The 288,358-nt window shown below is 42.4% G+C and overlaps 1 protein-coding gene and 1 non-coding gene across 8 annotated transcripts; one reads left to right on the forward strand and one right to left on the reverse strand.

The window, feature by feature from the left end:
• Positions 1–12,591: 12,591 nt before the first annotated feature.
• On the reverse strand, positions 12,592–231,707 carry RBMS1 (RNA binding motif single stranded interacting protein 1). 7 transcript variants are annotated; one of them, XM_060257367.1, is made up of 14 exons: positions 231,309–231,707; positions 119,647–119,822; positions 83,929–83,987; positions 79,312–79,403; positions 54,185–54,342; positions 45,658–45,737; positions 29,046–29,152; positions 27,770–27,819; positions 27,585–27,678; positions 24,517–24,567; positions 23,466–23,576; positions 22,034–22,114; positions 16,090–16,174; positions 12,592–15,274 (listed from the first exon to the last, which is right to left on the reverse strand). In XM_060257367.1, the coding sequence occupies exons 1-13, from the start codon at positions 231,381–231,383 to the stop codon at positions 16,097–16,099; spliced, it is 1,212 nt and encodes a 403-aa protein (XP_060113350.1). In that variant the 5' UTR covers positions 231,384–231,707; the 3' UTR covers positions 12,592–15,274; positions 16,090–16,096. The 7 variants fall into 7 exon arrangements, 6 of the variants coding, with proteins under 6 accessions (XP_060113350.1, XP_060113349.1, XP_060113352.1 ...); XM_060257366.1 differs by having other exon boundaries at positions 29,037–29,152; positions 231,309–231,687; XM_060257369.1 differs by lacking the exon at positions 231,309–231,707 and adding an exon at positions 153,987–154,069 and having other exon boundaries at positions 29,037–29,152.
• TRNAS-GGA (transfer RNA serine (anticodon GGA)) lies at positions 199,359–199,433 on the forward strand. Its single transcript has one exon. It is a non-coding gene; the product is annotated as a tRNA-Ser (tRNA).
• Positions 231,708–288,358: the final 56,651 nt, after the last annotated feature.

Here is a 288,358-nt window from a genome sequence, read left to right on the forward strand (position 1 = left end):
TCTTCATACAATGCCTAATTAATTTGAAGAATTTAGTGCCTCATGATGTAGCAACAGCTGCTAGCTTACATGGCTCTGAAGAAAGGTTCACAAAAGAAGGGTCTATCAATAGCTATCCTTAATAATAAAATCCCTTTCATCTTGGCAAGTTTGAGCTCCCTCATTGATTGGGACTGGGTGGAACTGTGATGCATCAACCTTTGGCCCATTAAACTATCAATCAAGAGTACTTGTGTGCCATTGGTTGAGTCTGCTCCTCTCTCCTGCCTGAGTAGCTGTTGCTAGCCAGCAAAGCTGATTCTGTCAGTAAAAGGCAATCAACTTTAGTTCTGGCAGTTACTGGGTCTCCTTACTCTCCCATTGGCTGAGCCGCCTGTAGCACTGATTCACAGAGGAGACAAGGAAGTCCTTCCCTTGAATGGCTGAGGGAGGGAGGGAGGGAGGAGGGAAACAGCCAGAGAAAGGCTTCCCTTGACTGGCTGAGGACTCCTCTCTATCCTCCTCTGGAAAGGGGGAAAAATGGCATCCTGTGGCAACAGACTAGATACACAGAGAGAAATATGGGGGAAAGTGAGACACACAGAAAGACTGAAGCCCTGTGCTTAAGACCAACAATTTTATCAGACTGTTGGTTTGAAAGGCCTCTGAGGCAGAACTCATTGGGGCCAATTCAGGTTGGTGGGAAATTCCTGGAGATTCTGTGGTGGAGTTTGAGGAGGGCATAGGAGTTAGGGCTTCAGAGCAGGGCCTGCCAGACCCAGGCTTTTGTTGTGAAAACTGACTGGGTGATTTCAGATCGGTTATAGACCTAGCCTAACCTGTCTCACAGGGCTGTTGTGTATATCAAAAGGGGGAGAGGAGGAGGATGTAAGCTGCTTTGGTCCCCACTGTGGAGAAAGACTGTTCTTTTCCAAGGTAGAGGCTGCAAGGAGGGGGAAGAAATGGAAAGCTGAAGTCAGAGGGGCAGATAAAGGGAAGGAGATAGGATTACCAACTCCAGGTTGGGAAATTCCTGGAGATTTAAGGGGTGGGGCCTGGAGAGGGTGGGGCTTGAGGAGGGATGGGACCTCAGACAGGTACAATGCCATTTCCTCCTGGGAACCACTGTTGCCAATTTCCAGGTGGGGACTGATGATCACTCAGAATTACAACTGCTCTCTAGATGGCAAAGGTCAGCTCCCCTTGAGTTGAGGGGGAGTGAATGCCTTCACTTGGGTTGGGGGGTACTCACCCAGAGCCTCATTCTAGAGCCTGTATTTTTTCCTCCACAATGGGTCTTATACCTAGTTAGGCATAATGGCTGAATGGGACTTCCATGTCCAGATATAGCTTATGACTGCAACAGAGAGTGGTTTTCACCTGAGCTTCTTCATTAGGCCTTTTATGGCACCTGGTTGACCTGTGGGAAACTGGATTTTGGACATTTAGTGTTACCCAGGAAGATGGTTCTTATGATCTCATGCTGGGTCTTTACCATCTAACCAATTTAATTTGATTTTATTGCATTAATGGGTTAAGGGAATACAAAACCATGACCACTAGAGGGCCATTTTCTGCCTTACTATAGTTGAAGTATAGAACTCTCACTATACAACAAGAAATCTTGTCAAACTTTAAAAATGCATAGACATATATGGATGGATGAAATAAGTGAACTAATAATGCTAAAGTTTTTCTGATTTGACTTTTAAAAACTAAAATTCAAGTTTTTATGTTCCTGAATTAGGGTTACCCCCCTCCAGCATTCTCCGCCATAGTTACTGTTGGTTAGCTTTGTTAACCATAATAAATTAAATAAAAAAATATTATAAATAACAAAAGATTATTCTTATTATTATAAATGAGTAGAATTTGTAAGTTGAAACTGGTGCCTTAAAATTTCATCTACCATATTTTTCTACAGCCCTTCCAGCAAGGAACTTAGGGTTGTGTTCCTGATTCTTCTGTCCTAGGGTTGCCAAGTCCAATTCAAGAAATATCTGGGGACTTTGGGTGTGGAGCCAGGCGACATTGGGGGCGGAGCCAGGAGCAAGGGTGTGACAAGCATAATTGAACTCCAGGGGAGTTCTGGCCATCACATTTAAAGGGACAGCACACCTTTTAAAATGTCTTCCTTCCATAGGAAATAATGAAGGATAGGGGCACCTTCTTTTGGGGCTCATAGAATTGGACCCCCTGGTCCAATCCTTTTGAAACTTAGGGGGTATTTTGGGGAGAGGCACTAGATGCTATACTGAAAATTGGCGCCTCTAGCTAAAAAAACAGCCCCCTCAGAGCCCCCGATACCCACAGATCAATTCCCCATCATTCTCTATGGGAATCATTCATGGAGGTGCATAACGGCTGTGGGGGAGGGGCTTCCCCCGCCGGCCAGCTGGCTGGGGGAGGGGGGAAGCCTGTAAAACCGGGGGATCCCCTGCTGGGACCTGGGGATTGGGACCTGGGGATTGGGAAGCCTATTCTGTCCTGTGATCTACTCTCACAACCAGGGTTTTTTTTCCCTGAGGGAACACGGCAGAATGGAGTTCTAGAACCTCTTTGTGGAAACTGTGACTGTGACTGGAAACATTTAAAAGTTCATGAGGGGCAGCCGTGTGTTTTGCCTTCATTTCTCTTTTGAGAGTTCTGGATCCTCTTTTTCCAGAAAAAAAAGAAGCCGTGCTCACAACTGTTGTGCAAGAGATAGGTTAAACTGAGGACTGGCCCACCAAGGCCAGCAATGAGCATGAGCGGAGATGTGAACAATTCCCCCCCCCCCCCCCCCAGTGCTAATCCAACACACTAATCGCTTTGTCACAACAAGCTTTTCTTTAAAAACATGAATCTAAAAAAGCAAAATGTAACAATGTTCAAGATGAAAACGTCCTACTTTAGAATTCTAAGATGGTGCTGCTGACCTTCAAATTTGTCCAAAACTTCTTTGCAAGTGTATGAGCCTGCTACAGATATCTTATTCACACAGCGTGGGACAATGCTTTTCAGTTAAGCTCCACATTGCAGTTTGGAATAGGGATGCTAGCCTATAGGTAAGACCTGGGGATTCTGTACAATTACGGCTCGTCCCCCTGGAAAAATGGATGGTGAGTGGACTCTGTCATTTTACCCCTCTGAGGTCCTCCTGAGACTCCACCCCCAAATTTCCAAGAGCTTCCAAACCTGGAATTGTGACATGATAGAGGTTTGACGGGGTGACATGATAGAGGTTTACAAGATAATGCATGGGATGGAGAAAGTAGAGAAAGAGGTACTTTTTTCGCTTTCTCACAATACAAGAACTCGTGGGCATTCGATGAAATTGCTGAGCAGACAGGTTAAAACGGATAAAAGGAAGTACTTCTTCACCCAAAGGGTGATTAACATGTGAATTCACTGCCACAGGAGGTGGTGGTGGCCACAAGCATGGCCACCTTCAAGAGGGGTGTAGATAAAAATATGGAGCAGAGGTCCATCAGTGGCTATTAGCCACAGTGTGTGTGTGTAAAATTTTTTTGGCCACTGTGTGACACAGAGCGTTGGACTGGATGGGCCATTGGCCTGATGCAACATGGCTTCTCTTATGTTCTTATGTGACACAGAATGTTGTACTGGATGGGCCATTGGCCTGATCCAACATGGCTTCTCTTATGTTCTCTTATTGTCAACCCCACCCGCATGCCCTGCTGGGGGTCATGGTAGCCCTTGCAACCCTAGTTTGGAATCTAGTTAAACAATCATTATAAGTGTATAGGAGGAGGAAAGAATGACAGCCCCCTCAAAGCTTAACAGTCCTGTTAGATTAGCCTGGTTTGAAAAGGAATTTTATGTTAAAGTGCTGTGTCTGTGCAAGTGTAGATGTGACTTGCTCGCATATTTTATGAAAAGGATAGTAATAATTTTGACAGCGCTGGTGTTCTTGTGAGTTAAACAATTATTACAGGGACGCCATTTTGAACCTTAAGCTTGATGAACTGATATGGAAACCAATTGTTCCATGAAGACATGTCAATCTTATGATGCATTGCTTTAATGTAATTGTTCCTTATTGATAGGTTATTGCTGTGAGGAACTTCAAACAATTTCCCTGGGCAACTAGAAATGCAGCCTAAGATCCTCTAAAGAAATAACTCAGAACATTGAGGTGGAGGAAGATAAGTCTTTTTAAAAAGGGATGGATGCTTTTGCAAGATTATTAACACTGTTTGATTCAAGATACTTCTATTAGCATGAATTTTGCAGTTTTTATGTAATACTGAATAACAAACATTAAAAGACCCACGCAGGTTACATTTCATGAAGACTGTAATTTCTTTTAGTGAATAATCGGCTTCTTGGATCTGTTGTAGAACCAAAAGTCATGACAGAAACAGCAAGCAAGCATTCCAGATTAGCTAAAAACAATTCTGACGCTTCCGATCTCATGGTTTAAAAAAACTAAGACTGCCCTTTCCCATTCAGCTTGAGATGGATAAATCAAATTTCTGGAAAGACTGGAAGGTGACATTCTGGCCTTATAAGAAGACCATGACCCCCCCCTACCCCCAAATCTAACTACAGGGCTCTAAATATATATTCCAGACATATAAATATACAAATAGCTTCCTTGTTGAATTTTAATAAAAGGAAGTTGCCCTCTAGTGGTAAGTGAGTATAAAGACTTTCAGGCCTATTCCCTTTCTGGGGAAGAAGAGAATGCATTTGTTCCCACTACCTTCCCTCCTCCTTATTCCTGAAATAGCTTAGAGGAAAACCTGCACTCTTATGAAAATGAAGACAGTTCTGGGATTTGCAGCCCTAGAGGCAAAGGCGGCCTTTTGAGAAGAGCAGCTTTTACATGTCCCTGGAGAGTCCCCGTATTTATGTTAAATTCACAGCAGCTTTCATAAAAGGATCTCTCTTTGTGCAGACTAGTGCTGGTCACGTGACTACCATCTGGAATCAATGAGATTCACATCCACTGGCTGAAATACAAGCCATGGTGTGTTCTCTTCGTCCTGAACCGTTTTCCCAGAGATAGTTGCAGCATTATTTCATCAGCAAAATATTCCTACCGACTGGAACTGATTAAAAAACAAACAACTCTTCTTTTTAAAACTAAAGCAATATCCTTCTCCAACCACAACAATCTCTTCACTTTTTAATATTTTCCTATAAAATGGCTCATCTTTGGGCCAAATTTTCAAATTATTGGGAGTAAAGCTTCAGACAGTAGAGCCTGTGAATATGTTTCCCTCACTAACAAATGACAAGTCACACTTTACCTGGCCACTGTGAACAATGTAAGGAAACATAACAAGCTTGCTTCCCCTACAATGACCACTGAAGTTCACCATTCAGTATCAGCTGTTTCCACCTCCTTCAACCAGCCCCACTTCATGGTTTCCTTTACTGTTACTGTTTTTCTCTCTTATAGTACAGAAGGCAACAGCACTGTTATCCATGGCTGACGTACTCCTGCTATTCAAGCTTGGCTATATTTCCTTTCAACCAGACTCAGACGAGGCATTGTGAAGCAAGTTCACTTTGAACACTTAGCGTTGGATGCTGGGAACATAAGCTGTTAATGCCTTACACCCCCAAATTCACACAAAAGTTTGTAATAATAATATCTGCATTCTGTACAGGCTCAGAGGTCATAAAGATATTTCTTGCAGGTTAACAGATCCATAAGGGAAGAGATGAGTCAGTGCAGAGGAGCTGATTCCCAAGCACAGATGTATCTAGCACCATAGATATGCAGAAGTTTCTGGCCAGGAAAGAACAAAGACAGCCAGGGTCTCACCTAGGCTAATCACTCTGAAGCCACAAACTTTGGGAGGTTTAAAGAGATAGGACAGACTTTCCTTTTGTAGGACAGGAAGAAACATGAGAACCCACAATCCACAAAGGGGGGGGGGACTATTTAGCCCCTGGACTTGAGGGAGAAGCCCACTTGTTCAGGTAATTCTACAGTTACCATTTATCTGCCATTTTAAGCAGGCTCCAGCAGTTACCGTAATCTCTTCACCCCTCAGAGTGCAGGGGTGTTAGTCCTCACAGAAGCTACAGAGAACAAAACGGGAGATGCTTAAACAAGGTGAATCCTTTAAATGGCAAAGGGGCTTCAGACAATCCAGTGGAAATTCCCTCTGGTTCACTGTCTATGGTGGCAGCAGAAATACCCAGAATGGAAGTAAACCTGGAGTGCAGGAAAGAGGAGCCTTGCTGGCCAAACACCCAGGATGGATGAGAAACTTTCCAAGTTCCAGCATGGCTAGAAATGGGGTTTGCAAATGGGATTGCCAACTCCTGATTTGGAAATTCCTGGAGATCTGGGAGTGGAGACTGGGGAGGGCAGAGATCTCTGCAAGGAATAATGCCATAGATTCCACCCACCAAAGCCACCATTTTCTCCAGGGGAACTTATCTCTATAATCTAAAGATAAGTGATCATTCAAATAGATCTCCAGGTCACACCAGAAGCTTGGCAGCTCCGCTTGCAAGACTGTATCCCTACTAGGGTTGCCAATCCCCAGGTGGGGTCAGGGGATCCCCCAGTTTGGAGGCCCTCCCCCCGCTTCAGGGTCGTCAGAAAGCAGGGGGAGGGGAGGGAAATGTCTGCTGGGAACTCTGTTGTTCCCTATGGAGATTTATTCCCATAGAAAATAATGGAGAATTGATCCGTGGGTATTGGGGTTCTGGGAGGGCTGTTTTTTTAGGTAGAGGCACCAAATTTTCAGTATAGCATCTAGTGCCTCTCCCCAAAATATACCGCAAGTTTCAAAACGATTGGACCAGGGGGTCCAATTCTATGAGCCCCAAAAGAAGGTGCCCCTATCCTTCATTATTTCCTATGGAAGGCAGGCATTGGAAAGGTGTGCCGTCTCTTTAAATGTGATGGCCAGAACTCCCTTTGGAGTTCAATTATGCTTGTCACAGCCTTGATCTTGGCTCCACTCCTAATGTCTCCTGGCTCCACCCCCAAAGTCCCCAGATATTTCTTAAATTGGACTTGGCAACCCTAATCCCTACACTGGAAAATAATGAGGCACATGGCGGTAGCAGCAACAGAATGCCGCTGTATCCTGTTTATCTGATCACACCCACTCTGGCCTAGTCAGTCCTGCGGAGCCAAAAAGTGCATTAGTCATGCTTTGTGTCTTCTGGGAGCTTGTCTGTCATCGGAAGATGGATTTCCTGAGAAACGCTTGCATTGTTGCAGGCGTGTCATTTGCCAACAGGAAAGGCAGCTAAGGAAACAGTGAAGCTACACTTATTTTTGACCCTGCCTACTCTAACAAATTTATTGAGGCCCACAGAAGCCCAGCAAGTGACTCAGTTGTCTTTTTTTTTGTTGGGAAACAGGTTGCGCAACAGGCTCCCCGTCAGGGAGGATATTGGTGTGACCTTCCATTTTTCAATGGGAGAGTTACTCAGTAGTAGTAGAAAGAACACATCACACCTCTCTCGGTCTCTGATTTCTCCAATGCTGCCAAACAACCTCACCGTCAAAAAAACATCCCAACCAGAAACACAGGGAAGGAAGGGCCAGCAATGGATCTTCCACCAGTGCGTGAGCCTTAGCAGACGACAGGCCTGAGATACACCCAGGTCTTCCACCATTGCTATTTTTTTTTTGGCCCCGTCATAGCCCAATGTGCCAACAAAGTTATCAGAATATATCTATGACTAGGAATAAGACCCATTGTGAGAGTAAATACAATGGGCTCTAGAAAGAGGCTCTGGGTGAGTGCCCTGGCCTTGGGCACTTACCGTAAGTGTCAATTTGCTCTAGCGTTAGAGCATGACAACGATCATGCAGACTCTGAAGCTCAGCATTCCTTTCATCTGCAGTGCATTCTTGCTGCCTTTTCCTGTCATATTCAGCCTCTCGGCGTTTAGCATCAGCGGGTGCTTGTGGCGTGATCTGTCTCTTTTGGCCCAGCCTGGTTGTGTTATTGTATAACATAGAGCAGGGGTGGCCTAACTCGCTTAATGTAAGAGCCACATGGAATAAAGTCAGATGTTTGAGAACAGCAAGACATAAACAAATATCACACACACATCTTCATTAAAACTCTTAATACTTTGCACAGAAAGATAAAATACCTATGCATGCATTTTACAACACTGCCATGCTAGAAGGAGACTTTTGAAAAAACAAAAGCTGGGAATAACAGTTCCCAGCATAGGGAAAGGTTAGGGAATTGTTTTTTGGCATCAGTGGGAGAAGGAAACACACATGCACCATATAAATCAGTGATCATTGTTTGCATAATAATTCATCTCTCTTTGCCTTGACACCATGGTTAGTAAATACAGCTCCTACAAGAGCTATGAAACTAAAGGGAATCCTGTGTCACCCTGTTTAATCCTGTCCCTCCTTCTAGTGGCTCCCTTGGCTCTTGTGCTGTTTCCCCGCTCTAGGTCTCCAGGTGACCTTTGTGGTGGAGGAGAAAAGCTTGCAAGCTTGCCTATATCCCCCTCCTTTCCCGCTTCACACATGGCAGAAAAAGTCGCCTATCTATGGGTCAGTGCTCAGATGTTAATCTCCTGATGTTAATCACACTTATTTGAGAGTAAACCTGTATTTAGTTTTTCCTCAACCTCCGACAGCAGCAAATTATGTGTGATACAGCCATATGTGGCTCCCAAGGCACAGTATGGCCACTCTGCAACCTCTACCTATGCAACCTCTACCTAGGAAAAGTAATCTCTCTCTCTACAGTAGGGACCAAAGCAGGAGGCAAGTGACCTCAGCAGGGTATAATGACAGAGTCCATCCTGCAAAGCAGTTATTTTCTCCAGGGAAATTGATCTCTGCCATCTGGACAGTAGTTGTAATTCTGAGAGATCTCCAGTCCTCACCTGGAGATTGGCAACAGTGGTTCCCCAGGAGGAAATGACTGGTTTGGAGGGTGGAGTCTATGATGTACCTGTCTGAGGTTCCACCCCTCCTCAAGCCCCACCCTCTCTAGATTCCACTCTTCAAATCTCCAAGAATTTCCTAACCTGGAGTTGGCAACTCTATCTCCTTCTCAGCCAACCATCAACCTACTTTTATCTGCCCCTCTGACTTCAGCTTTCCATCTCCTCTCCATTCCTTGCTGCCCCTACCTAGGAAAAGGAGTCTTTCTCCACAGCGGGAACCAAAAACAGATTACATCCTCCTCCTCTCCCCCTTTTGATATACACAACAACCCTGTGAGGTAGATTAGTCTGAAAATCTGTGATTGGTCCAAAACCACCCAGTGAGCTTCTACAGCAAGAACATGGGTCTGGCAGACCCTGCTCTGAAGCACGAACTGCTATGCCACACAAGCTGTCATAAGGGGGCTGCTGCTGAACAGGAGCAAGCAGCCAGGCTAGTTAAGTCATGCCAGTCAAGTGGCATCAAGTCATCCAGAGGGTGCTGCCAGCCTAGGGTAGTCAACCTCCAGGTGCAGCCTGCAGATCTTCTAGTATCTGAACGCCAGACAACATATCTCTCTCCCCCTGGAGAAAATAACTGCTTTGAAGTATAGTCTCTATGGCATTATATTCAGCTGAGGCCTCGCCCCTCCCTAAACTCTGACTTCTTGGACTCCACCACAAAATCTCTAGGAATTTCCCAACCTGGAGTTGGCAACCCTAGTCAGGACTAACTCCAATGAGTTCTCCCTCAAAGGCCAACATAGGCATGGAAAGGGCTTCCCCCATTTTACTGACAAGATCCAAGCTTGGAATACTACGGTTGTCTAGCAACAGCCACTGAGAGAAAAGTGAGTCATTGGCGAAGGCAATTTCCCCAGTGGCCCAATCCTCGTCTGTTTTGGGGCTGGAGGGTGGGGTTGCTCTGTCAAGATTGAGCAACATGCAGCTCAGCCAATGGAAGGTAAGTCAATGGCAACACGGCTTGTCTTTTATATATAGAAATACCATGTTGGCAGTAGCATTAGATAAAAATATGGAGCAGAGGTCCATCAATGGCTATTAGCCACAGTGTGTGTGTGTGTGTGTGTGTGTATATATATATATATATAATTTTTTTGCCACTGTGTGACACAGAGTGTTGGACTGGATGGGCCATTAGCCTGATCTAACATGGCTTCTCTTATGTTATTATTCTCAGATAAAGGAGAAAGCAGTAAGATCAAAATTTGTATGGATTTTACCTATCTTGCAGCACAATTGAAAGAGTTACATGTAATCTTCAAAGTTTTTTATTTATTGCAAAAAATTAAAAAGTTTCGGTGTAAGTTTTTCCTAGGAAGTTATAGCATAAGCTCCCCAGGAGCTTGTCTCAGGGAGTCACTGAACTCCAAAGGAAACTTCTCCCCAAGGAGCTTTCAAGACATAAGATGTCAAGGAGTTCTGACGCTGATTTTGAAATAAAGTATGCCTGCGAGAACAGTTAGGCTTTATTGTTATGGCATATTAGGAAGCACATGAAATCCTCAGTCTCAGCAGGTATTCCCACACCTGTGTTGTATATCATCTGCAATTCTAAATGCAGCCAGCTTTCTGGTCCAACAAATAGCAACTCCCTGCTGCCTTTAGCCCTTATGAGCTCTTTGGGAAAAAGTCCAGTCATGGATATAAGACTGTTGTCAATGGGGACTATAAGGTTTACTGCAGAAGAATTTCAAAGGGAGACTCCAACAAGAAGCTGCCAAGTTGGAATTCACATGCAGGTTGGAGACTGTCTGGTTCGCACTCAATCAACCAATCAATATCACACCTTTATCGGCATAACTGGTTTGCACTCAATAGAGAAAGCAGATGGTCAGACCGCTACAGAAATGATAGCTCCTTACAGGCTTATGCACTATTCAGAGCCATGCTCCTTGGCTAGTTCATCATTGCTGTTAGTGTCCACACCCATCCCAAGTGGATCAATTATTGCTTTTACTGTTCCTTGTTTTCATGCATGCTCTACTCTATGGTGCCACAGATCTACATTATGGAAAGCTAGGTTTGGGCCCTTCTATGAATTGCATTTTTATTTGGCCCTTCCTCCAAGTGCACTTCTGCTGTTCAGCTTCACATGTGCATACATACGTATATATCTGTGTCTTTACCTACTGAGTACATGCTTACCTTAGTTAGAACAGGCCAGTATGGCAACCCTGCTGGGATATATGTAATAGAAATTTAAGAGGTTTGCCTGGTGCAACTGTCTTCTCTGAAATGTTCTCCTCACAGCTGGAGGGACTTCTGTGAGACTAGTTTGGGGATGAAGACAAAGGGAGCAGTAACAGATCCTCTCAGTAGCAAAACCCAAATTATTCAATGAGGCTTACTCTGTTTCATGCCTACCAAGCAAGTCTAACTGAACATATTTAGAGCAGTCAGAAGGTGGGTGCAGATTTGTCACTAGTCAATGTTAGGCATGGAAGACGAAAAAAAGGCCCATCTGATACTCACATGCAGAAATAGAGGCTTAAAGAAGACCCTTCACTTCAGTCATTCTGAGACTGGAGAACATGAATAAAGAAACCATCTCCTAACTCATCCATCCTGGACATTCCCATCCTGGAAGCTGAAGTAAGTTAACTGAATTAGCACTGCAAAATTTGCTTTATGGAGCACACTCTCACAATGCATTCAGAGAGTCCAGATTCATATAATATCGAAGAGATTAGCACCAAATTAATTATGTCTGTTTTTAACTACTGAGTGTGTAATTTTATAATATGTATTGATTTTAATTGTTTGTTGTGATTTTGAATTGTGAGCCGCCCGGAGCCTGCTTCGGCGGGGAGGATGGGATATAAATCAAATCAAATAAATCAGTCAATTCCTTCTACCTTGGCTGACTTCCTGAATAAGCAGTGTGTCGCCCATCATAATACACTTGACAATCACCCACAGAACGGGATTATTACAGATGCAGTTTGGTCAGGCCTGAAGCAGCTTCCTCATGTAAACTGAGGGGTGTGGGAGGGCTGTGGCTCAGTGACAGAGCATCTGCTTGGCATGCAGAAGGTCCCAGGTTCAATCCCCAGTATTTCCAATTAAAAGGATTGAGTAGTAGATGATGTGAAACTCTCTGCCTGAAGCTGGGGAGAGCTGCTGCCAGTTTGAGTACATAGCAGGGCTTTTTTTTTTTTGAGCAGGAACACACAGGAATGTAGTTCCGGCTAGGTTGGCATTGGGGGTATGGCCTGATATGCAAATGAGTCCCTGCTGGGCTTTTTCTACCAAAAAAGCCCTGGTACATAGTTCTGACTTTTATTGACTGATTCAATATAAGGCAGCTTCATGGATTCATGTGAGGTGAGCATTGGTGATCGCCGCAAGCAAGAAAGAGGGAAAGAATCCTCCACATACATAACCAATTCAACCTACCTTATGACAGACTTTTTACGACTTTATTCTGCTTCTAGATACTTTATTCATTCAGACCCCTAGCACTGTATTTATGGACCTTCAAGAAAAGCCAGCTACTACTGACTACATGCAAGTTAGCTGCTCAATTTGAATAATCCTTCCCTCCCCAAAAATACAATGCATTCTGAGAAAGTTAATATCCATCTCAAGAAAACATGAGAAAACCCAGTCAAATGAAAGTAACGGATCTTTGGTAACACTGAAGTCTAACTATAAGCTACTTTACCCCAGCACTACACAAACAAAGCAAAAACAAAACCCATGTTTAATGTTTTGATCTTTTTTATTCAAAAGTTTTCAAAAGAAATAAAACAGAAAAAAAGCTAACAATCTAATCAAATGTACAGTTCAAAAATGTCTTTTGGCATTTTAACAACAAGTTCTAGGAAACAAAATGACAGAGTTTATCTTGAACCGGACAAATAAGTTACCACTGGCAAGGTTGTGGCACTAGTAAAACAAAAATAAAAAATTAACTCTCTTGATCATATAGATATCTCTATGAAAATCTTTTTTTTTTCAATCTGTACAAAAGGTCTTTCTTCATAAATTATTTTTTTTTTATAATTTAATGGCTGTCTACTATGTGATGTTTAAGTAACTGATTTTTTTTTCTTATGTACAGAGGTTACATTTTGCAAATCTTACCCAGATAATGAGTATGGCACTTAGTTCAGACGTTTCTAGCAGCATCTATTCCCTCCTTCTAACCCAATTTTTGTAGCTAATTGAAAAAAATATCAAATAGCAAACAACCCCTTCCCCCCCCCCACTCCCAGAAATATACCAGCTATAGGAAACCATGTTGCAAGACGTCTGAACTTTAACAAAGCAGTAATATTCCAGGGAGCATAGAACCAATAATACCACAACTTTTTATCTTTTTTTTTTTAAAAAAAACAACAAAATACAAAAGAAACAAAAACACATCTCTTATGACTATGTAATTTACTAGAATCTACACTTTTCAGAGCAGCATTGACTTTTGAAACTATGAAATGTCACTGACATCTGTACTTGAATGCTCACATAAAATTTAAAAACTTAAAAAAAAAAAAGTGAAAAGAAAGAATTGCTTCGGCCCTAGCTCCTGAGCTAGGATGATTTGGTCTGTGGAAACAGGGAGGGCCAGCAACCTGTCCCATTACAAAAGGAAAGAAGCCTTGAGGTAGATAACTGATCACACACAGTTGACCAGACAAGTACACAGTTTTTGGAAGACAACTTAATTTACCGTTTGATTTAATATACATGCGTTCATAATAAAAATGAGCTTTAATATAGCAGTGAGTTTATCTAATATGTAAAAAGTACAAATAACAGTGTATTCATGAAATCAGGAATTTCATAGTTTCAAAATTTTTTTTTTAAATCTTTACACTTAACACTTGTAGTGATGATGTAAAGCGTGGCACTGCTTGGATCCAAGTCTTCCTTCATGCTTTTTTTTTTTTTTTCGTTTGTGTGTGTGTCCATACATCAATTAAAAATTATAAAACCTAAATGCAAATGTACAAAAAAAGGCACATTCTTCTAACCGCAAACTGGTCCGGCAAAAATAAAAAATAAAAAGAGTACAGAAGACATAACGGCTGAGACAAATCAGAATTATTGGTTACTGGCTCTTTGTTCTTTGGTAAAGTTACCTTTAAAAAGTGCCAAGTCTTTATTTACCTAATATAGAGAGCTAGTACCCAATCTAGTATGTTTTCTACTTACATCTCAGCTTATGTTTGCAAAGAATTCCTTTAGCTTTTGCCTTATTATTTTTTTTTTTTGCTGTAAAAGCAAATGCTTCTATTTGTTAGGTCTCAGCATAGCATCATTCTAAAGCACTATCATTACAAGAAAGGAAGGACAGAAACATTCGGCAGATTTCCCGCCCCGAACTCCCCTCCCCCACCCTAAAACTAGAACATCAATTAGCTTCTGGAAAAAGGCAAAAAGATCTTCTTTTTTTTTTTTTTACATTGCATCATACAGCAGAGTTTCTAACTATCAGAGGAAAACTATTGGCATAAGGCCTTACAAACGATTTATCCTATTAAAATTTCCCCTAGTCGAAAATGTGTTTCACACAAAACATTTCCCTGCCCACCCCCATCCCAAATCTTGCATTTCACAACCTTACATTACGCGCAAGAGGAAAAAAAAAGTCATTAAAAACACCTACTACACGGTTTAAAAAGCCAGATTTTTTTCAGCGATTTTTAATCCACTACCTCTTAAAAGCCCTAACCCTGCTGTTTTACAAGGCATAATAGACCAGCATCATTTGGTCAAAAAGCATTCTATACCATTAAGTTTGGACTACGTACTGAAACAGCTACAGCATTAAAAGAGTTAAGGCAAATTGGAATTTATAGAAAAAAGGATAAGACACTTCACACTACCTTAAAAGGAAAAAAAAAAACCCAGAAAGCTATGAAAAAACAGACACTACAACGGCAACACTGTGCTATATCGACACTCACACAGCAAGCACAGACCATCAGCATGGATGTTTTACTAGTTTAACTTCAAAAAACAAAAAAAAATCTTACACATTTAAAAAAAAATTAACACAAAATAAAAATAAAAACCAAGAGACAGCTTCTGTCATGCACATGAACATGTCTCCATTGCGATCTGTGCATGGCCAGATTTTTTTTTTTAATTTTATTTTTTTGCGTCATAACACTTGATAAAAATTTTCTTACTAAAATAAACCTGTTTGGGGAGGGGGAAGGGTAAAACAGCTACTAGGATGAATTTAAGGATTTTTTTCTTTTTCTTTATGCACCTTATAGAACTTATAGCAAAAATAGTTTCAGTTGATTTCATTATAAATAACGTTTTCAAGAACCTGTGCAAAACTGTCAATAATTTCTAAAGCACAATTGATCAGTAAAATCCATGATTGTTTCAGCCTTTGCATCCTTCTCTAGGCAAGGTCAACACCACATATCTGAAAAAGAGAGTGAGAGAGAAAAGGATCATACAATTCTATTTTCCTCATTCCTCAGCATCAAGCTGGTGTAGAAGGTCTTCTGTTTATTTAGATATTTATACCTCACTTCTCCCAATGAGCATCTCAAGTAGCACACTGTTCTTAACTCCTGTATCTTACTCTAACAACCACCTTGTGAGGAGGGTAGATGGAGGATCACTTTTAAACCATTCAAAGAACATTACATATACAGTTGAATGTAGAGACCACAGTCTGTGCTTAGAAGCAGCTTTGTACACTTGGTTCTTTTATATTACCGAAACTGCTGCTATGCTTGACATTACTTTGTCCTTTAGCAGTGAATTTCCCACTTGCAAACCCTTTTCTGGTCTTTCATAAAAATGTGCATATTCCACACTAGCACGAGAGTTTTTACTGCTATGTTATTATTGTGTTCCATGGATAGTATGCAGAATTCAACCTATTTCCTTTTCAAATGGTATCACATTTACCTGAAAGGAAGATGAATCTCAATGCAAGGCAATCCCTTTAAAAAAAAAAAAGATACCCATTCACAGCTGTAACTTGTATGTGAATTTAAGATGATCCCATATTTTTCTTGGTGACATTGCTGAGTAAAAAATAGTCTTTCTTTCAGGTAAACAGTGTGAGTTGCTGGCACTGTACCAAATATACTGAGCAGCTACTCAGGATGTCACAGTACAAAAGTTCAAAAATCAAACTAGCTTCACAAAAGGAAAGGTCACCTCATATACCGTTTCTATACATATAATGCCTGGCAGGCTCATTTTGAAATTTATTTTCACATTTACCTCACAGTTACTTGTTTTGTTGATAAGTGTATGGAGAATGATCACTGGACGTCTCTACTGTAACTTGCTGTTGACCACTGGCTTCCTGTAGAACAAAAAAACGTAAGCATGAGACTGGACTAGGAAAAGTGGAGCTAATTCTTGTTTCCAGGCTTTCCTGAAATGATCAATAATGAAGTATGTATTAAATAAATATTACTATGGTGATTTATATGTAAGACACAAGCAACAAAAAATCCTCTCTAATATTTCGCACAAGATTTATTGTGGCAAGATTTATGTATTTAGAAAATGTGTATGCCACTCTCCAGAACTGCCTGAGGCAGTTCACAACAATAAAACAAACCAAGCATAGAATAATAAAACAATCAGAAAAAAAAATGCTAATAAAACAGTCCAACTCCATAATAATGGAAGACACACCAATAAAAACGACCACTAAAGATAAGCTAAGGCTTAAAAGTAGGGATGGACATGAACTGGGAAGATGGAGCTTTGTTTTCGTTTGTAGGGCCACATGAACCACAACCCTTCATGGACCTTCCTATTTACCAAACTGGTTTGTTTTGTGAGGTTTCATGATACGGTAGGGACATTCCACACTGCAGGCTAGAGATGCCAAATTCACAGCTGACTGTCCTCTACTTGCCCTCCACGTTTGGTGAAGACTGGATTTAGGGGGGCTGAGTTACAGTCCCCCAAATAGGTGCCCCCAGGAAAGTTCTCTCATGGGAAATCACAGCCAATTCCATTTCCTCTGTGTCTTTCCTTCTAACTAACACATAGTGCACCTGCTGCTGATGGAAAACAACAACTGCATGTGAACTGGGGGGATATATCAGAACAGGAGCTCTTTTACTGGCAAGAGAGTTCTCTTAAGGCCATCTGGATCTAGCGCTGTGCAAGCATCCTAAAAACACTTTCTTGGGAGTAAGTCGTATTGAATAACGTAGGACTTATTTCTAAATAGACCTGCTTAGAATTGAATTACTCCCTAAACTGTCTTAAGTCAATCTGACTGAATCGCTCCTCAGTATGCAGAAGACTTTCTCTGCTCAGCTGATGCTTACCAATCAGGTTGCTTGGAACAGCCTGTCACTCAAGGCTCTCTGGCTTCTGTGAAGAATTAACCCCTCTCAGTCCTTCAGCTATTTGTTCAGCGCTTCTGAGCTTCTTAAAAGTACAGCCCGTCACCCCAGTGCTGCCTGCCGAGCTTTTGAGGGCCACTACTGGTGTTTCCAGGGCTGCAGAAGTTCATCCAGCCCCCCCTCCCCAACACTGCTTTGACAATTGTAACTGATCAGTGCCAGTGTTTCTGCCACAGGCACTGCTGACATGTCCCACCACAAAATGTCTGAACCTCAGAAAACCATGTGTAGGGTTGTGGGAGGGTCGTTGAGGCAAAGTTACAGGGACCACAAACCAAGACGCATGTGATTTTAGTTGCAAATTTAGGGTCCCGGGAAGGTTTGTGCCCATCCCTACTTAAAAGCATCTAATAGAGCATTCTAAAATGATATTAAATCAGGCTATGAACAAACTGTAAAACAACTAAAAAAGAAAGATGTAACCCCTTAGTTTAAAAAGCTAGGTAAAGGGAAATGTTTAAGTCTGATGCTTGAAAGAAAGAAAAGCAGGCATCAAGCAAGCCTCAAGAGGAAGAGCATTCCAAAGGCAAGGTGCTACCACTGAAAAAGCCATTTCTTTGGTTACTAACTGCCTTAACTCTGGATGCAGGAGCAGAGTGCAGGGTTTGAGAGGAGACTCTCAATATGGGAAGAAGGGCTCCTTCACATATCCCAGTATAAAGCCATTTAGGGCCTTAAAGGCAAGAATCAGCACTTTGAATTGTGCCTGGAAACAAATGTGCAGCATATGTAGATCTCTTAGTACAGGGAAGATACAATCCACGTATCCAGCCTCAGAACAGTCATATTCTTGACCAACAGAAGTTTCCAAACAGTCTTCAAAGACAGCATCACATTGAGTATGTGACAGTAATTTAACCTGGATGCTACCGGAGCATGGATGCACTGGTACGCATTTCTGGCTGGCTTGGCATCAGGGGGTGTTGCCTATATGCAAATGAGTTCCTGTTGTGCTTTTTCTACACAAAAAAGCCCTGTGTGAAACAATGGTGATGTCAGGGTGTGTGGCCTAATATGCAAATGAATTCCTGCTGGGTTTTTTCTACAAAAATTAAAAAGCCCGGGGTAGCTGCCATATCACGGAAGAAAAAAAGGTAAAGGTAGTCCCCTGTGCAAGCACCGGTCGTTTCCGACTCTGGAGTGACATGGCATCATGACGTTTTCATGGCAGATTTTTTACGGGGTGATTTGCCGTTGCCTTCCACAGTCATCTACACTTCCCCCCCAGCAAGCTGGGTACTTATTTTACTGACCTCGAAAGAATGGAAGCCTGAGTCAACCTTGATCCGGCTACCTGAACCCAGCTTCTGCCAGAATTGAACTCAGGACATGAGCAAAGGAGCTTGGGACTGCAATACTGCAACTTACCACTCTGCACCACGGGGCTCTTACATCAGCTGAAGCTGATGCCAAATGCCACAGAGGAGACCTGAGCTTCCAACCACAGAACAGAATTCAGCAGCACCCCAAAACTACAAACCTGTTACTTTATGGGGAATGCAATGCCTTGCAGGACAGGCTGACTCCTTAGATCTCAAGTGGCGTTGTCACTAAGCAACAGCCTGGGTTCCAGTTTACTTCCCCTCATCCATTCCATTACCTTTTCCAGGAACCTATTCAGGACTCCCACAGACCCACCTGGCTCAGGGGTTAAGGAGAAACAGTGCTGGGTGTCTTCCACATATTGATGGCAACTCACTCAAAATCTCTGAATTCTCTCTCCCAGTAGTCTCATGCATATGTTAAACAGCAGAAGGAAGAGGAGGGGAAGAAATAGACCCACATGGGACCCCTCAGAATGAATGACACAGGGAAAAGTAGCATTCCACAACACTTCCGTGGAATAAGTCAGCCAAATAAACAACTGGAGCAGAGCATGGTCTCTCCCCCTCTCAGCCATGACAGCTTCTTCAGATTAATACCATGGTCAATGGTATCAAAAGCTGACAGGCACAAAAGAGTCAACAGGGGCGCACTTCCTTGTCACTCTCCTTAGGAAGATCATCGGTCAGGGTTACCAAGACCATTTTCATCCCAAACCAGATAAATAGATAGAAGAAATGGCTCTAGACAATGTTTCCTCCAAGACTGGGGAAGAAAGGTTGAAACGCTTGGGACTCTTTAGCTTGGAGAAACATCGACTGCGGGGTAACATGATAGAGGTTTACAAGATAATGCATGGGATGGAGAAAGTAGAGAAAGAAGTACTTTTCTCCCTTTCTCACAATACAAGAACTCGTGGGCATTCGATGAAATTGCTGAGCAGCCAGGTTAAAACGGATAAAAGGAAGTACTTCTTCACCCAAAGGGTGATTAACATGTGGAATTCACTGCCACAGGAGGTGGTGACGGCCACAAGCATAGCCACTTTCAAGAGGGGTTTAGATAAAAATATGGAGCAGAGGTCCATCAGTGGCTATTAGCCACAGTGTGTGTGTATGTATAAATTTTTTTGCCACTGTGTGACACAGAGTGTTGGACTGGATGGGCCATTGGCCTGATCCAACATGGCTTCTCTTATGTTCTTATGTACTGCCTGAAACTCCATAGCCACCACTTGCTCAAGTAATTTGCCCAAGGAAACACCAGCCACCAAACAGAAATTATTTATGTCATTTGGGCTCAGGCTGAGAAATTTCACAACCACTTCTTTTAAAGCAGCTGGAACTATATTTTCCCTCAGGTAAGTGTTTATTACCTCCTGGGCCCACTATATCATCCAGCCATTAGAGGCAAGGGTTGAATCTAGATGTGTGGCTCGTCACAGCTTGTCTAAGTTACCAACTGTGAGTGTACAGAGGGTAAATGTCTCTGGGATTCATAATTTTGTCAATAGGACTGTCTCATTTCATCATACAAAACTGCCGCCCTGCTTAATAACAAAGTGGGAGGCTCATATCAATTACGACAGCAGCAAAACCAGGTCAGACCTGTAAACAAGGTAGGAGTTTCTACATATTCTGGGGAGTTGTAGAACATATGAGTTTGTAAATTAAACTTTGCTCCCTCCCCCCCCCCCCCCCCCCCCGCAAAATATGTCCTGATGAACACGTTCCAGAAGCATGGAGTACTGAGAATCAAACAAAAAAGAATTAGAGGGATCTATATGGAAATCTAACCTAACTGTGACTTGATCCATAACCTTAACCCAGTGCCTATGGGCCCATTCACTATAATGATTCCCATAGGCTATAAAGGAGATTGGAAAAACATCAAAACTTTCTCCCTTCAACACTATACCTTTCAGTATGATATGTAAGCTACTTCTAACCCACCTCTAAGCCTAACCGTACCTTGAACTCTAACCAAACTGAAACTCGATCCATAACCCTAACCCTATGGGCCCATTCACTAAAATAATTCCCATAGGCTGTAATGGAGAATGGAAAAACATCAAAAACTTCCCCCATCAACACTATACCTTTCAGTATGATATGTAAGCTTATTCTAACCTGATTCTAAACCTAACTGTACCTCGAACCCTAACCTAGGTGACTCGATCTGTAACCCTAACTCTATGGTCCCATTCACTGTAATGATTCCCATAGGCAATAATGGAGAATGGAAAAGCATCCAAGACTTTTTCCGATCAACGCTATATATTTCAGTATGATATGTAAGTTATCTTTATACTAACCCTAAAGCTAAGCATAACGCTAAACCAAACCTAACTGTGACACGCACCATAACCTTAAACCTTACCCTAACCCTATGGGCCCATTCACTGAAATGATTCCCACAGTAAAGTCCCGAGAACTTCCAGACTCCTGGAGGGAGAAGAGTGTCTGTTTCCAAATTGTTTATTGCCTCCTTCCATGACTCCTTGCAGCTTGTAATATACCTAAATAGTAAAGTGGGTGGTCTGTGACAATCAGAAGAGCAGGAGAATGGGCCTACCGACAAACAAAGAGGAAAGTGTTTGCATACGGAGTAGGCGGGCCCTGAATAAGTAAAAAAAATACTATTTTCCCCAGGCAGGGTGAAAAGGTATCCACAAAATGGGCAGGGAAAAGGGCTAAGCGTGCTGTTGTCATGGCATACTGTCAGCATGAGAGCAGAGCAGAGGTGATCTTTTGTCTCTGCTTAGTGCCAACTGAGACAAATAGAAGAAAGGAACTCTCCTAATGGTAACAGCAAGCTTACAACTTAATGAGGGCAGGAAAATTGCACTGTAGAACTCAGATGAAGGCCTAGGTGAGGAGAAAGGTTACCTAACCAAACCATCAAACTGAGTGAGATAATAGAGTTTCTCTGAAAGGGCTGAAATTCTGAGCATCAGGATTTAAAGAGGCAGGTTTCCATGCTGCAGCTTGTGAAATAGTTCCCTGCCTATACAAGCCTGTACCCACAGAAATACTGCAAGATTTGGTTGTGGATTGTTCCACCTATTTTTTTAGTCTTACCTTTCTTCCAAAGACCCTAATGTAGTATTTTCTACCTACAAAATTACTTAACCTAATCTGCGATGTTATTTTTGGCAATGTCAATAACATATGAATGATGTTATGAATGGCCCAGTCATGATGATATTATTTGATTCCATTTGCCAGCTGGAAATGCTGTGAACTGTTCTTGTCTCCTGTTTGTAACTATGAGGTTAACTGTTTTAATGATTGCTTTATTCATTTTAATGCTCTTGTTTTAACTGTTTAATTATGTTGTAATCTGCCCCCGAGCCTGTTCATGGGGTTGGGCAGAATATAAATCTCCTAAATAAATAAATAAATAAAATGACGAAATCAATCATTTTTGGACAAGAAACACTCCCCCCCTTGAACATATTTCTTTATACGCACCTCAACTGGAACACCGGCTGTCTGAACGTGGGTGTACTGGGGAATATAGGCTCCTTGCATAGCTGTTGTGGCAGGCATGTACTACAAAGGAAGATAATATATTTAGGAAAAATTAAACTTTAATATGAACAATGGAGTCTTGGAAACATACTGGGAGCTAAGAAAATACTCATTTTATACCTATAACCAAAGCAAACTTTGTAATTTTTCCTAGTATGTAAAAAGCATTAGAACATTTTAAAGGGCCCTCAAGTATGCTTCTTACAACCAGGAGGCAAGATGTTCTCTACTTTATTCGCATTTGGCCTCATCAGTTCTTGCCCCCATCACAGGAACACGCACATTAAAAGAAATTCAGAAACCTACATGTCAAATGGTGGATGCCCTCCTGAATGCTGTGTACACTCAAGTGTTAGTGTCACTAGCTATGGAAGTGCAGATAACTTGTTTTGGAAGGAAAAGACCCTTGCATCCAAGCCTTTCTCCCTTCTATTTGGATAAAGGAGAAAATAGCAGCTGGATTCAGTTTCTGAACTTCAGACACGTGATTGACAGGGGCATGTTCTCTGTACACTTAAAAAAAAAAAAAGATTTACCGCTGGTATTTAACACCAGACCGACTAGCGAAAATATATCCCAGCTACTCCAACAAATGTTGGAAATGTAAAAAGACTAAAGGTTCATTATTTCACATTTGGTGGAACTGTGAGATTGCCAAAAAATATTGGGTGTCAATTAATATGTGGATCCAAAAGATTCTAAAAATTAAGATTCGTCACTCCCCTGAACTATTTCTTTTAAATATCTGTAGAGAGAATCTTCCACCAAAAACGATTAAGGTATTAATGTATATTGTGACTGTTGCTAGATTATTATTTGCTAAATATTGGAAGACGCCTCAAATCCCTTCTAGAGAAGAATTTATTGTCAAACTTATGGAGGCGGTGGAGTCGGACCTAATGACGACAAGGTTACGTGAAGGCAACTTTCAAAAATGTAAAGAGACTTGGGAACCAATATATTGTTGGGTAAAAAGTAAAGGATTAATATGGGAACAATAGGACATTATAAATGAATCTCTGTTCGTACCCGGGATTTTTGGGAGTATGTTTGTGGGGTGGAGGAAGATTGGGTGTGTATTACATGTATTGGTATGTATTTGTGTTTTTATTTGTTGTACTGTATTTGCACTTGGGTGTAATAAACTTATAAAACACACACACACACACACACACACAAAAAAAGAACAAAACCTGTATCCCTAGTAAATAAACAAAGAGGGAGAACATTTTGCACAGAACAATTGATTTCTAATAAATTTACTGTCCCAGTAATTGTACAAATGAGAGATCAAGCCAACAGTATACATGTTTCTTAAGAGGTAAAGTCAGTGACTTTGGTACTATTAGGCTTTATGAGAAGCGTCACATACTGTTCCAGTACTGCCCAATGAAAGGTGACTCATCTGCTGTGTCAGGGGACTTATCATAGACGCGGGCTGCAAGGACATGGTGTGGTCCATGGAAGGAGTTAATACAGCACCCTACAAAGGAAAGAAAAAGTTTTAAGAGTGAAACTATAATGATCCCAAACCTAGGGCCAGCCGCCACTGGGCAAACTAGGCAATTGCCTAGGGTGCTGGCCTTCTTGGGGCGCTAAACTGGGCACCCCTCATGCAACTCGGTGACATTATCAGAGCAGAGGAGCACCAGAAGCTAGCCTTGCGTAGGGTGCCAGACAGTCTAGGGCTGGCCCTGCCCAAACCATTTATCTTGGCTTACATATTCTAACATGGATCCTTCTTCTTCCAGTTTGGTGTAGTGGTTAAGTGTGCGGACTCTTATCTGGGAGAACCGGGTTTGATTCCCCACTCCTCCACTTGCACCTGCTGGAATGGCCTTGGGTCAGCCGTAGCTCTGTCAGAGGTTGTCCTTGAAAGGGCAGCCGCTGTGAGAGCCCTCTCCAGCCCCACCCACCTCACAGGGTGTCTGTTGTGGGGGAGGAAGGTAAAGGAGGTTGTGAGCCACTCTGAGACTCTTCGGAGTGGAGGGCGGGATATAAATCCAATATCTTCATCTACCTCACAGGGTGTCTGTTGTGGGGGAGGAAGATAAAGGAGATTGTGAGCCGCTCTGAGACTCTTCGGAGTGGAGGGCGGGATATAAATCCAATGTCGTCGTCTTCTTTTTTTTTTGTGGCAAGGTCTAGTACAACTGAAACTCTTACTTGAGCAAAACAGAACTGGACACATCCCTTTAGATAGTCTCAAACCCGTATCTCCCACTAAGATCCAGTGGTGGTCAGGGAAGTCCTGTGTAACAGTAACGACTACACCTATACAGCCATTTTAGTTTCCAAATGTTTGACTGGTCTATCTAATACTATTATTTAAAAAAAAAAATTCAACATGATGTACAAATGAAAGCAGGTATCTGGAGAAGGGGCATATACATTCCCATAATAAATAAAACATGCGAACTTACAGGATGCTGCATTATATAGGGCTGAGGTTGCATCCAAGAAGGGCTCTGCACCTAGATAATAAAAGAAGTTTGCATTTCTTTTAAAGCAAGATTCACTCTAGCATAGTTCTGCAGCAAGGTTTGCAGGAAATTCTGATCTTGAACTATGCCTGCGGGGGCTCCCCCTGTAGGCTACAGAAGACAAGAAAGTCCTAGATGAACTCACGGTGTAATCTTGCTGAGTTCCTTTCTATAATTACTAGTGCAACCATTCAAATGATTATTTTGCACACAATTTAGATTGATGACAAATTCTTCCAAAAATTCTGAGGCGGAGGAATAGAAAAGGGGGGGAAGCCTCAGAGGTACTGCCTGTGTTGGCTCCAGTTCCTCAAATTCACTTTAGGAAGAGCTAGGATGAAAGAACTGATCAGTCTGACATTCCTTTGTACTCAGCATACCATGAGCTGAATACCGACAATTCTAATATGACGTCACAAAGAGAGCATGGGAACAGGATGCGATCTTCTCTGTGTGCTTTTCTCAGAGAGCAAAAAGAGGGAGTGGTTCTGTTAAGTGGGAACATCTGTTTCCTCTTTCTTAGACCGACTGAGATTTAGGTTATCAGACATTGAGTCCTGCTAAAATGCCCAACTTTGATGACAGGTTAACTTCAGTCTCATAAATATACTCAACATTTATTTGGTCTTGACTGGAGGGAAACTCTGGTTCAAAGGAACAGGCAGTACCGCTGTTTCAACGCGAGACTGTTGTGAAAACTACAGTTGGAAGAGACTGGGGGAAAGTATTTCTCAGGTTCAATGATAAGCTGACAGAAATTTTGGAAAAATGGAAAAGAATCTGTTCTGAATGTTACTTTCTCAAGAGTAAACTAACAGAGCACAGTAAAAACTTCACAGCAGGACGCATTGGATTTTTTTTAATGACTAGGATAGTAACTGCACAGACACGTGGGTCAATAACATTTGCTTTAAATAAATTACAAGCAAGTTCCTATAATATGCACCCCACATTTCACCCCCTTCCACATGATAGTAAGATACAGCAGCTTAGCTGTGGCAACTGGCAAAGAGAGAGGGAAACTCTCCCTTTCTTTGCCTTCTTCCTCTCTGTATTTATCTATCTTGTTTTTTTCTCATTCCCCATGACCTGACTGTTGTTGCTGCCATATCCCCAGGAGTTTTTAGAGGGGTTTGCAATCACTCCTGCTTGTTGACCCAATGGAACTAGCAGGCAAGTAGAGCCAATCAGCTGCAGAATTCTGACTGCCAACCAAGCGGCCCATTCTTAGGAGATCTCCCAGCATGACAGCCATGAGGATTGGCATGAGGAACACAGCCGCCAAAGGCCTCCCAAGAGCAGATTCCCATGCAGACTGCTCACCTGGGAGATCTGTCATCTCCCTGGACCAGGAAGCCAACAGATTCAGCCGTAGGTTAGACAGAAGAGATTCTAGGGGTGACTTCAGTCTACATGAGACTTACAGGCTACTCGTGTTCCCTGTTGCTGTCAGTTGTTTAGGAAGAAGAACCCTCTCAAACAACTGTTTCTTACCATGCTCGAGTGGTGATCCAACCAGCATGGGACAGAAGGAACCTTCTACAAGGCATGTAAGTAGTAAGGAGAGCCAGTTTGGTGTAGTGGTGAAGTGTGTGGACTCTTATCTGGGAGAGCCGGGTTTGATTCCCCACTCCTCCACTTGCACCTGCTGGAATGGCCTTGGGTCAGCCAGAGCTCTGGCAGAGGTTGTCCTTGAAAGGGCAGCTGCTGTGAGAGCCCTCTCCAGCCCCACCCACCCCACAGGGTGTCTGTTGTGAGGGAGGAAGGGAAAGGAGATTGTGAGCCGCTCTGAGACTCTTCGGAGTGGAGGGCGGGATATAAATCCAATATCTTCATCTACCTCACAGGGTGTCTGTTGTGGGGGAGGAAGGTAAAGGAGATTGTGAGCCACTCTGAGACTCTTCGGAGTGGAGGGCGGGATATAAATCCAATATCTTCTTCTTCTACAGGCAACAGTCAGAACGAGTTCATCTCTGAGGTAGCAGAGGGAGAAGGGTTGCACAGACTTTTCCATCTGTAGGCCCAGCCTACAGTTATTCAAGATAACAGATATTCAAGAGGCCTGAAGCTTGAACACCAGAAACTGTGGTTTCTCTGAAGCTAGGGTTTTTCCACAGTAGCATGAGGTCAAACTCTGTGTGGAACGCTAGTGGCCTGTGGCAGTTTTTTTTTTTTTAAAGTTTGGTTTTGTTGTTGTCTTTCAGGGTACCTTGTCTGCCATTATTCACATTCTCAGCAAGGAACCTGCAGTTTCCTTGATGGTTTTACTGTTAAACATAAGCAACAGTTTGCACCGGATGATGCTCCCTGCATCAATTTCTGTGCTACATTTGGCCACAAATGCTTTTAATTCACACTAAGACCTAGAAGAATCTGAGTTCTTACTTTTCTACATTTAGGGTGGATCCAGACTAAAACGACTGTCCGTGGAATGGAAATTCCCTGCCCACCCCACTCCCACTGCAGCTCTCTGACCTTCAAGGGCTGCTCCTATGGGGGAAAAAACTAGATCTCCCCAAAACTGCAACACCATTTTAGAGCTTAAAAAAAACCTTTTCAAAACACTGTGGGGTCATGATCCTGCTGGAGACCATGGTGTGCATGGGTGTGTGTGTTTGGGAGGCTCTTATCTTCTCACCCCATGTTGTTCTTAAGAGCCAAAACTGCTGGGTTTCTGCTCTTGAAAATGGTGCCAGGAGAGGAAGCTCCTCACCTTTCCACAGCACAGTTCCCAGGAGGATCAGCCCCCTGCAACATTTTAAGGTTTTATTTAAAACAAAAAAAACAAAATAAAATCAAACACTAGAATGGTCTCTTGTCCATGCGGCAGACTCAAGGATGCAGTATACTCTAGTTTATCCCTGGGAGAAAGGAGAACCTGAGGAATGATAATAGGCAGATAGAAATGGGACAAAATTTCTATTAATGTAGACTAGATTGTGATAATTCAACGTCAACAACCAGATGCAAATATCTTATCATTTATTTGCTTACTTTAAAATACAGACCTGGTATGTAGAAACCGGAGAAGCAATATATGGTGTGATGGATGTCTGAGTGATCATTCTGTTTGTTGCAATACTGTAGGGTGAAGGATAAAATCTAGGGGGGAAAGACCCAAACACCTTCATTAATTCTTCAATAATGTACCCTCAGAAGAGTTTGTATTTGTTAGATGTCTGCCAGTACATACCCATTTTGTAAAGCAGCTGTAGTTGGATCATAAGTGAGTGTCATCCCAGCCTTTAGGAGAGGAAGGAAAGCACACAAATCAACAAGAAGGATTACCACCAACCACCACCAAAACATCATCATCGGCTCCATTTATCTTCTATAGTCAAAGCTGCTACAGTGCTGGTACAATTTTATACTCTGTAAAATTTTGTTAGCATAATACACAGTGAGCAGTCCATTTCCCTTCTTAATTGGAAATTATGGCAGCGGTGCTTTTGCATAGCAAGGCTTTTACTGTTCAGTACAATGCCAGGAACAGTTATGTAGTCTAATCTCTGTTATGAACCCCTACAGGATAAATAGCTGATGTTCGCATTTCCTCCATTATGTCTGAGGTCTAAGACAATACTTGACACAGCTCACAGTCTTATCTTAGGCCTCAGGTAGGGTATGGAGAAGATACCCCTTAGAGCCCAATTCTGACTTGCGATATTGTGGGGTTCTTGTAGTAGACTCCAGGCCTCTGGTGCGTCACCAATCAGAAAGTGACATCAATGGCTGAGCTGTGGCCAGCACCTCTAAACTGATGGCAAGGGACAGAACCTGCCCACTGCTCCCTTTTGCCAGTGACCGTCCAGGGGCAATATGGCATCCACATTCATCCAGGAGAGCTCAACCCCTTTCACTCCTGCAGCACAGGTAAGCATGTTGTCTGTCCTCAGACAAAGGAGAAAGAGGATTCTGGATGCCAAATTGTCCCCAGACAGCAGCCTGATTAGCCTAGATTAGCTGTGAGCTCATCCGAGCTCATCCACTCAAGCAGGGCTGGCTATAGTCAGTACCTGGATGGTAAACTGCCAAGGAAGTCCAGAGTTGCTAAGCAAAGGCATGCCATGGCAAATCACCTCTGCAAATCTTTTGCCTTGAAAACCCCATGAGAAGTCGCCATAAGTCAATCGTGACTTGACAACACTATTATTATTGTTGCTGTTGTTGTTCAGCATAAACACGTACACACAACTACAAGCAAGAACAGAATCAAAACATTCACACAAAAAATTACATTTCAGCTGTAAAACTGTAATGAACACAAGAATGCCTTATTTATTTAAGCAGTATTAATATGTACTGCCGTGTTTACATTATTATATTGAGTGGCTTGAAAAACTGTAAGATCCTATTACACAACATGCAAAATGCCAACACAGGGACCACTTAGTGCAACTATTATTTTAAGTGCTCATCATCATTACACACCCACATTGAAGGTTGAAAGGAGGACTTACAAGTCTCACCTCGCCTTCCCGGTGCCAGGCTCGTCCATTCTGTATATACTTGTTCTGATTCTGTCTCTTTTTTTGCCCTCCATCTGCAAACTTGCACAACAAAGGTTCCGCGGGAGCTTAAAAAAAAACAACCAAGCCAAACCCCGTTCGAGTGAGTCTATGCAACTTCCAAACAATCCATAATTTTAAAAAATTCTGCTCACCACATTGACAGATATTATCCTCTTTAAATATTTGCTCCACGGATCATTTAACTTGGAAACTACATTGATGCCCAACTTGGTACATGGATTTTCTTTTTTTACAGAATGTCACAGCCTTGGAAAATCCAGGCTGAAAAGGATTATTCAGAACTGAGTGAGTGATAGGCTTGCAAGGTCAGGTTCATTTGGAGGATTTGGTCAATACGGTGGTTTTCATAGGGTAGGAGCTTAGATACATTCTCACACTGCAAGGACTTCCTTATTCATTTCCAGACAGGCCAGCACTACACTGACAGGAGGATGCTTCTGCACAGCTGAAATGCTCACTGAAGTTCTTTGGAAAATTTGCTTGCAAAGGAATGTACTGGAGCCCTACAGAGATGTGGATCTGAGGCACTGTAGAGTGCTGAGTCAAGGGCAACATTCTGATTGAGAAGTGAGCAGGGAAATGAATTTCCGGGAGCGGAAAGCACACTTCCTTCCTACTTATGCTTATAGCTCTAGACATATTTGTAAGCTGCTTCATAGATTTAAAATACTTCTGTCCTGTCCATCTGATTGGAAACATCGGCAGAACAACTAAAGGTAAAGGTGCAAGCACCAGTCGTTTCCAACTCTGGGGTGACATTGTTTTCACAACGTTTTCATGGCAGACTTTTTTTTTTTTTTACGGGGTGGTTTGCCATTGCCTTCCCCAGTCATCTATACTTCACCCCCAGCAAGCTGGGTACTCATTTTACCAACCTTGGAAGGATGGAAGGCTGAGTCAACCTTGAGCCGGCTACCTGAACCCAGCTTCTGCTGGGATTGAACTCAGTCCATGAGCAGAACTTGGACTGCAATGCTGCAGTTTACCACTCTGTGCCACGGGATTCTTGCAGAACAACTAATGGCCAGTAAAAACTACACTCAGTGCAAATAAAATGTAAAGAAAAAAAATCAACAGAAAAATAACAAACTACAACCTAACCACAGTGGAAGCATTAAACTAAGATCAAGTTACAGTGATCTCACAAGTCTTCTGCAAGGACTACATATTCACTGCTTCTCCAAAGGCAAACAGAAAGAAGGCCAGGTGGACTTCCCCTGAAAGGGCAGTCCATAGCACCACCACCCAAAAAACCCTCAAGGACAAAAAGCAAGACCTTGGATATTGATCTAAGTTAAGCTGATGTTTTCTCATCACTCAGTTTCTGGGCACTTTTTGACAAGTAGCTGACAAGCGACTTCACTGAAAAATAAATGTGAAGCGGGGATATGGGGCTCACCTTATAGCGGCTGGCCTCCTTTCTCCATGGTCTGGGACAGAGGGTGGCACTTTGGGGGGGGGGAATTGTCCCAGTGGCACTCATTAGAATGTGGTGCGCTGCACAGATCAGTTCTTTTCCCCGATGCTATTTGACATCTACGTAGGCCCTCTCACCCATATTATCCAGAGATATGAGCTGGGGAGTCATCAATGTGTGAATGACACTCAGGCTCTATCTATTAATGGATGCCCACCTGGGCTCTGCCCCAGAGGCAGAGCATTGCAAGCCATGGCTGAATGGTTGCAACAGAGTTGGCTGAAACTGAATCCATCAAAGAAGTCCTGCGCCTGGAGTGCAGCGGACCAGGGATCAGGCTCCCATCCTTTAACAGGGCTCCACTGGTGCTGATATCAGGGGTGAAGAGCTTGGGATGCTTCTTTTGACCATGGAGGATCAGATTACTGTCACTGCCAGGTCTACCTTTCCCCATCTGAGGTACAGGTGGTCCTGTATCTTGTCCCCCCTCCTGACCTGGCTACAGTGGCCCATGTGATTGCCATTTCCAGGCTGGATTATTGTAACTCTATGTGGGGCTGCCCTTGGCTCTGATCTGGAAACTCCAGCTGGTGAAGAACACAGCTGCATGGATGCTGACTTCGTCGCCTATGCAGGCACAGATCCACCTGTGTTGTGTGAACTGCACTGGCTGCCTATTGAATACTGGATGTGCTTCAAGGTGCTGGTACTTGCCTTTAAAGCCCTATATGGCTAGGGGCCAGCATACCTTTGGGACAGCTTCTCTCCATATGAGCCCCATAGATCTTTAAGATCAGCAACTCAACATCTTCCAGTAGTCCCCGGCCCCACAGACATCCAACATGCCTCGACTAGGGACAGGGCTTTTTCAGTCCTGGCCCCTGCCTTGTGGAACGAACTCCCTTAGAGATCAGGGCCCCGTGGGACCTGCTGCAGTTCTGCAGGGCCTACAAAACAGAGCTCTTCCGCCAGGCCTTCAGCTGAGGCAGGGGATGTCACCCTTTATTAGGCCTCCCCCCTCTGGTGACCTTGGGTTCTGATGGATCTCTGGACTGATGGGTCATAACTGTTGAAGCAGAGTCTTGGAAGTCTGTATTTTAGTTGTTTTATATTGTACATAAGAACATAAGAGAAGCCATGTTGGATCAGGCCAATGGCCCATCTAGTCCAACACTCTGTGTCACACAGTGGCAAAAATTTTTATACACACACACGCACTGTGGCTAATAGCCACTGATGGACCTCTGCTCCATATTTTTATCTAAACCCCTCTTGAAGGTGGCTATACTTGTGGCCGCCACCACCTCCTGTGGCAATGAATTCCACATGTTAATCACCCTTTGGGTGAAGAAGTACTTCCTTTTATCTGTTTTAACCTGTCTGCTCAGCAATTCCATCGAATGCCCACGAGTTCTTGTATTGTGAGAAAGGGAGAAAAGTACCTCTTTCTCTACTTTCTCCATCCCATGCATTATCTTGTAAACCTCTATCATGTCACCCCGCAGTCGACGTTTCTCCAAGCTAAACAGTCCCAAGCGTTTCAACCTTGTAATTTCAATCAAGTTTTTAATTGTTTAGTCTCTGATGGAACCCACCCAGAGTCTGTGCCACAGGAAGGGTGGGATACAAGTCAAACAAAATAAAATAAAATAAGGTGACAGAAACCTGTAACTTAAGTGTCACAGGTTTGGTGTGACATCATTCAGTGCTGCAGTCATTACCTGATTAATGTATATTAATCCTACCGAGTGGTGCCATTGAAGTTAATGGAGTTCACTGAGAGATAGCAGGTGAAACAGAACTTAAAACTGTAGAGCAAGATTAGAATAGCAACCCAAGTTTGCTACTAGAAGCCACTGGTTCTAAACTATCAACTGTGCTAACATGATGCAAGAAAGGGAGGTACAGGTGCAGGTGGAATCTATATTTATTGCGGCTAGCTTATCACATGCTTTAAGTGAGGGCACCATAAAGTGCCACTATTACTGTGAATCTTTATTAGTTTGTGGTGTATTTTGTGACATGCATCTTGTGTTTTCATTAGTCTACAAAACCATGGAAGAGCCAATTCTGAGCGTGCCATTCAAGAAAAATATGGCAAGCTGTCAGCAGAAGTCACTCGAATAAGTCTCTGTGGTTTCCAAATCTAGCCACTTTCATAAACGAAAGCAAGCTTTAAGGAATTTAGAAGCTTCCCAGCTATTTACTTACACACCATGCTGGCAGCTCAGATCCCTGCAGAAAAGGATTATCTCATAAAATGAAATATTTCAGCACTCATTCAGAGCTGGCTGGATTGCGTTAAAAATGCCATTTTGGACTTTATACTGATACTTTGCAACAAGACTGAAGCTGGACATTTAAACACCGTGGGCAGAAGTGCCTTTTACTAGGAATGACTAGTTAACCAGCTGCAGCCTTTCCTGGACAGAAAAGATTGGCCACTATTGTGCATGCCCTGGTTACATCTAGATTAGATTACTGCAATGCACTCTACATGGTGCTGCCCTAGAAAAGTGTTCAGAAACTTTGACTGGTGCAGAATGCTATAGCTAAGATGCTAACTGAAGTAGCCATAGGGACAATATCTCTCCAGTCCTGGCCTATCTACTGTGGTTCCCAATCTGTTTCCACACACAATTGGCCTTTATATTGTCTGAGATCCTATATTGTCCAGGACCAACATGTGGGACTGCCTACTCCCTTATGACCCTTCCAGACCACTGTTGTCATCTTCAGAGGCACTGCTTTGAGCATCCCCCAACCTTCTGAGGTTAGGTGGGTGACAACCTGGGAGAGAGCTTCCACAACTGTGGCACCAAAACTCTGGAGCTCTCTCCCAAGGAAAAGTTGTCTGTCCCCCTCTGGTGCCATCTTCCACCAGCAAGTGAAGACTTTTTTTTTTTGTATTTTTTAAAATATGTGTGTGTCTATATGCACCTGGAAGTCATGGTGACCTCTGGTGACTGACCCCTACTGACTGAAGGTTATTCAGGGAGGTGGCTGAATAAAGCCTGCCCCCACCACCCAACTGCTGGTATTCCAAGGAGGTCTCCCATCCAAGTATTTGCCAGAGTCAATCCTGCTTAGCTTCCAATATTTGATGAGATCAGACTTTTTTTTTTTTTGGTGCTCCCTCAGTCCATCAGGCTATGAATCACATAAACAGCCCTGTTTTATAGAAGCAGAACTATGAACTGAGAGATGTCAGCTATCTTAGTGCAAGCCCTGATAAATTATCAACCTTTATGGGGCCCAGTAGGGTATGGGAGAAGTGGAAAAAAGAACTCGCTCCGGAGATATCATCTATTACTAAAATGTGGTATTATGATAAATTTGCTCCATTAAGGGGATCGCTGTCAAAGGAAGTAGGAGATAAACTGAAGAGGATTACGATTCGAGAATTGAAAGAGGTTTGGGGTACTGATGGGGTGAAGAAAGAGGAGTATAATATTTTGAATAATATTAATTGGTTGTTAAAAAGTCAAATCTCCTCATTGCTGAAGGAGGAAGAACTTAAAAATATTGGTAAAAGAATTAATACTCCCTTTGAAAACTTGGTGAAAGAGTATAGTGAAGATAAGTCAAAAATAGTTTCAAAATTGTATAAGATTTTATTAGGTACAGGGAAATCCCCGAGAGAATTTTTGAAGGAACATTGGGAAACAGATATTGGAGATAAAATTTTAAATGAAGATTGGGAGAGGATGTTTAGATTACCTCCCTTTGTTACAACATCTAGGTTAGTGCAGGAGCAGGGATTGAAGATGATACAGAAATGGTATTATACACCCATTAAGATGTATTATATTTCTAAATCAGGGAGTAAAAATTGCTGGAGGAAATGTGGAGAAATTGGAACTTTCAGTCACATGTGGTGGGATTGTCCCTTAGTGAAAAAATTCTGGTTGCAGGTTGGCATAGAGATGACAAAGATTATGGGATGGAAAATAAGTATATCTAAAGCAATGGCAATTATTAATTTGGATGGTGTGGGATTAAGATCAAAAGAGGATAGTAAATGGATTAATTTGATGTTAGTAGCAGCAAGACAAGTGATAGCAAGGAATTGGAAAGAAGCTGAGGAATTGACAATTAATCACTGGAGGGATAAAATGAATTATATAATTATTTTGGAGTATTTAACGATGAAGATACGAAGAATGAACGGATTAAAGGTTAGTGAACAGGAGGAGGGGTGGTTTAGGAAGATGGTGAGATATTTGGAAAAGTTTAAACAATTTAAGACGATTGGTTGGTGAATAAGAAAATGAATGGATAAGATGTTTAAATAGAGTGATGGAGTTGTATTTGGATGAAATGTTAATAATTATAAATTTATGGAATATTATAATGTATCTATGGCCTGGGACTCTCGCAGAGGTGGATTGGTGTTGGAATATATAACAATAAAATTTTTTTTTTTAAAAAAAGCTATCTTAGTGCAAGCCCATACTTCACAAGAATCCCATCTGCAAGGTCTTGGTCAAGCACTCTGACCTTTCACCCCACGAGAGCCAGTTTGGTGTAGTGGTTAAGTCACTTAAGTGTGTGGACTCTTATCTAGGAGAACCGAGTTTGATTCCCCTCTCCTCTACTTGCACCTGCTGGAATGGCCTTGGGTCAGCCATAGCTCTGGCAGAGGTTGTCCTTGAAAGGGCAGCTGCTGTGAGAGCCCTCTCCAGCCCCACCTACCTCACAGGGTGTCTGTTGTGGGGGAGGAAGGGAAAGGAGATTGTGAGCCACTCTGAGACTCTTCGGAGTGGAGGGTGGGATATAAATCCAATATCTTCATCTACCTCACAGGGTGTCTGTTGTGGGGGGGAAGGGAAAGGAGATTGTGAGCCGCTCTGAGACTCTTCAGAGTGGAGGGCGGGATATAAATCCAATATCTTCATTTACCTCACAGGGTGTCTGTTGTGGGGGGGGGGGGAAGGTAAAGGAGATTGTGAGCCGCTCTGAGACTCTTCGGAGTGGAGGGCGGGATATAAATCCAATATCATCATCTTCTTCCATTCCTTATCATGTCCTTAAGACAGATCCTTAGAACAACCTTGGGTCAAACAAACCAGGAGTGGCAATGTTTTTCTTCAGTCTGTTGCCATTACATACATTTTCATAATTTTCACAGCCCTGCCCTTCTCTCTCTAATCACAGGCCAGAAGCACAGTTGCAATTTTGTTTTCAACACTCTTTGCTGATAAGTCTTGCTTCACAAGTCCCCAGGTAGATATCATCCCAAGTATACAGGACTAACTATAGAAAACTTGTTTCTTTCATAAAATAGGGAATGGCAAGTGAAATTCAGGAGGCAGTAAAGATGGAGAGTAACAGAATCAAAGTTATCATGGCTGTGAACTTGAGGGTCCCACCTTCTCACTCCTGTTGTGATTTTTAACTTTTTTTATATTATTATATATAAATCGATGGTGCGGTCTCATTTGGAATACTGTGCGCAATTCTGGTCACCGCATCTCAAAAAGAATATTATAGCACTGGAAAAAGCGCAGAAAAGAGCAACTAGAATGATTAAAGGTTTGGAACACTTTCCCTATGAAGAAAAGTTAAAACGCTTGGGGCTCTTTAGCTTGGAGAAACGTCGACTGCGGGGTGACATGATAGAGGTTTACAAGATTATGCATGGGATGGAGAAGGTAGAGAAAAAGTACTTTTCTCCCTTTCTCACAATACAAGAACTCGTGGGCATTCAATGAAATTGCTGAGCAGTCGGGTTAGAACGGATAAAAGGAGGTACTTCTTCACCCAAAGGGTGATTAACATGTGGAATTCACTGCCACAGGAGGTGGTGGCGGCTACAAGCATAGCCAGCTTCAAGAGGGGGTTAGATAAAAATATGGAGCAGAGGTCCATCAGTGGCTATTAGCCACAGTGTGTATATATATATATGTACCGATATATATATATATATATATATAAATTTTTGGCCACTGTGTGACACAGAGTGTTGGACTGGATGGGCCACTGGCCTGATCCAACATGGCTTCTCTTATGTCCTTATTATTAAAAAAAACCCTATACTGAAGCGCCATGTATTGTGATGGTGCAGACTGCTATGAAGTTGCAGCTGACTTATGGCAAGAGACAAAAATATGCTTCTGACTTTTGAAGCAGATTTTAAGCATGAATAATGTAGACAAGCCAAACATTAAATTGCTGTAACTTCCATACTGGATCATAGCATCTTCACAACATCTAAACACTGGGTGCGATCACAAGAGTGATTTGTTCTACCATAGCCACCCCTCCACCCCTCCACTCCAGACCAAACAGGCAGGTTCACACACACACATCTGGCCCCCCTGCCACTCCTGCTTTAAATAGCCGCTGGTACCTCCCTGTGGCAAATAGCTAAAGCGCTTGCACGGCATACTTCCAGACCAACTGAATGGCAGGGACATGCCATACATGTGCCCCGCATGCGCAGGAGCAGTCGAAACACTTCTCTAAGCCTGTGTTGGGTGCAGTCTGATTACCGCAGCATGTCTCTTATGTCTGAGAGGCACAGAGAACCAGTTTGGTGTAGTGGTTAAGTGCGCGGACTCTTATCTGGGAGAACCGGGTTTGATTCCCCACTCCTCCACTTGCACCTGCTGGCATGGCCTTGGGTCAGCCATAGCTCTGGCAGAGGTTGTCCTTGAAAGGGCAGCTGCTGTGAGAGCCCTCTCCAGCCCCACCCACCTCACAGGGTGTCTGTTGTGGGGGAGGAAGGTAAAGGAGATTGTGAGCCGCTCTGAGACTCTGCGGAGTGGAGGGCGGGATATAAATCCAATATCTTCATCTACCTCACAGGGTGTCTGATGTGGGAGAGGAAGGTAAAGGAGATTGTGAGCCGCTCTGAGACTCTTTGGAGTGGAGGGCGGGATATAAATCCAATATCTTCATCTACCTCACAGGGTGTCTGTTGTGGGGGAGGAAGGGAAAGGAGATTGTGAGCAGCTCTGAGACTCTGCGGAGTGGAGGGCGGGATATAAATCCAATATCTTCATCTACCTCACAGGGTGTCTGATGTGGGAGAGGAAGGTAAAGGAGATTGTGAGCCGCTCTGAGACTCTTTGGAGTGGAGGGCGGGATATAAATCCAATATCTTCATCTACCTCACAGGGTGTCTGATGTGGGAGAGGAAGGTAAAGGAGATTGTGAGCCGCTCTGAGACTCTGCGGAGTGGAGGGCGGGATATAAATCCAATATCTTCATCTACCTCACAGGGTGTCTGATGTGGGAGAGGAAGGTAAAGGAGATTGTGAGCAGCTCTGAGACTCTGCGGAGTAGAGGGTGGGATATAAATCCAATATCTTCATCTACCTCACAGGGTGTCTGTTGTGGGAGAGGAAGGTAAAGGAGATTGTGAGCCGCTCTGAGACTCTTCGGAGTGGAGGGCGGGATATAAATCCAATATCTTCTTCTTCTCTCTGGGGCAGCTTTTTTTAAAGCTGAGAGACCACTGCAGCAAATTCCTAGTGTGATCCCACCCACTGTTAGAAAGTATTTAACCACAGAATAAGCCTCCCATGACTACCTAAAGAACAGTTGTATGTCAAAACATCTTCATTAAGTTGTATGCTAATTTGCTGTTCACCTATGTAGAGACATCTGCTTATATATATGAAACGTTACCTTCCAATTCTATGTATTTGAAGAAGTGTGCTTACACACAAAATCTCATACCTTGAATAAATTTTTGTTGGTCCTAAAGGTGCCACTAGACTCAAAATCAGTTGAATTAAAAGTCAGAGTATTCTTAAATTAAATATATGTTTACTGTATCATAGATTCTGCTTATTGAAGGGGGAGACTGATCTCCGTTAAGGACAGACATTCCCCTCTCATTACAGAGAGAAAAGGAGCATCTGATCGAGGCTGTAATGAACTTACGCAGAGGATTCTGTGAGAACCAAACAGAACACCATTTTCTTTCTGCCTGTGTGGACCTTTGTACAGAATGGACATAAGAACATAAGAGAAGCCATGCTGGATCAGGCCAATGGCCCATCCAGCCCAACACTCCGTGTAACATAAGAGGAGCCATGTTGGATCAGGCCAATGGCCCATCCAGCCCAACACTCTGTGTCACACAGTGGCCAAAAAACCCAAATGCCATCAAGAGGTCCACCAGTGGGCTGCTAGAAGCCCTTCCACTGTGCCCCCCCCCACAAGCACAAGAATACAGAGCATCACTACCTCAGAGAGTTCCAACAATAAGCTGTGGCTAACAGCCACTGATGGACCTCTGCTTCATATGCCTATCCATTCCCCTCTTGAAGCTGTCTATGCTTGTAGCTGCCACCACCTCCTGTGGCAGTGAATGCCACATGTTAATCACCCTTTGGGTGAAGAAGTACTTCCTTTTATCCATTCTAACCCGACTGCTCAGCAATTTCATTGAATGCCCACAAGTTCTTGTATTGTGAGAAAGGGAGAAAAGTACTTCCTTCTCTACCCCACGCATAATCTTGTAAACCTCTATCATGTCACCCCGCAGTTGATGTTTCTCCAAGCTAAAGAGCCCCAAGCGTTTTAATCTTTCTTCATAGGGAAAGTGTTCCAACCCTTTAATCGTTTTAGTTGCTGTTTTCTGCACTTTTTCCAATGCTATAATATCTTTTTTGAGGTGCAGTGACCAGAATTGCACACAGTACTCCAAATGAGACCGCACCATCGATTTATACAGGGGCATTATGATACTGGCTAATTTGTTTTCAATTCCCTTCCTAATAATTCCCAGCATGGCGTTGGCCTTTTTTATTTCAATCGCACACTGTCTTGACATTTTCAGGACAATGAACATAGGGGGATACTGGCAGAATGGGGATGAACACACGAAACTGCTTTACACTGAATCAGACCAACAGTACATACTGTCTACTTTGGCAGTGGACATCCAAGGTTTCAGATGGAAGTCTTTCAGGTCACGTACTATCTCATCTTTTTAACTGGAAATCCCTAGGATTGAACATGGGGCCTTCTGTATTCATAGCAGATGCTATGCCATTTTCTACCCATGGTGCCTCTTACAGGATGCCTCCATTATTCCTCAAACAGCTTTTGCTTTTCTGCTAGATGCAAGTCAACAGCATTTAAAATATGCAAGATGCTGTATTTATTAAACACACCAATTTTTAACACATGAATGCAGCTGTATTGTGCACACATGTAAACTTCCTATTGAAACCTGCAGTTCTTCTAAAAAGCTGCTGTAAATACTGGTTAAGAGAATGATTTATCATTTGGGAAATCAATGGTCTGAATGTCACCTCCACCATTACTAGGTTGGCTTTCGCAAGCCATTCATTCTCTGGAATATTTTTTTATTATACCTATATCCCGCCCTTCCCTATCGGGCTCAGGGCAGCTAACAACAGTTAAAATACACAAAAGTAAGCGTACAATAAAATTATAAAAGTCATTAAAACATCTTAACATATACAATATACAATTTTTGTCCCAAGATGGCGTTATTATTAATTCTTGATTAGCGTGGTTTTCTGTATTATCTTTAGATGTTATTAAGTGCCTTAAATTTCTGTTTAAGGTTGGAATAAGTAATGATGCTGTGGGTTGGTGGAATGCTGGATGGCTCCATTAGGTGTTGAAGGCCTGTTTGAACAGTACTGTTTTGTAGCAATTGTGGCAAGTCCCGCAGGGTCCTGATGTTTTCAGGGAGAGCATTCCAGAGGGTAGGGGCCGCCACCGAAAAGGCTCTTGTCCTAGTGGTGGACAGCCAAACATCCTTTGGCCTGGGGATCCTTAGCAGGTTTTGTGAGGTTGATCGTAGTGCTCTCTAAGGCACATGTGGGGAAAGGCGGTCCCAGAGGCAGACAGGTCCCAAGCCATATAGGGCTTTAAAGGTTATGACCACATGACAGGCGTGGCCAATGGTAGCTCTCCAGATGTTTTTTGCCTACAACACCCATCAGCCCCAGCCATTGGCCATGCTGGCTGGGGCTGATGGGAGTTGTAGGCAAAAACATCTGGAGAGCTACTGTTGGCCACCCCTGCCATATGGGAATAATACTATTGTACCTACACTGGAAAAGAGCCCTGTGGTACAGAGTGGTAAGCTGCAGTATTGCAGTCCAAGCTCTGTTCATGACCTGAGTTCGATCCTGGCAGAAGCTGGGTTCAGGTAGCTGGCTCATGGTTGATTCAGCCTTCCATCCTTCTGAGGTCAGTAAAACGAGTACCCAGCTTACTGGGGGTAAAGTGTAGATGACTGGGGAAGGCAATGGCAAACCACTCCATAAAACAGTTTGCCATGAAAACATTGTGATGTGACGTCATCTCAAAGTTGGAAACGACTGGTGCTTGCACAGGGGACTACCTTTACCTTTTTAACCTACATTACAGGGATGTTGCAAGTATTACAAGATAATACAAAGTAGTTTGAGCACCAAGTGTTATATAAATGTTAAGTCTTCTTCTAATCTCCTACACTCAACTGGGCCTCACTCAGAGCTAGCAGAGTGAAATGGTTCCAAAGTCACAATCCTACTTGTTTCAACAAGAATGAGAAAAGGAACCCATGCTGTATTCCCTGTTTTGTCCCCACATAGACACAGATGGAGGATGTGTCGTTTGAGACCACTTCTGATGGAAGATTCTGCCTGCTTATTTGAGTAGCACCATAATGTTTGTATTTTAGTGATTTTAGTATTGTTTATGTTTAATGATTTTAGAATTGTTATGTTTCTGTTTGATTGTTAGCCACCCTGAGTCTGTTTGTGGAGAGGGCAGGATATAAATTTAAGGTAAATAAAAATAAAACAAAGGGCTGGTCTTTACCAGATGTTTAAATATCTTTTAATGCATTGCATTGGGTGTGTTTTACCAGTTTTATTCTGGTTTTCGTTATGCTGCTATGATGCTTTCTTTTCATGACTATAGGACTAGTATGGTGTTATTACTAGCTGGACTGTTTGTTGTTTTAATTTTGTTTTTTATATATATTGCAACCCTTTGAGAAGTTTTTTGAGAGGCAGCACAATATATTTCCTTAAATAAATTCTAGCTCCCTTTCTTTATTCAGCCCATTCTGTATTTGATTCCAACCTCGACAACATGTCTTTTTCAGACAGATGTTTTTCCTCCCATAGTTACTCATTCCAACATTCTGGCTTCTTTGTCCTTGTACTGTTTTCACATCCAGCTCAAGTTTGCTGATTCAGCCAGGTTTTGCTGAATTTGGGACTACATGCTGTTCCACCACAGCTGATTATTTTGTGTTACGGATATTTATTCCTTGACCTTTAACTCAATGCTTTGTTAATGCTGGCCAGGTGGCTCACCTCTCCTGAACTTGCCTACTCTTCTCACAAAGCCAAGACACAGAGTTAACAATAAGGCCAAGAGGCAGGCGTCTGACCCAGTTCAAGCTGGCAGTAGCAAAATAGCAAAGGTGTGAGAGTGTGTTTGTAAGCAGAAGTAGAGTATGCAGAGCCAAGTGTAGGAAATGCTTTCTGAGGCCACGAAGAAGGGTGACAGACTGAAAAGTGGATGGTGCATAAAGGAGAGAAGAAATTTTTTGATCAGCTGGAATGAAGATCAGATGGAATGAAGAAAGGAAAAGAATATGAGTGTCTTTGACATGGTAAACAGGATGTCAGCTTATCGTTCAGAAAATAAAGAACGAAGGAAATATTAGAGGACCATTCTGTTTCTATGCTCTTCACTGGTTATAAAGCCAAGATTTACAGTTCATTATCCACAGTATTATGCTTATTAACCCTCATGCTAAATGCCTACAACTGAGAGTCGGGAGCAGGAAACAGCTGTGACGCCCCAATTTCAGGACGAGTGAGCACCAGAGGGAATGCACCGCAGAGTGGTTACTGGAGGTCATTCAGACTTAATTCACAAGGGCTAAATCAACCACAGATAATCAACCACTCAAACTACACTGTGAGTTCCTTCTGTAACATCTGCATATGTGTAACTCTCTGTACTGGCTTTACAAAAGACAACCAGTACACACAAATGTTCGACACGGCCTCAATAAAAGACAAAATGTGATTCACTTGCTGGAACACTGAATGACAACGCTGGAGAAGTTAAAGAGCCAGCCTCTACATCTACATAGTTTGCCCCCTGTAACATGAGATTCATTAAGCAATAGCCCAAGGAATGCTAAAACTGACTTCCCACCCCCGCTTTTCACATTTGACAGATCATGCGCTGTCCTTCCTATTAATAAATGTAGTGATGCAGCAGCAATCTGCAGACCACAAAGAAAAGGAAAAGACCTGGTGCATTTTGAGGACCAGTCTACTCGTCAAAGGACAAACTGCAAAGATTCTGAAGAAACTAGCAAACAAGTCTCACACTCAGTTAAAACAGCTCATAATTTAGGAGATAAGATGTGATCAGTAAGTGAAAAGGAGGGATGGCTGTGTCTCCTTTACACAATCTTTGCAGCACTTCTGATAAAGAGGACACTAGTATCAAAATAAACTAGGAACATCCATCTTTGAGAACCTTCAAAAATTTTCTTTAGTCCCTTTGTCAGAGGTCTGCTTCTTTGTGTGTGTGCTGTGTGTACTGACTGTACCCCATTTGTTCTCAGTTGAAGCAACTGAGAACTAAGCTTGTTGCACAGTTTCACTGCTTTATCAACAGAAAATCTGGGATGGGCCTGTTTCTCAGTTACATCAGAATACAATGAAACTCCAAGATACAACAAGGATGATTTGCTTCCCCCCACCCCACCGCAGCACATCAAATCACATGTCCTGTTAGTCAAGACACACTGGAAGTTCTTGAGGGCTAAGAAAGCTTCAGTCAGATCCATAACAAAGCAACAGAAGACTGTAGGAAAAGCGGAAATGATGATGTATCCTCCGCCTTAGAAGGTTCAGAAGAAATTCTGCCTTATAGTTCCCTTGAGTTCCATCCAAAAGAGTGCTCAGCGGTGAATGAACTGCTTTATAAGATACATTAACTTCTTTAAAGTAAATCTAAATCGACTTCAAATCCTTTCTTCACCTACATCCTGAAATAAACATATGCTATTTTGTCTCCTCCCTGGATTACACGATCTTATTATACCCAGAAAGCAAAAGACAGGCACTTAAAAATATACAGTAGATTCACATTTCATTTTAGTCTTTGCATCTGACTCGTTGGTTTTGATCATTTAACTCACGCTGAGTAATTCTCTCCTTCTGCCCAGCAGAAGCTGATAGCATAAGGGCATTAACACCTGCGTTTGAAAGGGCTCATAGTAGGTGGTGCAATGATCATAAGTTTGTAACTTTTTATCAGATGGTGAGTCAGGATTCCCACAGCAGAGATTAAACTACACAGAAGCTGATCTTAGGACTTCCAAACTTTTACTTTGTTGATTTTTTTCCAGTAAGTTAATTTGATGGGTAGGTGGTGGGGGAAATCCCCTCCAATCTCAATTCCTTTGCTTCTATGTTATTTGGATGTCAGGTTTTATAGTGCAGATTCATCTTCAATGCTATAGAACAAACCAATAAGCCAACTATCCCAAAAATAATGACTTAATTTTTTTTTTTTTAAAAAAAGGTTATTGCTGAGTGCAGGAAACTGCTTCCCTCTCAGCATCTCTTACCCAGAACTGGAGCTACAAAATCTTTGCCAACGAAAGTATTTTAAAAGCTCTCAAATCCCCTGGTGCTCTCGAAATGGCCATGGCCTAAGTTCAGGTCTTTAGCTTGGCCTCAACTTGCTTTGAAAGTAGATGGCATGCTGCAGGCAAAGCAGAATGGCTACCTAATCTTGAGACGCTGATCACGGAAGGACACAGCGCCTTGGTGCTCCTGTTCACATTCAGCAACTATCTGGGACTAACAAATAAAAACCCAGAGGGAATTAACGTCCCTTGTTAAATGTGCAGCGTTTGCAATGGTTCTATCCAAAGGCAACCCCATAATGCAGGCTCTAATGTACCTAAGCTATTTACAACTGCCTTAAAAACCAAACGCTTACTAGAATAGTTAACTAGGAATAATCCTGACTTTGCAAAGTAGCTGATATAAAAAAAGGATAAACTAACCAGCTGTTTAATAATAATAATATTTAATTTGGATCCCACCCTCCCCACCGAAGCAGGCTCTAATGAAGAAAAGGAATACAGTGAACTTCGAAACAGTGACTCTAGAAAAGGGTAAGTTACCCACTGTTCTAGGCAAGGATTATAATATGCCTCTGCATTACTTTAACACTTTCTTTTCTCTCATTTGCAGAACACAAGAGTGGTTTCCTGCACTCAGCAGCAATCTTTTCCAGCTGCAGTAGAGCAAATTGGCCATTGCTGATATAATTATTTGCAAAAGGCAGACAAATCCGATGAGATCAAAAACTAGGTTGTTTATCATTTCCTATTTCCACATTAACTGAAAAGTGATTAAGGCAACAGATAACATTTGTCATTTGGGTGGCCAGCGCAGACTCACTTGAAGGTAAGAGGCAGCTGTGCAACAGGTTTAGTGGTAGTGATGTGGACGTCAAGTGAGGGGGGAAGAAGCAATTAGTTCAGAAAGAGATGCTATCCTCCCTTGCTAGCTGGCAGAAGCTTTTGCTTTAGGAGAAATGCTACTGAGAATTTTATACTCCTTTCTGACTACTTCTACAAGTCCATTAATACCAGCTCTATTCAACCACCAAGAAACATACATCTCTCACACTTGTTTTTCCTCAAAAGAAAACCGATTCTGTAAAAGCTGTACTTAGGCAGGCTATTATACAGTACTATCTTGGCTATTATCTGTGGTTAAGGAATTATATGTGAGCCATGTGAGGCTCCATCACTTCAGACACTCATCCAATTTCCACTAATTCTCACAGGACCCTCCTTTCTCTGACTTACCACAACATCCAAACACAGGGCATGCATTCGTGTTAATGAAGTGACTGGCAAAATTTCTCTAAATCCAGTGGATGGGGAAAGCATCACTGAGATCAGTGCCAGAAACAGACATGATTGTTTAATTAGCAAGTTATATGTCTAAATAAATAGATGCAGAGGATCGAAAAGATTGCCCGTTTTTCAAGGAATACAATGTGAACTGGTCCTGGATCTTTTAATGCACAATTATGTTCTAGTAACAAGAACCACCCTCAGTATTATAGTTCAGAAGAATTCAAACAACATACCAGAAACTCCTGGTGGTGTTTTAATGAACTTTCCATTAAAATGAGCAATCACCGCTTCACATTTTTCTGTTGACTCCATCCTGTGTAAAAAAAGAACAGAGATAATGAAGGATTAATACATGTTTTGCTTTCTTAACTTTGTGATTCTGTACTCCTTGGTGGTGTCTCAAAGATTCCCACTATGCAGCATATCTGTATGCAAACTTTTTTTCCTGGTCAATCTGGTGTTTAAGCACCCAGGTTTGATATCTTGCACATGCACTGTATTCAACCTGCAAACCTTGTGTTGTTTACAACACTATGCATGTATGAGAGAAAAGGAACTTTGTACTTACCGTGAAGGTTCAATCTATTTGAGATAAAGAAGGACATCCTGATGTTTAAGTACTCCTTCTCCCACAATCCCTGGAGGCAGGATATTATATTATTTTCTTCCCACCCCTGAGGAATGGAGCACCTTCTCCTTCAGTTCAGAGAGTTTTATTTATTTATTATTTATTTATTAATTTCATTTATATCCCGCCCTCCCCCACCTTGGCAGGCTCAGGGCGGCTAACAGCAATCCATAAAAACACACCATAATAATTAAAACATTAGAATTACATTATAGAACAATAAAACATTAAAACATTAAATTAAAAACCAGTCTAGTAGATACAATTATACTGCGGTATAGATCTTTGGACCGCATTGGCGGATCTTTAATTACCATTTTTCTTAGCAGTCCGAATATGCTGATTTAAAAAGGATGGTCTTGCAGGCCCTGCGGAACTGTTCAAGGCTCCGCAGGGCCCGCACCTCCTCGGGGAGTCGGTTCCATAGGGTAGGGGCCGCGATCGAAAAGGCCCGTATTCTGGTGCTCTGATATTTAACTTCCTTCGGCCCAGGGATAGTCATTAAGTTTTTCCCCGTTGACCTCAGTGCTCTCTGGGGTTCATATGGGGAAAGACGGTCCCTCAGGTTCCAGAACTTTCCATAGAAAACCACAAAAGTGTGCAGTTTTGTTGTTGCCAACAGGCCACAAGCTTAAGATTAAGCAACTATGTGATGAGGCCAGAGGGCCAGAACCCATTTCAGAGTAGAAACAACACCCAACAGATAACATTAACAGTAGAAAAAGAGTTTAAGATAATTGAGACAAGAGGACTATTATCTACAAAGCAATCAAATTCCTTCATATCTGGGTGGTTCCAGGATGTTCTCCTCTACCTCAAATAGAAGGAAGCTTCATTCTAAGTCCAAAATTCCTTTCTCATTTATGTTTGGGATGTTACAAAGCTTTCCCTGAGATGGAAGGGCAGCACTGTGTCTCAATTCCTCTCATATCACCTATTTATCACTTGCCACCCAAAGGCTGCATCAGCTGCTGCATATGAATTCATTTTGTAAGAGTGTATGATGGTAGCTGTAACTGCCCAGGTGGCTGCTTTACAGATCTCCAAAACTGGTACATTGGATTGAAAGGCAATTGTGGTGGCTGCACTCCTGGTTGAGTGGGCAAATTCCTTCTAGAGGTTTAAGCCCCTTGAGAAGAGCAGGCCAAAATACAGCAGTCTTTCACCTACTGAGAGACGCTTTAGACATGTTTCTGCTCTTGGCTACTGGAAAGTAAGCTACAAACAGAACATCTGATCTCCTGATAGAAGCCACATCCTGGATATAAATATGTAAGGCTCTTTGGAGAGCCAGTTTGGTGTAGTGGTTAAGTGTGCGGACTCTTATCTGGGAGAACCGGGTTTGATTCCCCACTCCTCCACTTGCACCTGCTAGCATGGTCTTGGGTCAGCCATAGCTCTGGCAGAGGTTGTCCTTGAAAGGGCAGCTGCTGTGAGAGCCCTCTCCAGCCCCACCCACCTCACAGGGTGTCTGTTGTGGGGGAGGAAGATAAAGGAGATTGTGAGCCGCTCTGAGACTCTTCGGAGTGGAGGGCGGGATATAAATCCAATATCTTCTATCTTCTTCATCTTCTTCTTTGCACATCCAAGGTATGCCAATTCCTCTCCTTGGGGTGTGACAGATTGGGACAGAAGGTATGCCTCCTGAGACCTGTGGAACACAGAATTCACCTCTGTGATGTGCAAAGGATCCAGACATAGAACCACCACATCCTTCTGGAAAATGCAGAAGCCTTTAGCTATGCACAGAGCTCCCAGTTCTGAGATGTATCCGGCAGAGGTGACTGTAAGAAGGAGCACTGTAAATGTGAGGAACCTGAGTGATACCTCTCACAGTGGCTCAAATGGAGGTTTTGTAAGTGCCTGGAGAATGACATGAAGTCTCCAAGGAGGAAAATGGTGAGCTATTGGCAGGCTGGAAAGTGCTGCTTCTCTGAAGAAATGCCTGATGGGCGGAATGAGAGAGGACTGCCTTTGAGGTAGAACTGAGGCCAAAGCTGCTGCTTGTCTATGCAGCATGTTAGCTCAAAGGCCCTGGTGAGTATTGGGCCCTGGAACAGACTGTCTGGAAGAACTGGAAGCATCCAGGGAGGCTGGACTCAATATGCAATCAGGTCTGAAAACCAAGGTCTCCATGATCAATGTGAAGCCAGGAAGATCATCTCTGCTTTCTCCCAATTCGGTTCAGAGACCTGGAGATCATTGGGATTGCAGGAAAGACATACAGTCGGGCCAGTCAGCCACCTGGAGCAGAGTGCATCCACTTTTCCACTTGTCATAATGGGAAAATAAGTGTGTGGTCTTCATATTGAGGGGAGAGGTGAAGAGGTCTACACAGGGCTGATCAAACTGATAAGTCACCTGTTTGAATAAGGATTGGGACTGCTCCCCTTGTTCCAAGTAAGTTTGGCTGAACCAATCAGCTTGGATAGTGAAGATGCCTTTGATGCTGCTCAGAGAGATGCTAGGTGTCTTTCTGACCACTTCATTATTAAGGTTGCTTCCTGTTGAGGTTTCCAGGATCACATGCCTCCCTGGTGATTGACATAGACCCTGCAAAAGCAAACATAAAGGTGCCAAGATGTTTTCAGGAAGAATTTTAGTGCCAGAAAAACTGCCCCGAGTTCCAAGAAACTGATGCTCATAGTCTGTTCCTTGGATCTGGCGCAGAAAGAAGTGGGCTCCCCAGTCCAAAAGGCTTGCATCTGTGGTAATCAGTTGGTCCATCTCTGGATGCATTTCTTTGCCTTTGATCGGATGTGAAACGACAGTCCATCAATGAAGGGAATTCCTTAACTGTGAATAGGGACGCACATGGATACCCTGGGATCTGAGGGTTGCTACAAGGGCAACCATCACCTTCATGAACACCCTCACGGCTGATGCTAGTCTGAAGGGCAGGGCCATGGATTGGTAGTGATCAGTTCCTCAAATGAAGTGAAGGTACTTCTGTGTAGGGAAAAACTGAACATGTAGGTAGGCCTCTTCGAGGTCTATTGATGTCATTAAGCCCTCTGCTATAATCACCTCTGCAACTGATTTCACTGTCTTCATTTTGATTTTTTTTTTGTATACAACAAATTTGTTGGAATGAAGGGACTGTAAGAAGCACTCATATCTCGTGGGAAGACAACTCAATGGCATAACTTTGCCTGATGGTGTGTTGCACCCAGGTGCTGGACATTGACACAGTCCATTTCTGCCAGAAAAGTTGAAGTGTGCCCCCCACCAGTGGAGGCTTGGCATCAGGATTATTGTGGGCAGTGTTTCCTCTAAGCTGAGTTAGCGTGAGCTAGCTCACAGATTTTTAGTCTCCAGCTCACACATTTTTGTCTTAGCTTAGGAAGGAAGACCCCAGAGCACGCTAATTTATGCAGCAGCTCACAACTTTAATACCAGTAGCTCACAAAGTAGAATTTTTGCTCAGAAGACCCTGCAGTTTAGAGGGAACATTGATTGTGGGTGAGGTTTGTTGCCTCTGTTACCTAAGTTTTAGCCCTGGGTGGACTGAGAATTGGTCCCAAAGGAAAACTTTGGCTTGGACCAGGTCAGTCTTTTATAGTCTATATAGAATCTGGGAAAAGTCCTGTAGCTGCCTAAGAACTGGGAGTAAAACTCCTTCTGTTGCTTATCCTTTTTCTTGGAAAAAAAGGGCATAGCCTAATTCTTATCATTGGTCTCCATAAGGATATCATCCAGGGTATCGTCAAATAGTTTATTCCCCTAGGAAGGGCCATGTAGCTGCATTAGCCTTGGAAGTAGCATCCACGGTCCAGTTTTTCAGTCATAAATTCATCCTTGCCACTACAATGGAGGCCATAACCTTTGAGGAAAATTTCACAGAATTAAAACCGGCATCAGCCAATGAGCTTCCTTGATAAATGCTCTAGCCATGATGCTCTAGCCATGAGGGAAGTGGCAGCTGAAGCTCTAATAGAATAGGCCATTGCTTCAAGAGCTCAGCATTAGGCTGCCTCACTTTTCCAGTTCATTCCTCCTTGATCCTGTTAGTGAAAAAAACAAGGAAATGAACAGGTAGAACCCAAGGTTTGGGGGCATACTGAACTCTGTGGCCCCGTCCTCATTGTCCTCAACAGGCTCTGGATCTCTGAGGAGGGGGGGGAGGGGGGTTGCAGAATCTTGGGGCGCTGTAGGGTAATGGTGGCAACTCATCGTCTTGCAGTCATATCATCATCGGCTGACAACCAAATTGATATAGGAGCCAGTTTCAGGGTATTGCAGGGGTTATTTCAGAAGCTCCATTGACTAGCCATTTTCCATCCTCGCCAGAGAAATTATGATATGCAGTATTGGGTAGGATCAAGAAACACCCATATAACAGAACAGACACACTGAAATTTTTGTTAATTCAGGAAGCACACTTTATTCACAGGTACAATACATTAGGAAGGGTAGGGCTAAATCAGAGTATGGACTTTAGCTGCTTCTTATAAATTTATGAGTTGCTAGTCCATCCTCAGGAAATGAATATGTTGGGTGACACAAGCCTTTAAGGGACTTGTCAACAGTTAGGTTACTTTGCTATTTCAACCTATGGTTATTCAATGCCTCTAAGAACGCCATGCCAAGGAAAAAAATTCAAGAAATTCTGCCAGGAATTGTGTTCCAATTTAAGATTTTTTTCTCCTCAGCATTAAATTTAAGTGAGTATGTAGCTATGTTGGGGTGACATACATGGCAGGGATACAGAAATACTATTGTATACGTTCTGCAAACACTGTAATTTTTAGTTGCAGGTCATGAGGATATTACTATGCTTTCTAACCAGCTTCTAAGAAAGGCTCCAAAACTGGCTCCTGTATCAATTGCTGGTCAGCTGATGATATGAACGCAAGATTTCTCTGGTAGTACTTGACTCAACATTAAGGACTTTATATATTGGATTTAAGTTACTACAGAGAAAAGTTACCTTTTGTATGGGAATTACCTTTGGAATATTTTGGTGCAATGATTTATATGTGATATATATGATGATTATGATTGGTCTATACAGCTCTTTGTAAATACAACAGATTGTATACATTTTCAATGGTTCCCATGATTGCACGGTTCCCAGTCTTGTCTATTGTTTGGGCTCCTATCCGCTGTAGCCCCATGCTTCGATCACAAAGGACCTCAGCTTAAATTGAGACATGGACAAATGTGAGACTCTTAAGGACTTAGCTGTCTGCTTGTACTTTATCAGGGAAAGCATCTCATCTGCCTTGAAAGGGAAAACAGTGGAACCTTCAAAAGGCAAGTCCTCAATCTTAAACCTGGTCTCCATAGCAAGGCCATTAATCTTAACCATGCATGGCGCCTGAGTATGATGGAGCTTGCCATGGCTTGCTCAGCCAAATCCTTTTGCAAGGGATGCTTATCTTCCAGCAGGAGTTCCAAGAATGGAAGAATTCTTTCCCATAAGAGCTGATAACCAGCCATAATGGTTTCCTAGTTGGCAATCTTGAAACCTAAAGCTGAAGAATACAATTTTCAACCCAGGACATCCAGTTGGCTCCCTGTCTTATCTGTGGGAGTGAGGTGGTAGACTTGATGCCCCTTTGGCTGCATCTCCTCTGTAACCAAGAAGGATGGAAGAGGATGAGTTGTCAAATAGTTAAATGGCTCCTTCTTGATCTTATATAACCTACTGGAGGTATTTATTTATTTATCTTAAATTGGCATGCTGCCCACTCAACACATGGATTCTGGGTGGCTCACAGTCATAACACAACAATAACAATACCTTATGATTTTAAAAGCAGAAACACATGTAAATTATTTATAAATTTAAAACTTAAAAATGGTATGCTGGAGAGATGCAGGCTTTTCCTGTAGTTCCTGGGTGAGGTATACAAGGCTCTCCAACACTGGGAAAGCAATAATTCGGGGAGACTCTAAGCAGAGGTGGCTCAGAATCTTATCTTTTTTTTTTGAGTTTGTGCTCCAAGGTAATAACATCTATTATCTCCAGAGACTGAGCCATATGAATCACAGGTTCTCCAAACATCCAGAGATCCTCTGTGGGAGCTGACTTGGCTACCCTCTCATCTGGGCTCGGATCTCAAGTTGGGTCAGATCCACTGCATTCATTTGCTGTTTCTTCTTCTCTCATTGCAGGAACAGGAGAATGCAGCATGCACAAGATGGCTACTCAAGGCAGATACAATGATATCCGATGAGGGCAGTGATACAAACTGGTATCCCTAGGGCTTGCAAAGTTGTCACCCCATTCCTTTAAGTATCTTGGAGACATCACGTAGGGATGTGAAGGCCACTGCACAGGTGGTTGGGGTTTGCAGACTGGACTTAGGCAGGACCTTGCCATGTGGTAACCCAGTCTCTCTGTCCCCACCGGAGACAGAAATTGGTGAATATCTCAGACCCTGAGCTTCTCCTGCAAGGTTGGCGTTGGCCAGAAAAAAAGGCTAAAAGGCAACTGGAGCTCCTCTGAGTCCTGCATATGTGAAAGATGGAGAAAAAGAACTGAAGAAGGAGGTACTCCTCTCCTTGGGAAGAAAATGATCTAATATCTTTCCTTCAAGTATTCCGGGAGAAGGCATACCCAAACATGAGGATGTCCTCCTCTCCTCAAATGAGAAGAGGTGCTGTGATTACAAGCTTAGGAGACAGATGGATTTGGGATCAGATCAATACTTCGTATCTGATTCACCCAGCTAGTTTTCCCCAGCTTCAAAATAGTCATATGGTATGAAAATAAACTGGATACCTAACAAAAACATCTAAATGGAACAAAACAAACTTTTGCCAAGTTTTGTAACTGCATATGGCAACTAATTTTAAAAAAGGAAGATTAGACTCTCAGCTAATAAAGTACAAATGATGGTTATGTGAACATGCTGTTTTAACCAGTTATTTTTGGCTTTTGGTTTTTGTCAAGAATCGCTGAGTAAAATATTCAACCAAGAAATGTGATGTTATTGCAGTTTCCCTACTCTGCTTCTCTCCCCAACAGGAACGCAAAACAGCTTACAACATTATTTGCCCCAACTTCACTTGGTCCTCACAACAATAACCCTTGGAGGTAGGTTAGACCTAGAGAGGGAGTAGCTGTACCAGGGTCACCAAGTGATCATCTACGGCAGAGTGGGGACTTGAACCTAGTCCTACACTCTAGTCCTAGTCCTATACTACATCCTAGTCCTACCCTCTAACCACTACACAACTCTGGCTCTCATGTTGAGGAAATAAAGGGTTAGTATCCTGCATCAGAGGTGGATGAGTCAACCAACTGCTTACCTAGCTATGGTGAAATAGAATTAAATATTCTATGTTTGTCCTTGTGCAGGTGACAACCTAGATTTTTAATTCTAAAGAACCAATTACATTGACATTTTTCGCTGACAGCAAAGGCAGGCATGATGGCTCCTTGTTTCCTAGCCCTGAATGAACATCAGGGTTTTTTTTTTTTAGCAGGAACTCCTTTGCATATTAGGTCACATATCCCTGATGTAGCCAATCCTCCAAGAGCTTACAGGGCTCTTCTTACAGGGCCTACTGTAAGCTCCAGGAGGATTGGCTACATCAGGGGTGTGTGGCCTAATATACAAAGGCGTTCCTGCTACAAAAAAACCCATGATGAACATTATCTATAGGTTTATATTTTAAAGTACTTTAGCCAGGGGTGGAATTCTAACAGGAGCTCCCTCGCATATTAGCCCACACACCCCTGACGTAGCAAATGCTCCAAGAGCTAACAAAAATGAGCCTTGTAAGCTCTTGGAGGACTGGCTACATCATGGGGTGTGGCCTAATATGCACAGGAGCTCCTGCTAGAATTCCACCCTTGACTTAAGCAATTGCGTGGGCTGTCTCTAAGGTTGTAGGATAAAAGGCAAGGAAAGCTATTAATTCTTTTCTATTTTGTTTGCAGTTAGCAACATGAAAATAGATTACAACAGAACTTGGCTGTATTTTTTCCCCTTATAACAATAGAGAGTAGCGACATAAGTACTTGACCAGTCAATATATACTTGACTAGACTATTATTCTTTGTGCTCCTTTTCACAGTAAAGTTTGGTCCGTTTTACATAACTTTTCTTCTTTTGTACTAACACTACTATTATTTATCAAAGCATTTTTGAAGAAAAAAGAGACAGCTATCATAATACCTTGCAAAGCCAACTCCACGACTTGTGCCATTGGAATCACGAAGTATTCTTGTAGAGATAACTTGCCCAAAAGGTTTCAGCATATTCTCAAGCTCTTGCTCATCCATTGAAAGCGGCAAATTGGAGATATATAAATTAGTTGGATCTTGCTCTTGTTGCTGAAAAGCAATTAAAATTTTGCCATTTAGTTTTCTGAGAGAGGGGAGAAACATCCAACTGGGATTTTTAAACATAAAATAGCAACTGTAATCCTCACGAGGCTTACTTTGCTGCCGAATAAAAGTGGCTCCAGCTACACTGTTGCCAATAAACCTTTAAATCTGAGGCATCCAACAACAGTCTATTATATTGCACTGGGACATCAATGGATCGCCTCTAGAATAATAGTTGTGGTCGAAATGTATGATTGCATCTATTCACTGCTACCGGCGGTCGCAACATGAAGCTCTTCCTTCCCGACAATGTAAGCCATTACTGTATTTACAATTATGTTCAAAGGAAACAAGCACAACAGAGAAAACCAAGTAAAAGGGAAAGCATTTCCTTCACGATGTTACAGTTAGAGGTGGAAAGTTCTAATGGTTAGGCTGGTTCTTTTTGTTTTTAACAAACAAAAAGAAATTATCCAAGTAGTTGCTTTGGGAGCAAATTGCATGAATATTTGAAGATGGAAATGGCTTCCATCTTAATTTTTAAATAGTGAAGGGGTTCTGGGAGGCACCTCATGTACACACACAGTATAAAGACTCAAATTTATTTCAACTAGGGAAGAGTATAGGGTAGGGCAATGAACGCAAAGAAGGGGAAGAGTTGCGATGCATATATGTGTTTATAGCCTCTTCTGTTCCATAAATGTGGTTTGGTCATTTCCAAACTAGGCTCCTCTTTAGATATGTCAGTAATCAGTTGTAACAGGCAGTTGCTAATGAGCCCTTTTGATATAGCACTGTTACATTAATTCATGCGTTTATGCTTTCCAAAACAAAATACCATCATGCACAAGTACCAGGTCTGTGCAGGAATTACTTCAATCTTAGCATTCCCATCATTGCTCTGGAAATGTTTTTTGATTAATTATCTCAAAGCATAACAGATGATAGAATATGAAGCAGGCATGTGGAAAACACGGAATCTATATAGACAGCATGAAACCCTGTAGCATAACCTTTAGATTTTTATAGCACAAATGCACACATTTTTATTGTACAAAAAGAGAAAAATACAAAAGAGCACTTAAATGATCCACAAACATAAATATGTTTATTGTACCAGATTATCCATTTCCATGAAATAAATTTAATATCAAAACAAAACTTTGTCTAATATTCTTATTGGCATAGTTCAACAGAACAGGATGCCATTGCCTCAATTTACAGGCTTGAGTTTATTGTTCCTTTCCAAAGCTGTTCATAGGAGTTCATTTTTCTTATTAATAGTATTCCTGATCCCCTGCTTCCAGATATCTATTGAAGGTAAGAGTTGATTTAAAACAAAAACTTCTATAAAACTCTGTACCTGCTTTCGATATTTCAGCCATAACAGCACATAAGAAACACACATCCGTTACCTTGACCTGGATAGGGCTGGATTTGGATTAGCCCAGGCTAGCTAGATTTTGGAACTAAGCAGGGTCAGCCCTGGCTAGTATTTGTTTTGGGAGACTTCCAAGGAATACCAGGGTCATGACATGGAGGTGAATAATGGCAAACCACCTCTGAACATGTCTTGCCTTGATAATCCTACAGAGTCACCATAGGTCTCCTGTGACTTGGTGGCACTTTTCACTTTGGTTTACTTCCAGGAAATGGTTCTGAGGACTACAGCTAAAATGTACCCAAGAGTTTCACACTTAAAGAAAACTTGTGAGAAAAGTCATTCAACTCTAATGCTCTGTCCTATTGGATTTCTTATATGATGCTCATGGCCATTTATCCTACAACTCTTGACTTCTTTTGTTTGCAAGTGGTGGATTACAAGACTGTCTTACCACCCACAAAAAGTATCAGTTTATATGGCAAAATATACTCCCAATCCAGACCACTGTTTCTGTAAGAGAATACCCATCCCTGACATTAAACTGAATCACTGTTGCAGTCAGTTGACTCCTCTATCTATTTAAGATGAAACTAATCTTTTTTGAACATTTCTTTCACATTCTAGTAATCACACTATTTTGCAGGCACATGGTTTATCTCCATCATCCCATGTGGAGGCAGAACTCTCCACTGTCTGGAATCCTCTTCACCTTTTCTCAGGAAGACACTCTGGGTGCTATATTACAGTGCCATCCAAAGCAGACTCATATTCTTCCAAGCCCACTGATTTAACTGGATTTGGAAGTTTTAGCCCTGGTTAGTGCTTGAATGGGACATCACCAAGGAAGCCTAGGGCTGTTACACAGAGGTCTCTCTCTCTCGGCTTGGCTTCGCGAACGAAGATTTAAGAAGGGTGCAATAGTCCACGTCTGCTGCAGGCTCGCTGGTGGCTGACAAGACCAATGTGGGACAGGCAGGTCCGGCCACAGCGGCTGCAGGGAAAAGTCTGATTTGGGGTTGGTGCTGTAGCAGTGCGATTCTTCCTCAATCTCCTTTTGTCCTCAAGACCAGCTATGCGTGCGTTCTCAAAGGAAGAGACAGCCTGGTGGATGGTGTGCCTCCATGCTTTGCGATCTGAGGCTAGGTCAGACCACTGGTGATGGTTGATGCGACAGGTGCCAAGGGATTTCTTCAAGGAGTCCTTGTACCTCTTCTTTGGCGCCCCTCTATTTCGATGGCCGGTGGAGAGTTCGCCATACAGGGCAATCTTGGGAAGGCGGTGGTTTTCCATCCTAGAAATATGCCCTGCCCAGCGCAGCTGCGTCTTCAACAGCAGTGCCTCGATGCTGGTAACCTCTGCCCGCTTGAGGACTTCAGTGTTGGTCACAAAGTCACTCCAGTGGATGTTGAGGATGGTGCGAAGGCAGCGCTGATGAAAGCGCTCAAGGAGTCGCAAGTGATGACGGTATAAAACCCACGATTCGGAGCCATAGATGAGGGTTGTCATCACAACCGCTTTGTAAACATTGATCTTTGTGCCTTTTTTCAGATGCTTGTTGCTCCACACTCTTTTGTGCAGTCGGCCAAATGCACGGTTTGTCTTTGCCAGCCTGTTGTCAATCTCCTTGTCGATCTTGGCATCTGAGGAGATGATGCACCCCAGGTAGCTGAACTGCTGGACTGTCTTCAGAACTGATTCACCCACAGTGATGCAGGGAGGGTGATAATCTTCCTGGGGTGCAGGCTGGTGGAGAACTTCTGTCTTCTTCAGACTAACTTCTAGGCCGAATAGCTTGGCAGCCTCTGCAAAGCAGGACGTCATATGCTGCAGAGCTGATACCGAGTGGGAGACGAGTGCAGCATCATCAGCAAACAGTAGCTCTCGGATGAGTTTTTCCATTGTCTTGGAGTGTGCCTTTAGTCGCCTCAGGTTGAACAGGCTGCCATCGGTGCGATAGCGGATGTAGACACCATCGTCATCATCTAGATCTACTGCGGCTCTTTGAAGCATCATGCTAAAGAGGTAGGCAATGGAAAACCACCTCTATCTATCTGGCCTTGAAAACCTACAGGGTTGCCATAAGTCAGTTGTGACTTTACAGCAAAGGGGGGGAAAAAGCCCACAGACTTCAATGGATTTAGAAGGGTTAACTTTGTTTAGGATGATACCATTACAGTGCCATCCTAAGCATGTATACTCAGAAGTAAATCTCACTGAACTGCCTAGTGTTTTTAGGATTGCAGCCTTAAACTCACTCAAGGCCAACTTTCTTTCCATAAACTTTCACACGATGGGATCAGGACACACGGTTTGGAGGAAGCTATAGCTTTTTCCTCTTCTAATGTACATTTTATTCCTCACAAGTCTTTTGATGGTTTTTTTTTCTGACTTTATACTTCCACAGTCTAGCTTTTGAGATGCGATCATCCTTTGTAGCTCGTTTTTCTTTCGTGTTTCATCTCAGTAGAGCTCCTGCCATCACCATGCAGCTTCATCAGTTTTCTGCCATTTCTCATTTTCTTTTATGGACAGGAAAGGCTCGCCACTGAGCTTGAAACAAGAGTTTGAAACTTCCGGGGGAGGAGGGGAGCCAGGTTTCGCAAAACTTCCATTTGCTTTAGCTTTTCTCTGCACAGTTTTTCCTTAGCTTGTCAAAACCCATTCCCTGGATCCAAAGCTTCTGCTGCATAACTAGAATGCACTTCCAATTGTCCATAATAATGGGCCAGTGACATACTCAATTTCTACTCCTCAAACCAGTTTCTGGAGGTGGGAGACTGGACATTATGCAGTGTCTCCAAGCCTATGTTGATAAAAGTTTTCTCCCTGCTTTCCCTTCACTTTCATTTGTAATCCAAGCTTCTTCCTAGGAAGTCAGGGCAGCATACATTGCGCACTAGGGTGGCCAGATCTGACTCAGGAAATATCTGGGGACTGGGAGGCGGAGCCAGTGATTAGCTCAGTTGAACTCCAAGCAGAGTTCTGGCCATCACATTTCTTTTAAATGCCGTCCTTCCACAGGAAATACCATTTTCTCTTTCTCAGGGAAGAGAATAAACAATTCAGCTTTTACTGTCATAAGATGCATAGAGCATGAATTCATACATGTGAAATATATACAGTTCAGGGGTTACCATATAAACCTTTATGAAATGTAAGGTGAAAGTGACCTTTGCATGTCTTGGGTCAACCAAAGAGAATCTGATTAGGAAAGACACAAGAGGGAATATTTGAGGGAATATAACAAACCTAACTATAGGATACTCGGTTATTCAGACTATGTACTATTTGCTTCAGTAATATGAATACAGCATGTGTTATCTAGCAAGCAAACAAACAAACCCTGGCACATTATAGCAAGGGTGGCCAATGGTAGCTCTCCAGATGTTTTTTGCCTACAACTCCCATCAGCCCCATCCATTGGCCATGCTGGCTGGGGCTGATGGGAGTTGTAGGCAAAAAAAAAACCTGTCTGGAGAGCTACCGTTAGCCACCCCTGCATTATAGCATTCACATCTTGCAGGAAGATATCTTCTGTCATTATAAAGTTAACATAGAACAAAATGCTTAATTTCAGTGTTACAATCTGCTCTCTTATTTGTCTTTTCTCAAAAACAATAAAATCAAGCTAATTCTATTATTCTCCGAGGCACTAAAGAGATTAAATATCTAACCACCATCAAAGCTATGTGTAACATTTATAAGAAAAAGAAACCAACAGGTAGAAAAACTGGAGACTGGGAGTCCTACCCGACAGAAAACTCTCAGTCATCATCTGAAACTAATTAACAAAAATTCCCTGTGTGAGGAACTGTTCCTAACATGCAAGAGGAAAAAAAAAACCTTGGCAGTATGATGAGACATCTGTTTTCTCTTGCTCTGCTAAGGATCACAGCAAACAGACTATTCAGAAACATGTGACTGAAGATGACAGTATAAAAGATCTTCTATCAGAAGGGATTAAATCCTTCATCCTTCAAGGCCAACTCTATGGCCAACCCTTGACTAGTTCATCTATATTCATGCATACTACTAAAAAAATACCCATAGCTATAAATGTGTAAATTCAGCAACATCAGTCAGTTAAACGCACTAAAGTACACACACGTGCACGGCAAAGTATAGCTTTATTTAAAACATTTGTACCTCACCTTATCTCTTCAAACTCAAGGTGGCTTACAAAGGGCACAAAAACATCATGAACAAAGTAACAAGAACTTTTTAAACTAAAAAATTAGTCAAAATAGTTTACTCCATCAAATGCACTCTGGAATAAAACAGCCTTACACCCTCTGCATCTACTCCAGAAGGTAATTGTAGCAAATTACAGGATTTAAAAACAAATGAACAAGCCCAACAAGCATTTTGCCCCATATTTTATTTCATTTATAGTCTGTAATTCTCATTTGAGACTTAAGGCAGATTACAGGATATAAAATGGTGCAACCAATGAGCAAGACAATTGTGCTTGCGAATTGGAATTCTGTTTCTGAGTTGGTATAACACACTTCCCGTTAAGGAGATACAAGGATGCTGAAGTAAAAGACAAGCACATCAAACACTGTGAGAATCCATATTTTTACATAAAAATTTCAATTTCTCTTTATTTATATATAGTCCTGCTAATTCTCCATATTCTTTTATCTTAGTTAACAGCAACGGTGACACTTGGATCGGATTCTCTGTTATGAACATATTATCATCTGCAAAGGCTTTATATTTATAAGAGAATCCTCTAATTTTTAATCCTTCTATTTCGTTGTCATTCTGTATTTGTTGTAGTAGAATTTCAAGAGTCATTATAAACAACAATGGTGATAACGGACATCCTTGTCTTGTACCTTTGCTTACCTTCAGCTCTTTTGTGAGATCTGCATTTATACACAATTTTGCATATTGTTCCATGTATATTGCTTTCGTCATCTTTATAAAATGTTCCCCTAAATTTATTTTTTCCATTACTACAAACATAAAGTCCCAATTTAAATTATCAAAGGCTTTTTCTGCGTCCACAAAAAATAAAGCCGCTTCCTTTTCTGGATGTTTCTCATAATATTCCACAACATTTATAACAGCTCTTACATTGTCTCTTATCTGTCTTTTAGGAAGAAATCCGGCTTGGTCTTTTTTTTATAAAATTAATCAAATATTGCTCCAATTGTTCTGCCAAAATTCTTGTATAGATCTTATAATCATTATTTAGCAAAGAAATTGGTCTATAGTTCTTTACATTTGTGACATCTTTATCTTCTTTGGGAATCAAAGAAATTACAGCTTCCTTCCAAGTATTTGGAATTTTTCCATTTTCTCTTATCGTGTTTAACAATTTCATCAGTTTGGGTGTTATCTCGTCCTTGAGGATTTTATAAAATTTAGATGTAAATCCATCTGGCCCAGGGGCCTTACCTTCTTTCATTGCTTTTATTGCTGCTTCGATTTCAATTTTCTCTATTGGGTCATTTAAAGTCTTTTTCATGTACTCATTCAAAGGTGCCACTTGAAAATTCCGTAGATACTCTTCCATTATTCCTTTCTTTATTTTCACACCCTTGAATAAATTTGCATAATATTTAAAAAATTCTCTTTTCATTCCATCTTGATCGACTATTATTTTTCCACCAACCATAATTTTATTAATAGTTTTATTTTCTTTCTTCTTCTTCAGTTGCCAAGCCAAATACTTTCCAGGTTTATTCGCACTTTCAAACGATTTCTGTTTCAGACTTCGAAAAGTTCCATTCTAGTTCTTTATTCAGCAAATGTCTTACTTGTGATTGTAATATTGTAATTTCTTTTATTAATTTCTTTTTCCCAGGCCTTTTTTTCAATTCCCTTTCTTTTTTACTTATTTCATTTTGTAATGTTAACAGCCGTTCTTCTTTAGCCCTCTTATCTTTATTGTTCAATGTAATTAATATTCCTCTCATTACTGCTTTATAAGTGTCCCATACTGTTTGAAATTCCATGTCATCAGTTTCATTTATTTGGAAGAAAGCCGCAGTTTCCTTTTCTAAAAATGTCACAATATCTTGTAGCAAGTCCTCGTTAATTCTCCATCTTCTTGTTTTCGTTTGCAATTTTGTAATCCAACATACTGGGTTATGGTCTGCACAAACCTTTGGTAGAATCTCTACTTTTTTAGTTATAAGGCCCAAAGTCTTGGAACCCCATAACATATCTATTCTAGAAAAAGAATTATGTCTAGCTGAAAAGAAAGTATAGTCTCTTACTTCAGGACTGAATTTTCTCCATATATCTTCCAAATTTTCTTGTTTGACCAACTCAAAGAAAGAGTTTGGTAGTTTCCCCTCTTTGTCATTCTTCTTTTGACTTGATCTATCACTATTGTTTTGTATTGTCCCATTGAAATCGCCCATCATCAAAATTTGGTCATATGTCTTTTCATCTAATTGTCAATTAATTTCTTTAAAAAACGTACCTTTCGCTCCATTGGGCGCATATAATCCTAATAATAACGTTTTTTTCGCCTCAATTATCACTTCTACAGCAATATATCTTCTTTCCTTATCTTTAAATATTAGTTTTGGTTGTAATTGTTCTTTAATATAGAAGACTACCCCTCTTTTCTTTTGTTCCGCCAATGAGAAAAATTCCAGCCCCAAATTTTTATTCCACAAATATTTACGGTCTTTTTGTTGTATATGAACTTCCTGTAAACATATTATGTTACATTTTTGCTTTTTAATCCAATGAAATGTTGTTCTTCTTTTTTGTGGTGAATTTAGTCCATTTATGTTCCAAGATAATAGCTTGTACTCCATTATGATGTAGACTTTTTATTCTCTTCAAAAAAGCTATACATCTCTTGTTCGCTCTTTATTGTAATCCTTATTCCATGTTTTTCAAAGCCGAGACCCTCAGGTAGTATCCATCTGAATCTTGTGCCCTCTGTACGTAATTTGTCTGTTAACTTCTTGTATTTCTTCCTGTCATTAATCACTTGTTTTGGTAGCTCTTTCATTATTTTGACTTTGCTCCCTTCTATGATCCAATCTTTTTGAAATCCATAACATTTTCCATGGATTAAGGGGCAGGGATAGGATCTGGGTTTAACCAATCCATCTCCCTCCCTGGCCTTCCTTAAAACTGCGAAGGAATAAAGCCTCACATATAAGATGGTGTGGAAAGCACCACTGGAAGGATGCAGGAAGCACTAACCGTATTAGATGTGCACAGTGTGATCACTCAGGCACATCTTTCAAGGACAACTCTATGGCCAACCCTTGACTAAACCCCCTCTGCGTGGCTCATCTCTGAAGAGCTGCTTTGAAAAGATTTGGACTGGAGGTCATGCATGCGATACTCTACAACAGGGGTTCCCACTGTGGTGCTCACAGGCACCATGATGCCTGCTGACACCTTTCCTGGTGCCCCACCAAGTGTTTTTTAGAGAATGAGCAGGGCCAGGTGGAACTTCTGCCCAGCAAGGCTTCTGATTAACCACTGGAGATTTGATTGGCTGTGCAGGTTTTTTTAAAAAAGCAGCTGCCATCGCAGCACAAGGATCTTTACTGTGCGACTGAAGGTAAGCTGTGGCAGTCATTTTGTGGCTGGCTTTGCCTTGTAAAGCAGCCGTTTTCTGGCACCCATTCAGGGGTTGCACCCACTGTACTATATCACCATTTCCAAGGTGCTCACTGCCCAGAGGCTGAAAGAGGCTAGGGATCTCTGGTCTACAGCCCACTTCAGTCCAGTTTCTTTAAAAGTGAAATGAAGGGAACCAAGCTCCAGACCCTCATGCTTGTCTTCGGCTTGTCTAAGTCCTAGTTCTAGTCAGTCAGGAAAGCCCACTTGGGGGATCTTAAGGACTTGGTTATTAATGGTGATGGTGGTGAACACAGTGACTTTGCTGTATCCTTCCTTCTATTTAAGCTTTAAAGTCATCCACATGCAGACATAACAATCTCACAAATCACTATAAGGTTGTTATTTTCCGCAGCCAAATGTTTTATTGCTTTAATTGCATTTAAAATTATCTTTTACATTTCACTTTTAGTGTGCACTGAGTCCTCACTGGTGGTTAGAAGCAGCAGGATAGAAATTACTTGCCAGCATGCTTCAAAAATTGTCTTTTGTAATGATTCTCAGAAAGCAGCTAATTTTTAGCGAACAAGAAATCAGGTGTGGCAATACTATGAAAATTCAAGCCTTACATATCAGAAGACATGATCAGAAAGAAAAGTATGCCCCCCAAACCCCCCCCACCCGCAACCTTTAATGTTGCCTTCCACTATTTTCACTAAGAATGGAAGATATAGCCATATTCAGGCAAGGAGATACAGGGGGAAAAACATCATTTCTGTTTACATTTGCTTGTTGGGCTGCATCAGCGTCACTTGGGATTTTATTCCCTTCCCCCCTCCCAAAGCTGATTGCATGAAAACCAGCATATATATTCTATACAAAAGATGCTGATGTTCTATAACATTACTTTTGTTTTCCCCTTTGACCCTGGTGTTATAGACAATATTCATGGAGGAACGACTCTGGAAACAGCTCCCTCTGCAACTGGGGCTTTGACCAGATTGAGGGGATTACAGTCAAGCTGTTCCTGAACTTTCGAAAGTAAATCTAGTATTGCAAATGTCTTAACCACACAAGGTCCCTGGATTCAGTCTTCCTATGGGATTCTTAGCACTGCTGATGGAAAGCTCCCTTTAAAAAGACAAATGGTGTACCATTCATACCATTCTTAAATTGTCGTACGTACACAAAAGACAGCCTTTGCTTCACAATTATAGTGGCATTCAAGCAAGACAAGGAGCATGGCTGAAAGAAGCCTTTATGTCGTGGCAGATCATGTTACAAGAACATAGTTGAGCAAATTTGAAACAAGAGTTTCTTTTCAGTTACTTAGAATGGAGACATTCCTAAGTGCCTTTGGGACAAGAAGACAACCCATTGTACGAAGACGTAATTCAGAGCTTTGTTAAGGAAACAATATGGTGAAGTGGTAGGAGGCTATAGGTCCATTCTATTAACTCTATTTGAAGGGACCATAACAAGCACCAAGAGCTAGTCATGAAAAATTAAACACAAATTATTTCCAGAAGTATCTTTAATTACCAATTAGCTACTTTATGTGCAAGTCAATTAATACTGAACTCTGTCCATGTAGACTCCATTTGTACATTATATTAATATGGATGTAAGGCAGGTCGGAGCAGACACTATATCTAATGGTGCATTTTGATGGTGCAGAACAGGAAGCCAAAGCACAGACTACTTACCAGGGTAAGTGCTCTGTGCTAGACATTTGGTCTTCTACTCACATTTTACAAATGTCATGTTTTACCCAATATAAAGATTGGTTTATCAGAAAGCAGGAAGCACTTAAGAATCGGAAGTAAACACACACAATTCAAGCTACCATAAGAAGGTCCACTGGTAAATCTGAGCTGTACCAAAATAACCAGTCTCTAAAAGCACACACATGTATGTTCTAAGATGAGTACTTACTTACCAGAGTCACAATATCAATAATCTTAGTATTAACAAACTGAGCTGAAATGACTGTCATCTGGAAACCTGATATTTCTATGTAATCAATAACCATTCATAAGGTCACAGTTCTATTTTGAAGGGGAAAACCCCAATCTTAAAACTAACTATTAAATACAAGTTCGACACAAAGGTAAAGAACAAAGTGAACTCTCTATATATGTCTAAGAATTATAAAACAGACAAAATTGAACAACTAGAAGCATTAATATCCACTCCAATCTTCTTTTTCTAGCCAACAAATGATCTCTAATTCAGTTTGCTTTTTGTTGCCTGGCAGATTTCAACTGTATCACTGCATGTTGATTTTGATCGTTCTGTGATCTACTGAATCTTGCTGATTCATTTGTCTGATAGGATTTTAAAACTATACCAGTTCTTGACCACTGTTAGTTTTGCTTTGGTCAACAGATCAATTATACTATAATAATAAAGGCTTGAGTTTTTTTTTTTAACTAACCCCAAATAGAATGTTGGGATTTAATGGCTGGATGTGCCATATCATTCTATTAATTTATCTTATGACCTTTCCGTAAAACATACTTAGGCATTCTCACCACTTACACATAAAAGCTGTGACTACATAACTCTACCTCCACTTATTATAATAGTTAATATTTTAAATTCTGTCCAACTTTTCAGGAGCAGCAAAGAATCATATAGTATTTTTCCTTCATGGAACCAGAAACAGAAATAAAACCCCGGCTTGTGCTGTGGAATATCTATGCAGTCAGATTCCATAAAAATTTTAGTTTTAACATTTTCTCCTGAAAATTTAAAAAACATTCCCCCCTACTAATATCTTTTATTATTAAAAAAGGTAATCCTTTGACAATAAACTTGTTGACCTCTGAGTATTAAAAACATTTTAATATTGATGCAGCCTCAAAAAGCTTATCTTTTGCCACACAAAAGAACTGTGATTTCAAAAAGCTTATGCACTAAAAGATCATTTCTTGATGCAGGTGAATAAGCATGAAGGTCTCCTACCAGATAAGATTCAGTTGGGTAGCCATGTTGGTTTAAAACAGGGGTGTCAGATGCGCAGCTCATGAGCTGCATCCAGCCCACATAGGGTTCAAATCTATCCCCCCCAAGCAACTTTGTCCTCCTGCTTCCTTTTCAGGGCTACTACCGCAGCTGCACCATACCTTGCTTTTTTTTTCTAGATCCCTTCCTGCTTCGTATTCCTTTGCTTCTTGCCTTTTGCCTCTCCCCCTCCCTCGCACACACAGGCACATGGGGAGCTCCGTGGCTGCTTTGTGCGGGAGAGATACGAAGACAAGTCTGCCTCTCTCACTCTCTGCCTCTCTCTCTCTAACACACACAGAATCCCCTTTTGCCTGCTTCTCTGTGACAGCTTCTTCTCTTGTGGGGAGAGGAAGGGGGGAGGGAGAGAGAGAATGAGAACATGAACAGTGTTGGACTCCCATGGCAACATTTTAGTCCAAGTATAAGCTTTTCTGTGCAAGCACACTTCTTCTTTGGAGGGAGGGAGGGTGGGTGGATGGATTCTTATGACAAGTGCAACGTACATTGAGAAACTTATTTTGGTTTATTCTGAAAAGATTTTTTTGGGGGGTGGGGTGGGGTTAAATGGATTTCTCTGTTCCTAACTGGATTTATTTTTTTTCAAAAAGACCATGATTAGGAATTAAAACATTTGGATTGGTCCTTATATCTTGGAGAGTGGCATGATTTCAGATGCCAAATGATAACGGCGCACATTGGTAATAAGACAGGAAAACTAGCTCTCCGTTCAGTCCAGGAGGATGCAATCAATTGCAATTCAGCAATCTCTCTTTCTAATCTCCCTCTGAAATTCCTTTGTAAGAGCACTGCTGCTCTTAGGACATCAACTGAATGTTGTCAGACTTATGTCCATTTATTCTTTGCATCCTCCTGGACTGAATCCTCCTGGATGGAACTGAGACCTAGGTTTCCCGTCTCATCACCAACACTGGTATCTCCATGCCTACTACACCTCTCTGCATAGCACACCTAACCCAATAAGATCCAACCCTTGTAACAAATGAATCCAACATCTCTTGTCTAAAGCAGCAGAACAAAGTTAGAGTCCAGTGGCACCTTTGAGACCAATAACGTTTTATTCAAGGTATAAGCTTTTGTTGTGCATGCATGCATGCATGCATGCTGCAAGATCTGAAAAAGTGTGTGCGCACACAAAAGCTTATACCTTGAATAAAACTTTGTTGGTCTTCAAAGTGCCACTGGACTTGAGAACTTTGGTCTCCTACCAGTTATCTATTGCAGCAAGTGAACATCTAGTATTTTAAAAAACACAAAAGGCTAATATATCAAAGCAGTGTACGTAACCTTATGTCTTCCAGACAATGCTGCTAATAAAACATGCTCCCCTCTTAGTCATGGGATCATGCCCACTTTGGGCCTTCCTGCTAGCTGCTTTACCAACTTCAGGCTCCAGCATTAGGCAGAATCTTTTCTCTTGCTAGGTTCAATGCCCTCCCTTCAGCGATTTTAACTAGGAGATTTAACAGTACACCTTTTGCTAGCAGACTATGCCCTTGTGCAAGGGGGTTCATTGAAACTGTGTCTCGTGTTATTAGAATGCTGCTATTATGTTAATATTAGTGCAGCATTTTATCATTAATCCTTGATAGTATTTTAGAGCTTTCTAATTCATATAAACTGCTGTATCTATTAAATAGCAAAGATGGGAAAACAACTGATGCTGTGGCAAAGTTTTTGCAGGCTGCTCTTATACGGAGTAATGTTTTGTAATTTAAATTTGTGTTAGACAGACTGACTTTTGACTTATTTTTGTACAGATTTTAGACCCTTTTAAAACATTCTTTTGTCTTGACTCATGTTGGCATGTTTTATCTATTTGTATGCATATGTGTATACATCTATTTTTTCCTCTTTTAAAAAGGTAGTCCCCTGTGCAAGCACCAGTTGTTTTTGACTCTGGGGTGACATTGCTTTCACAATGTTTTCACGGCAGACTTTTTACGGGCTGGTTTTGCCATGGCCTTCCCCAGTCATCTACACTTACCCTCCAACAAGCTGGGTACTCATTTGACTGACCTCAGAAGGATGGAAGGCTGAGTCAACCTGGAGCCGGTTACCTGAACCCAGCTTCCGTTGGAATTGAACTTAGGTTGTGAGCAGAGAGCTCCGACTGCAGAACTGCAGCTTTACCACTCTGAGCCACGGGGCTCTTGATATTGATAATTTAAATTTGTATTAGACAGACTGACTTTTGACTTATTTTTTAAAAAGATTTTAGACCTTTTAGAACATTCTTTTGTCTTGACTCATGTTGGCATGTTTTATCTATTTGTATGCATATGTGTGTACATCTATTTTTCCTCTTTTAACCCTCTTTTAATGCCAATAAAGGTAACTGAAATGAATTATGCTGTCTTCCAGACACACTCAGAACTGCAAGCAGCTAAGAATCCCTCAAAATGCACAAATATAAGAGGGGCCTGAGAAACAAAAGAGCAACTTTCTAATATACATAGCCCATTTAGGAATGGGTCCCCTTGATATGAGTATAGCAAAAAAAAAGAAAGGGGGGGGAGAGAAAAAGAATCAGATGTCCATTTCCAAGTGTGTGTGTGTGTGGGGGGGAACCCTGAAAAGCTGAAGAGAGACTACTGACTACCGTTGGCCACCCCTGATGTAATGGATTGTAAAGAGATAATACCTCACAGAGCCAGAGAGCCCTGAGTGACAGGTTGCTTAATGGAATTTGATTGGTTAATGTCAATTGAGAAGAAAAACTTAAGAACTGACTGCTGAAGAGAACTCAGTTAGGCTTAGCTCTGACTGTGGGAAGTTTAACTCTGAGAGTTTAGTTCTGACTGGAAACAGTTTCATACTGACTGAGGACTGGGAATGTTGGCAAGGAGGAGAGGGTGGATCAGTGAAGACCTCCATTTGGGCCAGGAAAAGGAATAGATCTTCTAGTTAGAGAAGAGATTCCCTGCTCAGTAGAAAGAGAGATAGCTGTAAAGAGTGGAGTGATCCCTGGATTGTTCAGAGAAGTAAGCTGGGTACTGGAGTGTTTAGGAAACACAAAGACTTTCATCTCTAAGATTCTAAGACTTTGTGAAAAGCTTAAGAACTCTCACTAGCTGGAAACTTATGAATGTGAAATTACTAAGTTACCTGAAAGTTCATTATTGATTTACCTGTGATATATTATCTGTGATTCCACCCAACCTTTTCCCCTCATATTATCTGTGATTTCACCCAACCTTAAATATTTTGTCTTGAACTTTAAAAAGCCTCACATATGCCATTTTCAGAAATTTAAGTTAGGAAGGTGATCTTGCCTCTTCCCTCAAGTACCTGGGCTAAGCCAGCATCAACACACACACACAAAATACAACCCCCCCCCCCCCAACACAATAAAGTAACAGGTGGGACAGCCATAAACCTTCAAATAAGAAGAAAACATCTAACAGTTCTGCTCAGGCAGAAAGGAAGAAAAAATGGAGGGAAAATCTAGCATCTGAGTAAGGGAATGGGGCTAGGTTCTCATAACTGCATACTACCACAGCACTAAGGCAATCCAACTTACAAAATTACTTGCTTAAAAATCTTAAACATCTGAAAGGTGAAAACACCTCTGTTGAAAAGACAGCTGAACAACATCAGTACTACTGATGAGAGCCAGTTTGGTGTAGTGGTTAAGTGTGCGGACTCTTATCTGGGAGAACCAGGTTTGATTCCCCACTCCTCCACTTGCACCTGCTGGCATGGCCTTGGGTCAGCCATAGCTCTGGCAGAGGTTGTCCTTGAAAGAGCAGCTGCTGTGAGAGCCCTCTCCAGCCCCACCCACCTCACAAGGTGTCTGTTGTGGGGGAGGAAGGTAAAGGAGATTGTGAGCCGCTCTGAGACTCTTCGGAGTGGAGGGCGGGATATAAATCCAATATCTTCTTCTTCTTCTACTTTACTTCCTTAGTTTTTATGCTATTTTAGTGGCATGGGAGTAGTGCCATGCCATCCCATCATAAGAACCTCTAGCCCAGGGTTTCCCAACCTTTTTGAATCCGTGGGCATCTTTGGAATTCTGACATAGTGTGGTGGACACAGCAACAAAATGGCTGCTGTAGGAGGTTGAGCGAGCTACAAATGGTTGCCCCAGCTTTCCTTCATTTACACAGTGAAGCTTCTTGTGCTGTGGTGGCAGCTGCTATCAAAGCAACATTTTAAAAAAATATATCTGCAGTCAATCCCATCTCCCATGGCCAATAAGAAGTTGTGCTTGGCAAAAGTCAACTTTCTAAAAACACTTAGTGAATACCAAAAAAGTTGTCAGTAGGCACCCTGTTTGGACCCCTGTTCTGGACTATAGGGGTGAAGTCTATGATGTGGTTCCTCCTCTGAAAACTTGTAGAAGGTGCTGCAACTTGTCTTCTTTAAATCTGGTCCAAGGCTTCCGTACTACTCCATCAGAGCAGGATAATATGGCATTGCTGTGATTCTTCTGCCAAGATAGTATCTATTCAGAGGTGTACGGCCATCTACTATATACACCCAAACAGTTTGAAAAGGCATTCGTGTTGTTATGGCATGCTATTAGAATGAGCTACTGTAACAGAGGTCTTGTCCTCACTTATGTCTACAGATGTAACCATAGACTTCAGATAGGGAGACACTACTGAATGTTCCTCTGTAAAATAAAAATAATCTCTTCACATACCAAACGTGGCTTTCTCTGCATGCCACAAACAGCTCAAATCTAGCAAGCTACTTCTCTGTGTGAAGTTAATAAGTTTCCCTTTTCTTCTTCCTTTTCTGTCTGCTGATAGGAATGTAGCGAGTAGCGACTGAGTCTAAACAACTGTAGAGTTCAACACTTTATCTCTGGCCATAAACTGCGGCTATAATACAAACTCCGCATGCTTTACTCAAGCTATATCTCTGTTTCTACATCTAGGTTTTCAAAAGAATTCATAATTACCTTTAAAAATATTTATATCCTGCACTAACCTGCAATACCAATGGGAAAGCTTCCAGACAATGATAATTTAAAAGAGATTCTAAAGTACATAAAAAGGGCTATAAGATCAGCAATAAAACCATAGATATCATAGACTTGGCTTCAAAACTGCAGTGACCCATAAAGTTAACCGGACGAACAAGGACTAACTAGTCCAAACCCATCTCTTATTATTTGAGAATAAAATTCAAGAAGGAGGAATCACATACACTGGCCAGCCATCTTGAAAGAACAGGGCAATAGCTTAACATCATATTAAAAACCAACAAGCATCTGTCCAGTTGGAGAGGTTTAAAGAATGAACAGTTCAGTAATCAGCAGGAGAACAGAAGGAAAACAATTAAAAGGCTGGACTGAAAAAGTCACTTGCTACCTAAAGCTCAACAAAGTGTAGTGCCAAGCAAACCACGGTGCGTGTGTCCCCAAAACCCATGCACAATACATATTATTAGACTGAAGACATATTTTTATTATCTAAATTGGTGTTCTATACTTTGACTTTATGGGGTTGGGATGATTATGCTTTTCACCAAACTAGGAAATCTGTTCATTTATAGCTGAATCCAGAGAAATGATGGTAAAAATCCAAACAAGTTTCACAGCACTTTTCAACTCTGTGGGAGGGACAAAAGGCACTCCCTGATTCATAAAGTTCAGATTACTCTGTCTGGGAAGAGAGCTCTCAATGTTTGGGGCCAACCCCACAATTTTTGGAACATACAATTTTTTTCTCTTAAGACCAATTTTCACAAGAGAAATTCAGCAGCAAGCAAACCAAGCGTTCAAGTTTTTGCTTCATCTATGCTTCCTACTGTCAAATACGTATATTAAATATTACAACACTACTTCCCATTAACACACAGACCTACAGAATAACCACCCATTGGAAAAGAGTCTACTGAAAGCATGTGTGTATACATGTGATACAATGTGTATTGAGTCACTAACACATGCCCTAGATTTTGCTGCCCTGGAAACTCATCCAAGGACATTTCAGGTTATTAGCGCCACAGTTTCTCACTTCAGAAACTGGAAAAATAGTCTCAGCTGAAGAAAAGAAATCAATCCACACCTGCAAAACTCTTAACTGATAAGTAGAATTGATACTAGAGAGAGTACAAGGTTTGCTTCCCATAATATTCATAATAATTATTTAAAGCTTGGCAGGACTAATTTCAGGGGAAAATTGCAGCTTTCCTGCACAAAATAAGGATTCAACCTTGCAATGGCTCACTTCATCTCTCCACAGCTGGGGACAGAGGGTGGCACTGGGGGGGTCAGTGTCTCTGAGGCACATGCCTGAATGAAGGGTCCCACAAGGAATACTTTTCTCCCCATTGTCATTTAACATCTACATGTACCCCTTCGCCTAGCTAATGTGGAGTTTCAGGCTAGGGTGTCACCAATATGCTGATGACACCCAGCTATTTCTGGTAATGGGTGGGTGACCAGATGCTGGTCCCATGAATTTAGCTGAGGGCGTGGAGACCACGGTTGGGTGGTTAAAGCAGAGCCAACTGAAACCGAATATAGGCAACGTGGAGGTTCTTTGGCTGGGTGGGTGGGGGAGCCATGGTCAGGTAGTTAACCCCCAGCTCTTGATGGTGTGCCCTTATCACTGATTCCAACTGTCAAGAGTTTGGGTGTGATCCTGGATGCCACCTTGTCTATGGAGGCTGAGGTCACAAAGGTTGCCAAGCTGGCATTTTTCCAACTGCACCAGGTTAGGCAACTGCCTCCCTACCTGTCTTGAACCCAACCTAGCCAAGGTATAGACTACTATAATTCACTCTACGTGGGCCTATCCTTGGGCCTGACCCAGAAGTTCCAATTGATCTAGAATGCAGCCGTGCAGGTCCTTACAGGGATCCCTTGGATGGCATACATTCAACTGGTGATGCATGAGCTGCAACTGCGTCCAGTGGAGCACCAGAACTCATTCAAGGTTTTGGTTTTAACTTTCAAAGCCATTAGCGGTCAGGGACCCACATACCTTTGGGACCGCTGCTCTCAATATGCCCCTGGAATAGTGCTACGTTCTACTAATAAGAACTTCCCAGTGGTCCCCAGCCAGAGAGAGATCCAGCTAGTCCTCGATCCAGCTGGCCCCTGCCTGGTGGTACTTTCTGCTAGAGAACATCCATGTCCTACAGGATTTACTACCTTTCTGTAGTGCTTGCAAGGCAGAGATGTTCTGCCAGGCATTTGGTTGAGGACAGTGACATTCTCATACCCCAACTTACCCCTTTATTCCTCCATGTCTCTTCCATCCAGGGGGCTGGTGGAAATTAGAATCCTTCCATCATCTTGGATACAGTATTGTTTCCTTTTGATTGTTTTAAGTATTTTAATGCTGTCTTAATCCTATTATATTTCAGTTCAGTTTGCTTTATTACGGTCCCTGACCAAATACACAACACAATGCAGGCCAACAACAACCACAGAAAAATTGTAAAAATCAAAATGGACCTAAATAGGTAAAACATAAGATATTTAAAAAATAAATGTGAAAATAAAATATAGGACATTAGTACGAATAATGAAATATAACAAATAATACAGTACTGGTCAAGCATCTTCTAACTTAATAGATATAGTACATATGATAAAAAATTTAAAGATTATACAGCTTTGACCGTATTAAACTTTGACTGACAACTCCAGAAAAATATTAACTAGAATACACTGGTTAAAATTACAATCTGTTACCTCGGCATTGGCTTGTAAGAACCATAGAATGCAATTTGATTGCATGGGAACAAAATTTGGCAGCTTTATGCATGGTCTCTGTATTTGTATCAGTTTCAATAGCATTTGTGGTGGTATGTAAAATACTCGGCATTTAAGAAAAGGTAAAATACAAACTTGGAAATATTAAAAAAATAGTCAGTTCAAGACCCCTTCTTTACATAATCTTCACGAATTCTCCTCGCTGCCGCCATAAATTTGGCACAATTAATTGTGAATTGGGGGTTAAAACCTGATAACAGTTGATTTCTGACTTTGAAATCAGAAAACCCGAGACATCCCTCCAACAAAGAAAAAATGTACCTGGTGCGTATGCCAGGGTATAGGCCACACCCAAACAAAACATGGTCAATCGTTTCCACTTTATCTGCACCACAAGGACAAACCCGCTCAGCCATAGGCACCTTTTTAAAGCGGCCATTGACGACTGCTGAAGGAAAGATATTGCAACGGGCCTTGGAAAAGGCCTTTCTGTGGGATGGTATTGTTAGAGTTGAGAGATAGGGGGCTGGAGCTAGCACAAATCTCCTTTGAGGGGGAGCTAGATAATCTGGAACCTTGGCAATATCATTCTGTCTCTCAATGTCTTGTATTCTAAGTTTGATCCATGGCCATTATCTGGAAAGATTCAGGTGAAAAGCCAAGCATAGACAATTTCTGATGGATGGCTCTAACCCAAGAAGAACAATATCTATCCTTTAAAATCAACGATGTGATATTCGTGGGGCAATGGCTGAGATTGAGCCAAGTAGTGATTGAAAGTAGGCTCACCTACTTTGCCTTTGTTGTAAACTACCCTGAGCCCTGCTTGCCGGGAAAGGCGACCTAGCAAATCGAATGTAATAAATAAATAAAACAGTTCTTTTTAGAAAATACTAAGAGGTCATCTAAGTCAATAACATTCTTTGCATTACACCTACTCTTTCTATATTATTCAGACCATGTACAATTAAAAGTGCACTGGTCTCAAGCAATTTTGCTAGCGCCTGGCTTGGTCTTTGGAAAAATTTACACTCTTTTCTGCCTGCTTGAGTACACATCATAGATAAAAACAGGAAAAGTAATGCTGGAAACCCCTTGGGAAAAAATCGTGTTTCAACTGAAGCATTTTCCCCCCAGTTATATCCAGGTTTGAAGTTACCAGAAAATGGCAGGGAATTTCTGTTTAATGGTGTACAGATTGCTAAATAGTTGCTCTTCAAATTCTTTTGGTGCTCTTTCCGCCACTTTACAAGCATTAAGTTCTACAAAAGAGAAGGATTCACAACATTCCTTCGAGTGCAAGCATTTCATAGGTTACATCATTCTACATTTGGTGTTCTTGCTATTTCTGAGAATTTCCCTCTCACTGACATCAGCCTTCAAGCCTCTTAGACTGTATTTCTGAACAATCTTATTTTGGAGTAGTGGGCTACCTCTATTTCTTAGTTCTGATGCTCATCAAAAAGTTATAACAAACCTGTAGCTATTACACTTACAATGTAATGTTAACGGAACAGTCTCTGAAAAAAAGGGAAGGAAGAAGGTAAAAAGGTAAAGGCAGTGCAAGCACCAGTCGTTTCTGACTCTGTGATGACGTCACATCATGACAATTTCACAGCAGACTTTTTATAGGGTGGTTTGTCATTGCCTTCCCCAGTCATCTACATTTTCTCCCCAGCAAGCTGGATACTCATTTTACCGAACTCGGAAGGATGGAAGGCTGAGTCAACCTTGATCTGGCTACCTGAACCCAGCTTCCATTGGGATTGAACTCAGGTCATGAGCAAAGAGCTTGAACTGCAGTACTGCAGCTTTACCGCTATGCACCATGGGGCTGCTAAGGAAGAAGGTACAATAGCTTTATTGAGGACAACTGCACTGGTGATCTCGTCAGTAAAGTCAACAATTTGGTACTAAGAGTAAAGCAGTTGAGTTTCTACTCTCAACCACTAAGAGTTAGTCCATCTTTCACTGTCCTACAGGAAGATGTTGAGGGCTTAGTGGATCATCACTGAGTTTGTTTGTATTTTTCCAGTAGTCCCCATACGTCAGCTAAGAGTAGTACGTTGTCCTGAGGCAAATGTTCACTGGTTCTTCAAGTGTGCTACTATGAATCTTTGCTAACTAGATTTAACTCACTCAAGAGAGGGATACTGTCAAAAGTTATACTTGCCTGTTGTATCAGGACATGATCCATGAACAGAGATTTCTTCATGTTAATCATGAAGCCAAACACTATGTATGAGTTAAATCAGGGATGTCAAAACTCATTTGTCATGAGAGACGGAACTGACATAAATGTCACTTTGTTGGGCCAGGTCATGTGTGCCATAAATTGTAACATGAAGTACTGGAGATATAAACTTTATAAAGGACACAGGCAAACCCAATTAAAAATAATTTTACTCAAATTACAAACATGCTTTAAACGTAAAAGCATAAGCACTCCTCATCCAGCACAGCAGCTCCTTCCATATGAAGACTGGCTGGGATGTCCCCTCCCTCCCCTTCCTTGGCCCCTTCTCCTCCTAGCCTTTGCGCAGTTGGGTCACTACTCATGCTTCAGGTCAAAAGCTGAGCTGGGAAGTCAGCCAGTGGTGGGGAAGAGGGAAAGGAGTGTGATGAACTCAGAAGCATAAAAGGAAGCTGAGGTCGGGGAGGAAAAAAGCTGGGAGCTCTGTGGCTGTGCACAAAGCACCAGCAAGGGGGAGGGGAGGGGGGAAGTTGCTAGCGAGACAGTTAAGAACCCTGGACTGACCCGATCAGGCCCATGGGCCATATGTCTGATACCCCTGAGTTAAATGGTCCCGCTGGAAACCACTGCTCATTATAATTGATTGGTGCTATCTACACCCAAGGGCTTCTAGATGCAGGCTCTCACCAGCATGGACAGAGTCTACAATTTGAAATTTACTCTGATGACTCTCTGTAATAAAGGGTTCCATCTATAAACATGCTTCTTATTAACAGTTTATGAGGAGTTTTAATTCACTCAGGCTTGACAAGCTTCAACATAATTATGTCGAAATAAAATGTCAAAATCTTGTAATTCATTTTATTGGGAGTAAGGTACTTAACTAATATCACCTGAACACAATACAAACTTAACTGAATGGCAGCTCTTATGGTATTTGCTGCTCCAAGACCAGACTTTTTTGCACTAACTGGGGGCTGATTTGCTGTCGATTAATGTGCCCCAGTTTGCCACGGAGCACTGCCCTGAGTAGCTGTTTGGCCACTGAGATAACACAAAGAAAAAAGTTCTCTACTTTGGAAGGTTGTTAAGAAAAGCAAGCAGCACAACAAAACAAAACAGGGACCCTGGATTTGTTACTTATACGATCAAGAGTACTTTGCACAATCCACAGGATATAAACAATCTATGCTTTACACTGGCAGGAATGTCAAGTGTGCAGCCCACAGGCCTGATCCATCCCCCACAGGGCTTCTATCAGGCCTGCAAGAAACTTTCTATGGTCTGTTTCCTTCTCCAATCTCTTCTGCTGTTGCCATTTTTGTTCTTCTCCATGGGACTGAGGCAGCCTACCAAAGCAGCCTCTCTTTACCCTCTTTCCCTCTCCCCCTCCCTCTTCCCCCACAGATGAAAGCTAGAGCTCTGCTCTCTCAATCACACAGCTGAGCTATGGAGCCAAGCTCCTTCATTGCCTGAGGCTCCTCCTCAGTCCCCGTCCCTTGGGGGAGAGATGCTGCTCTGCTTGGCTGCCTCATTCCTATGGGAGAAATATAAAAAGTTCCTTTAAGACCAACACAGTTTTATTCAAGGTAAGTAAGGGCTTTTTGCCTTCTCTCTCTCTCTCTCTCTCTCTCTCTCTCTCTCTCTCTCTCTCTCTCTCTCTCTCTCACTCTCTCTCGTTAAGGTGGTTTCCCCAGGGCTCTAGACTGGGGATTTTGAACTTAGGCTTCTCAGATAGTAGGCTGATACATTAATTTATCTCTTTCTCGCACTCCCTCACAGAAGTTGCAGCTATTTTTCGGAGGAAGACTTTAGCTTTGTAGATAAACACATAGCCCTAGGGTTGCCAGGTCAGATTCAAGAAATATATGGGGTCCTTGGGGGTGGAGCCAGGAGTAAGGGTGTAACAAGCATGATTGAACTCTGAAGGGAATTCTGGCAATCATATTTAAAGGGACCACACTCCTTTCAAATGCATTCCCACCATTGTAAATAATGAAGGATAGGGACTCCTTTGTTGGGGCTCATAGAATTGGACCCTCTGGTCCAATTTTTTGGAACTGTGGGGGTTGTTTTGAGGAGAGGCACTAGATGCTATGCTGAAAATCTGGTGCCTCTACGTCAAAAAAGCAGTCCCCCAGATACCCACCGATCAATTCTCCATTACCCTATGGGAATCGCTCTTCATAGGGTATAATGGAGTGCCCAGCAGACATTCAAAACCCATCCCCAATTTCTGATAACCCTGAAGCAGGGGGGGGCCTCCAAACTGAGAGATCCCCTGCCTCCAACTAGGACTTGGGCAACCCAAACAGAGAATCACGGCTGAGAGCAGAAGCCCAGCAGTGTTCCATGACAACCAGCCTCACAAAAAAAAAGAAAAGAAAACTGATACAAATAATATAAATTGTCAATATATATTTATATTATTTGTATCAGTTTGCTTTTTTTTTTTGTGAGACAGTTTGCCATGGAACCGTGCTAGGTTTTCTTCTTCTACTCCAACTGGGGACTGGCAACCCAACATAGCCCTCAGTCTATGTCATGGTGCCTTCATATGTTGTTGACCAGCACACAAAGTGACATGTACAAAAGCTCACAATGCCCAACCATTTAATGTCTTCCCATGGGTCTTAGGGCACAGAACACTGAACATGAGATTTCTGTAATCAGTGTCAATAACCCAAAAGTAAATTTGTAACTTACAGATACACACCTGAACAGCATACTCAAAATTGCTATAGCACAGACAATGTCTCCAGATTTTGATGCGATAATTCAGAGCATAAAGTGTCAGTTATCAGGGACTATTAAATACACAAAATATTGCAAGAGTGCTAATGTTTTAATATTTTATATTAAGGGTTTTGTTTTTTTAAAAAAACAACTTTGTGTTTGTGCAAAGTTTAAATCTCCACTACCTGGCATTACATTTTATGACGCACTTGGCCTGGCCTACAAGGTCTCATTTACGTCAGATCTGGCTCTCATAGCAAATGAGTTCGACACCCCTGCTTTACAGTGATGTCTGAGTGCAGTGAATGTGGGACAAGCTGAGCTCTTTGTCTGATCTAGCTTGACTCCATTTAGTTACTCAACAGAGAAATGCTTGAGTTTCTTTCAGAGGCCACAGTACATTTATCTTACCTTTGCCATCTGTGCTTGAACTCCATTGGCCTTCAGAGCAGATACTGCTTTCTGAGCAGCTGCTGGACTGTCAAAATCTACAAAACCATAACCTGAAATTTAAAACAGTATTTGTTGACTGGCAAATAAAAACAGTTGACATTTAATTTCTACTATATCCCAAAACTTCACTGATGGTTTACAATATACTAGGAACAAGGCCAGTTGTGAAGAAAAATACAATGGGCTCTATCTAGAAAGAGACTCTGGGTGAATGCTGCTGGAAACTCGCGCCTGGCTTTTGACCTTTAAGTTTTGGCTGCGCCTTTTATTTAATTCTGATCAGAATTCTTTCACCTTTTTGATGCTGATGGACCATCGTGCATCCAAATGGTTGACCCTGATCCAAAAGAAAATCACATCCATAGGAATTTCCTTGGATGCATTTTATTTATCCTTTGCTTCTGCGGTATTTCAATCCATCAAACGTAGACTACTAGATATCCAGTTTCAACGTCTAACTGAGGCAGCTCGGAAAACTTGCTCCCCAAGCTATCTGGGTTTATCCCAGATTCCTGGGCTTTTAGCTCCCTATTTCCTCTTTTTAACTGATCCTCACCAAAGAAGAGCATTCATGCTGGCTAGATTTAATGCATTACCATCGGCCATCCTTTTCGGAAGATACCACAGAATCCCCCGCAATCTTAGACGATGCCCTTGTAGTCAAGGAGTCATCGAAACGGTCCCTCATGTTCTTTTGGACTGCCCTTTTTAGAGCAGTCCACGTGCAAGATACCTAGATGCACTGCCTTCTGACCGTCAAGGCCTTTCTGACAATGCCAAGGTTCGTTTTTTACTCCACGGGAAACACAACTTTGTCACTACTCACGTTGCTTGCTTTTTACAGGTTGCGATCCAAATCAGAGAGGCTTTTACTCATGCATAGCCTACTGCTATTTTATGTCATTTAACTTTTGCTGGTTTTTTAAGGTTTCATTATATTCTATAGTGTCACTGTTGGTTTTAAAGTATACTGTATTCTTGTATTAATGCCAATAAAAGGTCTATGGTATGATACAAAATTAATATTTTTCCTTTCTGCTCAGTCAGGGCAACCAAGTCAGCTAACAATTAAAACATGACAAGGGTGAGGGGTCATTAAGGGGACACTAAACAAATCAAAGAAGTCTTTACCCACTGATGGAAGACAGTGACAGAATGAGACGAGACAAGTATCCCTGGAGACAGAGTTCTATCATTTTGGCACCGTGACCAAAAGAGCCCCCTTAGGACAGCAGGCCTTCTTGGTTGTGGTGTCAAAGCCATGGAATTCTGTCCCCAGGGATAGTCATCAAGACTTTTTTGTTGTTGTTGTTAAGTATCATATTGCTTAAAAGGTTATGTCTGTTTGGATTTGTGTTTTTTAGTACAGCATTTGCCATTATTCACTAACCATAGTAGCCTATAAAATTTTCCAATTCATTGCCTTGAAGGCTATAGCCTTTATCCATATATCCATAGACTATAAATGGAAATTCACCAACCATAAGAGTAATGGTAAAATAACATTTTTTTCTGGGGACCTTGTTCTAATATACAGTACAATATTGCCAGAACTGCTGATCCACTTATCCAGAGGGGTATATTTTTGCCAAGGGCCTTTTTGCTGTATTCCTGACTCCACAATTCACCTTAACTAACTGAGTTATCTCCACAGTTGGACATTCTTCTCAGGGTTTAGGTCAGGGGTGGCCAAACTGCAGCTCGGGAGCCACATGTGGATCTTTCACACATATTGTGTGGCTCCCGGAGGTCGAGGAGGAACTTAATGCAGGCTTACTCTCAAGTAAGTGTACTTAGCATCGGGATCTCAGTCAGCCTCTGAGCACTGGCCATAGGTAGGCAACTATTTCTGTCGTATGTGAAGCGGGGGAGCAGGCTTGCGAGCTCTTCTCTACCACCGAGGTCGTCTGGAGACCTACAGTGGGGAAAGAGAGCGCAAGAGCCAGGGGAGCCACTGAAAGGAAGGGTGGAATTAAAGAGGGCTCCACCTTAGTTTCATAGCTCTTGTAGAAGCTGTATTTACTAACATAGGTGTCAAGACAAAGAAGGATGAATAATGATGCAAGAGTGATTTATATGGTTTATGTGTGTTTCTTTCTCCCACTGGTGCCAAAAAAATAATTCCCTAACCTTTCCCTGTGCTGGTTTTATGGGAACTATTACCTCCAGCTTTTGTCTTTTTTTTTTTTTAAGTCTCCTTGCATGGTCATGTTGTAAAGTAAATACATATGCATTTTATCTTTCAGTGCAAATAAAGTATTGAGAATTTTAATAAAGATGTGTGTGTAATTTTTTTTATGTCTTGTGGCTCTCAAACATCTGACATTTATTCTATATGGCTCTTACATTAAACAAGTTTGGCCACCTCTGGTTTAGGTAAACTTGTGTATCTTGTTAGGACCTTATCAATGTCCATTTTGTTTTTAGGATGACCTTGTTGAAGTTTTGAATTTTGTTTTCTCTTGGTAACTTTTCTTGGATTTATGTGTGCAAAGCACCTTGAACAAATAGGAAATACGGTATAAAAATGTTTAAAATAAGTCAACAGCTGGACTTAATGCGAATCTGGTAATCTTTACTGCCACTGCAATGACAAAATGGGTATGGAAGTATAAAAAGGTAAAAGGTAAAGGTAGTCCCCTGTGCAAGCACCGAGTTGTTAATCGTTACTGACCCATGGGGTGACATAATATCATGACATTTTCTTGGCAGACTTTTTGCGGGGTGATTTGCCATTGCCTTCCCCAGTCAGTGTGGAAGTATACAAAACACCCAAAAGAAAATAAATTACTTTGTAACCGGATTTTTTTGCCCAAGATTACTGACAGTAGAGCTTTAGCTCTTAGACTATTTCTCTTCTCTGTTCACATTTGGAAAAGTGTGGACCCACATGCAGCTGTAATCAATGCTGTCTACAATACAGCACACTTTTTTCACATTAAAATGGACATAAAGCAAAACGTCATGTTGTTCTAGCAAGTATAACAAACCATTCCAAGACAGTTTTACAGGAAACCTGAGAACTCCTAGACTTTTCACAGAAGCATGAAGCCCTCAGGAGTGACTGAGCACATTAAAGGAGAAAATAAAATTGCATCCAGTCTTTATTTATTTATTTATTACTTTACATTTATATCCCGCCCTCTCCGCAAGCGGACTCAGGGCGGCTTACAGTATCATAAAAACAATCAATTCCATAAAACATATAAAACCATAAAACATTTATCAAGTTAAAAACTAGTACGCTATCTCAATCTAGTCTGGCGGTATTGGGTTCTGACTATGACTTTAACACTCAAATACAAGAATCAGCCCATTCCCCCCCACCCTCAGATTATAGCAATAAAACTATGTTGATTAGACAAGGCTTTCTGGGTTGAAATATTGGACCTCAACGAAGAGCAATTCATGTGCTTTAAAAAAAGCCGACAAATTTATTCTACAAAAGAGCGATATTTGAAAAATTCTCTTTCCTGATTCTCCTGAAGGCTTAATTGTCATGTTTTTCTAAACGTTTATGCAAAATATTCCAGTCTTTCAGGGGAAAAGATGAAATTCTAATAAACAGCACTGAAAAATATGGAGGCTAATGAGGGGGAAAGCCCCAAAATAGGGATAATTCCCTAATTTTAATTTACCCAACTCCCTACTATAACCACCTATAGACCCTCCTCTCTGCTAATTAATATATTTAAATATTCTGTATGGCTCTAAGCATGACACAGTGGGCACAAATGTAACATTAAAACAGCATTGCCATTGAGATTAAATCTGTCTTTCTATGTCCTGGAAACATTCTGGACTTCTTCCCACCAGCCTTTGAATAAAATATTTGCGTTCAATTAATAATAAGCTTTAATTTTCCTTGTTCCTTTGGCCCTCTTTGGGAGTGGGGGCGGGAATCAATGACAACACTGCTAAATTAGCTGACTTTGCTTAGAAATTTCCTTCCCTTTTTGGAAAGAAGGGCTGAAACCTGATATATCACTGTTTGCCATTATGCTTCTATCCACCACTCATTTTGTTGGGAAGTGATCTAATCATAATTAGACTGAATACTGAAGGTCAGTGAACTAAATTAATGCACCCAGTGTATCAGAAAGAAATTTATTATTTTTTTCCTAACTATAATTATGTCAGGGAAAATGAACCCCTTTCCCCTTGTTCTATTATATTCAAAAAAAAGAAACAGAACACAAACACAATTAGGGGATTGGAACATGCAATTAAAAACTGCTTAACACTAGTCCATTCTAATTAATAAAGCCAATTTACACAATATGTAATCTTTTCAGATACTAAGTGCAGTCAAATGGTCTTTTGTAAAGAGTTCTCTTTTTGGCAGGCAAAAGAAGAAAAAAACATTTTCAAACTCCCTTTTCTTCTTTGAAGTAGTATTCTTTTGGCATTCAGCTTTAGGGCTGGTTACATGCCAGCTCTAACAGGGGCAAATGTTCCACTGTAATCCAAAAACCAATTTTATATTTAAACAGAAACGAAAAGTTAGTTTTAAGACTGTATTTGTAAATATTTAAAAAACATTTAAAAAGTCAAAGCAATTAACTATGAACATACCTTTGCATTTGTTTGTTGTTTTATCCAAAATAGCTTTCGTTGATACAATTTTCCCGTATCTAAAATATTTTTTTAAAAAAGAAGAAAGATATTTATTAAGCAGATCTTAATAAATGACCATTGTCTTTCCCAGAACCAAACTCTGGCCCCAGTTATAATTGATCTATTTTCTCCTTTTCATATTATTATTACTTCTGCATGCAAGACCCTCAAAACTGATGTACTGTCTGGAGTCAGCAGCTTCTCTTAAAAATTTCCAGGCTCTGTCATGTGCAGATGTTCTAGCTGCATTACAAAAAAAAGAAAAAAAAGTACAGCAACACGGTTGATAATCATAAATAGGGCTGCAGGAAGGGGGACAAAAAGCCCAAATCTGATTTGGTCTCCCCATGGCTGCTTTACTTTAACGGTGAGGTTTATCTTTATTTCCAGTTACAATATATCATAAAAATATATTAACTCAGGGGTCCTCAAACTACAGCCCGCGGGCCAGATGCGGCCCGCTGAGGACGTTTATGCGGCCCGCCGGGTTATGGCAAAATCAGACCGGAAGTGACGTTCGACCTAAACTCGCGTTAGCAACGCACACTTCCGGCACTGGGCTGAGGCAGCGGAGACAGAGTGTGAGGTGATACCGAGGTGAGATGAGTTCCCAGGCCGGGGTGTGTGGTGTGGGGAAGGGAGAGAGATGCAGAAGACAGAGAACTGACAGCCCGCGGCCTTGTACAGTAACGGCAGTCCGGCCCTCCAACAGTCTGAGGGACAGTGAACTGGCCCCCTATTTAAAAAGTTTGAGGACCCCTGTATTAACTGATCATAAGAACTCTGAATATTATCTCATCTGTAACAACATTTATTTAGATTTAAATATTATTTATACCCTATTTTCTCCCCAGCATGGACCTCAAATAGGTTACAACACCTTGCCATGTAAGTAAGATTGCCTAGCCGGCCACTCAGCAGATTTCTATGGGAGAGTGGTGATACAAATCTCAATCTCCCAGATCTCTGTATGACAACATTAACCACTACAGTATTCCAGCCCTCAATTTACTTTCCTTCTTGCTCTAAGATATAATGTATGCAACTATCAATATTATACTGGCAACATAGTACCCACTTTAAGTTTTCATGAAGCAATTATTTTCACACAATACAAAGAGACTCTCAAAAACAATGCAGGTGGGTTGGCATGGGAAAAGCACAGGCAGACTAAATCCCACAACTATGAGATAGCCTCTCTCTTTCACTCTTCAACCTATAAAAGAAAAAAAAGGCTAAGACACCTGCAAAGTAGGTGTGCATGTATAAATGCCAACAGTATATTCTTCATGGAAACTCAGCATACAGGTACTAGAGAAAGGTGCAACTCAGCTCTCCTCTAGAGCAGTGAAAACAACTTGCTTCCTTTTCAGTCTAGTAGAGTCCTCCCGGTTACAGAGGCAACAGCTACTTGGTTCTCCGGCCCTTAAAGCTGAAGAAGACCTTTCATCACTGACCACCTTGATCTTTTCCCTAGTTGATTATATAGTTGGGGGTGGGGGAGGTGGATAAGAGAGAGGAATACTGGAACCATTCTGGAGTACTATTAGGCCCTTTAAGATTTCGTCCTTCTCTTTAAATACAACAGAAGAATGCTCTTCAAATAACAAATACTCTAGTAATATACATTTATTGAAAAACAACTCAAGAAAGATGAAACAACTCTACTAGTTCTAAAAGTGTTTTGTTTGTAAGGGTATTTTTCTGATATTGTCAGCATACATAACCTGAGATATGTCTCCTATATGTCTCCTTAGTAGCTGATAGCAAATAGGGATAGGCATCCACCTAAAAATTCTGGTTCAGTTCAGGATTCGGGGTAGCCCCCAAAGCCAAGCAAAAAATGTCCCAGACCAAACTGGCCAGTTTGGATCTCTCTTTCTCCCACCTACGGGGGGGGGGGGGAGCGGTGTCCCCCGGAAGAGTTAAATGGCTGCCAGCTATTTAAGCCTAACACAAGGAAGGTGCATCCATCAGCTGTTAAGCTGAAATGGTTTGCAGCCACTTAACCTAACAGCTCCGAACCAGGCCAAGTTCATGCTGAATTTTGGCTAGTGAACCAGTTCATGCCTATCCCTAATCTCTCTCTCTCTCTCTCTCTCGGCTTGGCTTCGCGAACGAAGATTTAAGAAGGGTGCAATAGTCCACGTTTGCTGCAGGCTCGCTGGTGGCTGACAAGACCAATGTGGGACAGGCAGGTCTGGCCACAGCGGCTGCAGGGAAAAGTCTGATTTAGGGTTGGTCTAAAAAGTTAGCACAGCACAGCACACGCACAGCAAACAGCATAACAAAATAAAGGTGGTTTTTAAACGCATCGTATTGTCCCTGGTCTACACTTGCCCTGTCTATGAGAATGACTTACTTGGTCTGACTGCCTGGGGCCTCCCAGGCAGGAGCCTCCATTGCTCACCACATGCTCGCTCGAGCGCTGGCTTCCAACTGCCCTTCTCTTCCTGCTAACACACATGCAAAGAACAAAAGCACTTCCTGCCTCTCTAGGAGATTTTCCCCCTAGTGTTGTTGGTTTGGCTCTGGAAGGGAGGGGGGGAGTGAGGGGAAGGCTACAAAGCCTGCTGAGGAATTTACTGATCCCCAGCTACTTGGTGAACCGGTTCCAACCTAAGGCCGCTCCGGACCCCCTTCTGGAACCGCTCCCGTCCCCCCAAGCCTTCAGCTATGTGCTCCTCTGAGCCCACATTAGCCTTGCTGCTCTCAGCAAACATCCAAATAGCCAACACATGGCTCACACCCAAATACAGATGTATTCCACAGTCTGGTTCAGGATACATATCTGACTAAGTCAGGCCAACATATTAGCAATTTGGAGGTTGCAGTTTTAAGCCAGTAATGGAACAAGGCATCCAGTAGTGAGTGATGAAGGAAACAGGAAGCAACAGCTGCTTCCCCTGCAACAAAACCAGGATAGAAAACTTTAGGCACTTACAAGTAGTTGTGTGTTCCTAACACCACCATCACTACTCATTAGTACCATTAACCTATATAATACTTTACAGAGTCACATTGGAGGTGGGGAGAATGCAACAGGTCCCTATACCTAGGAGATTAGAATCAGAAACTGTAACTGAGGATAGTTAATAGGCGGGAAGGGAAGAAGGGAAAAGCACTAATGAAAAAGGATAAATGTAGTTACGTGCGCTTGGGCTTAGCTTCTTCCTGCTATAAGGACTAAGAGAATACCCCAAAGGCTTCCTTGGTAGAGACAGCTAGTGAATGGGATATTGCTTACTGAAGAAAAGCTCATTCCTAGTAACCATTTACTACCCCCATTTTTAAAAATTTGTTGCTGCAAATATCACTCCTCCTCTAACAATTTAAACACTTATAATCAGGAACAGTTTTATTGCTGTTAATGCAAATTCTATTAATAGTTCTACGTCCTTTATTGGGAAAGAAAGAGGAAGGGAAGGCTCTTACATAAGGACCTTTTCCTTCTGTCTAATGGATTCACTGCAACAGCAACATAGGCGCTTTCCTGCAATCTGTAACTTCTGCTTTTCAAGCCTGCAGCCCTTCTGAGTAACACAACTCAAAGCATTTCTCCTAAAATTAGATCCTTTAATAAGTATAGTGGCCAGGAATGTGTTTATCACACTCAAGAAATACAAGTTGAACCAGTCTGTCTTGATTGCAAAAATTATGAATGGGAAGCCTCTAGATTAATAACCCTGTTCTTCTCCTTTCACAATTAAAGAGCTCAGAGCAAGCCAAGAACAATTGGTGCATGCCGAAAATAACCCAGCACTAGTAAAATATCCAGCTGTTGGTATACGCGATGTGGCCAGAGTATTATTGCTTGTTTTACCAAGTCACATGTTTATCTTACTCTTCCTCAAGGTGACACACATGAAGTGCAAGCCTGTGATGTATGGACAAGTAGAGAGATAGCAACATGTCCAAGGAAATCCTACACAGAGTATCTTCTTTAAAGGTTCTGTTGTATACACTCACCATCTGAAGTCTTTGAGTTAAAATGTGTGGCAGGGTCTTTTCACTGGAGGCACCAGTATGGTGAAAAACTCCCTCAACAGGGAAATCCATATGATTATGGGCATCAGGTGTCAGGTAAAGATGATAGTGTTCCAGAGAGCACTGATCTGTGATTTTAGTGGCACCTGGAGTTTCCTTGTTTTTCAGATTTATATGCTGCTCAACTGGCCTGGTAACTTAGCTTCATACATTATCATTATGTTTACATGTTTTCTTTTTTATTGCGTATGGGTTTTCTAGAGTTTTATTGCATATTGTTGGAATAAAAAAAATTTTTTTTAGCTGCCTTGGAACTTTGCCAGATAGCAATGTACAAATATTTATGTAGCATAAAGTCCAGAGAGTTTGATTGCTCAGTAGGGAATTTAACTGGGGCATCAAACTGAACTTTGTGCTATACTTTGTTTTCAATCAGTTTAAAATACAAATAGTTGTAAGACCAATGAACAAGTTCAGGCAGCTGTTACTTCTTCGCCATCATCTGCAAGTGCTAAAATGGGAGGGAAATTGCCTACCTTTGAGTTCTGTTGAAAATGTAATAATCTGGAATTTTAGAATTCTTCCATGAGCTTTTTTACATACACAGTTAACAATTTATGCCAGTAGCTATTCTGGCAAGGTTGGGAGGGAAGACTTAAATCTCATTCACTTTCAAGAATGTTAGGGACCCCCATTCATAAACTATGGTACTTGAAGATGCGGAAGGAAGGTGTGGTTAAATTATTATAAAAGAGGTATATGGCATTGAAATGAAGCTAAACTGTGAGAGAGAAGGAGGGGAGTGAGCTTCGAAAGGCTTTAAGAAGTATGTTGCATGTAAGGGATGCACAAGTGTTGTTCCAGTACTTCATCCAATACTAGTGCCCAGAGCTTTTTATGCAGAAAAAGCCTAGCAGGAACTCATTTGCATGTTAGGCCAGACCCCTGGTGTCACCATTGTTTGACACAGGGCTTTTTGTAGAAAAGGCCCAGCAAGAGCTTATTTGCATATTAGGCCACACCCCGACACCAAGCCAGCCGGAACTGCGTTCCTGTGCATTCCTGCTCAAAAAAAGCCCTGCTGGTGCCCATTCATCCAATATTAGTGCCAATTCATCACTATACATATTTCTACAGATGAAGAGGAAGCCATCTTTCCATAGACACACAGTTTAGAAAAGAGTGACAGACTGGCCTGCAACACAGAAATACATCATTCTACTCCTAAGCAGCAAGACAGAACACTAGCATGTGTGCGTCTGTGTAAAGTGCCTTCAAGCCACAGCTACCTTATGGTGACCCCAGAAAGAGGCTTTCAAGGCAAGAACACTAGTATACAAAATCCTTTTCTATCCTGAAGACCAATTATCTAGTCACATAGTTATTAGCACAATGCCATGCAAGACTTTGATTGTTCTACTGTTTGGAATGTGGTGATCCCATTATTTTGGCCCCCAGCAATAAAGCTTATCCTTGTATTTTTGACTCAAACACCCTCTACACACCTCATTTGGGAAACTTTTCGCTGTATTCACTGGATTCACATGACAATCAAATCACCTTCTACCCAGTCTCTTTAATTGGAGATGCTGGGGATTGAACCTGGGACCATAGACATGCCACTCTACTACTGAGCCCCAGAGGTGGAACTGCCCCATGCCTAGTCATCACTCTGGCAAGATGATAGGCCAGGGCTTTTGTTGTAGAAAAAGACCAGCAGGAACTAATTTGCATATTAGGTCACACACCCCTGACATCACCATTGTTTCACACAGGGTTTTTTTTTTTTGTAGAAAAGGCCAGTAAGAACTCATTTGCTTATTAGGCCACACCCTTGACACCAAGCCAGCCAGAACTGCGTTCTTGTGCATTCCTGCTCAAAAAATGGCCTGGAATAGTCTATAAGGCAGATATTTTATTTTAGAACAGCCACAATGTTCTTCACCCTGACATACTTGGCTGCTATGTTGGAAGACTCAGAATTCACAGTTTCATAACAGCTCTCTAAAACATTTGCTGCTGTGGCCATAAACTCCTTTCACTTTGAGCTCTAAATATTCCCGCCTCATACTTCCAGCATTATGCACAGTACCCTTCAGATGTAAGGAGCACCAGTCTCCCTACTGTATACTTTACTGATCTAAGCTGAAGTCAACAAAACTTGCTTGGTCTCACCCCATTCATCTTTAACTTTAGCCATCGGCTTTATTGATGACATGATGAGCAGAAGACAGGGCATGAGGAAGGAGGCCCTAAATAGGAGAAGTCTACTTACAGATACCATAATTTCACACAAAACTATAATTCAAAATTACTTCCCTTTGCTGTGTTTATACTATACCATATTGTTGTATAAGAAACATGTACATTTTTCATACAGAAGGAGGAGAGTATCCAAATTGTAAATTTCTTTCAAAGAGGACAGGGTAGGAGAGATCAACAGCTACACAACAATTCTGGCTTAGGAAACAAAGGCTGTACAAGAGGAAGGGGGAGGGGGAAAAGCAGCTTTAGAAATCCGGAAATGTTTGTTTCCTCTGTTTGCAGAGATTGGGTATCAGTCTGTGCACTTCATGAACGAACCCATGTCCCTTGAATTGCTTTTTTGTTCACGGATAAACTCATCTCAATATGGGAAATATGTTTTGGCATGCAAAGAAGATAAATGGGTAATTGGCAGAATTATCCTTATACTCTCTCTAGGACATTTTGAAACAACACATGAAAATGCATTTCCTAACCATGGCTATTAGATGTCTCTAGATTATATATATATATATGAATTAAATTAATTATTACAGAAAAAAAGAAGATTCCTGTGTAAAAGTTTTCAAACAAACAGGAAAGAAAACATAGCAATGTGCATCATTTTACAAATATTTATTTTAGGAACACATTTATTTTAGGAATATTTTAATTTATGAAAATAATAATTCAGTGTATGGATACAATATTTAATTCTGTTCTTTACATTTATCACACTTTCATTTCCAAAGCCAGTAATCAGAACTAGAAAGAAACAATCACTCATTTGGTCTAGCTACAGAAGAAAAAGAAGGCAAAATCCAGAAATTTCTTTAGAAAAACCAAGGCTTGAGTTCAAGATAATGAATTTCTAAGTGATCAATACTTGCTTGCAAGATAATGAGAGAATCACAGACTTGCAAACTAGTCATCAAAGGCAATCATAGCAAAATTTAGGGGCATGGCAGGTTGGGGTCAAGGTTTATAATACTTTCTAACTGCTGAAACAAGTGGATTGGTCTGAGATAGTTGCAGGGAAATAACACAACCATACCCAAACACAACCAGGCCCTTGGAAGGGGAAAAAGAAAAAAATCAGGCAATATAAATATACTCCCCAGGGATAAAAACTGAATTTCAAAGACGGAATCCAATAGCACCTTTAAGACCAACGAAGTTTTATTCAGGATATGCACTTTCATGTGCATGCACACTTTGTCAAACAGGATGGAATCAAAGTATCAGACCTGCCCATCCATATATATATAAGGCAGAGATTGAGCATCAAATCAGCATACAAGCATACAATATACTGAAATGTTTTAAGACATGCAAAAAGAAATGACGCACTAAGTTCATAAGGTCATAATAGTTTAGATTCAATTCCAGGAGAAAGGCAAATAAATTTATCAGAGTGTTAATCAACATTTTATTTATTTATTTAAGAATATTAAGAGTGATTATATGACCCCGTTGTCTTCAACGAAGTTTTATTCAGGATATGCACTTTCATGTGCATGCACACTTTGTCAAACAGGATGGAATCAAAGTATCAGACCTGCCCATCCATATATATATAAGGCAGAGATTGAGCATCAAATCAGCATACAAGCATACAATATACTGAAATGTTTTAAGACATGCAAAAAGAAATGACGCACTAAGTTCATAAGGTCATAATAGTTTAGATTCAATTCCAGGAGAAAGGCAAATAAATTTATCAGAGTGTTAATCAACATTTTATTTATTTATTTAAGAATATTAAGAGTGATTATATGACCCCGTTGTCTTCAGACCAACATGGCTACCTACCTAGACTGCAAAGAGTGAAGGAGATGAAAGGGAACCCAAGTGGTCTAACCTCTTTAGCAGGTAAAATTATCTTGGAGTTTCCTGCTTTAAGTTTCAGATCAAGACTGGCCAGTGATTAGGAACAGGAAGCATACCCCACATTGCCTAGGCAACACTGGGAGAATTCCTGTGATGTAGGCCGGCAGCTCTGCATGGGAATATTGGCAAAATATCCGTGTGCTGTTTCAGCAACATTACTTCCCCCAACCCTTCTTTCCCCTCAGGCCATGCTGTGAGAGAATAACTGAATTGCACCATCACCTTTGAGTTTGTTTGGCCTCCTGAACATGTGGTATGAGTGGGAAAAATATCACCTAAACTGGTAATTGTTTGGAGAAACCACAATCTTTCATTCAGGAAAAAAAAAGCCCCTTAATGCCCCTTTCTTCCCTAGGAACTGTATAAGAAAACAGTGCTCATCTTAGCAAATGGGCTTACATTCTGACAGACTGACTTGCTTTAACCCAGGGGTGTCGAACTCATGAGGGCCTGATCTGACATAAATGTGACCTTGTCGGGCCGGGCCATGTGTGTCATAAAATGTAATGCTGGGTAGCGGAGATTTAAACTTTATAAAGGACACAGAAAAACATACACAGTCAGTCAAATCCACCTCACTAGTTTGTTGAGCCTCAGCCAACAGAACAAAGTGAGTCTTGGCTCAGTAGCTCTGCTGTGCAACTGAGAGAGCCTGGCAAAGCTAGCTCTCCTTCTCCCACTTCCTCCTCAAGGAAGGAGCTTTATTCTGGAGCGCCTGTATGACTGAGCAAGCCTGGCAAAGCAAGCTGTGATACAGAAGGAAGCAAGAGAGGGAGAAGGAAGCAGACAACAGTGAGTTGCTTGCGGGCCTGATAGAGCCCTCTGGGGGCCTGATTCGACCCCCGGGCCGCATGTTTAACACCCTTGCTTTAACCTTGTCTACCCAAGCCATCTGTTTGGTTAGCCCCAATGGTAATAGTTTAATTAAAGGAAAACATTATCTAATAGCTGTGTAATGTCAGTAAAGGAGTGCTTTAGAAGAATGAAAATTTCATCAGTCACCTTGTAATACTGCACAAAGATTTTATAAAATAGACACTGTTCTGCCATAGCACTTTTCCATATCTGACACCAGAACAAATGGGCAGAGGGAGACCAATAACCTATCCTGTTGTTAACGTGTTCTGCAATAGAAAATGCCACATCCAGATCTGTTCACAATAAAAGTTACAACCAGTATGTTCTGAACAACTTACAGTGTAATCCTACGACTAAATCTACTGAAGTCAGTGGGTTTAGACTTGAGTTACTCTGCATAGGACAGCACTGTTAATTTCCAATCCAGTTTCATTTCAAAAAGTTGAGTCCCCATTTCTTGATGTAGAAGCAATGCTGTATAAGTTAACTCACAGAGGAGCTATGAAATAGTGAAAACCATTAACCGTGCTGTGATTGGTGGAGAGATCAAGGATTTCGCTGACAAAGTAATAGTATAACAACAATAAAATCGAGTACAAATGCTGCACAAACTAAAACAAGTATAGTGTACACACTGTTAAGTTGTATTAGATTCTCAATACATCTAGTTAAGTGTAAGTCAGTGTGGCGTAGTTAGAATGTTGAACCCAGGTTTCAATCCACACACTTCCATGGAAATCTGCTGGGTTACCTTGGGCCTCTCACAAACTATTAGCCTATCTTACCTCACAGGGTTGTTGTTAGGATAAAATGCAGGAGAGAAAAATGATGTAAGCTGCTTAGGTCCCTGTTGGAGTACAACAGGTACCTTACAGGGTTGCTGTTGGGATAAAATGAAGGAGAGAAGAATGATGTAAGCTGCTTTGAATCCCTGTTGGGGAGAAAGGTGGAGTACAAATGAAGCAAGGAAATAAACTGAGAACCTGATATGTAGGTATCCTGAGCTGGATACTGTTCAAATATAGTATGGGTGTGTGTAATTTTATACTGCAACTGCTTTCTTCTGCCTTTAGATATTTGCATATTACCTTAATGAATGGCAAGTTGGAAGCTGACATGGAATGGGGCAGCTTTCCAGTTTTTGGTATACTTGAGTGATAATACAACCAAGGACTTCCAGTGAATTTTGGAAGGATACTAAGACAGTGCACAGACTCATGCTCAACACATACACAAAAGCCTGTGTCGAGAACGTGCCCAAAGCCACACCATCTTACTGGTACATACCAGCTGCCTCCCTTCTGTTCATTAAGATAAACAGATAAAAGGTAGGTACTTTCATTATCCGGGTGCTGTGCGAGTTATTTGATTTATTTAAATGTTAATTGACCTTTCAAATACATGTGCATTATTAAGTTCCAAAGAGGACAGTGAAAAAAGAAAAAAAACCCCAAAGCATTAGTAGCATGTAATTGTATTTCATGTCTGCATCATGCCTTGCAGAATGATTCAGGTCACATATTAAAAGATGCTTACTGGAAGTTTTTGATAAATCATTCATCCTCACAAGCAATTACTATAAGCCTATGGATTGTTGCAGCTATTTTGAAAGTGACCAATTTTTATTGTATTATTTATTTAAGGAAGGACTAAAAATTGTGGTGAAGATATCCGTAATTCATGCTTCTGGAATACCAATGATAATTTCCTCTCACAGTTTTCAACATACGAAGTTGTCCTATACCAAGTTAAATTACTGATCCATCAATAATTTGTACTCCAGGCAAAGAAAGCTCTTTCCCAGATACTGCATAACATGGGCTACCAATACCATTTAAACCTGAAAAGTCCAGGGACAGAACCTGGGACATTCTCCATGCCAATCTGCTCTATCACTGAGCAATAATTCTTTATGATGTTGTACCCAAGCCTAAACAATAACGAATTAAAACAGGAAGGACAATGGATTAAAAAATGTGCAGATAATGTAGTCAATATTGTCTGGCATTGAATCATATTACCGTGAACCAATTCCCCATTGTCAAATCTTTCCATTACTGAAAGCAGCCTACACTAAATCAATATTTTGTTCAACAATGACTAATCTGTGAAAAAAGACCAGTGCCACAGACATGAAGAATTAATATAGAAATGAAGGTGGGAATGTAGTAAACCATCTATGATGGACCCAGTCTCCTTCTCTCCTCGGTGGCAAGATTTTCCCTCCATTTCTATTTCCCTTCGCTGACTGTTCAGTCCCGGTAATGGCTTTAGTCTTCCCTTGAAGAAACCTTGTCTGTCCCACCCTGTCAGTATGATATATGTTGCCTATTTGTTCAGCCCAGGCACTTGAGACACTATTAAAATTCAAAAATAACAAAAAGATTTTATTTTAACATCACAGGGAAAGGTCAGGTGAAATCAGGGACTGAAATTACTGAGGTAAAACTATTACAAGCATAGACTTTTGTTCTTATATATCAGGCTAAAGAGAGGTCTTAAATTATTCACAGTTACTTAGATTTTTATATTGAAAGGCTTTTGTTCTAGTGTTTCCCCAAACATTCTGATATGCTTTATTATTTGTATAATCTCTAACTCTTTTTGGTATGCTCTTCCAAGTATCCAAACCCCTTCTCTTTAGAACACCAGTACTCTTCCCGAGTGTTTGACTGACTTTTAAGATCTCTACAGGCAGTTCCTAATCACACCAGGACCGGGAATTTTCTTCTCTCCCTAGAAGACCTATCCTCTTCTCTACTATCCAAATTTCCTTGCTAAACTATCCTCGCAGTAGTGTCTGTGTTCAAGCTGCTCTCAGCTAATGCTGAATTCAGACTGCGTTCAGTCAAGGTAGACATCTGACTCTGTTAACACTAAACCCTTTTTTGACAGGGCTATTCATAGTTGGTCTCAGGACATGTCTCTTCAAGTACAGGTAGGAATCTGATTCCCTTTTCCTCAGCATCCAGCTCTCTCAAGACTTTTTCCTTTTGCTGAGCTGATGCCAACCAATCAGATTGCCTGGAGCAACTATCACTCAAGGTTCTCTGGCTCTGTTAAGAATTAAGTCCTCACAGTCCTTTCGTTTAAAAGTGCAGTCTGTCACACCATCCATAAATGTATCCCCAAAATTAGACAATTTTTTAAACAAAATATATTTGCATTTAGATCTTATATTCCTTCCAGCACAGAACTCAAGGGGTATAAAGTGAGTTTCCAGGTGGTACCAAGCAAGGCACTGACCAGTCTACACCTTCAGCAGGGCTTCTGCATAATGCACCACAGACGACACATCCTGAGCCTCAAACACAGTTTTGCTCATTTTGCTTCTAGGACAATTCTGACGGATACAAGCTACTTAAATGCAGAAGACTCAAGCCAGAGACAAACACTTGTAACATCTTTTTTATTTCACTTGGAAGAATTAAGCACATGCATCAAGCCTCTCCTATGAAATCAAAGGGACATAAAAGGGCTCAACTCTGGCAGCATCATGCCTAATATGACGTTCAATGTGCCACATGCACCTCAGGAAGCCTCACGCCTCTGGCTCTTGCAAGGTGAGAACTACCTGACAACCATACACCCACTAGGCAACGGCACAGCAGGTACCACATTGGGGAACAGTGCTCAGAAGGGACACAGGGGGCATACCAAATGAGCTACAAGTGGCTCCCAAGCTACTGAGTATTACCGGTTTATGTAATCCCAGCTACTTAAAAATTTACCACCACGTAAAAGCAATTCTTCCCTTTGGAACACCTTTGTGCATATCTGTTGTGCGCAAAGTAGAAACATTCAGATATATGGAAAAATCAGCACACGGTCCTGAGAAAACAGAGCATGCGTGGTGAAGGGGACAGTCAGATGAAAGACTGCCCTGATACAGACAAAGGCCCTGAGGCCAATAATTCAGGACACTAAACAAATCTGTGGTACAGAGCTTGCCAATAAATGTGACAACTATGTGCTCAACAGAGCCAATGTCCAAGAAAATTCAACTCGTAGAGACACACAAACTGTTGCAAAACTGCAAGAGATATGAAGCACTGAACCATCTTTAGGGCTAATAAACTGCTTTCCAACATCTACATGAAACTGCTGGGAGAGATCACTGGAGGATTTGGGTTGTTGCCAGTATACAGATGACACAATACCATCTCTCCTTTCCACCAAAATCCAGGGAAGCTGTGGACAAGCTTAACTGGTGTCTGGATGGTGTAAGGAACTGGATGAGGACCTAGCATCTGGAAATTTACTTTGAACATATGAAGCTGCCTTATACTGAATCAGACCCTTGGTCCATCAAAGTCAGTATTGTCTTTTCAGACTGGCAGCGGCTCTCCAGGGTCTCAAGCGGAGGTTTTTCACACCTCTTTGCCTGGACCCTTTTTTAGTGGAGATGCCAGGGATTGAACCTGGGACCTTCTGCTTCCCAAGCAGATGCTCTACCACTGAGCCACCGTCCCTCCCCTTAGATACTTTACCTTGGCTTAGATACTAACCACAATCAGGTGCATACCACAGGCTAGCATGCTTCCTGCCCATCTCATCCACATGGATTCTTTTCCCTTCTGTGGCTTGTTTTAACTAAGTTTAACTACGTTGATACTCAGCAATATTGCCCTTGTAGATAGAATCCGGATTTGGAATTTAAAGGTTATACAATGAATTGTGGATTGCACCAATGTGGATATAAACAGTACAGTAAGCATGGTGTTACATCATGATTGAGGGCTACACCCATTCTGGCCAGCACTGTCATGCTATTTTTTTTTTGTATGGCTTACCATTTGATGATGTTATCAGCAATGCCATATGTGATGCCCATGCAGGGATGCCCTAGTCCAGCGGTTGCCAAACTTGCTGAACGTAAGAGCCACATAGAATAAATGTCAGATGGTTTGAGAGTTACAAGACAGGAACGTCAGATGATTGAGAGCCGCAAGACAGGAAGGCAAACAGATGGGGAAGGGAGAGGCGGAAAGAAAGCAACTTCCAACTTTAAATGCATTCTTCAAGCCACTGGCTGGCTTGGCGAAATCATTTAAAGAAGCAAATGCATTTCCCAAGCTGGCTCATGGGGTGGTGAGAGCTTTGAGAGCCACAAAACATGTGCGAAAGAGCCACATGCCACCCCTGCCCTAGCCTATACAACGGAGATTTGTTGTTTTTAAAATATCCTTCATGCTGTCATTCACAGAGAAGTGCCCCCTTTATTCACAAGAAGATTAATCAAACACCATTCTCCAAATTCACTGCCACAGGAGGTGGTGGCGGCCACAAGCATGGCCACCTTCAAGAGGGGGTTAGATAAAAATATGGAGCAGAGGTCCATCAGTGGCTATTAGCCACAGTGTGTGAGGGTGTGTGTGTGTGTGTATATATATATAATTTTTTTGGCCACTGTGTGACATAGAATGTTGGACTGGATGGGCCATTGGCCTGATCTAACATGGCTTCTCTTATGTTCTTAAATGAAAGCATGAAGTTTCATGGTGGTGGAAAGTGCCATTAAGTCACAGCTGACTTATTGTGACCCAGTGGGCTTTTCAAGGCAAGGGCTGGACAGGGATGCTGTGCCATAGCCATACGTGATTATAAGTTAGCCTGAATTTCCAACCCAGAAGAAGCTTATATAAATTCATTTTACAATGCCTTTTGTAAAAGGAAGGCAAATTTGTTGGGTGTACTATTAGTAAAACATCGAGGAAAACGTGACTAAAAACAACAACAACACAGAGCTAACTTGGAAGAAAGGGAGGAAAAGAAGAGAGAATCCAGACAAGCATTCTGGGAACATTCTGTCCCTGCAGGAAAAGAATCAAGAGGAAGGATAAACAACAACAACTGAACATTACAAAAGCTCCTCAAGTCTGATGGAATCAATTCCTTAACAAGCCAGTAAAGGTTATGCCTAGTGTCAAAAAGCTGCTCACAAGTGAAGTATTAGACCTGTATTTAGGTCAGGCTGCAGCTCTTCCTGCATACTAAGATCTCTGTCGATCAGAAATGCTGGGTGGCGGAGACGCACAGTAGGTTGACTCCAACAGTAGGAATTCTATATTTTTGGGGGGAAGGGGGGGGGGGGAATCATTGGAAACAAAACTTGCTCTCTGATGGTTTTAGAATACTGGGTTACAGTAAGACAAAAACCATAAATCTCTGGTTGATTAAAAGAAACGAGGCATAAGCTGGTTTTCGAGAAAAATCCTTGTTTCTTAAAAAATGAATTCTACGGCCTGAAGAGCAGGTGAAAAGAAAAGAAAGCCCCATCTGAACACATTATGCTACTTTATACTGAGCAAGACTACTGGAGCACCTAGGATAATACTGCCTGCTCTAGTGATAGCAGCCTTCAAGGGCCTAATATCCAAAATAATTTCAATACAATATGAGATGCAGCAACTGAAGCAGGGATTTGTGCACGTGCTCCATGACTGAACAACTATGCCTTTGCTTCGATCAGGTATTCTTTTGAAAGCTCTTCTGGGAATTTCCTCAGCTTCCTGAATCAGGGTGGGGACAGAACAAAAGAGCAGCATAAACGTTATTGCTACTGTTAGGGTTTTTTTTAAAATTGCCATCATTTATTCCCATCATTAACAGCAGACACATTCCTCATAACTCTCCTGAGAAGGGCAGAAGAAAGATGGGAAGAACAGGATTCTCTTGAGGATTTATCATACAGTCATGAAAACAGATACAAACTGATACAAACAAATTAAGCTAAACTTAATGGCACTTTCAGAATTTTAGGAAAGGGTTGTGGACACCAACACAAAACAACCATTACAGAGTAGGGCTAATCACAAACAGTCTGTCATGGGAGAGAGGCCAACCATAAAAAATTGTGAGATTCTCTGCCAAATGTCTTCCTATAACCAAGGGTTGAATTCTAGCAGGAGCTCATTTGGATATTAGGCCATGCACCCCTGATGTAGCCAATCCTCCAAGAGCTTACAAGGCTCTTTTTTGTAAGCTCTTTGAGTATTGGCTACATCAGGGGTGTGTGGCCTAATATGCAAAGGAGCTCTTGCTAGAATTCCACCCCTGCCTATAACAGAGACAGCTTCTTTTGAATGGCCAATCCATTCTTGGTCTCTCTTAATGAGTCCTCCTCATGGAGGAGAAAGCTAGATCAGATCTTTGTTCTGGAGAAGGAGCTAATTCTTGGTTTAAGCTTCCTCCCCTCAAAAGTGAAAGGTTTGGGCCTTGAGAGACCAGAGAAAGAAACTGCCATGCCTAAAGACCAACTTGAAGGTATGCATCTGCTTGGGATAAACTCAGCACGCTGTTATTCAGTTTGCTGGTGGGGGCTCAACCGAATGTTCGTAAATTTTCCCTGTTTCCATTCAAGACCGCAAGATCAAGAAGCAAGTGGGAACGAACTACTTTGGAGACCACCAATATACAATTTATCCCCCTTTGAAACAATCCTTTTAATTGTTTAAGAAGTGAATCAACACATGCCTATCTTGCTGTCAAGGTGTATTAGGGCTGAAAAGAAAGTTCGATAAATAACTCCATTTCCCGTATAGATGCAGTGTGTGCAAACTGGCACAAATACTTGACTCTGCCCACATCTACATAAATACTGAGGTTCAAAGAGGTAAATATGTGATTTTAAGAACATCCCACTATTATGCTTTTTTTAAGATTAAAAGAACTAAAGCTCAGAAATCAGTAAATATAAGCGGTCTTGAACCTCTTCCAGTATTTGTATTACTTCGCTAGCAACAATTTCTTTTCCAATAGCGATCTTTTTTTAATAGTTATGTTTTTCATTAACATAACGTAGCTTCTATGACCTCCAATCTGTCTCAAACAAAGAAATAAAAAGGCTTTAGCAAAACATAAAAAATGACGCCCTTATATTTCTGTGGAGAATTCTTCATTCAACCAGTATAATTTGTTATTAAAAGTGATTCATCTGCAAGAGGAAAGGTCCACACTGTTGCCAGGAGCCAATATCAGCGGAAGGTCTCGGCCCCTGTGCCCTGTTGTTGGCTCTCCAGAAGAGCATGACTGAAACTGAGTTCCAAAGTATCACATGCAGAGAAATCAGACAGCAGGCTTTACAAGGCCACTTTCCAGTAGAAATGATCAACAGCTAGCTTGGCATTGGCGGTGGCTGGAGGATGTTTTGGCCACAGTGTTTTCAGGGGAGCACCTATGGCCTAGCACCAGTGGTGCGGGTGGTCTGTAGGAACCGCAGATGGGCTACACGGCTCAGTGCGGGGAATGCAGATCACGGAGAGCCTCACCTGGGCGGATCTTTCCATGGGGGATTGATGCTAGCCCAGGTGGAGAATGGCTGGGGCCTGGCCGCTCAGCTACAACCCGAATACGGCGGGCTTGTGCTGGGGGCAGGGTGGCTCGCCCTTTGGACAAGGCGGGGTCAGGGGGTGACCCCAGGGCTTGTCCCTTTCAGGTCCCATCCCTGCCAGTTATAGGTTGATTAATTATTTAATAAAGCGGCCCGGTTTTTATATCCAACACTTTGTGTCTGTCTCTTCATTCCGACTGGGGGGGCAAAGGTCCACACTGTTGCCAGGAGCCAATATCAGGGGAAGGTCTCGGCCCCCTGTGCCCTGTTGTTGGCTCTCCAGATGAGCATGACTGAAATTGAGTTCCAAAGTATCACATGCAGAGAAATCAGACAGCAGGCTTTACAAGGCCACTTTCCAGTAGAAATGATCAACAACTAGTGGGGTCCTAAGCAGGGCTTGTTTTGCAGCAGGACCTCCTTTGCATAATAGGCCATACACCCCTGATGTAGCCAATTCTCCAATAGCTTACAGTAGTCCCTGTAAGCTCTTAGAGGACTGCCTACATAAGAAAGGTGTGGCCTAATATGCAAAGGCCTACAAAAAGAAAAGCCCTGGTTCCAAGATTCAGCAAAAATACTATCAGGGGCAACCTGAAGAGCTACAGTCAGAAGCAACAAAAATATAGAAAAGCTATTGTCAAGTGCAGGAGAGACTTGGCAAGCCTAAAGAATCTTTTTCATACCTGTAGGAAGCTCATATCCCAGGACAGTTATATCTGAACTCTGGAAATGTTTTGTCCTATATTTGTTAAACCATCAAGACTATGATGTAATACAATGGCCGTTTTTGCACTGACCTTCAAGTGGTGCGACCACCCTCCTCACGCCGGCGGATCTGCAGGGATTTCGCACCAGAAGCGCCGGCGCACCCAAAAGAGCCGGCGACTTCCGTTGCGAAACCAGCTCAAACGGAAACCGCCAAGAAGCAGGAAAACGTTTGAGCTGGTTTCGCGACGGAAGTCGCCGGCTCTTTTGGGTGCGCCGGCGCTTCTGGTGCGAAATCCCTGCAGATCCGCCGGCGTGAGGAGGGTGGTCGCACCACTTGAAGGTGAGTGCGAAAACGCCCAAGGAATTATATGCCCTATTTGATTGTAGTTACTGTTTCAAGTTTTCAGACATTTGGTATTAACCTAATCCAAATGAGAGTTTTTCTACTCCTATTATGAAATACGATACACTAAAACATGCACATTGATATTTGTTCACAAGCATACCTGAGTTTTTAAGTGACTGCATATTTATGAACAAGGTCCTAGCCATATTTAATGGTAATGGTACAGATATATCCCCCAAGTCCCCTTACAGTTCCAAAGAGGAATGCATTTCAAATACAGGTGATCATCCTATAAACAAAATGGAAAATGGATTCAGAGCTTTGAAGTATAACAATAAAATGAACCAGGGAGGGGGTACAGAAATGAAATGTCTATTTGACAATTTCAGATTATCAGCTTTAATAAAAATATTGGAGATGGATGTGAACAAACTAGTTTAATCAAAAAAATTTAAATGTTGCAAAATGCAAGTGAACAGATAGAGCTCATGAATTATACTGACAGCAAACAGAGACAATGGGGCTGCCTTTGAAAATTGTCTAGAAACTTCAGCTGGTCCAAAAAGCAATGGTTAGGCTATTGTTGGGGAGTGGATTTGGGGATCAAATCACCCCATGCTAAAGGCTCTGCACTGTTTCCAGACACAACTCAGAGTACCATACAGCTTGGGACCATTATACTTGAAGGACTGCACCCTTCAGTATGGTCCAGTTAAGATCCTCCTTACAAACCTTCTACTCTTTGTGCTCCTGACTGCAAAGGCAAGTCAGGGGGCAACCAGAAATAGGGCTTTTTCAATGGTGGCACCTTTCCTGTGGAATATCCTCACCTATAAGGCTCTCTCTCTCGGCTTGACTTCGCGAACAAAGATTTAAGAAGGGTGCAGTAGTCCACGTCTGCTGCAGGCTCGCTGGTGGCTGACAAGACCAATGCGGGACAGGCAGATCCGGCCACAGTGGCTGCAGGGAAAAGTCTGATTTGGGGTTGGTGCTGTAGCAGTGCGATTCTTCCTCAATCTCCTTTTGTCCTCAAGACCAGCTATGCGTGCGTTCTCCAAGGAAGAGACAGCCTGGTGGATGGTGTGCCTCCATGCTTTGCGATCTGAGGCTAGGTCAGACCACTGGTGATGGTTGATGCGACAGGTGCCAAGGGATTTCTTCAAGGAGTCCTTGTACCTCTTCTTTGGTGCCCCTCTATTTCGATGGCCGGTGGAAAGTTCGCCATACAGACATACATACACCTAGTGCCTAAACACCTTTAGGTATCAGTCCCAAACAATTCTTTTACCCCTACTTTTAATAATGAGACTTTTCCTAGACTGAGGATTGGTGCAAAGAAAATTTAGACCCCCAACTGTTTTATGTACTGAGTTTTACGTGCTTGGTGCCCAGGCAGTGAGATTGGTCTCAAACAGGCTGGGCGTCTCCTGAACCCACCATCTTTTACACCCAAATACACCTGACAGGATGCAAGAGCTTGGCTCATTTGTTCTTGATCTCTCTCCTTAACAGCGCATGAGAACTGTAGTATATTAAAACATTTACACAAAATAATACTCTCCTGTCAATCTTGGTATCCCTTCTCTCCTCAGAGAAGTCCCAATGACTTGTACATTTTAGTTAGTGGATTCTGTTCCTTTCTCTATACTACAACAGAGGTGCCAAGAAAATGGGAGTCAATCTCGCACACATCCAACTCAAGTCTCTGTGAATGCTACTTCAACACAACATTCTAGGTGGAGCAATAACATGATTAATGTACAAACCTATTTAAGGAAAGCACCATTCTCCTGTTAAGTAGTAATTTAAATTATGAAAACCAAGAAGAGTTATACTACCATAATTTTATAAACTAGTAGAGTTATTCAACCAAGACTTCAAAGTATAAAGTACAATATTAACAGTGACATATTATAAGATTCTATTTAAATACACTTTCTCTCTCTCGGCTTGGCTTCGCGAACGAAGATTTAAGAAGGGTACAATAGTCCACGTCTGCTGCAGGCTCGCTGGTGGCTGACAAGACCAATGCGGGACAGGCAGGTCCGGCCACAGTGGCTGCAGGGAAAAGTCTGATTTAGGGTTGGTGCTGTAGCAGTGCGATTCTTCCTCAATCTCCTTTTGTCCTCAAGACCAGCTATGCGTGCGTTCTCAAAGGAAGAGACAGCCTGGTGGATGGTGTGTCTCCATGCTTTGCGATCTGAGGCTAGGTCAGACCACTGGTGATGGTTGATGCGACAGGTGCCAAGGGATTTCTTCAAGGAGTCCTTGTACCTCTTCTTTGGTGCCCCTCTATTTCGATGGCCGGTGGAGAGTTCGCCATACAGGGCAATCTTGGGAAGGTGGTGGTTTTCCATCCTAGAAATATGCCCTGCCCAGCGCAGCTGCGTCTTCAGCAGCAGTGCCTTGATACTGGTAACCTCCGCCCGCTTGAGGACTTCAGTGTTGGTCACAAAGTCACTGCAGTGGATGTTGAGGATGGTGCGAAGGCAGCGCTGATGAAAGCGCTCGAGGAGTCGCAGGTGATGACGGTATAAAACCCATGATTCGGAGCCGTAGATGAGGGTTGTCATCACAACCGCTTTGTAAACATTGATCTTTGTGCCTTTTTTCAGATGCTTGTTGCTCCACACTCTTTTGTGCACTTATCAAGACCAAAATAGAATTTATACGAAGTGTGAAAAATAACACCATAAAATATTTCATTTCATGAGTTATTTAAATAAAAATGTTTTTTAAATAAAAAAAAACATTTCCCCCAATCCAGCATGTAGAAAATATTCTAGAAAAGTTTTTTTAAAATATTATTAATATAAAGGCATCAGAAACATCTTTTAGAATGCTGAACTTTTAGGAACATTTTAATGACTTGCAGAAATCCCCCTTCTAAAATCTAGGTCAAGAGTCATACTTCTGAAGTGGTTTAGAAAGTTCCCCCTTTTGACATTATTTTATACTGCATCATTTACACTTCTTCACTGCAGTAGAGACTCTAAGTGTTCAAAGCATACACATGCATCCCAAAAAGTAACATTACACTTTCTTACATCATCAAACATATTGATGGCCAAATCTGTGGATACTTAAATCCAGAGTTTGAAGACACACAAGACAGATCATTCTACCATCCTGAAAAATGTCCCATGTTTGCAGAGCATTCTGAAATCATAAAAGGGAAGTTATTTCCCCTTCCCTGAAATAGAAAAAGCACTTGTAGCTTTAAGAACTGAATGCCCTCTCTCACAGTTGCTAGGCAGCCACATTGCACTGCCAGGCTTCCAGCTCTTATTTCTGAAAGTAAAAGGCAGGGGGAGGGGACGGGGCTCTTTCCAGGATGGGTGTTTTGGCCTTTGATGGCTGACTCACAGGAGTGGGCTTGGCAGCAACCACCAGACATCTCACTACCAAGTAGTAGCAGAAGAGTGGGTTTTCAGATCCCACTTTTCTCTACCTTAAGAAGCCTCAAAGCAGCCTACAATTACATTCCCTTCCTCTTGCACAACAGGCATCTTGTGAGGCAGGTGGGGCTGAGAGAGTTCTGAGAGCACTGTGACTAGCTCAAGGTCACCCAGCAGACGTCACATGGAGGAGTGGGGAATCAAACTTGGTTCTCCAGATTAGAGTCCACCACTCTTAACCTCTATACCACTCTGCCTCACTATCAAGTGGCCAGCATGACTCAACTAGGACTGGCTGCTTGCTACTATTTTAACGGTGAAATGACACTCTCACTCAGTGTAGAAAAAATATACGCAATTGTATTCAATATATATTCAGTCTTTCCCAAAACATATCCAAAACATATTCTCTTGTAAAATTAAAGTCCAACAAATCATAAAAAAGAACCGGTTCATTTTGTTTCGGAAATGCTATCAAATGCTGCAGGATAGAGACTGGTAGTGGCATTCCAATAAGAGATTCCATATAAAATATCAGTTTGGAAGGCCAAGATATGAAAGATAACACTACAACACTACTGAATCCATAAATATAAAAGACGGTCCCCTGAAGAAGGGTTCTTCCTGAAACGAAACGGACCGCTTCTTTTTATGATTCGTTAAACTTTAATTAATTTTGTATTGTTTGGACAGTAGTAGTGCTGTGCACACGATAGCTTTTTGTCTGTATCACTGAGTTATTTACAAGAGGATATGTTTTGGAAAAGACTAAATACATTTATTGATTTGATTTGTATTTGATTTGATTTGTATCCCGCCCTCCCCGCCGAAGCAGGCTCATATTGAATACAATTGTATATATTTTTTTCTACATGGAGTGAGAGTGTCATTTCACAGTTTCCTTACCTCCCTGGTCCCGTTCTCCGCTGATGCTACTATTTTAACAGCAGCCTGCCCCCCAAAGGTCAGTGTGGTGTAATGGTTAGAGTTGCAGATTAGGAAGATCCAGGTATGAATCACCACTTGGCCGTGGAAGCTCTGTGGGAGACCATAGGCCACTCACACACACTCAGCCCAGCTTACCTCATGTGACTATTATGAGGATAAAATGCAAATTATGTAATTTGCTTTGGGTCACCACTGTGAAAGGCAGGGTGCGAATGACATAATAAATATAGCTGAAGATAGGGGGCAGATAAAAGGGAAGTTGGTAGATGGGTGTGAAGGAGAAATAGAAGCAGGGGAAGTGAGTATATAGGGGTTGCCAGGAGGAAAGAAAGAAGAAGTGCCACGGGGAAGGAGATATAGGGGAAAGTGAAATCCTAATTTGTTAAATCCTTGTAGATTCTCCATCCATACTACTAGGTCCAACCTGGCTACTGACACTGTGAAACTGGGCCATAGTTTTCCCAGGTAACAGTGGTCAGTGGGAGGGAAGGAGAGAAAGCTGAAGATGGTGACAGATAAAGGTAGGTTGTCTGGTGGAGTAGAGCGGGAAGCAGAAGAAGGGCTGTGGGAGCTTTCAGGGAAGGGAAAGAGGAAATAGGGGTAGAGAAGAAAATCAGGTTTTCCCCATCCACAACTCCTTATGGGTCCCCTGCTTGTGCCTACTAATAGATGGGGGGGAGAGCTAGGTAACACATTTATTATGATTTTATTGTGATTTTATCTCTAATTGTTGTACTCTGCTCTGAGCCTTCAAACAGGGGAATGGGCGGAATAGAAATAAACAAATAATAATAATAATAATAATAATAAAAGGTGCTCATGCAAAATGACTTTCACATTTACTGTTAGGTAGCCCAATAAATAAATTATTCCATGGACAGAAAAAAAAACCATGCACAAGGCTTAGCAACTGTTTATTGATACGTTTTGCTATTCCTATTGTTTTAAGCCACTCCTTATTTGGTTCGTCTTTACCTGTGGACCCTGAAATACTACACCCATTCTAGCCCTACCCAGGATAACCAATAACTATGGTTTGGAAATGTTCCCTTTCTACAGTTCCCTCCTTCTCTGCTGGTATCTTCTGCTTTCAGTGAAGTAGCATGAAGGGAAATACTGGGAAGTGTAACTAATGAGAGGACGTTTGTATCCATACCCCAGCAATGTATTTCTGTACAGAACTGAAAGCAAGATTCCTTCTCAGCCAGTGACAGCCAACTAGATCCATTTTAGCTGTCCAGCTGGAAAAGTATTTCCCCTCTGAGTAACAAAGGGTAATGCTATTAACTGTATGTCATCAGAAAATTAAACTGGAAATGCACCACTCAGGCAAAGACAGGAGTAATCTCAACAGTGGTAATTATGGCCACGGAGTTTAGGGTGGCAGTAACATTTTTGGATAAAGTCAATTCACATGTCCCACTCCATGATCTAGTCTGCACAAATAATGAACCACAGGCTGAGAGGAGAGTTTCTTGATAGCAATGTGGAAAGAATTTGGAGAGTGGTAAATGTATCAGGTTTTCTGAGCTTTTCTGGACAGTTAGATTATTTGATGTAGTTACACAGGGCTTTCTTCGTGTTAGTTCAACTGCAAACCCAGAGGCATTAAGTATAGCTGCTATTGCTTTTGACATATTTTAAAAGCTGTTTTCAGTAAACATAGCTTCAAAAGACCTGTTTTTAAAAGATAACTATACCCTCATGAATGCAATAAACTGCAAGTGAGGCAAATCAAATACTCAAGCATACACACAGGGACAGGTAAGGGGAAGCAGAACAGATAGAATGACCAGAAGTCTACTTATTCAGAGACCTCTGCAAGGCTGCAAACTTTCCCCTGTATCCCCTTCCCCACACATTTCCTCTTTCTTTCATCTTGGCAACCCCTATGTATGCATTCCCTGCTTCCTTTTCTACTTTGCACCCACCTACCAACCTCCTACCGGTGCCTCGCCTCCTCAAAGGAAGGCACCTGCAGTATTCCTGCAAGGTCTAGCGCCCTATCTTTGCAAGCTTCAGCTGGGAGAAGGCAACACTGAAGTGACTGGGTCATTCAATTACTCCTGATTCAGAGGGAAGGTGCAGAATTAATCACATCCAGAGAGGACTGCTCATTTCTCTATGACTCACTATTGTAGAAGTGATTCCATCAGGAGGCACACCCAAATGAGTAAGTCATGCAGAAGCATGAGCCAGTTTACGATCATCTTAAATAACTGGAACAATGGGAGCAACCTGTGATAGCAATGGATGAAACCACTGGAGACCAAGTCATCAGATTCCCCCATGGGTTATTCCCAAATTTTTCAAAACGGCAGCATGCCCTAACTTTTCAAAATTATACAATAATGAAAAGAGGTTATCAAAGATTTCAGGTTTTCACGGCTGGTAACATCATTAGGGTTTGTAGACTCTTTTGGGATCAAGTGCCGTGTTCTACTGAAGAAAGTTTTCCTTCCAGACGTTTCGTTCTCAGCTGCGGAGAACTCATTCTCAGCTGCAACGCCACTGAGAACGAAACGTCTGGAAGGAAAACTTTCTCCAGTAGAACACGGCACTTGATCCCGAAAGAGTCTACAAACCCTAATGAAAAGAGGATTGAAACCTTCCCCCTTAACGTGCAATATTTCCGTGTCTAAAAAGGTCCCCTAGCACTACATCATAGTAACGACTCTCATTTCAGAACAGCATACATAGTGAAGTTTAAGATTACAAGATTTTAGGCTTATACAGAAAATGAAAACAAGAACGGTGACTAACACACTAGACAAGCCATCAAATTGACTATAGTCAAATAATCTAAGATAAGAATGTATCTATGCAGGAAGCAGCTTTCCTTTTTGGAAACCTTTCTTTTTGGAGGAGTAAGATCTGCTTTCTTCCCAGTGGTGCAGATGTTACGAGCAGGGCTTTTTTTTTTTTTGTAGCAGGAACTCCTTTCCATGTAGCCAATCCTCCAAGAGCTTACAGTGCTCTTATTACAGGGCCTCCTGTAAGCTCCAGAAGGAATGGCCACATCAAGGTGTGTGGCCTAATATGCAAATGAGTTCCAGCTACAAAAAAAGCCCTGGTTATGAGCAGTACTACCCATAAAGCGAGGCTTCTCTTTACTGGCCACCAGCAGTAACTCTATTCTTCTCTAAACAGGACTGGCTTATTACTTTACACACTGCAGCCGCTTTTAAAGCTGAATTGTGTTTTTAATTATTACTTTTCTCTTTTTTTTGCAATTATCTTTAAACAAAACATTAACAATCTGGAGTTGGACCTTTTTTCTGTTTTGCCAAAGTCATTTTACTTTTCTAACACTCTCAAATTTCCATCAACTTTTTTCTTGGTTAGAGTAAATGCTCCACCCACTTGCAACACTGCCAGGTCCCTACGAGGGTATTAGCTGTCCCCAGAGATTCTGCCCTTTTGGTAATGCTGTAACTGAAACTTTACCTCTCTACTTAGCTGTAACTTGTATTCATCTATAAGAGCTAAATATATATTGTTTTTATTGAGCTTGTTTTATTTTGCTGTTCATGTGACTTCCATCTGTTCTATCTTTTGGCTTGCAATGATAAGTTACTTTGTCTCTGGTAAAATTTATATTTTGTGCCCATAGAAGAAGACCACAGATTTATACCCCACCCTTCTCTCTGAAGCAGAGTCTCAGAGCGCCTTACAATCTCCTTCTTTCCCCACAACAGACACCCTGTGAGGTCTGTGGGGCTGAGAGAGCACTCCCAGAAGCTGCTCTTTCAAAGACAACTCTTACGAGAGCTATGGCTGACCCAAGGCCATTCCAGCAGGTGCAAGTGGAAGAGTGGGGAATCAAACCCGATTTTCCCAGATAAGAGTCCGCACGCTTAACCACTACACCAAACTGGCTCTCTTAGACAGGCATATGTTAAAAATATCTCTGGGGTTAAGTTTTAGCGGGGCTGTTGTTTTATTAGTTTTGCCTAGGTGCTTTGGGGCATGTAGGCACTCTGATTTTAAAACAGGAATGGGACCTTTATGTTCCAGCATTAAAACCCCCCCAGTAAGAACTGTTTTATCTATCATTCACTATTACAGATACTTTACCAAACATGATTTTAAACTTTTTAAAAAGCTGTTTCTCAACAAAGATAGTAATATTAAACACAAAATGAGCTTTCAAACAACCTATCTCTATTCTAATAAAGCGAACACCCAAATGACCAAATCTTTCTTTGACTGGTCAGTCCTACAGATAATGTACCTCAGCACATAATAACTGAACTTCTGTGGCACTATTTCAAAATGCAGGAATGGAAGATCTTTACTAGACTGCTGAATTATTTTGAAAATACTGCTACCTGCTGTAATCGCTGGTAGGACTTTCCTTCACATACTTACTTACAAAAGAGGTTTTAGTTTCCTAAAGGTTTATGACCTTTACTGTGCTCCCCTAAGCAGAACCACATCTTTCTAAGTCATACCATACCATACCAAACCTTTAATGGCATAATAGATTCAGATAAAAATAAGTCTAAGTCCATTGAAGGGCTGCACAATTAATTTTCTAAATCTAGCTATGTGCCATGTGATGCTGGAAAGTGCCATCATGTCACAGCTGAAAACCCAAGGGTTTTCAAGGCAAAAGATTATCAGAGTGCTTGCATGTCATGACACTGGTATTCTCTGGAGGTCTCCCATTGAAATATCAGCCAGGACCAACCCTGCTTAGCTTCCAGGATCTGACAAGATCAGATTAGCCTGGGCTATCCAGGTCAAGGCAGATATGTGCAGTACTCCCAAGATATTTACAGGTTCTTCAGTTAATACAAGATAAAGTCAGTCATTACCAGATCATAGTCCATTATTTCATCTGTCCTAGAAGAGCAGAATGATCTGCAACAGTAATTATAACACTAATGTTATTACTTTAAAACCAGCTGCTTTTCTAACTGTAATTCAGCGAAATGTTTACATGGTATTCATGACAGTAGTACCATAATAAGGCGGAGTTCTAAATTGAGCACAGTTCTCTACTGTGTGCCTGTTAAATTGGGCATGTAAATAATGCATTTTTCAGCAACTTACACAAGATCTCGATTCAGGATCACACCACATTTGAAACTAGTTTGAACACTTTGCCAACAGTATTTCTCATTTATTCTCCCTTAAAACAGCTACTTATCCAAGACTAAACTCTAGTTATCCTAATAACGCAAATGTTCTGTTTTCATTATGTTTCAAATGTTCTGTTTTCCAGTAATATTCCGAGTCCGGTACAAGGTGTTGGTCATTACCTTTAAAGCCCTATATGGCCTAGGACCTGCCTACCTTAGGGACCGTCTCTCCCCACACGTTCCCCAGAGAGTACTACGCTCAGGTTCACAAAACCTGTTGGTAGTCCCCGGGCCAAAGGAGGCCCGTCTAAAATCCACCAGGGATCGGGCCTTCTCAATAACGGCACCTTATTGGTGGAACCAGCTGCCGGAAGAGGTGCGGGCCCTGCGGGATCTAGGGCAATTCCGCAGGGCCTGTAAGACAGCCCTCTTCCGGCAAGCCTATGACATTAACTGACTATGAAAAATATCTTGGATGGAACAAAATGTAGCTATACACCGCCGGTTTTATTCTATCTTGTTTTTATTAATTTATGGTTTAACTGTATTTTAAATGTTTTAAACTGAAGTGTTTGAATTATTATGTTGTAAGCCGCCCTGAGACACTTAGGTGAGAAGGGCGGGGTATAAATCTCAATATAAATAAATAAATAAATAAATAAATAAATAAATAAATAAATAAATAAATAAATAAAATTCTAATACACAGAAGAATTATTCCAGCCATGGTAAAACACATGCACACATTGGCCTGTCTTTCACCCAAATATCAGCAACAGCTTGTATCCATCAGAACGTTTCCTTGGGCAGAAGGATTTGGGACTGTGAAGTGAAACTTTCTTGACTTCTAGTGCAGCTCAGCATGCCCCCTGGAACACTTTTCCTGGGAGAGGGAGATGAAAAAGTCACGCTCCACGCGTAGAAAACCTTCTGGCCATAGAAACATTCCAACATTCGCACTTCCGCCACTACACAATATATGGCTGCACAGTGCCCCAACACCATTACACTGAACATTACCTCCATTTCCAGTCTTATATTACTGCCTGATAAAAATGGTAATATGGAAATATTCAAAGTGATGCTCTGAAGACATAGGATAATCTGCCTTGCAAAGGAGAAAGGGTAACTCTATGGAGATTTATTGGGGGAGAGGGGGAGAGCATCGCCATGTTGAAGTGTCAGATACAAAGGGAGCTTTGACTTCTGAAGATCTTTTTAAAGTTTCTTACAACAGAAAGCAAGGATTATGAGAGAGTTCAGAAGCATGACATTCAGAAGCATGACATTCATGAGAGAGTTCAGAAGCATGACATTCATACATGTGAAGGGGGAGAGGGAGAGGCATTTGAGCACAGCAAGCATACTGAGACAGATTCACTTCTGTGTGTACAGTGCCTGTGTGTGCAAATTGCACACAGGCTTTGTCCCAATGATTTAGAATACGTTTTCCTGATCACAGAGTTGGAATCCACACACAGTTTGAATGAACTGAGGGCACTGTGCCAAGGGCCACCAACATACTTTCTCAGGCAGGGCCAGAATGCTTGGTAATGCTACCCCTCTATTAATGTTCACTTGTACCCACAGTGATGTAATGTAAATGAATTTTTTTTGGGGGGGGGGGCGCTACTTCAAGAAAAATGTGGGTTGGATTCTATCATTCTGTTTCACTAAGCATGACCTTATGAGTCTTTCTTGTCAAATCCTCCTTCAAGAAAGACTTCTTCTAATGCAGAATGGCTTCCTCCAATGGAGAAATGGTCTGTCTTTGTTTAAGGAACATGAAAAGTATGGAAGGGACTCATAGAAGCCAACTCAGCAGATTTAATTCCTAACCTTTTTTGCCTCCATTTTATTCCAGATCCTAAAGCAGCCATTGTCTCTGTCAGACCTGTCAAGGACTAAATGTCAAATAAGCAGTTGTCAATCATCTAACAGTGTTCCACCTCAATCACCTTTTGTTTCAACGAGATTAGTGGGCTAAGTAAACAGGATGTTGTTTCATATTATCCTGCATGTCAAACCATCCTTCTTGACAAAATAACTTTCAGGTATTTAAGCATCTGCCTCTGAAATAAGAGAAAAAGAACTGGTTTTCCCAATTAGGACCAGATTGCTACACCTGCAGTTCAGAATAGGGCAATCTACTGAAAATGGAGATTTCCCCAATTTTCAATGAGAATTCCACTAATGCCATCTGAAAACATCTGCTTTCTCAGGTGAGTTTTTGACATATACTGTACTGAAGTCTGTTCCAAACTGGCAAGGAAAAGCCAAATGGTACGCTGCCTAGGAAGTGTAGATGAATAGAGCCACTGAATGAAAGAAGTCCAAAGAGGAAACATACTGGCAACCAGAAACGTCCTGCTCTTGTAAATGTGTTTTTCCCTACACTGAACCAAAAAAAGAGAGGCGACAAACAGCATACAAAGCAGCCCAAAATCTAATGGAAAAAAATTTAACTGTACTGGTGCAAATAAGAAAATACAAATGTAACATTTCTGCAAGCAGATAAGAATGCTCTCAAAAAACTCCCTAGAATTTAAATTTTTTTATCAAAAATAAAAACATGTTCAAGTTTATCATTGCCAGGAACTCAGTGCCAAACTTGAGCTGACTGAATGCAGAGAATGAAACAATGAGCGGATGAAACAAATTAATTCTGAAATTTGAGGTCTACACAAACGTAGCAATTTAGCTTCTGAATTTAGGATCAGTTAAATTCCATTTAACAATTAGTTAATGATGGTAGTTACAAAGCCATTTCTCTAATGCTACACATTGCAGACTTTTTTTTATAAAGGAAACAAAAGTTTACTGCTTGTAAACCACTTTCCTTTTAAACCCCTATGCCACAAGAAACTTTCAAGAAGGAGGTGCGTACTCTGTAGCTGCACTCAAATGGTTTGCTTAAACTGTGGTTTATGCAGCAAACTAGTCATCAACAAAGCATTAGTAACAAATCCCAGTTTATGCATAAACTCTGGTTTTTCTGCTTCTTGCTTATTTTCTGCCTCCTGACAGAAAGCCCATCATCCTCATGACAATCCATAATAGGCAGCCAAGAAAGGAGAACACTACTCATCACACTGTTATGCAGCAGGCGTCCTATCCCATCGGCTGGCCTTTGCTGTGACACCGTCTTTGCTGTGATATCATTCCCAATTACTGTTTCAGAACTTCAGTATGTTGTAAAATGCGCCCAACTGAGCCGCCATCTATAACTTGTTTATAGTTTATTGTACTGTTTTATACTGTTCTGATTTTAATTGTATGTTTTAACTTGCCATTTTACTATGTTGTTATCCGCCCTGAGCCCGTTCCTGGGAAAGGGTGGAGTACAAATTGACTGAAATAAATAAATAATGTAAGTTCAGATGTCGCAGCAAACTTTGATTATTACAAAATGTAGTTTAATAAACAAGCTACAAGTTCTCAGAGTTCCAGTTTGATGTCCCAAGGTCATTTGCTCTTGGAAAAAGTAACCTGGATTTGATTAAATCTCATTGGTACCGAGTAGGGATGGGTACAGAATGCAAAAATTGTAGTTTGTTTCTTTTTTGTGATTTGTTGGGTTGCCTGATCTGGTGGTTTATTTGGTTCAGAAAGGCACAGGATAGCTCCCAAGTGGGCTAGAGGTGCCAAATTTGCAGCACACTCTTCAGTGGACTCTCTTCTACCTTGCTCTCCAAGTCTGGTGCAAATTGGATTTTGAGGGCTGACCTACAGCCCCCCCAAAGCAGGTGCCTCCAGTAAACTGCTTTCCTAGGAGTATGTCAAGCTGGGGGAAGAAAGGGAAGCCACCCTTCAATTTCTGGTCCACTTCACCCCCAGAAAGCTTGGAGGGGAGTGAAACCATCTAGAAGTTGCAGCTCTGCTCTTCCCAGCCCCCTGCCTTCTGGTCAGTTTCCAGTGAAACTGACTAGAAGCTGCAGAGGGCTGGGGAAAGAAGAGCTGGCTTCTAGTCAGTGTTACTGGAAACTATTTAGAAGGCAAGGGGCTCAGGAAAGCAGAGTTGCAGCATCTAATCAGTTTCACTGGAAACTGACCAGAAGCGCAGGGAACTGGGGAATCATGCCAGGCTGTCTGGAAAAATGAATCAAACGACATGCCAAGAAAAAAGGTCAGTTCATTTTCATGTTTGGGTGCAGCATGATCAGACGAACCAGTTTGGAACAAACCACGAATCCACCATTTTTAGCATGAATCATCATGATTCATCCTTCAGTTTGTGCTCATCTCTAGTACTGAGACATCTGAATGCAACCTCTGTAAAGCAACCCTGCAGGTGAACTATCTGCAGTTGAAAACAATTGCTAGCACTTTTGATTTGTAAGCTCTTACAACTCTTGTTACTGTCTACTTGTCAAACTGGGCAGTTATCAGAAGCTCGGAACAATGCAAAACATTTCCTTTTGAAGCTAATTTTTTTAGCAGCAAGATGATAAACCTGCTGGGGGCACCTTAGAGAAGGCATGGTTTAGTGTGACATGAGCTTTCACAAGTAACCATGATTAAGCCACAACATACTAGGTAGTCTCAACCATGCCACAGCACAATTTGTTTTCTAGATAAAATCAAAGTCTACTCGAAGGGCATGGGGTGAAGCAAGAGTCCATAGGGCTCAGTATTCAAATATAAGCAAACAAATATGCATTTACAAGTACAGAAAATTGTTTAAAGTTTTGAAAAGTTTTGCCCAAACAAAACAAAACAAATAAAAAAGCAAAATAAATTAGGAGATAGGCTTAAAAGGCTCCAATCCTGACCAGTGTTCCCTTCTGAGTTAGTGTGAGCTAGCTCACAGTTTTATAGCCTCCAGCTCACGCATTTTTGTCTTAGCTCAGGAAGGATGGCCCCAGAGCAAACTAATTTTATGCAGTAGCTCGCAACTTTAATGGCAGTAGCTCACAAAGTAGAATTTTTGCTCACAAGACTCCATAGCTTAGAGCAAGGGTATCAAACTCATTTGGTATGAGGGCCAGATCTGACATAATGAGATCTTGTCGGGCCGGGCCATGTGTGTCATAAAATGCAATGCCAAGTAGCAGAAATATAAACTTTAAGATTTTTAAAAAACTTTTAAAATCCTTAAAACATTAGCTCTCATTGGTCTTAAAGGACTTTCTTTGTATCTCTCCTGTGCGATCAAGGGAACTGGGCAAAGGAAGCTCTGGCTCTTTCCTTCCTTCCCCAGGGGACCAGGAGGGGGAGGAGCCTCAACCAATACAAGGAAGAGAAGCTTGGCACAGTAGTTCTGCTAGGCGAGTGAGAGAGCCTGACGAAGTAAGATATCCCTCCCCCCCTAAGGGAGGAGCCTTAGCCAATGGAGAAAATAGAGGCTTTGCTCAGTAGCTCCTGTGCGATTGAGCAAGCTTGACAAAGCAAGCTGTGATACAAAAGGAAGCAAGACAGAGGGAAAAGGAAGCAGATGACAGCCAGTTGTTTGGGGGCCTGACAAGAGCCCTCTGAGGGCCTGATTCGGCCCCCAGGCTGCATGTTTGACACCTCTGGCTTAGAAGGAATATTCATCCTGACATCTCTGAATCAGATGGGTCCCATGCAGATGGCTATGGACAGTTCTCACAGCAATTTTCACTGATCCCCCCCAAATTCCAGATCTCCAACCCCTCCCGTACTGTTCCTGGGGAACCTCTTTCTCACAGGAGCAGGCAGGGAAGTCCTGTGGTGCGGACTGCCACTGAATCCGAGTCACTGGGTGTAGTTATAAATTATACAAGAGCTATGAGCAAGAAGAAGTAATAGGTAGGAGGAGTCAGATATACATAAATGGGAGAGGCAACTGCCACCTTGCTTAGCGTTACAGGCTGCTATGCTGAGAAAGCAGGTCATACAAATGGCCAGCCTAACACTGGTAGAAAGACACCTGCTGTAGTGAAATACCGAGCTCTGCAGACCTCCACCTTACTAATGCAACAAGAACAATCCTCCAGCCACAAAGAGGCCTGGAGGCCCGAACAAAACTATAGCCTTCAATTAATGCAGCTGTACTTCTAAAACAGGGGTAGCCAAACTGTGGCTCGGGAGCCACATGTGGCTCTTTCACACATATTGTGTGGCTCTCAAAGCCTCCACCACTTCATCGGCTGGTGTGGAGAAGAGATTTCTCTCTTTAAATCACTTCTCCAAGCCAAGCCAGCTGATGGCTTGGAGAATGCATTTAAAGTTAAAGTTGCTTTCTTTCCACCTCTCCCTCCCCATCTATTTGTCTGCCTGCCTTTTTTCCTTGTAGCTCTCAGTTGCTCATGTCTTGCAGCTCTCGAACATCCTATGTTCAAGTTTGCAGCTCTCAAACATCTGATATTTATTCTATGCGACTCTTACGTTAAGCAAGTTTGGCTACCCCTGTTCTAAAATCAAACCAGAAAAAAAGGTATCACATTAACCCTTTCTCAAGTACAGGAAACCACTCAGTCTGCCAGTGGCAGCTAAAAGCACATTAAGAGGTGAGGGGGTCTTTAAAAAAAATCCAAAAGGCAAAGGCTTAACTTTCCATAATCGATAAAAATGATACATTAATTTTTTTTTTTAAAAAAAAAAACCTGACAAAGACTGCCCAAGTTTTATCTTCTTGAACCATTGGCTTTGGTTTGTAAGGACTACTTAACTGATATCCACATTCTGCCTAAGATGATCTACGCAATTATCTCTGCGCCTGTATAATGAACATATGAAGCTGCCTTATACTGAATCAGACCCTTGGTCCATCAAAGTCAGTATTGTCTTCTCAGACTGGCAGCGGCTCTCCAGGGTCTCAAGCTGAGGTTTTTCACACCTATTTGCCTGGACCCTTTTTTGGAGATGCCAGGGATTGAACCTGGGACCTTCTGCTTCCCAAGCAGATGCTCTACCACTGAGCCACAGCCCCATTCATGGCTCTCCAGGGTCTCAAGCTGAGGTTTTTCACACCTATTTGCCAGGACCCTTTTTTGGAGATGCCAGGGATTGAACCTGGGACCTTCTGCTTCCCAAGCAGATGCTCTACCACTGAGCCACAGCCCCATTCATGGCTCTCCAGGGTCTCAAGCTGAGGTTTTTCACACCTATTTGCCAGGACCCTTTTTTGGAGATGCCAGGGATTGAACCTGGGACCTTCTGCTTCCCAAGCAGATGCTCTACCACTGAGCCACCGTCCCTCCCCTTATAGTAATATATATTTTAATAGTAGTAATAGTATTTAATAATAAATAGTATTTAATAATAGTAATATATATTTTAAAACCAATACCTGAAAAACAGCTTTTAAAAAAAACTAAGCAGCACAGTTACTTCCTTGCTTCTGTAACATTAAAAGCATCTCAACAATAGCCTTGCATATTATTAACCTATTCTTCAAAACGATCTGCAATACACAGCTTTTCAAGGATAGCCTCCACGGTTTGACGTACTACTGATCTATGGTAAACTCACTCATTCTAGGTAGGTTTTTTTTTCTTTTTCTTTTTAAATCAGCCTAACAAACATTTTTCTGCCCGTCTTCTATCTGAATGTTCTACTCAAAATGCTTATTTACAGTCCCCTCTAACTTAAGAAGATGATGATATTGGATTTATATCCCGCCCTCCACTCCGAAGAGTCTCAGAGCGGCTCACAATCTCCTTTACCTTCCTCCCCCACAACAGACACCCTGTGAGGTGGGTGGGGCTGAGAGGGCTCTCACAGCAGCTGCCCTTTCAAGGACAACCTCTGCCAGAGCTATGGCTGACCCAAGGCCATTCCAGCAGGTGCAAGTGGAGGAGTGGGGAATCAAACCCAGTTCTCCCAGATAAGAGTCCACACACTTAACCACTACACCAAACTGGCAAAAAAAAAAAGCAAACAATTTTTCTCAGTTTCAAGCCATATACTTACGGTTGACAGAGCTTTACCAAGTCCTGGTCAGTGGTATTTGGAGGCAGTCCTCTGATGTAAAGGTTTGTTTTACTTAGCTGATCCCATCCTGAGTTGCTGCTACTGCTGCTGTTGTTATTGCTGCTGGTGATGCTCGGGCTAGGAGGAGCCATTGGGTGAGCAGGCACAATGGGCTGCTGAAACAAAAGAAAAGACGGGATCAGAACACAAAACAGGGAGACGCCTTCAGTAGCTACAACAGAAGCATTACAGTGCCTTGAGAACGCTTGCTTTGAAAGCTTATGCATCTCTACTGTATTTGTGGTAGTTGCATCAAGTTGCAGTTGGCTTATGGTGATCCCACAAGTTTTTTTTTAAGCAGGACGTGGTTTGCCATTGCTTGCCTCTGCGTAGAAACCCTTTCTCATCCAAATACTAACCAAAGCTGATCTTCATTAACTTCCAGGATTTGATGAGACTGACCTAGTTTGGCTCATCCAGGTCAGAACATGCACTGTTACTACACAGTTTCAAATATCCTTTCTTCCACAGCGCTCTCAAAGTATGTCTTAGAACGCCTACAGAAAAAAGTAATTTCAAACAGAACAGATGACACAGGTTTTTAAGATGCAAATACATTGTTCATAGGAGTGTAACACTATTTTGTGTTTATATATATCATGTCATACTGTTCCCATGAGAGGAATTCAAACGCATCTTTTAGTTTACTTGAGGAAACATGAAGTCAAATTCAATTAAGTACTACCCTTTCTGTATTAGAAACATAAAGAAAAACTAAAGGAACACAAAGAACATGAAAATGTTGTGAGCAGTCTCCTCAGCCAGGATAAAGTAGACTACGTAGCCTTCATCTTAGGAGAAGCTACGAGGTCACCAAAACCATCACAAACTACAGATAGTTCTAGCTTTGTGAACCCATGGAAATAAACTGGAGGGACAGGTCCTTTGTATTGTTGTGGAAGGATATCATTCCTTTGTGTTCTGCTACTGAGGGATGGGGGTGTAAGGAACACTTGCAGACAAGGCAACATACCTGCTTGATGACCTATTTAGATTTCAGAGCCTCTTTCTATGACATACTGAGAAACCAGTCTAACACGCTCAATGGCTTGGCCTACACTGGAAGTATGCACTTATAATTGCATTTGCTCACATTCTTTTTGTTATTTGGTCTCTCCCTCCAATTTTCCTAGCGTTGTTGCCCTCCCTCCACCAAGATTGTGTGCAGTTCTGGTCGCCGCGCCTCAAAAAGAATATTATAGCATTGGAGAAAGTCCAGAAAAGGGCAACTAGAATGATTAAAGGGCTGGAGCACTTTCCCTATGAAGAAAGGTTGAAACGCTTGGGACTCTTTAGCTTGGAGAAACGTTGACTGTGGGGTGACACCATAGAGGTTTACAAGATAATGCATGGGATGGAGAAAGTAGAGAAAGAAGTCCTTTTCTCCCTTTCTCAGAATACAAGAACTCGTGGGCATTCGATGAAATTGCTGAGCAGACAGGTTAAAACGGATAAAAGGAAGTATTTTTTCACCCAAAGGGTGATTGACATGTGGAATTCACTGCCACAGGAGGTGGCGGCGGCCACAAGTATAGCCACCTTCAAGAGGGGTTTAGATAAAAATATGGAGCACAGGTCCATCAGTGGCTATTAGCCATAGTGTATGTGTATATATAAAATTTTTTGCCACTGTGTGACACAGAGTGTTGGACTGGATGGGCCGTTGGCCTGATCCAACATGGCTTCTCTTATGTTTTTAAGATTTAAAACGTAAATGCCCTAGTGCAAATAACACAAATTTTGCTTATGTTACAGTACAGTGGAATATATATTGGTGACATCTATCACTCCACCAGTCTCTGTCCCTGAAGTCAGTACAGCCCACAGAGTTCTTCTCGATTGCTGAAGCACCCTTATACTTTATTGAGGGCTTATTAATGGAACAATCCAAAGCAGTCCACTCTGCATTTCCAATGCACAAGAAAGCAAATTAGACCTTCACTGTAATTATTTAATAGAGTATCTGATTAAACGGGAAAGGAGAAAAGGAGAAGGAAGGATCATATTATGGCTTCATTAAGATTATCCATTGAATATGTTTTCTTGCAAAACCACTCTGCAAGCATGAAACATCATTTTCAGACACACACACCCTAACAGAAAGCTCCGGCTCTTCAATGCTGGAATATCATGACTCATAACAGAATAGAAAGGACTAACAACAATACTTGCATCAGGGTTTGTAGAATCTTTCGGGCTCAAGTGCCGTGTTCTACTGGAGAAAGTGTTTCTCCAGTAGAACACGGCACTTGAGCCTGAAAGATTCTACAAACCCTAATGATGTTGCCAGCCGTGAAAACCTGAAATCTTTGATTCCAATCCTCCAGTGTTGACAGCCTCCAGGTTAAGAAGGTGATCTCTGGCTAAGAAATCAGAGGAACACCTATCATGTTCTGTTAGTTTCCAGCCACACTACCATGACCTTCAGCCATGATAAATTTTGCACTAGCACAGGCACTAAACCTTGATACTCACCACACCAAGTTTTGAAACTAGAGTTTGAAACTGGTTGTGGTCCAAAGGGACAAGGGTGGGAGCAATGGCAGGGAGGCAAAAAAATGCCATACCGACAGGACTGGGGGAAAATAGGCCATAGGTTTTATATGACTACAGTAGAAGGAGCATTGGCACAGCATGGGGACAGATTCGGCATTGGGTGACCCGCCTGCTGCCCAATATAACCCCATCCCCCAGTCCATCTGCTGGGAGAGGGGTAAAATCATAGCGTGGCAAGCCCCAGGATGCCACATAGGCGGTGGCTGCTATGCGGTTCCCCTTGCCACCTGTTGGTGAAAGCCAGCCGACAGCCCTTGCCTGGGCATATGGCTGAGTGGCTCCACCTCTAAGACCCCTTACAGGAGTCCCCGGACAGGGAAGACAGGCATGCAGGCACAGCCTCCCCCCAACCGGATCTGTCCCAACGCACAAACTGCCCACCAAAGCTGTGACAAAATGCAGTGAAAATCAACAACCGAGTAAACCAAACACAAACCCGTAACACACAAATCCAGAGAGGGTAGAAGGGAGAGCCTAAAAACAGCAGATGGAGAGTGCTCCATAGCAGCCAGTCACATAGGGAGAAAGTGGGGCCAGAAGCTCCAAGCTCTGATACTGCCCTCAGAGTTCCTCCCCTCCTGCCGGCCACAGGAGAGCTCACCCCTTCCTGGCTCCCAAAGCACACTGGGAGCTGAGGATGCAGCTTCCTTTGGTTTGCTCCCAGATGAGCCTGGGGCCATTGCTTATGAAGATCTGGCTAAGATCAATTATGATGAACATTGGTACTGACATAATGCTTCAGGATGGCAGGGAGAGTTCAGTCTGGGACTGTACAATCCCAATCCAGTCTCTTAACCACTGTTAAGAGATCACAACTTTTATGAATCTACTGGCCCTAAGTTATTAGACCATGATTTGTTTTCAAACCCCATTCTTCTCCAGGAAGGTCAGAGATTCCTACATGTGATTTCCAGACTTCCGGGACTGATCTAGACATAAAAGTCAATTCCTATCTAGCTGAGAAGTACAAATGCATCATGTGTCTTCACTCCAACCCTATACTGTTCTGTATGGTTCTTTTGTTCTTTCTGGAGACAGCTAAAATCATTTTAAGTTATTTGATTCGCTCTAGAATGTTTATAACCATGACTTCCAAAACAACATTGTTTGTTTCTACACAGAAATTATCCAGTATTTTTATTTATTTATTTATTTTATCATACTTATATCCCGCCCTCCCCAAACGGGCTCAGGGTGGCAATAGTATTTCCCCTTTACTGAAAGTACTGTGTCACAGCTAAAAAATCTGGAAGTCCTACATAATAGCGTAGTCCAACATCCATAGCTGACAAATGTTCTCAACGTGTGCTCATTTACAAAAGCTGGGACTTCTCCCCACCCCCACCTGAAGATAAAGAAAGCCACTTTCCCTTCCATACATGGGAATCAGCACAAGAGGGGCCACTTCAGAAGTGATGGCAGGAGTTTGGAATAAACATGGAACTGGCCCAAAAAGTTGGATCCCAAATTTATAAGAGAAAGGGCCGGGGAGGGAAAGTGTGTAGAACCCTTCCCTCTCTCTTAATTGCCTCTCTTTATTACCCTTCCAGATGAACTCAGATAGCAAGAATAATTTGGGCTGACCAAAAAGCACTTGGGACGAGAGAGACAAAGAACATCACAGGAATGGAAATATGTATGAAGGCTCTTTAGCTTTTAAATCTGTATTATCCTCTTTCTAAATGTTTGGGACAGCACTACGTTTAAGCACATGCAATAGCCATTGTCTAGTGTCTAATATGGACCCAGGATAGAATTTCTGGCCAACACACAAATGAAAGGGCCCATCCATATGCCAAATGTATATTTGTTCATCATTCACAGTTTCCTTGTTTCTCTAGAAAGCACAGTTCTGCTACTGGGTTTCGAGGTCTAACAGAATGTTCCGAATCCTAAACAGGTTAGAATTTACAGGGATTTAAAACTATGACATTTATGTAGTGGTGTAAAACCAATAAGTTCATAGTGTAGGCATTTTTTAAGTGATTATCCTGTCTCGTACATTACTTTCTGTACTCTGAATGTACCAGAAATTTCTAAATTAACTTTGCACCAGAGGACTTATTTCAAGGCTTCCTTTTTCTAATCAAAGTGGATAGCAGATAGCTGGCAAAGATTTATTATTTCAAGAAATTTGCTTGGTCTACTGTGCTCTACTAGCTACTGATTTATGACTCCAGAATCTTGTTAGGGAATTAAGTCTAAAATGTTGCATACTAGTACAGAAATACTGATAGCAAGCAACTGTGCTATGAAAGTAAATCTTCCCAGATTACATTTCAGGCAGCTGAATATCAAGTCTAATTTTATTTTCTGGGGTTTTTTTATTTGCTTGTAGAGACTACATGCTGCTTATACTAATGCAAGAACTGCCTAATACCGAAGCATTAGTTGACAGTAGGAGGATTTGAAAAATCTTGCCACCGGCATTCAGCTTACGGCAAAGAATTAATTGTGAAGCGCCTAATTTAATCCACTTAACTCCCATGACTTTCATTAGCCCAGTATTTTGACTTACAAAAGACCAGTTTGTTGTTTTAGTACCAAAGACTTTCTCAATGATAAATTGCATAAAACGGTCTTGAATTTGAGAGCCTTTCACTTAAATGCTCCAGGGACGTAAGAGAATCAGTATGGTATGGTATAATGTCTAACTATAACTGTGGGCATATGGCATCAAACTGGGTGACCTTGGGCCAGTGTTGCCCTATCACACCAAACTCGGGGTTCTTCTGAGAATGAGAGGACTATGCACTCCCCCCTTAACTCCCTAAAGAAAGGCAGGATAGCTGGGCCACTTCATCAGAACTGACAGCAAAGTAAAAGCTCAAACAGAGTTCAGTAGGGTCATTCAGAACAAGCATCCAGCAGAGATAATAACAAATATATTAAGTGTCAAAATCAAAGTATGTGTGTCAAAATCACACATACTTTGAGAACACTTGGAATATAAGGAGGGCCTGTGTGACAAACCTAAACTTCATTTTTTAAAAGGCAATGAACACAAAATGTTTTAAAGTATAACTTAGTTGACAGTATGCAAAACAGTACCAGTACATCCTGAATTTTAAAAACATGTACTCGGCATTGAAGATGGATATGCAAGCTGCAGCACCTGATAGTATCTTTTAGCCCTTTGACAAATAAGAATAGAACTTGGAAATAAGAGCCATCAGCATTTTGTCATACAAAAGCAAAGCTTGCATTTAGCCAACAAAATGCAGAATTTATTATTTAAAAACTGTAGTTTTTTCCCATTACTAATGCACCTTCATAATCTCTATTCCTTGGTAGAAAGCATTTACAAATACTCAAAGGCAACAGAAAAATTTAATAAGTATTCAATAATGGGCTGAAATAAAATCTATCTTTAAAATGCCTTATCTATATTTGTAAAAAGAAATCATCTATTGTTATTGCAATTGGCTTCTCCCTCTAGGGCAGGGGAGGTCAATAGCCGCTCTCCAGATGTTTTTGCCTACGACTCCCATCAGCCCCAGCCATTGGGCATGCTGGCTGGGGTTGATGGGAGTTGTAGGCAAAAAACATCTGGAGAGCTACCGTTGGCCGTCCCTGCTCTAGGGCACTGTTTCTTATTAGCTACTAGATGACTCAATACATTTATAATGGCAGATTTGAACCTGCCTCCGTTGTTGGAGATGAAGTTCAAGAACAAGCTGCTCAGAAGGCTGTACTCACAGATGGGCTCTCTGCACATCACCAGAAGAACTGAGTTAGATATAGCAGGCCAGAAATGCTAATAGGCGATCCACTGGTCACTCATTTGAATTAAATCTAGCATAGAACAGTACAGCAGGCCTATAATAGCTACTTGCCAGGTTACTTATAGCAAGTAAGCATGTCTTCAACATGTTTAGGTCAGGAATCTTTAAGAAGCCCATTTCTCCCTCACCTCTTTTAAATAAGCAAATAATTAATAACAGTGTTGGGAGAAGACTTTTAAAAATGTGCATCGGTGGCTTTGGAAGACTTATCTGCAAACGGATGTTTGTTTTGCAACTATTCCCTAACAGGTTAAAAACCTGAAAGGACTAACTGCTAAACAAGCAAGAGGTTTACATTTATTTGTAGATCTACGTTTTTAAATTTAACTTATTTATAAAGCCCAAAGGTTTCAATGGTTAACTTTTTACTAGTGAGCTCTACAGATCCAAACAGAGTCACAGGCACCTGAAACACAATGATACATGTTATTCAAGTGTCATGTCACATAATAACAAACACTGAAGACACGCTAATATTAAGTGGGAAGCATCTACACAATTTGTTGTGTAACCATACTGTAAAAGAATGCCTACTCCATGCATAAAACAAGACCAAACAGGACAATAACTTTTATAAGTAGAAGCAACAGGAGGGGTGGCTCCTGAAGGCAGGTGCACATAAAACGCAACCATGACACTGAAACCCTTGAAGCTGGCAGGTGTCTTAATGTAGAAAACCACTCATGTGGCCATAAGTATCAGGGGGTTTTCTCTGCTTGGTTGATGGGGTAAAGTGACACTGTAAGAAAAAGCCCCCTACTTTTCATGGACACATGGACATCGTGATCACCAGTATGGTTGCCAGGGTGCCTGGAGTTTTGACTCGCACACATCTGCTCTAAGAAGTGGACTTTGCCCACGGTTTCTAAGGCTTATGTGGATACTATAAGCCTCAGCTTTGCAGCAGCATTCTACATCTTTGGATGGGTGTTAGCCAGAAATAGACAAGCTTCCAGCTGCTCCTTGTGTGCCCAGTCTTGGCACTGCAGTGGAAGAAGCCACGCCACCATGAACTGTACAGGCAAACAGTTTTCTGCCTGTTTCCATGAACCAAAGGCTAATACCACCAGAATCCATCTTGTTTTCCTGACTCCATTACAGCAAAGCAAGAAACTCACGTATCCAACAGCTGCTTCAATTTCTGCATAAGGCAATCAAGCTTTTCTTAGGCGTGGATCCTGCCAGACCGCCTAAGCCTTTGTCTAACGGAACTCAAGACAAAGACTGGTGCCAAGAAGAAGACTGAACAAGAGGAAGACCATCTTCAGCCAGAGCCAAGTTCCTTTGTGTAAACCGGGTGTTACCTTAGGTAGCAATTTGGCCATCTATTGTCACCTTTTTAGATAAGTTTGGTAAACTCAAGCAAACCTCCACCCAGTAATTTCCCCCATTCTTTTCTCCATTTTGGAGCCTCACCCTGGTCCATTGCAACCTGAAAGTCCAACCAGGTACCCCTGGACCAAGCTTGTTCATTGGTCAGTCATGGGCACCCAATTAGGTGCCACCAATTAACTTGCTATTGGCTACTGCAGAAGTCCAGCCCTTATGGTCACTGCAGAGCCTCCCCTTTTCTGAGGTCATGTACCAGCTGACCACCTGTCATCCACCCCTGATTCTCCCATCCCCTAAGGGCTCAAGGTAGTCTATATAATTTGTAACACAGCTCCCCACATGTGTGCATCTAGCAGTACCCTAGTTCCGCTGTCTAGATCCATCCCCGATTCCTGATCAGTTTTGGGTCCATTTCCCCCATCCTCTTTTGTCGCCATTGGAGCCTTCTTGAAGACTACGATCGGTAATTATCACCCTGTTTGTCTACCCATGTGTTGTCTCTATATCTCTCTCTATTTTTCCTAGGACTGTATGTATGTTTCATGAGCACATTGTCTTGTATGTATGCCTATATTTTCTAGAATAAATTTTAATTGTTTTTACTCAATTGGAGTCCTTGGTAGATTTAAGCATTAATTTCTGGATGTGGAATCCTGTATACACAGATAAAAGATCCTGATTAAGCCAGGTGCCCACCTGACAATTCCCCAACCTCGTTTTGAGGGCATTTTGGCTTACAACACAAAGGAATATTTATTCAAAGTAGTTATTAACTTGTCTTCTGACAATCCAGCTAGGACCCAAGAAGAGGACAGGAATTAAAACAGCAATACCAATGCATACCAATTCTGCCTCAGAGCCAAACTGCCTAAGAGGCCTGCAAGAAAACCACAGTGTGATCTAACTTCTAAAACTGTCAAGCTGCCCGATCTCATAGCTAAGAGAAGGTGGATCTTTAAACTAGATTTCTCTCTATTCTCCTTCTACATATTTCTGGGGATCCAATGATTCCACGAACAAGACTCAGGGGCACAGTAGGTAGAAGAATGTGGCCAAATTTCAGATTCATTGCTTGTGATCTATCCTCAAGTAATCTTCTTGACTTTAAGGTTTTAGTTATGAGTACTATGTTTTTATTTCTTTACATTTTAGGTACTTTGAGTGCTATTTTATTAGAAGACCATGGTATAAGTCTTATAAATCAACAAAACAAGCACAGCTTTCTTTTTGTTAACTAGAACCAACCAGGAAATGGAGAATAGATCGCTACATGGTCTTAAAAAAGAGCTTCAAAATCCCACAAGCAATACCACATTCACAATAGTAACAAGTAGACCAGAAAAGAACTCATGCATATATACAACTTAATTCCCATATGTTTGGGCACACACTTTTTAAAAAGCAACATAAACAAAACAGAAGACACAGCAGATAATGTGTCAGCCAGAAAACCCATCTGCGGTCTAATCCTGTGACAAACAACCTAGCAACAATCCCACTGCCACCAACACTACGGAGTTTGCCAAAAAAACAGATGCATCTTATAACAGATATCCCTGGCATAGCATTTTTGTCTCATATTAGTTGTTTTAAATGAAAGAAGAACTACAGGAAGCGAATATAGTGCCCTGAGGTCAGCCATTCATAAAAAGTGTGGTTTAAAAAACCCCTTCTGCTAATACAGGATTATTTTTAATAGTGATGGAGATTCCCAATGATGAGTGTACGATTTCTGACAAATGGATTATTTCAAGGTAATTCAGATAATTAGAGAGGAGAATCCAAGACATTTATTTACATTTTATGCCCAATTGTTCTCCCCAACTGGGAGCCAAAGTGGCCTACAACACTGTTCCCCATCCTCCATTTTATTTTCTTAACAACTCTCCTGTAAAGTAGATTAGGGCAAGAGAGAGTGACTGAACCAGGGTCACCCAGCAAACTTTCATATGGGGATTTGCACTCAAATTTCCCAGATTGTCCAACACTGTAACCACTACATGATACTGGCTCTCAACCATGTCTGTTTGTATTTAATGTGGAACCGCTGCCTCACGCTAAGGGCTCAACAAAACACAATTACCCATATGCTGCTTTTCAGAATACAAAATCATTTACAGTTAAACCACCAGACTTTCCTGAACATTTGTTTTGAATTTCTCATTAGTGTCTGCAATGTTTAACTTTCAAAACAACTTGTCTTTTGTGCTTCAGCAGAGACTCAAACAATCTGCAACAATATAAACCTTTTTTTTTTCTCTCCATGCAGAAGAGAAATGCATGGTCTCCATCATGGTGTTCCTGTTCTTTTGGAAGCATTACTTGTCTTAACTTCCTAGTCTTAACAAAGCCATAACAGCACTGTCTTCCCTCACTTTGCATTTAATCTGGATCTAGATTCAAACAAATGAAAACACAGCACTTTAAGATGGGTAGCTTTGTTTGTAGCAAAAGAAAAGACTAGCACCTTAGACTAACAATCTATGTGGTATGAGCTTTCATGAGTCACTGCTCACTTATTAAGATACAGCTAGAATGTGAGTCCATCTGTCCTATATATTGGAAAGCGGAGTGATTGCAGATGCCAAACGATATTAGCAGACAAATTACAATAGCAAGCATGATTGGATTAGGTGAGATACACAGAGAAGTAGGAGGCATGGAGATCAGCATCAGTAATGAGACAGAAAACCTCCATTCAAGAAGAAGATATTGGATTTATATGCCGCCCTCCACTCCGAAGAGTCTCCTTTACCTTCCTCCCCCACAACAGACACCCTGTGAGGTGGGTGGGGCTGGAGAGGGCTCTCACAGCAGCTGCCCTTTCAAGGACAACCTCTGCCAGAGCTATGGCTGACCCAAGGCCATTCCAGCAGGTGCAAGTGGAGGAGTGGGGAATCAAACCCAGTTCTTCCAGATTAGAGTCCGTACACTTAACCACTACACCAAACTGGCTCTCCAGTCTCAGTTTCATTCAGTCTCAATTCAGTCCAGGTAGAGCCTGGGTTGCTATGCAATGACAAACTACCACTGTTCCTCTCTTATTTAGAGTGGCCCATAGGCAGAGTCACCAAGGGTCAGTTGCAACTCAATAACACATTCTTCTTTTTACATATTGGGAGGGTCTATGGCTTATTGGTAGAGGAACTGGTTCCAGAGGGTATTGTTTATTATATCATAACTTTGTTTTATTTTATCTATCGTTTCATTTTTATTATTTTTTATTTTTATCTATTGCAAAAAATATTAAATATTGTAGTTTGGGCAGTAACATGAAATAGTCAACTGGGATGGAACTGTTTACTGTTCTAGTCCAAAGCATTTTGACCAAATATCCATTAAGTATGACCCATCCACTCTCTGTTCTTCTCAAAATTTTACCTTATTAAGAAAAAAACAATTATATGGTCATCCAAGTGGCGAGTTGGATGTCCTTCCTATTGGAGATACTGGCTTCTAGAATCAATATAAAGAAGATCAGAATGGTTCCCAGGTCCTTTTATACCCAAAGGCTTGTGTGTTGTCTTTTTTCCCCTCAAGATTAATTCCTTGCCTTTTCTTGGATAAGAGAGATTGTTTGGGCAATTTTAATATTGCTGTTAAGAGGCATTTTATTAAAATATATGTAAAACTGCTCTTTCTAGAGATTTTTTGGCAAACAAATGAACTTCTCATCTAAATTAGTGAAGAATAGTGATCTGTCTGGAAAGCCTTTCCCTTCTCCAACTGTGAAGACTAATAATGATTCTCCCGTTAATTAATTTAATAATACCTTCTCTTCCTGTAAGAAGCCTCAGAAGCACCAGAACCTTCCTGTAATAACAGGTCCCAATGAACTGAATGGTTTAGATGTTTACTAGGATCGACTCTAATCTACTTTGTTCCTTTAGCAAACTACCACCTCCCGATCAGTTGGGCAATATGAAGCAATATATTCTAACCTAAAATCTATTGCTCCTCTGATACTAAGCTGCAAGATTTTGACCCCTTCTATGGTGCCAGCTTCCAAGAACCTCTTCCTTCTTCATATCCCCTCCAAACAACAACCGATGTTATATATGTTATGTAAGACTCTGATGCTATTGTTTTCATTGCAACAGAGGATTCTCCACCTACCAGGTCAATGATGCCTCTGGAACTACGTATTATAATTGAGAAGAAGTCTGTTAACCACATTCAATCTGCTGATCAAGCTCAAAACTGATTAGCTTTGAAAATTCTTTCCTGGAATTTAGCTGGCTGCTCTTTTCATGTTTCATCCTTTGAAGTCCAGGAGTTTATTAGTGTCCATGATATTATCTTGCTTCAAGAAATGTTGTGCAAAGAATGTATTTATTTTTCTCATTTTGTATCTTTTGTTACTCCTGCTATCTCCAGCTCCAAGCGAGGTAGATCTAAAGGTGGCCTTGCTTGTTTGATTTCCTTGTTTCTTAGATGTCACAGAATTGATTTTAGATTGAGATTAAATTTTGGCCATTAAATTTGAATCCGAGGGCCATCATCTGGTCTTTTTTACCACTTATATTTCTCCAGGGCTGTCTATTTCTCTACTTTCTATTGGGAGGATACAGAAACTAAGATACTCTTTATTTTATAAGATTATTTCAGAGCATTTCTCTAGCTAACTGGCAATATGAATGCCCACATTGGATGCTGCAATGGGTCAATATTTTCTCCTCTGTATGGGACTGATGCTTTGGGCTTTATAATCCATGGTAAGACTTCTAAAGACTCCAAAATATACTAGGGGGAAGATTCTGCCCCCCCCGGCTTTAAATTAGGACTCAACATTCTTTATGGTAATAAAGAATGTTTTTTCTTTTCACTTTTTTGTTGGCACTTTTTTTTTTGCCACTGTGTGACAGAGCGTTGGACTGGTCATTGGCCTGATCCAACATGGCTTCTCTTATGTTCTTAATACAGATTTACAGGATTCAGAAGAATTTACAAGACTCATAAAGAAGGGAGCTAGTGGAGTTGATTTTTGTTTGGCTTCCTTTATTGCTCTAGGTTTAGGGTGGATGAACCAATGAGCAATGACCATCTACCACTATGTGGAATTAGCTCTACCTTTTGGTGAGAAGTTAGATCTATTCAAACAATGTCATGAAGAGAGCCCTCTGGGATAAGTAATGTAACATCTATCATTTGAACATGTTATACATTCTTATATCTCAATTTATTAATGAAGCTTCATCTGTGAGGCAATCAGCAATTGTGAAGCAAAATTTCCATCTTTTTGAACACTTACTGCAACCAAAATTTGACTCCCAAATTGGCAACAAATCTTGATTTGATAAGAGAATGCTGTTGTGAGCTCCAAGAAATCTGCAGGACCTATAGGCATACTAACTCTAAAGGACTAGTGGCTACTCTAATTACCTGAAACAAGCAGTTTAAATGCCTTATCCTGAATAAAAACAAAGGCTATTAAAAGAAGGCTGGAAAAGGATGATTACAGCCATTAATAACCATGATGAAGAAGAAGATGAAGAAGATATTGGATTTATATCCCGCCCTCCACTCTGCAGAGTCTCAGAGCAGCCCACAATCGCCTTTCCCTTCCTCCCCCACAACAGTCACCCTGTGAGGTGGGTGGGGCTGGAGAGGGCTCTCACAGCAGCTGCCCTTTCAAGGACAACCTCTGCCAGAGCTATGGCTGACCCAAGGCCATGCTAGCAGGTGCAAGTGGAGGAGTGGGGAATCAAGCCCGGTTCTCCCAGATAAGAGTCCGCACACTTAACCACTACACCAAACCGGCTCTGATGCCACTAATTTTTGGACTTCCATTATCAAAGGCCTGAAGGTAACTTCTAAAATATGCTTCTATATCTCTTCAGTATTTGGGAAAATGATTTTGAAAATACTTTGGCTGCATCACCATGCCTGTGAGTAGCAGCATACTTATTAGATAATCTCCCTCCATAGCCACCAGTAACAGAGTAAGAAATGGCCAGCCTTATTAGAAACCCCAAAATGGAGGGGGGCTCCTCCTCCTCCTCCTTTCTCCCATCAGCCCTGTCCCTTCAGTGGCAAACCACCACTCGTGTGACTGCTCTCACCAACCGAGCTCATGGTCTCCATTTGGTGTGGTGGTGACAGTGCCAGCCCTTGGCTCCACCTCCCCCCCCCCCGACATGTAGTGGTTTCACCAATTCTTACTGAGATGCAGTCAGAGGAGGCAGGTGGGGGGGGGGAAACACCATACCTCCTCTTTCTCTACCTTCAGTGTCATTCCCCCACACACACTATTTTAGCTCAGCCTCATAGTCCTGCTCCCAAATAACTCCCTTTCTACTTCTTGACAGCTTCAACCACACACATCTCACTGCGTGCACCCACTCTCCTTCCCCAAGCAGCCTCCTGCCTTCCGTCCCTCTTACCAGTTGCTTGTGGAATGGATAAGTGCCCTGGATGGGCTGGTTCCAACCCCTGGGCTATATGTTTGACACCCCTGGATTAAAGTAAATAGAGTGGCTTGACAAGTCGCCTTTTGGCTCCCGTTCTCTTTAATCTCTATATAAATGACACTGATGGTACCTTTCTGGTGAATTTTTCCATCTGTGCACCGTATGGCAGTGATGCTGTGTTGATAATTCAGTCTTGTGTTAGTTTAAGGTGCTTACTGAATGCTTTTGCATTTCATTGTTCCTTAGATATATAAACTATCAAAAGACAAAAAGTGATGGATGGTGCTCCATCATGCCATTTATGGGTCTATGAACTGAGCAGGTGAACAACTTCCACTCAGTGTTCTTTTTTCTTATAATTTGTCCTGGACAAGTGATAGTACTGCTGCTGACAAGTTAGCATCAGTACACTCCTCTCTTAAGATTCTTTTGGACCTCAGAAGGTAATTATGTGCCTGCCATTATCCATGCTTTTCAGGTTAAAATAGTAGTTCCTTCATTACTATATGCAGTACCAACGACCACAGCCAAGGTTAGATAAGTATGACTCTTGTTTAACCTCCTTTCTATGTTCACTGTCCAATCTCCCAACTTATATCTCTGGTCCACTGATTTGTTTGAAATTTGCTGAACCATCCCTGAAGGCCAAGGCTTAGATAGCAACAATCCTCTTCAGGCTGAAAGTTTTTATTCTCCAGAGAGCACTATCTGCATCATCGTCTAATGATGGTTTTCAAAGCTCATGGTTAAAATTAGTCAAGAATGGGCTACAGAGGTTGGGTCTCTCCTTAGAGATTTTTAACCAAATAGAATATCTTTCCTCATGTAAACCGATTAAATCTAGCATGTTACAACGCAATAAATGAACTGTTGGTTATAGAACTTGAAGGATATGCGCCCTATATTATTTGGGACTCTCAATCCCAAAACCAATCTGGGCCTGAGCTAAAACTGAATGTATCCAAAATGGGAACAGAGGGAGAATGGGACAGGAAGGGGAACAACTGCTATTCCTCAACTTTGTAAAATGCAAAGTCATCTCTTTGCTGAGGAAGACTGTCAAGCAGCGTTCCACCTAAGCCGACTTAGTGTGAACTAGCTCACAGTTTTTTAGCCTCTGGCTCACACATTTTTGTCTTAGCTCAGGAAGGCGGGCCCCAGAGCAAACTAATTTATGCAATAGCCAAATCACTCGCTCACAACTTTAATGCCAGTAGCTCACAAAGTAGATTTTTTTCTCACAAGACTCCACAGCTTAGTGGCAGCATTGTTGCCAAGTAGAAATTACACAACCACTTTGCATCAATAGATATCAGGGTAGAGTTTTCACAGAACTGCACAAGAAAACTTGCCATTCTGTCATTTATTTGCAACATATTCACACACTCCAAGTTGAAGCCATCTACTATAAGCTTCAAAGTTAGGTTGGACAAGCTCTTCACTTTTTTTTTTTTTTTCAAATTTCTGACTTCAAATAATTCATGACTAAACAGATTATTTTTGTTGGCTTTGTCTTTTTCACGTTTTATGTACCAGCTAAGTTTCCTAACTTTCTGTGAATCACTTCTCACTTTGCATGACACACTGGGTTTTAGAAAGCCATTGCAACACTTCCTCTTAACTCAGAAACCATGAATCACAAGGCAATTTAGAAAGAAACACTGGAACTGGAAATTCTACATCATACTACCCATCCAAACTACACTACGCCAGTCTCTTTGGCATGAATTACATTTGTAAGTCAACAATTTCTTTTACAACCCACAGCACATTAGAAGAGTTTTGTCAATGTAATGAAAAATCCTATCCCAAACATCAGTATCTAATCAAACACAAAACAGTTATTGTTCTAGCCATCAGAGAATATTATGATACCTTTGTGTGTGTTACATTTTAGCTAAGAATCAGCTGTTTATAAAACATTGTTCATGTACCTTAAAAAAGAGGCATACATTTAAGATAAACTGCCAATTATATCCTATATGTTTTAGTACTTGCACTTTTGGTTCATGATTCAAAACGTTTATGGAAACAACTATGCAAGTGATTAACCCAGTTTCTTAGTAGCAATTGAGTGTCATCTTTCAGTTGAGAAGATTAGGAGACACTTGTGTGTATCCTATGAAGTTGAATCATATGAAGCCATTTTATATTATTAAATAATCAACTGCAATAAATTGGTGCAGTGCTGCTGATTAGAAACAGATGGGGATACTGTGATCTTATATCCTTCTTAGTAAACTGTACATGGTGCCTTCAATGATTCTCAAGACTTTTTTTAAAAAAAAATAGTGATGTAACAACTATTCTAACAACTACACTGTTACTTCCAAAGCAACAAAAATGTAACTCTTCTTCATTTGGGCCAGAATGGATACTGTGCTTCTTTTACCACTCTTCTGAATATCAATTCAACAGTGTTATACAGGTGGACCAGAAGTGAAACAAGATGTATAATTTTTTAAAATGGAGTCAAGAGATATAATTTATTCCAAAGAAGCAGGGTTCAGGCGAACGACACGGCTTCACCTGTAAGTAGTCATGTTGTAGGACAATGAACGCCCTCCCCCCAAGTATCACAAAGTGGTGAATAAACTTTCAAGTTCCCCAGAATATTCAGTGCAAAACTAAGACGAGAGAGGAGTCAAGAAACAGACAATTGCTTCAGGATACGAAAATCCCCACGAATTTTCGCAACAATGTTAAAACGGAGGACAAAAAATATTATACACGGTATGGCCCTGGGTGCTACACAGATTATAAAGTGCTGCAAAGGCTACCAGGACAGACACGTTTTAAAGAATGCTTCTACTAGGAATATTGACGCTAGCAGTTAATCAGTGAGCTGTTCCAGGATAAGTAATCACAAACAGAAAAAAAACTCTGCACACATTAAAACAACAGCATCATTACTGCTAGCATGAGATCCAATCCAGGTGATCAGAACTTGCCAAGAGAATGTAATCAATTCCAGTAAAAATCAAAGGGCAGCTGACAAATAAAATGTGGAATTCCATGAAGGAATTGGAATCTTCTGTAAGTCTAGGGCAAACATGGATGTTATGACCCTGAACAGATGCTCAGTAAAAGAATCAGCAATAGGGAACTTAAGCCACTGTAGAGCACATCTACTATATAGTGAATAAGAGAAGTAGCATACCTCAGAAACATAGTGGCAAAAGGGCAGACAGGATAAATACCAACGAAACCCAAATGTAAAGGAATTATTTTTTTAAATGAATTTTACAACAACACAATCCAAACATGCATGCACTCACCCACTTTTTGGCTCTCTCAGGTCACCATTAAAAAAAAAAAACCCTGACGACTCAAAGGGCAAAATTTTTTGATTAATTTAACATATCTGATATCACACAGTTTGCTGGCCTTCCACCTTGAGGACTGATGTGCTCAGGATAATGAACACATACATTTAGGACTGCGATAACAGGAGCCTTGCCCCTGAACAAAATAGAGAAGCCTACTTGACAGGGGCATTTATTGTATTTAAAAACAGCTGTGTAAGAATAGTCCTGCAAACATACTATGAATAAAAACTGAATCACTCCACTTTCTCAGAGCTGGATTGCTTACGTATCTGAGTTCTCGATACATACCGTATTTTTCGCACCATAAAACGCACCCCCCCCCAAAAAAAAGTGCGGGGAAAAGTGTGTGCATCTTATGGAGCGAAGGTACCAGTACCTACCTTCTGGGGGGGGGGGGGGCAATCCGCTGCCTCCGATCCCGGCGCTTCCTCCGTGCCTGCCTGCCTGGCTTCAGCTCTGACGCTTACAGCAAGCGCCAGGATCGCTCCCTCTGCCCTCCGATCCCGGCGCTTGCTGTAAGCATCAGAGCTGAAGCCAGGCAGAAAGGCACGGAGGAAGCAAGCTGCCCCCTCCACAGCCGGCGCTCGCAAAGCGCTCGGTTTGCGGAGGGGGCGGGTGCTTCCTCCATGCCTGCCTGCCTGGCTTCAGCTCTGATGCTTACAGCAAGCGCCGGGATCGGAGGGCAGAGGGAGCAATCCTGGCGCTTGCTGTAAGCGTCAGAGCTGGAGCCAGGCAGGCAGGCACGGAGGAAGCGCCGGGATCGGAGGCAGCGGATCGCCCCCCAGGAGGAAGGTGCGTCCTATCGTCCGGCGTGCCTTATGGTGCGAATTTTACGATGTTGTAAAATTCAAGCATCTACCTACAAGTCTTTCTGTACTGCATTACTAGCATTTTATTTATGCAGCAGTAAAATGCTTCAGTCCTACCCTGGATAGCTCTGGGAAGCTAAGCAGGAGCATCCCCGGTCAGTATTTGGAGAGGCCATCGAAGAAGGCCAGAGTTGCTCTGCAGAGTCAGGCAATGGCAAACCACCTCCAAATGTCTCTTGCCTTGAAAATCCTACAGGGTCACCAAAAGTTGGTCACGACTTGACAGCAAAACAAAACAGAAAGCTTAATGCCTGAAATTATTAGCATGTGAATGAACTGATTTATAAATAAATCTATCGCTTGAAACAGATACTAGGTCAGATATTTTGGGAGGCGCTTGGTTGATAGATCGCTATCAACCATGATGGAAGACGGATTTAAAAACAATATTGTTAGTGGGGAAATCAGAAAGTCTAGAAGATGCCCCTACAGTGGAAAAAGCTAACATTTCCCTGAAATATTATGTTACACATTGCACCGTCGAGCACACATATGTTTTTACCTCATCAAACTCAGACGATTGTTTCCCACAATTCACCACTTTTAAAAACACTTTAAAGACAATATTAACAGTAATGCTGAAGCAGACAGACATGATTTTTTGGGGGGGGTGGAATCTGGGTATATATCTGATGCTGGACAGCCAGTTAGAAGTATCCTTCTCCCCACCCCCTCAGAAGCTGAGTGGTTGCTGCAGCTGTGCATTGGCTTCAATACTGGTGCACTAAGATTACATGCTGAAGGCTAGCTTTTCAAGCCAAGACTTAGCTTTCCACAAGTGGCAGAGCAGAAATTACACAACGGAGATGCTTTTGCAAGACAGAAGAAAGAACTGGTTCACTGCTCCCTCCCACTAGATTTTAACAGTGGGGTCCTATGCATGTTTACTTATAAGTACCATAAACTCAATGGACCTTACTCTCTTAACTTCAAAGTGCCAGAAATCAAAAGTTTTACTCCTACAAGCCACAAGCACTTCAGAAATCAACTCTTGCCAGCAGGTGCAAGAGTCCCATTCCCCCTCCTCACTGCAGGTCCCTGTGTCATTCACACACCTCCACTGGCTCCTTATATTGACTTTACTTTACTTCTTACTGTTTTCACAACCAAATCATAAACAGCATACCGTCACCCTACAAAAGTTACTACTATGGAAGTTATTGTGTATCTTAACAACAGCTGCCAGAAATGTTGCCACACACAGAGTAACCAGGATGATTTTGCTTCCAAAGGGAAAAAGTCCTGATTAAATAATGAAATCTGTTCAGCTCTTAGGAGCTGAAAATTTGGGGCAATAAACAATACGATCCACAGAATCGATTTTGTTGTTGTCACAATTACAGAGTCTATCTGTATATGGAATTCCATTGAATCTTCCTAACATCACTGCTGAAGGTACAGCATTCAGATATGCAAGCATGAACGCCCTTCTGTACTTTGAAAGAGTTAGCTCAGATAGATAGTCTGGCAAAGGGGTGGCCAAACTGTGGCTAGGGAGCCACATGTGGCTCTTTCACACATATTGTGTGGCTCTTAAAGCCCCCAGCGCCCTATCAGCCAGCATGGAGAATGCTTTTGTCTCTTTAAATCACTTCTCCAAGACAAAGCAGTCAGAGGTTTGAAGAATGTATTTAAAGTTGCTTTCTTTCCACCTCTTTCCCCTCATCTATCCTTCCTTCCTTCCTGCTCTCAAACATCTGATGTTCATGTCTTGTGGCTCTCAAACATCTCATGTTTATTCTATGTGGCTCTTACTTTAAGCAAGTTCAGCCACCCTTGGTCTGGCATTTTTGTTGGAGGGAGAATGCCTACTGAGAAAGAAGAACACACTGAAAGCACTAATTAACATACTCTCATAATCAAAGTCCCTCATACGTCTTCTAATGAACTGAGTCATTTCTTGTCTACTCATTGTTTCTGTCACATCATGGTAATGCCCAAGGAAAAGGGGAAAGGTCCCCTGAGCAAGCACCAGTCGTCTCCGACTCTGGGGTGACGTTGCTTTCACAACATTTTCATGGCAGGCTTTTTATGGGGTAGTTTGCCATTGCCTTCCCCAGTCTTTTACACTTCCCCCCCAGCAAGCTGGGTACTCATTTTACTGACCTCGGAAGGATGGAAGGCTGAGTCAACCTTGGGCCGGCTACCTGAACCCAGCTTCTGCCGGTATCGAACTCAGGTCGTGAACAGAGAGTTCAGACCACAGTACTGCTGCTTTACCACTCTACGCCACAGGGCCGCTAGATAATGCCCAAACATGATAGTTTATAATCCAGTATTTCACTGAAAAAGTTAGGCTTGATTATCTTCTGTCAAATAAGAATGCTGAGATTACTCATCAAGTAGCCAGGTTCTGTTGCGTGGTTTTTAGGTCTAAAAAACTGTATTGTAGTTAGATCTTAATTGTTTTATCTGGTTATATATGCCTTGAATTTTTTACATGTAAATGTTTTACATTATTGGTTAAATGGCCATAATAAAGAATGACTAACTGACTTGATCCAGTAATCTGTCACAATCACTTGTGTGGATGTCCAATTCAACTAGTTCAAAGAGGCTTGATTCTAGGTCTGAATTTGGGATCCTAATTTTCAGATTGAATGGTCTGCCCCGGGCGTTTGCTTCAAAGGACATCTCCCCAACATTGGCTATCAGAGCTATTCCAGACACACACTCAGGAATTCCCAAAATATTGTGTTAGAATTTTAATAGTGGTCTATCGATGTTGTCTGTTACTGCTCTGATCCAAACCCTGGCAGCATATAGCATCTACCTGGTGACTCTAGCACTGAATACTTTAACTGCTGCAGGAACATACTGGTGACCAGAGAAATAATAAAATCTTGAGATGGCTTTCCCAGTACTCATAGCAACTCTTACAAAGAGTTCAAGTCAAGAAAGGCTTGCTTGAAAAATAATTCCCAGTTTTTAAAAGTTGTTATTCATTTCAAAGAATTGGGAATAGGGGATAAGAAGGAAAAAGAAATAAAGATTACAAATCAGTCTTAATCTGCATAGAGAGTACTTTCAAAAAATATAAGTCTACATCTGCTATACTTTCTTAAAATACATAGATTGTCACATATTATTATCTCTAAACTTTGCATCATCAACATTTTGATATTTTGTATTATAAATCTTTTTGTTAAAATATCTACTGAGTTTGACATTTCCAATAAAAGCAATTTTGTGATAAATACAGGAAAAAGGAGATATAAGTTCACACCAAAGAATCTTAAGAGTCTTGAGTGTCTAGCCAGGCATAGAATTTCAACCAATATTTTCTTGCTTCTTCCTTAGATTTCCCAGCCAACAGCTGGGATAAAAAGTCCAGCTCTGCTGTTTCCAGAATTTTTCCCACCAAGTCCATTCTCGTGGGAATTTCCTGGAGTTTCCATCTCTGTGCCAAAAGAATCCTGGCTGCTGTATTGAAATGTGCCAACAAATGTCTCATCTCTTTGGTATAGTCCTCAGGAAATATGTTCAATAAAAACAGTTCTGGTTTGAATTGAATCTGTGTCTTCATAATCTTCTGTAATAATTCATGAACCATTTTCCAATAGTCCATCACCATCTCACATGTCCACCACATATGATAAAAAGAACCCACCTGTTTAGCACATCTCCAATATTTGTTAGACATATTAGTGTACATCTTACACAACTTCTGTGGAGTCACGTACCACCTGTAAAACATCTTATACAAGTTTTCTTTAAAAGTTACTGACCTAGTTAATTTAATATTGAACTTCCACAATCTCTCCCATTCTTCTAATGTAATATTATGACCCAAGTTTTTTGCCCATTGGACCATACAATCTTTTACAACTTCATCTTGCATCTTCATCTGTAATAGGTATGCATATAGTTTAGAGATTAGCTTTTCTTGAGGGCCTAGAAGAATTTTATCAAATGGGTATTGTTCTGTGTTAAAACCTATTGTCTTATCTTTGATGTACCTAGATTTGACTTGCATTCTCAACCACCAATTCATTTTAATTTTCATGCTTTTCAACTCTTCTCTGGTTTTCAGTTGATTATCTTTTCCCAACAGGTCATCATATATATAACTCTGGTTAGGTTTTAAAAGATTTGGATGAGTCAATGCTTCCACTGGAGATACCCATCTTGGAAGTTTTTGATAGATTCTCGTTTTTAACCATGACCATGTACGATACAAAGATTTCTGAAACCAATGGTTCTTAAAATAGGAATAGTGTGTGTTCTCCTGTACCTCTGTACACCTCCCCATTTACAACTCTTCCAGTCTAACAATACTTTTGTTTTGGCTTGCTCTTCATGAATAGGCCACTGAATACTGAAGATATTCTTATTTTAGTAATTTATATACTCTAAAGATACCAGTATTTCACTATCAAATTTAAAAAGTATTAAACTTAAAATATATTGAAATTTGGCCAGGAAATTAGGGTTAGAACAGGACAAAACCCAAACAAGCCAACTCAATATTTGTGGATATTTGTGGATGCTCTCTCCCCTCATTGGTGGATCTGTATAATATGGGATGCAAAAGGAAGATACAAATTATCTTAAAGGACCCTTCACATCCGGGCCACTTGCTATTTGAGATCTTACCGTCGGGCAGACGATATAGAGTGTTGAAGGCTAAGACAAATAGATTTAAGGGCAGCTTCTATCCAAGTGCTGTGGTTAGGCTAAATGCAGGGCTATGAATGGTTATTTGTTTTAGATGTAGGCTAAATGTAGGGTCATGAATGGTTATTTGTTTTAGATGTATTTAAATGGTTTATGTATATGTTTTTTTCCTTTAGTGTTGATGTGTTGGTATGTTTGTAGAAGAGCACCTCATTTCGTTGCTCTCATTTTCCTTTTTTGAGAACAATGACAATAAATTTATCACATCATATCATATCATATCAATATCCAGTGCTGGCCCACTGCCACACCTAGGCCCAAATTGGTTGGAAGCTCATAAATCAACTTAAAGCACATATTTTTAATCTAACTGCTTGCCAGCTTATCTAGATCAAGACTGAGTAGGCAGGTTAATAGGAAAGGATGACAGCAGCATGGATCCAGCTGTAGAACAATTCTAATTAAACTTGTACTAGGAGACAGTAGTATTCTCTTTGCCAGTTTTATTCTCCCTGCTAAATTAACAAAAGGTTCTCCACCCACTTCTCTCTCCTGCCGGTAGTACATCCCTTCCTTTTCCTGTTGCATCAGGAAACTGCAAACTGAGAGGCTTCTTGTAGGGTGCAGCTAAATTTCCCATTGTAGAATGCAACAATCAAACTCGCCTTGTTCAACCCTTCGTTTCCCAAGTGTAACCTCTTAAGACATCTTGCCTTATGCAGAAGATTATTATTTTGCCAACTATTCCTTTGTCAGCTAGCTCTTTTGTTACACCTATTTAAAGATATAAAAGCATAAGTCTTACAGATATGGATGCTTTTGGAACATTGTTAACTATTTGGGTATTTCAGCAGCACAGACTCATACCAGGAATATCTACCTGATTAAGCAAAAAGGCATTTATACAGCCATAATGAATGGGTACATGGCCTCTTATAAAAGGACTACACAACCCAAATGGCCCTCAGCACTATTCATAATACTTTCTAGCATAATACTTCTCCTTGCATTAACTCTCTCTTCCCAAAGAACTCAAATTACAGCACTTCTGTTTTGCCATTAGTTATTATGAGTACTCAGCTTGCTGGGGGGAAAGTTTAGAAGACTGGAGACAACAATAGCAAACCATCCCGTAAAAAGTCTGCCGTGAAAATGTGAAAGCAATGTCACCCCAGAGTCGGAAACCACTGGCGCTTGCACAGGGGATTACCTTACCTTTTTAATTTTATTTATTAAAACGTAATAGTGTGGTTCAGGGTGGCTTCCAACAACAGTTAAAAACAAAAATAAAGTTGCGAACTCCTAATTTCTTCCCCCCTGTCCCTGTAAGAGACACCTACCATTCAAATCCTCTTGAAAGCCCTAGCAAAAAAGCAGGCTTTGCACTGCCTCCTAAAGATCTCCAGGGAGGAGGCCCTCTCACTTCTTCAGGGAGCCCAAACCACAGAGCCAGTGGAAGAGGCCCAGTCTCTAGTTGATGCCAGGTGGGCCACTCTAAGTTGTGAGGTAGCCAATGCAGGGCTATCTGATAACTGCAGTTAGCACACAGGGATATATGGAAGGAGATGGTCCTTCAGATATGTGGGTCTGAAGTCATTAAGAGCTTTTAAATTATAATAATCTACTGTTAGGATGGCGGTGGTGAAAAGTGCCAACAAATTGTGACTTATACGGTGACTCTGTAAGGTTTTCAGTGCAAGAGATGTTCAGACAGGGCTTGCTGTCGCCTGGCTCTGCACAGCGACCCTGGACTTCCCTAGAGGCCTTTCCTCCAAATACTAACCAGAGCTGACCCCATTTAGCTTCTGAGATCAGGCCCTGGGCCATCCAGGTCAGGGCTGCTGTATGATGCTGAGACTTAATCCTGACTTATTCCTCTAGACACACATACCCAAAGAACTACCAACAGCACTGATGGTACTTAGTTCTGTATGAATGCTCAGAGTTACAATCTAAGTCCACTGCAGTCAAGAGGTTCAGAAGGGTGTAACTCCTCTTAGGATTGCACTATAAACCACTCTGTAGAAACACCTTGTTTGCAGGCTGCAGTAAGCACCCCCACCTAGATATGAAATACATATTGCTTAGAAATGTCAAACTACTGAACTATGCCCATATAACTTTTCCTCTTCCTCAGCCTATGCATACTGAAGGCACCTGTGGGGTATATGCATTTTACTGCTATGTTCGGCAAAACTATGAAAACTGACCAAATGTCTCGCCAGCAAAACATAGGGCCTTTCTATTCTACGGCTAGATGTCATTAATATCTGATCACAGACATGAAGATTCAGAGTGACTACTGTGATCCACACAAACAGCACTTCCTAAAGCTTTATCGCTGAAGTGAGAACTCTACAAGATGTGTGTCTGAAAGTTGTCCCTGTGATGTGATATACCTGTCTGCCTTTATAAGTCAAATCAGTGATGCAGATAATTCCTCCATGAACCTGACACTGGGCATGCAAACTTACTACAGGAATACCTCCTCATGACCTGCTTGCATTTCTAAGCCAATGGACTTAGATGGACTTAACACTATTCAGGAATGCACCGTTAGTCTGCCTACAGTCAAGGCTACGACACTGGCTCCCCTCATCACATGAATTCCTATCATATGAATGCAGAGATCCACAGTGTGGAAGCAGAGGAAACCATTGAATTAGAGGCTATCAAGCAGCCAGACTGCCCATGGAGACTTTGGACAGTCAGTATCAGTCAGAGAAGAATTCTATGATAGATGATCGAAGGGTCTACCTCAGTAAAAGGCAATTTCATATGTCCAATTCATGTAACTTTGAAACAACAATTTAGTTCTGGCCTCTAGAATGAAAAATAACAGGGGTTTTGGGGTAGCAGAAACTCCTTTGAGTATTAGGCCACAGGCCCCTGATGTAGCCAATTCTTCTGGAGCTTACAGGGTTCTTCGTACAGGGCCTACTGTAAACTCCAGGAGGACACGCCACATCAGCGGTGTGTGGCCTAATATGCAAAAGAGTTCCTGCTACAAAAAAGCCCTGGAAAATAAAAACCTAGAATAGAAGACTGCAATAAGAACCAAGAACACAACTACTTCAGAAATTCCAATTTTGATGAAATGTGTTATGTTTTATTTCTAAATATGGAGAGTAGTGGTCTTCTAAGTGTAAAGTGTTTCCTGTGTTGAGCATTTCATGTGGTTTAATTGCTGGAATTGTTTTAATGGATGAGGTACTACTTTTCACATAAGGCCTTTAAGAAAGAAAAGCAGGATACAACATCCATTAATTTAAAATGGTGCGTAGATCACATGTATACTGGGAAGTTGCAACTGTCCACAGCATGCACTTAATTATGTTATGCAACAAAACAAATTCATGGATGGTTGCCACAAACAATTCTTAGTGTTGCTTTTTTCCTAGAGTTTCACTGGAGAAAATTGATGATGCTTGAACAAATACTTACTCCAGAGCAGTCCCATTTTTAATGCAAATAAATTGTGGACTGGACACTAAGCAGCTAGTCCAGAAAGCATTTGTTTAACGTGATTCTACAGCTCCAAAGGGATTTTCTTCGGGATCCATGTGAAAATGGAGGGACCTTTTCAAGGGGCAAATTACCAAATCAAAATGTATCCTAATGTGGTTTGTCTAATAGAGATTTACAAGTGGGGAGCCACAACAAAATGCTGCATAATGGGTTGTAGTTTGTTTTACATTATAACTGGGTTTTTTTTTAAAAAAAACAACTACTACTACTGCAATATAAGTTTTGTAGTTACTAAATGTATATACTCCTTGTCATGAGACCCAGTGGGGACCAAGGTGGGGTATGTATGTATGTATTAAGCAAATAAACAATAACGAGCCAGGAAACAGAAAGAGGGACATGGGAGGGATCCAAACGCTTTTGGTTTAGTGTCTTAAGAGCACTCTCCTCCTTCCCTCTCATGAAGCAGACAGAGTCAATCAATGTCCTGTGTGGCCAGGCTGTGGGACAACATTCTGTCTCATGGGCCAATCAAGGAGTGCATAAATGTGGACTAAAGAGGCCCCGGCCTCATGGAGAACCACGAGGCTACGAGACCCCTTTCTTCTAGTATCTTCTAGTCTACATCCTTGTTTCCCAGATAAGGAAAACAACGCATAGATCTGTGTTGCTGTCTATCAAGTTGCTTCCAGGCCAGAAGAAAAAACAAGAGGAAGATATCCTATTGGTTATTTCATTAGTTACAGTTCTTATCCAGTTTCTTCTAAAACAAGCTACAGAGTAAGCAAAATTATAATATGATGACAGAAATCCTCCATGCAGCTCCTACCTGTAAGTGCACGGCATGAATTTCTGCGTACTACACAGCTAACAACAACACATTTAACACTACAATGACCCTCCCAATCCCCCGTCTTTTGATTCCTGCATGGTCTCCTCATGTACTGTCTTCTACTCCATTCCTGAATCCATTTCAAGGGCTGATTCTTGTTCAAACTCTCTCCCTTTGCTGCATTAGGGGATGGCGACAGGTCTGTGCAGAGCAGGGACATTTCCTCTCCCCCCCCCACTCCCCCTCAGTGCTGTTTCTCTCCCTGGGCCTATTTCTGTCCAACTCCCTCCCCCTGAAAGCATCTGAAATGCCTTCCAAGCCGGGCCTGTCCTTCCACCAGATCCTGCCTTCTTGGGCTTGTGCTGAAAAAACGAGAGCACCATGGAGGAAGAGGAAAGATGGAACACCCCCCACACCGGTTCTTGGGCTGAGAGAGGCCAGGAAAGGAGTAAACTCTCAGGGAAGGGGCAGTCCTTTCTCCTGTTTCTACATGATAACATTCTCCTCCAGTCCTCAAAGGCTAGCTGAGGTCTCTTTTCATAAAACCCTCCATGAAGCAAGTTCCTCATGACAGGCCATGGCAGCGGGGGGTTGGGGGTTTCTTTCTGGTGCTTGAAAGGGAAGGAAAGAAGGCTGCCCCCCTCCACCTCTGAGCAAACTGCCTGCCCATGCAGGGTCTCTCTCTGGCTATCAGCCAGTGTATCTCTCACTGTCAATGTGATGGGGTCAAGAGCAGATTCCTATGTAGCCATTTCAGAAGCCATAAAAAAGGAATGGGGAAGAACTCAACCCTCCCCAAGTAGGATTTTCGGATTTTTCTGCAAACCCATTTCCACAAAAAACCTGCTGGAGGAGCATGTGCCCTCTGTTTGCAGAAATAAGTATTCTCGTGCAGAGGGAACTGCTGAGAATTAGATATATAGATGTTTCAAAATTATACCACCTTGGTCAAGCCAAACACAGTCCGTAAGAGAATCCAAGAACAAATCTGCACTTTTACAAAAAATATTTGGGTGGGGGGCTTTACAAGAGTAAGAATGAACAGACACGATGCTTTGATGTGAATTCAAGAGTCTGAGAACCAAATACCATACATATTTAAACAAATCCCAGAATAGGTTCTATTCTAGACATCCATGTATGGGAGCTTTTGGGGTGGGTTTTTTCCCCCCATTTTTTAAAAAGTAAAATCCAAAGTGTATGACCCAGACCCTGCTGTGAACAGGCCTGCACCCAAAGATTAATCAACAGCTTTGCATGTCAGCCACTAAACACAGCCAAGCACTGAATCAGTGTTAAATTCCTCACATGCAGCTACGCCCAGTTAATCTGCTTGAAAGCAGCGAAATATGTAAATCTACTTACACTGGTGACATAAACATTATACTCATCAAAATGCAACAATATGCAGCAAGAATGACTGTTCCTTGGCAAAGCTGCCATGGTGTGTGTGTGTGGGGGGGGGGGGGAGTTGTTACAGTCTTGTAACAACTCAGATTCTTAAGCAGTAAGGGTACCCATAACTGGCCAACCACTGGGTATTCACAGGGCTTCTTTTTAAACAAAAATCAGATCAGTGAAACCTCAGTGACTTCTAAACGTCTAATCAAATTTCTCCCCCAGCTCTATGGAGTGAAACTGCATAAAAAATTAACATGAAAAACCTTCATTTGTTTTCAAGGTAGTATTTAGATCCAGCTTTTACATTTGGGGAATGTATAATTCAGGTCTGCAAATTAGGATTGCTACTCGATACAGCACTTATTTTAGAACATTGGGTGGCTGTGGTGGTTTGGCTGGTACATTGGTTGTGTCCATTCCTGGGTCAATCAGATCTAGCCACTGTAATCCATGCTTTAGTTACATCTAGAAGGGACTACTGAAATGCACTCTATTTGAGGCTATCATCGAAGATCCAGTTTGGTGTAGTGGTTAAGTGTGCGGACTCTTATCTGGGAGAACCGGGTTTGATTCCCCACTCCTCCACTTGCACCTGCTGGCATGGCCTTGGGTCAGCCATAGCTCTGGCAGAGGTTGTCCTTGAAAGGGCAGCTGCTGTGAGAGCCCTCTCCAGCCCCACCCACCTTACAGGGTGTCTGTTGTGGGGGAGAAAGGGAAAGAAGATTGTGAGCCGCTCTGAGACTCTTTGGAGTGGAGGGCAAGATATAAATCCAATATCTTCTTCTTCTTCTTGAAGAGTGTTTGAAGGCTGCAGCTAATGCAGAACACTACAGCTAGACTGCTGACTGGGGCCAGCTATCAGGAGCTCCTATGTGATCTCAATAGTACAGCAATTACACTGGCTACCAATCTACTCCCTACCCCAATTCAATGTGTTGGTTTTGTCCTTTAGAATCCCCTACATGGGTTGGAACTGAAGGACCATCTTCTGAATGACCATCTTCTCCCATATGTTCCAGGGAATTAAGATCACAGGGAGAAGCCCTCTTGACAGCCCCATCAATCAACAAAGCTTGTTTGGTTGGGATACTAAAAGGCCTTTTCAGTGGAACCCCCAAGGATTATGGAACAACCTCCCCAGGGGTGTGTGTTGCCCCCCCTTAGTCTCTAGAAGGCAGATGGAGATGGCTTTATTTAAGCCCACAATTGATTAAGTTTATTAGTAGTCCTGAACTGGGATTTTAAATTTCATTTTTGTGTTTTTAATGTATTTTTGTATGCATTTTAACTATGTTGTCAGCTGCCTTAAGCTCTGTAAGGAAGAACAGAGGCTAATAAATACTCCAATTAAAATAATAAATTCACAAATACAAAACTGTACTTGAGCTAGTTGAAAAACCACTTTCAACATTCATATGAAGGAACACAGCATTTCCATTGCTTGTGAGAACAAGCATACCTGATTTACAATAGCACGACCAAAGAGTTGTAACCAAACAGCTTTTACACTGGTCCAAAAGGGAGAAAGCAAGGATGGCCCCACCTTTGATCATCAAAAAAGGGTATCCTGGGGATCATAAGACCTACACAGATAGAAACTATGTGGAATGACTTATAAAAATAAGGGAAACTGATTGAACTGTTATTCTGGTCCAAAGAATAAATCTCAAAGAAACTGTTCTAATTTATATACAAAATGAGCAATAAAGCCGCAATATCAAAGGATTCTAGAGCTACCTAATAAAAGGCATCTTTGATGGAAGTAAACTAATGAAGCTCTAATACAGCCTTCATTACTTGTAAAATCCCCATTTTATTTTAAATATCTGTTGAAATGAATTGAGGAACTTTCAGAGGTACATTGTTACTGTTGTTTGGGAAATTACTATTTAAGCCTTCAAGCCAACCAGGGAAAAAAAGGCAAAAGACACACATCTCAATTGTGTTTGAACCAACTCTGTCACCAACTATGTTCAACAGCTTCTAAGTTAACCATGACCTGACAGAAGTACTTTGACATTCTGTTTTCTGCCCACGATGCAGGAAAATCCTGTTTAGCAGATGACTTCTGTGATCACTGCTCACCCTAATGCTCTAAGACAGGGGTGGCCAACGGTAGCTCTCCAGATGTTTTTGCCTACAACTCCCATCAGCCCCAGCCAGCATGGCCAATGGCTGGGGCTGATGGGAGTTGTAGGCAAAAAAAACCATCCAGAGAGCTACCTTTGGCCACCCCTGCTCTAAGAGTACAAGAAAAGATTAGGTCATGCCTTCTTCGGGGGGGGGGGGGAGGTAGATGACTGGCAAGGAAATAGGAAAGCAAGACAGCCAACTGTAAAAACAGGTTCCTTAGTAACATTAAGAGGTTATTCAAGTAACAGTACATGCACAGGCACATATGGAAAGCACATGGGAATATTTGTAAACATGGAATTTCAGAGGAAGCCATTTTAACTAAAATGGACAGAATGTGTCTTTCCTTTGGCTTGCACACTGTCCAAATTGTCAGCCATTACAACCTATAACAGTTTATTCTCCTCATTGCAATCTTCATTTTCAGTACCCTAAAAATGCAGCTCAAAACGCAATTTCAAAACTGTTTACTATGTTTTAGAACAACACATATACTTTATAATTTTGACTTCACACTTATTTTACAACATTAAAGACTCCTGCAAAACAGCCCCCCCCCATTTAAAACCCTCTAGAAATAACATATAGTAAAGGGGGGGGGGCTTGTTTATTTTTAAAATGTCTGCTTCAACTTTTTAAAGCTCAAAATGATGGGAAGGTTTTTAAAAGAAAAACAGAAAACCACACTAAGTTTGTAAAAACTACACTGCATGTATAAAACTAATTTGTTGTATTTGCCAAGGTAACTTTCACATCACATTTTATTACACAGGTCAATGAAGACTTCAGCAAACAGAAGATCGTAAGAAGCACTTTGAAGGAAGCAAGCGCCTTCGTTTGTCCCAATTAAAGTCAACGGGAGCTTTACACAGACTAGAAGGCAGGCCTGCTTAGCTGTGTCCCCCCCCCCACCTCTTGTGGGAAGTGTTTCACCAAAGAATGGCTTGATGCCAATAAAAGAAACCTTTGGTACCCAGAGTCTTAGGACCACATAATGACCGCACATTCATTTTTTCCTGTTCCCCATTGAAAGAGAAGTCTGTTTGTTTTTCTGATTCAGTCAGCCCTTTTAGCTCTTTGAATTCAAGGAGTGCTCTGTGAAAAGAAGCGCATCTTATCGGTATGTTCCAGGCCAGCAGCCTGACTCGCATCCGCATGCAAAACATACAACCCTTCCAGTAAGAGGCTCGCCCTCTGTGCTTCATCCCCTTTTCATCACCAGCCCCCCCACAGCGACCCTGACAAAAATCAATGAATGCGCAGGACTCTAAAAATGTGCCCAGCTTAATTAACTAGCTTTTCAGGCTCCAAAGTATTTGTTTACATACTCTTCCTAGAATAGTGCTGAAACAATGCTATCCTTACTCTATCGGCAGCTAGGGCCGTCTTCCCCGGAGAGCAGGGGAGGGCAAAACAGGAAATAAATTCATACACAATCTCAAAACTTGCTAAAAAAGAAACGAGGGAAATGGTCGTTTTAGCAGGACCATTTAAAATAGTCACTTTAGCAGGAGCACACCCTTGTCCATAACAAATCTGAAGGAAAACCTTGTGTGCTCGTGATGTCATCAGAACTGCAATTTTTGACACCACCAGTGAGATCACACTCCTGTCAATGGTCAATCACGATCACAGATTCCCTTTTTTTATATCTACTCAGTGAATAAAAATGCTAACTCCTCCCTCTAAAATGACAATTACTCTCGCTAGTCAACTTCTTTTGCCCACAGAAAAGGCTGGGCTTATATATATATATATAACAGTAATAAATCTTGAAAAAATAATTTTGTGGGACAGGCAAAAGTCTAAAATCAAACAACAGTTACTTCTTTTGTGGAGTGCAGTCCAGAAATAAAAAGCAATCGCCTCTACGACCAAACAGTAAAGAATATTAACTGAAACCATTCCAGGAAAACGGCCTGCTCTGTCCCTGTTCTTGGTATAATTAAATCAGGCTGAGACAACAGAATCGTCAGATTTATTAGAATCATACTTTCTTCGTAGGCTCTTGGACAACAAGACAAGAGAAAAGAAGAAACAAGTTATACGCGAAACCATTTCATGCAAATTATCCCTTTATACATGCAAACCTTGTCTTCAGTATAGGCAACCGAGACATGACCGCGCTGGAAAGGAATACTTTCAACTGCACTAAACCAGGGACTGATTTAACCAATGCTAATTTTAAGGTTTTTTTTTTTATATATAAATCTCTCCCGATGCACGGACCAAAGCGTTCTGCTTCAACAGCGTGTTACGTTTTGTTTTGTCAGTGCCCCCCTCCCTTCCTGGCTGTTTCGATAGGAACGGAAACAGTCGGCCTAAAGTTTCGATTTCCAACGCACGCCGTCGCAAACTCTAGTAAGCTTTTTTTCTTTTTCTTTTTAAAAGAAACCCTAAAACTTGTTGCACAGCCCCGTCGAGCCCGATCCGGGGCTCTCTACGGACGCGCAGCCCGTAACCCTCCCGCCACGGCCTAACCCACTCCAAACGGCGCGAGACCTCCTCTCTTCTTCTTAAGTGGCATTTGAAAAAAAGGGAGAAAAGCTACGCAACCCGAAAGGAAACCGGGTACATTTGGTTGTTATCTACAAGCTCCAGGGGAGGAGGGGAGGGGAGAGAGACGTCCGCTGAATCCCCCCCGAGGCCAGCCTCGACGACGGCGAAGTCCCCACCCCTCTCCTTTCCCCGAGACCTCCCTCCTCGCGCTCCCCCTCCCTCCTCCAGCACACACGGGCTGCAGCCTTCTCCCCCCCCCCCCTCGCTCTTCTCTCTCTCTCCCTTCCTTCCTTCCTTCCTCCGTACCTGCTTCCGATAAGGAGCCCTGCTGCCGCCCGCCGAGTTGCTGCCGCCGCCGCTGTTGGGGAAGATCATCGCCCAGCCGAAGCCCGAGCTTCCCCTCCGGACGGGAAGCAACTTCGGAGGCAACTTGGCTGGCGCGCGATCGAGGGAGGCGGCCGCTGCGAAGCGCCTCTCCCTCCCCGGCTGCTGAGGCTGGCCTCCTCTCCTGCCGCTGGCTGCCTCGGCGCTTCCTCCCCGGCCGCCTCCCCCCTGGCCCTTGGCTGAGTCTCTCATGCAACTGCGCCTGCCGCCGCCGCCGCCCTCCTGCCGCCCTCGCCCGGGATCGCCCTCGCCAGGCTGAGCCGAGCGCGCCAGCAGCCGTGCAAAAAAAAAAAGTCACTTCATCGAGCTCGCCGCGGCGGCCACTTTCCCTGCAGCAGCAGCAGCAGCCGAGCCGATCCCACCTCCTGGCGGCCTCAACCACCGCCCAGAGAGAGGGAGGGAGAGAGGCAGACACGGAGAGCAGCCGGGAGGGGCAGAAGGGGGGGGGGGGACAGCCCAGCGCAGGCACCGCGCCGCCTCCCCGCCTCCAGGCTGCAGCGGAAACTGTCGGGTCTCGGGCACTCGGCGCCGCTCGCTTGCGCCCCCGGGGCAGCTGGGGCTCCCCAAGGGCACGGGCTTCTGCGGCTGCGGCGGGCGTCGGCCGCTCCTTCCACCCCCCCCCCCCGCCCAGTCCCGGCGAATGGTTGCTTCTGCCTCCTGCATACCGCGCATTCCTCGGGGCAGCCAGTCCCGCAGTCGGCCGCCGCTCCGGCGCGCCGCTTGCACCAGAGGCGGCGGTAGTGAGCTCTGGGCCGAACGCGGGCGGAGGGGAGGCTTCTCGGCAAAGCTCTTTCGAGCCTCTTGCATTTATTTATTTATTTTTATTTATTTGGTAACTTATATCCCGCCCTTCCCACAAGTGGCTCAGGGCGGTTTACAACAATATCCCCCTTTCCCCCCCCCCCCCTGGACCCGAAAGAGTTGAGAAAAGCACGCGCGTGATTTCTCAGGCTGCAGCACAACAGGGCTGTCGGGGGACGACGGCTACGGCCGCCTCCCTGTAAAGCTTCCCGCGTTGGCATCGACGGCGAGCGCCGCGGAGGGCAGGAGAAGGCGCGACCCCTTTGGGGCAACTTCTTAAGACAGCAAAATTGTTACGCGCCTGAGTGGGCTCTTCTAGCACGGCAGGGCCGGAGAACAGGGCCAGCCGCCCACGCCCATAGACTTGTCCTAGACAAAGCCACTTCTGAACACGTTCACACGCAGCGCTCCGATGTTTTGGGGGGGGGGGTTTGGGGGGGGGGAACGACCGCCTTGCGATCGTCCGCGTGGAATTTCCACATTAGAGGGCGAAGGAAAACTGCGCTTTTCCCCGCCCAAAAGCGAGGGGTTGTTGTGAGCCGCCCTGGTGGCGGCAGCGCGAATGTGCCTGCCTAGAAGCTCTTGACGGGACCTTGTGCCAAAGTCTTGTGATCGCCTGTAATATGATTCCTACAGCACAGGGATTGCGAAAGTGCCGTCAAAGCGTCAAACGCTGCTCTTCATCAAGTCAACTAAACCTACACACACACACACACACGTTGGCCTAATATGGATTTATGAACTTCAGCTTGTGAGGCTGAAGACGGCCAGTCCCAACCATAACATTCCAGTAAAGCAAACTACCAATTAAGAAGGAAATGCTAATACTAATTTCCTTTTTTGTTGAGCTTTGTTTTCATTGTGCGTGTGACAAATGAAGTCTAGTTCTGAACTGAAAAGGGAAAACGACTCCATCCTGTAAACACTTACTACAATTATGGAGGAAGAGGAGAAGTTGTTTTATACCCCACCCAAAGGAGTCTCAGAGCTTACAATCACCTTCCCTTCCTCTTCTCATGGCAGGAGCCTTGTGAGGTAGGAGGGGTGAGAGAGTTCTGAGAGAATGGTGACTGGGCCAAGGTCACTCAGCTGGCTTTATGTGGAGAAGTGGGGAAGCAAACTCAGCTCTCCAGATTCAAGTCTGTTGCTGTGTAACCACTACACCAAGCTACTTTGTTTATACATTGCCTTTCTCTCTATTGATAGATCCAGGTGGGTAGTCTGAAGCAGTAGAACAGAGTTACGAGTCCAATGACACCTTTAAGACCAAGGAAGTTTTATTCAGGTTGTGAGTTTATGCATGCATGAGCCCTTCCTCAGACAGAATGAAAAGGAAACAGAAATAACAATCTTGCATGTTGGCGAGCAGTAAATCAGCATACAGAATAAAAATGTCCTTGTGATGTTGTTCCCACCAAGTTGAACCCTAACAGGTGATAGCCATATAACTAAGCTTATTCTTTTAATCTGTTTTAAAAAATCTTCATTATTCTGAATGCTAATTTACTACTCACCTTCTCTATGTAAGATTGTTATTTCTGTTTCCATTTCATTCTGTCTGAGGAAGTGTGTGCGCACAAAATCTCACACCCTCTATAAAACTTAGTTGGTCTTAAAAAGGTGCCATTAAACTCTCTTTTCTCTCGAATGGTGACCCGAATTAACATTCTCCTCTCTTCCATTTTATCCTCATGACAAACTCACCGGAGGAGGTAGGCTAAGCTGAAAGTGTGTGACTAGCCCAAAGTTATCCAGAAAATTTCTAAGAAGAATAGGAATTTGAGCCCTTCTCCCAGATCTAGTCCAGGACTTTAACTACTACACTGTTGACTTACTTATGACTAAACATGCTTATAATTATCCTGTAAAATACCTTTTATACCTTGTCCCTAGAAAAAAAAAGATAAAATTACGGAGGAAATTTATAATTACTACAAAATTGGATTGCTGATTGTGGTCCAAGAAGTTCCTAACAAACTTCTACAGGCTGGTGGTTTGCTCCAAGAGAAACAGGTTGTAGACAGCAGTTTTGGACTTTTCTTGTTCCTTTCTCCTGGGGAACAATGGATGTTTATAGCTGTAAATGATGGAAAAGTAACTTTTAATTCAACTGCAAAATTTCAAAGTCTTTCTAGTATGGGAAAGTAGAATGCAATCTTGATTGCCAAAAAAGGAAATAATTAAAAGTATGAATTTGGTTCCGGTCACCTGACTCTCTCTGCATTATCTTTCAAAGTAAATGACCATGTGTTCAATGTGGCTTACTCCTAAGTATGTGTGTACAGGAATTCAGGTTTGATCTTCAAACACTTTAGAAGCTTGAAAGAGAAACTTGGGTTTGCTTGAAGTTTTCCTGCATGAATTGAATGGCCATTGAACGAATGCAAGCTTGCTTCTCTTGGCAACTTGGAATGCGTCTTCTTGGGGGGGTTTTTTACAGATGTTTACTCTATTCAGTCACTAATGTTGATGCTTAGATGTTTTGGCTATTAGCAACTGTTTGATCTGTTCACGAGAGGGTTAGAAGTACAGGATTGGGGAGGGGGGGCTTCTGTAGTCTGGTGCACATGGAGTTATTTTGGTTGGATGTGGGTAGCATGGAGAGAGTGGAGGAAATCTTTGTGTAGGGACCCCATTTGGTTCCTAGAGCTGCTATCCGTGTAACTGAACCATGGCAACAAACAGTAAATAAATAAAAAGACAGTGCCTAAAAACGGACTTACAGTTATTTGCTAAGTTAAACATGACCTTTGAATAGCGCTACACAAACACATGCACAAGATGGCTTTGCACAAAATGGCTCAAGTCAGTATAAGTCATTTTCAGAAAGTACATAAGAACAGCCCTGCTGGATCAGATCAGTGGTCCATCTCATCCAGCATCCTGTTTCACATAGCAGCCAGGCAGTTTGTTGGCTGTCCTGTCCTGGACAGCCAACTAACAGGGCACAAAGGCTGAGACCATATGTTGTCTCCTAGCTCTGGATTTCAGAAGTTTACCGCATCTCTATATGGAGATTATTTTAAGTCACAACATGTAATAGCCAGTGATGGACATCTCCTCCATGAATCTATCTAACCCACGTTCACGGGCAGTGAATTCCACAATTTAATTACTTGTTAAGTAAAGTATTTCCTTTTTTTCTGTCCTAGACCTATTTCCCAGCAACTTCATTGGGTGCCCCTAAGTTCTGATATTATGGGAGAAGGAGAAAAGGCTCTCTCTATTAATCTTCTCTACCCCATTTATAATTTTGTAAGCCTAAAGAAGTAAACTTCAAGATACAATGTATAAATTTATATTTATTTGGAAGCAAGTCTAACTGAATTCAGCACATCTTTTCCAAAGTAAGTCTGCCGTCAAGTTTCGATATGATGCATGTTTTACTAGGAGTACAACTTAACCACCTTGAGCCATGGGGAAAGGTGAGATATAAATGTTTTAATAACTAAACACTACTTGAAGTCAGGGTTTTACTGAAGTTAATATGACTCACTGTGACTGAGAAAATGAGCATAGGAGAGCTATACACTTATGAAAAATACATCCTATGGTACACTTTTTGATGATTAACTTGCTTTCTGATCAGTGGATACCCATTCAGTTTCCAATGTTACTACTTTTTGTAACTAGCTGTAGCCTCTGAGTAATGTATGCTACCTTTAGAAGGATTAGTCTACAAAGGTAGATGCACAGTTGTTGGGACATTACTGTGAGCCTGTGAATAATTGAGCAACTATTTAGTATGTGAGGTGCTATGCGTCTGGGAGGGAAAGCCACTAACAGAGAGAACAATTAGGGTGTGGTTATTAGTACATAACTGCTTTCTTAAAAATAAGACAGATTTTAATGGAGCAGAAGGAGTTGCAAAAAGGGAGCTGCTTTGCAGATGTTCATTTGTGTGAGAACTGAAAGCATCTGGGTGAACAAAAATGCAAGACGAGCCTGTAGTAGTGATCATGTTTCACTAAATGAGAGAGAAGAAAATGTCTGGAACATGGGAAATCATAACACATAGTATCTGGTAAGGCACAGCAGTGGAAGAACAAGTCTTTTAGAGACAAAAGCATTATAGAAACAATTGTTCTTGGTTTAGTCCAAATTCTTGAGCAACAGTGAAACAAACAATTTGGGGGGGGGGGTGAATTGTTTATGAACTACCAAAAAAACCCATAAAATGAAGATTGATCATGGAAACAAGGATGCCTATCTTCTCCCAGTAGAAACGAAGAAGTTAATTCCATAAGACCATGACCCAATGAATTGGGGTGAACCATTTAAACAATATATTTAAAAACAAACTCACTCTATTAGATATTATAATTTTGTGCAACGATATCATCACAATCTGAGATGAGCCACTTGTGGGAAGGGCGGGATATAAATTCTAAATAAATAAATAAATAAATAAATCTGTGTCATGCTTGGTCTTTCTAATAATAATAATAATAATAAATTTATTTATATCCCGCCCTCCCCGCCTAGGCAGGCTCAGGGCGGCTAACAACAGTTTAATAAAATTATACAATATACAATATAAGGTGATTTAAAACAACATTTAAATTATACATTAATTTAAAACAACGATCTAAAAACCAGTTCCAACTGTCTGGGTCGTTCCATAGTTTAAACGGCGGTGATCTTCCTGATGTTATTCTGTACTTATATTATGGCAGGGGTCACTAGATAAATCGTTGGTGGATTAAATAGCTATCCTATCAACGTCTACAAAAGCCTGCTTGAAAAGAATGGTCTTACAGGCCCTGCGAAATTGGTCCAAATTCTGCAGGGCCCGTACTTCCTCCGGAAGTTGATTCCAAAGGCACGGGGCTATAACAGAGAAGGCCCGTGCCCGTGTACTCTGTAATGTTGCCTCCTTTATTTCACCTTTCTGCTCAAAAGTGCAATCCTATTCCATTCTCTAAAGTCACAGTTTTGAGACAAAACAGGCATACAGAAGGTCTATTTCTCCCTCTTTGTTCTCTATCCTCCTTATCTAATCATACCTTTTAATGCCATTTCTTTCAGCTGGTTGGGCTTCATGTATGCAAGGAAACTCCAATAAACTATAATCTCTGTGTAAATGAGAGGAAAGGTTACGATGAAATGAGGGGCTGACAGTAAGGGTGTCCCCTCCCCCTCAATATGAGCCTTGTATGGACATACAGAGCAAGTAAATATTAAAGTGAAGCTGAGATGAACAACACATACAACATGCTGGAAAAGTTGTGAGCTATGTATTACTGAACCGACTGGGTTCCCACTGTATGGTGTACTACAGGTCGACACCCAGTATTCTGATAAACATTCCCTGAATCTGTGCACAAATAAACGTGTCTTCTGCTCTCAGAATGATCACAAACATTGTGCAGCCACACTTTTATTGATAATGTATTTACTGCCTTTCAACACAAGTGTTCTTAATGCCGCTTATATGAAAAAGGTGAAATAAATTTTTAAAAAATCAATGCTAACAGCACTGAAGACCAACTAAGAACAGTTCCAATGAAAAGATCTTGAGCTAGGTATGGCAGAGTGGTCTCTCAGGCAGCTTCATGCCATCCCTCAGCTGGCCTCAGTAATGACCAAATTTGGGATTTCTTGCACTGATTCGTTGTACTGATTCTGCTATTGTTGTTTGCCTGGTATTGTCATTCAGCATCTGAAATCACTCCAGTCTCCAAGATATAAGGACAGACTCACATTCTAGCTGTATCTGAAGAAGTGAGCCGTGACTCACAAAAGCTCATCCCCTGCCACAAATGTTGTTTGCCTTTAAGGTGCAACTGGACTCTTGCTCTTTTCTGCTTTAGCACGCGCGCGCACACACACACAGAGAGCTATTTTATTTTTAACCATGATTCAACCCTCTCCTAAAAGCATGATCGAAAAGACTCAAGAGGAACAAATAATCAGACCATCCTGGGCAAACAGGGACAGTAGGAAGATAAACACCACACAGTGGAAACACTATTTAAAAGAGAGAACTGAAGGGCCACAGAAAGCAGGGTTACCAGCTTCCAGGCAAAGAGACACAGAAAAGACGTTCTGCCATTAATCAATAGTCTTTCCCGAATCACAGCACAGAGTTGACAGCTTATTAAATCTTAAATGAGGACTAGTAACTTGCTCCTTTCTTCGGAATCTACACGCAGGGGTGTCAAACATGTGGCCTGGGGGCCGAATCAGACCCCCAGAGAGCTCTGAGCAACTGGCTGTCATCTACTTCCTTCTCCCTCTGTCTTGCTTCCTTCTGCATTACAGCTTGTTTTGCCAGGCTTGCTTAGTTGCACAGGAGTTACAGAGCAACGTCTCTATTTTCTCAATTGGCTGAGGCTGTCTTGGGGAGGAAGGGGCTTTACCAGGCTCTCTCAATCACACAACAGAGCTACTGAGCCAAGCCTCTCTTCCTTCTCTTGGCTGAGGCTCCTCCCCCTCCTGGTCCCTCGGGGATGGAAGGAAAGAGCCAGAACTTCCTTTGCCCAGTTCCCTGGATTGCATAGGAGAGTTACAAAGAAAGCATCATTAAGACCAACAAGTGCTAATGTTTTAAGCATGTTTTATTTTAAGTTTTAAATTTTAAAAAAATGTTTGTGTCCTCTATAAAGTTTGTATCTCTGCTCCCTGGGCATTACATTTTATGACACACATGGCCTGGCCCGACAAGGACTCATTTATGTCAGAGCCAGACCCTTGTAACAAATTTGTTCGGCAGCCCTGATCTAGTCTGTAGGGTTGCAAACCTCCAGTTGGCACCAGCTATTACAATTTATCTCCAGGTGGCCATTATTTTGCTACCAAACACATTTCATTTGTTAAAAGCAGCATTCCTGTTTCCTGACATACATTCCGGGGCACCTAAATATAAGGTATTAAACAGATATGACAATTTACCTCTGATCTGAGAAAGACAGTAATACTGAAAAATTGGATAATGACAAGTTAGGAAGCAACACCTTGCCTTGGCCTTCAAAAGGCAGCTGAAGAAACTCAGGAGGCTGGGCTAGCATATCCTTAAGCCACCCCTGAACAAGCTTCAGCCTTGAACTTTTAACATTATTTTTAAACGATGTCAGAAATACGTTTGAACATGTATGTTTCTATAGAAAGCCCTGATTGTGACAGCCAAGAAAGATTATGATACAAAATTCAGAGGTTGCAAGTTGCAACCAGATATTCAGGTGCCACGGATCAGCAAACAATAAAAACAGCGTAACTGTGTTGGTTTTGTTAGGTTGTCTTTGCTGTGGCATCAAAATACAGACAATAAAGACAATAGAGGAACACTCAACTCAGAAGATGCTATCTGTTTTATGGTGCTTCCAAAAGATTTAGAAAAATCTTGTGCTACTTCTCTGGGAAAGGCTTTTTAGCTATTCAATTAATTGTGGCCGCAATCCAAAAAGGTTCTTGGGCACATCTATAGGTCTAACACACCCCGTAAAGCTCCCAGTGTTATCAACACTTTCTCTCACTGCATTCACAACTCTTTGCAGATTTTTGGTAATGGCATTGGTGGGGGGGGGGACTATTACAAATAAATTAAATGGCCAACAAGCATGTGACTGTAGCTCTAAATGTACTGAAGGCAAGAACAAACAAGGCTTTCTGCTGAGTCACAGTTGTATGTGATTTAGTATCAGCAGGGCGTTTTTTGTAGAAAAAGTCCAGCAGGAACTCATTTTCATATTAGGCCACATCCCCTGACATCACCATTGTATAGTATAGGGTTTTTAATAGAAAAAGCCCAGCAGCTCATTTGCATCTTAGGCCACACCCCCTGATGCCAAGCCAGCCGGAACTGCGCTCCCCGTGCTTTCCTGCTCAAAAAAAAGCCCTGGGTATGAGGGCTTTACTTAAGAAGAGCTCTGCTGGAGCAGACCAGTGATCCATCTAGCACAGCATCCTGCCTCACACAGAGGTCAACCAATTCCTCTGGAAGTTCAACAACAGGGCAGACAGGCAGCCTCCTCTGACACTGCTTCCTGACTGTAGGTTCCAACAATCTGTAAAAATTCTAAAGCAATTACCCTAATACAGGCCATTCTTTTGTAAGTTTCAAATTTGTTTAACTTTCAAAGATTTCAGGTTTTCACGGCTGGCATCATCATTAGGGTTTGTAGAATCTTTCGGGCTCAAGTGCCGTGTTCTACTGGAGAAAGTTTTCCTTCCAGACGTTTTGTTCTCAGCTGCGGAGAACATCCTCAGTGGCGTTGCAGCCGGAGCAGGCGCTCAGACCTTCTTGGCTGCTGTGCATTGAGTGGGGCCAGGGCTGCGGAAAACTGCTATTTCTAGGCTGGAGGGGGTGTGATGAAAGGGCCCCACTCAATGCACAGCAGCCAAGAAGGTCTGAGCGCCTGCTCCGGCTGCAACGCCACTGAGGATGTTCTAGGCTGGAGGGGGTGTGATGAAAGGGCCCCACTCAATGCACAGCAGCCAAGAAGGTCAGAACGCCTGCTCCGGCTGCAACGCCACTGAGGATGTTTTCCGCAGCTGAGAACGAAACGTCTGGAAGAAAAACTTTCTCCAGTAGAACACGGCACTTGAGCCCGAAAGTTTCTACAAACCCTAATGTTTAACTTTCGTTTCCTACTGTTTAAATTTTTTTTTAAAAAGTCTGGGGATCGCAAGGTAATTCTTATCAATTGTAAAGCTGTAGTACCCACTTTTTTTTTTTTTTAAGAAAGTCACAGCGAAGTCATATTAATGCAAACTGGCTGATGTTTGTAGTGTGGATGTACCTCAAGCCTGTAAGAGGTCTATGACTGTCAGCTGCATTGAATAAAACAGGGGATTACTTCTGAGTTGTCCTGTTTAAGATTGCCCCCACAATGATTATTATCCTGGTTTTGAACTGACAAAATGAATTTTCATCTGAAAGGCAAGGAAAAAAAATCCATCTTCAACAGGCAATTGAATTGATATCAGAAATCCCTTCTTATTTAAGCTGCATTACCAACAACAAATGTTCTTCCTGTATTTTAAGTCACAAAGAAATGGTCCTGAATTCCAACTGCATTGTATTTGTTTGGCAAGTGTCAAATAAAGATTTGACAACTGAATACTGTCAGGCTCTGGGCAGATTTTTTGTTCTCACATACATCTGTCAATTGACCTTTTTTCTGACCTGGAAATGCCTTGGCAATGTTCAGTCTCTTCCGAGTAGACTGACAAAACTTGCAGAAGTTCCACAATAATGATAATGTGCTTCAGATCTAGTTTGGGGATGTCAAAACAGCTCTCTTAGACCTAATTAACTGCTGTTTAAGGACAGGAAAGTGCAATTCTGCTGAATCTTCTAGGTTTTTGGTTCCTTTCAGTATTATCCATGATAGTAAAAGCTTCCACTGAAGTAAAGCCCCTTGCATCAATTCAAATAAGGTGTTTGGATCCTTAGCTTTACTATTGAATTAGGGTAATCAAGCAAAGAGAGTGGGAAGTTTCACTAAATTTGAGAGCTTGCATGAAATACATATCAAAAATCATATTGTGCAAATGTGTGTGTAAAGTGCTGTCAAGTCACACCTGACTCATGGCAAACCCAACAAAGGGCCTTCAAGGCAATTGAGAAGCAGAGTTGGTTTGCTATTGCCTTCCTCTGCAGAGTCTTCCTTGGTGGTCTCCCTTACAAGCAATGACCCTGTTTTGCTTCCAAGATCTGATGAGATCGGGTTACACCATGCCACCTTCCCTCCTCTTTTATGCAAATATTTAAGTAGAAAAGGGGGGAAGTGTACATCTAATTTTATTTTATTTTTAATTTACTTCATGTATACCTTGCCTTTCTCCCCAGTGGGGACCCAAAATAGCTTACATGATTCGCCTTGCCTCCATTTTATCCGAACAATCCTGTGAGGTAGGTTGGGATAAAGACAGCTCTACAAATGCATCTTGAAGGGAAATTCTGGAAAAGTTTTGTAATATAGATACATGGGCTGTAAGCGCGTTACTAAGACATGGATCATTTCAGTGAAATGTATGGATCATTTCAGTTTAAAAAATAGCCCTTCTTTCGTGACTTGAGAATGTATATATGGGACAGAACTGGAGCAGAGGAATGTCTAGGGTCGTCAGGACCTACCTGGCTCCAGGCAGGGGGCTCTTCTCACATGTGGTGCCAGGGGGGTGCTCTATAACTTAGGAAAAAACTCTATGATTATCAGAGAGTTCTTTTCCTAAGTGATAGAACATGCCCCCCAGCAATGTGCCCAGTGTGATAATGTCACTTCTGAGTGACATCATTGGCCAGGCAAAGAGCTCACCAGTGCTCTTTAAGGGTGGGGCTCCTCCTGGCAGCCAACTCCATGGCAGTAGGTTGGGACCCCCAAAATTGGAGGAAACCCCACCTCCGGTAGAAGGCTGGGAAGCCTAGACATGTCAGATGTCTGTGTCAGGTCAGAAGAACGGATGTTCTGGCCGTGGCTGAGAAGCAATACCATACTATGAACTTCACCAGCATTTATGATTCATGGAATAGCACCAATAACACTTTGCTCCTTACTGCAACATCAAAACTAGACATTATCTCAGGAAAGTGTGATCCCTGCCTCAGAGATAATGAGAATAAGAAGCAAGGGAAGATTAATAGACAGTTGGGAGAATTTGCTTCCAGTTATTTATTTATATGTTTAGGATATTTCTGTTCCTTGAGACAAGGCAAGCAACAAATACACAATTAAAAACATCACTTATATTAAAAAAAAATTATAATAGATAAGCCAAATCCCAAATCTCTTTTATAACTTCTTTTATATAACTCTATCCTACAATCTTGTCAGAAGGTCCCAAGGACAGGCCTTGTCCTTTCTAGGGAGCTGTTCTAAAGTAACATAGCAGCAACAGAAAAGACAAGGCTTGAACCATAGGAAATATCCTTGAGAGTGAGAGGACTGCTAGGAGGTCCTACTATGATGAATGCAGATTATGCATGGGTTTTAGAGCTGCCAGCCAATGGCTGGCACCTGGAGGCAGATAGGGGCAAGGACATGGGGGAGACAGACAACATGACATCACTTCTCTGGAAAACCAGAAATGATGTACCAGAAATACTGTGGTAAAACCATAATGTTCCTGGCAATTCCTAGAGTGATGTGGCATTACTTCCTGGGTTTCCCTGAAAGTGATGTCACATTGTGGGTGACAATTACATTTCCCCCCCTCCCACTAAGAAAGCACCCAGAATAAGATCAAAAATCTGAGACCTCAGACAGGCTTTAAGAATATTAAAAGCAACTGCACAGGAGAACTGGTTGGCAGAGGAAGTGTTTAGCAACCTCTATCCATCTACTGATGCTCACCCACAGATGTCCTTTGACCTCTGCATTCACGTTTCAGTGAGCAACATTTGGTTAGGATTTCTGTGCATGCACTGTAATACCTAGTTTGGCTGTAGGTGTTAAGCTTAAGAGAAGGGGGTTCTGGGGAGTCACATGAATGCTACAACCCATCTGCTGCAATTACCAGAAATATAAACTTACGTTTATAAGTAAGGAGGAGCCCTACAAAAGCTATCATGGCCTTTTAAATTATGGATGTAATTCTATAACTCTCTGGTTTGTGTCAGTATTTAGCAGGCAATCTATTTGTATTAGTATCCTCTGAAATTAAAGCTAAAGTAGTGTGTGTGTGTGTATCAATGATACTGTTTATCAAAGTTTATCAATGATAATGTTAATCAATGATAATGTTAATGGAACAAAATGCTTCTATAGACCGCTGGTTTTATCTTATCTTGTTTTATCTTATCTTGTTTTATTAATTATGGTTTAATTGTATTTGTAAATGTTTTAGATCGAATTGTATGAATCATTATGCTGTGAGCCGCCCTGAGACACTTCGGTGAGAAGGGCGGGATATAAGTCCATTAAATAATAAATAATAATAAATAATAATAAAGGTAGGTTTGAGTGCAGTGGCACCTTTAAGACCAACAAAGTTTTATTCAAAGTATGAGCTTTTGAGTGCACTCATATGCAAAGCACACAAAAGTTCATCCCTTGAATTGTTGCTCTTAAAGGTACCACTGAACTAAAACCCTGTTTTACTGTTAATCAAAGTTAATTAATTGTACTGTTTGGAAATGGTGTTTCACAGTGGGTTTTAAAGCTTCAGTCATTGCCAGCCAGGGCACTTCAGAGAGGAGTTCTACCAGAGTGCAGATATATTTTCAGGTAAGTGTGGTTTTGGCCTTTTTGACGCTGAAGTTAAAGTGGGAAGAATAAACTTTAAAAGGATTGTGCTCATTCTGTTGTAATTTGACATGTCAAGACCAATTTGAGTTTATTATCATTTAATCATTTCTTATTGCAAAAGACAAAGAGCAGACTTTCAGATTTTAAAAAGTTTGCTTTTTAAAAAATATATATATTAATAATATTCGTAATATTATGGTGATGCTTTTGCTTTTCAAGACATTTAATGTACTTACATATTGCACTGAGATGCATGTTCAAAATAGTAACCTGTTGGGATGTATACTCCAGGCACAGTATGTAATCAGTTCAGGAGTCTTGAACACTTTTGAATCATAATTTTCGTGTTATTTGCCATGTCTACTCCCTTACATATTTATTTCTAGAAACTAAACTTCACTGCTGCAAACTGCACAGTAGAGGCATTTTAAGTTGCAAAGGGATTAATAAAAACCGTGTTGTATCACGTCAGCTGAGTTTTATATAGTTTTTCATTTCTAATACTTTCTGCATCCAAGATATGTGGAATTGGTTCAATGAACGGAGCACAGCGGGTTGGATCCAATCAACTTTCAAGCCAACTTTTGAAAAGGGGAGAAAGGGGTTCCCCCTCTGTGCAAAAAGCCATGTGGGCCATAATAATAAATATACGGCACTGAAATATTTTGGCTAGGCAGGGAATTATGGTATATGCATGGACACAAGCCACATAGGACTGGGAGTAGAGCTGTCTGTTTTCCTGCTCTAGAGGGAGATCTTCCAGTCGTAGTGCCCAATGCATGCTGCCACTCCTACTGGCAGCCCAACCTCTGTTGTTCAATCAGGCAATTAAGAAGAAGATGAAGATAGAAGAAGATATTGGATTTATATCCTGCCCTCCACTCCGAAGAGTCTCAGAGCGGCTCACAATCTCCTTTCCCTTCCTCCCCCACAACAGACACCCTGTGAGGTGGATGGGGCTGGAGAGGGCTCTCACAGCAGCTGCGCTTTCAAGGACAACCTCTGCCAGAGCTATGGCTGACCCAAGGCCATGATAGCAAGTGCAAGTGGAGGAGCGGGGAATTAAACCCGGTTCTCCCAGATAAGAGTCCGCACACTTAACCACTACACCAAACTGGCTCTCCAGTTAAGTGAAAATCCAGTTAAGTGAAAATCGCTGCCACATGACTTTAGGTGTAAACTTTTAAGTGACGTCATTGTGTCAGGGTGATGCTGTAGTCCTACCTCACCAACCTTTTGGAGTTCTTCAAGAAAATGAACATGCATGTAGATACCAATGACCCAGTAGACATTATGTACTTGGACTTTCAAAAGGCTTTTGTCAAGGTAACTCACCAAAGTCTCTTGAGTAAACTTAGCAGTCATGGGATAAAAGGATGGGTGCTCTTATGGAGTAACACTGATTAAATGACAAGAAGCAAAGAGTAAGAATAAATGGACAGTTGTCACAGTGAAGGAAAGTAGGCTGTGGGATCCCACAAGGATTGTGATTGGGACTCATATTTGTTCATAAATGATCTGGAACTAGAGGTGAATAATGTAGTGTACAAGTTTGCAGATGACACAAAATGAACCTTACTTATGCACAGCTCTTAAAATAACCTTCCCAATGCTTGTTCCCTGTTAAGAAAAAAAATCACTGATGTCAGTGTAAATGTATTTCAAAGTTCAGTGGGATTCAGCGACTAAATCACGGGGGGGTGGGGAATTCAATGATGTGCCATTTGGTCACAATAGATTTTAAAGGACATTCTGCGTTTGGTATTAATCTTGCAGAGTGTATTAATTGAAGATAAACTCTTGAAAAGCTTGATTCTCACATAAACTTTCATCATAAAAGCATACATGGAAGTCAACTCCATTGTTTCTGATGCAACAGGCTATGGGGATGTATGCTGAATTTTGTACATTCAGATATACACACATAAACACACAGAGTTCTGTTGTGCTTACAGTGGATTGAGTATGGATGCATAAATTATCAAGAACTGATCCTGTCCATCTCCATTTGCAGCAATTTCATGAAAGGCTCATTAGAATACATGGAGATTGTCCATTAGCAGGTCATGAACTGCTGTTCTCAATATCCATCAAGAATTGCAACAACTTCTTAAGAATTCATTAATAAAACAATGATAGATAAGAAGCTATTCAATAACCAATTAATGTACATTGTTCTTTTCTATGGCTCTCATGATAGAAGCAGTATTACATGTTTACATATGTTCTGTTTCAGCAATGCGATGCTTATGCCATTGCAACTGTTACAAATCAGTGAATCCCTAATTATTTCTCTTACCTTTCTTGCAAAACTCACACATGGATTTTTTTCTGCATTACAGCTGTAATACACTAGTAATAAACACCTATTAACTACCAAACATTCTTGGTGATGATTTCTTAATGTTTGGAGTTCCTGTATAAGGATTACTTTAAACTACATACCTTGAGCTAGTGTTTAATAGCAAGCTACTCACAGTGCCAACCTAAACAGAGTTATACCCTTACCAGTACACTGAAGATAATGGGCTTAGGAGACTGTAACTGTTCAATAGTGCACTGTTTAGTCACTTTGTAGTAGTAGAAAGCTGACACCAAAGGAGAAAATCAAAGCAATCTGGAGCTGCTTTAAAATGAACAATTTAAGTATATGGGCACAGAATGAGAAAATGGAGGTTCATATGTTGGTTCATGGTTTGCTTGATTGCCTGAACTAGTGCTTTGTTTCATCTTGTGATTTGTATGGTTCATTTGGTTTGGGAGGTGTAAAACTCACTGGGAGTCTTCACCAGGCTCTCCTCCACCTGCCCTCGAAGTTTAGTGAAGTCTAGATATGAAATGTCTGAGTTATAGCCCCCCAAAATGCAGATAGTCCCAGGAAAGCTCAACTGCAGCTCTCACAAGGAATTAACTCTTCTCTCTTGGTGCCACAAAGTGAAAGCACCAGAGGCTTCTTCCATAGAGCCGAATGGGAACTCTGTGATTGGCTCCCAGAGCTGCCAATCATGCTACAAACAACTGCTATTGGTGTTTCTAGGGCTTCCATAAGTCCACCCCTAGCGTTGCCTAGGAATTGACTGAATCAGCGCCAGGCTGGCTGGGAAAATGAACTGCAAAAAATGAACCAAGCAAACCACCAAGGAAAAAAGGTGGTTCGTTTTCCAGTTTAGGCATGGTGTGAGCAAACAAACTGGTTCAAAATGAAACACGACTCAGCCCAATTCATGCACAAATTACCAGGGCTGTTTTTCTAGCAGGAGCTCCTTCCGGAGTTTACAGTTGGCCCAGTACTAAGAGCCCTCTAAGCTCTTGGAGAATTAGCTACATCAGGGAGGCATGGCCTAGTATGCAGAAGAGCTCCTGCTAGAAAAACAGCCCTGCAAATCACAGTTAATGGATTAGTTCATGCCATGTCTAGTGAATGCCAAGAAGACTGGGAGGCTTTTCTTTTTTTTAAATTTTCCAAATAGGTCTAGAACTTTTTCTCTGGTCACCTCAATTTGATTGAGTTCTTCAGAATCCTTCCATGAAAATAGCGGCTTTGGCATGGGTACATGCCTCACACTTTCCACAGTAAACTAGTCATTGAGCTGCTCTGCCATGTCCCCATCTTCCTTTAGCAATCCCTTGATTCCTTTGTCACCCAAAGGCCCCACTGCTTCTCTAGCTGGTTTCCAGCTCCAGATACATTTTTAAAAATGTTTATTGTTTAACTTGATGCGTTTAGTAACCTGCTCTTCAGACATTTTGTGTGCCTAATTACTGACTTATATTTCTCTTGTCAGAGCCTGTGGTCCCTCCAGTTCAATTAATTCAGGTCCCCACCCAGTCTACTGAAGGCCTCCTCTCCCCAACTTCCCCATTTGACCACATCCACTGTGACCCCTATCACAAGGTCACTGAGAATATTAGTTCCTTAAAATTACAGGAGTTAATTCCATCATTGTGGAGAGGGTTGAGTCTCCACTTTTTTAATTTCAGATTTTTCTGCAAACTGAGGCTTTTCCTCAAGTTTGTGGAAAGATATGTCTTATCTGTTCATAGCCCCGATCCCTGGATTTAAGAATCCACATATAGGGCCATGTTGAGAATTAGATATCCTGATAGGATTGTAATCTATTCATATGCTTATTGTATGCATCACATTGCTTCTACTGCATTGTCTGCTACCTTTGTAATACTGTCTGCATTACAGTATGTCATGCCTTAAGCAGGATCTGTTTATTGATTTGTATTGTTTTCCAATTCTGTAAACCAGTATTATTGCATTGTTTATGGGATGACTTATGCGGTCTGATCAAATAGTTTTAAAAATATTTTGTAATCTGCTTTGAGTCTCAGCAAGAAACGGTTTACTGAATTGAATGCTGGAGGTTGTTTAGCAGCTAAGCAATCAACATAATCCAAACAAACTTTAGAAATGGGGCAGAAAGCAAAGAAAAGTGCATACTCTGAAAAGTGGAAATGGCACACTGCCTCAACAAAAGCATGTTCTCAAATCTGCATTTATCAAGATGACATGAGTACAGAGGGCTACATTTCTAGGAGAGCATCAGGAAGTGAATCGCCCATTCTTCCAAGAGGGGAAAAGGCTACTTTCCCACAGGGCTTACTTAATGACCTGGGTAAGGAAGAAAATCAGCAGGCAGACAAAAAAATTCTGTCTATTGAATCTGCCCTGCCGATATTTCACCTATATTAGCCTTCCCGAGTATCCCATTGGTCTCAAATGTATATTTCTCCTTTAAGAAGAAGAGTTGGTTTCTATAATCTGCTTTTCTCTACCACAAGGAGTCTCAAAGCAGCCTACAATCTCCTTCCCTTCCTCTCTCCACAACAGGCACCTTGTGAGGTAGGTGGGGCTGAGAGAACTATGACTAGCCCAAGGTCACTCTGTCGGCCTCCTGTGTAGAGGAGTGGGGAATCAAACCTGGTTCTCCAGTTTAGAGTCTGCTGCTCTTAACCACTACACCACACTGGCTTTAAGACTTAATCAAGGCTTTCGGTCTATACACACTTATGTGGGAGAAAGTTCAATTGACATCAGCAGGACTTACCTCTGAATAAAAAATAAAAATGAATAGAAGAGGGTCTGCGCAAACAGACAAGCATTTTTTAAAAATCCCTCCTTTCCTCCAAAGCAACTGTTTGCTCCTTCTCCATTGTTTCTCCTCACAACCACCCCACAAGGTAGCTTAGCCCCAAGGTCACTCAGTGAGCTTTATGGTTGAGTGAGGTTTGAAACCAGGTCTCCCCACTCTTGCAGTGCTATCAAAGCAGAACTTACACCTTTCAATAGGCTCAGAGAAATATAACTGCTAAGGATTAGTCTGACACACTAATTTAAGAGAACAATCTTAAACAGATCTATTGAAATGGAAGTACTCTGTCATTCAGGGGAGGGATGGTGGCTCAGTGGTAGAGCATCTGCTTGGTAAGCAGAAGGTCCCAGGTTCAATCCCCAGCATCTCCAACTAAAAGGGTCCAGGCAAATAGGTGTGAAAAACCTTAGCTTGAGACCCTGGAGAGCCGCTGCCAGTCTGAATAGACAATACTGACTTTGATGGACCGAGGGTCTGATTCAGTATAAGGCAGCTTCATATGTTCATTCAGAGGTCCTACTCCAGTTTGGAGTAAGAGCCAGTTTGGTGTAGTGGCTTAGTGTGCAGACCCTAATCTGGGAGAACCGGGTTTGATTCCCCATTCCTTAAAAGGCAGTAAAGTTGCCTCCAGAGTATGGAGAGACACTGCTGAATTTTAAAACAAACCACTAAAGTAGAAAATAATATGTACTAAAATTGAACTTTCTCAATAATACTGAAAAGTTAATGCATATGTGTATATACTGCTTATATGTCACAGTTCTTAAGTACAGATATTGTTTATGCCCAAGCTGCACTCAGAGTTCAAGTGAAGGCTCACTGAATGCTCCTCCATACAAGACACCTGTTGCACACACAAAAAAACAAGTGTCATAGAAAGGCTATGTTAGAATCCATAACCGTAACACCGAGCTTTCTATGTGTAGGGAAGTTGTTTTCTTTTGTAAGATGGTAGATTCAGTCATGCCAATCTACATTTTTTTACCATGTCAGTGGAAAGTATGCTCAAATAGCTAAGTGATATCCCTGGATTCAAATTTCTGTGTTTAGTTTCATGAAAATTTTTACACAGGCCGCTTCTACAGTTAAGATCCTATGCCAAAGAAGTATCCAGGAAACGGGTATTAAATGTTATGCTGAAATAATATGGTGACACCAGCACTGGCAAAGAATCCTGTATATGCAGAAGTGGTAACCATGCTGCATGCCATATTCTTCATTAGGGGTTAGATCCAATTTCTCCATATGTAAAAGCTGGTATGACCTTGGGTCAACCACAAATTCTCAGCAGAGCTGTCTTCTGAGAGCTCACTCAGCCCCACCTACCTCACAGGGTGTCTGTTGTGGGGAGAGGAAATGAAAGGAGATTGTAACCTGCTCTGAGACGCCAAGTGAAGGGCAGGGTATGAGTCCACTCTCTTCTCTTCTCCCAGGAATTTAGGATTGCAGCCTTATATACCTCATTGGCTTCTAATCCATAAATGCTGTGTATTTCTGAAATATAGATGCAATTCTTCTTAGAAGACTTTTCTATAAGAAACACTTATCTCTTACAGAAGATGTTCCTAGTAAACAATTGTATCCTTATTCCACAGAGACCTAGGCAGACTAGAAACTGAATAAGAAAAAGAATATTCTCCCTGAGTGTTACTAAATAATACTACTGGGCTATTGCCTCTCCCAGCAAAATCAGACACTAATGTGCCCTTTCCACACTAACAGGATGGGCACAGCACTTTAAACTTCAATTTCCATGTATAATTTGCATAACGTAGATGTCACACCTGAAACCTGCTACATTCCAGGTAGGTAAACAAATGGCTAAAACTTCAATTAGGAGGGTTGGTTTTAGGCTAGCCAGTTTTGCGATCAGGCACTCAGTGAAACTCATGTTCATTGGCCTGTTGTTCATTCCTGGACCTTGTGGCACTGTAGAAAACTACATGTAGAAAATTACTTCACTGACATGCAGGGAAGTACTGGTCTGGAATCTGCAAAATCAAGTACAGACTTGAGGGGGGGCGGCTCTGCACTTCTTAGCATATGTTGAAAAATAATGTAATTTGCTGAAGGGGTATCATCATCTCTTACAGCAGTGTGCAGGTACCAGGAAGGAGAATCACCATATTCTATTTATTGGCAAATAATTCTGGTCTTGTGTGTTTGTGAAATGTGAACCATCGAACTCTAATCTAGAAACCACAAGAAGTCTTTGAACTCCTTAAAGCTTTGAATATTTGGGCCCACCCAAGTAGAAAGGTTTATATAATCGGGGTTCTAGCATTCATACTTTTCCTTATGTTAGTTGTCTGTGTTGCAAATACAATACAAATAAAATGGTTGTAGATAGAAAAATATCTGTGTATGGCACTGATGTTTTAACTTCTCAGGAATTTTAAAAATCTCAACAACTGTTGAATAATGTAAATAGTTTTCCTTTAAGAAAATCTGCATGACAAATACAACTTGTATAAATAATTTCTTTGTTATCTCATGCTCTCTCTGTAACAAAGGGTTTCCTGTAGGTATCTTGAAAAAATGACATGAAGAAAGCCAAACGGAAAGGGATTCTCAGGCAGTGCAGGTTTAAAGCAGCTGAAGATATAAAGTTTGACTGTGAGGATGAGTATGGAATTATGCTACCAGATCTCCCTGTGTCATTTGAAAAAGAAAAAAAAAACTAAGAGAGCTCTTTAATTAACATCTGGCTATGGGAAGAGAGAACAATGTAGCAACATTGCACACAAAGCTACTCAAGGTAATTAAATAATCTGTATAAAGTGGGGGAATAAAATAGAGCAGCGTCTGAAACTTTTAAAACAAGAAAATAAAACAGGATTTGGAGTTGAGAGGATACTGATTTTAGCTGTATGAAGTTTACCGATTGCGGAAGTGACTGCTTTCTCCAGATAAGAATATATAACCTTACTGGTTGGTGCCTGCCACCTTTTTGACTGCATCTGACCCAGCTCCTTTCCATAGTATAGCCCCCATTCCAGATGGCTTTTGTCCAAGCCAGCCCCATGATCTTTTAGGAGGCCTCCTCCATTTCTCACCATTGGATCCAGCACAATGGCCTCAGTTCCAAGAAGGTTAGTTTGCTGAACTACGATTGAAATTAGTTTTTATTTATTTATTTGCTTCATTTATACCTTGCCTTGTGCCAAAGACTTGTGACTGCCAGTAATAAAGTTCCTACACAGGTATCGCAAAACTGACATTAAAGCACCAAACTTCACTCTCCATCAAGCTCCAACAGACTTAGAAGGATGTAACTCTTCTTAGGATTGCACAGAAAATGTTTTAAAGCTTGCATCTAGTGATCTGCCAGTGGAAATTCCTCACAGTTGTCAATCTTCCAGGGCCAGCCCTGCCACTCGGCAAAATAGGCAACTGCCTAGGGTGCAGGCCTTCTGGGGGCACCAAACTGGGCACCCCCCCATTGTGAAAGCAACGTCAGCCAGAGTTGGAAACGACTGGTGCTTGCACAGGGGATCTTTCCTTTCCTTTCCTGTGACTCAGTGATGTTATCAGTGCGGGGGGGGGGGGGGCGGGGGGTGTGCACCAGAAGTTAGCCTTGTCTAGAGTGCCAGACAGCCTAGGGCTGGCCCTGGAATCTTCTCTCCTATTCATTCCTATCAAAACAATATACTTTTTGTTTAGCAAAAAAAAAATGCTATTTTCCCTTTAGTTCTGCCTACCCTAAAACTAGTACATATTTGCTTCAGTGACATGGGTTACAGCATTATGCTACACACACACACACACACACACACTTGTACTGAGTTTACTTGAAGTCAATAGGGTTGGAAGGTGCTTCCACCATAAAATTCCACTGTAACTTTGCTTACAAGCATAATTGCAAATATACTCAGGAGCTGGAGGAAGGCCCAGGCGACATTGCCAGTGATATAATCACACTGGGACCTGGGAACCCTACTCAGAACAGAGTCCTTTGTTCCCTCCATAAACTATGAATTAATGAGAGAACAAAGTGGGGACTTGCAAGAAGCCTGCGAGGTGGCTATCTCATCCTTCCCTATCTTTGTTTCCTCCCCTCTCCCCCCCCCACCTCTCTCATACTCTTTCTCCCTTTTCTTACTCTCTTCCTCCATGCATGTCACTTCCTCTCTCTTTATGGCTCCCTATCTCACTCCTTGTTTTTCTGCCTCTCCACCCCATCACTCTTTCTCTCTCTTTCTGTCCCCACCTCAACACTCTCTCTTTCTGTCAGCATCATTCTCCCAGCCTCCCACCAGCTTCCTCCTATGCCATCCACAGCAGTAGTGGCAGCAACAGCTCTCCAGGAACCACAATGGATCTCCCAGCTACACAGATCAGTTTCACTTAGATTTTGAGGTGGACCCTTGGGACAATGAGGCTTAAGGAAGGAAGCAACCTCAGCAGGATATAATACCATAGACTCAACCTCCAAAGCAGCCATTTTCTCCAGGGGAATTGATCGCTGTCATCTGGAGAAGAGTGGTAATTCTGGGTGATCTCTAGTCCTCATTTGGGGGTTGGCAATGGTAGTTCTTGTGGAGAAAGTGGCTGGTTTGGAGGGTGGAGTCTATGGCATTAAACTGGCCTGATATCTCTCCCATGTTAAAACCCCGCCCTCTCCACCCCTCAAATGTCTATGAATCTCACAACCTGGACTTGGCAACCCTATCTCCTTCCCACCTAACAGCCAACCTACTTTTATTTGCCCCTCTTTCTTCAGGTTTCCATCTCCACCTCCTTCCTCTGCAGCCTCTACCTAGGAAAACGACAACCTTTCTCCATAGTGGGGACCAAAGCAGCTTACATTATTTTCTCCTCCTTTTTATCTGTACAACAACCCTGTTCGGCAGATTAAGCTAAAAGTGTGTGACTGGTCCAAAATCACCCAGTCAGTTTCCACAGCAAGATGGGGATCTTAACCTGGGTCTCACAGATCTTACTCTGAAGCTGTAATCACTGCACCACACTGGCTTTCATAAGGTGGCTACTGCTGAACCAGCAGCAAGCAGCCAGGCTTAGTTGAGTCATGCAAGTTAGGTGATATTAAAGCACCAAGAGGGTGCTGTCAGGCCTATGGTTGCCAACCTCCAGGTGGGACCTTGTGATTCCCCAGAGTTACAACTTAATTCTAGACAACAGAGATTTGTCTCCCTAGAGAAAATGGCTGCTTTGGAGGGTAGACTCCAGTTGAGCCTTCTCCCTTCCCCAAACCCTGCCCTCATCAGACTCTACCACAAGATCTCTGGAAATTTCCCAACCTAGAGCTGGCAACCTTAGCCATGCCTAGCCCCAAGGATCATTCCCTTAAAGGCCCAAATAGGCCTCAAAAGGGCCCTGCTCCCTCCCCCAGCCTTTTATTGACAGATCCAAGCTTAGAATACTATTGTTGCCTAGCAACAGCCACTGAGTGAATCAATTTTTTAAAAGATACAGGCGCTCCTTTTATTATTTTTGGCTTTTTAAAATGCCCTGTGTATTTTACTTTATTTTTAGATTTCACATTTTTCTGCAAGGGCCCTTTTTCAGGTTTGAAGAAAGGTCTGTCTTGCCTGTTCACAACTTCAGTCACTGGATTTAAGTATCCAAAGATATTGGATACCTAAATCCAATTCTAAATCCAAATCTATTAAAATATAAAATGTGGGGGAATAGCTCTAAAATTAAGATGCAGATTATTTACATTGCATGTGGTTGATGTGCTGTAATTTTTGTTGTAGTATTTAGCAAACACATTACTGAGCAATCAATACTGTGTACTGGTACTGTTTTACATATATGAATGGGGCTTGCACAGTGCTTCCACACAAGCATAGTGATCACATGGCATTTGTGCTTGGTGGCGTGTCCTCTGCATGTTCATAACTCCTACAATAGACAACTATTCTGATGAGCAGGGGCTTTGTGCTTTCAGCATCTGTATAAACATGCAGAAATACTAGGTAATTTTTTCTTCTGCATGAAACTGCAATGGCAGGGAGAAAATTCATCTGCTGATTTCTGTTGCACCGCTATGAAAAGCAGATGTCCTATGCCCATTAATAGGCAGACATTTTATTTTATATATGAAATAATTCTATTAAACCAACTACATGTATGGCAGCAGTTGAAATAAATTATTTTAATGAGTCAGGCACTAAAAACTGATTTGACCAAGAAAATGTGTTTCAAGGAAAAAGCTGAGAAGCATAATTAAAATATGTAACGAACATCATTGTTGTTTGTAATTAAGAGGTGTGCCTTGAACTGTATAAAATGTTCTCAATTTGTAAACTGTAACAAGGGGGGGGGGACTACCAGCCACAGGGCTTTTTTTGAGCAGGAATCCAATTCTGGCTGGCTTGGCATCAGGGGGTGAGGCCTAATATGCAAATGAGTTCCTGCTGGGCTTTTTCTACAAAAAAAAAAAGCCCTGACCAGCCATATCTTATTAGCTAAATTCAGGCATGGTTTTTGCACTCTGTTATTTTCTTCAAGGTATAAGAATGTAAATTTCCCTGCTTAAAAAACAAACATTCTGTTTGACCAGAATACTCTTTCAATATTCATGTGGACTCCTCAGTCCTTTCTGCGTGTTAAATTTTTCAAGTATGGCTCCCATTGTGTAGCTGATTATTTCAAAGTAACACTTCCCAAGTTGTTCAGAAGTAGCTTAGCAATTCAAAATGAATTCTGTTTACTCACAGATACAGCAAAGGATGTGACAATATCTGACATTTTTTAATAACTTCAACTTCTGCAATTGCAAAATGTTTACTTTGCATCATAAAAAAAAAAATACAAACCAGATTTCCACAAGAAACCATGAAAAATAGTAAACCTGTGAGCAATTATTACCACAAAGTACTTATATGTTTACTTTTAAAATGTTTTCATCACCTTTCTCTTAGGCCTTTCGTTTACCACCCAGGGAAGGAAAACTACAACCCCAATTACCTGCCCCTAAAGAACTGAGAAGCGTGAAAAAAGGCCTGAATAGTGAAGACCACAGAGACTAAGGAAAATTCTCTATGGTAAGACCATCATATCCTTCCCAAACTTCACTTTCCCCAGGTATCTGCCCCAAATCACCCAGTGTTTGCTGACATTGTATTGGGTCAGATCAATATCAATGTAAAATAATAGCATAAAATCAGATCAGCAACATAAAGTCAACAAAACTGATACAACTACAGTGTATGAGAAAAATATAGCCCCAATGATTCAGTCGCAAGACACTTCCTTTTATCTAAAAGGTAGCAAGAAAAGAGCACTATTCTGGGAGCAAGCACTGGATAAATGGGGCTTACATCTGAGTAGACCTGCTTAGGTTTGCTCCCTTAGAATAGCGATGTTGACAAGGCGACTCCAGTAAAATAAATGAGAGAAATCTAACTAATATCTTGTGTGCTGGAGAAAGACATGATTATTTTTTAATAAACTGAGCTTCGAATACTGTAGTTTGAACATATCTTTGTTCTCAAATCAGCACAGCAGAGAGAGATTAATTCTTATCAGGAATTTTTTTACAATTATGTTTCGCTGTAGACTGAAGAGAAATGGGAAGCACATTTAAAACATACAAATCCTTAGGTTTAAAAATAGTGGCATTGATTAAGTATTTCCACAGTGAACCATTTATAAGAAATTACCTCAGTAGGGTGCACGTGTTCAGTTTTATAATCACACACTCCCATACTCCTACAGTATTATATTCCAAACAAGTCTGCATATTAAGCTGAATTTCACTCTTTCCAGGAAGCAACGGTTGTCCCAGATTGAACACAGCTGTAAAAGGGTATGCCATTGTAAAGAAATTGAGCTACAAATTGGAGGTTTCAAGAGCAGCAGATTCGCGTTTTGCTTCTGTAGCAACAAACAGACTTTAAAAAAAAAAAAAAAAAGAGGGGAGACATGTATTCTCGAGTGGGCTGCAGAAAAATGTACTGCCTTCACAAACAAGCAATACCATTCCAGGACTGAAATCATGGGCTTGGTCTTCTCCTTCCCTCCTCCACTGCACTTACAATTTTGAGTGTGCAGAAATGAACCTTGGCAAGGAGAGCGGGGCCTTTACAGAGGAAATACCGCCAGCTTCTAACACAGGATGTAATTGAGACCACAAGAGAGACGTACTACATTTTAACTATTGAGCTGGAAGTACAGGAGGGGAAGCCCTCCCTACCTCTGGGTATTTAATTGTTTCAGTGAAACCATTTCACCAAACTGATTACAATGTGCAAATTCATGCTTTGTGCTCTGTCTACCGCTATAGACATTTTCCCTACCCATATCCCCTCCTCTGGATTGCGGATCACCTCTTTGGGGCCTCATCTAGAATCTGCTTCAGTTTCACCTTGCTTCCAGGTGAGGCCAATCTCGCTGATATCCTCTGCTTAACTCTGAGCCTCAGGGAAGGAGCTTGCTTATTTAGAGCATGATTCTTTCAGTAAAACAACTGATGTAAAATCAAGTGCCTAGTAAACACAATACGAAGCACACACGCATACAAACCAAACCCTTAAAGCATACACAAGTGATTACATGCTTGGACCATACAGTAAATCATCTTTTCAGCATCTGCTTCCTTCTTGTCCAACTAAGCATACCGCATTAGAACGTTCTTTTTACTAATAAACATTAATTTGCAGAATAAGCAAATCAACCCTTTTACCTGTCTTTAAACAATTTGTGAATGATTTATGGTATTCACTACTAATGAAGATATGTCCTGTGATACTGATATATTTATTTATTTATTTTATTTAATAGGCTTAAATAGTCGTAGGCGAGCTCAAGGCCGATCACAACATATAAAAATAGCAATAAAAACCTACATATTAAAGTTAAAACACCAATTTAAAATTAACAGTAAAAACAATAAATAAAACGTACCACTGGCGGACAGGGCACAACATATCAATAACCAGTTGCACTGTAATAAGCATGATGTCACCACAAGGGAGACCAAATTTTGGAATAATAGGACGCCCGCTGCCTCAACCATAGGCCCAGCGGAACACCTCCATCTTGCAGGCCCTACGAAATGGCAGTAATTCAAGTAGGGCCTGGATCTCCACAGGGAGCTGATTCCACCAGGCAGGGGCCAGGGCTGAAAAGGCCCTGGCCCTGGTTGAGGCAAGTCAGACGTCCTTAGGGCCAGGGGTGGTCAGGAGGTGTTGCGTAGCTGATCGCAACAACCTCTGGGGCGTATATGGGGAAAGGCAGTCCCCTCAGGTATGTTGGTCCCAGACCGCGTAAGGCTTTAAATGTCAGTACCAAAACCTTGAAGCGGATCCGGTACTCAATAGGTAGCCAGTGCAGTTGGCGCAGCACTGGCTGAATGCTTGCCTGTAAAGGCAATGCATTTAACAGCCGTGCTGCCATATTCTGCACTAGCTGGAATTTCTGGATCAGCCACAAGGGTAAGCCCGCGTAGAGTGAGTTACGGTAATCCAACCTGGAAGTGACCGTTGCATGGATCACAGTAGCTAAATCCTGGGGCGATAGGTAGGGTGCCAGCTGCCTGGCCTGCCAAAGATAATAAAAGGCAGATTGAGCAACTGCTGTGACCTGGACCTCCATAGTAAGTGAAGCATCTAGTATCACTCCCAGACTCCTCACCTTTTGAACCGGCGCAAGAGATGCACCGTCCAGGTTTGGGAGTCGGAGGCCCAACTCTAGTCCCCCCCGGTTCAGGCATAGGACCTCCATCTTGGTTGCATTGAGTTTCAGTTGGCTTTGTCGCAATCATCCAGCCACGGCTTCCAAGGCGCCGGTCAAATGCTCCAGAGTGGTCTGAATGGATGACAGAAAGAGCTGGGTGTCATCCGCATATTGGTGACAGCCCAGCCCAAAACCTCGAGCAATCTGGGCAAGGGGGCGCATACAGATGTTAAACATCATTGGTGAGATAATAGCTCCCTGCAGTATACAACACTCTAGTGGGTGTCGCAAAGAGGTCTGCTCACCAAGGGCCACCCTTTGTCCCCGACCACGGAGAAAGGAGGAAAACCACTGTAAGGCAATCCCCTGGACTACTATGTCGGCAAGATGGTAAGTCATTACATCGTAGTTGACCGTGTCAAACGCTGCTGAAAGATCTAACAATAGTAGCAGCGCTGACCCACCTTGATCCAGAAGCCTTCTGAGGTCATCTGTGAGGGCAACCAAGACAGTCTGCGTGCCATGCCCAGGGTAGAAGCTGGACTGGAAAGGGTCGAGGATAGAGGTGTCCTCCAGGAAAGCTTGAAACTGCTCTGCCATCTCTTTCTCAATTACCTTACCCAGAAACGGAAGATTCGAGACTGGGCGGTAATTGGCCGGGACCGTACGGTCCAAAGGTGGCTTCTTCAAAAGCGGATGTACCACTGCCTCTTTGAGCCTAACTGGGAAAGTCTCTGATGACAGGGACAGATTAATAATATCAACCAGAGAGCTTCAGCACCACCTGCTTTAACAAGCCAGGATGGGCATGAGCCTAGAGGACAAGTGGTAGGCTTCACTGCAGCCAAGATCCTGTCCACGTCTTCCAGAGAAAGCTAGCTGAAGTGGTCCAAAGAAGGACCCAAGGATGGACAACGGGCTTCCAGTTAATGTACTAAATCAACTGCAGCTGGAAGATCTCAGGGGAGAGCCAAGACTGTCCGCGAAATAAGTCACAAAAGCCTCACAGCCAATGTCCAATTCCCTAACCTTTTGGTTGCCTATTGGCACTGTAATTAATGATCGAATTGTCCTAAACAATTGGGCTGGGTGTGACTTCGCAGACGCAATGGAGGCCACATAGAATTTTTATTTTATTTATAAATGTACTTAGTTACTGGTATCCAGTTAGAACACTGGATTTCTATCTAGTTTCAAATTCGGAGGCCACAGATTTTAGAATTTTAGCCTGCCTTTAATTGTGGTTGACAGTCTCCTCTCATATTGTCCCATACTTTCAAACCCTGCCTTTTGTGCCCTGGCCTTCAGTGGTGAGGCAAATGTTGAGCAGAGACAGGTGGTAACACCTCACCTTTGGAACATGCTCCCCCTTCAGGCTCACCTTGAGCCTACTATACTGTCTTGTAGAAGCCAGAGCAAAACATATCTTTCTATCCAGGCTTTTAATTAAGTTTTATCTTTCCAGCTGTTTCATGGTTTTATAGTCCAAAAGGAAAGAGATGATATGAATGTTTTAATAAATGAATTCATAAAAATTGTTTATTTCTTGTTGGAAGACTGTTTAGTGTTGTAGTGTTTTTTTTTGTTCTTAAGCTTGTTTTAATGGTGTTTTTAGCTTGACAACTTGTTATTTTAATTGTGAGCCACCTTGAGCAGGACTCAAAAGAGGCAGCGTTGACATCTCCAAAGTAAATATTTAAAAAATTAGTGCAAGCCCATTTCCTGCTTCCCTGGTCATTTGGAAGGAGCCTATCTCAATTCATGTTGGGCTTTAGAGAGGGTAGGAGTCCAAGAGGATTTTGTTCTTCATTGATTTTCAAAGAATACAGGTAAGGAGATAGTCCGGTTACAAGTGAAACAGCTGGAAGACACGGAGTCTTGCAGTTAAATTTACATATCCCAGTTAAGTAGTATTTAGTATATTACTAAAATTAATCACGACTGTTCTAATACAAATGCAGGTCCCTTAATAAACACAGAGCAATTATGTAACTAGCTGTGGGTGAGTATACTTGGCTTTTCTTTTCCTTTTATCAAATGCTGAAGCTGAAGCTCAGGATGGTGGAAGACAGGGAGGGCCTGGCGTGACTTGGCCCATGGGGTAGCAAAGAGTTGGACTCAACTGTGCAATTGAACAACAACAATACATCAATCCTTTGGTATGTTCAAGCATGCAACTTTTGAGTTGGATTGATTCACTGGAGTGTTTTGTGGATCAACCAGAGTGTTTGTACAGATGGATTTCCACCCATGAAGTACAGCTTTCTTGTATTACCTCTCCCGCTGCATCCCCAAAATGCCTTTGAAATGCTGCTCTGGTCAGACAGGGAATGGCATTTCAGAGGGCATTTTGAGCTAGAGTAGGAAGGGGGATGTGAGAAATTCACATCCATGGGTGGAAGCCTTTCCACTTTTGAAAATACTCCAGGGCATCCAAATGTTTATATCCACTGAACTTCCACATTAAATAAAGGCCAGGGCTCTCTGCCTTTCATTGCAGTAAAGAAGGGAGGCGATATCTAGCAGATGTCATTTCTCCTTGTCCTGTTCTAGTTTATGCAGTAATTTGTATACATGGATTTTTCCACATCCCTTCAAATAAACTGCCAGTTGTTGGTGTTAAAAGTTGGTCAAGACCCTACTAGTTAGAATTTAAACCATGTTTAGATTTAGGATTGGATCAAGTGCACAGACTAGAGTGAGGATCACACAAAAAAATCACAGTTTTTCCTGGCTCCTGCCCCAGCAGCCATTTCCAGCTACAGGACATACAATCCATGTGGAATAAGAGCCCCTCAGGCCAAAAGGCTGCAGTGCAGTGAGGAAGAGTCCAAAAATGCTTCCTTCTTCCATTTGTGGAAGAGGCAGGAGAGAGCAATTCTGAGAATATATATATACATTTGAATATTTATACACCAACTTGTATTCAAGGTATCTCAAGACCCAAAGCAGATATTCACCTGAAATAACCCAGACCACCAGAAATAATCCTGACCATTTCCAAATGCTGAAGTTCCCTTTTTTGTCTTCCAAACCAAGTGGCAGGATACAAGCCAATATGACTATGTTTCTAGAAATCAGCACAACAACCACAACAAGCAGTGCACTCCCATGCATAGTTGTTCAGAACTTCCCATTTCTTAGTGGCAGAAAATGTTTGATTGTAGATCGTTCATTCAGTCCCTGGCATCTCCCCTTACAGGGATACCTAGGGCTAGGGCACTGATAGCTAGAATAGGTAATACCAATGTTATGAGTTCAGTGGGGCTGATTCCCAAATAATTGTCCATAGAACTGCAGACCTAGAGACATCTTTACGTAAGCAAAACTTGATTTGGCTGCTTCATAATCACGTATAACAGAAAAGCAGGAACGGATTTCTATCCTGACAGTTAATACTAGACCATCCAACGACTTAATAAAAGGGAACTTTTGGCATAAAATCATTTGGACTGCGGCCCATAAACCAGTTCAGTTGACTTATGAATCACTCCTATGAATCTCTGCAAAAACTACCAGGTAATCATGGTCTCACACCACAAAGTCACAGCTTGTGGCATTGTTCTCAATGCACGAGTGCATCAGTATGCATCAGTGAGCGATACAGTTATCTGACATTCTCACAGCTTCTCTCATAGTTATCAAAGAAGTCTGAGATAAAGCTGTCGTAATATCTGCCACCTGTTCCTTTCCTCCATACTCTGTCCTACCAGTTGTGGTTCATGCATGCAGTCCTATTCAGTATTAGGGATGTGAATCCCCCTCCCCCCCAATTTTTCTGGTTCTGCAAATACCAGCAAGTATTTGGATCTGGTTTTTTTTTTTCAGTAATCCCATTTTTTCTGGGTCCAATAGACCTGAGATTTTTAAAAATGGGCACAAACAAAGCAACCCAGGATCAGCAAAGCTGCAAAACACAGCTGAGTGGGGGAGCATATTGCTCCCACCTATCAGCTGTTTTCACACACACACACCCAATTTCTTCTGCAATCCCTTTCAACCAGGCTGGTTTAAACAGACTGCAAAAGAAAGCAGGGGGAAACAGCAAGGAGCAGTCTCCCCACTTCTCAGCTGTTTCCCCTGATTTTTCTGTAGTCCCTTTAAACCAGGTTGGTTTAAAGGGACTGCAGAAGAAGCAGGAAGAGGAAACTGCTGAGAACTGGGGAGCAGTCTCCCCATCTCTCAGCTGTTTCCCTTGCTCTTCCTAGTTCTCAAAAATATCTGGCATCCCCCCCCCCCTCAGTTTTCTCAAAAAATCCCCAATACTTTTGAGATGCTGAAATATACCTGGAAAATACCAAGGTGTTTTTTGGATATATTTTTGGCTCAGGAAGATCCAAATGCACACTCCTATTCAGTATCACGGGGGGGGGGGAGAGGGGGTACAAATGGAGAAATGATGGTGGAAGAAACTCTAAGTCCAGTGATACCTTAAAGACTAACAACATTTATTCCTGCATGAACTGTCTTGGGTCGGCGCTCATTTCTTCAGTTGGAGAGAAAATCATCATCATCTTTATCATAAAAGTTACAGAAAAGAAGTGAGAAAGGGAGGAGTTGGGGCAGAGAGATGGATATCTAGGATAAAGCTAAATTTCCAGAATTTCTTTCTTTCTTCAGAACTTCTGAAGCCTTCCTTCCTTCCTTCCTTCCTTCCTTCCTTCCTTCCTTCCTTCCTTCCTTCCTTCCTTCCTTCCTTCCTTCCTTCCTCCCTTCCTTCCTTCCTCCCTTCCGATTTCTGTCCTGCCCTCCTATAAGGCTCATGGCAGGTTACAACAATTTAAAACAGTTAAAACAAATTTAAAATACACATAAGACCATTTCAGTACATGGCATAAACAACATGCTCTCAGTTTAAGACTCTGCCACAGTAGCTAATCTAATCCCTAGACTGGGGAAGTGGGAGGGGGGAGGCCAAATGAAGACAGCTGCCTCCTCCGCAACTAAAGGCCCAGCGGAATTATGAGTTTACAAGCTAAGTGCACAACAAAAACTCCTAATCCCAGAAAACACTTTTAAAAACAATTTAGCTCCTATCCAATCATTCAGCAGAAAAAAAATTCTTTGTGACCTCACAAGGCTATTGCTGAGGCATCAAATAAAAATACCACATTCTTCATAAATCTATCAAACTCACTTTTACAAACTAATAAGGTATTTTACATAACAAACCTATAGTAGCATAAACAGACGGACAGTGCAATCCTAAATAGAGTTAAACCATTCTAAATACATTACATTCAATTGGCTTTGAAGAGTGTAAATGTTTAGGATTGCATTGTGAACTGTTGAACCTACTGCTTAAAGTACAACCGAGCACACTTGCTAGGCTTTAAGATTCAAGCTCTGGTCAAAAATCCATATGCTCCTTCTAAACCCATTAATATTTATATGAAACTTGAAGACTGAATAAATCACTGCATTTACTGTGTTAATATGCATTAAGCCTGCAAGCGAACAAAAATGGATCATGTATCAATTGATCCAATGTGGAATTCGTGTAAGAGCACAATGGGTTTTTTGGGGGGGGCAGCGGGGGAGTAGTAGTTTCTTTTTTAAGAACAACCCTATAGCAAAGACACTGCTAAACAGCAGTGGCTACTTTTATTAATAATACTTTTTAAGATATCAGTGAAGTTTGATATTTATAGACGATTGACTGCAATTCAAGATTAGGAGGAAGTCTTTTTAAAGTGTTTGTATCCACTAATTCCCTGTGTTTGCATCTGGTGACTGACGTTCTCGTGCACTGCATGAAACTGTGCAAAGCTAATGAAATCAATTTCAGGATAACTCAAAGTACTGTCTACATACAGCCTGGATTTACAAAAAGGCACACTACATGGAATGACTCCTGTTTTTCAAAAAATTATCTTACCATCTTTATTTCAAAACAGAGTTCCGGCGGTATTACAACGGGATGATGGGAATTCATTATCCTTCAGTTCTGCTGTAAAATTCACAAATGTGAAAATTTACAATGGCCTCACTTGTTCAGAAGTAGAAAGAATGGGAGAGAGAAATCCTCATTCAACCATCCTCATTCAACCATCAGGACTGAATGAGACAATAAGTTATCTGCTGAACTTTCTCTAGAATTTCAGGGGAGGGGAAAAGCAGGGGTCATTGAGTCACCACCTACCTTGCTTGGAAGAGTGAGAGAACTTTGAAAAGTGCGAAGCTGGCCCTTCCTGTGAAATGTCTATACACACAGAAAGGATCTGAGACAATAATAGCTGATTTCCAATGCCTGACAAACTAGGTGGACCCCCCTTGAGATATTTATAGATACTAGAACATGCCATGTTTACACTATAATCCTATAGAGGCTTTCATGAGAATTAGCTCTATTGAAGAACATACTAGATCTGCTTTGAATAGACTTGTTTAGGATTACTCATCTGTGAAAAGTCAAACAGACTGATTATACCAAATAATTAAATCAGTACAAGCCAGATGTGGATATCACATCCTATTTCTGGAGATTACATTATCTATATTAATGTTTCACTACACATCTGCAGTGAAAATCACTGAAATGGTGAGAAAGACTGATGTTAACCCATGAATGGGCCTTCTCAGTCATGGCACCAAGACTGTGGAATTCCCTCCCAGGGAGATTCATTTGTCCCTCTCTATCAATGTCTTCCACCAATAAAGACTTTTGTTTGCCATTACCTCTGTGACATTCCTTCCTGTTTTTTGTTAAATTGCGTTAAAATTTGTTTGAATGTTTTGACTGTTCATGGCATTGGGAATCCCAAACAGTAGAAAAGAGGCATAAAAATGGTTTAAACAACGAGGGAACAGGCCTTCTCTACAATGGCTCCCCAATGGTGGAATCAACTACCAGAGGAGGTGCGAGCCCTGCGAGACCTAAATCAATTTTGCAGGGCTTGCAAAACCGTCCTCTTTCAACTTGCTTTTAAGATGGAACCCGGGAAATGACATCAAGCCATCCTATGCATATATCGAACCGTAGCACTTTAATTTATAATTTATATTTCAATGTGTATTTAACTTAACTGATGAATGAAATGTAATTATATTTTAACTGCCTTTTATAGTAATGATTGTATTTTATTGTAATCATGGTATACCATGTTCTGTGAGCTGCCCTGAGCCTGCCTTGGCGGGGAAGGGCAGGATATAAGAATAAATGTATTATTATTATTTAAATCAAATAAATGAAATAGTTAATGCAACATTAAGAGCAACAATCGGGGGGGGGGGGTGGAAAGACTTTTGGAAGCAGACGAGCTGGTACGTGGGTTCAGGAAGGGTTTGCACCGATGTACGACCGGTGCCACCAGAGCGGAGGTATGTGGGCGGGAGGCCGCCCAAGTGACACCCCGCCTGAGGGCAGCGGTGTCTGAGGGCTGTGCCCGAGCGCGGGCGGAAGTGAGGTGGAGCGCGGCATTCAGGTGGAGGAGGGGGTGGAGTTGGGAGCGTGGCCAGGCTTAGGCGGCTTCCTGAGCAGTTTGGCCCATGACACGCCCCCCCCAAGATGCGCAACTTTACGCCCGCAAAAACAGTGGTGTGCCCCATAGTTTTGAAACCAAAAACAAAGGTCACTGCCACCGCTGCAGAAGCTCGCAAACCCCTTAGGGAGTGGTGTGATTGCCTTGCCAATCCCTTTGCGCCTCAGGCTGACGAGCCCCCTCCCCAGCACCCAATTGCGGTCTCCCCACTCTTAGAAATACTTCCACTCTGGCCTCGCACAACTCAGTTGTTAGGGAAAGGAGTACATGGCGGGAAGCTCTGCTGGCAAGCTCCTGGCCATATGGACTTAAAGTGAGGGACAGGCAGGCACACTGGTGACAGGTTTTGCATCTCGCGGTTGCTTTGACAGTATCTTTGCCTTGTGAGGGCTAACTGCTCTTGTTTCCAGGTTTCCACAGGTTCCAGGTTACCGGAGGTTCTGCATGCAAGGACTGTCATCCATAGCTGGATAAGTTCCATGCCCCCCCCCCAGCCTCCCCCTTCCCTCGCTCTCGACCGCTCGGTGTGCAAGCGTCTCTGGCACTTGAACCAGGCAGTGGGCTCTGGCAGGGGGCATTTACTGACTCCGCTCTCCTGTGCTGCTGTCTGCTCCCTCCCCTTGGTTTGGGAGCTGGTAGTTCCATTGAGAGCATTTTATCTTATTGCCTCTGAGCGTGGTTTGGGAGCTGCACGGAAGCAGAGAGAAGGGTGCTCCAAAGAGTGACGAGAAGAGCACAAAAGATTTGTGGATGTTCTCTCCCCTCATTGGTGGATCTGTATAATATGGGATGTAAAAGGAAGATACAAATGATCCTAAGGGACCCTTCACATCTGGGCCATTTGCTATTTGAGATCTTACCGTCAGGTAGACGATACAGAGTGTTGAAGGCTAGGACAAACAGATTTAAGGACAGTTTCTATCCAAGTGCTGTGGTTAGGCTAAATGCAGGGTTATGAAGGATTATCTGTTTTAGATATATTTAAATGGTTTAAATGGTTTTAATGGTTTTATGAATGTTTATCTGTTTTAGATGTATTTAAATGGTTTTAATGGTTTAAATGGTTTTAGATGTATTTAAATGGTATGAATATGAATATGTGTGTTTGATGTGTTGGTATGTTTTGTGGAAGAGCACCTCATTTCGTTGCTCTCTTTTTGTTGAGAACAATGACAATAAATTTATCTATCTATCTATCTATCTATCTATCTATCTATCTATCTATCTATCTATCTATCTATCTATCTATCTTGCCCTCTGCCGTGTTCCCAACTCCTGGCAGGGCACAGGGTGTGTTTGTGTGGCAGCTACCCCGTTGTAGGGAGGTGGGTCAGAGACTGTCCCTTTAAGAGAGCGCCTGGCTGAAATGCAGCCTGCTCTTCCAGCCACCGCCCCTGCAGGTGCTCTTGATCTCTATCTCCATTTTGCAGGTGGGACTCCAACACAGGCTTCTGCGTGTGCCGCTCCACTGCCCCTCGCTCCCTCAGCTGTTTCTTCCCGCCGCTCAGAATGGAGCCCCGCCCACGGCGAGACTGCCCAGCGTGCGCCAGGGAGACTGTTGCACTCTGTTCCGGAAAAATAAAGTCTGAGCTGTGCCCTCTGTTGTCTCTCCCGCTTGACATCTGATGCACGTTCCCTGGGCAACCCCCCCCCCCGTCAATGGCCTCTCCGAGGGAATACCTGGGAGGGTGGGCAGATTTGGTTTGGGGGGGGGGTATGATCTCTGAGCCGCCACGTTGCCCCCCGTGTGGCTGGATGGGAGGGAAGTGCCGACCCTCAGCCTGCCCAGGCTGACAGCCTACTCTACCCCACAGGGCTGTTGTGTGCAGGGCACTAAGGGAGGGCTGATGAGGTGGACTCAGAGTTCTGCGGCTGAGGCACTCGCACTCTGAGTTCTGCAGTCCCCAGGGGAGGTGTTCCGTGCACATGGCAGGGGGTGTCAGGGCAGCACAGGGGGTTTCTGGGTGGGGGCGGTGTCTGCTGCTGGGCTGCTCACTCCTGCACTTGGTACTTCCTGCTTATCCGCCTGGCATTGGCAGAGTCTCTGACAGCGGGAGGGTGTGAGAGGATTGATGGCTTCTCTGTGGTCCCATGCAGGCCTGTCTCGCCTCCACCCCCGCCTCGCCACCAAGCCAGGCTTCTCGTGCACGCATGCCCAGCCTCACTCCTGTTTCCTCCCCGTGTTGGTGGGATGTCTCTCCTTTGCCTGTGATGGTCTGCCCATCATTGGCTCCGTTCTCTGTTTGGGGGCGGGTTGGGGATGGCTATCAGCCTCTCTGGGGCTGCCTCTCCCCATCCCTGTCATGAGCCGTGGCACATGCGCCAGGACTGGCCAATGGGAGGGGGGTGGGCTGGCCCTCCCCTCCGGCTACCTCCCTTCCATGCCAGTGGCATTGCCATGGCGACCGTCTCCTTCATGGCAAGCTACACCTCTCGTCTCCCCACACTCCAGCGTGCCAAAGTCCTCAGGAAGTCTACTAGCGGCGCAGCAGCTACGCCGTGGCCGGCCGGCCCTTTTCTCTGGATTGGGCTGCCTGTTACAATATCCAGGATATACATTTCTGGAACAATTCTGCAATGCTTTTTTAGCATTTTTTAATACTTGGATTAGTTGAAGCAGGGTGAAATAGCTGCACTATTTCAACCCAGTGTTTTATTTGAGCAGAAGTTAAACATAAACTTTGCTGGACAAAGATTTGCTTTAAATCTGGCACAAAGCAATCACAGTAATTAAAATATTGACTTTAAACAAGAGGCCATAAACTGTATGATTAAAAAGATTATGAGTGTCTCTTATCAAAAGGCACACAAGCACATAAATATTGTACAGTACTATATAACGTAAGTACTCTGCCTATATCATGGAAATATTTTTTCTATTTTATATAACTTTATTACTTAAACAAAAGTAATAGGAACAAATGTTTCAAAGGCCCTACTAAGTGCTTGTGTACTCTGTACGTAAACATAAAATGCAGCTTTTTAAGTTATTTACTAATTTGACACACTTTGATTAATAAAAAAACAAATGTTTAAATTCTTGGGGCTGGGTGATTAAAAAGTCAAATCTTTCAACCTCAATGCCCATCTGGAACTGTCTGGATTTAGGCTAATGTTCCCCTACCCAATTTGGTTGCCTTTTACAGGCTCTAGGACTCCAAGGGAAAGTAGTCAAATGATGCTGTTGGGTAAAGAGAAGCTGCTGCATGCCTGGAGCATCAGGAATAATGCTATCAAATAAGCAGACACCCATCTTGAGCTCCCTTTCCTAAGGAGAAAACCAGTCCCATGGGTTCCCTCAGTCAATATCAGAATGTGGAGGAATTAGCCAACAGTGCTTAGGAAGTGTTGTCTTAAACTCATATGCTGATAGAGATGCCAGTCCCCAGGTGGAGATGAATTCGTGGATTGCAGGGCAGGCACACTGTAGCACCCGCTGTTTCCAAGTGGGAAACACCAGTTCCTGCCCAGCAAGCTGCCAATTCACAACTTGGCAGGCAGGCACTCACAGAGCCTACTCTTTCCAAGCAGATGCTGAAAGCTGCGAATTCATGCCTTGGGGGGCAGGCAAATGGGGCGCCTGCTCTTTTCAAATGGGGGCTGTGCACACCTGCCTTGCAAGCAGTGAATTTCCCCCCTAACTATTTGAAGAGAAGGTCCCTCTAAATGGGTAGGGGAAAGCTGGGGGCGGGTGGGGCGTGCATGCATGGCACTGTGTCCCCAATATGATGATGTTATTCTGCATGATGTCATTGCATTAGAGACAGCCCTGCCCCCTCCTAGAACACTCCCCAAATCTCCCCTACTGGGGAGAAGATGGGATCTGGTAACCTTATATGCTGATAAGCAGCCATTGCTTAGAAAAGTTTCCCCAGTTAGCCCTCTCTGTAGATCCCTACCTAAGATGGAAGCGAAGCTTCTAAACAAATTTAACACTTCTACAAGGGAAGCGTAATAGAATTAGGTGTGAAATTAGGCAGCTCAGCATTTAAAAACCTGTTTGCTGTGGAATACTGCAAAGTAGATACACATTTCTTGACTTAGGGAATAATTTACAGCAAGGAAAACAATTCTGGTGCAATCTTAAAGGCAACCATATTTATTATGATGATATAAATGTCACCAGTTGCATTAAGAATGTCTGCAGAAGGCATGTCTCTGTCTCACTCGCACACACGAAGGGTCAAGGAAAAAATAAATAAACCATAGATTAAAAAGCCATGGAATCCAAGTCTCAGCGATATTTGCATAAATATAAATGACCATACTTTTTGGTTTGAGTTATCTGGTGGTAGTGGTAAAGGTATTCTGCTATCACTAAACGTTGGCCTCTGCCGATATTAAATTTTGGTCTGCAGATCTCTGTTGTGGTTACTTGCTGTTTATCTGCTGTTAACCTCTGATGTTTGTTTGTTTTTAAATTTGCATTGTATGTAGGGTTGCCAATCTCTAGGGGGTACCTGGAGATCTCCCAGGATTACAACTGATCTTCAGACAACAGTGAACAGTTCACCTGCAGAAAATGGCCCCTTTGGAAGGTGGACTCTATGGCATTCCATTCCATTGAAGGCTCCATTTTTCAAATCTCCAGGTATTTTCCAGCCCTAAGATGGCAACCCTAACAGTAAGATTTAATTACCCATTTTTACTTTATTGCCTTCAGTAGATATGTGCTGTATGCATCTAATGGTCCACAGAAGTTTATGGCTTAGTAAATCTATTTTTAAAATGCTCCAAGCGTTTTGTTGTTTCTGCAAATCCTTTAGAATAGTTTTCCTTACATGAATGAAGCTACAAAGATCTAATCTCCATTATAACGAGGACAGGCCTTGCAAGTAATACTGATTCTGTACTTCTCAAGGAAATCCTTCTGTTGACTTTTTGACACCATATTTTTGGGGCCAGTGTGATGCAATGGCGTCAGACCAGGATCTGGAAAACGCAGATTCAGCTCTCCATTCTTCCATGGAAGCTTGCTGGGTAACCCTGGGTCAGTCACACATTTTCAGCCTAACCTGCCTCACAGGGTTGTTGTGAGGATAAAGTGGGTGACAGAGAGAATGATGTAAACAACTTTGGGTCCCCACTGGGGAGAAAAGCAAGGAATATTAAGTAAATAAATTTACTGTATTTATTTATGTATTATATTTATATCCCACCTTCTCCTGACAGGCTCCCTTGTTCTGCAAGGCCTGCAAAATGGAGCTGTTCTGCCAGGCCTTGAGCCTTCTGGAGTTTAGTGCCACTTTGAAATCTTACCGGAGACTTTCTGTCCCATTTGTCCATTAGGAGAGCCAGTTTGGTGTAGTGGTTAAGTGTGCGGACTCTTATCTGGGAGGACTGGGTTTGATTCCCCACTCCTCCACTTGCACCTGCTGGAATGGCCTTGGGTCAGCCATAGCTCTGGCAGAGGTTGTCCTTGAAAGGGCAGCTGCTGGGAGAGCCCTCTCCAGCCCCACCCACCTCACAGGGTGTCTGTTGTGGGGGAGGAAGGTAAAGGAGATTGTGAGCTGCTCTGAGACTCTTCGGAGTGGAGGGCGGGATATAAATCCAATATCTTCTTCTTCTTTTTGGAATTCTATGTGCAGTCTTTGGGTGCAATGAAAAATAATCTTGTGGGTTTTGCAGCTTTTTGCAATTTATTGATGCATCAGAAACACTTTGATATTTTTTTCTGAGCTTTTGCCTTTGGTTAAGATATGTGATTAGAGCCCCCTATGCTAGAAGAGGATTTCAAAGCAGGAAAAATCAAGTCCACCTCCTGCTCATTGGGACTTCTTTGAAGGAATTGTGAAACTTTTGGGGAATTGTTTTGCTATGTAGTCTTCTATTGAACATATTTGTATGATTTTGTTTCAATACATTCTTAGTTATTTGGTCACTATAACTTTGGATGTGCTGTCTTTAGGCCTCTGAATGAGGCAGAAGACATCCAAACTAAATCAGCCTCCCTTGCTAGGATTGCCAAGTACCTCTGTGCCTCCAGCGGGGGACTATCTTTACCTATTGTACCATGGAGTTCTCCCAAGTGGCTAGAGCGTCTAGGGAAACCATAGTTTTTTTCCCGGAAATGCCTAGAGTGGAAGCTGTGTGACGTTGCGATGATGTCACTTCCGGGTGATGTCATTGCACTGGCGACATCTGGGGAGGTTCCCCCTGCCAGCGCAATGTGGGCCGGCGGGTTGGGAACCTCCTGGGTGTGTGAAGCCCTGCCCGGATTGGGGGTTTGGCAGCCCTATTCCTTGCTGAAGTATTCTATTTTAGGTGGCCCAGTTGAGTCTGATTGAGACTGATTGAGCTTTGAGACTGTGGTAACTCAGTACATTATTTTGCCTGCTCTTATATTAGACGGTTTTAACTGTTTTAATCACTGAACCATTGGATTTTTAACTATTGCATTATGTTTTCTTCTGTTGTAACCTGTTCTGAGCCGTCTCGTGAGAAGGACAGAATAAAAATCTACTTAAATAAAAATAAATATACTGGTGAGAATGAACTATTCTTGGATAAATGTAAATGGCATCAGTATTCTATCATGAAAGTATAAGAACAGAACTACATATACTGGGAAATAGGAATCAGGGTAGACATAATTCTCTATGGACAGTTCCCCCCCCCAAAGTAAAAAAGGGTGTGTTGTCCAAGCACTTGCACTTATAATTTAAATTTATCTCCATCTCAACATGGATTTGAACTCCTACCTTCCACATGCTACATCACACTGACTTTCAGTCCCATTAATATAAAATCTTGGATGCATGTTCAGGGCTTTTTTTTTTTCTGGAAAAAGAGGTGCCAGAACTCTTAACCAGAAAATGAAGGCAAAACACACAGGATTCTTTGAAACACTATTATTTTCATGTGCTACATTCTTACCTCTACTTAAAAGCAGTTTCCAAACTTTAGATGGCCAAGGAACATGCAAGGGGCACTCTGCCAAGGCCACGAGGGAGAGCCAGTTTGGTGTAGTGGTTAAGTGTGCGGACTCTTATCTGGGAGAACCGGGTTTGATTCCCCACTCCTCCACTTGTACCTGCTAGCATGGCCTTGGGTCAGCCATAGCTCTGGCAGAGGTTGTCCTTGAAAGGGCAGCTGCTGTGAGAGCCCTCTCCAGCCCCACCCACCTCACAGGGTGTCTGTTGTGGGGGAGGGGAAGGTAAAGGGGATTGTGAGCCGCTCTGAGACTCTTCGGAGTGGAGGGCAGGATATAAATCCAATATCTTCATCTACCTCACAGGGTGTCTGTTGTGGGGGAGGAAAGGAAAGGAGATTGTGAGCCGCTCTGAGACTCTTCGGAGTGGAGGGCGGGATATAAATCCAATATCTTCTTCTTCTTCTTCTTCTTCTTCTTCTTGCCACAGGAGAGGAGCTGGCCTGGGGTACAGCTAAGTAGCTTCAGCTCAGGCCTGCCAGGGCTGCGATCCAAGCCATGCTTGTCCGGGAGTCAAAGCATGAAGCGGCAGCCGTGACACACTGCTACCAGGGGAGTAAAGCCTCCATTGAGTAGGTTGCAGTTGATATTCTTTCTCCATCAGAACTCACCCAGATTCTCCCCAGGCTTGTATCCTGTGCCTCATCCTTGGTGAGAGGAACAAGTCCCCTGTGCTGTCTGGCCGCTCCCCAGCTTGCCCTCAGCTACTACTGGACATCCCCTCATTTAAATCTTTTTTTTTTTAATTATTTTAATATTTTGTGATGTCACAATGACATCATGCTCCCTTGGTCCCCCTGGTGGAAATTTTAAACGTTTTTTTTTTGAGAATTTTGTTTCCACAAAGAGGTTCTGTAGCTGTTCCACCGCATTCCAAAAAGCCCTACGTGTCGTTATGAGATCAGTGACGGCGAAGAGGAAATATTTGCTTCTTTCATAAAAGGACAGAGTTCATTCACCTTGCCACAGAAGTCTTATATATTTTAATATATATGGAGTGCATCCTAGTGAGCTTATATTTAATAATATGTAGTCATTCTGCCTTTAATCAGAGGCGGCATCACTCAACCAAGATTATATATTTATAAGTTAAATATTTTTTTTCCCTTAGGAGTAGATTTCCAAAGGAAACTTGTGCACAAAAGTGGCCCGTATCAATCAATCAATCAATATTTATTACAGTCAAAGACCAGTACAAGTGACTCCTATCCTTAAATGTAGGACGAATTAAATTTATATTTATTGAAGATGCATACATACTTAGTGAAAAAAAAATGCCAGCTGTATTTGTGAATTAAAGAGCTTGTGACAAATCAACATTCTTATTGTTATCTATGGAATCTGTTTCACTCTCAGGATGGTACTAAAACAGGTTTCCCCCCCCCCCCCCTTAATAAACAGCAGTACATTATGTCATTAGTGCAATTTCTGACATGAGAATTTTTTGCCCATTGGAGTGCAACTGCAAGTTACTCCTCTGAAGAAAACATGCAACTCCACTTGTGTACAAAGGAACAAAAGCAAACAATATTAGATACCACTATAGAGCTCGTATAGAAGGGGAATGCTTTTTTTTTTTTTAATTTTACACTGTTCACAACTCTTTATATACTGGAGTACATGCTACACTTTCCCCGCAAGAAGGGTCACGTTTGGTGAATCCATGCAGTGATATCTTGGGGCACTTTGTTTTGTAGAGAGAAAACAATCCTTGATGGTAGGCAGAGGGGAGAACAAGACTATATAACCTACTATAGTGACCATGATAAGAACAAACAATTCAGGAGTAACTTGCTTTCCACACTAACTTTTGTCAGTGAGAGCAGAAGCTAAACTGTGTTGTGGTTTTGGTATATGCCGATATTATGGGCACATGGCCTCAGACAAAGGCAATGCCATCCCCTTTCCATGGATTTTTCAAAGGCATGAGTACAAGCTTAATGTTGCTATTTTTGTCATCATAGTCTCTTGCAAGTGCACTTTCATGGACAAAAATAGTACATTAGAAGCAGCCATCAGCAACTTTACTTTTGCCATCCAGGAGAAACATACAAAGAAAAGTCCTTTCTCCTTCTCCTCCTGCAATATTTTAAAATGGACCTAATTTGCATGATACCTGGAGTGGAATACATCACACACGATGATGGGAAATATCTACTGGTGAAAGGGGGTATTTTATGCCCTCTCCTCACCCTGAACTTTAACATGCCAGTCAAAGGTTACTCTTATTACAAAATGTTGAAGATTTAGAAGATGATGATGATATTGGATTTATATCCCGCCATCCACTCCAAATCTCAGAGTCTCAGAGCGGCTCACAATCTCCTTTACCTTCCTCCCCCACAACAGACACCCTGTGAGGTGGGTGGGGCTGGAGAGGGCTCTCACAGCAGCTGCCCTTTCAAGGACAGCCTCTGCCTGACCCAATCTCCTTTACCTTCCTCCCCCGCAACAGACACCCTGTGAGGTGGGTGGGGCTGGAGAGGGCTCTCACAGCAGCTGCCCTTTCAAGGACAGAGTCTCAGAGCAGCCCACAATCTCCTTTACCTTCCTCCCCCACAACAGACACCCTGAGAGGTGGGTGGGGCTGGAGAGGGCTCTCACAGCAGCTGCCCTTTCAAGGACAACCTCTGCCAGAGCTATGGCTGACCCAAGGCCATGCTAGCAGGTGCAAGTGGAGGAGTGGGGAATCAAACCCGGTTCTCCCAGATAAGAGTCCGCACACTTAACCACTACACCAAACTGGCTCTCTCTTAGTGTTTCGTTAAGTTAAAAGGTTAGGATTCTCCCTTATGGTATTACTTTGGCATACAATTTCTACTTGGCATCCTCTTTCCTACTATTCATACTAACATGCTGGGGGAAAGCAGTTGATTGGAAGACCCAGGAACACATCCAGTAATACTGTCCAAGAAATCTCGTTAAAGATATAAGGAGCTGTATAGTATCTAATGAATTTTCTTTATAAATAAAAGAACATATGTGCTAAAATGTCTTCAAATGTAAACATGTTTAATCAAGTCCAAGGGAACTCCATGCCTGTTGCTAAGATCAATTTTACAATGTTTTTTAAACATATTTTTTTTCAAAGCTTCTGCAGAGCTCCATTGCAGGCATGGTTGGCAAACAGTACCTCTAGTGTAGGAGGAAGCGAACTCTCCCTTTGGCACAATGCCTCACTATGTACCCAAAGCGTGCCAATGTCTCAACAGCCGCACACCCTATCATGGCCTTTAAAAAAAAAAAAAAAACTAAACACAGATATGAAGCTTCGTATTAGGTTTCCTGTTTCCATTAACCAAGAGAGCAATTTACATATACTTCAGGGATGGATTCTCAGCTAAGTTTTATTTTGTTTCGACATATAACTGGTCTTGCTTCAGATCACAAGCCTGCTTGCTGGCTAACCGCACTGAAAAGAACTGGAGAGTCTTCTAAACGTAGAGCCTTTCAGAAACATGGTGTGTGTATGTTTCAGATCCAACCAAGACAAACAAATTTATCCAGTGAGAGAAGAGCAATTTGGGGTATCCTCTGAGCCTTCATTTTGCTCCAACCTACTAACGATAGACATTTATTTCAGCCAGTGCAAAGGGACTGATTGTCTTGACTTTATAACTGATGCTAGCTAAATTATACAAGCCCTTTTTTTCTTCTGTAACTGAGTACATATGGTACACAACTGGGATCTACACTCGTCTTTGTATTACTGTTCTTTGTATTTTTCTTCTTATATTTTATTGGTACATTTCATTCTCTCAAACAGATGTCTAGGGTAAAAATATTGGATACTTTTATCATATGAATGGAAAGGAACAGAGCACTGACGCTCACTCAGTGGCTCAGAAGTCACATGTGGCTCTTCTTCCAAGTATTATTACCCAGTGGAGGGATGGTGGCTCAGTGGTAGAGCATCTGCTTGGAAAGCAGAAGGTCCCAGGTTCAATCCCTGGCATCTCCAAAAAAGGGTCCAGGCAAGTAGGTGTGAAAAACCTCAGCTGGAGAGCCATGAATGGGGCTGTGGCTCAGTGGTAGAGCATCTGCTTGGGAAGCAGAAGGTCCCAGGTTCAATCCCTGGCATCTCCAAAAAAGGGTACAGGCAAGTAGGTGTGAAAAACCTCAGCTGGAGACCCTGGAGAGCCATGAATGGGGCTGTGGCTCAGTGGTAGAGCATCTGCTTGGGAAGCAGAAGGTCCCAGGTTCAATCCCTGGCATCTCCAAAAAAGGGTCCAGGCAAATAGGTGTGAAAAACCTCAGCTTGAGACCCTGGAGAGCCATGAATGGGGCTGTGGCTCAGTAGAAGGCAGCTTCAGATGTTAATATGTTAGGGGAGGGACGGTGGCAGAGCATTTGCTTGGTAAGCAGGAGGTCCCAGGTGCAATCCCCGGCATCTCCACAAAAAGGGTCCAGGCAAATAGGTGTGGAAAACCTCAGCTTGAGACCCTGGGGAGCCGCTGCCAGTCTGAGTAGACAATACTTTGATGGACTGAGGGTCTGATTCAGTATAAGGCAGCTTCATATGTTCATACGTTCAGTGTGGCACCTCCCCCTTGTTTCAGGAAAGAGTGGAAAGCCCTTGCCCAGAGGACAGGGTATTGGAATAAGAACAGGGGGAAATGTTAAAGTAACATGTGCCCCTTGGTTTCCAGTTTCAGTTAGGGTAAGTTTTTTGTAGGAAAAAAACCAGCAGGAACTCATTTGCATATTATACCACACCCTCTGATGCCAAGTCAGCCAGAACTGTGTTCCTGTTTGTTCCTACTAAAAAAAAAAAGGCTCTGGGAAATATTCCAGTCTCTGCCTGATTTGTTAGCTGCATCTTGCAGCCTTGCTCACAGAAGCTGCCCTCCAAGTGGCATGATATGGTGAGTGAAGCTAGACACAATTGGTAGTGCACAATGTAAATCTAGTATTGCAAGGGCACCAACTGTGCACTATTAATGCTACATCACATGGTTTTAAACCCCATAGTATTTTAGTTGTGTTGCCAGTTCATGATATCGGTTGAATGAATAGCAACACAGGCAGTAATTGTCAGAGAATGTCAAATGGCTCTTTAAGGAAACTTATCACGGATAATTCACACACATCTTTAAAAATTACTTTCTTTCTCAAAATCTATGTTTGGCCCTTTTCACATTACCATTCTAAACTAGATGTTATTTGTTCTTGGCATTATTTCAAGTAAAGCAATACAGGGATAAGGATTTTATACAACTAATTTCCTTCCATTAATGAACTATCTCTGAAGTGCTATGGTCATTTCAAACAGTACCACTTTCTTTTCCTTCCCCTTCCACCACACTATCCTCCTTGGACTTTTAAAAAATGTTCTATGGCGAGCGCTATGGTGCTAAACCACTATAACAATGAAGTGCTCTAGCAGCACCATTGAGATGAATTGACTCAGTGGACTTAATGGAGTCAACGTATCCCATTGATGCGACCATAACACCCTTAAAATGTTTTTTTAAAAGTCTGAGGAAGATCGTGAGGTGAAAAAGAGCAAGCGGGATAGTGGCCTTGTAAGAAGCGCTCCAAACATTTTAAACAACACAACACAGCAATTCAGAAGTGCAACAAAGGGGCTGAAGATAGAAAAGAGCAGTTTCCCTCAAAAGTGGCTCAACCACACTATCCTAATCCAACACAAATGGGTTTATATGAACAGGTAAATAAATTCCACTAGCAGCTGGTTACTAAAATGGGTTATGACAGGAAATAATCGATCAGCAACCAGTTACTAAAATGGAATACAAAGGCAGTTTGAAAAGGGTCTTAGTTAATTTAGATCATGTCAAGTATCTTATGGAGGAAGTCAGAGAGAGACTTCATGTGTTTGTTTTTGGAATGGTGGAATGGAGCAGAAGATTTCCATGCAGTAGATTCCAGGTTCAACTACTTTATCTCCAGTTAAATGAATCTGAGATTAGCAAATCTCAGAAAAGACCATTCTGTCAGAGACTGCCACTGATATTACATGCAAATTCATATGTAAAATAAATAAAATATGTATTACCCCCCCCCCCCAATCACTGGAATTTTTATGAATAGATCTACTGAAATATTTGAAAAGAGGAATACATAAAGATGCAAGATGTTTTCGTATAAAATCCACACTATGGGTAAAAATGTGAGTAATTTTAAGACTGGTAGTCCCCGTGGTGCAGAGTGGTAAACTGCAGTACTGCAGTCCAAGCTCTGCTCACGACCTAGGCTTGATCTCGGTGGAAGCTGGGTTCAGGTAGGTGGCTCAAGGTTGACTCAGCCTTCCATCCTTCCGAGGTCGGTAAAAAGAGTACCCAGCTTGCTGGGGGTAAAGTGTAGATGACTGGGAAGGGCAATGGCAAAGCATCCTGTAAAAAGTCTGCCAAGAAAATGTCCTGATGTGACATCACCCCATGGGTCGGTAATGACTCAGTGCTGGCAGAGGAGACTACCTTTACCTTTTTAGTTATGCCTTTAAAAAAAATTCTGCTCATTTGTTACTGTATTCCGGGGGGGGGGGGGTTTGTAGAAAAGGCCCAGCAGGAACTCATTTGCATATTAGGCCACAACCCCTGACACCAAGCCAGGGGTGAATATCAGACTGAATATCCCTGGGCCAAAAGAAGTCAAACTTCAACGCACCCGCACTCGGGCCTTTTCCGTTGCGGCCCCACAACTCTGGAACAAACTCCCAGAGGAGGTGCGGGCCCAGCGGAACTTAGACCAGTTCCGCAGGGCCTGCAAGACCGCCCTCTTCAAACAGGCGTTCACCAATAACTGAATTAATGTTTACCGCCAGATTAATAACGGTTACCGCCAGTGTTGATTTAGGAATGTTTTAATTATTGATTGATTTTAATGTGAATTTTAATATGAATTTAATGTTTTTAATACTGTATTGTTTACTTGAAATGCTGTTAGCCGCCCTGAGCCTGCTTCGGCGGGGGAGGGCGGGATATAAATAAAATTTTACATTACATTACATTACAAGCCAGCCAGAACTGCATTCCTGTGAGCTCCTGCTAAAAAAAAAAAAAAAAGCCCCGCAGAATTCTACTATTCAAGAAATGAGTACAACTTTTACTAAGTCAGGGGAAAGTCAACCCTAAATTGGTTAATGAAATTCTTTCTCCACTCTAGCAGTGTTACAGTTAAGCTAGCAAACTGAAAGATAAATATCCTGCTTCCAAACTTATTAGTTGGAAATAAATCACAGTGACTTTCATGGGACTGAGATCCATATAATGGTCACTGAGATCCATATAATGGTCACAGTATCTGGTCACAGTTCAGATACTTTATTTGAGGGCATGCCTAGAGGTTTTTATTCATGTTAGTTTGCGTAGAGTAGAAAATACATTTCTGTGTTACTCCTCTGTATATCTTTGTTTCATATTTTACCTTATGCTTTCCAATACATGAAGAGTTGTGTGGATACTGGCTGGCACAATGAGGTAAACTGGTCAACTCCAGTGTGACTTTGTGGAGACAATGATCCCTTTAAAAATTCTTAACTGTATCAAACGGTTCAGAGTTGACCACAGAAACTCAACAGTTCAATGGAGAATAAAGGCAAGGCTAGTAAGAGCCCACTAGGAATGCTCTACAGACTGGAGGTCTAAGGGCAGCCCTCCTTAGTTATATTAGACATGATGAGGTGAGCTTTTTCAGAACTCGCCTTAGTTTTGCAGATGCTGGGCATGAATATTATATACAAACGATGTAAAACTTGATTTCAACCACCTAAAATATGACAGTTCACTATTTCTGCAGATACATTATTGGAGTACTGAACTGGCATCACACAGGAAAAATAAGAATGCTCAGCAGTGCGCTGGAAGCTCCTTGCCTTAACTTGAATGTTAAGATTGATAGACATCTCTCTTATTAAGACAACAGAAGGCTGTGTCATGAATTCTCCCTAAGTGCAATGATACTGGCTGTATCTGAATATCATGTAATGAAGCACAGAGTTCTTCATGTTCCTCCTACATCTCTTCCAGCATCTCTAGGGCTTGACTGAAACATTCCTAGTTTCCTGTGGTATCTGAATGACAATGCACTCTGGCAAATTAGAATTTGTTTACTCACCATGAATTAAGATTGCATCAAGGTTTAGAATCCCAGTTTCTGGGGTGGGGGAACATACTCCAACTTTCCAAGGTGCCTGCATTCAGACACTGTAGCAAACTGGAGCGTCATCAAACTGAGTAGTTTTCTAACATGTTCCACCAGAGAGAAGAGGGGCGAAGTAGTGGAAACCTGTGAGTATGTCGACAAGCTGTGCTCATGCCTGATCGCAGTTTAATTACAGTTTGCTGCGGTGTCTGAATGCAGACATTTATGTAGCCTCCTCATTCCATGCTTGCTGGAGAAACTGAAAATCATCAATAGGAACAGAGAGCAGCAAAGGGGGAAAGGCAGACTGTAGCAACAGCTGGTAAAGAGATTTCCAGCAACCTGAACAAGATGTTCCTTTCCACTACAATTTTCTCTGGCAACACTTCTGTAGTATACCTCCTGTCAGCTAAATTCAATCTCCACTAGCAAAGCTTTGTATGCAACCACTGAAACAAGCCCTTTAAAAAATAAGTGCATTGATTTTCTCTCTCCCACCCAAACATATATGAAAACAATTATTTGTAGCTTAGTTGAACTCATGCACATAAAAAAAAAAAAAACATTTCCCCTATCTTTTGTAACTCATTCTTCAGCCATGTCTCTGCTTTCCTGAACTGCAATCTATACCAGTTTCTACTCCTAACCTCACTAATAGGGATTTATTACAGAAACACTGACAGCTTCTTATCTTCACCCGATGAATGATAACAGCACAAAGCAAGGCTATTATGTAGCTACCAGTAAGTGTTATTAAGTCTCTTGTGTGGTAAAATAAAGTGAAAGAAATAGTCACAGATTGCAGACTTCGTTAGAATAAATGGCAAGTTTGAGCGAGGCTTGCTGTTTTTAAACTATTTCAGAGAAAAGTTCTCTGGCCTCTTGGAAGGATCCCAGCATTAAGTATCAGAGAGAAGGAAATCCTACCTCCTTCCCTTTCCCTCAAGTCCCACCTCTAAGTCCTTTGCAAGTAAGGTTGCTAGGTCTGACTCAGGAAATATCTGGGGACTTTGGGGGTGGAGCCAGAAGAAACGTTGTGACAAGTATGACTGACCTCCAAAGGGAGTTCTGGCCATCAAATTTAAGGGGGCCATGTTCCTTTAAACATCTTCCCTTCGTTAGAAATAATGGCGGATGGGGGCACGTTCTTTTGGGGTTCAAAGAATTGGACCCCTGGTCTAATCTATTTTGAAACTTTGGGGCGTGGTGGTGGGGGGTTTGAGGAGAGGCACCGGATGCTGTGCTGAAAATTTGGTGCCTCAAAAAACAGCCTCCAGAGACCAGTCTCCATAGGGTATAATGGAGTGCCTAGTGGATGTTCACCCCCCACACTTTCTGATAACCCTGAAGGGGGGGAGGGCCTCCAAACCAGGGGATCCCCTGCCCCCAAATGGGGATTGGCAACCCTATTTGCAAGGTTCTCCCAAACATCTTCTTGTCCCCCAAAATGTACCTTCCAATGCAATTTCAGGGGTGAGGTAAGAGGCAGGGTTCTTGCTTGGGCCTTAATTGAACTATGATGTCCTACCAATACGACCTCTGCTCAAAGGTCTCTAGGAATTACAGTTTTGCAAGGCAACCTTATTAAGCCTCTCTCATGCCCTGAATTACTGCCACGGAAAGCAAACTTTAGGCCAAGAGGAAAAGAAAGGGAATGGCATGTTGTAATGGGAATTAATTTTAATGAGATAACCTAAAATGCAAATTACAATTAGCTTGGATCATACTTACAATCAAAAGTTCAGAGGGGGAAAGAGAACAGACTTGGCCTCATACCTAAAGAACAGCAAAGGGAAGGAGTTCCAGTGCCAGGGCACAATCACTGGGAAGGCTTCCCTGTCTAACAAGGAAAGGAAACCCAGAGAAATGTCTCTGAAAGGGATATTAATACCCAAGTAGGTGTACATGGGATGAAGCATTTCTTTGTCTTCAAACAATTTTATTAGTAACATTACTTTGGTTGCAGACATTCATTTATTTTTAAAGATCTCAGTGCTCAATCAAATAGCACACCTACTAATATTTATTTCAGTGGGGTTTCTATGAATTCTTTCATCTTTTTTGGGACCAAGGTATGCTAACAAACTCCAGGAGAAAGGCAGCAATGTTGTATAAATGTATATTTCAAGATGACCAGCGTTTGTGCATGGATATGTCCATATGCGCTATCTCTTGTGTTCATAAGAACTAACAAACCCTGTGTTCGATTGGAATAATGTATTATGCTTGCTTGAATTTCAGGATGGCAATCCTGTGTTTGTGTAGACTGCTCTGCAACAACAAGATGCCTAACAGCATAGCCTAAACTGATTATTATTGCTCTTTCTGCCAGCTGTGGTTCAGGCCAGCAAGTATTCTGTCGGACAGATATTATAACAATTATATTGATTTGCATCTACACTTTGTTATCTTAGCTCGAATAATTGTAATTCCAATTGAAGAGTACATGTAGTTCAAGCATGTCACTTTCCACTGATGCTTTCATTTTATGAAACATGGTTCTAGCATATCTTAACATATAAATGGAAAAGTAGACAATTATCTGAAATTGTGGTAAATTAGTGCTTCTCCTTTTAATCCCCAGGACTAAATGAGGTCATAATATTTGGCACCATGTTTTATTAATGGATTCTGTGCAAAAGTAATTTGCCTCTGTATATGTTTATTCTTTCGGGATACTACAGAACTTCAATTCAATATTTTTGGCATGATCTCAGACCTATGATAATTTAATGCTCAATTGCTTATACAATACGATATAATGTCATAATTCCATCACTAGGACATGCTTAGTTCTTCATTAAAATCTGTTCAAGTTTATTGGAATGGAAAACAGAGCTTACAGGGTATAATTTCACTATCCAGTATTTGTGCAGTTTCAGCCATTTATTCATTATATACTGCTAGTGGCTTACATAACTATAATACTGTCATACTCCTATGTCTTTTTATGCATTACATTCTACTTCTCAGACTCTTCGCAGGAAAACTGGCATCACACGAAACAGAGATCAATAGTGCTATCAGCTATCAACAGTATGAGAAAACAACTTAATTTCATTTAATAAATATATATTGAACGAAGCATCAATACTTTCTTTTGGTAGTTTTGTATTTTGTATTCGTGGGCAGAAAGGACAAAAGTGCTGACATTAAACAGCATAGTCAGACAAGCAAAATAATAAAAATTAATATTGCGAAGGACACATGGTAGATAAGCGTTGACTACTGACCAGTGTAAGCACGCACCTACGGTTAAATTCATTCTTAAGTATTGCATAATTTGTTCAGATGCAAAGATTCATTCCCTATGTATTGAAAAAGAGCACAGGAAGCAGTAACAGATGACTGTTTTCTGTTCCTGTTTATGCGAAAATTTTTTAAGAACGGCTATCACATGAGCACAATGGAGGTCTTTTAGCAGTGTGCTGACACAAGACAGCCGTGGAACTATGTTGTTTAATTGTGTATTCTCCGGTGCTAGGCAACTCTCCAGAACCTTATTGTAAACATTGTATAAGATTTGCCAGGATCAGCACAATAAAGGAACTCATGCTTTAGATGTTTAACCAAAAGTGACAATGACTTCTTCTTTAGGATTTACATGTCTCTTATCCTGGACTGCAGATTGTGACTTTTATGCCTTTCACTGACCTTTTACATGGACATGATTAAAACCTGCCATTTAAAGCTCAAGCCTCATGCCACATACATGCACCAATTTTTTTTTAAAAAATAAAGGGATTCATCAGTCATTATTGGCTCGCTTGTCCTTTTATTCCTGGGACACACATGAATTTACAAGCTAAATACAAGACAGGTTAAAAAATGCACAAACGTTGTTACATGTTTCTAGTGGGATAAAAATGTACATTCATTCACAACATGGATGTCTGCTATGTTTAAACTGGCATTCATCCACATAGGTGACACTATAAATCATTACTCGTGTATGGTTCTGAAATGACTATGACCAAAAAAAAAAGGAAAAAAAAGCTCTAACTGGTAAGGGTTGTTATTAGAAAGTGAATGCTTGGTGTGTAGGTGGAGAGAGTTGTAGGACAAAGAGCAGTGCAGTCCAGAAACAAGGAAGTTCGTTTATTTACGAAAGGATGTCATATTTTCAGAATTCCCAGTGTATGGTTCCTGATAACGGCAGAAATAAAATTTTAATGAGGCTGTAAATTTTCCCCCAAATGCCTATAATTTGTGATCAGCACAGAATTCCAGACCTAACCATTTAACTGGTGCAATAATTGCAAAATGTTCTTTTTACAAATATCAATCTGGATGTATTTTAATAGAATCATAAACATAACCCTCTTTTACATTTCCTGTTCCAAGTTTTATACAGAAATTACAGCCACAACCGGAGACCATCACAGACCCGACAAGACAGCAAGGAAAAAAACATCTGCACAGTAAGGTCTGGAACCTGTTAATGTACTGTATTGACCACCCCGGCTTGCCATACTATGCAGTGCTGAAATTCAGCCTCTTAACAACAGTTTTACTTTTCAATTCCAAGTTAGTTTGGATCTTACCAACAGTCAGTTCAGTTTAAGCCTGCTCCTGATGCACCTTGTGGTTAGTTCATTTTGTACTTTCTGTGTGGTCTCCTCGTCATGATACTTAACAATAACTATTCCCACAAACAAAAGTTTCAGAGGTTTAAACCTTTCCTTTAATGGTCAACTCATTTAACAAAGGTCTCAAGTCAGACCATACAAAATTAATCCTACACTGTTGTTATATCAGAGCTTGGATGATGGAAAAAACAACAAAAACAATCTGTAGGTTAGACTCAAATCTGGAATAATCTGGTTTCTCTATTTATAATTAAGTAATGAAAGGTTGTCTCCAACAAAGATTAAAAACAGAAAAAAACCCTAAAATTTGCCTTAATGTCTTTGAATGCCAAAATTGAGAGAGAGGAAATCCATCATAGCTACCATTTCAAGTGTTCTCTATGTTCCTTTTCTATCCTTTCAAATAAATGTCTCATGTTCTTCCCTGTTTAAGAAGACATAGTTCACTTGAGTCATCTGTCAAAGAGCAAAGGAGCCATTTTGGTTGGCTCATGAAAGAGATCCATTGATTGTTATTAATAATGCAATACTAATGTGAAATGTTAGTATAAAGTAATTTATGAGATATCATTAAGACTACCAGTTTGATCAAGCATGGGATACATGTTCGAACATACCAAATATACAAACCACAATAAAATATAATTCAACAACTGAAAGTATACATACTGACTAGTTCCCAGTTATATCTTGGGGGGCGGGGGGATGTGTATGTATGCGTCATCACATCCTCGATTGTCCTGTGTCACATTTATACACAGTTCTTTTAAAACTATAACATATACCTGTGCTTCTGGTTTAACAGATTTTTTAAAATCTTGCTTGCCATTACATATCTTTATGACCTGAGAGAGCCAGCCAGGTGTAGAGGTTAAGAGTGGTGGACTCTCACCTGGAGAACCAAACTGGATTCCCTACTCCTCCACATGAAACCTGCTGGGTAACCTTGGCCCACTCACAGTCATCTCAGAACTTTCTCAGCTCCACCTACCTCACAAGCTGCCTGTTGTGGTAAGAGGAAGGTGACCCTGTCAGTTTGAGACTCCTTAGGGTAGAGAAAAGCAGAGCATAAAAAACAGCTCTTTCTTCTTCTTCTTGAATTGTGCAGCTTCATATAAAAGTACTCAAATGACCAGTATGCCATGTGTAGAGAGCTATTGTAAATGGAGGAGAAAAAGCAGCTCCTGCTATATGCAGGGATTTAATAAGGATTAGCCACTATTTGTGGTCACATTAAATCATCTGGTCCATTAAATCCCCTCAATTCACAGGTGGGCAACTTGGGGCTCCTACATACACCTCAAGCAGCATGTGCAGCAAGGGTATGTGGAAAACTTGGACTGGAATCCAAGGGCATGTGTGTTCTGCTGCAAGAAATAAGGAACAAACTCCTGCCTTCGTGTCCATGCTTCTCTGCTATTCACTCCCCAGTTTAGAAGACTACAGGAGAAAGGGGGCGGGGGGAACACTACTCACAAACTTTGGACATGTGGGGAATGCATAGAAGGTGGGATTACACTAGCACTGTTTCATACATGCACTTGACTATTGGCACATATGAAAAAAACCCAAAAGCGCCCAGCACTTGTTATACTAAACTTTGCACCATTATTTACCAAGGTATTCAGACAACCTACAAAATTAGCAAATCCTCTTAACTCTGCTCTGCTTGATTGCAGCACTATTTACTTAGAGTATTTATATTCCATCTTTCCACAATGCCCAAGGCAGCTTAAAAATATAAAATATACAGTTTAAAACAACCTGCTTATGGAGTATGAGGATATATAATTTTTATTGCAACTTTAGTACGATGCTAATGTGATACAATTTGTAGATAATGCCACAATGCTAATGCCAGTGAAAAAAATACAACTAGGGTTTTCTTCCACCAAAGAACAATTGTTAGAGCAGAAACATCAGAGTCTATGAATGTTTTCAGCAGAAATACTACTATAATATCCACATATTCATTTGACAGTACATTTGCTCCTTTCATTCAATCCTTACAAACTAGGGGGGGGGGGGGTTTGTTGTTGTTGCTGTTAAACAAAACATATACTTTCTGAAAGAAAAACTGGAAAACATGCATTATTTACCTAGTGCGGTATGTTTCATTTTTTAAAAAAATGCTAAAATTACTTCTACTGCATGATTTGATTCTGAATTGCTTGCAACGCATTAGTCTTGAGATACATTCCATTCTTATGAAGTGCTCACTTGAGAAAATGTATTCTTTCAAGCAATCGTGGTGATTTCTGCCCTTTCACAGAAATGGAATTCAACAGAATATTGTTCATATGTGAGTAAAATCCTACCCTTGCAGATACTCATTTTAATTGTACTATCTGCAATTATCCTCTCTCACTGAATGGCATCTCTCTCCTCCTAATTAACAAACTTATTTAAAGTGACCCAAATTAGATGCCACCTTCAACAACTGCAGGGACTGTTCTGCCAGGCTTTTGGTTGAGGACAGTGAAGGTTTCCATTCTGGCTGGCACCCTCCTCCACTCTCTCTACCTGCATTGTCCCTCTTCCCCCCTGCCCGTGAAGTGGTCAGCAGTCTGAAACTGAGAAATAACTATAGATAGATGATAGATAGATAGATAGATAGATAGATAGATAAATTTATTGTCATTGTTCTCAACAAAAAAAGAGCAACAAAATGAGGTGCTCTTCCACAAAACATACCAACACATCAAACACACATATTCATATTCATACCATTTAAATACATCTAAAACCATTCAAACCATTAAAACCATTTAAATACATCTAAAACAGATAAACATTCATAAAACTATTAAAACCATTTAAACCATTTAAATATATCTAAAACAGATAATCCTTCATAACCCTGCATTTAGCCTAACCACAGCACTATGAAATCTGCCATCTGATTCTTGTAGTTTTCATGGCACTGGTTCTATTTATACATTCTTCTTTATGCTTTGATGATTCTATTATGTTGTATATCGCACAGAGCCCTGCAGTAGCTCTGAAGGGTGATTCATAAATTTAATAAACAACAACAGCAGCAACTTAACACATGAAGTATCTCTTTTTTTTTTTTTGCCTTCCTTACTTTCTTCGTATTATGTCTTTATCCAAATAAGACTTCATAAAACAAGAGTTTTCACGCACAGGAGATCATAAATCACATATTCTGATGTAGACTTCAGTGAATCTCAGCCCACACCAGTATAAGCAATCTATAAATCACCTTATTAAGGTAGTGAAAGGCTTTTGGAATATAATCAGTGATTCATCGCCCAGCACAACAGCTTTGTGGGTGGGTATATATGCCAAATTAATGCCAATTGTGGTAGGGGCAATTCATCCAAAGGATCTAAAAAGAAAGTAATTGACTTTAGATTTCGCTCATAAAGGCTACTGGCTGGTTTTCTTTTAAAAGTTCAGGCACTTAAGTAGTTGTATCAACAGAGAGAAATAACTCATCCAAAATACAAAACAAGTCATCTATAAGCCAAAGAAAGGGATTGGTGACAGCATACTTGCTTCAGCTCAAAAACGTTTGCACATAAATCTGAGCTAGTTGCCTCAAAAATGCAGTGTTTTTCTACTAGGAGTGAGTGTTCACTGCCAGCATTACATACATTAAACACTTAAAACTAGAGATGTCCCCATTAATAAAACTCCATTTCTATCTTATAAAAGAGGACCCCATAGTCCAGGAGTACCCAGTGTGGCACCAGTGGATGCCATTGCACCTACTGACACCTTTCCTCATACCTACCAACTGTTTTTAGAAAGTAGGCGGGACCAGATGAGGCTTTTGCCTAACAGGGCTTCTGATTGGACACTGGAGATCTGATTGGCTGTGTATTTTAAAAATGTTTGCTTTGAGCACAGCTGCCACCACAGCACAAAAATCTTCACTGTGTGACTGAAGTTAAGCTATGTGTATGTAAGAAAATATTTTTTTAAAATACATTCATTTTAAAAGGCATGCTGTCAAACAGAACTTCTGCTTGAAATGTTGAAGAGTTACCATTAGAGTTATATATAACCTCATTCCCTGACATTTGGCAGTTGGCTCCACCTCCTGAAGCACCCATTTTGTAGCCAGTTCCACCTCCTGTGGCAGTCATTTTGTGGATGTACCCACCACCCTGTATCAGAATCCTACAGCTGCCCATAGGCTTCAAAAAGGGATGTACACTGCAGTCAAATACAGCACATTTTAAAAAGCTACTGCACCAAATTACAAAACAAACTGCTGACTGCCCTAAGAGCTTTCACGAAGTTTAATAAAGCACAGACAATTCAATCCAGCAAAGCAGATCCAAGTTTGGATGTGGGATCCCATGCATTGTGTCCTTTACTGAATAAATGAAAAGTGACCAGAAAACATACACTAAAAAGTGCATCTGAGCATGTATGACATCTGTCTGCTCTGTAGGATATGCAAAGACTGGGAAAGGAGTGCACCTCCAATGACTGTTTTTCTTACTCAGAGAGCTTCAGGTGGGTGGCCATGCTGGTCTGCAGGATACAAGTCCAGCGGCACCTTAAGACCGATACGATTTTGAGGATAAAAGCTTTCAACAGTTAAAGCTCCCTTTGTAAGCTTTGTACCTGACAAAGGGAACTTTGATTCTTGAAGGTTACACCCTGGAAATGTTGGTCTTCATGATGCTACTGGACTTGAAGCTTATCCAGAGAGTATTACTCTTACTGCTCTTGTCCATGCAAGACCAGCTTGCAAGCACCTCTTGTCCACTAGGTTAGGTTTCACTGAAAACTGAAAAGTCAAAAGGGCAAATACAACTTTTGCACAGTCTTACTCACTTCTGTCAGCAAATCCTATATACACTGATGCTGCCACAGAACTGTGAGGAGAAGACGGCAGTCAAATCATTATGATACAACCTTATCTCAATGATTGCTTCCCGCACTTCCAAATACCTTGTGATACTTGGAAATCCGAATCATTTGAAGGCTTATTACCACTATTCGGAAACCACAAACTGATACGAAATTGTGTTAATTTAATTCCAAAATACATAGATGATGGGCTGGATCCAGGGTTTTTTTTGTTATTGTTGTTCAATCTCACCTAATTCATAATCACATAGGTTTTGTCCATGCAAGTCTAAGATGCTCAGTATGGTGCTCAAAGAGGATTTCTTCCTTCTCTCCTCACTAGCAGAAAAGTTGGTTGAATCCAGCATAATATATCATAAAACTACGAAATCATCCTATATTTTATAAAGTTAGAATCTGATACCTTAGCCTTTGGGGCTCCATCTTCACTTCAGCAATAATTAGCTATACATGTCAATACTCTTTGGGAGCCATTCCCCCCACCAACATATTGGCTAAACTGCATTTAAATATTGCTACGTTTGGGTTTCTCACTCTGTGCTAAAATGGACCTACCAAAATACAGTGTGTGTGAGGGGGGCGGGGAGGAATACAGCTATCAGGTATTTGTGAGACTCAACTATGATGCCTGCATTCTTTTCCTTTTCTTTTGAGTATTCTGGGGAAAGGAAACACTTCACCTTGACAGAAACAGATGGAAAATAATGACAGCCCTCCTTGGCAGCCTTAAATCAACTCTGTAGTCATTCTCAGGTAAAGGCAAACCAAAAGAAAAAGGATACATTCAAACAGCATGTTCCAAAGGCCTAGTGGGAAAGTGAGTTGTTCCATTATCCCCCAGAACTGCACGAGGAGGACTTTTGCAGCCCCCTGCCCACACTCTACGAAGCACTGCATTCTGCTTCCACAGCCTAACAATGTTGGGATTATGTGTATTGTAGGGGTATGAAAAGGGCATTGTTATGGCTAGCCTGGGACCTTCTTTCACTTGTGCTGCTAAAAGAAATTGAGAATATTATTGGAGCATAGTTGAAAATCCAGTAATAATCCTTTCTTCTAAGATATATAATTACCCATTCTTACTGTACTGATCATAATATCACCTCACTGATGAAAACATGAAATTTGCATTAAAACAGAAACGATCTTTATTGTCTACCAAGCCCAGAAGTTTTTTTAAAAAATATCTAATTTCAGAACACTAGCCATTTTATGCTGTAGCAACAAAAACAAGGAGGAATCTTACAGTATCTTAAAGATGAACAGATTTATTTTGGGATGAGACCGAGCATGCTTTATCGGATGCACAAAGACTTCATGCATTTAACGGAATATGCTGTCTCCCTGGAAAACTCATAAACAAAAATCTAAGCGATATTTACAATGGGGGAAGAAATAAATAAAATTAGAGAAACCACAATGGCAAAGCTAACCTTGATGCTTTTTCTTTTACACCGGCAATGGCAAATGACCTCTGAATGTCTCTTGCCTTGAAAATCCTAAAGGTCCATATAAGTAGATTTGTTATTTGATGGCAAAAAAACAAACACTAATATACACAAAATCAGTAGCTAGAATCCATATTGTGTAAAAAATTGTGAAAACTGCCAAAGCAAATAAATTCCAAAGCCTGCATTTTCAAAACCTTTTTATAATGCTCTCCTGTTATGTCCCCTCACTCTCCAATGCAGCAGAAACAACAGGAGAACACTAAATATAAACTACAGGAAAGAGACAGAAATGGAACAATTCTGAGCAAAGAACTATTTGGAGACAAAACTCTACACATGGGTGCATTTGCAAAGGACAGCTGGAGTGATTCACACTATCACCTATCAAACTTCCCACCTGCTACCAATACCGCAGAATTTTAACCCTTGTAGGACAGAAGCTACTGCTGCTCTTTCAGCCAATCGAAAAAGTTCTGCCCATGCAAAGCAGAAGCAAAGCATTCTTTTAAAAAGTAATTGTAAGATTTATTAGATATGAGGCAACTGTGATTCACTGTTAAATCCTATAGGCCATATACCTAACCTATTTGGGGTTGCCAACCTCCAGGTGGGATCTGGAAATCTCCCACTTTTACAATTGATCTCCAGCTGGCAGAAATCAGCTCCCCAGGAGACTCTATGGCACTATACCATGCTAAGGCCCCTCCCCAAACCCCGCCCTCTCCCAGATCTATCCCCAAAGTCTCCAGGTATTTTCCAACACAGACCTGGCAACCCTAAACCTATTCCTTCACCATTTCAAAATAAGAATATAAGCATGTATGGGCAGGTGGGCCTATGAGTGAGATCTGTCTAGTGGACATTATAAGGGTTAATCCCAACGGAAATCTGACACAAGCAGATTGCAGGAACAACAATCTACATGGAAGCAGATAGTCCAGATGATAATAGTGAAGCAAGTTAAATTTAAGGGATGTTTGTCTTGTTTAACAGAGTACAATAGTAGAATCCATTCTCCATTTTCCTTCCATCTCACAGAAATGCTGAACAAAAATAGTTTCCCCCCCCCAAAAAAAATAACTTCCCACTTTTTAATCATACAGACTCTCATTGACTATCTTGTATTTTTGATAGGTTCTTTGTGTGCTACCTATGTAATCTGTGCACCTCGTCTACCTATGTAGTCAACAATTTTAATCATTTTGGACCAACAAAGCTTGGTGTAGTGGTTAAGTGTGCCGACTCTTATCTGGGAGAACCGGGTTTGATTCCCCACTCCTCCACTTGCACCTGCTAGCATGGCCTTGGGTCAGCCAAAGCTCTGGCAGAGGTTGTCCTTGAAAGGGCAGCTGCTGGGAGAGCCCTCTCCAGCCCCACCCACCTCACAGGGTGTCTGTTGTGGGGGAGGAAGGTAAAGGAGATTGTGAGCCGCTCTGAGACTCTTCGGAGTGGAGGGCGGGATATAAATCCAATATCTTCTTCTTCAAAGCTTATAAGGCATCAGAATACAGATATTAAATGTGTCGATGTTAGGGTTGCCAATCCCCAGTTAGGTAGCAAGGGAGCCCCAAAGGGTTCTGTGATTAAACCAGCCTCCAATATGCTCAACAAATTCTCATTCAAGTTTATAGCACCACGTTATAAACACTACTTTCATTGCACTTGAAGGATTGATTTCCATTATCAACTTTGTAATTTTTTGCATTAAGCCTGTGGAAGCTTCAGAGAAACGGAGGCAGAGAGGCGCCGCCTTCGTAGCTGTCTGCTACTCTTGGCTTTTTTTCTACAGCAGTTTGACTTGTGAAGAAGACTCTACCTTGCCAGTCCTTGGCTGAAACCATTTGGAGGATTATTGGTCCCAAGAAAGACTGTGCATACTGTATAACTTCACCTAATTCTGTCCTTATTAAGGACCATGCATACTGTATGACTTCATCTTATGTACAATTCACTGCTTTAAGTGTTTGTTTATGTTTTTTTTATAAACTTGAATGAGAATTTGTTGAGCATATTGGAGGCTGGTTTAATCACAGAACCCTTAGGGGCTCCCTTGCTAGTCATTTATCTGTGATTCTCTATTGATATTGGGTTACTTAATCCCCAGTTGGGGGCAGAGGATCCCCTGATTTGGAGGCCCTCCCTCTGCTTCAAGGTTATTAGCAGGGAGGAAATGTCCACTGGGCACTCCGTTACACCCTATGGAGGCCGGTTCTCAAAGGGTATAATGGAGAATTAATTTGTGGGTATCTGCAGGGCTGTTTTTTGAGATAGAGGCACCAAATTTTCAGCATAGCTTCTGGTGTCTCTCCTCAAAAAAACCCCTTGAGTTTCAAAAAGACTGGATCAGGGGGTCCAATTGTATAGGCCCCAAAAGACGTTGCCCCTACCATCTATTATTTTCAGTGAAGAGAAAACATTTAAAAGGAATGTGATCCATTTAAATGTGAAGGCCAGAACTAAATTCCAAGTTCAGTCATGCTAGTCATAACCTTGGCTCCTGGCTCCATCCCCAAAGTCTCCTCGTTTCATCCCCCAAATCCCCAGTTATTTCTTGAGTCGGACCTGGCAACTTTAGTCAATGCCCACCTTGGGGTTATAGTTTTATCTGTAAGAGGCATATTTAATGAAAGGAACAGAAGCTTGAAAGGCAGAATTTTCTCTAGGGCAGGGCTCCAAGAATTAAGAGTTATAGCCTATAGCAGGGCAGCTGATGGATGTGTTAGCCATTTCAGATGCAGAATTCTTCCCTTGAATGGCCAAGCTACATGAAATGCCAACTTCAGTGGTTCATAACCTTTCATTCCCTACAGCTCATTGAGCACAAAAACGTTATAATTGAATGTCCCTCTCCAAAAGCAAAAATTAGCACGTTAAAAAGAGCACTCTATAAAAGGCAACTTTACACAGGTATACCTATTATATATTCATATTATATATCTATATATAATATAGATATTCATATTAGATAGATGATAGATAGAGGATGGATAGAGGATGGATGGATGATGGATGATAGGTGGATAGGTAGGTAGGTAGATGGATAGATGGATGCATGGATAGATAGATAGATGGATAGATAGAGAGCTAGATATAGATATATCAGGCAATAGCTTCAGTGAGACTCTTGCATCTCACAGCTCTCAACTAACTACTTAATATTAGGTTTGATTCCTGTTTGCCATGTCACTTTTGCAAGAATAGGGCGGGACAGGGGAGAACCTCAGATTTAGGAATTTGCCTTAGGGGTGGGGTAAATAATGTTGGATTCTCTGCACTAGGTACTGCCAGAGAACCATGTAAAATAGCAGAGAGCTCTAGGCCATCAGAACTGGGGCTAGGTGTGGCAGCAGATTTAAAGTTACACAGAGTCAGCAATGAGTTCTAAGACTAATAAACAACTTTGATTAAAGGAAATACATGCAGGAGAGCGCAGGTGAGAGATAGGGGTAGATTACCTAGTCTTGATAACTACATGGTGTTTATGGCTGCCAATCCCCAGATGGGGGCAGGGGAATTCCCTGGTTTGGAGACCCTGTACTGGCTATCAGAAGCCATTGCAAGTGGGGAGAAGGGATTGCCTTAAAACCTGATGAGAATCGTCTTGAGTAATTCTCATTGCTGAGAATCAGTGTTGATTGTTACACAGTGTTTATTGTGTTTGCTCAACCTGGACTGTGTTTTCCTTTGTTTTGTGTTCTAACCTCCAAGTGGGGCCTGGGGATCTCCTGGAGAATATTAATGCTTTGGAGGGTAGACTCTACGGCAGGGGTGTCAAATACCTTGTCTGTGGACCAGAATCAGCTTGCCCAGGGCTTTAATCAGGCCTGCGGGGCTCTTTTCTCCCCCCTACCCCCTCCCTGTCCTCACTCTTTGAAGCTCCAAGGCTGTTGAAGTTCCCTGCACTTTCTGCCTCATCTTTGCTGGCTGCAGCAGGAAGCAGAGCTGCAAAGAAAGTGCAGAGTGGATTTTCCATTAAGGTCTCTGTGTCCGGAGACCTTAATGGAAAAGTCATTCCACATTTTCCTTGCATTACATTTTATGACACACATAGCCCTGCCCTATGAAGTCCCATTTATATCAGATCCAGCCTCCTAACAAAATGAATTTGGAAACCCCTGCTCCATATGTCATTGTTCCCCAATGAGTACAATCCTTGTCCACAATCTTTGTCCAGTCTGGAGCTGGCAAACACCCCCTCACCAGTGGTAACCTTATGATCTCCTGAAATTACAACTGATCTCCAGACTAGGGAGATCAGTTCCTTTAGAGAAAATGGCAGCTTTGGAGGGTTGACTCTCTGGCATACCTTACTGAAGTCCCTCCCCTCCCCAGGCTCCACCCCAAATTTCCAGGAATTTTCCAACCCAGAGTTGGCAACTCTATGTATCAGACTAGAGGAGTGCAGGTTGCAATCCACGCTGAAACTCTGCCATGGACAGTCAATGGGCTTAGAAGGCTCTGCTCAGGATTGCACCGAGAATCAACTTCAGCTGGTCTTTCTTTCTCAGACAGCTGTGAAAATAAAATGAGCCATGAACACTGCCTTCAGCTCCCTGAAGGAAAAAAGGTAAAGGTAGTCCCCTGTGCAAGCACCAGTCATTTCTGACTCTGGGGTGATGTTGCATCACGACGTTTTCACAGCAGACTTTTTTTTTATGGGATGGTTTGCCATTGCCTTCTCCAGTCATCTACACTTTCGCCCCAACAAGCTGGGTACTCATTTTACCGATTTCTGAAGGATGGAAGGCTGAATCAACTTTGAGCTGGCTACTTGACCCCAGCTTCCGCCGGGATTGAACTCAGGTTATGAGCGGAGAGCTTGGACTGCACTACTGCAGCTTTACCACTCTGCGCCACGGAGCTCCTTGTTCCTTGAAGGAAGGGCAGGATAAATAGGTAAGTAGTAACAGCAATAGGAACAATAATAATTTAAAATTATTTTTTAAATCAACAATGCTTTACAATGGCTCATTTGAATCAATATGAATTAGAATGTCTTCGCTGCCAGAAGATCTTTTCTAATCATAATATGTCCACCAAATGGTGGGAATCTGAGAAGTGATTTTAAAAGGTAGGCAACAGCTGAGTAGGAAAGCAGGTGTCCACCCCAACATCCTTTCTTTCAGCCTCAACTTCCTTTTTCTTGTTTTCTATTTCCTGAAGTTATCCTCTTCCATTTTTACATTTGGGTTTCGCTGGTTTAAATCTGGTGTTTGGCATGAATGGCTGAACTGATGCACAACTTTATGGAGATATCCTTCTTTTAACAAGGTTTTAAAATTCAACAGTAATTCCTTATCAATTCCTTAAAAATTCAACAGTAATTCCATTCTTTTAAATGGGCTATAAATTCAGTTGAGGTCAACCTACATTTTTTTCCCTATAGGATTAAACTTGTTCGTAAATATACCAGTTTTGTATTAGTCTATACAAGCACATGCAACAATGTATTTGTCTATGCACAGCTTTAGATAATTGCTAAACAAAGGATGCAAACTTAGGCTGAATGTCAATTATAGTTTTAATACATCTGAAATTGATACGATACAGCCATCCTGCCTATATATATTCATTCAGGTTTGGTTCGGTTTGGGGAAGGCTGGTCCCACAGACATCTTTGCAATGTTTTGTAGTACAACCCTGTGCAGAGTTACTCCAGGCTAAGCTCAGTGAAATAACAGGCTTAAAATGGGGTAACTCTATACAGGATAGCATTATTAAAGTGCCATAAAATCTGCAATGCCTAAGTGCAAAGATGAGATAAAGACCATGAGATATGAAAAAGTTATTGCCTATTTATAGCAGTAAACTAGTACTCATTTGAGGGAAGACCCTCAAACCAAGAAAACGAAGAGAGTAATCCTAAACACGTCTACTCGGAATCCTTACTCCACATAACTAAAAAAACTCTCCAATGAAACATTTTCTCTTTTAGAATGAACGCAATACTTTTAAAGACCGGGTAGACATGCTAATGACAGTTACAGCTCTTAAATCCAAGATGTATTTCTGCACCTAGAAGGATGCCTGAACTTCAAGAAGAGAGTATGCATGGATTTCATGGCTTCTCAACTATTACACGCCTTCCATTGTCCTGGTTCTTCCTTCGTGGTTGAACTTTTGACCTTACCCTCAAACCAATGTGAGGCATATACTGGTACATTTGCCTACTTCGCTGGAAGGAAAAAAGATCACAAGGTGGAGGGGCAGAAACTGCACCGAAGTCTCAGAGGAAAACTGAAAGTTTCATTGAGAACCAAGCTCTCTCTAACCAGTAGCCAGAGAATGAAGACAATGACATCTTGCTGGAACTAAGGGACATGTGCTAAGGTAGCATAATTTCCACTTTCTTTGCAAGTACTGCATATGATTGTAATTTTGCTTGTAGAAAACTAAGCCACTTATAACTTAAATTCCATAAAGATATCAAATATTGCAGTTTGAGATGATAAATAAATTATAAATGATGCATTTTATACTGTTAAAGCAGTAAAATTAGGTCAGGTTTGATACAATGGTATTGCATAGACTTAAATCTTTCCCCAAATTTCCATTTTTCTTCTGATTTTTTTTACTTTTGCTTCATTTCAGAAAATTCCACATCTTTATACCATAATGCTTTTGATTAAAATTCTGGTTCAGGTAAAATTTTGGATCCAAATGACATTTTGCACATTGTACTTTCACTAGTCAGAGGGGGCATTTTGCCAAGTTCCCCACATTTTGCCTTCCACACAGTCTCTCAGGAAAAGCGTTTTAGGGTGGATACAGAGTTTTTTTCTTGACTGAGTTCTCTGCATTCTTTTATCTTGGTTAGGATTTTTGTCTGAATTCTATTAGGTTAAAGTATTGCGATACATCCTAGCAGTTGTGTTTTGTGCAAGCCAAGAATATCCTTCATATTTTACTGAGGCCACTGTTAGGGAAAGAAAATAATGCACATGAATTTTCCATACTAATATGCTGGACTGAATACTGCAGCTCTATTCCACTAGCCGAGGTGCTATCCTCAAATGGAGCCCTCTCCCGATGCAAGAAATTTACACTGGTTAAGAAATTATAATGGGCATCGATCTAAAACACAATAATTCTGTTGAATTTGTTGCTCCAACACTTCCCCAGAATAAAGTGTTTACCTAAAATTTAGTAGTCTAGTCACAACAAATCTGACAGCTGAGTGGGCAGCCCAAATTTTATGTTCTAGCAGCTAGTTGAGTGTTTTATGTCTTGCATTCAATTTCCAGACTGGAATGGCCAGTTAAAAAAGAGGTGCATTCACTCAGCACTTTTTGGTTCACAGTTTGTTTTTTAAAAACCACACTCACAACTACTAAAGGGTAGGGAATGAATTCTGCAATTAGGAAGGAAGGAAGGAGGAGGAGGAAAGAAAGAAAGAAATTTGAATATGGTTTTTAACAGACCACTTATTCCAATCCATTAACTCCCCTTTTCCAAAAGTCAGTTGGAAAAACAAGATTTCACAAATAAATTGTTTCTGCAGATACAGATCATATATACCTCATCACACAGTTCAGTTACTTAATCACTGTAACTCACATACTGACATCTGGAACAGCATATGGTTAAATGCATGAGCTATGAGATAGGAAGTCCACCCACTCAGAATCTCAGCTCAACTATAGAGTAATTCAGTAACACTTCAGGCACTACCTTAGCCAACTGAACTGGCTTACAGTGTGCTGTTAAGAATTTACAAGACCTTAATGTCCACAAGATTAAGAGAGGGTAATGTGCAAAAATGTCAGGAGGAATGGGACCCCATTTATAAATGGGTCAAAAGTAGAGGCTTCGACATGGAGTAGCTAGAATTTTTTTTTTCCCTTTCAAATCCTCTCCATCCCCCAGTGTGTATGATTGGGATGTAGTGGTAGACGTTAGACATAGATGTGTTTTTGACTGTATGGCGCGCCCAAGCGTCTAAGGTGTTTGGAATGATTAATGTTGATTGTATTTGTTCGTTCTTTATTCTTTCTTTTCTTTGTATGTCCATCTTTTCTTAATAAAAATTTCATATATTCAAAAAAAAAAAAGGAATTTACAAGACCTATGTATGAGAAGTACTTTGACCAGATAGATACTAAGTATTTATTGTGGTTATCAGGGTGTTGTTTTGTAGCAGGAACTCCTTTGCATATTAGGCCACACACCCCTGATGTAGCCAATCCTCCTGGAGCTTACAGTAGGCCCTATATTAAGAGCCCTGTAAGCTCTTGGAAGATTGACTACATCAGGGGTGTGTGGCCTAATATGCACAGAAGTTCCTGTTACAAAAAAAGCCATGGTGATTATTATGCTGAACTGAGCAACATCTAGAGCAGGGGTGTCAAACATGCGGCCCGGGGGCCTGCAACCGGCTCTTGTCTGCTTCCTTCACCCTCTCTTGCTTCCTTCTGCATCTCAACTTGCTTTGCAAGGCTTGCTCAATTGCAGCTACAAAGCAAAACCTCAATTTTCTCCATTAGTTGAAGCTCCTCCCCCTCCTGGTCCCCTGTGGAGAGAGGGAAAGAGCCAGAGCTTTCTTTGCCCCGTGGATCCCATGAGAAAAATACAAAGAAAGCACCTTTAAGACCAACAAGTCCTAATTTTTTAAGCATGTTTTTCTCATGTTTGTCTGTGTCCTTTAAAAGTTTATCTCTGCTACCTAATCTTAAACAGGTACACACAAGGCCCAGCCCGAAAAGGTCTCATTTATGTCAGCTCTGGCCTTCATAACAAATGAGTTCAACACACCGCCGATCTAGAGAAACACATGACAAAACAGTGCCATTCTATACAGATTTACTCCAGTTAAAATGCTGGTTTTAAGGCCCTTAGGCATAACATAGCACAGGAATGTACTAAAAGCAGATCACTATTAAACAGAGTAGCCCCAATCCAACATAAAGTTTCGCCTCTTGTGCATTGAAGTCAATTGTTTTAATTGCACTTCAACCTCTTTTGGACTGTCACCAGTCTGTGTTTGAGGAAACAGCCTATCCACTTCAGCCTCTGATGTAGTGAATGGTTTCGGGGGGAAATTAGACGTCAGTAAACGGCAAGTACAAGAACCACCTTACTAAAGCATCTAGTAGGACGGTATAGAATAATTCTAGGGGGTACATTAGTCTGTTTGCAGCAAAGTTCAACAGAGGTCCAGTGTTATAATTAAAGAGTAACAAAATGTATTCCAGCTTAAACACAATCTGGATCTTCTTTTAAAAACCCTATGTAGGTATTCCAGGATAGTTTTATATCCATTTAACATCGGTGTTGCAAATCATGAGGCTCATTCAGGAATGAATTTTGTTGGTCTTTAAAATGCCACTGGATTTCTATTCTACTGGGATAGCATGGCTACTACCCTGGAATTTCCACTGAAAATTCATAGCAAACCACTAAAGTCTTGATGCACTGAATAAGTAGAAGAGTGTAAGAAATTACTAACGCTTTTGAAATGATAAGACTGCATAATTAACAACATGATCCTAAGCAGAGTTTATAACCTTCTATGTCTATGAAAGTCAGTGGTCTTATGGGCTGGGTCCAGATGGCCAGTATAAGGCACCTCAGGGATGCCCCACGACCAGACCAAAAAAGCACATTCAAATGTGCACATCTGGATTGTGCCTTCACCCTGTCCTGACTCGACATCCTGCCACCTTAAAAAAGCTACCACATATGAAGTGGTAGCAAATTGGCAGCACGATGGCAAGACGCTTCCAGGGCACCTTTCCCAGCCATCTGAGCAACCAGGCAGATCCCCCTTAGTGCTACTTTAAGGAGTATGGAGAATTAGTTCTGTTTCCAGATTTGAGCCACAGTGGGGCACATGAAAAGGAAGAGAGGCATTTAAACTAGCCTTCCTGCAGACAAGCTGAGGGTATGCTCTGCATAAACAAGGTAATTATGAAAAAGAAGTCTGGATTTATACCCTGCCCTTCACTCAAAGTGGCTGACAATCTCCTTCTTTTTCTCTCTCCACAACAGATACCCTATGAAGTAGGTGGAGCTGAGAGAGCTCTAAGAGAACTGTGACTGACCCAAGATCACCTATCTGCTGCATGTGGAGGAGTGGGGAATCAAACCTGGTGCTCCAGATTAGAGTCCGCTACTCTTAAACACTACATCAAATAATGGCTTGGATTAAGACCAACTATCTTCAGTAAAGCTGGGGTTCAGTGGAACTCCCATATCAATCTCCTCTCTTCCATCAGGTGTTTAGGAAACTACTGATTCAGCATCAGAAATCATATGCCTTACAGAGAAAGAGGATCTAGAAGGAGCTTCTTAACTTTTAAAAGACACTCAAATAGGCTATGAAACTCCCACATAAAGACCAGATTCTAGCATGCAGCTTTTAAACTGAGAACCTGGAGGCCCAAACATTTATATCAGCATGGGCAAAGCAATGTGCCTAAATAAAAGATCCTTCAACTGAAATGAAGAGCAACCTCTATGCATGCGCTGATTCCAAGCACACACTGATCTCTGAATCAGAAAATCAGGGGCCGTTTTCCCACTCACCTTTTACTGGCGCCACGACCATCCTGACGCCGGCGAATCTGCCTGGATTTCGCAACAGAAGCGCCGGCGCTCCCAGAAGCGCCGGCGCTTTCCGTCGCTAAGCCAGCGCAAACGTTTTCCTGCATCTTTGCGATTTCCGTTTGCGCTGGCTTAGCGACGGAAGTAGCCGGCGCTTCTGGGAGCGCCGGAGCTTCTGATGCGAAATCCAGGCAGATTCGCCGGCGTCAGGATGGTCGTGGCGCCAGTAAAAGGTGAGTGGGAAAACGGCCAGGGTCACATCTAAGAAATCTATTTACTCTTCCTTGAGAATTACAGCAGGTTCCCATTTTTCTTTTGTTGCGTACATCATTGGAGCAGCTTTCTCAACACAAAAATGCTTGATTCCAGTTACTGTTAAGAAAATAAAACATAACTTAGTAACTACTGTAACAACAGGAATTCCTTTTGTTTCTGCTAGGGTAACTGAAAGAGGGTAAATTCAGATATAACAGTCATCACTAGAATCAAACTTGTTAGGGCATACGATGTCACATGAAGTTGTCTTATATTGAATCGGACCATTGGTCCACCAAGGTCAGTACTGTCTTCTCAGACTGCCAGCAGCTCTCTAGGGTCTCAGGCAGGAGTCTTTCACATTACCTACCGCCTAGTCCTATTAGCTGGAGATGCCAGGGTTTAAACCTGGGACCTTCTGCATTCGAAACTGAGGCTCTTCAGGTGTATGGATAAAACACTGCCATCTGCCAAGGATGACCAGTTGGCAATCAATGACCACATTCAGCATAATCATCACTTTTATCTAAGCCTCAATGATCCTGTATTTGAAATTAATGTAGGCTAAAAGTGGTACCCATAATTTAATTCCTAAACCATTTTTAAAACTGGGCTGGGTGTCTGAAACAGAGTTAACACATTTCAATGGTACAACTCTTGTTTGGTTTTAAGTAAAAAACTGAATAACTAAATTGTGCTAAAGCCTGAGAGAATTGGAGCTCTTTGGAGCCAGTGTCTGGAGAACATACGGGCCCTATATGTGGAGTTAGCCATCATTGGTCTAGATCAGCTGCTGTTATTCTTTATGGTAGAGTACCTCAATACAGATGTTTCTTCATTCCCAGTAAGGAAGAACAAAAGTTACTGAGTACCTTTTCAACTTGATAATTAAAACATTTTCAGAGCGATATCTGCTTTGCATTCCTCTTAAATATTATCCAAATTATTCCAATTAGAGTTGACACAAGTCAGTTTTATAGCACTCCGGTGCACAGTCACTAAATTATAATTGAAATCAATTGTTGATGTTGGTCACTGAAAAAAATGTTAATTTAGGCACAGGACTAGCATCAGATTCACAAAGCTATACCAAAATGCTTGAATTTTTTTATACAATATGTTGAAGTAAAATGTACATTCTTATGGGAAATCTACTGACCTGTAGCCAGGATTTTAAAAGTTGCGGGAGCATGTAAAAAAGTCAGGGGGCACTTCCCTTCCTGCTGTTGCTCTGACTCAGGATGCCTGACCCTCCCTCCTGCCCCCCCACCATCACTACCACAACTTGAGAGCCCTTTAAATGGCATGGGAGGGGCAGTGGCTGCTCCTGAATACCCCTCCTGTGCATTTTAACTCATATGGGGAGGGTGGGTAGCCCCCAGCCACTCATCTTTTACCCTCACAGTGGTGGCAGGGGGGGAGTGGGGAAGGTCGGGACACCTGAGTTAGGGCATCCAGCAGGAAGTCAGGGGGAAGGGTCCCCAAGGGATCCCCGTAGCTACAGGCCTGGAAATCTATAACCTTGTTTCAAAGGCTGCAACAGTGCAATCCAAACTAGAGTTTTACTGTTCTGACTCCACTGAAGTCAATGGGTTTAGAAGGATGCGGCTCTTTTTAGGATTGCACTAAGCCACCCAGAGTTTTCACGATGATATTGGATTTATATCCCACCCTCCACTCCGAAGAGTCTCAGAGCGGCTCACAATCTCCTTTACCTTCCTCCCCTACAACAGACACCCTGTGAGGTAGATGAAGATATTGGATTTATATCCTGCCCTCCACTCCGAAGAGTCTCAGAGCGGCTCACAATCTCCTTTACCTTCCTCCCCTACAACAGGCACCCTGTGAGGTGGGTGGGGCTGGAGAGGGCTCTCACAGCAGCTGCCCTTTCAAGGACAACCTCTGCCAGGGCTATGGCTGACCCAAGGCCATGTTATCATCCTAGTACATTGTCATAGAACATTTTACATATTGATAGAATCGTGATCTGGAGACAAAGGTAAAAGCCTAACTAACTTTATCCTTGTACTATAAATTGAATCTTTAATTATCAAATGACATTAGAGGACAGTTTCTCATTGAATATTCAGTCATAACTTCTCCCAAGAGAACTCATATTAAGTCCATGCTTTATTAGGCTAGGTCATAAAGTGCCTTTTTGCACCCTGAATTAGTTTTAGCCACTATTAGGAGGATCTGCACTCGGCCATGCACAAGAAGCAACTAAACCAGCTCCTCCTTAGATCGCTACTGGTTGCATTTCTTCCCAACTGCTACTTTACTAGCGCAGGTCAGCACTGCAAGTTAAAAATCCCTCTCGTTTTCAAGAATTTGGGACACAGTTACTAGCATGTGGTAGCATACCTGCAAAAATGGAACATGATTTTTTTTTTTAGCGATATAAATAACATGGACACAATCCACCCAAACTAGGTCCCCTTACCTTCAAAGGAAAAAAATTAACAGAGCTATCCCAAAAAAGTGTTACACTTTTGTATGTACATTGAAGTTAGTGGATTTAGAAGAGTGAAACTTTTTTTAGGACAGCACTTGAAATACTTTTCTCCGATAGAAATCAACAGGACTTAAAAGTGTTTAATTTTGCCCAATGAAACGTTTCTCTTTCCCTATAACTTATTTTAAAACAGGCTGTTCTTTTATAGAAGTAGACTGCGAAGAATCCCTATACAAAAGAATACGCAGGATTGGATCTTCCCATTTAGGAAGAAATCCTTGATCAACAATTGTTAGCGTTAGGTTGGTAGGAAGGATCGGGAAGGGCACTGAATCAAAGCAATTTATACAATCAAATGAGCCTACCTCATACTATATTGCAGAAATGATGTAAATTGTTCATAACCAGGCTGCAATGAAAGACATTAAAAATGGAGATTGTGTCACTGCAGCCCTTTCATGCATTTCAAATCAAGTGAACTCATTTATAGTCATTAAAATACAAGAATATTTGAACCTTACAAAACCACACTAGATTTTTTTTGCAGTTTTATAATGAATATTTTTGCCGCTATAATTGTTATCTTTAAACTAATCCTGGAGTTCCATTGAGTGTACATTGTTAATTAACTTGTTTTTGGGTAGCTGTGTACTTTTGTTAGAGCTAAAAACAGTCCTCATTAGATTTTTTTTATGCATGAATGTGCTATGCAAAAGCTATAGAATATTGTTGTTGTCTGATAAAACCCAAAGGCACTCAAACTACTGGAGTATTTAAACCTTAGAGTGAGCTCTTTTTAAGCTGACCTAAAGTGCAAGTGAGGCTTTGTGGATGAAAGCACTTTGTGCACATATTCAGCCCAAATTTATATAGAGACAAGAAATTGCTTAGTTACACTATTGAATTATATAAAGTAGCTGTCTGTTTTTCCCCCAACTGCAATTGTCTGTAGATTTCTTTTCTTTTCTTTAAAACAAAAAACCAACAGGATATCAATGAAACAGGAAATTTGGATACTATCATTATATCTAGACATCCATAGATGTAGGTCAAATGGATATGTGCATGGCTCTTATGAAACAAAGAGTTGAAGACTAATGTGATTTTAGACTATAATTTTATAGGAATGACTACAAGACATGTTTTGAAGATGTCATTGACTATAGTATAAATCAATATTAAATACTTTATACAGGAAGCACACTTTCAGAAAATGGTCCTTAAGGCTTTTCTCTAGATCATCCCCTAATTACGAGTGCAAGCTTATTACAGTTTATCTCCCCTCTTCAATTATTTACAGGGCAAAAAGGCAAGAAGGGCTGCATTAGCTGTATTAAAATATTATGCACTTGGTTTGTCTATTATTGATGGCATACAAAAATAACTCAAGGTAACATATTCCTATGCAAAAGTGCTCCCCCCCCCACCTTCATGTATTTATTTATTATTCATAAAGTGACATGTTGGAAGAGTACAAAAACAATGTTTTTTGGGCACCCATTCTGCATTATAGAAACAATAAAGCTGCAGATCATCAAAGCTGCTATTGTAAGCCTGCTTTCTTGGAAGCAAGTCCTGTTAAAATCATATATGTACATGTTAAAAGAACTAAAGCTCTGATAACATCACACAGAATGTTCCCCATGTTACTGTGTAGACTTTGAAGTATCAGATAATGTGAGTACCTTTAAAAACTTGGTTACTTTTGACTAAATATTGCTACTCATCCAGTTAACTGTGAAAGTGATTTGATTTCTATTAAACTGATAAAGCGTTTGCCAGCTTCAAACCAACACGTCCTTGTGTTGCTATTGACACCAAGTGAAAGATTTTGCAGATCCATGCTACTCAAAGCAGAAGGCCAAAGGCTCCCCAGACACATGCAGTTGCCAATGGGAGGTGTGAGCTTCTTCTCCTTCCCTGTTTTTCTAGGCTCAGAATTTCTGCCTATTTGCTATATTCTGGCATTTCACCGTTTTATAACTAACAGGCAAAACCCGAGCTCTTTTCTTTAAGTCAGAATTACTGTGCTCCCTGGGTAGCTGTGAAGGATTCTTGAGAACCATTCCAGGTTTCGCATATAATAAATGCTTAAAATCCAAAGATGGTTGAAGTTGTCAATGACAGCTGAATTCCATCTGCTCTTTAAGATACATTCCAAAGTCAATGCAAACAGGAGATGACCAACAAAGATCTGAGGTTTTAAACATTCTCAGCATCCATCTGAAATTGTCAACATTCAAAGTGAATGCTGACAATCATCAAATTTGGGACACTTACTATAACAAAAACATATATCTGCTAGAACACCATAACAGTTAACTGGCAAAATTCACTCCTTGTACGATTTGTGCATCATATGTGATGCTGGTAGCTAGAGAACGTCTAGGATGCTAAATATTCCAGACAGTTGATCCAATGAGCCCTGCAATTGCCAGTTTGCAGCATGATGTTTCTAGAGCAGTGATACAGGCTGGCCTTAAGAGATTCCACGGACATCCGTGGGCAGGTACACATGCATGGCAAGCATCGTCAAACTCTCATGAACAAAAACGCCAAACAACAAATCTGCCTGTTGTCAAACTCACAATGACAATGTACGTACTTCACTGAAAGTTTTCCCTGTCATCATTTCTACTTTCTTTTTTTTTTTTGAGAAATCAGAAGGGGAAGGAGATACATCTGAGTTTCCTTAAAGCATAATCCACAGTCAATTTTTATTTTAACGCACGCCAGCTAATATTCACATGTATGAAAAAGAATTTTTAAAAAATTCATTTAATTTCAAACCCCACTTTCAATTCATTCGCAGCTGTTTCAAGAGTTAAAAGTAGCCTAAGGTTAGGCTGGAAGTTAGGATAGAAGCAATAGTCAGACTTAAATCCCATTTTTGTTTCTGTCCAGAATAAAGATGTCAAGGGTGACAGAAGGAAGAATTCCCAAGAAAGTCAACCGGGGGGGGGGGGCAGTGAAATGCCCATCACTGCACTGATCTCTATTTAACATTGGGAGAGAGGGAGGGGAAAGGGGTTGCAGCTTAGAACACGCTTCAGAAGTAGGTGGGAGAAAAAAAATCGAATCATCTCCAGGGGGAAAAAAATGAGGGAAGGAAGGGAGGGAAAAATAACGGGAGGGAGGGTGCCTGGGATGGGAGGAGATGGATGGAAAAAGATTAAAAAGACAGGAGGAAGGTGGCGGGGGGGGGGCAGAAGCCACACAACAAAAGGAAAACACGCTGCTAGCCAGAGAAGGTTACAAGAGGCGGTTGTGTAGCTGCAGTCCTTTCTCTTCCCAAACACACACATCCTGAGAGAGAGAGAGAGAGAGCTGAGCAGGCAGAGTCAGGAACGGCCTGCAGGCTCTTTCCTGTGTGTGTGTGCGCGCGCCACGAAAAGAGCGCGCGCGCGCCTGCCTGTAACCCGATGCCATTTCCAAAGAGTCTCTCCCTCTCTCTCTCTCTCCCCCCCCTCCCCCGCCCGTCCTTCACTGGCTATAGTTAGCAAGCCTGCGAAACTGCAGCCCAGCCGCCCCCCTGTGCCCTTTCCCTGGCCAAAGAAGCAAGCAAGGAGCCCGGCGGGTTACCGTACCTTAGCCTGCAGATACTGGGGGTAGTAGTAGGTGGTGTACTGGGGGTACATCTGCTGTTTCCACACTTTGCCCATGAAGCTGGAATAAGGGAGCCCCGCAGAGGAGGGAGGAGGGGAGGGCACTTGACAAGAAGGGGGGGGGAAGGAAGGGGGAGGCGGGAAGAGAACGAGACGGAGACAGGGAGGGGGGGGGAGCCGCTCTCGCTCTCGCTTCTCCTTCTCTTCGGATGCCCCCTTGGCTTCGCCTCTTTCCTTCCCGGCGGCGCCCGCTGCTGCTGCTGCTCCTCCTTCGTCAGCTGAGCCCAGACCTTCCTCCTCCTGCACTCAAAGGCGGCGGCGGCGGCGGCAGCAAGAGTCTGCAGAGGGCACCGAGGACAAGAGCTTCGCCTCCCTCTCGCTCCCCCTTTTCCCGTGCGCGCGCGCGCGCGCCCCCGCGCGCCAGGAGTTCCCTCAGCGGCCAGGCGCCGCGAGTGAGCAGCAGCCAGCGCTCGGCCGGCTCCGGGAGCCCCACGCGCGCCGCCTGGCAAGCGGTCGAGACGAGTGGGGACTGCGGCTGCGGTGGTGCCCGGCTGGGGGAGGGGGTGGGGGCCAGGGGGGCGGCGCTTCACCCCAGCCTGGACTGGAGGGCTGGGCTGGGCTGGGCTTCCGCCGCTGGAGGCGTTGGTTGCAGCGGCAGGTCTGCACGGAAGCGCGCCCAGGAGAGCGCTCGGGTGGGGAGGCGTCGCTGGCCGACCGTGGCAGGGAAGGGGGCCCCGCCGGCCTGGAGACGAGCGCCTGCGACCCGGTGGAGGCTCTTGTCGGATTCCGGAACTGCATCGGCCGGGGGGGGGGGGGGGGGATGGCAGCGTTTCAACAGCGCGCTTCGGCTCGGCTGCAAATTTGCCGAGCCTTTTTTTTAAAAAATGTACCTGCCTTGCAGAATCGCGCCTGCGTTTTCGTTGCGAGATAGTAGGAAGGCGTCGGCATCCTCCAAGAATTTGGTCTCAGCATCTTTCCCTGTAGGACTCTGGTAGGGGATTAAAAAAAAATGCCTTTAAAAAGGAAAAGAAAAAAAAGAGGAAACGGTTCCATCCACCTTTTTTGGGGGGGGACGCCTCAAATTGCATCTTTACTGCAGTCGCAGCACAGAGGGGATTCTCGGATCCGTTCTCAAAGATTATATGCTTTTTTGTCTCCCCCAGCTGTAGCCTGGTAGCGCTTGTAACTTGCAAACTCGAACCTAAAGTAGTTTTTCCCAGACTTCTTTATACTGCTGCTCAGCACTTCTGTGCCCAACAAATTAAATTTGCCATTGTATCCTTGCGGTTATACCTGCGATAATAAAATAAAAGACTGACAACCGTCGCAGGGAAACAGATTAGAGTTTGAATCCGGTGGCACCTTTAAGACCAAAGCACTCAAACTTTGTTGTATATCTTCAGACTAACGTGGCTTACTCGCCTTCATGGAAAACAGATAGTTTGCTATTCATAAGTGTTCACTGCTCTGACAACTGGCTCCTACCATTCAGTGGGCCACTTTTTCCTGTTGCCTGGTTCTTCATTTCCTTTGAAACACTGTCCTAATTGCTCACTAGCTTCTTTTATACTTCAAAATCAGACATGACCATTAGTCATCAGCTACAGCAGCAGAGGCAGTAGCACCTCCAGGGGTCATAAAAAGTCTTCATAATAAAGTATACCCCAAAAGCTGTGCCTTTCAAGAGAATTCATTTGGCCTTAACAAAGGGAATAACACAGCACTGCTCTGTTCATCAACAGATAACTCACCCAGGACTGGCATATTATTACTGTTTGGGGTACTACAACTGAAGGAAGAAACTGTATATTTAACCTATAATGCCGTGCACACTTACTTGGGAATATACCCCGGTCAACTCTTTGGAGGCAATTTTTGGAACTATATACATGGCACCAAAGTGTTAAGTGGGGAAAAGGTGAAATATGATGGAAGGTTTAGAATGCATCTAAAGACTACAAAATGGTTGTGCGGTTGTGTGTGTGTGTGTGTGATAGAAAAAGTGTACTATAAAAAAATAAGTTTTCCTTGGGTTTCAAACTGAAAAGAGAAGAAAACAATGTCTTGGAACTTAGTTATACTTAGGGCTTTTTTTGAGCAGGAACACACAGGAATGCAGTTCCAGCTGGCTTGGTGTCAGGGGTGTGGCCTAATATGCAAATAAGTTCCTGCTGGGCTTTTTCTACCAAAAAGCTCCGGTTATACTTACCTGTATAAAAACTCGTTCAATACAATGAGACTTAAGCTTTATTAACAGCTTAAAATCATCACCATCTTGTTAGCCTGTACACTAATGTAATTCAGATACAGATTACATAGCAGTTAGTGTTTTCTTTCTATGTCAAATACATTATAGCAAACTCGCTTTCATTTATGCAACATTGCCAACAATGAGAAACAGTTGTCAGCGCCTGGCCAGAAAATTAATTAATTTGCTTGTCTCAGTGTTTTAGAGCATCAACATGCACACAAACAAAATGTGTATAAAATACACACTTAAAAACAAGATAAATATGTTTAAATCCTATCCTTCCCCATCAAGGTGATGTTCTCACCAAATCTTAGAGCTTACAAAGTTGGATAGGGAAGGAAAGCATGCAGTCTTTTAATTATTTATCCCCCACCCAGCTTTTAAGAGCTTAAATATGTTTAAAAGCGTCATGAAGTATGCCAGGAAGAGCTTAAACTGCCACTAGAATACAAGAAAACATCTTGATCTTGGAGTCTCAGCCCTATTTTCAAGTAGGACTTGGCATTAACACCAGTTGAACATTCTGAACATTCCCGTATTTTGACAGCTTAGGCAAAAGGCGTCTTTACTGAAACAGGGGTCTAATAAAGGAGTTGATATGTATTCGTTTGAAATGTGGTGCTGGAGAAAAAAATATTATGGATACTATGGACTGCCAGAAGGACAAATAAGTGGCTTGTAGATCAAATCTAGCCTGAACTCTTCCGAGGAACTCAAACAACAAAACTGAGGTTATAATGCTTTGGTTATATTATGAGAAGACAAGACTCGCTGGACAAGACAATAATGCTAGGAAAACTTGAAGGCAGCAAGAAAAGAGGAGGACACAACGTGAGAGGGATTGACACAATCCGTGGAGCCACAGCCCTCACTTTGCAAGATCTGAGCAAGGCTGTCAATGACAGGACACTCTGGAGTTCATTAATTCATAGGGTCAGTGTAAGTTGGAAGTTACTTGAGACCAAAGATTTCAGGTTTTCACGGCTGGTAACATCATTAGGGTTTGTAGAGTTGAGACCACTTAACATGCACACGTACATAGTGAGGCTGTATACTTGCTGCATTTCTGCTGAATCTACTTTCAGCAACCTGATCCCCAGTCTTTAAAAGGTCGATTCCCATCCTTTAAAGTTAGTTGAAGTTATGAAGTCAAAATTAATGCTTTATTATATGCTGATGATGCAGCCGTTCTTTCTCAAACCAAATTGTTTCTCTCACATACTCTTAAGAATTTCCAAAGTATCGCAGAAGCAACTATTCGAAAATGAATTATGATAAAACAAAAGTTATGGTCTTTGCAAACAGCAGAGTTTAGAGGGCCTGTGGATGGGCATTTGCTAGGTCAAGTACAGTTCTATAAGTATTTGGGCATAGTATTTAATTTCTCTGGTAAATGGATTACACATTTCCAGGGTGCACGAGCAAATGGAAACAATCTGTTTAAAGAATTACTTGATTCTATTATTTCAGAATGGATGTTCTGCTGCAGTTAATATATTCAGGGAGAGTTAAAGTGGTGTCTCATGTACTTTATGGGTTACCTATATGGCTTGATGGATATATTTCAACCATACAGAAGATATAGGCTTGATTCCTTAGAATTGTTCTGGGGTTCCCTAAATGTGTAACAATTCAGTTATGAACCTCAAGGTGGAATTATGTTTATTGACAGCTATTGCAAGGGCTACAGCCATAAAATTTTGGTTGACTATTTTACTATAGAAATCCATATTCTAGTTTTACCCTTTAGTATTGAAAGATGGACTATGAACAAATAGAAGAAAGTCAGGGCTTTTTTGTAATGTAATGTAATGTAATGTAAAAATTTTTTTATTTATATCCCGCCCTCCCCCGCCGAAGCAGGCTCAGGGCGGCTAACAACACCTCAAGCAAACAATACAGTAATAAAAACATTAAATTCACATTAAAATTCACATTAAAATCAGTCAATAATCGATAATTAATTAAAACATTCCTAAATCAACACTGGCGGTAAACGTTATTAATCTGGCGGTAAACATTAATTCAGTTATCGGTGAACGCCTGTTTGAAGAGGGCGGTCTTTCAGGCCCTGCGAAACTGGTCTAAGTTCCGCAGGGCCCGCACCTCCTCTGGGAGTTGGTTCCAGAGTTGTGGGGCCGCAACGGAAAAGGCCCGAGTGCGGGTGCTTTGAAGTTTAACTTCTTTTGGCCCAGGGATATTCAGTCTGCTTTTCCCCACTGACCTCAGTGCTCTCTGGGGCTCATATGGGGAGAGACGGTCCCTCAGGTAGGTCGGTCCTTGGCCATATAGGGCTTTAAAGGTTATGACCAGCACTTTGTACTGGATCCGGTATACGATTGGCAGCCAGTGCAGTCCGCGCAGCCCTGGCCGTATATGCTCCCATCTTGGGAGACCAAGTAACAGCCTGGCCGCCGCGTTCTGCACTAGCTGCAGCTCCCGGGTCCGGTACAGAGGCAGCCCCATGTAGAGAGCGTTACAGTAGTCCAGTCTTGAGGTGACCGTCGCGTGGATCACCATTGCTAGGTCCTGACGCTCTAGGAAAGGGGCCAGCTGCCTCGCCCGCCTCAGGTGGAAGAAGGCTGATTTGGCAGTGGCTGTTATCTGGGCCTCCATTGATAATGAAGGCTCCAGTAAGACGCCCAGGCTCTTTACCCGCTGCGCCGTCTTTAGCGGCGCCTCGTCAAAGGCCGGGAGAGATATTTCCTTCCCCAGAGTGCCACGACCCACATGGAGAACCTCTGTCTTCGCTGGATTTAACTTCAGCCCACTCAGTCTAAGCCACGTTGCAACAGCCCGCAGAGCCCGGTCCAGGTTCCCCGGGGCGGAGGCGGGCCAGCCGTCCATTAGTAGATAGAGCTGGGTGTCATCTGCGTATTGATGGCAACCCAGCCCAAATCTCCGGGCAATCTGGGCGAGGGGGCGCATATAGATGTTGAATAACATCGGGGAGAGAACTGCTCCCTGGGGCACCCCACAGTCTAGTGTGCGCCTCTGGGATTGCTCACCCCCAATTGCCACCCTCTGTCCCCGACCCATGAGGAAGGAGGAAAGCCATTGTAAGGCTAGCCCCTCAACCCCTATGTCGGCGAGGCGGTGGATCAGCAACCGATGGTCGACTGTATCAAACGCAGCCGACAGATCTAATAACATCAGTATTGCCGCGCCGCCTCGATCCAGTTGCCGCTGGAGGTCGTCCACCAAGGCGACCAGGACCGTCTCCGTCCCGTGGCCTGGTCGGAAGCCAGACTGGCACGGGTCTAAGACAGAAGCGTCATCTAGAAATCTCTGTAGCTGTAACGCCACTGCCCTCTCAATAATTTTACCTAAAAATGGTAAATTGGACACCGGTCGGTAGTTTGCCAATTGTATAAAAAGCCCAGCAGGAACTCATTTGCATATTAGGTCACACCCCCTAGCATCACAATTGTTTCACAGGGCTTTTTGTAGAAAAAGTCCAGCAGGAACTCGTTTGCCTATTAAACCACACCCTCTGATGCCAAGCCAGCCAGAACTGCATTCCTGCTCCAAAAAAGCCTAGAAGAAAGTAAAAATTAAAGAAATTAACATTGTTGGATTTTCTATTGCAGTCCAATCTGAAGAAGGTACAGACATTGGTTGAGCAAAGGGTTTGTGATATAGATTACCAGAATATGTTTAGTGGGGCATGTAGACCTTGTTCACCTTTAGCCATGGATCTAAACCTTTTGTACTCAAGAAATGTACACTTTTAAAAAAAACCCTTAAATGTACCATAATACAGGAGAACTTATTACATTAACATGTTGTAACATATTAGCATTAAACTATACTTGAAGGTCATTACTCGCACCTCCCTTCAAATGACTGACTATGTCCTTTTGGTATATGGGTGATAGACACAGTATCCCATGTGCTGTTGTTTTGTAATTATTATAAAGCAGTCAGAGATGATGTAATTGCTCCACTTTTGGCTATGGTATCAGGCTGTTCAGTAGAACAGCCAGTTACACTTTTTCCTGCTGGGGAGAATTCCATGTAACTGGAAAAGTGACAATATTTTTCATGTAGCTATTGACACTAGATCCTGGCTGTTGAAAGAACACTATTAATAGAACATTTAAAATTGCTATTTTTTTACAGTTTAATGACTGTATTACTGAAAAGTCTGTTGCCCGTAATTTTTTTTTTAATTTAAAACATTTTTATGTTTCTACCCAGTTAGGGTCCCCAAAGTGGCAAACGTAAAAACATTTGAACAATTAAAAACATTTAATGTTTTTTAAAAAACCAGTAAAAGCTCATAAACATAGAATGCCAAAATCAGAGAGGAGGGCCAATAACTGTGATTGGGAGGTATGCCAAAACAAAAAAGCCTTCACTCACTGGAGGAAGAAACCAATAGACAGAGACAGATGTATCTCCCTGAGGAGAAAGAAAGTGCAAAATTTTGATGCAGTGACTGAGCCCTTTCTCAGATTGCTGCCCATCTAGATTCAGATGGTGGGGACAACCGAAGCAGAGCCTCTGAAGGTGACCAGAGTGAATGGATAGGTTCATACAGGAGAAGGCATTGCTTAAGGTACGTTTTTGTTGTTGTTGAATAAAACTCCTGCTGTTGTAGTTGCAATTTTCTTACCAACTTAGAAGAACTCTTATTCTCTGCAGTACTACAACAGTGAGTCTGAGAGCACCCATATATCCTATATATCTCATCTTCTAGCTCATAAGACAGAACGAGCTACACATTCAGCTGTTTTTAGAATACATCATATATTTACGTAGGCTTTCACCCACAATAACTAAACAGATGTTGGTAGACATCTAGAACACAAGTGGACAACTCGCAGTGAATAAGAATGAGCACCGTTGAGAGCATATATTCCATGTGGTGAAGTATGCTTACATCACCATCTTTTTGTATGATATTTTTTTCTGAGCATTTTACAGATAAAATGACAAATCTGTGATGACTTGTACTCTTTTGTTATAGCAGACCAGTCTCGGAATGCCATCGGGATACTTTTATTCAGTTTTCTTGGATGAATTACAGTTGTTGAGAACCCAAGATGTAGACAAGTTGCTTGGAGGAGTGTGGCTATATTTGACTCTTGCCCATCTTGGACCATAGTATCAAGTCAGAAGTAGTGCTCCAAGAGAAAGGGGGGAATAGTGAAACAAAATTCCAGGGGTCCTGGTCACCCAATGGCTCCAGAGAGCTGGGCAAGTCATGTGATTTCCTTTCATGTGATTTCCTTTCATGAGGGGAATGAAGGGACCCAACAGTGACCCTTAGAAGTCCTGGCCACAGGAAATTACTGGCTGAGTCCAGGCCCGTAGCTACGAGGGGGCCTGTGGGCACACAGCCCCCTGACTGCTAGGCAGGGCCCCCTGACTCGGGGCCCCTAACCAGCCTCCAGTGCCTCAGCTGCATCCTTCTCCATTCTGCCGTCGTCATACACCGTTGCTTCTGCTTGCTTAGGGGACGTGATCATACACAGTTGCTTTTGCTTGCTTAGGGGTCGGAAGAATTCTCTGACACCTCAGCAAGCAGAAACAACGGGGCACTTTCAGCGCCCAGAACTGAAAGTTAAGCTCCACCTTGCTTCTGCTTGCTTAGGGGCTGGAAGAAATCTCTGACCTCTCAGAAAGCAGAAACAACAGGGCACTTTCGGAGCCCAGGACTGAAAGTTAAGCTCCACGTCGGGCTGATGTTGGGCTAGAGGGTGCCTGCAAGAAGAGGCCGTTCTGGCCCTCAAGTGGGGCGGCGGGGGTAGGGGGCGGATGGCTCCATTGCAGACAGGGCAGGGTAGGGTAGGCTGGCGCACACAATTGGAGGTCCCGGCTGCAGTCTGGGGCTGGGGATCAGTGGAGAGGTGATGTTCACCTGCAGGGCTTTTCTGGCCTGGTCTCGATGGCCACCTGAGTGAGGGTGGGAGCTGCACTCTGACAGGAAGAAATCCGAATTGGAGGTCTTGTAGCCCCAGAAGTCAGTTGTGACTTGGTGGTGCCTTCCACCCCCCCCCCTTGTCCCGCTGGGCTTGCCTAGCTGGATCATGCTATAGGTAAGGGCAGGAGACCATGTGGCACGTATCTAAACCTCTGAGTGGCTCCCCACCAGAGCTGCTAGAAGAGGGGTGGAAAGAGATCACCTTGGGGCAGCTGTGGGGAGGGGGGAGGCTATATGGCAGCGAGCTGGCAGCTTTCCTCCTCAGCGGTGGTAGGAGAGAAGGCCATGGAGGTTGGGGCCACTATGTGCCCCCTGAAAAAATCAGGCCCCCCCAATTCTTCAAATCCTGGCTACGGGGCTGGCTGAGTCACTGGTATAGTAAAAAGGAGGTAAACTTTTCAGCCATCTTGAGTGAGGCAGTCATGAAACCATTCCTTAAAAAGCAGGACTAGAAAATTTAAACAATTATTGCCCAGTAGAAAATATCTCCTTTTTAGCAAGGCACTTGAGAAAACAGCAGCTGTATGATATAAACTTTCTTTGAATGCAATTGGACTCATTTCAAGGGAAAGGTTCGATTAGTATGTGACCTTGTTAAGTCTCATGTACTTCTCAGTTTGTGTTACCAACTTCCAGGCAGTACCTGGAGACCTCCCAGAATTACAACTGCTCTCCAGACTACAGAGATTGGTTCCCCTGAGAAAATATGTCTACTTTGGAGGGTGGGCTCTATGGCATTTTACCCCGCTAAGCTCCCTCTCTTCCCCAAACTGTCTTTCCCTGGATTCATCTCCCAAATCTCCAGGAATCTCCCAACCCAGAGCCGGCGACTCTATGTCAGTGGCTTTTGCTACTAGTTATTGTAGGTTTCTGTGGCACAGTATTTTGGTGATTCTGTTCTTGTCTGGCTGACTAGTTTCAGAAGGTGATCTGGGAAACAACTGCTCCACTCTATGATATCTAAAATATGGAGCCTCACAGAGTTTCATTTCATCTTTCATATTATTAACCGTCTATATGAAACAGTTGAGAGAGATCATTCAGAGCCATGGACTGAAGTGTCTATTACTCCTTTCCAACTGAGTCAGGTAAGCCAGCAGATAAGAACATAAGAAAAGTCATGTTGGATCAGGCCAGTGGCCCATCCAGTCCAACACTCTGTGTCACATAAGAACATAAGAGAAGCCCTGTTGGATCAGGCCAGTGGCCCATCCAGTCCAACACTCTGTGTCACATAAGAGAAGCCATGTTAGAGAAGCCATGTTGGATCAGGCCAATGGCCCATCCAGCCCAACACTCTGTGTCACATAAGAACATAAGAGAAGCCATGTTGGATCAGGCCAATGGCCCATCCAGCCCAACACTCTGTGTCACATAAGAACATAAGAGAAGCCATGTTGGATCAGGCCAATGGCCCATCCAGTCCAACACTCTGTATCACATAAGAACATAAGAGAAGCTATGTTAGATCAGGCCAATGGCCCATCCAGTCCAACACTCTGCGTCACATAAGAGAAGCCATGTTAGAGAAGCCATGTTGGATCAGGCCAATGGCCCATCCAGCCCAACACTCTGTGTCACATAAGAACATAAGAGAAGCCATGTTAGATAAGGCCAATGGCCCATCCAGTCCAACACTCTGTATCACATAAGAACATAAGAGAAGCCATGTTGGATCAGGCCAATGGCCCATCCAGCCCAACACTCTGTGTCACATAAGAGAAACCATGTTGGATCAGGCCAATGGCCCATCCAGTCCAACACTCTGTGTCACATAAGAACATAAGAGAAGTCATGTTGGATCAGGCCAATGGCCCATCCAGTCCAACACTCTGTGTCACACAGTGGCAAAAAAACCAGGCACCATCAGGAGGTCCATCAGTGGAGCCAGGACGCCAGAAGCCCTTCCACTGTGCCCCCCAAGCACCAAAAATACAGAACATCACTGCCCCAGACAGAGAGTTCCAACAATAGGCTGTGGCTAATAGCCACTGATGGACCTCTGTTCCATGTTTATCCAATCCCCTCCTGAAGCTGGCTATGCTTGTATCCTGTTCTGGATGGAAGTTGAAATTCCCTTTAAGGAGCAGATACAGAGTTTGGCTGCATTTTTAAACTGAGAGGTCACAGACAGATACAAATTTCCTCTGTAGCACATAGTAGCTTTAATTAGCTTCAGCTCATTTTCCTTGAGAGGTGTGATAGCCATAATTATCCTCATTCTGAAGGATTCTTTTTATGCTGGAATGTTGCATAACAACGTGCTTGATGTAAGGTGGTCTTTGACAGCTGTTTGTTTTAACTCAGGGGTGTCAAACACGAGGCCCGGGGGCTATAACTGGCCTGCCCTGGACTGCAAACCACTGGTATATATGGAAATATAAGGTACTACCTCTTTTACGGTATCCTTTTGGGGGGGCGCTATCATATCATTGAATACTTTTATTGGGGCTTTTGTGGGCTCCACAGTAAATTAATTGCTTTTACTGCTGGGAATCAATTACTTTTGATTGTATTTTGAGTTAAAATACTATCATTAATCGGGTTTGCATGTGTCTTTTATAAAGTTCATAACTCTAGTACTTGGCATTACATTTTATGGCATAGATGGCCTGGCCCGACAAAGTGACATGTATCGTAACAAATAAATAAGATTCCTCTTAGGGTTGCCAACCTCCAGGTGGCACCTGGTGATCTTCTGACAACCAAGATCAGTTCCCATGGAGAAAATGGCTGCCTTGGAAGGTCAATTCTATGGCATTGTAACCTGCTGAGGTCCCTCTCACCAAATTCCTCCCTTATCTAGGTTTCCTAGCCTCCTGCCAGGGGTGGGGTTTCTTCCAATTTTGAGGGCCCCAACCCACCGCCACGGAGTTGGCCACCAGGGGGAGCCCTGCCCCTGAAGAGCGCTGGCATTCCACAATGTGGCCAATGCGTTGATGCCATCTTGCTGGGCACATTGCCAGGGGGATGCTCTATCACTGGGAAAAAACTCTTAATATTGCTGGGGGAACACTCTTATCACTTCGGGGGGAAATTCTATTATTAGAGGGTTCCCCCCCCCCCGAAGTGATAGAGCATCCCCCTGGCAATGTGCCCAGCACGATAGCATCACTTCCGGGTGATGTCATCATGCTGCATGTGCAAAGCATGTGCAAGAAGAGTCCCTGACCTGGAGCCAGGTAAGACCTGGCAACCCCACCCTCATCAGGCTCCACTGGAGAGCCAGTTTGGTGAAGTGGTTAAGTGTGCGGACTCTTATCTGGGAGAACCGGGTTTGATTCCCCACTCCTCCACCTGCAGCTGCTGGAATGGCATTGGGTCAGCCAGAGCTCTGGCAGAGGTTGTCCTTGAAAGGGCAGCTGCTGGGAGAGCCCTCTCCAGCTCCACCCACCTCACAGGGTGTCTGTTGTGCGGGAGGAAGGGAAAGGAGATTGTGAGCCGCTCTGAGACTCTTTGGAGTGGAGGGCGGGATATAAATCCAATATCTTCATCTACCTCACAGGGTGTCTGTTGTGGGGGAGGAAGGTAAAGGAGATTGTGAGCCGCTCTGAGACTCTTCAGAGTGGAGGGCGGGAAATAAATCCAATATCTTCATCTACCTCACAGGGTGTCTGTTGTGGGGGAGGAAGGGAAAGGAGATTGTGAGCCGCTCTGAGACTCTTCGGAGTGGAGGGCGGGATATAAATCCAATATCTTCATCTACCTCACAGGGCGTCTGTTGTGGGGGAGGAAGGGAAAGGAGATTGTGAGCCGCTCTGAGACTCTTCGGAGTGGAGGGCGGGATATAAATCCAATATCGTCATCTACCTCACAGGGTGTCTGTTGTGGGGGAGGAAGGGAAAGGAGATTGTGAGCCACTCTGAGACTCTTCGGAGTGGAGGGCGGGATATAAATCCAATATCTTCATCTTCTTCTTCTTCTTCTTTACCTTCCAGAATCTCCAGGTATTTCCCAACTCAGAGCTGGCAACCCTAACACCACTGCTTTAACTGGTTCAAAATATGTCCACTAAACTGCTAGCAGGTAAAAATTACATGGATTATGTCTGTTGCAAAAAGTCTGTAGAGGCTTCCAGTTTCTTACCAGATACCAAAGGTCTGGAAGTTTCCTAAACTGGAATGCATAGGATTGCACTGTAAATCTTATTATCAAGCGTTTGGGTTTCTTTATTGAGTTGTTGTTATTTATCATTTAAAAGCTGAGTGCTGCCATATAGATATTTTTATGAAGAGGTGAGGTATAAATGTTTTAAATAAATAAATAACAAGAAAGGAATTGTCAGCGTTACTCTCCCCTTCCCCTCCCTAGGATTTTGGGAGAAGCAAATGTAGGTCACCACCTTTTCTGTTATATGATCCTCTTGCTTCATGGCGAAAGCAGGATGTGGCCTTGGTTCAAAGGCTTTAATGACCTTTCAAGTTCTTGCTCTGTTCAGAAGACAGTGCATTCAACTCATACCATATGTGGACAGTAGTGAGAAAAGCTAGTAACCATCTGCAACAGAAGGCCTATGCCTAGTACTTATAACAACTGCATGTTATACCAGGCAAAAGGAGTTTGTACCAGTGCGTATAATATGGTAGCAATGGCCAGTTTTTGCAGAAAACCTTCTAAACAACACAGAAGTTTTATTAGGGAATAATTCCTTCTAGCTTTCTTTTTAAAGCTACTGACTCACAGTCACCCATTCCAGAAGTTGTATTTTATTTACTTTTATCTGCTAGAGATCTACATTTACTTCTTGTTACCTGTTGGTTAATTAAAATAAAACCATGTTACCTGTTGGTTAATTAAGGCAGGTTTACCCATGCCCTAACTAGGGTTCCTAACTTGCAGGCTGGAAAATTCCCGGAGATTTAGGAACAGAGAGTGAGGTTTAAGGAGAGGTGAGAGCTCAGTAAGGATGTGATGCCAGAGAATCCATCTTCTGAAGCTGCCATTTCCTCTAGGGAACTGATCTATATAGTTCTGGAAATTAGTTGTAAATCCAGGAGAATTCCAGGCCCCGCTTGGAGGCTGGTCACCCTAACCTTAACCCAGTATGGATGCAGCTTTGGCTTCTTTGCTGTAGATTAGTCTCTAAAGTCTCTATGATACTGCCCTAAGTAGTCTTTTTTTGAAAGCAAATCCTATTGATACCACTGATAATTATTTCTGAGGAAATATTAATATGATTGGGTTGTTATTCACAGACAAATTGTGTCTTTTTATGAGGGAGAGCCTGAGAGGTAATATCATGGGTCGGAAAGGCATATTCATGAAATTGTTCATGGGATCTGTCAGAATTTAGGGTGGCCCAACCTCCAAGGTTGACTGGAGATCTCCTTCAATTACAACCGGTTTCCAGATGACAGAGATCAGTCTGTCTGGAGAAAATAACCACTTTGGAAGGTAGGCTCTATGCCATAAAGCCTACCTTCCAAAGTGGTCATTTTCTCCAGGTAAACTGGAGTCTATGATATTCTACTCCACTGAAGTCCCTCTCCTTCCCAAACCCTGGCCTCAGGCTCCAAAATCTCCAGCTATTTCCCATCCCTGAGCTGACAACCCTAGTTCTAAGACAAGGCTGTCTTCCTTCTAATAGTGAAATGGTCCATTGTTCTCAGAGTTTGTTCTAACATGAAACCAGAAACATTTGTCCTGTGGAAACTAATCCTTTCTTTAAATTTGGGCGTATGGGAATTAAGAGGCTGTTTCTTGAAAAGAAACCAGGTGAGAAAATAAAAATGAAGGCCTAAAGATATGGAATTCAATCTCTTTCTTTTCCTGTTGTTATCCATCCTCCCTCTCCATTTCTTTAATAAAATAAAACTGATTTTAAATAAAATCATATGAGCCTCATAGGCACCTTTTCTTGGTGCATTAAACTAAGGATCAAACTAGAAAAAGAAGAGTTGGCTTTTATACTCCACCCTTCGCTACCCGAAAAAGTCTTGGAGTGGCTTACAATCTCTTTCCTTTTCTCTCCCCACTACAGACACCCTGTTAATTAGGTGGGGCTGAGAGAGCTCTGGGAGAACTGTGACAGGCCCAAGGTCACCCAGCTGGCTTTATGTGGAAGAGAGGGGAAATGAACCTGGTTTTCCAGATTTGAGTCTGCCACTGTTAACCATTACACCACATTGGAGCCCATGACATGACGGTGGGTAGTATTATTATTATTATTATTTTTGCAACTGTAGTAAAATCAAGTTATAATTCTGGTAGCAAATCTTATGCTTCCCTTTTAGTCTGTGATGGCTCACTGTTTATGAATTTAGTGGTGGAAACAGTAATTGAGAAGAAGGTATTTTATGCCTAAAGTACTAGCCATTAGCATGCAATGAACATGTATGTTTTAAAACAAATAATTAGTGTGCAAAAACAGAGGGGGAACTAAACCCTGCATTCTCTAATGCCCTTCCACATTATTTCCTAGTGCTTGATGTCTGTTTTTCCCAGCCAGGTTCATTTCCTGCTCAAGTGGAGACTTAAATATTTAGGCACAGCAAGATAATTAGGGGGAAAGGGACTGGTCTAGTTTCCTTTGTCCCATGGTGGTTTTTTTTTTTAATTCTTATTCCCATTTTATTGACATTAAATACCGTAGGGTTGCTCTATTTCTTGCTCTCTGCTTTTTTGAAGAGCAAAACAATTCATGTTCCCACTCTGCAAGTGAGAATTTTAATTCTATGTAAAACAGAGATGTTTTCTCATATCTGTCTGAAATTTGGCAGGAAGGATCTCTTGGGTGAGGGACACAATCCCTGAAAATGTGACCCAGGAATGTGCTTCCCACGGAAACCAACATAACGCCCCCCCCCCCGGCAATAAAGACATCAAACACATGTAAAAATTAAAATGGATAAAACAGAAGTTCAAACTAAAAGGAGCTAAATATGAACATGTTTTTTAAAATGCACATCTTTACTCAGGTCAGCGGTTGAAATGTCAAATTCCGACAGAAACCTCAGACTGATCTCAGTGTTCTTTGCGCAAGTGGAAAGAATGACCCAAGAAGAATGGAAAGTTTCCAGAACAGCAGGAACAGATAGGGTGAACATTAGGAACAACCAGGGTTTATTCTGAGCATTTTTTCCCCCTTTACTGCGCCAATAGCCAGTGCTCTTCCACATCCCCCCAATCTAACTGGAGGGAACAAAAGAAGGGGAAAGAATAATCGTAAAGAACAACGACACTAGGTGAACCGATTCTCAGAAACAAAGCCTTCAGAATTGTCTTTGCTATAATATTTGTACAATATGCATTGTTTTCAGTAAAATGATACGGTCATTTAAAAAGCCAAGCCAAGCAAGAAGTCTGCTCAGTATCCTACTGAGGTCTGTTCAATCAAGCATACTCCTGGGAAAGTGATCTTAAATGGCACTGTTGGGCAGCTGTTTATCAATGCAGAATTAATTTATTCCAACTGTTAAACAAATTCTGGGAAGATTATTGAAGAAATGGCACAGTGGAAATGATTAGTCCACACAACTGCCACATGCCTAACTCCATCGGCTTCTTTTAGGGAAAGCCATCAAGAGATTGCAGATTCTCATCACTTACCTTCTGTTAGATGCCTGTGTTAGCCATAAATTTTTAGCATTCTCTCTGCCTAACTGATTTCACAGGATTGTTAAAAAGATAAAATTGTGGAGGTCCGTGAACACTACCCAGAGATCCTTGGAGAATGAGCGAGATAAAAAGCTAGTTGTAAGTGTTGCCCCTGTCTCTGTAACTTCTCTTTCTGTGTAACATTTTTTTTTTTGTTCAGTCGCACAGTTGAGTCCGACTCTTTGCGACCCCATGGACAAAGTCACGCCAGGCCCTCCTGTCTTCCACCATCCTCCGAAGTCTGCTCAAATTCATGTTTCTTACATCAGTAACACTGTCCAGCCATCTCATCCTGGCATCTAGGGGAGTCAGATAGCATTTATTGCTATCACCTCTGTATCTCAACACACCTGAGAAAAATATTTGCCTCTGTTAGTTGACAGCATTCCCCATCATCAGAAAGGGGACAAGCAGGAGTTTTTTTGAGCAGGAATGCACAGGAACACAGTTCCAGCTGGCTTGGTGTCAGGGGTGTGGCCTGATATGTAAATGAGTTCCTGCTGGGCTTTTTCTACAAAAAAGCCCTGTGTGAAACAATGGTGATGTCGGGGTGTATGGCCTAATGCACATATGAGTTCCTGCTGGGCTTTTTCTACAGAAAGAGCCCTGGGGACAAACAACATCTTCCTAGACCCTGTAATATTGTCCATATGCCAGCATGTGCAAGCAAATCCCCCTGTAGCTAACAGGTATAACGTGCAGCACCAGATGTGAAATAATAGCCAGCAAAAAGAGGAGCCACTGCTTATAAAGAATAAAATTAGAGCCCTTTATCAAGGCAACAGCCAGGATTTCAAGTTTTGTTTAGCGGGGGACAGGGGGTACCTGGTTTGGTTGCCCCAGCCAGGTTCTCAGTGCTGGAAGGCAGAGAGGTGGCTCCAGCCAGCTGCGATTGGAGGCAGGGAGGAAGCCCGTGGGAAGGATGCTCCAGTGATGGCAAAATCTCTGCAGACTGAGCCCAACATGGCTCACAATGAGCCCCAACTCAGTGGTGCCTTGCCTCTTGGGGCCTCATGGTGCCAATCCCATGCTTGAGAGCAGGGCTGGAAGCCTGGGGAGAGAGCCTGGGAACAGCAGCCAAGAAGCCTGGGAGAGAGCCTGGATGGCAGGCAGGAGAAGGAACAGTGGGCTGCACACAACCTTGGGCCCAAAGGAAGCACTGGGGGAGGGAAGAGGAGATGAGAAACAGCCCACCCTTCCCCCCTTGACTCAGATTGGCTCAAACACTCACCACAATTCAAGCACTCACCATAGCTGCTGGAGAGAGGCAAGAATGTCCAACGCTGTCATCCTTCTCCCTCTCTTAGTCAGCTGCAGCAGAAGTGATGGGGCCAGGTGGGGCCAGGACCCTGGCCCTGGTGCTAAAGTGGTGGGGCTGGGACCCTATAGGCCCTGCCATAGCTACAGACTTGCCCTCCATAATGCAGTGAGCCAGCGATGGGACTGGTGTAAACCATGCTGTTGAAAAATAGACCTCTCTGCTCAGTCCTCTTTGATGGTAAGATCTATATGCATTCTGGTGATTAATAAATGTCCCTATCAGTGTTCCTTCTAAGCTGCGCTAGCATGAGCTAGCGCACAGATTTTTAGCTTCTAGCTCACACATTTTTGTCTTAGTTCAGAAAAAAACAATTTGAATGCCAGTAGCTCACAAAGTAAAATTTTTGCTCACGAGACTCTGCAGCTTAGAGCTAATGAGCCTTGACACATTTTTAAACATTTTTGGTGGCTTGACTGGTCTGTATAGTTGACTTGATAACATTTCCCCAAACTGCCCTGGCTCATGCCCTCATCCAGAATCAAACTAGACTAGGCTATGTTTCCTGTTTGAAAACCCTGATTTCTTTTTTCAAAAAAGCAGCCATACAGCACTCAATTTGAATTGTGACCATGACATGGAAGAGGCAGTGTTTAAGTCTTGATCACATTACCATTACCTGAAATGAGCCTTTTCTCTATTGACACAAAGATGCAGATAACTTGCAAAGTGCCTTTATTTGCCCAGTGGAATGACATATTCCACATATTACATAGGATTATTTTGAGACTTGGAAAAATGGCCAAGGGAAAGGTTAATCTCTCTGTTATGGTCCTGATCAAAATGGATTGGCTGTTATTCGCAAAGGGGAAAAAAATGTTTCAGAGTTCTGAACATAATGGTCTCTATGTCTCTTCTCATTTGACCTTTACACTAAGAAGTTATACTTACTTCCCACCAAGAACACCTTTGACCAGTATCTGGGAGGGAGGGGTAAGTGTATGGAATTTTAAAAACAATACCTTTTGTATCTAAATAGCTGTACAATAGAATCTGAAAAGTGCCCATGATGAAGGGCAAATGACACATAAATGTGTAATTCTTATTTAGTTCAAATAGTGATTCATTGGTATCCTTTGTGACTCAGGCTATGTAGCCAAGATAACCTCGTTACAACAGGAAACTGGACGTTCAATTAGAAATTGTTCTGTTTGCATTTACTAACTGTTGGTAGCCTCCTGACTACAGAACCAACAAAACCATTTTGTTAATGGTCTTACACTTAAGAGGCTGGGTTTGATCTCTAAGGTCCTTAGTAGCTCAGGACTTTCCTGTTTCAGAGATTGCATACTCCCCCCTTTGTTCCATCATTGCATTTGATCGTTATATACTACCTTTAAAAAACTATACGATCCATGGACAATGTTTAAACAGCAAGGCTATGTGGAGGGGACTAGGGATGGGCATGAACTGGCTCATGAAGTAAATTTCATTACGAATCTGGGCCAGTTTGTGGTTCACGAAGCTATGTTTGTGGAAGGGCACCCAGCATGAACATTTCACAAATGTTGGTGCTGTTAGTGGTGGTTTGTGGCAGCTCGTGAATGATTACAGTTCCAGCCAGACTGTCTCTGCTCAATTAAACTGTTTACACAACTCCAAGGCAATGATGGAAGGGGGGGGGGTCTGAATTCTCCAGCCTTGGAAACACCAATAGGAGCCCTCCAAATCTTAACAGACACTGCTGGCTGCCAGTAACAGAGGTCCCATTCTGCTCTATGGGATCAGAAGGCTATATATACACTCAGCTCAGCTTGGTTCCACACACTTTCCTTTGTTGACTGTTCATAGTTAAATGCTGGGCACATTCACTTGTTCCTAATTCTGGGGTGCTAGGTGCAAGGCAGAACCATGTATTTCATGACAGACTTCTGGAGCAGCCAGCAGTATGGCTGCCTCTCTCTCATTACCCACTGGTGGCAACCAGAGGACTTCTCTGCCCAGGCATGGCTGGGACAGTCCTGCCACTAGGCCACAAAGTGGTTTTGTTCCATGTGCAGGGAATGGATGCAAAGCACACAGCAAAAAAACACTGCCACCTTGATACAGAGTAGCCTGAGGGAGTGGGTGGGTGGTGGCGACATCATTTGTGGACTATGGCTGCATGGTCACAGACGCCAGCACCAACGTGTTGGTAGTGGTGAGGGCTGTGTGCCTCAAGGGCATTGTCTGCCTAGCACACATAATTTACCTGGTGCTGAAGAATGCTCTAGGGCTGGGGAGTACTGTTGAGGCCACCTGGGATGCTGCCAGTCTTGAAATGCAGTCCTTGCTGGACACCAGCTGGCACCTGGCCATTCTCCCAAGGGTCAGGACATTGGCACAGAGGTTGCATGTGGACATCACCACCAGGTTGTGTCCTTTCTGCAAGAAGAGGAGTACCAGCTGGTCTGTATCCGTGACCCCCGGGAAAAAAGCAGCTTTGTAGTCTGGAATGCAGAGCTCCTGCAATGGAAGCATAAGCTTTGCAAAGAAGTGTGGGAGCTGCAGGCCAGCAAACATGGACAGAGGGGACAGCAGGTAGAAGAGGCTGAGGGGGAGGTGGCTGAGGGGGAGTTCAAATACCTTTCAGGAGAAATTCTACATGTGACTTTTATAGGATTTCCAGAAGTATAGCTTAGCTTCAAAAAGTAGTCTAGAAAGGCCCAAGATGGATTGGGGGTGGGGCATGGCTCTAAGGACAGCTTTGACCACCATTTCTGCTCAGGGATGGTGGCTCAGTGGTATCTGCTTGGGAAGCAGAAGGTCCCAGGTTCAATCCCCGGCATCTTCAAAAAAACGGTTCAGGCAAATAGGTGTGAAAAACCTCAGCTTGAGACCCTGGAGAGCCGCTGCCCATCTGAGAAGACAATACTGACTTTGATGGACCAAGTGTCTGACTCAGTATAAGGCAGCTTCATATGTTCAAAAATGCTTAACTACTCCCTGCTGGCTTCTTTAAGTCTTGGTAGTAAAAAAAAATGCAAGCAAAATAATCTAGAAAAAAAATGAGCTTTGTTTATAATGTTATGGAGCAATAACGTTAACCATGTGCTTTCTCTCAATATGCCCTGAGAAGAGCATTACACTCAGGAAACCTCCTTTTGGTCCCCAGCCTGAGAGAGATCTGACTGTCCTCAGTGAGGGCTGGGCTTTCTCAGCCCTGGCCTCTACCTCCCGGAACTCCCTACTGGAAAACATCTGTGCCCTACGGGATCTGTTCTCTCTCCACAGGGCATGTAAGGCAGAGATGTTCTTCCAGGCATTTGGTCGAGAGCAGCAATGGTTCAGCATGTTGTCAAGCACTCTCATACCCCCCCATTCTCTGACCTCCCCCCCAAAAAAAGTCTGTGAAACTGTTACTTTTCACCATCTTGGAATGGAGTATACACTTCAGTCTATGTATAGTGTATGTTATTGTTTATTTTAACTTTTAGTTAATTATTTTCCTGTTGTTGTATACCATCCTGAGCCCTGCTTGCTGGGGAAAGCAGCCTAAAACCCCCCAACCCAATTTAATAACTAAATAAAAATAAATGTCTTTTCCTTTTGTGTTTTTGGCATGCTGTAAGGAGTGATCCTTTTGTATTTCTCCCCTTTTCATTTTTCTTGTTAAGAACAATAACATAAAAAAGCAAGCAACAAATGGGCACTAGTCTTTTCCCCAACTGTTCTTTCTTATTAGTCAAACAAAGAAAAAAATGATTATTTTTTTTGTGACAATCATCATAGCATCAAATTTACAAGGTAGGTTTTGGCCCAGCAAAATTCCATGAAAAAGTGGCCATTCAGACTTGGGTCTCCCAGATTCTGGTCCAACGCACTAATCACTGCACAATTCCTTATGTCATGTAAGACAATCTGAACCAGTGATCAGAACACAAGATCAGAACACAGGCTAGCTACAATATATTGCATCAGACATTGTTTTATATTTCCATATTGGTTAAAGATGAGAAACAGTGTGGTTTAATTTACGGGCAATGGACTGGAGACAGTCCATTGCCCGTAAATTATGCTCACTCAGCCATGAAGCTGGGCTTGCCAACCTCCAGTTGGCACCTGGCTATCTCCCACTATAACAATTGATTTCCAGACAGCCAAGATAATTCATCTGGAGAAAATGGCTGCTTTGGAAGGTAGACCCTGCTAGGTCCCGTCTCTCCCTTCCCAGGCTCCATTGTCCAAAAGTCCAGGTATTTCCCAGACCAGAGCTGGAAATCCTAGTGACCTTTGGCCAGTCACTTACGTTTCAGCTTAATCCACTTTACAGGGTTGTTGTGGGGATAAAAGAAAACAAGAAGAATCAGACATGCTTCCCTGAATTCCTCGAAGCAAGGCAGGTCAGACCTGTGATGATAATAGTAATAGGCTTGATTAAGAGTCCTGATCAAGTTGTTGCATCGATTCCCAAATGTGTTAGAACAGCAGCCTTTGGCAGAGATGTTGACTCCCCAGATGCTTCCTGTTGTGCCTTGCAGATGTAAAATCCTAAGGAGATGCTCAAACGGCACGATGATGTGCAGAGTATCCATGGCGGGGTATCAGGTGCATTTCTGATTAAGCTGGGGATACATCTCTGTAACTGCCATTTACAAAGGTCAGTGGAGGTACAGCACTATGTCTGAACTGGCACAGTGGAATGTCATGAAAGGAATCAGTGTGGGACACGAAGAACATCACAAATGAGAAAGCATCCAGACTCGACAAGGTCAAATTTAAGAAGAATTTTTTTTTTAAAAAAAAGAGTGTATTTCATTTAATATGGCGTATATATTTCTGGTAATATCTGTCAAGATGCAGCGTTAGTGAGCAGAAGAAGTGTGGAATCTCATTTATCTTTGAATATAATTACAGCTGAATCTTATTCTGCGCTGCTTCACTTTTACAGCAGTTGGAAACAAAAACCTGAAGATGGGCAGGGCAGATCTTTATCAATTCGCTGGAGTCCCCTCCCTTCTTACCCTTCTTGGAGGTATTTGCCCTTTGCTGAGGATGCCTTATCAAAATAACCCATGCATACAATCTTTAATTGCATGACCTCTTTCACTTCAGCAAGAAAGAAGGAATGGAATGTTGGTAATTCTTCACCATTCCAGCACCCAAGTATTTGAGTCCCTTTTATTTCATTAGTGAAGGCACATCAGCACCTCTTGGGCTGTATTGGTATTTGCACTTCTCTCTCAGGTATTTCGTCTAGGTATTTTCTCACTCCAGTCAAGGTACAGTTTTGCCCCTTCAGTTAATACTTCCTAAACAGCACAACGTGGGTTCCTGGGCTATAATATTCTTTTCTTTTCAATTAATTTAACATTAAATATATAGTAGTTATTAATTTATTGCAGAAGAACATAACTCTGATGCAGAATATGTTTTAATTGGTAATTATATTGATCCCCTGCTTTAACAAAGCTTCTGGGGATATTCTCCTTCTTCATATCAACTGTTTTGGCTGGCTAGTTGTTTAAACTGGGGCTTTTGTTGTGTTTAAATTATTTTTGCTGTATTATGTATTATGTTATTATTTAATTTTAACCCCCTGCTGCCTTAAATCCCTATGGGAAGAAAACCAGGACCTTTGTTTAAAGAAATAAACATATGTATATTGAGTGGAATTTCCCTCCATGCAACCCTGTCAAGGTCAAAAATACCATTTTTCACAGAACTTGAATCTTTTTTTGTATAATGAAGGGCACACTATATCCAAAGATAAGCCCTTCTAAGTCCTACAGATTTCAAAGGAAAAGTTAATCAAGTGCTTGAATCACTTCCACCGAAGTCAGCGGGACTTCAAAGCACAACTTTGATGAGATCTTTATTAACATACAATGGCAAACTGAAACTTCCAAATATGTTATGGCAAGCATTCCATTGGTACGAGGTGTTGAATTGAAAGAGCGTTTCCTCAAAGAGGCAGACTATTACACTAAATAACATGCCTAAAATTTTAGGCCCAATTAACACTTGAGAAATTTGAAACATCTGAAAAAAAAATTAGTTATTTTTCCTACTAAATATACAGATTAACATCCATTTCTAGCCTTTCTTTGCTTCTATTAACATCCATTTAATTGGGAATACAAATGATTAGTTCATTCACTTTTTTACAGCGAATCTAGATAATATAATTGTCAATCTGTTTATGTGTTGTTTTTCCATCAGTTTTGAGACCTGATCTGTGGCACTTTATTTTGATTTAAAATGCGGTAGTGGTGCAAGATTGCACCCTACATAGATTGTATCCTAAACAGCATGACTGAGGAAACTTTTACATTCATTCCTTTTGTCATGGGTGCTGGGGACCCTGTAGAGGAAGTTGAGCCTGCAGCAGAAACTGTGCCCCTGCCACCTGCACCAGTGCCCCTGCCTCCTGCTGGAGAAGATCCCAGCCCCCCTGCCTCGCCCTCTCGGGTGGCGCGTGTGCGTGACCGCCTCCGTCAGGACCTCAGGGATCGGAGGAGGGCGGCACGCTCACAAGCAAGACGCTCCCTGAGCCCTGAGTTTTGAGAGGATTCTGGCCCTTCTAAGAGCAAGGATGCTTGAGTTGCAACAGGATCCTGGCTGCCTCTCTGAGCCAGCAATTAGCCCAAATGGGCAACAGCCAGCAGAGGGCTATATAGCTGTAGGCTTTGGGAGGAGGCTTTGTGGAAGCAACTAGTCATCTACCTGACGTCCTAGCATCCACTTCGGCTTTTGACTTTGGACCTCCTGACCTTGGCTTGACTTCTGGACCCCCTGACTACGGCTTCTGAACCTCTGACCTATGATACCTGGACAACGATTTGGCTTTGGCACCTTGGACACTCTTGCTCACCGGTTACAGACCTTGGACTGCCCCTGGACTTCGCCTGGCCTGGCCCCAGCTCGTGACAGATTGCTTCCACCCACACAAACATCCATTCCACAGGATGGATGCTGAAGCAAGTGGAACCGCAGGACTACTGGCTGCCCTCCAAGCCCAGGTACAGCAGCTGACACAGGCAGTAGTGCACTTGCAGCAACAGCCTGCAGCCAGTGCTCCAGCCAAGTGCCCAGTTCCCCCACCTGACAGATTTGGGGGTGCTGTGGAAGAATTTCCTGCGTTCCTGGCACAGTGTCAGCTGTACTTTGAACTAAGAGCACGGGACTTCCCCAATGACAAGACGAAGGTGTGTTTTATCATTAGTCTGTTAAAGGGGCAGGCGGCCAAGTGGGCCACACCCCTACTGGTTGGGTCCTCTCCCCTACTGACTGATTACCAGGGGTTTGAGGCCCACCTGTCTGCTGCCTTCTCCAACCCAGTCCAAGCAGCCACAGCCAACCGGAAAATCAGGGCCCTGAAACAAGGCCAGTCCTCGGTGGCTCAGTATGCCACCGAATTCAAGCTCCTGGCCCAAGACTTGGCGTGGAATGAGGCTGCTCAGATGGACCAGTTTACCGAGGGGTTGGCAGAGGAAGTCCTGGACGAACTGGCCAGGGTGGAGCGGCCCCCCACGCTCCAGGAACTTATCACCCTCTGCCTCCGCATCGATGGCCGCCTGGAAAGTCGCCGCCAAGCCAAGACCCGAGGGCGCCAGCTCCCTGCGCCATGCCACTTGGCTCCTCTCCCATCCCCAGCTAGTACCAGAGACGAGGGTGAGCCTATGCAGCTTGGAGCTGCTCGACCCCGCCTGACTCCAGAAGAAAAGGCCAGACGCCGCACGCAGAACCTGTGCCTCTACTGCGGCACAGCAGGCCACTATGCCTCGGGCTGCCCTGCTAAACATCGAATACCCAGACCTACATTGCCACCGCCGCCAAAAGGCCAGCCCCAGGCGTAAGTGGACCCTCCAGCCTGGGGCGACTAGCTGGGTCCTCCGAACAACAGGCTGATACCCCGGGCCCGTTCCTGCTACCAGTCAAACTCCATCTGCCCGATGGACGCTGGCTGTTCGTGTATGCCATGCTGGACTCGGGAGCGGCCCACTGTTTCGTAGATGCTGCCTTTGTAAAGCAGCACCAGATCCCAGTGCAGCCAAAAGAGATTCCGACGCTGGTGGAGGCTATTGACGGGCGCCTCCTCCGTTCTGGCCCCGTCACCCAGGAGACCTGTCCCATCACCTTCCACGTCCAGCAGCACCAAGAACAGCTGCAGTTTGATGTCGCCCACATGCCTCGCTTCCCGCTGATTCTAGGCCTTTCCTGGCTGAAGCTGCACAACCCCATCGTGGACTGGGCTCAGCAAGAACTACGCTTCCGAGACCCATGCCCCCATCTGACTCCTCCCACCACTCTAGCAGCCGGCATCCCGAGTGGTGGTCCTCAGCTCCCTCAGAAGTATGCAGATTTCGCCGATGTCTTTGAAGAGACAGGAGCAGATCAGCTTCCCCCTCACCGACCCTATGACTGTGCCATTGATTTGGTACCTGGGGCACCACTCCCGGTGGGGCGTCTGTACCCAATGTCGGAGCCTGAGTTGGCAGCTTTGCGAGACTACCTGGACAAGAACCTGAAGCGCGGATTCATCCGACCCTCAACCTCTCCCCTGTCTGCTCCAGTCCTCTTCGTGAAGAAGAAAAGCGGGGAGCTCCGGCTGTGCAATGACTACCGGGCCCTGAACAAGATCACCATCCGCGACCGGTACCCTCTACCACTGATCCCTGAACTCTTGGATCGTTTAAAGGGGGCCCAAATCTACACCAAGCTGGACCTCCGCGGAGCGTACAATTTGGTGCGCATACGGCCCGGAGACGAATGGAAGACCGCGTTTGGGACCCGATACGGGCAGTACGAGCACCTGGTGATGCCCTTCGGATTGACCAACGCCCCCGCTGTCTTCCAGAGGTTCATGAATGATGTATTCCGGGACCTGCTCGACCGCTTCGCAATCATATACCTGGATGACATTCTAATTTACTCCCGCAATCCTGCCCAGCATGCCGAGCATGTCCGCCAGGTCCTACAGCGCCTACGAGCCCATGGCCTCTACGCCAAGCTGGAAAAGTGCGACTTTGACCTGCGCTCCGTCGAGTTCCTTGGTCACATTGTGTCACCACAGGGAATCCTCATGGACCCGAAAAAGGTGGAAGCGGTCCTGACCTGGCAGGCCCCTCAGAATCGCAAAGACCTGCAGCGGTTCCTTGGTTTTGCCAACTACTATCGGCAATTCATCCCAGCCTATGCATCTCTGACAACACCCCTGACTCAACTACTCCGCCCCAAAGAACCTTTCCACTGGTCCCCAGAGGCCGATAACGCCTTCTCCACCCTGAAGACCCGCTTCGCCACCGGGCCACTCCTGAGATACCCCGACCCCCAGCTTCCCTTTACGGTGGAAGCTGATGCCTCCAACGTGGCCCTGGGAGCAGTGCTGTCCCAGCGCGAGGAGCCGTCCCAGCCACTCCAGCCCTGCGCTTATTACTCACGCCAGCTCACTGCGGCAGAGAGGAACTACACCATCTGGGAGAGGGAGTTGCTCGCGATCAAGGTGGCTTTCGAGGTTTGGAGACATTACCTTGAAGGGGCTCGCCACCCTGTCCAAGTGCTCACCGACCACCGGAACTTGGAGCATCTCCAGACCACCCGCCGTCTCAACCAGCGCCAGATCCGGTGGTCCCTATTCTTCTCCCGCTTTGACTTCAAGATCACCTACATCCCCCATACCCAGAACCGGAAAGCCGATGCGCTCTCGCGGAAACCGGAATACGCTCCTGCTTCGACTGAGACCGTGCCTGCTGTTCCCATCCTGCCACCCTCAGTGTTTGCAGCCACCTCCACTTCACCAGCACTCGTGGAGGACATTCGTGCTAGCCAGGCCAATGATCCCTGGGTCCAGCAACACCTCCAGGCACTCCAAGATGGCTCAACAGGCGAGTTCACGACTCGAGGCGGCCTCTTGCTACACCACGAACGCCTCTATGTGCCGCCCGGGCCCTTGCGGGCAGAAGTACTACGCATGACCCACGACGCGTTACCCGCTGGGCACTTTGGACAACATAAGACCACCCACTTGCTGACACGGGAATTCTGGTGGCCACGAGTTCGCTCCGATGTTGCCCGTTATGTCAGCTCCTGTGACGTCTGCCGACGGGCCAAAGACGTCCCAGCCAAACCCTCGGGGTTGTTACAGCCCTTGCCCACACCCTCAGGACCCTGGGATACCATCTCGATGGACTTCATCACGGAACTTCCACGATCCAAGGGTCAGACGTGCATCTTGGTGGTCGTCGACCTATTTACCAAGATGGCCCACTTCATTCCGTGCCCGAAACTTCCCACAGCTCAGGAGACAGCCCAGCTCTACCTGCAACACATCTTTCGTCTGCACGGACTCCCAGCCCACCTGATCTCAGACCGGGGGCCCCAGTTCTCCTCTCGGTTCTGGCAAGCCCTCCATTCCAGCCTGGGGACTCGAGTGCACCTGTCCTCAGCTTACCACCCACAGACAGATGGTCAGACAGAGCGCACCAATGCCACGCTAGAGCAATATCTCCGCTGTTACACCTGCTACCAGCAGGACGACTGGACCACTCTGTTGCCTCTAGCGGAATTTGCATACAACAACGCGGTCCATTCCTCCACCCAAATGACCCCGTTTGCTGCAACCTACGGGTACCACCCTCGGTTCTTCCCGGCGATCCTGCCACCCACGAATGTCCCCGCCGTTGAGGCCTACCTGCAAGAACTCCGCGCCAGCCAAGACTTGCTCCGAGAGCAGCTACAGCGGGCCAAGGAAGCCTATAAACTAGCTGCGGACCGGAAGAGGCAGGAAGGCCCCCCAATCCAGCCGGGGGATCAGGTGTGGCTCTCAACTCGCTACCTGCGCCGGCCTGGTCGGTCTCACAAGCTGGATGCGCGGTTCATTGGACCCTACCCTGTCTTAGAACAAATAAACCCCGTCGCCTTCAGGCTCCAGTTGCCACCCCACCTCCGCATTCACCCCGTGTTCTATCGCTCCCTCCTTGTTCCAGCTGCACGCCCTGACCCAGCTCGGCCTCCTTCTCCACCGCCACCACCACCAGTGTTGGTGGATGATGAAGAAGAATACGAGGTGCGCCAGATCCTGGACTCCCGGTACCATCGTGGAGGCCTCCAGTACCTTGTGGACTGGGAGGGATACGGCCCAGAAGACCGGTCTTGGGAGCCCGTGGACAATCTTCATGCCCCAGACTTGGTGCAACGGTTCCACAACGACCACCCCGACCTCCCAGGCCCCTCGACGGAGGGGGGCCCTGGGGGGGGGGATAGTGTCATGGGTGCTGGGGACCCTGTAGAGGAAGTTGAGCCTGCAGCAGAAACTGTGCCCCTGCCACCTGCACCAGTGCCCCTGCCTCCTGCTGGAGAAGATCCCAGCCCCCCTGCCTCGCCCTCTCGGGTGGCGCGTGTGCGTGACCGCCTCCGTCAGGACCTCAGGGATCGGAGGAGGGCGGCACGCTCACAAGCAAGACGCTCCCTGAACCCTGAGTTTTGAGAGGATTCTGGCCCTTCTAAGAGCAAGGATGCTTGAGTTGCAACAGGATCCTGGCTGCCTCTCTGAGCCAGCAATTAGCCCAAATGGGCAACAGCCAGCAGAGGGCTATATAGCTGTAGGCTTTGGGAGGAGGCTTTGTGGAAGCAACTAGTCATCTACCTGACGTCCTAGCATCCACTTCGGCTTTTGACTTTGGACCTCCTGACCTTGGCTTGACTTCTGGACCCCCTGACTACGGCTTCTGAACCTCTGACCTATGATACCTGGACAACGATTTGGCTTTGGCACCTTGGACACTCTTGCTCACCGGTTACAGACCTTGGACTGCCCCTGGACTTCGCCTGGCCTGGCCCCAGCTCGTGACACCTTTACTCACTTTCTACCCCATCTTTCTCCCTAATGGGAACCCATAGTAGCTTACATCATTCCCCTATCCTTCATTTTATCCTCACAACTACTGTATGAGGAAGGTCAGGCTAAATACATATCTGGCCCAAGATTACCCATGAGACCTTGAGCTTCCATGAGAATGTAAGGATTCGAACTTGGGTCTACCAAGTCCAATAAGACACTCTTACCACTATACTACACTGATTCTCCGTAATTTTTTTTGTCCCTCCCTCTTTGTTTTATTTTTCTCAGTGAAATTAATTCATTATTTTCCAGCTCACTCTCAGCAATCATGACATTTTTTAATGGATCCTAAATCAATTTTTATTGAAAGTTTTAGTTACAACTTTTCTTTGTTCAGTCAAAAGGATTGCTTATTATGTTTGTCTCTTGATCACGATTTTGTCATTGAGCAAATATTATCATTTTTAAAAAGAAAGTAATAAAAATCCCTTTGACCGCGAAGAGAAAAGCAGCAATTTAAGTTTCCTACCTTCCAACAAGAAACAAATTCAGGGACACCACAGCTGCTACAAATGGAAATAATTAATTTAGCTGAAAATTCAAAGCCATGTAGAAGAAAATTTGAAGCTTGTGATGTGGGAGTTCAGTGACGTGGAAGCCTCATTTTTTGTTTACTGTCTTCTGCCCATAGAGCTTGCTTAAAAATTCTTTTTTGCCAAAAAGTTGACACATGCACTATTATGGGGAGAAAACTCCCTTTCTCCTCCTCTGAACAGTAACAATGGTGGTAACAGAGCAAAAGGGTGGGTGGAAGGATGGGAAGAAAGAAGATGGGGAGAATGTTAAGCAGTTTTCTATCACTTCCTCCCTAGCCTGGACTCTAGTAGCAGGATTGTCTCAGCAGTCCACATTTGGACTCCTGCCTTTTCAGTATCTGTCCAGCAACTCTTGAGAGTGCTTAGGTACCTGGGAAGAGACCGGCACTTCACTGGAAGTGGGAACCAGAGGAGACAGAAATGTACATAAGTGCTGTCAAATTGCAACTGATTTATGACCAGTCCAGCATACCGATTCTGTTGGGCTTGCAAGAGTATCTCCTTGATTGATTTTGTGGTGCTGGAATTCTCTGGTTTGACATTAGTTCTGTTGGGCAAGTGAGAAGCTTTCCTCTGCAATGGTGGTCCCCCTCCAAGTTCTGACCTAACAGCTTCTGAGATCTGACATGATTGGGCTATCCATGATTGGGCTATACCATGCTACCTTCTCCCTTCTGAAGTCAGAAAGCTATCGTGTTAAACAGCACCTGGAATAAGTGCAGCAAAAATTATACCACAATAGGCATTCTGCTTTGAGTTTTCTCTCTCTCTCTGAAGCTACTTTCTTAAGTCAATTTTCTTCCATGGGATAATGATACGATAGACAGAAATCCCAGCAATCAGACATTTTGAATGCCTACACTGTTCTGTTACCATATCTCATTTGTGGGACTTTTGTCCACATGCAATATAGCTTATTGAGCTGTTCAAGAACTTAGAACATGAAAAGTGCAGCTTTGATACAGGTTTGATACACGAACACAAACTAGGACCTTTACCACCTCAAGGTTGAAAACAGTTGTAAACAAGAGTGCAGGTGTGCACTGCATACTGCTGAGAGAGGAGGATGAGAGCTGACACAACCGCTTCCCTCACATTCTAAGGCCTTCCCTGGGGGAATAGAGTGTAATGTTTCTCTGTGTTTTGTTCTTGGTTCTAGGAGGGGAAAAAAAAACAATTGGGGTTCTGTGAATTGCCCTTGGTTCAGGTGGTCTTTCAAAAAGTCTGTGTGCATTGCCCTTGCTTCATGTGGGCATGACAGACCCCATCCATTTCTGTCCCTCAGAGGCTAGATTTTCCCTCTGTTTTTCTGCTCTCTTACAGTCTTGAGCAACCCTGGTAACATGTTTTTTTTCCCCCTGAAGAAACCTTGGCTGTCTCACCCTGTTTCAGTAATATATATTGGCTTTTTTGCTCAGTCAGGAAACTAAGGGAAGGAATAGGCTTGTTTTTTAACTTAAACCCTTGAAAATGGCACTTGAGACACTTTTAACATTCAAACATAACCAAAGGTTTTATTTATCATCGAGGGGAAAGATCAGGTGAAATCATGGGATGAAAATATTGAGGTAAAATCAGTACAAATACAGACTTTTGTTCTTATATATTAGGTTAATGAGAGGTTCTTAAATTATTCGCAGTTCTTTAGATCTTTGTATATTGAGAGGCTTTTGTTTTAGTGTTTTCCCAAACACTCTAATTCACTTTAAGTAATCACTGACTCTCTTTGTTGCCATAAGGCTGGTACCCTCTTCCCAGTACCCAACCCCCTTTTCTTTGGAACAGGTGGGCAGAGCAGGAAAGCCAGCTAGTTGGGGGGGGGGCTGGGGGAGTGAGAGAGGGATGCCAACCTGCTGGCAGGGCCTGAGAGTCCCCCAGAATGACAATCCACCTTGATAGATCAAGATGGGTGAGTCCCATTAGTCTGTCTGCAGCAGCAGAGCTTCCCTGGAGCAGAGATGCTCTGTCTTCTTGGTGCTTGGGGGTCAACAGTGGGAGGGTGTCTGGAGTTCTGGCTCCTTCTGATGGCCCCTGGGTTTGGGCCAATGCATGTCACAGTGTGTTGGACTGTTGGACTGTATGGGCCGCTGTCCTGATCCAACATGACTTCTCCTACCAGTACTCTTCATGAGTGTTTGACTGACTTTTAAGGTCTTTAAAGGCAGTTTCTAATCACACTGGACCAGGAATCCCTAAATTCTTCAGAGAAAACTCTCCCCGTGTGACTGAATAGGGATTCTTCTCTCTCCAGAAGATCTATCTCCTTTTCTCTTGGCCTGAATGGGAGTCTTCTTTTCTACCCACACCTCACTGCCAAACCTTTCCCCAGTTCTCTGTCTGAGTTCAAACTGCTCTCAGCTAATGCTGAATTCAGTCTGTATCAAGTCACTGCTGAAATCTGACTTTGTCAGTACTAAATCCTTTCCTTCAGGGCTGTTCCCAGGACAGTCTCAGTGCACATCTTTTCTCAGTTAAGGTAGGAATCTAAACTGAATCCCTCCAACATCCAGCTCTCTCAAGACTTTATCTGCTTAGTTGATGTGGACCAATCAGATTGCCTGGAGCAGCCTGCCAGTCAAGGCTCTCTGGCTTTGTGAATAATTAACCCTTCACAGTCCTGTAGTTTCAAGTTTCAAGTTTATTTAAATTTATATCCCGCCTTTCCCACCGAAGTGGCTCAGGGCAGCTCACAACACATAAAAAATCTAACATAATTTTTGAATTTAAAACATCTTACACAGTTAAAACAGTAAAATAATAAAACATATAATGGCGGTCTATCAAACTACACTCAGCTTCCAATGCCAGTTAATTATAAGCCAGCCGGAAGAGGGCTGTCTTACAGGCCCTGTGGAACTGGCCAAGGTCCTGCAGGGCCCTCACCTCTTCCGGCAGTTGGTTCCACTGGAAAGGCGCCGTTACAGAGAAGGTCCTGTCCCTGGTGGATTGCATGCGGGCCTCCTTTGGCCCGGGGATAACAAGCAGATTTTGAGATCCCGATCTCAGTACTCTCTGGGAGGGGGGCAGCAGAACCCAACCTACTGGGATTTTCTGGTTTGACATTGGTTCTGTTGGACTTGCACTGCCACATTGGCACTGGGTTCTGCTGGGCTCCTCTGTTACATATTGTTCTGTTGGGCTTGCCAGAGTACCTCCTTGCTTGAGTTTGTGGGGCTGGGATTCTCTGGTTTGACATTAGTTCTGTCAGGCTTGCTATACTGGCTTGTTCTGTGTGGATTACTCAGTTTTGCTTTGGTTCTTTTGGGCTTATATTGGTTCTTGGCATGAGAGGTACACAGACCAGTAGTTGCTGCAGGCATGCCTCTTGCTGTTGCCCTGGAGGGAAAAAAGGAGACAATGGAGGGTGGATAGGGACACCTTCTTTGAGGGCCCATAGACTTGGATCTCCTGAGCCAATATTTTGGAAATTTGGAGGTTCTTCCGATGACAGGCACTAGCAGCTCTGATGCAAATTTTGTGCCTGTAGCTTAAAAAACAGCCCCCAGACACCCAGATAACTCCCCCATAGGCTACAATGGACTCGCAACAAATATGGATTCCTGGGGTAAAAAAATCTAATCTGAATACCATACCAATATTGGCATTTGGGGATATTAGTAATACCATTGGGGGGGGGGGTGTCCAAAATACCCAAATCTGAAAAATACTTTGTTGTTGTTTTGCATACCCTTACTCTGGAACTCTCACCCTAGGGAGATTCATCTATTCCCTTCTGTTGCTGTCTTCTGCCAGTATGTGAAGACTTTTTGTTTCATTTGGCATTCCCTCAATGATCTCTCCTTCCTACCCAATGTTTTAATATTTGTTTTTATGTACATATTTTAACATTGTTCTTTAATTGTTTTGATTATGTGTGTTGGGGGGGAGTGTTTGATTTTAATGATTTTAAAGTGTAAATTTAGTGGTTTTAAAATGTATGCTTTTAATTTTTAGTCAGCTAAGCGGCCCCTGTAAGGCCACAAAGGAGGACTATAAATGTTGTAAATAAATAAGTAATAGTAAATTATATCCTGTGAGTCATTATGCTCATCTAGTTTTGGAACTAATTAAAGAGTATTGCAAAGGGCATCAGCAGAAGGCTGAGGAGCAGTCCCCACATGTGAACAGAAATATCCAAGGTAAATATTTGAACATCTTTTGAAATCTGCCATTCACAACTGTCAGGATAACTTATTTGTTTTGGAAGAACAATTCATTGTCTTTCCCTGGTATTTGATGCCTTCCCTGGAGTAGTCAGAACACAAAGCCATTTTGCAGTCAGTTTCCACGGATTTCCTTAAGCCTGTTTGATGCATTATTATTCTACTAATTAAAATGAGAACAGATTATAATCACAGCAAAACCCATGTGTTAATTAAATATGTCAAAGGCTGATCTGTTTTCTTTTCCATCTCTCTTCCATAAAGAAATAGTAACAATACCTCCCTGCTGCAAAGCACAATGCATTTCCCTCACATTCAGCTACATACATATCTTCTTTTTTGGTCTTATGTCTTTGTTATTTTTTTCCCCTAGAAGCTTATCACAAAATTCAGTATCAGTGAAGATTATTCTTTTGGAATGAACAGATGTTCATGTTTACTGCTGCCCTATGAACCTGTCCTCTCTTTATTAATGTGGAATTTTTTTTTTAAGTTACCAGCACGTATTAAATGAAATTTAAGTTAAAAATTTAATGCATGCAGAAAAAGAAAGAGAGAGAGAGAGAGAGGAAGAGATATGAAGAGAAGCCAAAGTCTGGGATCTTAGAATGCTAGATGATGTTTAAATCCCACTGAAGTCAATAGAATTTCAATTCTGATTAACTGTGTGTAGAATTACAGCCAAAAAGGATTTTAAAAACTGAGATGTGTCAGCAGGAGTGACATTTCAGATTTCAATAGAAAAGCAGGCAGCATTCAGCCACTCAGTGTGCAGAACCGGTGGGTGGACCAGAGATACAGAGATTAGGCACTCCTCAGTACATGCGATTTACCTGCGGAGGCAACTTATTGCTCACTCTGACCATTCTAAATGACACAGCATCTGTGTTTTCAGCCCAAGATTTTAAAATAGCACGCTTTCCCCGTGAAAAGCTTAACGAGGAAAGATCTGAGAGCCTTTAATTCATTTTTAGCATTAAACATACTTTATACATGGTCTTGGACAATCTGAATAATAAAAAAAAAAATCAATTTATACGTTTGTCACTTTAAAAGGATAATCGTAACCTATTTTATGTGAATCATGTTGCCACAGATCAAAAAAAGGATTGTACCTCCACACCCTTGCACTCAGGGGCATGCTATTTCCTGTCTCTCCTTTGCATATCCATATGGAAGTTTCTGGATTGTCTTCAGTGATAGCCCCCTGAGAGCTTTGAAAAGCTGATGCTTGGTGGCAGGAGAGCCCTGCAGACAAGCTACTTCATGGCAGGAGATACTGCTGTGAAGACAGGGAGAATTGGGAAATATCGCCTCTACTTTCCCGTTACAAAGATGAAGCTTCTTGTGTCAGTGGAAACTCCACTGGCACAAGAGCAAGGAAGGCAGATATGGCCCAGTCCCTTCTCTTCACTGCAGCCTCCTGTGTCCTGCTGTGTTTTGTTAATAGGATCCCACTACTCTGCTGGAGCGAGGGATGAGATACAGAAGATAAGTGCAGTTGCATTGATTGTTAGGATTTCAACACATTATCTGCAAATTCGTTGGAAAATTGGTGCCGCTTTTCTTCATAACAACTGCAACCCCCAACAGACTGTTACCTGGGTCTTTAGACGTGATACTTTTTGCGATGCCCCTTGCAATTTATGATCAGTACATCATTTTAAAGGCATTCCATGAATTAAAGACATTCCAGGAAGAATTCATCTCCACTAAACCTCTTTGAAACAGAATAGATCCTCATAGCGCTATCCCTTCTAAGTCTGTTTCACACTCGTGAAACTACAATTTCATTGTCTTAGTTATTTAATTGCTTTAAATATTTAGCCCTGACCAGGGAAGACCTAGGCTGGCCAGATTTTGTCAGATCTCAGCAGCAAGGCAGAGCTACCCCTGGCTAGCATTTGGATGGGAGACCATTAAGGACAGAAGCAGACAATAGCAAGCCACTTCTGTTCATTTCTTGCCTTGAAAACCTGTGAGTTTGCCATCAGTCGGCTGCAACTTGGCAGTATTTTCCACCATCACCAGTTATTTCCCCCCCGCCCCCGCCACAGAGACTCAAAGTAATGAGAAATCAAAACAAAGTGCAATAATACAATGCAAAATACAATATATGCACATACAGACTTGGATACCACACAAAAGTATCATGGCTAATTAGCAAATTCCTCATATTCTGAGACTCAAACCTTGCAGTCATCAAATATCAGATTACCTAAGAAACACTAAGCCAGATGTGAATAGGTGACTGCAAAACCTTCCCCATATATAATAGTATCAAAACTTCAGGGGTTGCCATGGTGATGCAATATTTATGAGCAATTCTTAAGATTTTAAGAAGTTCAAGAAAAATTCTGACTTCAATAGAAAAGCTCTTCCAGCACGTATCAGTAAAGGATGATATGTAGTGCTATCTTGGGCAATGTCTAAAACAAGTCTATAGCACAACTATTTCTGACACTTTTCACTGGCCCTCTAAATTCATATGAATCGTGATAGAAATCAATATTAATTTATTTCCCACTTCCAACTGTTTTCCTTTTTGCCATGTTAGCCTTCACTGGTTTGTTTGTTTTTTGGTGGGGGGAGGTAGTCTTGAGTAGTATTTTGACAAACCAAATTCTGTCCACTCAAAGCAGATTATAAAATATAAAATAGTTCAAACAGCACCATGAGAGGGGAGGGGCCATGGCTCAGTGGTAGAACATCTGCTTTGCATGCAGAAGGTCCCAGGCTCAATTCCTGGCATCTCCATTTAAAAGGAGCAAGCAAGAGATTATGTGAAGGATCCCTTCATGAGGCACTGGGGAACTGCTGATTCAGTATAAGGCAGCTTCCTGTGTCCGTATATTTGAGCTGAGACAGCACTACATGTGTATGGCTGTTGGATGATCTTCTCAACAAAACATCTTGTGGCCAGGAATGGAGAAGTGTACATCAGTCTCCCTCTTTCATATTCAAAGGAGGTATAAAAGAGGGCAATCTGTTAGCAACAATTCATGGATACCTTCACTGTGTCCATGGTTGTCCTGTTTTTTAATTGTTTTCTTAAAACCCAAACAATCTTAGCCTAATGCTATTATTTTTCTTTCACTTGTAAATCTACTCCCCAGTGGCCTAGTTTTTATTATATTGTAACAGATTAATTTATTTAAAAATGCTTTTAGGAGAGACCCACACACCATTCAGATCCTTCCCCATCTTCTCACTCCATTTATGTTTATACTGAGGTTCAACAAAACACCAGGAGAATAGAACTGTTTTGTTTTTAAATGGGTTACATCAGAATCTTAGGAATCTAATATTTAATTCAGAAAGATGTGTAACAATGTTTTCTAATCATAATATCCACTAATTTTAATATTCTTTTATAGGTTTAAAAAAATCCCTCAAGAATATTCTCTTGGATCTTGGGCTTCTCTGACAGCTTTTGGAAGTTTTTCAGGTTTTCTTAAGTCAGACAGATGCATCGAACAAAGTAAAGCTCAGTACCTGAGTCTCAGTTTTTCATTTGTAAACTCCGTAACCTCCATTTTAGTCACTCATGGGCCAATTAGTTATATGTATCAATGTCACAGTTCAGACATGGCTGAAACAATTTTACTTCATGGCAGCTGTCACAGTCCTACAGACTGCTGCTCTTACAGTTATTCCATTGCCTTCTCCTTAAGGGAGCCAATCACCACTCAACATTTCTAAGCCCAAATAAATTCTTTAGAACATGTGAGAACAGATTAGACATTTAGTTTTTATGAACCCCCCCCCTCAGCAGTAGCTGTAGACCACTGATCCTTAACATGGCATAGGTGCTACTGTATTTCATGGCACTCATTTGCTTTTTCCCCAGAGTGTTTGTTCCCTAAAGCAAAGAGACAGTTTTGGGTCTCCTTCAACTCATTGCTTCAGGAGATGCTTCAGAAGACCCCATTAGTCAATTGGGTCTGTAGGAAATACCCATTTAGAAATAGCGCCCCCCCCCTTAGAAGCATACTTCACTTGGAGCATACAAATATTTTGTGATTGTCTCCATGACAACCATTTTGTTACTAGACCAGGCTTCCATGGAAGCCATTTTGTGGTGGTGCCCATTATCCTTTCTCAAAATTCCAAAGATGTCCATGGTCTTAACAGGGTTGGAAACACTAGCTGTAGTGTCTTTTGATTTCACCAGCAGCGATCATGAATAGAGTTAGTAATGAGTATCGTAGCAACTACAGTCCACTCATTCACCACACTCAGCCAATCAAGGTTTATAAACTATGGTTTATAATCTGAGTAATTGGTGGTTTAGAGTGGCATCCAAATGCTGACACCCCTCCTCCACTAATTCTGGTTTGTCACAAGGGCCACAACCTGTGGTTCTTAGCCAGAGCTGTGACTTCTGGCTTGGCTCCATCTAACATTTCCATGGACTGAAGGATTCCTGTCTGTGGATGTACAAATTGCCTGCACTCCACTCCTGCTGTATCCCCAAATGCTTCCTGCAAAACTGTTCATGAAGAAAGGGGGTCGCAGTTGAATAGCTTGGAGGAAGTCAGTCATCAGTGACAGGAAGATAGAATCAACTATAATTGCCACCCTTACACACATGGAAATTTTAGATAGGATCCAACCCCCTGCTGTGTAGTAACTCTGGTTAGTTGATTTGTTTGAATGAAGGATTGCTTGAACAAGCTTAATAATGGCTTGTTCATTTCCAGGGTACAGAACTTTTGTCACAGAACGAACAAAAATCTTGCTTCTCATACCACAGGTGGCTCTCTGTAGCAGCAGACAAATTCACATTAACAAATGGATTCTGGGTAGTTTTAATACCTGCTGCCACAGAGTTCAATATTAGTTCAATAAAGTGTGGTTTAAACTAATTAGTGCTAATCTTGATTGAATGCAGCTATTTGCCATACGTGGGACTGCTAATATGCATTTTTGGTAGCTTTTGCACAGGAAGCGAAGTAACAAAAGCCCAACGGACATGCCCTTACACAAAATGATGTTACAGATTGATAAGGAGACAACCCTACAATTCAGTGTGTCCATTGTTAAAGTATGTATTAAAACTTCTTTGTGAGGATGACATCTTTTCCAATTATACATGGGTTCAAAAACATTTCTCAGGGCTGGAATTCTTGGCCACTATGATTGTGAAGATTTACTATTATTGGGAATAACTATAGGGGATCTATTTATTACAAAGTGGAAGCTTAAAACGACTTAGAATGGAAGAAACTCTACTTTCAAGATCAGAAACTCGACATGCGACTTCAGAGTTCCTTAGTATCAGACAGAGATATTCAGAAGTCCTCAGGGAGAAACAGGACATCCCAAAACTTAAATGAAACATTGAAATGATGAAAGGAAGGGTGAGGTATCCCAACATCTTGGACACCATATATTTTAGTTGGAGGCATTTATTTCCTCATAGAGAGCTGGTGAAACTCCTAATCTTCTGAAAAGATGGCGGCTTTAAAAGCCCACCATTGGAGGCTTGGGATCTTGGATTGCAAAGTTATCACAGAAAATGTTTGCCAGTGAAAGAAAATAGTTGAAAGGAGGCATAATGTTCTGTTACTACAGTACTTGCAGAAAAAATAGCAGGAAGAAGAAGAAGATGATAGTGGATTTATATCCCGCCCTCCACTCCGAAGAGTCTCAGAGCGGCTCACAATCTCCTTTCCCTTCCTCCCCCACAACAGATACCCTGTGAGATAGATGAAGATATTGGATTTATATCCCGCCATCCACTCCGAAGAGGCTCAGAGCGGCTCACAATCTCCTTTCCCTTCCTCCCCCACAACAGACACCCTGTGAGGTGGGTGGGGCTGGAGAGGGCTCTCACAGCAGCTGCCCTTTCAAGGACAACCTCTGCCAGAGCTATGGCTGACCCAAGGCCATTCCAGCAAGTGCAAGTGGAGGAGTGGGGAATCAAATCCGGTTCTCCCAGATAAGAGTCCGCGCACTTAACCACTACACCAAACTGGCTCTCTTTGTTGTAGGGTCTTTGTTGTATACAAGATCTCAGACCAAAGGCATTTGTTTCCCAGTTTACTTTCTATAATGAGCCCTGGATCTAGATGATAAAAATAGAGGCTGTGGCTGAGCCACTCTCAAATGAAGGCCTAAAATGGATCGCTACAACTATGACATCTCATGGTTGTATTTTATCCTGCTCCTCTTTCAAGATGTTTATGGCAGCATTCTCCCCCTTAAAACCCAGCAAAATTTGTGGTATGGTATGAGCTTTTGTGAGCTACTGCTCACTTCTTCAGATACCTGCTACATTGTGTAGCTTTCTGACCTCTGATCACTGTGGCTCAGTCTATGCTACCTGACAAGAGGGATAGTGAAGGGTGTTTATGGTTGTAGAAATATCCTTGATGGGTCTTCATGGCTGTGGTCAAGCAGCTCACTGGAGTAGGGTAGAGAGCTACCTGTCAGATGAGGGGAATAGCTCATAACTGAGAGCCATTTGATGTAGTGGTTAAGTGTGTGGACTCTTATCTGGGAGAACCGGGTTTGATTCCCCACTCCTCCACTTGCACCTGCTAGCATGGCCTTGGGTCAGCCATAGCTCTGGCAGAGGTTGTCCTTGAAAGGGCAGCTGCTGTGAGAGCCCTCTCTAGCCCCACCCACCTCACTGGGTGTCTGTTGTGGGGGAGGAAGGTAAAGGAGATTGTGAGCCACTCTGAGACTCTGAGATTTGGAATGGAGGGCGGGATATAAATCCAATACCACCTACCACCACCACCATGTGTGTATGTACATGAAAAGGAAGGACAGTTGGACATTAACAGAGTCAGCTGAAGCTTCTAATATCTGATATTCAGTAGAGGATCTGCCATGGATCTGATGGAGTGCCTTTCTGCCTCTTCCTGTATTTTTATCGATAAAATACAAAATAAATAAAATGCTACAAAATTGCCACAAATCCCTCATACTCAAGGCAACCTACCCAGGTATGTGTTAGCCCTTGCAACTTGCGTGGGCATATAGTATCTTCAACATATTCAATAGAAGTGGGCATATAGTATCTTCAACATATTCTTTCTCTTTCAGAAATACAAGACTTGATTTTTAAAATCGTAAACAAACCTAGGGGGAGGGGGGGGGAATCCATCCAGTCACTCCTACCCATTTTTCAGTCTGATTGTTTGCTACATGAAATGCACTCTAAACGTGAGATTGAATTGCCAGTTTCAATACTGTTGTCATTCTCGCCCGCCTCCCCTGTCTGCATGTAACCAAACTGAAAGCAACAAACATTGCATCTGTTAAAATTCCAAATCAGCTAAGTTGACTTAGTAAACAAAAGAAGGACTAACATTTCCTTTAGGTACAACATGGGGGGGGGGGACACTTTCCAAATGGGCAAGGATAACGGAAGCTTTCTTTGCAATGGCTTTCCCCTGAGAGTGTCAGACTACACAGCTGCTATAATGAGTTTAGACCATGAGCCAGATTGTCCTTCCCAATGCAGAATTCACAAGGGAGTAAGTCCTCTAAGCACGGCACACTCCTCCGCGCTCGCTATGCTTCATTCTCTTCTCCGAGACACAGCTTGTTATGCCTTCTGGGGACACACTGAGTCTTGAAAACTATGGCTTTCATTTTATAAGCGCCAGTGCCAAAACTTTGTCAGCCCACTCATCCTTAAAGCCCCACATCACAGTGTTCCCTGTCTCCTTTCTTCCACACAGAGGGGCTATACACAGCATACATGCATACCAGTTGTACACACATAGGCAGATGCCACGTCAATTCAGGGATCCTATTTTTTCATGTGCTGGAGCCTGGCGGGTAGGTGTCCATTTTGCAGATTGTATGCAATGCAATAAATCCTATATGCTGTCCCTGCCCAGTTCTGCCCCAAGATAGATAGCGGGAAATGTTTTGCTAGCATTCACTGACATACAAGCAGGCGACATTGCAGACTGGAGGAGGAACAGAGGCTGGCCAATACTATACTCCCTGCTTTAGCAATAGGCACCATCGGTCATGTTATCTTCTCTCAAGGGGCACTGCAATCACTAACAGTGAAACACTCACACACAGGGAGATCAGAAAAGATATGAAAGAAGAAGAAGAAGAAGATATTGGATTTATATCTCGCCCTCCACTCCAAAGAGTCTCAGAGCGGCTCACAATCTCCTTTACCTTCCTCCCCCACAACAGACACCCTGTGAGGTGGGTGGGGCTGAGAGAGCTCTCCCAGAAGCTGCCCTTTCAAGGACAGAGTCTCAGAGCGGCCTATAATCTCCTTCCCCTTCCTCCCCCACAACAGACACCCTGTGAGGTGGGTGGGGCTGGAGAGGGCTCTCACAGCAGCTGCCCTTTCAAGGACAACTTCTGCCAGAGCTATGGCTGACCCAAGGCCATTCCAGCAGGTGCAAGTGGAGGGGTGGGGAATCAAACCCGGTTCTCCCAGATAGGAGTCCGCACACTTAACCACTACACCAAACTGGCTCTCCAATGATCACCAATGAGGACTTGATATCTCATGCCATTTTCAGTTCTATTTAAAAGCAGCCTAAGAGGCTGAGAAGATGGATCTGGGCCATGGAGCCGCTTCCCTCAGAGAAATTGAACCACTGCTGCTATCTTCAGCATGGGAATTAAACAGGCAAGGATCTCCTACCCATGCATAAAGTAAAGTAAAGTAAAGTAAATTTATTTTTCTATCCCGCCCTCCCCCGCCAAAGGCGGGCTCAGGGCGGCTCACAGACATGGAAGACCATGATTTGGATAAAATATAATGTAAACAGAAGTTTTAAAAATACAATTCAACTACATAAGTTAATTAAAATAGATAAAAGGATACTATAAGGTGCTATAGATCACAATCATGCATAAGATGACTAGATGGTTACAGGTCGGTTTAGCCAGGTTCTAACTTAAAAGCAAGCTGAAAGAGAAAGGTTTTGCAAGCCCTGCGGAATTGATTCAGGTCCTGCAGGGCTCGCACCATCTCTGGAAGTTGGTTCCACCATCGAGGGGCCATTGCTGAAAAGGCTTGCTCCCTGGTTGTCTTCAGTCTAGCCTCTCTTGGCTGTGAGAATATACTTTTAAAGAAAAACAGCGCACGGAGGCAAAGGGAGCGAATCCTGCAACCTACTTTATTTCACTGGCTGGATTTCTTTTGATTTTTTTTTTTCCTGCCCAGGTGTTATTACTGATATCAGAGCTGGAATGGGGGAAAATGCTTGAAGCATCAGAAGGCAAAAAGGTGTAGGAGGCATCAGGGTTTAGTTCCTCCCATCCTCTTGGCGCCGGGGGGGGGGGGGGGAAAGGCAGATAACAGAAACCATCACCACCCATTTTAGATGTGAATGGGTAGACTCACAAAAACTGATCACTGTACATTATTTTATGACCATCTTCTTTTCTTAAGATGTTAAACATCTGCCTCTTCCAGCTCCACAACTGAGAATTTTAATGGCTTCTAAATCAGGAATGTTGTCTCCTATCTGCTGGCAGTGAGGGGTACAACCCATGAGAATGTCATTCCAACTGGGGTGTGTGGGGAGTTAGAGCCAGAAATATGCACACCGTTGAAACCAACGGAAACAAATGAAGCTCGTAAACTCACCTAATAACACAAAGTAAAAACAAAAATTAAAATGTGTAAAACCTAAAAAAAGAATCCAAGAACAAAAACTGGTGCAAATCATCATTCTGGCTGTACATGAGACTCCTGCATTGAAGAGAATCTGCTTGAATTGTTCTTAAAATTCACTTTTAGGATTCTTTCTGAAATGGACAACAAAACGGAAAAGGTGCCACCAAAACACCCGATTCAGTTGCTCAGTTCACTGGCTCTGAGTTTGGGAACATTGCAAGCTTGTTGAAAATATTTTTAGCATTTCCTGCTTTTGGCATAATCAGAAGTGCCCAAGAATGGCACGTTTTGTGCTTGTGTGTGTGTATGGTATTTTGGTGCTTACAATTCCAGGCCCAACAAAAATAAACACTTTGCATATACAAATATCAAGCAAGCAAAGAAAGCATCTTGACCTCCAAGAGGTCACTACTTGGGTCTTCTATGGAAACTGATTCTCTTGGCCATGATTATCAGCAAGGGAGCATTTTTACAGAACAGGCTTATCTTGACAGCAAACTGCGGAATGGAACCCCATGGGCTCGGTCCAACCTGCTTTACTGCTTGTGAAACAGGGAGGAGGTTGTCTCCTTGGACCACCAGAAAGGCTATGCAGGGGATCATCAGGTATACATAGATTAAAGACATGGAGGATAGAGGATTGTAGTAAGGAAGGAAATTAGGCGAGATTGAGTGAAAAGCTGGCTGGATCCAACCCCCTATCTAGTTTGTATTCTGTTGCTCCTAAATACCAGGAATGTTCTGTTTTAACCACATTTAAAACCACATAAAATTTGTAATGCAGATAAGGTAGTGCACACCATACTACTTTCTGTTCCACCTACATTTTTCATTGGCATTGTATCTAACTGTTATAGTCTAGGATTTTTAACAGTTACAAAGAAGTGGTGGAGTTTTTAAAAAGAATTGTATACTTCCCTATAATGTATCATTTTAGCTTGTGAGACCCCTAATATAAAGTGGCTGTTACCTATCATGAGGCCAGCTGGACAAATATATCACAATATATCATAATTTCATCATATATGTCTGTCTGTCTCTATTTCTATCTATCAGTCAGGTACACAAGAGTTAAAAGCTTTAACAACACGAGAAATAAATCTAAAATGCTTAACACATATTCATAATTTCTACGTAACTATTTAAATTAGACTCGAAAAACCAAATATAAGAGATTTTATTTGATTTATTTCAATTTCTATCAAGCAAAAAGCTTGTCTCTTCTGTCATTTTAAAAGACTTTGTGGGGAGGGTATAAGCTAGGTTGATGGTTCTGTGTTTTGGCTTTGGATACTCATGGACATGTGACACTCAGAATCAGAACATTTGTCCATCAATTTCAATATTGTCTGCTCTGATGGTGGCTATTCATAGTCTCATAAGAACATAAGAGAAGCCATGTTGGATCAGGCCAATGGCCCATCCAGTCTAACACTCTGTCACACAGTGGCCAAAATTTATATATGACCTCTGCTCCATATTTTCATCCAACCCCCTCTTGAAGCTGGCTATGCTTGTAGCCACCACCACCTCCTGTGGCAGTGAATTCCACATGTTAATCACCCTTCGGGTGAAGAAGTACCTCCTTTTATCCGTTCTAACCTGACTGTTCAGCAATTTCATTGAATGCCCACGAGTTCTTGTATTGTGAGAAAGGGAGAAAAGTACTTCTTTCTCTACCTTCTCCATCCCATGCATAATCTTGTATACCTCTATCATGTCACCCCGCAGTCAACGTTTCTCCAAGGTAAAGAGCCCCAAGCGTTTTAACCTTTCTTCATAGGGAAAGTGTTCCAAACCTTTAATCTCAGATAGAGAGAGGTCTTGAAGTCTTTCACATCACTTGCCTCCTCGGCCTTTCATTAACTGGCCATGCCAGGAACTTGCTGCATGCATGGCAGATGTTTTATCACTGAGTTTCCTTGAGAAGTAAGCAAAGGATTCAGAACTGATGGTCTGGGTATTTAGAATTGAGAATTAGAATTTTGATCATTTCCTTTCTGCCTTTCAGCTATGATTTTCCATGTCCTTCTGTTTGTTTCCTCTCTCTTCTTTCTCCCCTTTAGTTTCCCCTTCCTTTTTCTTTCCATTTCCATTCTCCATTCTTCATCCCTCCGTATTTATAGGAGACACTAGAAGTGAACAAGTGACACATCTTTTGTGGGGATGAGTCAAGAATTGCCTGGAGGAAGGCCATTCATCAGAAAGGCAGACAGTAAACACCTTGTTTATGACAAGACCAGGATTATAGAAGCAGCTCAAAATGTTCCTATAACCTTTAAGTGAAGTTTGTTCTGAAGGTAAAGTAAAGTAATATAGCTAGGGCATATAGAGATATGTTTTTTTTCTCCAGGTGAAAACCATATGTTGAAATATACCCCTAAAATTTCTTATTCATAATACAAGGACATGCATTAAGGTATAAAGTACTATGTGTGGTCAAATGATTTATGGTTTTCTAATAAGCCTTTTCCAAGTCCAGTAGCATCTTAAAGGCCCACATTTCCAGAGAGTAGGTTTTCAAGAGTCAAAACTCCCTTTGCCAGATAACTGCAGGTTTTTTTAAATGCTGATAAAAAACTCCATCTCCACTCCACTCCTATCTGAACGCGGTACCGTCTATGAAGACGATTTAGGTGGGCAGCTGTGTTGGTCTGCAGTAGAAGAGCAAGAATCAATTCCAATTGCACCTTAAAGACAAACAAGATTTCCAAAGTGTGAGCAAGAGTCAAAGCTCCCTTTGTCAGGTACCTCTGCAATTTTTTTTCATGAAGTTGTTGGATTTCCACTCAATGTGACTGAACATGGTGCTTTCCATGAAGATAGTTTCAGGTGGTTAGTCATGGTGGTTAGAGAGCCAGTTTGGTGTAGTGGTTAAGTCTGCGGACTCTTATCTGGGTGAACCAGGTTTGATTCCCCACTCCTCCACTTGCACCTGCTGGCATGGCCTTGGGTCAGCCATAGCTCTGGCAGAGGTTGTCCTTGAAAGGGCAGCTGCTATGAGAGTCCTCTCAGCCCCACCCACCTCACAGGGTGTCTGTTGTCGGGGAGGGAGATAAAGGAGATTGTGAGCCGCTCTGAGACTCTTGAGTGGAGGGCGGAATATAAATCCAATATATTCTTCTTCTTAGCAGTAAAATAGCAAGATTCTAGTCCAGTAACACTTTAAAGAACAACAAGAGGCTTTATGTCTTTACATTTAGGACAGGAAGCAATGGGTTGAATCACAGTGAAGGTTTTTACTTACACAAGGCACTTCCATTTATGGAATGAAACCTACCTAACTTCCTTCTCCCGCTACAGCCTACTCATCTCCCTGAAATACTTTTTTGGGAAACAGATCCTACAAGAACAGCATGAGGAGCAAACTGGTGACCTCTGGAGTGAGAAGGAGAAACTGGGAGAGAACTGCCATCCTTCCACTAGCAAAACATCACTGCTGGGTCTAATCCCTTGAGACTTCAGTACTCTACACCACAGCTAGAGTAATATAATGCCTGTGAGCATGAAGACACTGGCTGTTTTCCCACTGAGCTTACCTCGGAGCGACGTCCCTCTTCACCGCACAGCATCTGCGCGGATTTCCCACCAACTGCTCCGAGGAACCAGGAAGTTCCCGACCTTTTGCGTCGCAAATGGAAACCGCTAAAAACCAGTTTACATCAGCGACGCAAAAGCCGCGACTCTACTTGGTTACTCGGAGCAGCCTCGGAGCAGTTGGTGGGAAATCTGCGCAGACGCTGCGCGGTGAAGAGGGACGTCGGTCCGAGGTACGCTCAGTGGGAAAACGGCCACTGACTCAAACCCTACCTCAGCCATGAATTCACTAGGTGACCTGAAGCAGTCCATTGTCTTACTACCTTCTATGTGGACATGAACAATACTGACTTTACTGTACTATTAAAAGGATTGCTGAGGTTATGTTTGTGAAAGTGTGATATGAGTGTTGAATCACACACAGTGCAATCCTAAGAGCACTTTCCTGGGAATAAGCCCCATTGAAACACCTTAGTAGAGTTCAGAGTAGACCTGCTTAGGATTGCTCTCTAATTGCAAGAAGAGCAAATCCTACTTTACCCCTTCTTCTTCTTCTTCTTCTTCTTCTTCTTCTTCTTCTTCTTCTTCTTCTTCTTCTTCTTCTTCTTCTTCTTCTTCTTCTTCTTCTTCTTCTTCTTCTTCTTCTTCTTCTTCCTCCTCCTCTTCCTCCTCCTCCAAATTTACAGCTTTATTGAAAGTTGCATAGGGTACATTATCAATGTATAAAGCATAAACAATGTAGAACAAGAATAAACTTGCATTTGAGTTGCAAGTAAGTAAAACATTAGTTGGTCAGCATAATAACAAAACAATAGGTTAAAGGCAAATCTATTAGTAAATTATATAGACTGCGTCTAAGAAGGTGGAGTATTCAGCGTGTTGCGCCAAATGTTCTAGGACTGGGAACCAGACAGATACGAAATGTGAAGGAGAACCAGCAGGGATGGAATTAGAGAAAGAATCAGATAGTTTATCAAGAATGCAGGCTTCCTGAAGTATATAGAGCCAGTTTGTAATAGCGAGAGGTTTAAATGACTTCCAGGAGCTAGCAATTAGAAGTCTGGCTGCTGCATAGAAATACTCCAGAAGATGTAGATTGGTGAATTTGTGTGGGCTGCTTCCTCTTCTTAAATGCACCCAATCTCCAGACTCTTGTTGAGACATATCATGACACAAAAATCCTAAATCCTGGTTCAACCTGCAGTGGAGTAGCCCAACTTTTTATTCATTCATTTTACTTTGGACTCTCTGTTTTGTGACTTCAAGATGGTAACTTTGAGGTCAAGACAAGAGTGTACTGGTTGATCAAACTGTCTTCCCACTGGTTTTCAAATACTGCAATTTTAATGTTAGACTTGTGTCCATTTATTTTTTTATGTTGGGACTGGCTTATTTTATGAAGAAAACAGGATATTGTAGATGTATAATGGCAAGATAAGGACTACCATCCAAGGCCTGTGAGATATCATTATTTATGATGGACTGTAAATAAAAAATGATGCACTGGACTGGTTTGAGCTGGGAGCTGTAGATAACAACAAGTGGTATTCTGTTGCTATTTTTTTTTTAGCCTGTCTTATAGTAGATCAGGAGTCTCCAACATTTTTGCACCTCTGGGTGCCTTTGGAACTTGGAAAATGTGATGGTTGCAGCCACAAAATGGCTGCCACAGAAAGTGGAGACAGCCACAAAATGGCAGCTGCAGTTTACCTTCAGTCACACAATGAAGATCCTTCTGCTGTGGTGGAAATTGCTGTTGGACTAATAACTGAACTTATAGATATGTATAAGCAACCAAAACTATTCATCTGTAGAAATAATCCTTTGTAGGCTTAACCCTCCACTATTCTTATTCACCTGTGTCAGGAATTAGCCATAAATTTGAAAAGTAAACTATTTCTGAGTGGTTTCATGTTTGGTGCAGACAACTGGCTATTTTTGAAGTGTATTACCCCCTGGAGAAAGCAGCACCTGAGCCACCTACTGCTTCAAAATTTGGCAAACGTCCCCCATTCTTAAAGCCTGCAAAATGAAAATAGCCCTACATTTCAGCTGTTCTTCTGTTAACATGTAATATTTCCTAGTTTCTATGTCCTGAGCTATGAAACATCCCTAGGGAAGTTATTAATGTTATCTTGAGAAGCCCATTAACAGGTCTCCTCATTAGCACATTTTCCCTCTCTCCTTCCATCCGGAATAGACTGGTTCTTACAATGAGTAAAGGCACACAAAGAAAACCATCCATCCCCCCCCAGTAAATAGCGATAATCACAAAATGCTAATGCCAGTCTCCCATGCCAACAAATACATCTATTAGTCTGTCAAAATGGTTTTTGCTCATTTTGTGTCATTTCCACCCGCTTCCTGTCAGATAAAGACATTTCCGCCAAGTTCTGCCCATAAACAATGCATGACAAGAGGTGTACTGAAAGAGGTACTTCACCTAGACGGTCACTTCAAGACTCCACACTTAGGCCTGATTTAAACAGGATGGTGGTGAAGGAAAAGAGTTTCCCATGTGGCTGTACTGGCCTTGGCGTCTCCTTTTCACTGGGCTGAAAACAGCAAAAGGCAGCTATGAAAGCTTATTCTGCACACCAGAGGTACATACCCCATTGCTGATATTGTGCTGGTGTGATTAAGCACAGCTCACGTGCATGGGCTGCAGCACAGTATGAACGAGATACCAAGCCTGTGCAAAGTTGCATGAGGAAGCTGGTTGTCTCAGTAATCGAAGCGAAGATTCCCTGAACTGGATGGCTCAGGCTAGCCCGATCTCACCAGATCTTAGAAGCAAAGCAGAGTCAGTCCTGGTTAGTATTTGGGTGACAGACTACCAAAGAAGTCCAGGGTCATTATGCAGAGGTAGGCAACCACCTCTGAACATCTTTGGCCTTAAAAACTCTATGGGGCTGCCATAAGCCAATTGGAATTTGGAGGTGCTTTCCACCATCAAGATTCAGAATACTGGGGCAACATGTGAGCAAGCATTTGGCTATTTTATATAAACCAATACTTATAGATATTAACCTGGAAATTCAGTTACAGTAAAATACCTGCCAGTCGTTGATTTATGTAAGGTACACAATGTGATACTGTAGGAGTCCTCTTTCATCTTCCAGAGAACAATCCAGCCAGAGTTGATTACTTTTAAGGCCATTGATTTCAAGGGGGGGAAATTCATGCTTAACTCTCCCGCAGAAATTAGTGGCACTTTAACTTTCTTTAGATCATGCCTGAAATATGTCAGACAATTTCATGCCCAAATTAAAAAAAGAGACTGGCTAATTAAAGTGGGATTCTAATTTTTTAACAAAAAGAAAAATCAGGGCGGTTGCTGCACAGCCTTGTTGCTGGAAGCACAATTATATTTTATTTCTTATTTTGTTTCCATTTCTTTTTACAATTACATTTTATTCTAAGGGTTTTCAGCAGTGATCTGCTGACTTTACTATACCACTATGGAAAGAAGGAATGAATGTTAAACACAATGAGACATGCTAATAAAGACAAGGGGAGGGGGGGGGGGAAGGAAAAGAAACCCAGCACGGAGCGATTACTCTTGTTATTATTTATTTTGCAAAACACAATGTGTGTTGTCACTTTGTTGTCAGACTGCTGCAATGTAAATGCAGTCACTAAATGGGCTGCCCAATACAGCAGCAATAGTTTGGGATGGCAATACAAGGAGAGATTATTCTCAGGTATACTATTTTGTATGAGGCAATTAATCCCAAGGTTAACACAGTGAGAACATAAGAACATAAGAAGATAAGAGAAGCCATGTTGGATCAGGCCAATGGCCCATCCAGTCCAACACTCTGTGTCACACAGTGGCAAAAAAATTTATACATACACACACACTGTGGCTGATAGCCACTGATGGACCTCTGCTCCATATTTTTATCTAAACCCCTCTTGAAGGTGGCTATGCTTGTGGCCGCCACCACCTCCTGTGGCAGTGAATTCCACATGTTAATCACCCTTTGGGTGAAGAAGGACTTCCTTTTATCCGTTTTAACCTGTCTGCTCAGCAATTTCATCGAATGCCCATGAGTTCTTGTATTGTGAGAAAGGGAGAAAAGTACTTCTTTCTCTACTTTCTCCATCCCATGCATTATCTTGTAAACCTCTATCATGTCACCCGCAGTCGACATTTCTCCAAGCTAAAGAGTCCCAAGAGTTTCAACCTTTCTTCATAGGGAAAGTGTTCCAGCCCTTTAATCATTCTAGTTGCCCTTTTCTGGACAGAGAGCAAGGGCTTGCTCAGTGAAAGAGCCGATGGTTGGGAAGACAGCATCACAGGCAAAAGTCCTGGGCCCAGGGAAATCTCCATCAGGAAGAAAAAACACTGTGCCAGGTCCACAGAACTGTCAGAACCCATTCATTCACACACCAGTTGTTTAAGGCAGGTTGTTTTAAAAGGGATAATCCTGGCTCCGCTGACCGCTACATTACAAGAAAGCTCTGTCCATGGTAACTGTTCTTCAAGAGATCTTTCACACCTCTGCGGTGCACCATCATCACCGCAGCTTCTATGCTACAAACATAGCTTAGTGAATTGGACATTGTACGCTTTGTTGCTAAAGACCCCAAGTGTGCTTTGCTCCCTTGGCCAAATTTAGAGAAATTTCTTAGCCTGGTACTTTTGCAGATTGACTGAAAGATCTTTGAGGGTTAGCCAGGCAAGGGAATGAATCAGCAGTATTACAATGAGGGGGGGGGCATTTATTTCTCCATATTTCACACTGATAGACAGTTGCGCAGTTGCATTCCAGTTTGGTGAGCCAGTTTGGTGTAGTGGTTAAGTGTGCGGACTCTTATCTGGGAGAACTGGGTTTGATTCCCCACTCCTCCACTTGCACGTGCTGGAATGGCCTTGGGTCAGTCGTAGCTCTGGCAGAGGTTGTCCTTGAAAGGGCAGCTGCTGTGAGAGCCCTCTCCAGCCCCACCCACCTCACAGGGTGTCTGCTGTGGGGGAGGAAGGTAAAGGAGATTGTGAGCCGCTCTGAGACTCTTTGGAGCGAAGGGCGGGATATAAATCCAATATCTTCTTCTTCTTCTTCTTCTTCTTCTTCCCTAGTGGGCTCCACACCTGCAAATGCCTGTGTGGAAGAAACAAAAATTCTCGCTCTGCTCTTTTCAGGCAAACTTACTTCAGGTACCCTTTGCATGAATAAGACAGCACCACTCAGGATGCCTTTAGACCAAGACGGGAATTAATCTCGAGTGGCCATCACAGGCAAGGCATTTTTCCAACAAGTGAGTTTTGTATTGATTTATACTGATCAGAAATGCTGCAACCTTTGTGATGAGTGCTATTTTTTCATAACATAACCATGGTCATGCACCGTCCCTGTCTTCTACAGAGACAGGAGGTATCAACAAAGGAAGGCTGTGTTATTTTCTTTGTTGCTGCTGGGAACACATTAACATTAATTGACCTTGAAGTGGTGATTGTACGATAAAAGCGATTAGATTAAAATTGCACAATGAAGGACCTTATTAGAACTAAGGAGCATCCTAAGCATTGTAGCATCCTATTATCCTCTTTGACAGTCAGTCATGGAGATGTTTACATAAAGGAAATGTCTGTAGAGACAGTATGGTACAAGAGTAAAATGTTTTGGAGTTCGGCCAAGGCCTGGGTTCAGATTCCCAACCAAGAAACTCACTGAATGACCCTGGGCCAGTCACTATCTTTCAGCCTTAAACTTCCACAGAAGAATGTTGGGAAGATGAAAAGGAAGGAGGAAATTGTGACCTGAATTAAGTAGAACTGCAAACGGAGTAGAGGTTAAAGACTGGATCTTTATCGATTTCCTTACCTTCTGCACTTCACTGAAGGACCCCTGAAGAAGAAGAAGAAGAAGAAGAAGAAGATATTGGATTTATATCCCGCCCTCCACTCCAAAGAGTCTCAGAGCGGCTCACAATCTCCTTTCCCTTCCTCCCCCACAACAGACACCCTGTGAGGTGGGTGGGGCTGGAGAGGGCTCTCCCAGCAGCTGCCCTTTCAAGGACAACCTCTGCCAGAGCTATGGCTGACCCAAGGCCATGCTAGCAGGTGCAAGAGGAGGAGTGGGGAATCAAACCCAGTTCTCCCAGATAAGAAAAGCCCCTTCTAAGGGTCAACTGAGTCTCAGGAATAGCACGGGATGTGGCTCAGGAGGCTCCAAAGTAAGCAAAGGAACCTCAGGAGAAGATCCATTTCTCAATCTCTGTTCTATTTGCATTCACCAAATTGAAGCCATGTACGGTTGAAGCCCTGGAACTCCCTTGCTGCAGTGGATAAAAATATAAAAATGAAATAAATTTTAAAATACCAGCATATGATTCCCAAACCATTATGTCTCAGTGATAAATTGTAGTCACAAAATTGTTTTTAAAATTTAACAGCAGCAGCTCATTTGTAAGTACGTTGTACCATGATCCAAATGTCTGCTTTTGCCAGTGTTATAGCTTTAACTAGGCTCTGGAGAGTGCGACAAGCAATTCCCCTGGATAGCCATAAGCATTTATGTCAACTCTGACCATGAAGATCTGAGCCCAAAATAGATCTGGAAGCTTCAAGCAGAAAGCCTGTTGGGGTAGAGTAACATGTCTCAGCGCAACATTTGGGAAGAAATCTGCTGTTAACAGAGGATTTTCTTCCCTTTTCAGTGGTATGAATATCATTATCAGTTGATAATTTATGGAGTACCAAGTAGTCTACTACACACCTCAGAAGCAGTAGTGCACTTCAGGGATTGTAAAGATTTGTAGCACCTAGGTAGGCACAATTTTTAAAATGTAAATGCTTTGACAACCTGTAGTGTTTGTGTTGCAAAGTGCAGGATTTGTATTCAGGAACAACCTGCAGATGATAGCAGCCATTAAAAGTGGACACAACTCATTCAGAGACAGTGATGTTATGCTTTGGTAACCAGTTTATAAAGGAAAGTGACAATTGTTCTCAATCTTGTTGTAGCACATGGGGAATCTGAACAAACTCTAGCTTCAGAAAAACTTTTAGCATTTTACAGCCAACCTATCCTCTTCATCCTCTAAATTTTCACTCTTGCAGTCTTGTGATTTTGCTTTCTGCCTGACTTTCATTGATCCCGTTTCTTCACAATATGTTAAATGTACCTACATGAATATATCATGCAAGATGTAATCATTGGCAGAGTAATTAACACAGCAATGGTGCACAACCTTATTAAAGAGTACGTAAAGGCTTATTTAGGAACTAATATGCTTGAAAGGAAAGAGGAGAGACAGATCAGTTTGTAACTACATCTCTAGCTGAGAGAGTGAGCAAGACCTAATATAGGACTTCTGAGAAGAGGAAATTGCCCTAAGAGTAGAAATCTGGAGACAGGCAAGGAATAATAGCAGGAAAGAGAAGGTGGTGATCTCACTATACTATCTAATTGTCTTCTTGCTTCCACTGTCAGGGTAATCTCTTCTCTGTACACCAGGTGGTGGTTTTTTCAACACTGCTGCTGTTTTTGAAGTAAAAATGTATTTCTCTTTTTACCATTGGATTCAGGTCATCTTTGTAATTCATTTGAATGGCATTTCCTCCTTTACTAGACAACATGGAGGATCGGGGATACTGCATAAATTTTCTGTGTAGGGATGGGCACGAACAGCATTTCTGCCATTTGGTTTGTGGCTGAAACATGAACTGAACCACAAATCAGTGTGTTCATTTGTGAATCAAACCAGTTGGTGTCAGTTTGGGACTCCTGCTTTTTGTTTCCCTGCGGGTTTTGGCAGAGAGCAGAAAGCAGGGGTTTAAAGGGCTCTAGCCATTTAAACTAAGCAGCTGAGTGGTGGGAAGCAGAGAGCAGGGGTATAAATGGATTGGAACTATTTAAACCCTTGCTTTCTGCTCTTCATGAACTGCCCTAAAATTTATGGAAGTTCATGGTGACTCTTCAGTTCATGAACATCACTTTGCAAAACCATAAACCGCTCGATATTTATGACAAACTTTCGTTTGTCAGCTGGTTCGTGCCTATCCCTCCTTCTGTGCTTCCAAGTCAAATGACATTTTTTTTTACATTTAACCCAAAACTATTAACTAAACTGAAACAAACATCAGGACTGCCTTACAGACAGACTCACATGTCACTAGGAAAGCAAATTTATTTATTTCCCAGATATCTCTGATCTGCAGAAATATGTTTTGTTATAACTGGCTAAATGCTGAACATGAGTGAGAAAACAGCCAGTTCAGCCTTTTGCAAATGCAAAGGGAGGGAAGAATGACTTTTAAACAATTGCTGCTATTTAATTAAAGATGGAGATTTACTGACTAGATCATAAATGTTGTGTTTTGGGTTCTTTTAAGAACGACCGTTAGGGCTGCCAAGGCCCCAGTAGGAGTAGGGAAAGGGGATTCTGCATAGCTGCCCACAACCCTCCCCAACAAGTTGTCAGGTGCTGCTGGGCAACCCTACACCAATCCAAGGAAAAGTGGGAAGCAATAAAATATCTGCAGGATTACCCTAAGCATGCTTATAAGGAAACTGAAGTCAAGGGACATAGAATTGTATAATTTGGCTTAGAATGGCATTGAGGGCCTCTTTATATATTTGAGGTGTTTATACCTTGCCTTCAACCAAATGGTTCTTAGGGAGGGTTACCAACATTCTTAAAAATCCAGATTTCAAAATCAATGATACAACAAAAGTACAAAGAACTATAACCCAGTCTGGGTGCATGTTAAAGGCCATATCAACTTGCTTCCAACTTAAAAGGTAAAGGTAAAGGTAGTCCCCTGTGCAAGCACCAGTCGTTTTCGACTCTGGGGTGATGTCGCATCACGACTTTTCACGGCAGACTTTTTGTGGGGTGGTTTGCCATTGCCTTCCCCAGTCATCTACACTATCCCCACAGCAAAGCTGGGTACTCATTTCACCGACCTCGGAAGGATGGAAGGCTGAGTCAACCTGGAGCCGGCTACCTGAACCAGCTTCCGCTGGGATGGAACTCAGGTCGTGAGCAGAGGGCTCTGACTGCAGTACTGAAGCTTTACCACTCTGCGCCATGGGGCTTCGAACGTACACCCCTATAAATTAATGAATTCCAGCATGTCCTATTGTTAACAGTTTGGGTCATGTTTCCAAAGTAACAAGGACTGTGGGTTCCTTTTTTCAGTCAATCAATCTCATGCTGGATTGTCCTCTTTTTCCTTCTGCCTTCAGCTTTTTCTAGAATTATTGTCTTTTCTAGTGACTCTTGTCTTCTCATAATGTGACAAAAGTACGATAGCTTCATTTTAGTCATTTTATCTTCTCTAGGGAGAGTTCAGGTTTGATTTGAACACACTTATTTGTCTTTTTGGTGGTCCACAGAAAAACTCTCTTCCAACACCATGTCTCAAATGAATCAGCTTTCTTCTTGTCAGCTTCCTTTACTGTCCAGCTTTCTCATCTATACATAGTAATGTTTAGTATAATTACTACACATATTAATACAATGGCATGAATTAACTTGATCTTGCTTGTCAGCAACACATCCTTATGCTTAAGTAACTCAACTAGCTCCTTCATGGCTATCCTTCCCAGTTTCAGTCTCCTTCTGCTTTCTTGATTGCAGTCTCCATTTGGATTGATGATGGAGACAAGGAATAGAAAATCTTGAATAATTTGAATTTGTTCATTGTCAAACTTAAAGTTGTGTAATTTCCCAGTAGTTATTAATTTTGTCTTCTTGATGTACAGTTGTAATCCTGCTTTGGCGCTTTCTGCTTTAATCTTCATCAAGAGTCTTTTCAAGTCTTCATTATTTTCTGGCGGCAATGTGTTATCATCTGCATATTTCAAACTGTTAATGTTCCTTCCACTGATTTCCAATCCACCTCTATCTAAATCTAATCCAGTTTTCTTTCTGTTATGTTCTGCATACAGATTGGATAGGAAGATAAAGTGCACCCTTGTCTGACAACTTTGCCAATTGGGAACCATTATGTTGAGGTATAAGCAACATGTGTATTTATGCACATTTCTACAATTAATTAAGAGCGTTCCACAATTAAGGATACATCTTCCCACCAGTCTCCTATTTTGACATATTTATTTCCTTCACTATGTTTTCATACCACACCAATGGTAACCATATAAACCAAGCTTATTATTCCTGTTTGTTCCTCCAATCTGTTATAAACATTTTCATGTTGTAATTTGCTGCTCACCCTCTTCCTCAATGCATGGAGTGGTAATTTCCATTTCACTGTCTCTGAAGAAGTGTATGTGCTCACAAAACCTTATACT

This window comes from Heteronotia binoei, chromosome 16 (genome assembly GCF_032191835.1).
Source record: "Heteronotia binoei isolate CCM8104 ecotype False Entrance Well chromosome 16, APGP_CSIRO_Hbin_v1, whole genome shotgun sequence".
Classification (NCBI taxonomy): domain Eukaryota; kingdom Metazoa; phylum Chordata; class Lepidosauria; order Squamata; family Gekkonidae; genus Heteronotia; species Heteronotia binoei.

What these genes read in the sequence shown, in the direction of transcription:
- RBMS1 (XM_060257365.1), bottom strand. Translation starts at nt 153,513, where the DNA reads ATGAGAGACTCAGCCAAGGGCCAGGGGGGAGGCGGCCGGGGAGGAAGC. An exon ending in CTCCGGTTTCTACATACCAG is followed by an intron (nt 24,568 to 27,584) that starts GTCTGTATTTTA and finishes TTTATTATCTAG; the next exon opens with GTGCAGAGCCCTTCTTGGAT. An exon ending in CAGCCGGTGTTCCAGTTGAG is followed by an intron (nt 16,175 to 22,033) that starts GTGCGTATAAAG and finishes TTTGTTCTACAG; the next exon opens with GAAGCCAGTGGTCAACAGCA.